The following is a 288,358-nucleotide window of genomic DNA, read 5'->3' on the forward strand; positions in this document are numbered from 1 at the left end:
CTCTATTTCACGACTGTACGATGAATGCTACGGATAATCAGTGGTTAACGTTCAAATGTCTCACTAAGAAATCTTTGTCCAAATATCATAACGGGCACATCTGTAAAATCTCTAGTGACATATTCCCCAATTTGATGGAACTAGACACATTGGGATGTTCGACCACAAACTGACAAGCTCACATTTTGGCTTTGACAAAAACTTTTGCTAGACAAAATAAAATACACTCTGAACAATGCCAGCTCATCAATAGTCTGTTTCCACACACACAACTTTCAGAAGCTTAAAAAAAAAAAAATTATCTCAATGCAACACCTTCCATAAACAAATGGATTTCTGGCTAATGGATTCTCCCTGCCTGCACTGACCAATCAGATCAGGGGCGGATTGCAATTACCGGTCTTAACCAGTTTGGGTCGGAGTATGTGATAACACGCACTGGCTGTTTTTATACACAGGCGCAGCTGACGGGTTGAGACGTCAAGCGTGCCTTGCCTGGCCTCTGGGTGCGCCTTAACACGCTAATCCCTCGTGCCTTTTGTACACACACACAAAGTCCGTGAAGTGTTTGGAGGTGGACCGTGTGTTGATCTTGAATTGGCCGTTGTGCTCGGCCTATCGTTCGACAATTTACGCTCCGATCCGGTGCACACCCCGGAGTATTCGGCAACAAATATCGTACAAATCCTGTAGAAATGACTCTCTGCGAATCAGTGTTTGTGGCGTTTGTGCCAGTGCGTGTTATCACGTCCTCCGACGCGAACTGGTTAAAAAGCAGGCTTGGTAAAGACTGGCTTATTGCAAGTGGGTCAAGTTTAGTCTCTTTACCAAGACCGTCTAAGAGCGATAAGCTGGCTAAAATCAGACTGGTTAAGCCAGCCATCTAAGACCGCGGTATTGCAATCTGCCCCAGGACTTTTGCATGTGATACTGGTTCTTGGCCGATTTTTTCCAAGAGCACATTGTTTAGAAACACTTTCCTTGTGACTGATTCCCAGCTGTGATTATTGCTAAGCACAAATATCTGCTAAACAATTCTTCATCTTTTGGAGCGGTTCCACAAAACTGAGTGCGGGTCAGCACTAGACAATCCTGCTTCCACCGACAACGATGGGTCCCGTCGAGCTCTCCAGGTCCCAGACTTTGGGGTTGGTGCAGGAGGCCGGCCCCCCGCTGCTACTCACGGATGAACCGGTGCCGTCCGCCGTGGCTAACTCCCCCGTGGGCTTGTATGTCAGGCCTTCCTGCTTGACAATGGCGTTGATGTAGCTGGCAATCAGTAGGGTGATCTCCAGTACCTGTTGGGTGACACAATAAAATAAAGAGAATTGTTGTAATTTGTCTCGCTACGGCAGCAGAAGTTCATACCCTGGACGTCTGTGGTCAAAATGCAATGAAGATGTCGTCCAGCACAACCTGGGCCCGGCTAGGGTGGTATATTACAACGCATGAGCCAGTCTTCACTGCATGATAATGACCGGGTTCGACTCAGTCCATTAACAGCTGCCATCCCCCAACCTGGTCATTATCATGCAGTGAAGACTGGCCCCTCACACTAATATTCCCTAATACAAGCCAGAAGCGGCCAAAACATAAATTCTTGTAGCAGCTGCAAATGGCCAACATTTACGCTTTTCACACTCCTGTTTTTTAAGCAGTGAAGGTGTTAAGCCCTGTCATCCAGACAGAGCTCTCGAACACGTTTTGTGAGAAATCTGCTGTGTGCATACCGCATTGTACACTGGAAAAAGTGTGGTCACTAAAAGAACTCTCCTTTACAGTTTACTGACATCTTGACTCGTATTCTGGCAGGTCATTGGATATGTTGGATCTACCTTTGTTTTTGACATGGAGAAGAGCAGTTTCTCGGTGCCGTGCTCGCGTTCCCGGGGTACCTCCTTGGTCACCGATTGGCTGAGGACAATCATGAAGTCGTCACGGCAGCCGCCAAACGTGACCATAGACTGGAAGGAGTGCTTGGCAAGTTCTTGCTGCAAAGGAACGAAACAAAAAGCGTTACACCCCAAAGTTGGATAAAATCTGGTCTTGTCTGGTCTGAGAGAAAATAAAAAGCAAAATCAGAATCAAAATTTGTCTACAACTGTGCGATGTACAAAATCATCTTGTTATTGATGACTGAAATAAATAATACACTGCATGCAGGCAATATTGACATTAGCAGTTAAATCATTATTCTGTAGTCCAAGAATTTGAAAACAATGGCTTGTACAATGTTATACCTGAAAACACAGATGTGTCATATTCTGCCATCTTCCTTTCGACTAAAAACAATGAGTACTGCTGTTTGCTAAAATTGATCACAGCCACCAAAAATATACTTAAGTGTATAATACACAAGAAGAGAAAATCTACTGTCTTATGAGTGACGCTGCAAAAGTATATTTTGACTTTTATATTTTTTCTCCTAATTTTTTTGTTTATAATTTTCAGGACCTCAGAAGGCTAAGCCTTACCAGTGAGTTATAGTTGAGCATACTGACGCCACCGTCCTGCACAGCTAGCCATACTCTGTCTTGCTTGCCAAACTTGCACTGAAAAAACAAGCATGTCAATATCAAAGGTCTCTGATTGAGTGGAACAACAAAATCACAGGCAAAGGAGGATATATCATGATTTGGGAGGTCAAATCTTTTATGGATACTTTGAATAGCTCATCCTGGTCAACTGGGTTTAATAGCCCCTTGATTAGCCCTGATGTCACTCTAGGGGCTCACGCGGGTCAGCCACCAAAGACCCTGCTCGTGTTGCAGAGTCACTGGTGTAAATACGTCACAAGCATGCGCTGTTCATCCCTAGAAACCAACGCGACCGACAGCAGATAACCTCAAGTGGGCCTACAAATCAAGTTTATTTGAAGTATAAACATAAATATTTATTGAGCTCTTTGCGACTTCAGTGGCTTTAATTCCAGCCCGAATTTGCTACTTTTTGCAACTGACGGAAAAGCAGTAAATACCAAAGTAAGGCTCGGTCTGAAAAGGGTGTTTTGTCAATGGCTTTTGGCTACGGCCACGGCTACTTGAGGATTGTGATGGCTCAAGGTTTAGCGTTCGATTAGCAGGGCTTTCGTGGCTAACCAGTCTGCCTTTACCTGAGTCGGTCCGGGTGAGCTACTCGAACGCACCCCTAAAAAGCATATTTAATCCACCATACTCAAGTCGCTGGGGGTTAGTTTCGCCTTTTCGTGAATGAAAACATCAAGAAACATACACTCTCGGGTTAGGCAACTGGTCATAGTTATACATAGTCCAGATCATAGATCAATGATCATTCATGTAATTCAGAGAGAGCGAGATTAGGGTTTGACGTTGGACATTTGACAATCAGTTCATATTTGTTTGACAAAAGAAATCGGTTGTGCTGTGTCAAGGTTGGAGTCAGGGAATCAGATTGGCGCAGTGGTTACTTTCCTCGCCGTCTGCCGCTGTGGCTTTGATTCCCGCCCGGACCACATGCGGGTTAGATTTTCAGTCCCTATCTCATTCCGTCCACAGGTTTTCCCTAGAATATCATTCTGGGGTTTCCCTCCCACATCTAAAACTGTAATTTCTTCTCATTGTCTCCTCTCTACAGGTTTCTTCAGGCTTTCAAGCTACAGTGCCTAGGGCGCTTTTGAGGAATCCTTGGTTTCATTACGGTACAAAAAAAACCATAAAAAATCAAAAAAATAATAAAAATATTTGTACCCTATTGAAGTGTTCTAAAAAATAAAAACAGAAAATATTTGTACTGTATTTAAGTGTGAAAGCTTCAAATTGTGTGGGCTTATTCAAATTGTCTAAGTAGATTTTGTGTCTCATTTCACCCTTTGATTAGTTGGGAATATAGGTCAGAACAGACCAATTGCACCCTTTATGCAGTGATGGCAGTCCATAAGTCAACAAGCTTTTCTGCTGTTTACCAAACTGTAAACCAGTGATACTAAACCACCCGGCATCTTACCTTGGCAGGGAAGAGTTTAGCACCAAAGAGTGGCCATTTCCTGGTGACCGTCAGGTAGATGCGGACGCAGTCTGCGGGTGTACGGCCCTTCAGGACGCACCACTTCTGGGCTAGACTGTGCTTCAGGGTCCTGTCAACGAAAATCAAACAGAAACGTTTGATGAAACTCCTTGCTTGTAGATTTACTCATCTCCCCGTGACTCGTTGCACTGCTGATTCGAACCTGCCGAAAAAACCCGGCAAGCTTGGTGGTCAAGTAGTACGACCAGTAGTTAACAGGTCAGGGGTTCGAGACCCATCCAAGTAAGCATTGGGAGAGCACTGGATGTTGCACAAAATCCTGCTTGCCTGTAAAATCTGTTACGTGTCCCTTAAAGGTAATATGCAACATTTGCAAACATCACAAAACAAAACTTCCAAAATATTACGTAATAACTAATATTAGTCTCAAACATCCTGTCAAATCATGGCACCTGGTGTGATATTTTCAAGAAAAAGGAATCTTTCTATCAATTTCCAACAATGATTTCTATCAATGGTTTCTATCAATTTCCAACATCGCTTAGCTGCAATCAGCTCAGTGAGAACGTTTCTCGGACGCTGAATTCAGGCCCAATTCAAACATGACTCTGCAACTTTTGATTTGAAATCGAGATCCTAGAACACTGTCTTCTCAGAATATACAGCATTAACTGAGCTAAAAACTTCATCAGGTTAGTTGTTCAGCACCTTTTGTTAGATTTTGAGCACTTTTGTTGCTTCAAATGAACGTAATGCACAAATTACAAATGATGGACGCTTTACAAATTACAAATGATGGAATTTTTTTTTTGCAAGACACTGCGCTATGAAGTACAGGCAAGTCTCAGCAAAATTTGCGTCAAGAGCCCAACCTCGGCCACAGATGCCACTGCAATGGTGAACCGTATGATTTGGAGAACATGACTGCTCCTACATACCTCAGGTCCTCATCTTCACAGTTCTTGTATCTCTTAGGGTAGAACTTCTCAAATGCACTGTCTAATGTCTGACTGGTACTCGTTGCGCTGGAACCGGTGGACGGCAGCTCTAGGTTGGTCACGCTGGGTCTGTAATCGTTGTATTCAATCTGCGATTGCAACAGAGGGCAAAAGTCAAGTGGAATGCTGATTATTTTGGGTAAGGTGATAATATTAGTTTAATCATGAGCGCGAGTGTAATTTGGAATAATGTAGAGTTTTCTGCTTAATAAAGGTCTTTATACAACACCTGAAAAAATCCCCATCATCTGATTGGTGGATCGTTGATCACATGTCATTGAATTATTCGTACCAATGCATGGCGTGCGCGTGGCGCGCAGCGCACAGTGCAATGGAAGTACTATTGCACTGTGATTAGAAGTACCATTGCACTGTCACTGCACATTTTGCCGCTGTGGTGTTTAAATTGGTAATAAAAGTTCTGGACTTATTGAACTGTTTAAGTTCTTAACTTATGGAAAAGTTTTAAATTGAGATAAATTGAATATGATAGTTCTCAACCTGTTGAACAGTTTGCATAAATTAAATATGATAACTCTGAACTTGTCAAACTTGTAAACAATTTTTAACTTGAATAAATTGGCTATTTAAAGTCAACCAATCAGATGACGAGGATTTATTCAGGTGTTATATAAAACAAATAATGAATGTTTCACGTTCATGACAGATGAAATGTTCCATTCCACTCGGCTTCGCCTCGTGGAATGGAACATTTCATCTGTCACCTCATGAAATTATTCTTACCATTGCACTCACAAACATTCATTATTTGTATACTCTCAAATGACATCATTTCCTACAGACCATCCACGTGCATCGGCATTTCGGGCGTCAACTTGCATAACGCGCATCGGCTGCGTCGTATTTCCAACACATTTCGAGCACCAAGCGCATCTTTGGAACATTTTCAAAACTGCGCAAGGCGTGCTTGATTGCGTTGCAGTTCTCCTACAGAGATGGCTGTCTTTGAAAGAGACCTATATGTAACTGTAACCGGTTCCCCGTTTGCTCACCTGTGCCATGAGTGCCGCCAGTTCCAGAGCCAGCTCCTTGTTGATCGGGAACCAGCCGTTGATGATGTCATCGTTGACCTGGTAGGTCAGCAGCAGCTTCTCGCGTTCCGTCTCTCGCTTAGAGCGCTGTCGGAAGTACAACCTGGGAAATCCCCCCCGAAGAGGAAATCAAACCAATCAGAACCACTAATCCAATTACTGTACCACTTCCCCCAGATTCTAAATTTGATCATTTCCCAACCGGACGTAATTCACATCCAACTCTTTTTTTTTTTTTCCCTGTCTTTATTTTCCTGAGTGCGACCACATTTTTTGATGGATTTCCTTGTTATTGCGTAGCTGGGATTAAAACCGAAGTGGAACCAGATGACTGGAAAGGGGAAGGAACTTTGGTTCAGTAAACCTAAAAGTTTCCAGTAAAAACATGAAGTCCAGTCACTGGTATGCTTACTGCAAACATGCTCTGCGTGTGATTCATGTAGGTTGTATTCACTTCTCAATCTTCAATATTTTCTAGATTTCTTTACCTTATAAATTAGACTGACCACAATTTACTGAACAACAGCATCAAACGTCTGTGACCTATCACTCAATTATTCTCTGTTGAATTGACATTACCTAAGGGAATTTAAAATTGCCAGTTTTTCAAGATTTTTGATAAGTACAATCTACTGACACACCCAAATCTGGCTCCGATATTTTTTATTTATGATAAGATTTCAGTCTGAAGTTTGTGTCAAATTTTCATCTAGGAACAGTCAACAAATGAAAAACTGGAAAATAATTTTCCAGCACCTTGAGTACCTAATTGTTGGTAGATACGTACGCTATATAAGACCCCGGGAGTAATAACCATTTCAGGGCTGTCAACTTTTGAATAATTTAGTTTTTGATAACTCGAAACTGCATTTGACCGAATACTCGGATATTCCAAACTGCCAACTGCAAATGTGTGCTGCGCCGGTAAAATATGCATTCGGCGATCGATATGGGGGCGCTGGAGTGTTTCGAATTAAGTATTTTATTAAAGTAAAAGGGCTTTAGGCTGCTAAGAGGATGTGAATAATGAACCGCCGCTGACAAAAAAGTTACTTTGGAAAAAAAAAAGTGCGACCTGACACTTAAGCCATGCAACTTTACAATTAAATTAACATCACAGTCGTGTGGGTATGTGCATGTAGTTTATTTGTTTTATTCAAACTGGCAAAACGCTATTCAAATATTCAGTTGATGATCGAATAGTGGAGTATTCAGTATATTCGGGACAGCCCCAACCCATTTTCTATTTAGATATTTGTTAAAAAATTCTATTTAGATATTTGTTATCTTCTTTTAACCGTTTAGTTGTTAACCAGCAGATATAGGACTCCACTGCCACTGATACGACTCTATCAAAACAATCAACATAACTATTTTGCACTTCTCCAAATTTTCTGTTCTAGTTGGGTTTTACCTGTTTTTATAGGTGAGTCGCACCATTCTAGCTGTTTCCCATTTGCCGGTTTGTGTCTCCTTCAAAGTCTGTTCCCACTTTGATATCACATCGCAGATCTGTAGCAAAGCCATGGTAAAGATTAACAGGTCAACCAAAACAACATAACACACCTGGTACTGGAAGCCGTGTCTTCTCCTGCGTTTATTGATATATCATGATATGGGTTGTCGCAGTGGACAAAGCAAGCCCAGCCCAGCCCAGCCCAGCCCAGCCCAGCCCAGCCCAGCCCAGCCCAGCCCAGCCCAGCCCAGCCCAGCCCAGCCCAGCCCAGCCCAGCCCAGCCCAGCCCAGCCCAGCCCAGCCCAGCCCAGCCCAGCCCAGCCCAGCCCAGCCCAGCCCAGCCCAGCCCAGCCCAGCCCAGCCCAGCCCAGCCCAGCCCAGCCCAGCCCAGCCCAGCCCAGCCCAGCCCAGCCCAGCCCAGCCCAGCCCAGCCCAGCCCAGCCCAGCCCAGCCCAGCCCAGCCCAGCCCAGCCCAGCCCAGCCCAGCCCAGCCCAGCCCAGCCCAGCCCAGCCCAGCCCAGCACAGCCCAACCAAACCACGCCCAGCCCAGCCCAGTCCAACCAAATCCAGCCCAGCCCCGTCCAACCGCATCCACAGTCTGAATTCAAACCCAACCCACCCCACAAGTCAATACACCTCACCTTGGCAGAAGGATGCAAGCAGTGTTCAATTTCCCTCCCACACGGATCATCGGTGAACAAGGCAAAGCCACTCTCCTCGCTATCTCTCATGTTGATCTTGTGATTGAGAGTGTGAAGCAAGTCCTTGACTGTTGTGGAGCCATCAAACCCTACAACCTGTCGCATAAACAGGTGATGAGCAGGTTATTCTTAAAGGCCAACCATAGGCAATTCATTTGCAAAGAAAGTCTTTACAAATTTTTCTCCTTTAAAAAAAAAAAGATTTTCCGAACTTAAAGGGAATGTACATCATTAGCTTTCGCTGTAATTTTCAGAAATGAACTAGTTGAGGGGTTAGTATAATAGATCAAAATATTGTTACACTGACATGTTTGAAGTGTTGTGTCCGAAAATGCTGGAAAAACCAAGAAAAACAAAAATGTTCAAGTAGTCTGGTTCCCTGACTCCACTAAAGATGAAATGGATCAATTTTTAAATGCCAGAAATTGTAAGGTAAAGGAACCAGTCTAGCTGGCCTGCACCCGTTCATGAACATGTAATCAATAGCAAACACAATTTGGACTAAAACAAATGGTAAATTTGGAGCAGTAGTTGAAAAATAGTCAGGTTTTTCCAACGGTGGTCGGCCGACCACCGTTGGAAATGTATACAAAAATACCATTTTCTTGAAAATGTCTTCACACCAGGTACCATAGTTTGACAGGATGCTTTAGACTGTCATTTACCAACATACTAGTAAAGTTTTTCGTAAAAACTTGGTAGTTTTATTTTTCGATGTTTGCAAATGTTGTATTTTCCCTTCAGAGATATATACACCAATTATCAAGCAAGACATGCAGCTCCTAACTGCAAATGTAGGTTTTAACAAAGATAAAAAAAATTATCGTAAATATCAAACACTTATTAAGCACAACATTTAACTCCAAAACAAATAATAATAATCCGTAGCACAAAAATTACAAAGACTTTCGTGTGAGCAAGTGTGTTTTAAGGGCTGATTTGAATGTTCCAAGGCTTGATGCTTCTTTGATGTGAGAGGGTAGTTTATTCCACAGGATAGGAATCAGGCGACTGAAAAAGAAACGATGTCCGTAATCATTTTAGAAATTAGTTTATAAAACACATTCAAAAGTGGGAGCACCAAAAAGCCTTGAATGCTTGAATCATTCTGGCAACACACGCAAACTTACAGTAAGGGCAAGTACCAAACAGAACTACGATTAATCAGATTTTGGCAAAACTTCACTAAATGTAAGCATGTTTTTTAGACTAGTCCCGTCAACTTTTAAGCAGGACGACTTTGTGTATTTCACTGTGCAGGAAGTCGGGAGCATGAGGTTTCACATCAATGTTTGTTCACACTTTCGACAAAGTACATTTTAACAATTTTACAACAACCACCCACCCCCTCCTAAATTTGTACCCAGGTTCCACCCTTGAAATTTGAGGACCGATCCATTTTCTGACCTGATAGCTCCCGTTCATGAAGTGCACCGGCATGCTGATGGGGAAGGAATGGTGGTAAGGATGTCTCTGTAGAATGGACAGCACCTCCTGCCGCGATGGCTTGGCCTCCCTCCCGCCTTTGTGAATGGTACGGTCCAATGACCTCTGACAGAACAGCGCATACTTGCCGACGTCGTTCCTGGGAAAGAAAAAGTCAGCAAGAAACTTTTGAGGAATCAACAAGAACATACTTGCCGACGTCGTTCCTGGGAAAGAAAAAGTCAGCAAGAAACTTTTGAGGAATCAACAAGAAAGGGGCCTGGAGGTGTTTATCTTGTGCTCAAAGAAAAGTTAAATTTTGATTTAAAATATAAACTTAATTTTGATTGGGTGCCACACAGTATTGGAAGCCCAAAGCTAAACTTAAAGAGAATAAGTCAGTTCGGTATTTCAACTGCGCATGTGCACAACAATGTGGGTAACGGGTCATTCAGGATAATCGAACGATCGAAGGCGCATGAACGCGCGGGCTCACATGCTTGCGTGTCAATCAGGAGCAGAATGGGCGTGCGCCTAACATCGCGTAACATCACGTCAGCGATGTTATCCCGAATGACCTTGGGTCATTGAAATACCGAACTGCTTGTTTGAGGTTCCTCTTAAACAGGTCTTAATAGACTCACGCTAAGTTACTTGGTTGACAGATGAAAATCTTAATCATAGACCTCAATTTTTTTCCCAGACAACTGGTGACAATATGCATTCTTCAGTTTCAGCAAAATCTTGAGGTTGCAAAAAGTATTTCCTAAAATTAAACTTAAATGATGCTATCTGGCTTCATCCCAATACAAAATCCATTTTTTTAATCCTTATGTGGTGAAACACTTTTCTTAAATTATACGCCTATGTGTAACCACTCGTTCAAGACCTTGCTTATTTCCAATGTTCTCTTCTTCAGGCTGGAATTATTGTGGCGATGCCAATCTATTCATATTATCATTTCCATTCACCTGACATTCATCTGTCATTGCACTAATGACGTGTACGTGGTATTTATTGCAATTTGGTAAAGCTATCGTTGAACAGTATCCTCTTGTTCAAAATCTTGCTTAATTTCCAATATAATGTCCTTGATCTTCTCAAGGCTGAAATGATTGCAGCAACGTCAATCTAATCATGTTATCATTTCCATTCACCTGACATTCATCTGTCACTGACCTAACAACATGTACGTGGTTTTCATTGCAATTTATAAAAAGGCTTTGGTTGATGAACAATAGCCTTTGTGCACGTGTTTCAATCACTGTCAAAAATATTAATTATTCGAAGATCAGGTCGGAAATTGGGTGTCAACTGATGTTTTGAGAAGGGTGTGGCATAAAACATGCCAATTTAAATCATTCAGAAAGGTTGCTTACAGTACGTGCAACTTCCCTCTGACAGCGGTTGAGGGTGAGTGCTTCATATTTTTGTACAATTTTTCTCTGTACAAGATGCTGACCAAGCTGTAAACTCCTTTACAAAATCCAACAGGAAACTCCACCTGAAGCATGCCTGAAGTCAAGTATGAAGGCTGTGGGCATGAAAGCAAACTTCTTGACTATCATTATTTGCACTATTGCAAAGATCGATTGCATCCAACACTGTCCTATGGGATGGCTGGGGTGGAATCAGTCCTGCTATCTGATAACACCCACACCAATGCTATGGAGAGATGTCCATCCACTGTGTGGTAGCTACGGCGCTCGCATGGCTGTCCCAAGCTCAGACGAGGAGAACCAATTCATGGCCCAGGTTGCATCCAAACTTCAGGAACGTTTGTGGATCGACTGCACCGACAAATCCGATGAGGGGACGTGGATATGCGCAGAGGATGAAGTGGCAGGGACGGGCTACCGTAACTGGAATATCATTGATGGTCAACCGAATGACTATCCAGATAATAGTGATGGCACCGGAGCTGATTTTGCAACGGTCTGGGAACACGGCCGGTGGGGAGATCACCCGGAATCAACCCGCTACTCCATGTGCGAAATGGAGCGTGCATGTGCTACACCCATGCAATGCCATGTCCAGAATGCTGACATGTGCAACTAGCCCTTTCATGTACATGTGCATGCACTTTGGCAGCATTTAAAGACCCACGCTCAGAAAGCAATATAACTTCACCTAAATGCCTTTGTTCTTGAGGACTCTGTGAACTCCATGTACATGTAGTACCCCCTCACACTCAACAGCGAACAAACAGAGACAGAGAGAATGGAATGACTCCTGAGTTTTATTCATGTCCTGTACTCAAGCTGATAGTCGATGAAAACTTGTCATATGTACATGTACTCTGCATCACACACAGGCCTACTTGACATACCCTATGTTGACATTCCTTTGTTTTCGCACAGTTAAGGAAAACTGGAAAAAAAAAAAATTAACTCACACTGTAAAAACTCTCTCAACCCAAATATGTTATCCTGATTTCCTTGAGTGTTCCTCTTCATTTTGTGACGGATGACCCTAACCCAAAAATGCCTCTAAAGCTGTTTTCCAGAGAGGGCGAAACCTTATGTGGACCTGGCTTTAGTCCTCATAACATTCACACAACCTGCGTTATGCGCACCTGTTTTGTTGTCAGGTCCACATAAAGATGGTAAGGTACATGCTAGTATGCTCGAACCATGCACAAACTGGCCCTTGCGAGTAAACCGCACTGCCCTATATCAGCATGATTACAATGTGTCTCCTGCAGCAAAGTGTCCTAACGATCTTTTTTTTTAACGAAAAGCTTTTAGGTTGCTGAAAGCAAGTTTCTTTGTTGACATTGCGTTAGCCAATAAGAAAACAGGCTTCATCTCACTGTAAAATCCAACTTTATATCCTAACATGTATGTGGCGAAACACACTTTTCATAAAATTATACACATCGTTTAAAGAATATTTCCAATGTCCTCTTTTTCAGTCAGGATTACTGAGCCAATGCCAATCTATTCATATTATCATTTCCATTCACCAGACATCCATCTGGTAATTTGGTAAAAGCTATCGTTGAACAGTATCCTTTTAAGGTCTTGCCTGTTTCCAAAGTCCTCTTCTTCAGGCTGAAATTATTGGGGCAATGCCAATCTAATATGTTATCATTTCCATTAACCTGACATTCATCTGTCATTGAACTAATGACATGTACGTGGTATTTATTGCAATTCGCAAAAGGCTTTGGTCGATGAACAATATCCTTTGTGCATGTGTTTCAATCACTGTCAAAAATATGAACCATTTGGACATCACGCCGGAATTTGGGTGTCAACTGATATTTTGAGAAGGGCGTGGTATAAGCCATCCCAGTTTTAATCATTCAGAAAGGTTGCTACACGTACCGGTATTAACATCCCCAGAACAGTGGTTGAGAGAACACACTTCATACTCTTGGCAAAATTTTCATTGTACAAGATGCTCACCAAGCTGTAAACTCCTTCACAAATTCCAACAGGAACTTACACTTGAGGCATGCCTGAAAGTATACCAAGTATGAAGGCTTTTGGCATAAAAGCAAAGTGCTTGACTTTCATTATTTTCACTATTGCCAAGATCGATTGCATCCAACACTGCCCTATGGGATGGCTGGGGTGGAATCAGTCCTGCTATCTGATAACACCCACACCAATGCTATGGAGAGATGTCCATCCACTGTGTGGTAGCTACGGCGCTCACATGGCGGTCCCAAGCTCAGAAGAGGAGAACCAATTCATGGCCCAGGTTGCATCCAAACTTCAGGACCTTCAGGAATTGTGGATCGATTGCACCGACAAAGCCAATGAGGGGACGTGGATATGCGCAGAGGATGAAGTGGCAGGGACGGGCTACCGTAATTGGGATGTCGGCTCGAAGGAGCCGAATGGCTCGCCAGATACTGATGGCACCGGAGCTGATTTTGCACGGATGTGGATCAGCGGCAAGTGGGGTGATTACTTAGAATCAACCCGCTACTCGATGTGCGAAATGGAGCGTGCATGCGCTACACCCATGCAATGCCGTGTCAAGAATGCCGACATGTGCAACTAGCCCTTTCATCAGTTCATGTACATGTGCATGCACTTTGGCAGCATTTAAAGGCTCACGCTCAGAAAGCAATGTAACTTCACCCAAATGCCGTTGATTCTGAGGACTCTGTGAACTACATGTAGCACCCCTCACACTCAACATTGAACAAAAAGAGATGTAGGACACCTGAGCGCTATGGATGTCCGTGCTCAAGCTGATGGTTGGATTCATTCCGATGATTCCAGGTCGTGTGTACATGCACTCTGCATCACACAATACTTGAAATGCATGAACCGTTTACTGTCCAAACTGGCTCTTGTGAGTAAACCACGCCGCTCCATATCAACACAATAACCATGCGTCTCCTGCAACTTGGTGAATTAAATGACAAAACTCACTATATGGTAGAGACTCTGGTTTAAAACTGAAAATGCTAGTAACGCATGATAATTTAAATCTGACCAAATGTACTGCTGTGCACGGAACATGTATCTTAACCTCTGACAGCAATGTAACTTCACCCAAATGCCGCTGTTCTTGAGGACTCTGTGAACTCCATGTACATGTAGTACCCCCTCACACTCAACAGTGAACAAACAGAGACAGAGAGAGAGGAATAACTCTTGAGCGTTATTAACGTCCCATGTTCAAGTTGATGGTCGATGAAAACTGGTCGTGTGTACATGTATGTACTCTGCATCACACACACACGCTTGTAATACTTGAACCATGCATAAGTTGTGAACTTGAACCATGCATAAGTTGTGAGTAAGCCGCACTGCCCCATATCAGCAAGATTACAACGTGTCTCCTGCAACTTGGTGAATTAAATGACAAAACTCATTACCAGATACAATGGTAGAGACTGTGGTATACAACTGAAAATAATTGCAACACATGGGAGTTTACATGTAAATCTGACCCATGTACTGCTGAACATGTACATGGATGTATCTTAACCCCAGCGGGATAAACACACACAGTCATGTTCACACCGTCGATCGTGGAAGTCCCATAGTCCCGCTTTTGTTTGTACACTAACTTTTTAGGAAGACTCCCACAGGTTTTGTACACGACCACAATCGCGGACGTATGCTGGGAATCGTGGACGATATTGTTCTCTTTTGCTCTCTGGTATTTTCTGTCCACAGTTTGAATAGATGAACACTCCTATACATGTTCATGCACCATCTGATAAATCTACGACTTAAAGGTCCGTAGGATCATTTGCTACCCCCCTCCCTTTTTGCGTTTGACATAAACTCAATTTTGATTGGATGTCACACAGTATTGAAAGCTCAAAGCTCCAATCAAGAGAACAGAAAGACTTTTGCTTGATTACGGCATTGTTGCTATCTGGCTGTATCTCAATACAAATTTCAACTTATCCTTATGTGGTGCAACACTTTTGCTACAATTATATACATCGTGTAGACAATCGCTCAGTATCTTGCCTATTTCTAATTTCCTCTTGGTATGGCTGAAATTATTATGTCAATATACCTATCTGTTTATATTACCATTTCCATTCACCTGATGTTCATCTGACATTGAACTAATTACAAACCTGTACCGAGTACGTAATATTTATTGCGACTCAGTGAAAGCTATCGTTGAACAAAACCCTTTTGTTCAAGATCTTGCCTATTTCCAATCTCGTCTTCGTGAGACTGAAATTACTGCGGCAATGCCAATCTATTCATATTACCTTTTCCATTCACCAGACATACATGTACATCTGTAATTCAACTAATTGCATGTGCTATTTATTGCAATTCCAAAAAAAGAGAAGCCATTGTTAAATGGTATCCTTTGTGCATGTGTTTCTATAACGGTAAAAAATTATTGCCTTTTTAATAATAGGCTGGAAATTTGGCTTCAACTGATATTTTGAGAAGGGCGTGGCATGAGCCATCCCAAATTTAAATCGTTCAGAAAGGCTGCTTCATGCACACTTATCATCCCTCTGACAGTGAGTACACACTTCAGATTGTCAGTTGAATTTTCACTGCGCAAGACGCTAACCAAGTCGTTTACTTCAAGTTACGAATTTCAATAAGTAACTACGCCTGAAGTAAGCCAGAAAGTCAACTATGATGGCTTTGGGCATAAACGCCAAGTTCTTGATTTTCATTATTTTCACTGTTGCAAAGATCGATTGCATCCAACACTGTCCTATGGGATGGCTGGGGTGGAATCAGTCCTGCTATCTGATAACACCCACACCAATGCTATGGAGAGATGTCCATCCACTGTGTGGTAGCTACGGCGCTCGCATGGCTGTCCCAAGCTCAGACGAGGAGAACCAATTCATGGCCCAGGTTGCATCCAAACTTCAGGAACGTTTGTGGATCGACTGCACTGACAAATCCGATGAGGGGACGTGGATATGCGCAGAGGATGAGGTGTCAGGGAAGGGCTACCGTAACTGGTATATCATTGATGGTCAACCGAATGACTGGCCAGATAATGGTGATGGCACCGGAGCTGATTTTGCAACGGTCTGGGAACACGGCCGGTGGGGAGATCACCCGGAATCAACCCGCTACTCCATGTGCGAAATGGAGCGTGCATGTGCTACACCCATGCAATGCCATGTCCAGAATGCTGACATGTGCAACTAGCCCTTTCATGTACATGTGCATGCACTTTGGCAGCATTTAAAGACCCACGCTCAGAAAGCAATATAACTTCACCTAAATGCCTTTGTTCTTGAGGACTCTGTGAACTCCATGTACATGTAGTACCCCCTCACACTCAACAGCGAACAAACAGAGACAGAGAGAATGGAATGACTCCTGAGTTTTATTCATGTCCTGTACTCAAGCTGATAGTCGATGAAAACTTGTCATATGTACATGTACTCTGCATCACACACAGGCCTACTTGACATACCCTATGTAGACATTCCTTTGTTTTCGCACAGTTAAGGAAAACTGGAGAAAAAAAAATTAACTCGCACTGTAAAAACTCTCTCAACCCAAATATGTTATCCTGATTTCCTTGAGTGTTCCTCTTCATTTTGCGACGGATGACCCTAACCCAAAAATGCCTCTAAAGCCGTTTTCCAGAGAGGGGGAAACCTTATGTGGACCTGGCTTAGTCCACATAACGTTCACACAACCTGCGTTATGCGCACCTGTTTTGTTGTCAGGTCCACATAAAGATGGTAAGGTACATGCTTGTATGCTTGAACCATGCACAAACTGGCCCTTGTGAGTAAACCGCAGTACTGCCCCATATCAGCATGATAACAATATGTCTCCTGCAGCAAAGTGTCCTAACGATCTTTTTTTTAAACGAAACGCTTTTAGGTTGCTGAAAGCAAGTTTCTTTGTTGACATTGCGTTAGCCAATAAGAAAACAGGCTTCATCTCACTGTAAAATCCAACTTTATATCCTAACATGTATGTGGCGAAACACACTTTTCATAAAATTATACACATCGTGTAAAGAAAATTTCCAATGTCCTCTTTTTCAGTCAGGATTACTGAGGCAATGCCAATCTATTCATATTATCATTTCCATTCACCTGACTTTCATCTGTCATTGAACTAATTACATATACGTGATATTTATTGCAATTTGGTAAAAGCTATCATTGAACAGTATCCTTTTAAGGTCTTGCCTGTTTCCAAAGTCCTCTTCTTCAGGCTGGAATTATTGGGGCGATGCCAATCTAATATGTTATCATTTCCATTAACCTGATATTCATCTGTCATTGAACTAATGACATGTACGTGGTATTTATTGCAATTTGGTAAAAGCTAAGGTTGAACAGTATCCTTTTGCTCAAAATCTTGCTTATTTCCAATTTCATCTTCATATTAAAGGCTGGAATTATTGTGGCGATGTCAATCTAATATGTTATCATTGCCATTCACCTGACATTCATCTGTCATTGAACTAATGACATGTACGTGGTATTTATTGCATTTGCAAAAGGTTTTGGTCGATGAACAATATCCTTTGTGCATGTGTTTCAATCACTGTCAAAAATATGAATGATTTGGACATCAGGCCGGAAATTGGGTGTCAACTGATATTTTGAGAAGGGCGTGGTATAAGCCATCCCAGTTTTAATCATTAAGAAAGGTTGCTACTGTACACGTACCGGTATTAACATCCCGCGAACAGTGGTTGAGAGTACACACTTCATACTGTCGGCAAAATTTTTCACTGTACAAGATGCTCACCAAGCTGTAAACTCCTTCACAAATTCCAACAGGAAATTACACTTGAGGCATACCTGAAAGTATACCAAGTATGAAGGCTTTTGGCATAAAAGCAAAGTGCTTGACTTTCATTATTTTCACTATTGCCAAGATCGATTGCATCCAACACTGCCCTATGGGATGGCTGGGGTGGAATCAGTCCTGCTATCTGATAACACCCACACCAATGCTATGGAGAGATGTCCATCTACTGTGTGGTAGCTACGGCGCTCGCATGGCGGTCCCAAGCTCAGACGAGGAGAACCAATTCATGGCCCAGGTTGCATCCAAACTTTACAGGCGTTTGTGGATCGACTGCACCGACAAAGCCGATGAGGGGACGTGGATATGCGCAGAGGATGAGGCGGCAGGGAAGGGCTACCGTAACTGGTCTGCCAACCAGCCGAATGACTATCCACGTAATGGTGATGGCACCGGAGCTGATTTTGCAGTGATTGGGTTAGTCAGTTTGTGGACAGATCACCCGGAATCAACTCGTTACTCGATGTGCGAAATGGAGCGTGCATGTGCTACACCCATGCAATGCCATGTCCAGAATGCTGACATCTGCAACTAGCCTTTTCATGTACATGTGCATGCGCTTTGGCAGCATTTAAAGACCCACACTCTGACAGCAACGTAACTTCACCCAAATGCCGTTGTTCCTGAGGACTCTGTGAACTACGTGTAGCACCCCTCACACTCAACAGTGAACAAACAGAGACAGAGAGAGAGGAATAACTCTTGAGCGTTATTAACGTCCCATGTTCAAGTTGATGGTCGATGAAAACTGGTCGTGTGTGTATGTACTCTGCATCACACACACACACTTGTAATACTTGAACCATGCAAAAACTGGCCCTTTGTGAGTAAACTGCACTGCCCCATATCAGCATGATTACAAAGTGTCTCCTGCAACTTGGTGAATTAAATGACAAAACTCATTACCAGATACAATGGTAGAGACTGTGGTATACAACTGAAAATAATAGCAACACAAATCTGACCCATGTACTGCTGAACATGTACATTGATGTATCTTAACTCTGGCAGGATAAACACACACGGTCGTGTTCACACCGTCGATCGTGGACCTCCCATTGTCCCGCTTTTGTTAGTACTCTAACTTTTTAGGAAGACTCCCATATGTTTTGCACACGACCCCAATCACGGACGTGTGCTGGGAATCGTGGACGATATTGTTCTCTTTTGCTCTCTGGTATTTTCCGTCCACGGTTTGAATAGATGAACACGTACGCCCATACATGTTCATACACCATCTGATAGGTCTACGACTTAAAGGTCCGTAGGAGCATTTGCTACCCCCCTCCCTTTTTGCGTTTGATATAAACTCAATTTTGATTGGATGTCACACAGTATTGAAAGCTCAAAGCTCCAATCAAGAGAACAGAAAGACTTTTGCTTGATTACGGCATTGTTGCTATCTGGCTGTATCTCAATACAAATTTCAACTTATCCTTATGTGGTGCAACACTTTTGCTACAATTATATACATCGTGCAGACAATCGCTCAGTATCTTGCCTATTTCTAATTTCCTCTTGGTATGGCTGAAATTATTGTGTCAATATGCCTGTTTATACATGTATTACCATTTCCATTCACCTGATGTTCATCTGACATTGAACTAATTACAAACCTGTACCGGGTACGTAATATTTATTGCGACTCAGAGAAAGCTATCGTTGAACAAAACCCTTTTGTTCAAGATCTTGCCTATTTCCAAACTCGTCTTCGTGAGACTGAAATTACTGCGGCAATGCCAATCTATTCATATTACCTTTTCCACTCACCAGACATACACGTACAAAAAAAAAGCCATTGTTAAATGGTATCCTTTGTGCATGTGTTTCTATAACGGTAAAAAAATATTGCCTTTTTAATAATAGGCTGGAAATTTGGTTTCAACTGATATTTTGAGAAGGGCGTGGAATAATAGCCATCCCGATTTAAATCGTTCAGAAAGGTTGCTTCATGCACACTTATCATCCCTCCCACAGTGAGTACACACTTCAGATTGTAAGTTGAATTTTCACTGCGCAAGACGCTAACCAAGTCGTTTACTTCAAGTTACAAATTTCAATAAGAAACTACCGGTACGCCTGAAGCAAGCCAGAAAGTCAACTATGATGGCTTTGGGCATAAACGCCAAGTTCTTGATTTTCATTATTTTTACTGTTGCAAAGATCGATTGCATCCAACACTGTCCTATGGGATGGCTGGGGTGGAATCAGTCCTGCTATCTGATAACACCCACACCAATGCTATGGAGAGATGTCCATCCACTGTGTGGTAGCTACAGCGCTCGCATGGCTGTCCCAAGCTCAGACGAGGAGAACCAATTCATGGCCCAGGTTGCATCCAAACTTTACAGGAGTTTGTGGATCGACTGCACCGACAAATCCGATGAGGGGACGTGGATATGCGCAGAGGATGAAGTGGCAGGGAAGGGCTACCGTAACTGGAATATCATTAATGACCAACCGAATGACTGGCCAGATAATGGTGACGGCACCGGAGCTGATTTTGCAACGATGTGGGTAAACGGCCTGTGGGCAGATTACCCAGAATCGACATACATGTACCACTCCATGTGCGAAATGGAGCGTGCATGTGCTACACCCATGCAATGCCGTGTCGAGAATGCTGACATGTGCAACTAGCCCTTCATAAACATGTGCATGCACTTTGGCAGCATTTAAAGACCCACGCTCAGAAAGCAATGTAACTTCACCCAAATGCCGTTGTTCCTGAGGACTCTGTGAACTACATGTAGCACCCCTCACACTCAACATTGAACAAAAAGAGATGTAGGACACCTGAGCGCTATGGATGTCCGTGCTCAAGCTGATGGTTGGATTCATTCCGACGATAACTGGTCGTGTGTACATGCACTCTGCATCACACAATACTTTAAATGCATGAACCGTTTACTGTCCAAACTGGCTCTTGTGAGTAAACCACGCCGCTCCATATCAACACAACAACAATGCGTCTCCTGCAACTTGGTGAATTAAATGACAAAACTCATTGTATGGTAGAGACTCTGGTTTAAAACTGAAAATGCTAGCAACGCATGGTAGTTTAAAACTGACCAAATGTACTGCTGTACACGGAACATGTATCTTAACCTCGGCAGGATATACACGTTCAAGCATCATCTGATATCGTACAACTAAAAGGTATGTAGGATCGTAATCCTTTTTTTCCCCTCTATTTTTGTTTGAAGCAACAAAATTGCCCAAATTCTTTAAGTACCTGGATCCAAAACAAAGAAGCTGTTGAAAGAACCTGTTACATCAGTAGGTTCTTTTCTGGGAATTTGCAAATAATCCTACATGGTTTTACCTTTCATCATGTTCATTCCCAAGAGGACACTCTCTTTAAAGAAAACAGGATTAAGAGGTTGGACAAAAATTCCTTTTATTGAACCGCTCCATACCAGAGACAAGTAAGACAAAAGTGATGTCTGATGATTCACGTCATACAGTGTATACACATTTCTTAAACGTTAATTTTGTAAGTTTTACTATTGTAAGTCAGATTGTAGCTGATCTACACGTGGCTAATTGTACAGCGTATGCTGAATTATATGCATGAACAATGGCATGTACATTTCTTGCAGTGTAAGCTAGCACTGTCAGCCAAAAATATTGTTTTCTTTTAAACAGAAGTTGATACATGTAGTTTCATGGTGCAAGTTTTGATTGTCTACATTGCGCAAATAGAAATACGCGACCCTAAAACTGAATAACTGAGTTTGGTTTGGTTTGATTTGGCAGTGCTATACAGTCATGTTCCGCTATTTTGGTTAGGTTCGGTGATTCAGCTGCAGCACAAAGCCACACCACCGCATGTGTCTCCTGCAACTTGTTGAATTAAATGACCAAACCAAAATCTGACAACCGCTGTACACATCTAAAAACCTAGGTGTATTTCTCATGTCATTTGATACAGAAGGAATTCTACATTTCATTTCGAACAGCAAATTCTGTTACTTACTGAGACAGTTTTAAGGATGTGAAGTTTTATAGTTTTACATATTGATGTTTCAGTTGTTGCTTTACATTACGTTCGGTGTGTAGTTTGAAACAGTGGAGTGATAATTTGTGTGTCTAGAGTGGGACAAAATGTACCTGTCTGTTGACAGATACTTGTACTGAGCAAGCAATAGTAAGGCCAAAAAAAAAAAAAATCGGTCTCTGGTCAGACCGAATCTCTGGAATTGATGTGGCGACGTGTTTTTTTTTTTTTTCAAGCTTGAATTGTACAGACAAGGTGGGTACTATTTTGCTTTTTTGTGTCCTCATTATACATTGGTGTCCTCCATAATATGCCTTGGTGCCCTTTATCATTTGCCTTGGTGTAATTTCCCCATTCCTTGGTGCTCCTTGGTACAAAAATTTGAGGAGGTGCGGCAATAGAGGGCGCTGTTGTAGATTCCTTGTTAATTTGAAGAAAAAAAAAGGTTGACGCGCATGATTAAAATCGACGCGCGCGCTGACCAGAGACCGAGGTTTTTTTTTTTTTTTGGCCTAAGATGCATTTTTTCTTTCCAACTTTGTCTTTTTGTACATATGCTTCAGCTGTAGTTTGAATTTTCCAACACGTCTGATAAGAGTGTAATACATGTACGTAGAGGTGAAGATAAAAATGACATTCAAAATGTACATTAGACACTGCATGTAACTGTTCAATTTGTATCATTAAAAGTAATTAAACAGTAGATGTTGGAGGGTGAATTGCTCAAAAAACGAAAACGACTGTTTTTTATCAACAATGCGATACTGCATTATTATATTGCTTCATGGAAAGAAATGCTATCATAAAAATACATACATGTAGAAAGTGTATCTCTAAAAGACAATGAATTGTAGGTACAGAAAAACATGAGTACTTTATTCTGATTGTATTTATTGATAATTTACTGTATAGTGGTTTTATTCAAGGCATATACCGGTAGGATCATTTGCTTTTCATGCATTTTGTTTGTTTTCAATAATAACACCACTCAAAAACCAAAGAGGAATGTTCAAAACCTAACCTGTTGAAGTTTCAGCTCAGTGGTTATTACAATTTTTCCAGAAAACAGTAAAAAAACCTAGATGCACAAACTTTTGATCGTGAAACACGATTTCTTCAATATACATTGTAACTCTTTATTCTGAAAATCATGCAATTGACTGATTGATGGAAATCACCTGTGATTTCTTCTAAATGACAGAAAGCCAGATGGAATAATTTCACGAGGTGTTTACGACCAGTACGATCTTTCATACAAAAAGCTATTTGATAATATTTCGGTAGGTCACTTTTGGGATAAATGCAAATGATCCTATTGTTATTAGTTGGAAATTGTTCAGCTGAAAAGGGTATGGAGGTTTTCTTAAACAGAAAGCACTCTAGAAATGCTTTTTATTATTATTATTTCAATCTTTCTATCTTTTTTTTAGATACCGGTATTTTAAACTGATCGGTGTAGAGAAAGTTTTAAAACTTTGTTAATGAGTAACTAGATTAATTTTTGAAGTACAAATTGAATAAATTGGGTGTTTGTATACATGTAATTCACTAAAATGTAAAGTAATTCATACCTGTGTTAAAAAGGGGAAAATGTCATTTTAGTTGTTGTACATGTAATGTAACATATTAGGTTCAGGTATATGCTGTATTAAAGGGAATGTACATCATTGGCTTTTGCTGTAATTTTCAGAAATGAACTATTTGGGGGGTTAGTATAATAGATCAAATATTGTTGCACTGGCATGTTGGACGTTTTGTGTTCGAAAATGCTGGAAAAACCAAGAAAAACAAAAATATTCAAGTAGTCTGGTTCCCTGACTCCACTAAAGATGAAATGGATCAAAAATACCGGAAAATTGTATGGTAAGGGAACCAGTCTAGCTGGCCTGCACCCGTTCATGAACATGGAACCAATACATGTAGCTAGCAAAACAAAATTTAGACTTAAAAAAATGGTAAATTTGGAGCAGTAATTGAAAAGTAGTTAGGTTTTTCCAACAGTGGTCGGCCGACCAGCGTTGGCAGCGTTGGAAATGTATACAAATACACCATTTTCTTGAAAATGGCTTCACACCAGGTGCCATAATTTTACAGGATGCTTTAGCATGTCATTTACCAACATCCTAGTAAGGTATTTCGTAACAACTTGGTAGTTTTATTTTTCGATGTTTGCAAATGTTGTATTTTCCCTTTAAAACAAATGACCTATTAATTTCACCCTGTATCTTTGTATGTTTAAAGGTAATATACACCATTTGCTTTTGCTGTAATTTTCAAAAGTTGATGTATTTGGGCGTCAATGTATTTTAGAGCAAATATTGTTAAAGTTTTGTGCTCATAGATGCTGGAGAAAATAAGAAACAAATGCTGTTTTTGCAGTCTGGTTCCCTGACCCTACTTCAAAAGAAATAGAGCAATTTGTAGACATTGGGGGATTGTCAGGTCAGGGAACCAGTCTAGCTGGCTAGATTTTGTAAATTGGGGCAGTATTTGAAAAGTCAGTTTTTTTTGTAAAATAAATTAATATGAACTGAAACATGGCACCTGGTGTGCTGTCATTTTCAAGAAAAGTGGAATTTTTGTATCTATTTTCAACAGTGGTCGGCCGACCACTGTTGGAAATTGATACAATAATTCCACTTTTCCTGAAAATGACAGCACACTAGGTGCCATGATTTCACAGGATGCTTGAGACTATTGTTCACTTACAGTCAATTTAAATACTGGTATTTCATAATAATTTGGTAGTTTTGTTTTTTGATGTTTTCAAACATTGTACAAATTTCACAAATTTCATTGACATTTTTTTAAAAGCTTGCAGGTTGGTCAAAGTATAATACATGTACTTTTCAAAAAAGTGTTTTCCCATGATACAATAAAAGAACAGCAAGATGTGTGCAACCAACAGCAACTTTTCTGTATAGGGCTCTCTTACTGACCCACGCGACCAGCCAACCGGGTACCGGGAAGTCAGCGTCGACACTGTAGTTGGCAAAGATCGTATAGCGCTGCGCGCAGTAGGTAGCAGGCAAGCCTTCAAAGCTGTGATGAATGGCAAAAACTGAGAGGAAAACGCGGAGCCAACACCCAGTGCTGGGTTGGCACGATTATGACAACCTTAGGCCAAGTAAAAACAAAGATGTTTAGCATCCTGCCTTTTTGAAAAAAAAGGAAGGAGGAGGCCCTTTCTTTTTTTTTCCCCTCCAAAATGGCCGTCCGACCGGGCTATTTTTTAAGATGGCCGCCAGCTTTTTTTAAATGACTGCCAATTAGACTCAGGAAATGACATACCGGTATCAGCTTTATATGGGCTAGATGCAACAGCAAAAGAGGCCAAAATGATGTCACTGTTTAAAATTTAGCATTTTTTTCTCTTTTTCTTTTCTTCAAAAAAACAAACAAACAAGGAGGCGGCCTCCAAAACTTGACTACGCGCGAGCAATTTCTAATAGGGATGCACGTGATTTGTTTTCGTTTTGCTGAAAGAACACTTACCTTTTTTGTGATCTTTTCTGTGTATAACAAAACCAAAACAAACCAAACACCTGAAGAAAAAGAGTAAAAACAAATGAAAGTACTCACTTTGTATCGGCATGTCGTCGTAGATGCGCCTTGAGGAACCACAGGTACTTCTGCTGAGGCAGGAACAAGACACAGCACATGGCCAGCAACTGCCAGGCTTGCAGGACCAGGTAGGCGTCGTGGGGATTGACCTGCTGGGGGTTAGAGGTCAGGTCAATCATAGACGAAGGTCGCGACCCCTGGGCATCGCACCCAAACCAGGAGGAGAAGTTGCCACAGAGGAGGGACTGTGCGTGAGTGTGGCCCAGACAGAGAGGGGAGGGCAGGGGGATGTTTTGCCGCGATGATAGCCGTGATGGAATGGTGGTGGTGGGATGGGTAACAAAATAAAAACAAATGAGGGGTGGGGATGACAACAACAAAAATAAATAAATAAGCAAACGAAATACACAAAGAAAACAATAAGCATGGAAGTGAAACTTAAAGGAAATATACAACATTTGCTTTTGCTGTTAATTTCAGAAATGGATGGATTTCGGGGTAAGTATTTTATAGCAAATATTGTTACACTGACTTGTTTGAGGTGTTGTGTTCGAAGATGCTAGTGTTTGAAAAAAAAACCCTGTTTTTTCCAACGCTGGTCGGCTGACCAGCGTTAGACATTGATAAAAAAATACCACTTTTCTTGAAAATGACAGCGCACCAGGTGCCATGATTTTATAGGATGCTTTAGACTATCATTCACTAACAATCCAGTATTGGTATTTAGTGATAATTAGGTACTTTTGTTGTTTGATGTTTGCAAATGTTGTATATTCCCTTTAATTACGAGCGTCACATAAAAATTGCTTTAAACTGATCAAGCTAAATTCAATTCAACAACGCAAAGCAATGTTTTGGTTTTGTGAACACCTATTTTTCTTAATTCAAGTTGTTTTTGTTCATTCTTAGTTTTATTGCTGTGTTTGAAATAATCTTCACAGAACATTTGACGCTGTATGTAATGCCTTAAATCCATGAAATACTGGTATCATAAATATCAAATCGGTTTGGGTCACTCGGCAATTCAAAACAAATATGGAGTAATTATATCACGTCGAGTTACTTTTTCACAGAAGCATTCTGATGTTAACAACTTTTCATGCTGATTTCAAACATTTCAATCATTCTATTTTTTTTTCAATGTATCTACAGCGCAAATATTGCAAACTGGAGTTAGTCAAAGCCTTGGAATTTCATTTTTTTTCACCAAATTAAAATAAATTAGTGTGATCTGCGGGCATATTTCAATTTCTGTGAATATCAAACTAGTAGAAAACTAAGTCTATCATGTCAACTTTTGGTGCACTAATTTTAAAAAGACGCATTTAAGAATGGACAAGCACAACAGAAAGCGACCAAAAATAAAGAACAATGAAAGAGCATCTCGAACTTAAATAATAAATAGCAAACAAAAAACTCAAACAAAAATGAAAGCAATAACAACTCATGCAGGGCAAGGAAGTTAGGTTCAAGGGTCATCAAGGGTCATCAGGGGTCATGCAGGCTCATGTGAATATTTAATAGGGGCGGAAAGCTATTTTAGGAATTATTTTGTTGGCAGAGGGACTTTTTTTGTTGTTTTCTGAAATTTGTCACATGACTTACTGAAAGTAGGGGTGTGCATTGACAGGTACATGTAGTAGGGGAATCGGATACCCGATTAAAAAAAAAATGGGTTCTCGGGTACTGGTTAAAAGACCCAACCCCAAATTCAAATCTCGGAAGTTGCTGCTCAGATTGTTCAAAGGTCTGCATGATAATACTGCTACGTCGGTGCATCAATACAGCAAGATACAAGTGTGAACAGTGAGCTTTACATGAATAGCTTTACGGTGTAAATTGAAACTTTCGCAAATGTCACAAACGTGAAATTTGTTTTGTTTTCCCATGCAGCCTGAGTAAGATTTGAGGCTTTGCATGGTGGAGATACTAAATAATGAAAGGTTTGCGGAAACACCATGTGCGAATAATTTCTCAACTAAGAGAATGGTTCTAAAAAGAACCAGAGGTATAAACTCAACGTTCCGGTCAGTATGCTCTGACTGTCTTCAGGAGAGTACCTAAACTTGCCTTTTGCTACTTAAGTATTCACTTTCTTAGAGTTTAGGCACTCTCCTGAAGACGGTCAGAGCATACATGTACTGACCGGAACGTCGAGTTTATACCTCTGGTTCTTTTCAGAACCATTCTCTTAGTTGAGAAATTATTCGCACATGGTGTTTCCGCTAACCTTACATTATCCATGTAGCCTGGTTTTCATTTTGAAAATTCCCAACAAATGATATTCACAACCTTCCTTTCTAATTGTCTGAGACGTTACTAAGCAATTTGTAAAGTTGGTTACGGGTTCCCGATCCAATAATCTGGAAACGGTTCCTGGCATCAACCATCGGGTACTCGGTCCCGATGCACAGCCCTACAAGTCATGGGGTAGGGGGTGAAAGCTAAATGTAGCATGAGCTGGTTATTGACAAAGGCATTCTTATGAATTCTCATACATATTTTCTAAAATTGATTAAGCACTCAGATGACTTTAAAAACAAATGGGATCAAAATACAGGGTGAGTCAAAAAGAAGTTGACCGGGATTGGTGATGTTTTTCAAAACAAACAAATGACACTCAAAAGTTCAGTAAAGCATATATTTAACAAGCACTCTCTCCTGCTAATTAGAAAAAAAAAATGAAACAAATTGATCATTCCTAAGAGGAGTTATGTCTATTTTAATAAAGGTACTCATTTTGCAAGCTGTCCACGGAATACTTGAACAAACAAATGTAAAGTAAGCATTTTAGCTGTGTACAATAACATTTCATGGACAGCTACAAACATGAGTGCTTTCAGTAAAAACATAACTTCTCTTAGGAATGATCAATTTGTTTCATTCTTTTTTCAGATAAGCAAAAAAGAATGCTTGTTTAATATGTGCTTCACTGGGGTTTTGAGTGTCAGTTGTTTGTTTTGAAAAACATCACCAATCCTGGTCAACTTCTTTTTGACTCATTCTGTATGTGGTTGCTTTAGTAACCTAAATCACAATCAACGCAGTAGATGTAGCAACCAACTGCTGCAACTGCAATAGCAACTGGTGGGACTGATTGAAGGGCATGAATCTCACATTTTAGGACAGTCTTTTCAACGCACCATATCAATATCAGAAGTACACATAAAATGTTGATTCTTTTCAGTATTCCCTGACAAAAATGCAAAGCATTTCAAATGATCAGTCCCACTGAAACCTTAATAAGTCAGACCTTAAGTCCCTTATTGCATTGTCCTGTGACACACTACTAGCAAACAAGCTCCGAACTGAGGAGTGAGAAGCCATCTTGGTTACTATGGTTACCTAAGCCATCTTGGTTACTATGGTTACCTGTATACTCCCTGAGGTGGATCCCGGCGGACATCTTGTCGTCTGCTTGATCAGCTGGCAGTACATCTCGTTCTGGAGCTCCGGGTGGGACAGGCAGGTCTGCAGTGCATTCTGGGCCAGGCTGATGTGGTAATCGATGGCCAACGTGTCCATCTGGACTGTGACGAAGAGGTTGCATGACTGTAGAAGAGTCAAGAACAAAAAGAACCAAAAAACCATTAGAAAGACACCAATTTGAAGTTGGGCATTTGGATACGAAAAATAACTACAATGAACACTGCTACACCAAACATTTGAATATAGGCCTATATGGTGACCACAATTTGATGCCGTCATTGAGGTGGTGAAATCCTATTAAAGGGGCACATCGTCCTGAAATTGCCAATTTTTTTTTGTAGTTTAAGATTGTTTACTGATCTTATTTCAAACGTCTGATTGAAAGGAAACTACGGTAACCTAGTGTCACACTGTTCCTGAGAAAAGATGAGAAAAAAAAACCCCTGGTTGTTTACTTCTGAGCCGGCGGACATTTTGCGGCAAACGCATATATGAACATACATGTATGTGACCTGTTCTGTCAAAGGCAGACGCTTCTGGGCAGAGGTCAAAATATAGATGCTGTGGGGGTGATTTTTTTCAGTATTCTAATTTGTGCATATTTGTAATCCTGAACATGTCTAAAATATACTATAAAAGTTTGAAACTGTAATTTGAACTCTAAATATAGTATTTTTGATGATTTGTTAAGGTATATCAGTTAAAGAAATGTCTGCTTCGTGACGTTTGTGGCCATTTTCTTCGTTTTCTACTTTTCGACACAATAAACTTCAAAATAGCATAACTTTGCCCAGGAATGACCGGTTTCAAAAATTTAACTACCTTTTAAAAGGAAAATTTACTTATTTTAACAATATGCAAAAACCTCTTTTTTGATCTTTTGCCCAGAAAAGTCTGATTTTGACAGAACAGGTCACATATTTTCATCCGTAAATATTAGTCTCCTCCTAAGATGTTGACCCCGGCTTCCGTCAGAAGATTCAATATAAAGTACATGTCATGTGTGTGTGTACACCCATACTTGTTCCGTAGTTGTGGGGACTACACACAAGTTATCCTATAGAACTATGGGGACCGAAGACGCTGTGGGGTCAGCAGAAAGTCCCCATAACTCGGTCCTAATTTGCCTAACAATAATAAAATTCCCCATAACGCGATGACGGACCGCCCATAATAGCGTACAAGTACACACAGCAACAATACACACGTTGTTTCCAACACGTCCGCAGCATGCGATTCAGTAGCGGAACATGTGCGACAGGATTCACAACTAGTACTTTAAAATGCTTTCCAAGATGCAGTATCCCTTGAAATGCACCCCCTTCCAAAAAAAAAAACACCCCCAAATAAGCAGTGCCATGAAATTGACTAAACGAAAAAAACTAACCTTGCCGAGTTTGACAGCTTCTTTCTTGAGCGGCTCTGAGGGCAGCGTCGTTAGTGGCTTCTCAATGCTCTCCTTGCTGTAGCACAGCATGGGATGCTTCCAGCATGGACTCTGGGGGTTACCGTCCGCGACCATCAACCGGGAGATCAGCTTCTCAAACTCGGTGCCTGCGTCTGAGTTGCCTCCCCCTGATGCCACCAGTAGATGGTACAACCAGTTATCCTGCCAAGAAAGAACAGAAGGAACTTACAAATAATGTCATAAATATTTTTTAAAATGCAGGACGATGTAGGGTGGGGTGGCATCATTTTAATTTTTTTTTAACAAAATGTTTTAGTTTCTGCATGATGGTTGGGTGGGGTAACTGGAAACACAGGTATTTTTTTTCTTGGCCTTAAAAGCACATATGATCATTTGCATTTATCCCAAAAGTAGCCTACCGAATTATTACCAAAAATCCTACTTGGATTAAAGATCGCACTGGTACTAAACACCCCGTGAAATTATTCCGTCTGGCTTGCTGTCATTTAGAAGAAATCAAGAAATGTAGGTGATTTCCAACGATCAGTCGATCGATAGAATTTTTGGAAATAAAAGTGCTATTGACGAAATTGTATTCGTGATCAAAAGGCTGTGAATGGTTTTTCACTGTTTTCTCAAAATAGTACTATCCACCGAGCTGAAACTTCAACAGGTTAGGTTTTGAACTTTCTTCTTTGGTTTTTGGGTGGTGTTATTATTGGAAACAAAGAAAATGCATGAAAAGCAAATGATCCGATATGCCTTTGAGCAAAATCATCCCTTAAGAGATGACATACCTTTTCTTCTTTACTGTTAAAGACAAGATACGTTGGGCTTCGGTTGGTCTGATCAGGCTTCTTGGCTGGAGTCAGGCACAGGGAATATTTGCACTCTGTCTTGCCGTCGCCTTCGTCATCTGAGTCCTGTGACTGGTCCACCTCCTCGACTGACGCCTCACCCATGTCAATAGTGCCAATGGGAACCTAGGGAGAACCAAAAACCAAGTTGAAAGAATTGACTGTGATCTGCTTGTAATGATATGGAAAACAGTTTAGGGTTCGGGGTATGTGGTAAAAACCATGAATTTTGGTTTTCGCACTGAATACTGAGTTTAATGACCTGAAATCTGCAGGGGTTTCATTTCTGGCCTCTAGGCACCTTGTTTGAACTTTTGAGCAAATTTGGTCAAGTTGGATTTTTCTGGTCAAAAAATGGACTATTTTGATGATGCCGGATATAGAAGACTTTTTAGTTTTGGTGGCATTTGGTAAAAACCATAAATTTGGCTTTCTTTAATACAGGATACTGAGTGTGTATGACCTGAAATGTTAAGGGGATTCATTTCAAAGTTGTATTTTTGGTAAAGTTAAGTAAACTAAAGTTGGATTTCTGGGCCCAAATGGCCTTTTTTGATGATGCTGGATATGGAACACGTTTCAGTTATTGGGGGTATCTGGTAAAAACAATAAATGTTAAATTCTACTTTAAAAAAAATCACTTAGCAAGACATAAGGGCAATTGCATCGTTATGGAACTCAATTACATTCAAAGCCTACTGACCAATTTGAAACAACAAAATGAAATACTTGCAGTTAAAGCAAATTGCATATACAGTGAAACGCCGAGCACGATGGGGTCCACAGAAAGTGTTCGCTATAGTGGTTGTTTGCTATAGTGATTGTGCATTATAATAGAATTCACTATTTCGGGAGCCCGAGGGGAAGTTCGTTATAACCAAATGTTCATTATAGTGGTGTTTGTTATAGTGTGTTTCACTGTATTCAGTACAATTCTAGCTTACATGTAGGCCTTAACCCATTAGTACCTGTACTACATTGTATTACATTGTGTTTATTTACTGAAGAATCAATATAACTATAGAGTGCTCGGGAGGTTTCGGGTGCTACAGTGAGTAACAGGCAGGATGGTTGGGGGCGCTACAGTGACTAAAGAGATAATCTTAACATGACATGGTTAATGTAGCGTTAGCTGTTAATTAACAAGATATAAGCACACTAAGCAACCATTATTGACGTTACCTATTCTGACATATACTTTGACTTTCAGAACGCATTGAGAAAAGTCTGTGAAGTTTCTTGAAAGAATTGAATGATATGTTGTAGTAGATGCAGCTTCACTCTACAAAAACACATTTTACAAAACACAAATGACATTTTACAAAAAGCTACTTTGATGTTATCAGTGCTGCAACTGATCCTCAAAGTTCGGTTCAGTTCGGTTGCGGTTCGAATGTTTTTTTCTCCGAACATCGGTTTGGTTCGAGTTCGGAAGTGCATACATATTGTGTACATGTCCATGGTACAATGTATAGGCCTGCAATGAAAAGCATATTTAAATATAGGCCATTCGCCGGTTTAAACAAATGTGTGTACCGCGCACGTCTGACAGAAATAGTCATCGCAATTTCCACATGCTATACAACACAAGTTCAAGGAGGAATCTCATTTTGGTTGTTTAAACAGAATACTGTAATAACTTATGTTTTATTTTTTTAGCCATGTCCACTGTCCCGTGGAGTTGCCCAGAGAACTTTCTGGGGAAACCACAAGTCCCAAACAATCGAGAGTAACAATGACAGGTGTACTTCTAATGGGGAAAAAAAAATCTAATTTTGCCTGTCTCTCATTCTAGCACACACAGCTGTAATAGGATGACAGTTTCATTGCTCAGGCTCATCAAATACGATGGGTGTACATTTCACTTTAATGAGACACTTCCCGCATTATGTGGGCCCAATTTTACGGACTGCCTAGTCAGAACATCTAGCTCAGCTGAGCCATGTGCTAACCAAACTTAGAAGGGAGCCAGTCAAAAGCAATATGCACCACAATGGCGATTCAGCCGGTAACCTCTTTTTTTTTTATCCAAGCATGCATTTTCTGTGCTCAGCAGGATTCTGTGCATTGCGTCTTCATGAATTTGGTCTTTGCGGTTCAAGTCAAGTTAATAACAACTTACAGTAAGTACTTAACATCCATTTTGGGTTAATTTTATTGCAAAGTGCTCTTCTTTAAACATTTATTATTTTCCATGCTTTTCCAGACAACTGAGGGCGCTGTTGTTGTGATGTCATTTCAGGAAAACTGTTCAGTTTACGAATTTTCTGTTCAAATTGTGAACCCAAAACTTTGCTCACCGAAAATATTCGTGAGAAAAATTTGCTCATTGGTTTAATACTGCTGCTTACTGACACAACAACGAATCACCAAAGAAAAGACAATTTACGACAGCAAAATATCCAAAAATTCTGACAACTTTTGCTGCTGAAATACTTGAGGTAACAATTGAGGTTTCTGCCTGAAATGACATCACACTTTTGGTCATGGATATGAAAATTCACATTAGCACCAAAACCAAAAAGGCACCAAAATACCCTTGAAAACGAAAATTGAAAATAAGGTTAAATGGGACACAAAGGTTCATTTTGAGAATTGCATTAAGAAAATTACATTCCACGGGCCCCTTTAAAGTTATAGTCCATCATTTGTAATTTGTGCATTTTGTTCGTTTGAAGCAACAAAAGTGTTCAAAATCTAAAGAAGGGTACCGAACAACTAACCTGATAAAGTTTCAGCTCAACTTCAGCTGTATATTCTGAGAAAAACAGCATTCTAGGATCTCAATTTCAAATCAAAAGTTGCTGAATCATGTTTTGAATTGCGCCTGAATTCAGCATCCGAGACACGTTCTCGCTGAGCCGAATGCAGCTACGCGATGTCGCGCACTGATCTGACGAGTTATAGCAACCGGGGGTGCGTGTGCGTGCCAATGCTTGCGCGCGCTTCGCCGAATAACAAAACGAACTACTAATTTAAATTTTCCTATGGTGCATCTTAAGAAGCACCGTTGGAAAGGCCTTCTTTCGTTGATTACTTCAAAATGACAGCTTGCCAGAAAGAATAATTTCACAGGGAGTTTAGTCCCCTTACTATCTTTCAACCAAGTATGTTTTTCAACAATAATTACGCCAGCTACTTTTCGGATAGCTGCAAATGATGGACTATAGCTTTAATAAAAAGAAACCACAAAGCCAACCACACATTTCTCTGCCGACAACATACCTTGTCCCCTTGTTTCTTGTAGTAGCCGAAGGTCTTGTTAGTCAGGACACACCAGCAGGTCTTGGAGTGTCCGTTCTTGACCTTAGTCAGCCAGGACTGGATGCTTGGCTTGGCTTCGTCGCTGGAGGCCTTGTCCATCATGACCCTGGTGTTCAGCCGGCACAGGACATTGTTCAACACTGGAAAATTGGAATTAAAAAAAAAATTGCAATAATTATGGATTTCATGTCAGAGATGTGGTGGAGACTACAGTGGGCTTTGTGCGCAAACAAAGGAGGGCGTTTTTTTTACCACTTTTGAGAGCCCCATGGACAGGACACAACGCGTGCCTGCACTGGTTCTTGTGCATAAATATAGCGCAAAGTACGCACCACTTGTTCTATTTTGAATGTTCATAAAAGCCATAGCGTCTTCGCGTGAGCGTCAAGCGTTGTTGGTATTGAGATCGAATATCTCTCCCATGCAGTGGTCTTTCCCCCAACTCTCCTTTCTTTAAATAACGTTGCGGGGGTGCTTGTGCACGGAGCCCTTTCCGTCGAGCAATCGAGAGTTGAACACACGTGACTTGGTGACGTGTACAATGTAGCAAGCTGGCAAACTAAAGATAAGCATTTGCAAGCTCACAGAGGCTGGACGCAAACTCACAATCTACAGAATTCTCCCAGAAATCTTTGAGTTCATAATCTACCAGACTATGATGCTACATTAATTTACTCCAACGAGAAGGAACGACTTAGCTCCCATAATTTTTAATCTGGGCTCAAATATTTCTTAGTCTTTCCCCACCAAACCTTAGCTCCACCTCTAGGTCTCACTCCAGCTTTATGATTTAAGGTCCCAGACTTGAGAAACCAAGGCTCCATACATTTTCATTTTCTCATACATCAAGCCCTATGATAGGAAAGACCCAAGTTTAAAGTCTTTCCTTTTGGTTTGAGTATTACCGGCTTCTGAGCATATTCTGGGGCCAGATATGCAGCCGAAAGCCACCGGCAAAGCTGAAGTTTTGGGAAAATGGCCGTCAGCAGTTTCCCTCCCATACCTGTTATCCACTCCTCCATGACCGCAGACGATCCCGCTGTCAGGTAGTACGTCCTCTTGGTGGTGACAAGTTCAAAGGTCAAGGAGCCCTCCGACCTGGAGATCTTGGTCAGGGTGTCCAAGGGGATTCGTCCTCGGGGCTTCCGACTGGATTCGTTCTACGGAGGGGGAGAGGGAGGGAGGGAGGGAGGGAGGAGGGGGAAGATTAAGGGGAAAATAACAGGATGCCAGTGGAAAAGGTCACCCGACTGACTTGTCTGTTCAATTTGGGCCCGGTGTTGGTTGACAGACTAGGGGTGCTGCATGGGGCAACCTGGGGCTTGGATTACAAGCATGGAGAAGGGCTGTTCCAAGCTAGAAGGCAGCTGCGAAAATGGGCCAAATTTCATGAAGTGGCAAAGCAGAAACTATATTGGTCTGTTATATTTTGTGCTAAGCTGAAATCGTGCTGAGAACCACTGGCAAGAAATGTACGTCCCATGACATACTGGTTGGTGTTTTTGGTAAGCAAAAAAGTTATGCGCTAAGCAACTGCATGAGATTGGCCCCTGGATAGCATTAAAGGTACATGTAGATCATTTGTCATTTGTTTCATTTGAAGCAACACAAGCGCTAAAACTAAAGACGGGTGCTTAACACCTAACCTGATAAAGTTTAAATTTTAAATCTGTGAATGCTGAACATTCCGAGAAAACAATATTCTAGGATCTCGATTTCAATTTAATAGTTGCCGAGTCATATTATGGATTGTGCCCGAAATCAGCATCAGGAACACGTTCTCATTCAGCCAATTGCAGCTACGCGAACCGACAAATTATAGCAACCACGCACGCGATGTGCGTCATATCAATGATTGTGCACACTCATTCACGGATTCGCCCAATTCCAAACCAACTACTAACAGAAATTTCCAAAAATTCTCCACTTGACTCATCTTTGGAAATGACATTTGTTTACTGTTTTCTTCAAAATGACAGCATGCCAGAAGGAATAATTTTACAGGGAGTTTAATGCCATTACTAACCAAGTAAGTTTTTTAACAATAGTTTTGTCAGTTACTTTTTGGATAGCTGCAAATGATCTACTTTAAGCATACTTCCCATGCAATGGACAAACCAGATCACAAGCTGGGCTTTTGACGAAATGTATGCATCTGGGATACAACACTTAAAGACACATACATGTAGGATATTTGCTTTTCATGCATTTTTTTGTTTCCAATAATAACACCACTCAAAATGCAAAGAAGACTGTTCAAAACCTAAATTTGTTGATGTTAAGCTCCGTGATATTGCACATTTCGAGAAAACAGTGAAAAACCATGCACAACTCTTCGATCGTGATTTTGTTAATAGCACTCTTAACTTCCAAAAATCAGTCAATTAAATGATCATTGGAAATCACCTACATTTCTTGATTTCTTATAAATAAGCAAGCCAGATGGAATAATTGCACAGGGTGTAGTACCAGTACAGTCTTTAATCCAAGTAAATTTTTGGATAATAATTCGGTAGGCTACTTTTGGGATAAATGCAAATGATCCTACATGTATATGTATGTGCCTTTAAACATTCAGTAAGAAAAACCCTTCTCAGCCTTTCATCCTGCCTATAAATTAAACTCCACAAAAACGGTTCAAAAAGTTGAAAATCTTAACACATGTTGTCGATAGTATCCTAAATATCAACATCCACAGGGTTTAGCCACAGGGATGATCCATACGAGCCTCAACACAAACTGGCCAAGGTACTAACAACAACAAACCTGACTAGCGAAAACTGGAAAACTTAATTGTGACATAAAATTATTGCAGAGCCAACAACCTCAAATACTGCCAAGTAAATCACTTCCGCTGGACTATTCGTAAGGATTGAATTTGTGTCGGGGTGATGTAAATTCAATAATTGGGTTTTGCCAGTCAACGACGTGTTTATAAAAACCCAATATTGAACTTCCAATGGATTTATACATGCATTGCATCCCCAGTCACAATCTATTCCACAGTAAAGCTTGGTTTTCATATCGACGTTAAGCTTACGCAGGCTATGCAGACTGCGCAGACAGTGCGCGGAACAGTCGGCAAAGTCAAACCGGGTTCAACTTTGCCGATCGTCTGCCAGGCAGTTTGCGTCGGTCCGAGTTGTCAGCAACACTTCCGGATGAAATGTTTCCATACATGTATGTCTGCGTTGCAGTTTGGGTCCTGTTTGCGTTTCACTTTGCATTTCTTACGTCAATATGGAAACCAGGCTTAAGTGTAGTTCTTGAAACAGTATTATTGTTAACATGGAAGGAGCAATATGGAAAAATTGTAGCGTTTTGGACCATTTTTTCTTCACTGCGCTACATAAACTGCCAATAGACCATTATCATGTTGCAGCCATCGGATTTGTTCCCCATTCAAATCAATGTAACCAAACCGAGGCTGGAAGGAAAAATAGTCTGGTTCCTCTTTGCACAAAAAACTTATCATTCAGTAGTGTTATTGGATACAGGGAATGAGACTGAAATGGTGGCAGCATGATAAAGGTCTATAGACCTTATGCGTTAAGGCGGAGTTAGAGGGCAATGGTTTTGTATCCCTAGGGTAGGCATAAGTAAACCTGCTGAGCATTCATTGTTACTAGAATATAATAACAAAGAACAGCCTCATAGGCACCCACAACATATAAGGTCTATACTCCACGTAAAACAATGATGGATGACAAAATGCAGGCAAACAGAAGACGACCACAAAACTGAAAGTGGCCTGTTCAAGGCAAACGCTTTGATAGTGGCACAGAAACTGAATCCTCCTACCACTATTTTTCTATGTGATACAAAAAAAAACCACTTAATGTATGTGACAGACTTACCATTGATTTGTAGTAGCAGAGTTCGCCATCCCTCAGCACGAACCAGCGCCTCTTCCAGCTTTTCATCCTCCCTCCGAACTTGGTCAGCCAACCACTCTTCTCTAATGGACCCTGTTGAACAACAGTTCCAACGTTCTGAAGTTAAGTGATCACAGTAATCTCATACATCCAGAAAGATTTTCCATATATTTTGATAAAAAAAGAAATATAACTTTAAATTCCTGTTGTCGCCAAAATCGAATGTTAATACCTACAAATTCAGAATTATCCTTAGTCACACAGCACACACATGTGCATTGTTTCCAGGATGATAGCCAACAGCGATTTGAGCGATTCAATCAATAACTTCCTAAAGGAACTCTACGGGCCCTCTCAGCAGCCGACCTGAAAACATGCTGAGCAGCTTGCTGGACAGGAACAGGACCACTGACCCCTCTGGGGAAAAGGCTTGTTCCTCCCAGAGCTCCAACTCGGAGTCCTAATAAGGTCTTGAGAGTCTTAGAAGGAGCCACGCTCGCTGAAGAAGCAAGACTCTCGTTACTGAGAAGCAAGCCTCTCGTTTTCAGAAAACAGGATGCAAGGTCCCTGGCCGGTACACGTGGTTCGTGTTTATTATGTCAAAGTGAACAACATTCCTCACCCCCCCTCCCCTTTCAAAAATGAGACAAATGTCAAATGTTTCCGCTGTTGGGCAAATCTTTTCAGCGGCGGGATAATTTGAGCTTCCTGGACCGTGGGTAAGGTTTAAGCAGGAGCTTTAAATTTGGAAAACGATTTGGGGAAGGGGGGGGGGGGCGCTGATAGCCTAATGTCAAATCCACAGGCGGTAGAGCCCGATAACCTGCATTTTATGCTCAATTAGCAAGCCCCCAAAAAATAAGAAAATAAGTCATATGTGACATGTGTATTTATATTTACAAACGTGTAATGACATCCATGAGAATGTTGCGAGTCTTAGCAAAGGAATTAGGCGTCTTTAGATTAGCGGTTTGGACTAAGAATAGAACCGCTCGGAACAAACAAGTCAGTTTTGGAGCGAGTACATGGCCTTCAACCGAGTACACTCTTCTTGTAATAATAAGGTCAAGGCAAATGTCATTACCAGGACAACCAATCGCGGCCTCAATTTAAAAGTATTACTTGAGCTCTTGTTGAATTTGGTTGCCAAAGCATGCACACCTCAAGTTGAAAGGCATATACGTGTACATGTAGGATCATTTGCTTTTCATGCATTTTGTTCATTTCCAATAATAACACAACTCAAAATTCAAAGAAGACTGTTCAAAACCAAATTTGTTGAAGTTTCAGCTCTTTGGATATCACACTTTACGAGAAAACAGTGAAAAATCATGCACAACCTTTCGATCACGAAATACGACTTTTTAATATTATCGAAAATGAGACGGGAAAAACTGAGAGAAGACAGCTGAATTAGAAAAGAACCTTCAGGACAATAAAATTCCAAGACTTTTCCAAGACCAAATTATGAAAATCCATGACCTAGTTCATCAAAATGCAGATCAAAACTGTAAAACTTGTCTAGTGCTTTATCACGTACTTAATGGGGATACACGAGGCAAAAAGAAATTGAAAATGAAAATAAAATGAAAATAAAATGCTTGTATCAGCGAAATTTTTCCAATGCCAATTCATAAATATATAAAGTTTAATATTTTACATAAATTGGGCCTCACAAAATTTCATTCTCTTCCACGACTTCTGCCATTTTTACAAATTTCCATGACTTTTCTAGACCTGGAAATTGGAAAAAAATTCCATGACGTTTTCATATTTTTCCAGGATGCGGAAACCCTGAGGAACAATGATGGAATCAAGTTATCAAGAAAGTTTGCAGAGTTTAGAGAGAAAATCCTCCGAAATTCCAACAATTTGAAGAAATGTAATGACCCATTTCAGGCTTTTGAACTTAAAGGGAATGTACATCATTGGCTTTTGCTGTAATTTTCAGAAATGAACTATTTGAGAGGTTAGTATAATAGATCAAATATTGTTACACTGACATTTTTTAAGTTTGGTGTTCGAAAAGGTTGGAAAAACCAAGAAAAACAAAATGTTCAAGTAGTCTGGTTCCCTGACTCCCCAAAAGATAAAATGGATCAATTTATAGATGATGGAAAATTGTAAGGCAAGGGAACCAGTCTAGCTGGCCTGCACCCGTTCATGAACATGTAACCAATAGCAAACAAAATTTGGACTGAAAAAAAATGGTAAATTAGGAGCAGTAGTTGAAAAATAGTCAGGTTTTTCCAACGCTGGTCGGCCGACCACCGTTGGAAATGTTTACAAAAATACCATTTTCTTGAAAATGACTTCACACCAGGTGCCATAATTTTACAAGATGCTTGAGACTGTCATTTACCAACATCCTAGTAAGGTATTTCGTAAAAACTTGGTAGTTTTATTTTTCGATGTTTGCAAATGTTGTATATTCCCTTTAAAAGGGGCCTCAGGAGGTTGCAAATTAGAAGTAAGTAAACGTGTCTGGGCTCTATCTCTCTCAGTCCTTCAGAAATCCTGCAAAAACAGCCCAGAGGAGTTTGAAAGATCTGGGTCAGGGTTAGAATTTATAAAACAAATATTCCCATTTTGTCGGAGATCACAAATGTGAGGCGTTCTGTCAAAATGATACAGTACTGGCCAGACGTCGAAATAAGGATTTGAGGGTATTAGGAAATATAATAAAATGCTGCTTACAAAACTTTTTGTTGCACTTCAATTGGACATTCCGTTGACAAGTTATGGCTGTTTAAAGTTTGCATTTATCAAGCATGTAATAAAAGCAAAATACTGAGACAAAGGTCTTTAAAGTTTTAAGTTTGGTAGTCATGAAAAGAAAAAACTTAAAAACTTAAATACACTTACATGTATATTCCACCACAATGTGTATACGTTTTCTTAAAAAAAAAACATGTGTAGTAAACATGTACACCAAAGATTACAAATATCAATAAACCTGGAAATTGAAGGAAAAAAAATGCCCCATTTACATTTTTGCATTTTCTCCAAAATCAGCCTGAGCCCAGTTCTGCCTCAGTTTTGCCAGAACGCCTCAAAAATCTTAGTGAAATATTCAGGAAAAAGGCATCTCTAACCAAGTAGTGAAGACAGAAGTCACATGCTTAGTAGTCATGACATACTGACCTTCCGAACATTCTCGGCAGTGAATGCAGCACAAGTCTTGAGGAGTTTGGGTTCAGGTTCGTCCGAGTTGGTACTGTCGCTGCATGAGATTGCATCGGGAGGTATTGCATAATCGGCCTCGGAGCTTCCTGATTGGGCGGACACACCTGGTGGATTGAAGAGAAGCGTGCGATTGGTTGATTTAATGTTCATTATACGAGTGTAACATCACTGAACACGGTCTGAGGGCGGATAGTCGATATTAGCTCTCCCGAGGTACATGCATTGGAAGTTGGCAAGTTACCGGTAGTTCCTGAAATGAAGCCAAGGGAACTGCACGTAGTTTGTCAACTTCCAATACCGAGGGGAGCTACATGGAATACTGACTATCCACTTGAAGTAAACCATGTTAAATTTGTTTTAGAATACCTCAAACATATTCACCAACACTTGATCAGAAGTAATTCGAGCGCAAAGTCCTACAGGCGTGGGGTTCAGGGCCCGCTTAAGGGCCCAGACAAATTTGGGATTCTAGACGCTCTGTAGTGCAATCTGAGGCAATTTCTGACCACTTGAACCCATTTCTTTTCAGCAAAATATCATCATTTAAATCTCATTTTAAAGTTTTATTTATTTATTTATTTTTGCGTGAGAAAACCCATGTGGGCGTGAGAACGTGAGAATAACCACAAATTGAGCGCGAGTCTCGTGCTCAATGCGTGAGAGTTGGCAGGCCTGCAATCGGCAGTTGATGACAAGTCAGGTACAAGAAATGAACAATTACAAAGGAATGTCATAGTCACATTCCCTTTTGAATAGCTTTGTCACTTTGAGACATGATAAGGCCGTGTCCGAAACGGGCTTCCAGAGCTACGGCTACGTCTATTGTCAGTGCGTCCCCGCGTATTTTCAATGGGCGCAGACCTAGACCTAGCTCTAGACAACTGATTCGGATGCAGCCTAACTTGTCAACGGCTTGCAATTGACTTGTGAGAACTTGTGAGAGCTTGACAACGTCTAGTATGTGTTAGCTATGTTTTTTACCCCTCTTTTGGCCCAGCGTTGGGGTCGAGGGCATGCCACCAACGACGATCAGCTTCCGGGACGGGCTGCACATGAGGGCGCTGTTGCTGCTACTGCTGGTCTTGCTGCTGCTCTTGGCCGGCGAGGTGGTGGCGGACGGCCTTCTACCCAGGGTTCCGCCAGCGGCTGCCGAAGACTGGGCTTGCTGGGGCTGGGAGTGCTTCCCTCCTCCGCCGTGCTCCTCGTCCGAAGAGTCGGAGGAATCGCCGCTGAAGGGAGTGCTGCGGATCTGGTCAGCGTGCTGACAGGGCAAAGGAGAAATGCAAGGAAACGTACAAATTGCGTGTGTAGCGAAAGGAGATTGAAAAGGTTCAAATATAGGGAGAAAGGTTGGAAGGACGCCGTTAGGGATGTTGGATATTCCCCCGGGACTCGATCTCCCACAGGGTGTTTAATTGATTTAACTTGTTTTCAAGTCAGGTGTACAAATATGTCCACGTGTAGCTTTTCAATCATATAAATAGCCAAAAGTACAATTTGAATTTTTTCCCCTCAATAACAGGATCTGTCAAATCGACAGGTAAGACCGAGACATTTTCCTGTGTGGACGTAAGATGATGTAACGAGACGTCTTGAGAAAACCACAGTTAGCGTACTATTCGATAATGAGGGTATGAAGGGTCTGTTTTGATTTCATTTTGACATGAAAAATAATAAGGGAATAAATGTGTGCTTTGGAGAATTTAAAAACTCTATTTCAGACCGGTTGTCTTCGGCTCGGGTAATTATCAGCATCCAGACTCCAACCGGCCTTAAACATAGTGTTTAATACCGACCAAGCACATATTCATTCCCATTCATACCTTTTTGGTAAAAAAATCTAAAGTTTCAGTCCAAAAGTCAAAACAAGTCAAAAATTATTAATTTTCAACGATTTCAATCAACAAAACACCCCTCTAGCTATTCAATGGTAAGGATCTCTGGTAAACAACTCCTTATATGGAGATTGACGCGAACGTCGCGCGAACTGCGTGATGTGGCGCACAACGCTGTACCAGTGTAGTGTGAATTTAGGAGTACATGTATGACATACTGACTCACTGGTAGTATTGCACATGCCTACGTGACGAGTGTGAACGTTCAACCAATATAATGGTGCTGGCACCGGATTTCATAGAGTCAAAATTTCGTGAGACACTGGAAAAGTGTTTATTCTATCTTTATCAAGCATTTAAAACCGGCCACATGACGGGCTCTCGACCAATAGGAATGGGTAAACTGTCTTAGGTATTTATGCATGTCATTAAATCAACCTAAGTTATGTTTCCAAATAAATTGAGCAAGTTGTGTGACTTATAAAGAAACTTTTTAAAGTCTCACACTTGCACTGGAGTCACATCAACTATCAGAAGAATCCTCTATTTCTCAAATCAAATTTGGATTTTGCCAGAATGCTCAAGGATGAGATTGTCAAGTTTTAAAAAAAAATCTGAAAATTGGATGAAAGGTCTGAAAGATCATTCCTTTCTATGCTGATAATGTCTTTCTCTAAAATTCAAAAAGTCTCATCCCAGAAAAAAAGTTTGAAAAAAATCTTATGCCTGAATGATAAGAAGTTCTCTTTTGATTTTGCTTCTCTCACATACTTTTAGCTGCGGACAGCAGCTTAACAAATTGTCATGTCTCTCCATTAGTTAGTTAGTTAGTAACAAATGTTCCAGTGCAGCCTTGCATGGCTATAATACATCAACTCGTCCCTCCCTTGTGTCACTTTAATGGGTCTCCACTGACCATCAAAGGTCACCATGGGTCACTAGGGTTAAAAGCCTGATTTTTGTACTCAAAACACTACTCCTTCCAGAAATTACACGGCACAATCACGTCACTCATGCATAAACACGAATTTGTTGGCTCGCAGCTTCAGAGATCATTTTGAGCTTGTACTCTTGGCTTGCATTTTTCAAAATGTGCTTGCGTGTCATTGACACACCAGTATCATGACTCAAACCCAGCTGACGGTTTCGATTGACTCACAACGCAAAATGCTGACTGAATGTGACTTCCGCGAAATACAAAAATGATGATTTAAAAATAAATAAAAAAGTGCTAGAAGAAGGTGGAGGAGGATTTTGAAAGAATTCATACTTACCCCTCTTAGAGTGGTATAAACCGGGACAGACATGTCTTTGTACATGGCTGCGGTGCTGGAACCTTCCCAAGACTGGCAAATAGGGGCAGGGCAAGCTGAGGAGGGGAGAGAAAAAAAGCAACGGCTCAGTAATGGAGTTGTGTCCAATAACCGGGCGAGGAAATGTGCAGAACGTGACTACATGTTGGCCCGACTTGAATCCAAGGGTTAATCTGCATAAACTCTTAACCAGAACCTCGTGATTTTCTGAGAGAGTACATTAACGTCGAGATGAACGAAACCTGTCAATAAAAATGATCTCTTTGCAACAAAAGCAATGTGACAGCTGGACAACATACAAATCTTTAGGCAGGAATAACTTGAAGCACATCGGTACAAGACTTCTGTATTTTCTATAAAGTAAGAGAAATCGGGACGCTAATCAACTGCGTGTATTGAAATTATGGATCGACACAACATGTACTGCGTTTCACACATTACCACAAATGCAAGTGGGCTGTTAACGTGTCTCCTGTGGCGCACACATGCACCCTAAAATGACACCTACCCGGTACTGCTTCAACCATGAAGTGCACGTCAGGGCTAACTCAACCCCCCCCCCCCCTTCCCACGTGGTTCGAACAAATGTCAATTAATGCTAACTAAGCATTTCCACAAAGAAATCGACACTGACTGAAACGAAAACAGCTACAGGATTTTTTAAAGTTTTTTTTAAAGGACTACTTTTTATGGGGGGGGGGGGCTCATGTTGGATTTTTTATCATATTTGGAGCACAGCGACGTCAGTGCTTGACCCTCACCCACGAGCCCCGAATGTTTACGGATGACTTTCTCTTATCAGCTGAGCGGCCCTTTTTTTAACGGCATCCTGGGAAAATGAAAGGTTTCCTCTGCTTTCAACAACACGAGGGAGAGCAAGCCCCTCCCACAACTTCTTCTCTCAATTTTTCTTCTCTGCTTTCTGCATAAACAAGACATTCACCCAGAAAATTAAGCCATGTCCGCACCAGGCACATTGTGGCTGTGGCTTTGATTTTGGTATTTGGTACACTATTGAATAGCCGTAGCCATTGACAAAAATGTGCATTTTGGACAATCGACACAATCTTTTACTACTTTTGAGAGTCCAGTGGACAAGACACACCTTGTGCACAGCCACTCTTGTTTTACTATATTCCCCAGGACAATGCTTTGTGTTTCCCTCTGTCCCTGTAATATAACACTCTACCACAGACTAAGCACACAACTGTACGATAGAGGACCGTTTTGAACAAAAGACCCAACTCCCGAGGACTGAAAGGATCTGTTGTTCTCCCTTTGTGTGTCGGTCCTCCGGGGTTATGTAGAACTCGTACATGTACACCCAGGTTCGTGTGTGTATAGCGCGAAGTACACACGACGATTTTTATTTTGAATATTCACATAGCCATAGCATCTTAAGGGCCTGTCACATTATATGCGATCTCATAGGAGACCTTACGGCGACCAAAAATATTTCATAAATTTAACAATCGCAGCGAGGACGCAAGAAAATGACAACTTTCTGTCTCAAAGAAGCTCAAGCTACGCTCATACTGTGCTCTTCCCACGCTTACGATGCGCTCAACTCGCTCTCTATGCGCCCCTGTCAAGCTCAATTACTCCATCTAGTCGCTGCCGCTGCGCTGTCACTGTGCTCACACTACGCTCAGCTCGCTGTTGATACGTCCTAGTAGCTCGCGTCGCGCTCTCTATTCGACCAAAATATGCTCATGTGACGTCACTTGCGCTGTATAAATACCAAGACAAAACGGTCAATACACAGTCCAGTTTCAAAATTATTCTACAAGTTCATCGCAGTCGAGTTACTTTCTCATGGAGACTACATCGACTGTCTTTCGCCTAGGCTGCCTCAATGCCACTTCAATGTCGCACGATTCACGCTCGCACAGCGCCCGAGTTGCGTCATTACGGCGCTCTGGCCAGAGCGCAGAGGTGTTGCGATTGTTTTGAGCATGTTCAAAGACCTTGGCGCTCATCGGAGACCATTAAGACCCTCTGGCGCCCATCTGGCGTCCTATGTAGTTGTCGCTGCAATCTAGTAGTTGTTGTTGCGCCCCAGCTATTTTTCAAGGACGCAGTGAGAGCGCATATAAGATCGCAGACAGTGTGACAGGGCCTTTAGCGTGAGCACTTGATCGAACTTGTTGATTTTGTTACACAGTACCATTACAGTACCGTATTTGAGCGCGCACTGGAATCATACTACAGTCAGCTCTCTTTGACCCACAAAATACTAATACATTTTCAAATGATTCTCCTGCAAAACCGAGACGGCTAAAGTTGTACGCACAGCATGTAAGTTTAACTGCAACACTTACTTTTGGAGGGGCTAGCCATATTATTGACGCAAGACGATAAGGTCATTCCCCTGTCTGCAATGGTGTAGATCCGATTCTCCTGTAAAAAAAAAAATACATATGAAACAATATATACAAAAATATCTGGTTTTCTCAGGTGAGAATTCCAGTTGAATCCAGCTCAACTGAGAAAAAAATTGTATGAGAAAGAGATCATATGATATGGTCTGACGAATTCTAATTTCTGTATTTCAGAATTACTCATATACAGTACATGTACGTGTATGCATGTACTGAATTATTTGCTATTTAAGTCAAGTACATACATGTGAAGTGATTAAAGAGGTTGTGGAATGCTCGAAGAAATTTCCGTCATTTTTCGGGTATATGTAGCCTAAGGTGTGATGAAATAAAAACGACTATTGTATCTGTCATGAAATGAGTACAAAAGGTACTTTTGAGAGCTGTTTTTCAGGTCCTGTTTCGACCCGAACGTGCAATTTGTGTAAAAGTCGTCGTTGGGGGCAGCAAAAAAAAACATAGTAAATCGTGACGTAATAAACAGGACTCCCGATGCAGCGTAGTATATACGAGTCCTGTTTATTACGTCACGATTTTTCTCATTTTACGAAGAACCCAACGACTGTTGATTTCAATTATGCGCTCGCCGACCAACATATTACTCGATGAATTTCAGTTTTATAAACATATAAACGCACATTACAAAAGAATGGGACTTTGTCATTATGATATGAGTCTACACCACAATAAAAAAATATAAAAAACAAAACGACTTTCAGCACTCCACAACCTCTTTAATATCTTTAAAGTACCTAGATCTAAAATAAGCAATGGGCGTTTTACATGTACATGTATGAGTATGCCAAAGGGTGTGGTTACGCATGACCTGGTTAGAGGTATGGACATGTACACATGTATCAATCAATGAACAGTGACATGCAAAAAACAGGTGCCTTACATACATTTGCACATGTACGGTACATGTAGTATGTAATCAGAATCAATCCTAATCTGGTTAGATTGAAGCTTTCCTCCCCGTTCATAAATGCAGGAGTTCACAATTTCAAAACGCGATTGATTGGGGAAAGTACGGATAATCCCTACCAAGTCCAGTTTGACCAATATATTGTAAATGTAGCTGTGAGACCAATATTATTTGACTGAATATTCATGAATCCTAGTGGTGGGAGAAATTGAAGATTTCAAAATCCGATTATCGTAATTTTTTGTCAAACCGAGTATCTGTTATCCGATTTAACCGGAAGTTCAAATTCACATCACAGTCATGTATTTTTACGTCACTGATTTAAGCAAAGCTTCTTCTGGGGTTAAGCGTGCTTTTGCTGTGCTTACTGCTTAACGGTCCCTATGAAATAGATGGAGGATCAAAGTCGGCTGTTAAGCAGCGCTATGAAATTGGGCCCAGATTGTTACCACACATACTATAGCAGAAAATCATGCTGCTGCTTGAGCACTATTTCATGCTAATGGTTACGCGCGCATGGAGATTTCTATTTTTACGTCACTGATTTAAGCAGAGCTTCTTCTGGGGTTAAGCGTGCTTTTGCTGTGCTTACTGCTTAACGGTCCCTATGAAATAGATGGAGGATCAAAGTCGGCTGTTAAGCAGCGCTATGAAATTGGGCCCAGATTGTTACCACACATCAGTGTGGTGCTATAGTGTTAGGATGATTAGTAAAGGTTTTCATTTCTGAACACAGAGTTGTAACTGAGTTATGCACAAGTCGGGGCACAAGTGGCAGGGGATGGACAATCAAAGAATTGCCTTTGTGGGGTGCTGTGGTCCAATGGTTACGGTGTTTGACTCGTGTACCGTGGTACATGGGTTCGAATCCTGACCATGGGAACATGGTGCTTGTGCTCCTGAGCAAGGCACTTTACCATTATTGCTTCATCCTTCGGATGGGACATAAAGCCGTAGGTCCCGTGTGTTGTGTAATGCACGTTAAAGAACCCAGTAACACTTATCGCTAAGAGAAGGGGTTTGCCCCGGTGTTTCTGGCAGTGGCTGCTTAATGCGCCGCAGCACCTTGTAAACCATTATTAAGGTGCTACATAATGGGTCTCATATTTCTCATGTACTTTATTTACCTGTCTCTAATAATAGACATAATTTCCAGCACCTTGAGTACCTAATTGTTGGTAGATACAATGTACGTGCGCTATATAAGACTTCGGTATTATTATTATTATTTTGTCAGGGTTCCATAGAATAGCTTGTCACTTGTAATGTGACTTCTAATGACTTGTGGTGACTTGATAAACTACTCTGGCCGAGGGTGTATTCACCCACGGGGCTCCTAGCTGACCCATCTACTCACCCATGGTGGCATCTTGTGAAGTGGAGGCGGAGGCGGGGTAGGATTACTCTTCTCGGAGACCTTTGCCCCAGGTTTACTGGCCTCATCTGGACTTTCCATGCTGAAGAAGTCATCGGGTGGTTCATCGTAGTCGTCGTCGTCCTTCCCCAGGACCACGGCAGTGTTGAAAGACGTCAGGCTCTGATACTTGCTCTCCGACTTCTTGGGGGACTTGTGTTCAATCTCATCTTGGAACAGGTCGGCATAGTCGCTGCTCCTAGACCCCGGGACAAACCCGTCTTTGTGGAAAACCTCATCATCGTCGTCGTCTTCCAGCGTGGTTTCTGTTTCCATCTGCGAGTGGGCGGCATCCTCTAAAGACTCCAGGGTGTGATCAACAAGAGCTTCTGAGAAGGAAGGAGTCTGATTGTTATTGCTGTTGGACGACTGGTGGAGAATCTCGGCCGTTGCTGAAACGGAGTCAGCCAAGGCTTCTAAAGTCGCCGGCACTTTCACTGACGAAGGCGATTCATTGTTGTTGTTCACTGTAGAGTTATTACTGGCTTGGTTTAAGCTGTGGGCAAGACTCTTGGAGCCTCCAGTTCCCGGGGAGGCAGGGGTTGGAGGAGGAGCATGTAAGGCAAGAGAACTATCCGACAAGGACATTAGGGATGCCTGACTGCCCAGAAGGTGGTCCGCAGGTAGCATCCCTTCTGTCAAGTCCTCCTCGTCAGATTCAACATGAACTGGCACCCCGTCATGGCCGCAAAACTCACAGTGAACAATGAGGTCTCTACGCGGCTCCGATTCACAAGAGGCACACTCTGGAGCTGGCTGGTCGTAGCTGTGCTGTTTGGCAAAATCATGGGCATGGAGTGGCTGCCGGCGCGGCCAGGTGTTGTGGCTCACCTCCTCCTGGTCCGACATCCAAGAGTCCTGTAGCTTCATCCGTCTCTCGCAGGCCGCGCACTTGAAGGTCTCGTCTCGCAAGGGTCTCTCCTCCCCTTGCTTGATGAACTCCTCGTGGACCTGAATCAGGGCCGAGACGTGGGAGTCATCTGGACTCTTCCTGTTTCTGGCAGGGGGCTTGGGCCTCATGGGGACGCCTTGGATGGTCTGACTATCATCCAGGATATTCTGGAGGTGCTCCCTGATGCTAGATGATGTTGGACGAGCAGGAATCTCGGGCGCTTCTGAGAGGACTGACGTAGGCCTTGACAGAGGCAGTTGTTGCCTTGGTTCTGGACCTGTTCTCTCTGCAAGTAACATACGTGTACAGGAGTCATGAAAATTACTTGATGGCATATCAGCAAAGTTGGGAACGAGAAGAGATAACAGAATACAGACTCACAGAAGTTGTTACACATTCTAAATGGTTAAATTCAGCTAAATGCATCTAAATGTTTCCCTTCCAGGGTTGAGCACTGAAAACCAGCTTATCCAAAGCATCAGCATCAATATATCAGCTAACACAAGTATTTCAAAAAAACATTCATAAAAACCTGAGACAGTTTACAAATTCCAACAGTTTACAATTCCAATTGGTCGAAAGCCGGTCACGTGGGTGGTTTTAAACCACTGGTAAAACACCACTGCATTCTGCATCCCATAGTACACACTGGGCACACACCAATTTCCATTTAGATTTTTAGCACTATGCGCGTGAGACACATACATGTAGCCTAGAGGGGTATTTCCCCAAAACATAAAGTAAAATTGTTGAACTTGAAATTTGTGAATATTTGACTTGTTTTGACTTTTTGACCGAAAGGTACCAGTATTTATGAATGGGAATAAATATGTGCTTTGGCTGGTATTAAATAGGTATGTTTAAAACCAGCTAGGGGCCTGGACGCGGATTATGGCCCGAGCTGAATCCGGAAAATTTAAATTAGTAGTTCGTTTTGTTATTCGGCGAAGCGTGGCACAAGCATTGGCACGACGCACACGCGCGCGCGGTTGCTATAATTCGTCGGATCAGTGCGCGACATCGCGTATAGCTGCAGTATCGGCTCAGTGAGAACGCCTCTCGGACGCTGAATTCAGGCCCAATTCAAAACAGATTCAGCAACTTTTGATTTGAAATTGAGATCCTAGAATGCTGTTTTTCTCAGAAAATACAGCTGAAGCTGAGCTGAAACTTCATCAGGTTAGTTGTTCAGTATCCTTCATTAGATTTTGAACACTTTTGTTGCTTCAAACGAACAAAATGCACAAATTACAAATGATGGACTACATACTTTCTTAAAACCAGCCAAGCACATATTTATTCCCCTAGTAATTATCAACCATGTTTAATATGATACAACTTTTGATTCCTACAGTGTCCTGGAAATATGATCTCACATTCACCGAAAACCTGTCCAATGTTATAGGTAATTAAAAACTGCAATGTATGGGTTATTAAAATCTGCCCGGTGGGCATCCATCCGCACTGATGGGCAATCATGGGCCAACACACGGCTCTAAAGAACACACGAAGATGACAGCTTGCAACGCTCTCATACTGTACATGCTCATGCACACAATTGATGAGTCAGAATTCTGGGAATTCTTTCAAACATACATGTACATGTATGCAAAGTGGGCTTTGTTTTAATGGCCTATTTTCAGATCTACATGTAGAGCATGCAAGTTGACCTCAACATTTCTGCGAGATTTTACGAGAATACAGTGCTCACGTCTGGGCTTTTATTTTGTGTAGGGAATTTATAGTGCGTCCGGACTGGGCCCATCCTATCAAGGGTGGAAAAATGAGTATTTCAAAAGAAAAGAAAGCATTACAATTAACAACATATTTAAAATATTGTAAATTGATGACTATTCTAAAATTGTTGACCTCAACTTCCATTCAATCGATCACGCAGATAACAATTGGGTAAATTCAAACACGGGGTCTGTGAGTAGACTACATGTAGTCAGTGTTTTGTACCAGTACCAAGATGTTCAAATACTAAGTGAACGTGGACTGGCAAAACTTCACGTTCTATTAAAAAAACAAACCAGTCTTTAAAGAGCATTCTGAATTCTTCCCTTGCAGGAAAAAACTCACCTTCTAAACTTTGCTGTCCCGTGATTAAAAACACATTCTCAGCTCGCAATCTCCTGTTTTCTTCCTCCAACTGCGGGAAAAAATAGTAATAGGTAACTTAATTAAAACATGTAGGTAACAAATCATACCGGTACAGTTGCGTAACGTTGATGTTAAAACTTGTTGAAAACAAACATAAAGCATCCTTACAAAGAATTGTGCAAAAAAGAAAAGAGGACGCTGTGTATGTGTATTACACGCATTCCGAGGACAGCAAGACGAAGAGAGAACAACACATGCTTTGTTGTCCTCATATGAACATCATTTGTTGAGAATGGTCCTCGAATGCAAGTCAGTGTACTTAGTCTATGGGAAAGTGTTATATTATTAGAACAATGCCTTGTCCTCAGATGTAATGGTAAACAGAAAAATACGGAGAACAACAGATTCTTTGTTGTCCTTGACTCTTTAAGACTTCATCTTTTGTTGAAAATGGTCCTGGATCGTTAGTTTGCGTGCTTAGTCTATGTAACAAAGGGAAAGACAATGGCTTGTCCTCGAGAGTTATGTAAAACACAAGTGTTCATGTATATGAACTATAAAGTGTTTACTTTATGAAATAGCTTTTTTTTTTCGATGAAGGATGCAGATTTGGAGAGTTTTAATATGTCACCACGTGTTCATCAAACTTTAAAAATCTTTGAGATAAGACAGACAGCCCATCGTCATGATTCATCCAACACCAGTTTATTTTCATCTCACAAGTTCTCTCCCCCCCCCCCACCTCGTCACCCCAGGCCAAAGCACTTCTCACAGCTTATCCACTTTCTCCTCCATCATAAATGATTCAACGGGTTTTGCTCTAATTTGCAGTGGCAAATTTTCAATTTCCTGGGATCTGTGAAAGTTTGAAGGGTCTCATCAATCACTCGGCAACAAGAACCCCTTTGCCTAAACCCTCAGCCTCCAGTTTTCTTTAAGATGCCACAACCACCAGCGCTCCCTCCCGCCGACAGGCAATTTCACATCGACTGCTAAACCAGACACTGCACACTGGGTGTAAATTCCCTCTAGTTTATTATCGGAGATCAGCAAACAATCATAAGGATTACTGGTCTCAGTCGGGCTGATATGACATGCCCATCTGGTGTCTGTTGGGTGAGGATTCCCCCCCATGATTAAAGCTATAGTTGGGAGTGCATTTCAGGGCACAGGAGTGAAGAACATTAATGAATCTGCAGTTGTGGTGTTGGAAGTATCGACTTCCAAATGCTTGTTTTGAAAAGCCAGTCCTTATTGACAACAGACAACAGACAAAGAACAATGTCTTAAATGCATACATGTAAATGTAAATCATGCAGTCTGTTCTCTACAGTACATGAATCTGACTAATGCAGGATCATGCTTCTACATGTAGATGTACCGGTATTATACATGTAACTTCTCCTTCGATCCATATCAATACATGTACATGAACATTTACTTTTGTTGTCCGTGACCCGCATAGTATTGTTTTATTATTTTTGTATTTTGGTGGTTTTTTTTTTACAGTTTGTCAGTATCTTGTGTCCTTCCCTAGATTGACTTCTCATACTTGCATGCTCCCTCCATACACTCATTATTCACCCACTTTTGAGATAATACAGCTGATCACCAAGCTTGTTTAGTTGCCCTCATGTCATCATCTATATTGCATAGTTTTTTTGGTCCGTATTTTGTCTGTTATTTTGTATTTCTACTTTTTTGATTTGCCTGGTATAGGCATAATTATTTTTTTTTCTCCAAATGTATGTCAAATCACCTGCATATTGTTAATGTACACGGACATTGTAAATGTATGTTATGCACTGTATTTTGTATTCTCTAATTTCATTAAAAAAATAAATAAAATACAAACGTGTGCATGCGTAAATCTTTTTAGGAGTTGTCACTTTTACGAGTTGCCAATTAAGCAAATATATACAGCATCTTGGGTGAAAAATTAATACAGGTTCCAACATTCACCGGTACATGTAATTAAATCAAAGTTGCTTTGCTCAATAAAACTAATGATGATCTACACTTAATTGCATTACAACTCAGAAACCAAGTGTCGGACACTCTACCTTTAAGTGCGGCTGCACATACACGCACACCAACACGCGGCTGGGCTGTATTAATGACAACACTAATAGATGATGAAGCCTTACGCCAGCCGGGCTTCTTATGGGATTATCACTCTTCTTTGGCTCGGGCAGAGATAATAGTCATGGGCTTTGTGCTATCAAGTTCCATGGGCCCGTCCACTCACATCCAAATGAGTTTTGTACACAAACCATCAGTCATATATGCCTTTCGTGATTGACAGCACAATGTTCTCATTATCAAAATAGGCCATCTCTTAAGGCCTGCCTTGGCATTACAATATAACGGACAGTAATTGTCTAGTGACTCAGTCTGAGAAGAAAATACAGCAAGCACACATGTTCTGTCTCTGTTTCTTTAGGCCCCCCAAAAAGTCTCCGGTTTCTGGTCTGCGTGCGCGTCACCGTAGCCGTGCAGGTTGGCAAAATTTAAAAAGGTTTTTTTTTCAATATAAGATGATGTCTCAAAATCGCCAAGAAGAAACTCACTGGTTTGACTGGAATCCTGCTGCTGCACATATTTTTAGATGGGGTTAATAAGCTTTCGAGTATAAGCTTTATGTGGCCTCGCTTGGCTTCCATATATTTTTGCACTAAATTACCATTTGCAGATGGACTGTTGGAATGTTTGAAATAGCGCGTCTGGAAGCCAGACTGAGGGAGCGATGGCTATGTATCTGGAACCTGTAAACGCTTTTTAATATAGCGCAATATGTAAGGGAGCAGACTAATGACCAGCCTGGCAGCTCATGCATGATGTCGATGTTGCTGTATGGTCAACGATGAGTTACTAATGTTTTCCCTGATTTTTGTCTTGACTATCCAAATTTCCCGAAGAATGTTTGTGTCGGTCGAGATCGTAAGTGGGTGCAGAATTCTTTATGGCCTTACTGAGGTTACCTCGAGCTCCACTCTGAAGGATATTTTTGAGAGTTCTAAGGGGATCGAAGCGTCATCTGCAACATCAGCCGACATTTGAAGAAAAAGAAGTACATGTAGGGAAAAAACAAACAAAAAACGCGTCGCCGCACCACTTTTGGGGCAAGCTCCACACCAGAAACCGGAGACTTTTTTTGCTGGCCTTACTACTAAATTATAATATGAAATAAACAGTCTTTTCATTGACAAAATTAAGGCCTTGGACTAGGCACACTTGATGCTGTGTGTTGACACAATGGTTGATGGCCAGGCTGTCTTCGAGTGGGGGAAACTGGAACAATGAAATCTATTGACGAAAAATTGATTTCTCCTTGAAGTCTCGGTAAAGGAACACAGAAGGATGATTCAGGCCCAGAACAAAGGCATTCATAAAACTGCAAACCGTTTGATGCGTCATGGTTGTTCTTTGTATGAATACAGCACACACAGCGCATTCGTAATATTGATTTTTCATTGAATTGACTAACGAACTTGAAACAAAAACACAACTATTAAAGAAAAAATGGATGAAACCATGCTCTTTCATCAAATTTATATAGTTCTTGACACAATTTTTGTTAAACAGGTTTTTTTCTTTCCTTGATTTTGAAGAAGACAGCAAGACAAAAAATTAAATTCCGCAAATTTAGCTCAGGTTATAAAATGGCTTCTGCGTGTAGTTTTGATTCCCCCTTTAAATTGTCATATTTGATAAATTTGTTTGTATTATTACATGTATTTCTAAATTTTGCGAATATAAAGATTTTATTTTTATTTAACTCCTTTATTTGGTAGACAAAGGACAATCAACAGCATTGACGCTCAAACCCATACGGTACATGTACACACACACACGTTTGTTTATTGTGTAAATCAAGGGTTTTCTTTTGTTCCTCTTCCCTTTTCCTTTTTTTGTACTTCAAAATTTTTCGCAACACCTCTCATTGGTTTTGTACACGTTTTCCAACCGAGGAGTCCTCCATTCGGTTTCTGTCCTCGATTTATCGATGATGTTGCACGTGTGTGTCCTCGATTTACACCACATACAAACGCACGCACGCACACCCATACTTGTTTCACATGACTAGTGTGGACTTTCCATTGCTTTCGTGTAGTTAAGAAAAACCAGTGAAAAAACTCATTTTTCTCAAACTGTGAAAACTCTTTCAACCCAATTTTTTTTCTATGATTCCCTTTAGTGTTTCTCTTCATTCTGCTACAGATAAACCTAACCCAAAAATGCCTCTAAACCTGTTTTCCAGAAATGGGGAAACACTGTGTGGACGTGGGGCAAGTCCACACAACGTCGGTGCTACCTACATTATGTGGACGTCTTTTGTTCGGAAGTCCACACTGCGTATGTAAGACAAGCTCACAAATGCTGTACACGCACGCAAGGAAACACTAGAAAACCTTTAATGATCAAATTTATAAGCACAAGTGATCTTCCAGTGTATTTCCTCCCATCCCCCATTTCCCCAATCTTGATCTTGAGCATTGCTCCTCCATCCGAGGTCCTCTTCACTTCCCACTCCCATCACAAGAAAAAAAATGCCCCCTGTGGTTGACCCTTTTAACAAAAAAAACCTAAATATGAAGCATAAAAAGCTCTCATTGTTGAAATGAAATGAAGAGTGACAGAGGAGTCCCATTGTGCCAAGGAAACAGGCAGGGGTCTTTCACATTCGGCAGATGCCCATAAATTAGGCCCCACCCCCTAGACACAACCCCCCTCCCCTCAACTTGCGCCAACAGGAAACCCACTAGCTCTTCCCTTTTAAAGCAGGGAGCAAGCAGTGTATTGCTGAGAGCGAGCAAACCTCTTCATCAAGAGGTGGACATCCTGAACAAAAGGCTTCCAGTTCACTGACCTGGCCCCGCAATAATTGAGCGCTGCGGCAGTCACATTTTGGCTCCATTAGCGACGGCCGGCTGAGGCAGCCTCCTTTCGGCCGTGTGCGTGGCAGCTGAATATTTTTGGCAACCTTTTAAAATCTCTACGCACATGTACATTGTACATGTACATGTACATGTACATGTACCCATCAGGCAAGAAATATTGTAATCCAACAAGTTCTCCTTGCATTTATGACTGCGCGCGTTCAGTGAACCATTACACTATTATCAGCTATAATACAAGAGATTTTGTACATGTATGTTTTAGGGTTTGCGATTTAGTAGCAGTACATCTGGCAAACGATACTCGCTGGCTTCAATTTATTTTTTTGAAAGCAATTGACAAATACATGTATGAACGTATTTAATATATAGAAATATTGTAATCCAACAAGTGCTCCTGGCATTTCTGACTGCGCGTGTTCAGTGAACCATTACACTATAATCAGCTATAATACAAGAGATTTTGTACGTTTTAGGGTTTGCGATTTAGTAGCAGTACATCTGGCAAACGATACTCGCTGGCTTCAATTTATTTTTTTGAAAGCAATTGACAAATATGAACGTATTTAATATATAGAAATATTGTAATCCAACAAGTGCTCCTGGCATTTCTGACTGCGCGCGTTCAGTGAACCATTACGCTGTTATCAGCTACCGGTACGGTGCTTGTCAAAAAGATGTTAATATAATACAAGGGATTCTGTATGTTTTAGTAGCACTGGCAAACGATAATCGCTGGCTTCAATTTATTATGTGAAAGCAATTGACAAACATGAACGTGTGTATACATATACATGTACAGGGTGGTCCCCAAAAAACTTTACACCTTTTTCAAACGCAAATTTCTTAAAATTGGGTAGACATGTTGATATTTTTTAAAGATAGTCCTGAAGTAAAATACCTTGGTGCTATTTGGTAAAAAGGGCATTGAAAATAATGCCTAAATTAAGATATGGCGGCCATTTACAGAAAAATGGTCAAAATCCAGTTTGTCCACACGCTTGCATCAGATTCGGTCATTGTTACTGCAGTTCTTTGTGCACGCAGGTCTATTGTTTTGACCATACATGTACATGTATCTCATAATAACACGCGTGTGTCAACAAACTGGTTTTTGACCATTTTTCAGTAAATAGTTGCCATTTCTTAATTTAGCCTACCAGTATATTTCAACGCCGTTTTCACCATATACTACCAAGCTCTTGTAGTTAAGGAATATCATAGAACAATTTCAACATGTCTTTCCAATTTTGAGAAATCTGCACACAAAAAAGTGTAAACTTCATGTTGGGCCACCCTGTACAATGTTTATTCAGAAAGTTAAATGCAAAAGAACATTCAACTGTGTAGGCCTATAATATTCATGCCACATGTCTAAACAACACAGTCAGTGTCTAAATTAACAACAGGAAATGATCCCAGACACAGTGGACCAATTTTCTTTTTTTACGTACATCTGTGGAATACTATACGTGGATCTAGATCATGATGTTTTCACATCCTGTCCTAAAGATAGACCTGATGTGCCCAATCTGTCCCAGATGCTAAAGGAATAGCATTGAGAAAAAGGATATTGAATGCTTCCCCAACTGCTGCTGATCTAATAGGTCTGGCATGGTTCAGCCCATTTGAGAATACAAAGGTCTCACAAGTGCAGTCAAAGTTTTTTTTACACTATACGAGAAAGACTACATGGGCTCTCGTGTGCAAGCATTACACAAGGGCGGATCCAGGGGGGGGGGGCCGGGGGGGGGGGGGCCAAAGGGGGCCATGGCCCCCTCCAAAACGAAACTAATTTTTTTTTTTTTTATGTGACATCGCAATAAAGGCAGGCAATGAGTACACCACCATCTTTTCCTCAACAAAAATTGGTTAAAGTGGTCAGAAATTGCCTCAGATCGCACCACAGAGCATCTAGAATCCAACAATTTTTTCGGGGCCCTTAAGCGGGCCCCGAACCCCACGCCGTAATTTTTTGGCCCACTTTTTTGGGGGACCAATTTTTTTTTTGGCCCCCCCTAAAATTGTGTTCTGGATCCGCCCTTGGCATTACATTCACTGTGTGGATTTCCTTACAATAGATGTCCACATAAACCAGGTAGCAGCGACGTTGTGTGGACTTCTCCACGTCCACACAATGTTTCCCCCTCTCTGGAAGTGGAAAACAGGTTTATGGGGAGGCATTTTTGGGTTAGGTTTATCCATGGCAAAATGAAGAGAAACACTAAAGGGAATCATAGAAAAGAATTGTGTTGAAAGTGTTTTCACAGTGTGAGTAAAATGAGTTTTTTTCCAGAGGTTTTTATTAACTACACGAAAACAAAGGAATGTCCACACTAGGTATGTAACGTAAACATCCGTGTGTTAGTGCAAGTGTACAAGTGTAATGATTATTAATTGAAACTGAAGACCCTTCAGTAAGGGTCCATTCTTAAATGACTAATGAGGGTCAAAAATATGAATTTCGTAATGACAAGTTTTGCAAAGGCGATTGGAACATTATGGTTGATAAACACATTAAAAACCCTCCCTCTCTCTGTGTGACAAAATGGACAGAGATACCCTATCTGTCAAATCTATCAAGTGACACTTTTTAACAGTTTTGTAAATTGGGCTCATATTGGTACAACTGACAGGCTGTGGCAATTTTGTCAACTGAAGGTACCATGCCTTGACTGACAGTAATATAGATATGTGACCTGCTGTGGCAAAATGAGGAATGTCCCGCAAAACCTTGTTTTGAGTAATCGACGCATGAAGTCGGGTATACCTAAAAAAAATCATCTGAAAATTGGGGGGGGGGGTATTTTTGAGTAGCCAAGGTGTCCAAGATTCACACTATAATTTGTTGTTATGAAAAATGCCCCCAAAAGTGGAAAAACTTAAGAACTTTTTTCACTGCCGTTGGAGGCGCAATGCGTATCTTTTGTTTCAAAGCAGTTTTTCTCGAAATGAGGTCGGCGAAGTTCGACGGGACACTGTTGAAGTTTTGCTGCATATCTTTGAAAAAAATTAAGCTACAGAAATAAATTTGATATCATTGGAAAGCCAATGATTTGCGCTTTAACATGATGTACATGTATGTAACTGGAAAAGTCAAAGGTGGGGGTTATTCCTCATTATGCTATGGCAGGTCACATATGGTGGAGTGCCTGGCAATGATATATTTAATTCAGTAACGATGAAGGCACCAAAGGTTTAATCATGCAAATCACAGCAAAACAAAGGTATTGTCCTCTAGTTAGGGCAATGGCTGCTACGCATAAAGTCTATAGACTTGCAGTAAAAGTTGTAGCAGTATTTAAGGACATCCTATCAAACCCCCTTCAACAGATTTTGACAGTTATGTGGTTTAATGCATAGGGGTTCTGGCAGTTGGTGACCAGCCTGTACAAACCTATGGGAGAGGCAGTGGGTTGGTTTTTTGACAGTTTGTGACAGTTCTACTAGTAGGAGGGTTAATTCTTCATTCCAAAGATATTCCACAGATTTCTATTGGAACAAAGCAGCAGCTGCAGTATACTTGATGTTTTTGTGGACTTAAAAAAACCACAACAACGTACGTACTATGAGTGCCACGAGTAATGCAGTGGACATCCCTATACATCCCTAGTACCGGTACATCCTACCGTACATTTCTGGGTTTCTATTGATTGGAAGTTTGGGTCGTGACTTCATAGGTTTTTATAGGTGGCTGCTGAAGATCTAAATGGTCACTCTAATCATGGTTCCCACATGACCTCCATAACACGCATGACTTTCCTTAGTTACACCCCATGACAAACCACTTACGCAGTTCACGTCGGAGGACGTGAAAACACGCACTGGCTGTGTTTATACACAGGCACGGCTGACGGGTTAAGACGTCAAGATTGCCTCAACTCGCCACAGGGTGACATCTAAACACGCAAATACCTCATGCTCTTTGTACACACACACACACAAAGTCCGTGAAATCTGTGGAGGTGGACCGTGTGATCTTGAATTGGCCCTTGTGCACGGCCTATTGTTGTACAATGTACGCTGCAGTGCACACCCCGGAGTATTGAAACATATGAGGTTTCGGCAAGAAATATCGTACAAATACTGTTGAAATGACTCTTGCGAATCAGTATTTGTGGCGTTTGGCTGTATATCAGAAGTTGGCTGTAAAATTTTGCCTTTTGCGAAAATCTAAATTTTCGGCAAAAATAATCCCGGCGAGAAGTGGTTAATTAGAGGAGCAATATTGCAGCAACATTCACATACATGTATATCATGTAGGAGTGTGCAACAATTGAAACATGTTATCAGTTAACAAATGGGCAATCACGGGACATTCTGGATACAAAACTGAAGGAGTCAGGTCAAAGGTTACCGGTACCTGGTTGACGGTGGTCGCTACCCACTCCTTGATCTGGACTATCTTGGTATCCACCAATTGGCTGTCTTCCTTTCGGAGTTCACGCTGGAAACGATCAGACAAAATATAAAATAAAAACTTGAAAATCTACATGACTGTACAATGTACAAATGTATGTAATTTGATGGTCCAAGAACAGCTGCATGCTTTCATGTAAAGTGCATGAGTGTGGGTGACTTCCTGGCAATTCTAGCACTTTCCGAGCCACATGGATGCATGCAATTTTCAAGTCTTGTCACTAGGCCTGGGCGAGTAGTGGATTTTTCTACTCTAGTACTCACAAAGAAATTAATCGTGAGTAGTCGAGTACTCGCAAGTAGTTAACCAAATTCCAATAATATAAGCAGAAAAATGACATGGCAGTGAAGTAAGTTATATAAACAAATAGCTTGCAAGTCATACCGTATTCTTCAGCACTGAGATCCTTAATGTGCGACGTTTCGGGTCCTTTACTTGAAAAAAAAAGGGGGGGGGGGAGAATGGCATCCTGGGAAGAGAGAGGTGGAGGGAGTGATTCCCTGTTTGCAGGGGACATATTAAGCAGCGATCCCTAAACCCTAAATTGCTACTCGGGAGTACCTGCTTCTACTCACGCCCCGTGAGGACGAGTACTCGAGTACATGAAAAGCCATGAGTAGAACAACGATAAGCTACTACTCACGAGTACTCGAGTAATCGAGTTACTCGCCCAGCGATACTTGTCACCTACATACATGAAATGTACGTGTATACGTACCGGTATACAGTGTACACACTTAATACTTGCAAAGAACCTGTCATTATTCAGTGTACTGGCACTACACGTACATGTATACTGTACAAAACTCAGTTAATTTTACTGTGAGGTTCTTCTCATACAGTGTGCACAGTAACTAGAGTCCCCTCCCTCTACAGTATTTAAGAGGTCACTAATGGTCAAAATGTTTGTATCTCACCTCCTGGCATTTGTGTACAAACCAATTGGGGTCTTGACCAATATTGACCCAAGTAATAACCAGGCTGACAATGCATGTTTCCATAGGAGGGTTTTAATTAATGAAAAAAATAATATCCAATTTAGGCACACAATTTCCACCACTGTAATTCTGTATATAACTGGCTCTTGTATTACGGGTGAAATTTGATATATTTATGCGGTGTGAAAAACAACTTAATGGTACATGTACATGTATAATGTACATGTACATGTATATCATGGGGAAATTTGTCCAGCAAAGGGTAATTTGCATTCGTGAGTGAAAATGTCATCAATAAATGACACGTATGATTTACAGCTCTACATTAAAGTAAAAACACCTCCGCTTTGTGCACAGTACTCTTATGCATACGTTTCTGTTCCAAGCCGTCCCACCCTGCAAGGCATGCAATAATAATGCCTTGCAACTTGTCAACCTGTACTGCACTTTTGACAGGCTCTCTGCACTGACAACTTGCACATGAAACTGATTCCCTGAGGGCCAGCAAGCCTCTGGAGTTGCGCTTTCCATGCCCAGTACAGTTTCTTGAATTCCTAATGGGTTTCGATGCATGGATGGAATCACACTCAGACCTTAGAATTCCAGGTGCATGAATATTTTAAAGGTCACACTTGTCATGCACGTACATGTACAAACATGTGAATCAGAAATTTCCTGCTTCAAATTTTTTTTTTTTTTAGCATGCTCTTTTAAAATTCCCCAGAAACAGAAAACACACAGCACAGTTCTTGAATTATTATCAAGTACTGTCACATTACATTCCTGTCCCTTTAAAAACAATCATTATTAAAATGTAAATGACTGACTGTAACAACATTCAAATCTCTGGCTTTTTTTTAATGTTGCGTTCCCCATGCTCTTCAACAAATTAATTTTTTTCTATAAATAAATTTTCAACTTATATGTTTTGTTTTATTCCAGCCAAAAAACCTGGTCCCCCCCCCCTTTTTTAACCTCTGACAAAAAGGTTTTAGTTTTGGGTACAAATAGATCTGCTTTGCAAGCAGACTGGTTCCCGGTCTGTACGTTATCGATACTGATTGTGGGGCGGGAACCAGCCTACCCCGCGAGAACAGGAATTTTTGTCTGGCAGCCAATAATTCAAAATTGTAAAGTAATTAGTTCAGTAACTAAACATGGGCCAAATTTTTCCAGTCGATGTCTCGATCAAAAGTGAGTACCGGTACGTTTGTATTGCTAGAAAAATCAGCAATTTAGAAAAGGAATCTATTTTTCAGGATGAAACTCAAAAATAGCACGGGAAACACAGTGTACATCTTTAAGAATCCATGCTTAATGGAGAATATTGCCATTTTAAATTTTTTTTAGATACTAATGTACTGATTAATTTATCTGATTCTTCTAGGTGTACCGGTACCATGTACATGTACGTACATGCACATATATGTCAAAACAAGAGGAACAATAAGAACATTCTCAAGAAACTAAAACTTTGCCCCAAAATCACTTTAAAATGTCGTAATTTCACACTGGCTGATTTGGTTTCTACATGTACGGTATTGGTATACTTTTATGAAACCGCACCTGAAAAAAAATTGTGATATGCCTTGAGTTGAGGTCTGGCCAGCTGCTACCCTTGGCTTTCACCTCGCACAGCAGGCCCAGCAAATTAGCCGTGTTTCCCATGAGAGACCCAGGCATGATGATGACTTATACAGGCGGGCAATATATGGCAGACACAAAAGACTCTCACGACTTTTTCCAACAAGTGGGAAACTTTGTGACTTTGGGTACATTTGTATTATGGGAAGATGGCAGGTTTTTTGCATGTAGGGGTGGTGAGTGAGGGTGGGGAGGTGGGAGGTTGGAATGGGGTTGATCTCGATTCTAAATGACGTGGGTTTAGGCTGGTACCAGTACATGTACGTGTACATGTACACCTGTACGAATGTGAGGCTTTCAAGCAGACCCAGGTGAAAAAGAAGAACAGTAAGGATCAGAATTCCACCCCCCCCCCAAAAAAAAAAACAGGACAAACGTAGGACTTTGGAGGACAAAATCAGGATAAATGTAGGACTTTTGTGGGCTTTCAGGAGTTAAGTACCGGTAATAGTTTTCATTGATACTCAGCCATGTCCACAGCATCATAAGCCTCATTTGGCATGTTCTTTACTCACAGTCACAACACATGTGATCCATGCAGAACTACATGTAAGCTCTTGGAAGTACATGGTACATGAACTTTGCAGTACTCCTGCGCCCAAGCCCTTCATTATGTAATCTTGCACATGACAGTGTGTAACACTATTGTGGAAAATATTCAGTAAGATTTCATTTTTCGAAGTTGTGGGACAAAAAAGTATGAAAAAGTAGGAATTTCAAGAAAAAAGTTGGAAAAGTACCGGTAGGAGCAAGGTTAAAAAAAAAAAACGTGAAAAAAAAGGAAAAAGTAGGAATACTTGAAAGCCTGGAATTTATATACGCGTTTTCTTTTGAATTTGGTTTCAGTTGTAGTTTCTATGTACATGTATGTACCGTATTCTGTGCCAAAGTTGGTCTTGTTTGTAGTTGGGACTATGCCAAGTTCATCTCTGTTATAATACACGTAAATCTGGGCCAAGACTGGTCTTGGCCAATACTACCCCGCTTTTCATTGGTCTGGGCCGAGTTACATGTAGTTTGGTTCCAGTTTGTCCAAGTCAAAATCATCTTGGCTTGAGTTGGTCTGGGCTAAGACTGACATGGTTTCCATTGGTCTGGACCAAGTTAGTCTGGGTTCTACATGTAGTTGGTCTTTGTCATGAGTGCTTGGTTCAAGTTGGTCCGGGCTACTCCACCCAGGAGTATGAATGGGTACCTGTAAGGGTAGAGGACCGAATGCGCGCTGATATCTGCTGCTGCGTGGTCTCGTAGCCTGACGAACAGGGGAATAATTGTAAAGCACTTTGAGATTGTTCATACGTTGGAAAGCGCTATAATAAGCAGCTATTTTTTAAAAAATGTCCAGAAACAGTCGATGACAAGTGTGTCTTGCTTTAAATATTTCAAGGTCAGAGTCACGTTTGAGCAAGTGCATGAATACTCAGAAGTGAAATTTCCTATCTCTGAGTTGGTTTGAGTTCAAGATTTAGTAGAATCCAATGACTGTGCTTAGTACTTCTAAACCCCCTGGGCCCAGTGTCATAGGGCAGCTGAGTAAAAAAATTTGGGAAGCACAACAAATATTTGCTTAGCACATTTCAATCGATGCACATGTACATTATTTACATGGCATTTGACTAGATGTAAGCTGGATGTAAGGAATTAAATTTGCTAAGTAAAACTTTCTACTGTTCAGCAGCTCTACGGATGTGTGCTAAGACACGATCTGGTTTACCAACTTGAGATGTTCAATGACTAATGTCTCATCTGGTGATGCGATCTACATGTACATTAAGTCTCACCTGTTCTGTGAGTTGCTTCTCCAAGTGTCGTATGACGTCTTCTTTCTCCTGGCAGGCTGCCTCCAGGGCCTGAATCCTCTTGCTGGTGCTCGGACTGCGCTCGTTCTCCCCTGAACCCCGTCTCATCAGGGCCAGCTTCTCTGTCACTTCCTTGACCTGGGTTGATGAGAAGAAGGATGGAGTGAGGATGAAAGCCATTTTTTTTAGTAGATGATGCCAAGAAAAGGGAGGAAGCACCTATGGCCCAGAAGGACTCTTGACAATGGAAGTGAGACTAGGAAAGCGATATGAGATCAAGCTCTCCCAACGACTTTTCAATTTGTATTTATTCTGATTTTGGGCATCTGCAACTATTCAATAAGTAAACTTCAGTGGATTTGTTTTGTTCGATGTCTCAATTCAAAAGTGAATAACTGTCTTACATGTACATGTACTGGTATTTCTAGGAATGAAAAACAAAGCTATTTTTCAAGTTGAAACATGAAAATAGCACAGGGAATGCATCTTTAACTAATTGATTGATTGATTGATTAAACAGTGAATTGAAACAGTTGTGGAATGACTGTATGCCTGATATTTATGTGTGTTTGACAATGCATGGTCAAACACAGGTGAAGTATTATTATGAATAAGAGTGCAGTGTAACAAAACATCATTACATGTACAGGGTCAGTAAAAAATAACTGCAATAATGCAAAGTAGCCATTTTTTTTTTTTTTTCAAATCAAGTTGAAGTTTTAAACTTGTTAAAGATTGTTAGAATGACATACCGGTATTCGTTAGTAACAGTTACCTTGTGTGAAAAAATGAAGTTAATCACATTTATCGTTTGTCTCTTGTGAACCTTTTACTGCGGTACCCAATTTGTTATAGTCCACGAGGCATCAGAATTTTGCACAGATTTGAAACTGACTGAACCTTAACTGAAGCTTTATATTTCTGTTTCACTTAGCACTTTATGTTTATTATGCAAAGTTTCTCTGGGGCGGCTATAGGGCGCTACTATAGACTAGTTACTGTATCCTTCATTTGTCACACATTTGGAGCTCTGCCCTCTACTTGGCCACCCTGCAAGGCAGTGCATGTCTCAGCTCTAGACCTCATGGTAAGAACAGCTCTGGGGGACACATTTGTGCTCTTACATATGCAATTTTTAGACGCCTTGTGGAAAAAACGTAAATCGGGCACTGCAATAAAAAAGGTTCACAAAAGACAAACGGTAAATGCGATTAACTTCATTTTTTGCACACAAAGTACCAAATGAATATGTCATTCTTACAAGGTTTGAACAGTTGAAAACTTCAACTTGGTTTTGAGCCAAGAAAAATGGCTCCTTCCTCCTTTGCATTATTGCAGTTCTTTTGACTCCCCCTGTATGTAGTGTGTGTACATGTACGTGTTCTACATAACCCCCGAGGACCGACACACAAAGGGAGAACAACAGATCCTTTCAGTCCTTGGGCGTTGGGTCTTTTGTTCAAAACAATCCTCTGTAGTACCCGTAGGTTCGTGTGCTTAGTCTATGGGGGTGTGTTATATTACAAGGACAAAAGGAAACACAAAGCATTGTCCTCGGGAGTATAGTAAAACAATGTATATATGTATGTTTATACACGTGCTTATTCAGCAATATTTTAAAATTCAGAATACATTATAGTGGCATCTCCGCCTATATTTATCCCTGCATTTCATTTTATAAACCACATTTTATGCTCTTAGCTCTTGTACCGGTAAAAAAAATTATTCTCAAAGAACTTGAAAATTGAAGAGGCTATTAAAAAATCACTTTGCAATTCTGGCACGACAAATGACGAACAGCAGGAAAGTGTTCTAGAAATGTGTCACAATAACCCCGTTTACACGTCTATAGATGAATTCCCGTCAATGATTAATGTTGGCATTATGTCGCAGCCTCCAGAAAACGTCAATTAAATTACATCATGAATGTTGTAGATCACCGGCCGTGATAGAAATATCTGGTTATCTTGCCCTAGACGCAGCACCGTGCATGAATGCTGTCAGTCACATGGTGGATGGGGGCCAGAAGCTTTAAACAAAATTGCAGTCAATATTAATTAACCGACTACTGACCATTATGCCACGCTTAAGTATGAAGTACTACTGTCTGCTTTTAAGACAAATCCAATTACGTCAAATCCAATTACACACAGTCCTGTGGGTGCGCCCTTCTAATTTAATATGTCTATTCTAATGGTCATCATTTCAATGAGTGAAAAATTTCAGGTTTGTGTACCTACAATGTACATGAGGTTCGAATGTTAATCTTGTACTCATGGTTGGTCGGTAAATGTGATCTGATACACCGTGCCCTCTGGAGACATGCACACAATAGGTAACAAAAGATTGTATACATGTACATGTATGTCTCCACAGGGCAATTTCTATAGATGAATACGTCTCCACAACGTTTTCACAAAAAATAGATATATGGATTTTACTAAAAAACAAGGAATTTCCAAGGTGGGCTGATCTGTCGCAAATGGAAGAGTTTTAGAAAACCAAGGGATATAAATTCCGAATTTCAGCCAAGGAAATTAATCCTGGTTAAAATAAGAGCATTTTGAAACTACACTTTCAAACTCGAAAACTTTACTGCACGAGAACAAAGAAATGTCTCCACAAGGATACAGATTTCAGTATGTCAGTACGTACATTCGCACATGCGTGAACAGATTCTTGCAAGCGCAGTAACAAATTTACATGTGCACTTTGAGGGAAAACATACTGTAGGCTGCGATGTCTGGGAATAATTTCATTGACAGACTGATTTTCAGTCTGGGTGAATTAACAGGGTGGGTCTATTGAGCGACAAAGTTGGCTGGTTGGCTACTTCAACAATCACCAGACAATGAACAAAAAAAAAGGCTCGAAAGGCTGCTCGACAAACAGACTGAGAAAAAAAAAAATCTAATAAAATTGCCCGACTCGACAAAACTGCCTTTTCGGTCGATGCAATTTCACCTCTAATAACCGAACAAATTCATCCATCCGTGGTGTTTTGACACTGCTTGGCAAAAGAAAGGGAATCACTTGTGTTAATCAATTCGTCACCTTCAATAAATAAATATCTGCGCTACGCTGACAGCTGATGAAGCACCGCCGTGGCATCCACAGTACCCCACCACAGCCTGAGGTACACTAATTTAAAGGGAATGTACATCATTGGCTTTTGCTGTAATTTTCAGAAATGGAGTATTTGAGGGGTTAGTGTAATATATCAAATATTGTTACACTGACATGTTTGAAGTTTTATGTTCGAAAATGCTGGAAAAACCAAGAAAAACAAAATTGTTCAAGTAGTCTGGTTCCCTGACTCCACTAAAGATGAAATGGATCAATTTATAGTTGCCAGAAAATTGTAAGGTAAGGGAACTAGTCTAGCTGGCCTGCACCCGTTCATGAACATGTAACCAATACCAAACAAAATTTGGACTGAAAAAAGGTACTGAAATTTGGAGCAGTAGTTGAAATATAGTTAGGTTTTTCCAACAGTGGTCGGCCGATCACCGTTGGAAATGTATACAAAAATACCATTTTCTTGAAAATGACTTCACACCAGGTGCCATAATTTTACAGGATGCTTTAGACTCTCATTTACCAACATCCTAGTAAGGTATTTCTTAAAAACTTGGTAGTTTTATTTTTCGATGTTTGCAAATGTTGTATATTCCCTTTAAGCCATAAAAAACATTTAGCATGGCGCGATACAGTCTCCCCCCCCCCTTGAATGTTTGTGCTCTGTCCGTGGGTAGATGACTCATCCTTCCATCTCTTATGTCACTGCCCTAGACGCATCGGTGACGTTACTCTGGGAGTTGAATCAATGCCTTTTCTCGGCTGGTCGGCGACTTTATCGGCGATACTGTTACACCGCGCTCTACTGCCAAACACACCTAAGGCTACACTTAGGCAGTTTTTTTTTTTTTTAAATCTTATTATACTTTCAGCGCTGGACATCCGTAATGTTATCGTTGGAGATGAAAAAAAGGTGGACACTTTTGGGAAAGTGATAATATTGAGGGGATAAAGCTGCTATTACGTGGGATTTACATAAAATACGTATTATGCCGACAGAGATGATCACATGATTACCAGCAGTCAATTCGGTAGATCCTGCTGATCGTATCTGACGCAGGTTTTTACATCATGTAAATTTATTGATTTTTTGGGTGCAGGTGGTGACATTTCTAATGTTCTGTTATTGAATAAATGAATCAGTTGTCAATAAGCATGAGAGCGGCTTTATGGTATGGCTGCTTAAATTTGCAACGATTAGTGCTCATACATGTTGTGGCCAGTTTACAAATAAATTAAAATATATTCAATGCACATACACTGTACCGTACATACATGTAGTCTACATCCTCTTGAAGCATAAAACACCTCATGATGCAGACATGAACACTGAACACCCAAGTGTGTCCCTTACACCCGTACACAATTTTCTGAACACACCTGCAAGTGTTACGTACGTGTGTATGTGTGTAAATATCAAGCTGAAATATCATTGGGTAATGGTCAATATGAGGCACGCAGAGGATGTTCCAAGAAAATTACTAAAATTGCCAACACCTGAGCTGCATTTAGAGTGTGAATATTAGGGGAAAAAATGAACTTTTGACAAAATATGAGTGATTTTCAGGGCTTTAGCCAGCATTTCAAAATGGGTGTCCAAATTTGCCTTGAATTGGGAACAGGGTGTCCAAGTTGCTCAAATTCCATGCAACAACTGTACATGTGTGTATGCATAATTTGCAAAATAAAATAGGGTGTCCAAAAGACGGCCGGACACAATTGCATTTAACTCTGCTAAAACCATCAATGAATTTGCTCAATGTTACAGTGGACAATTCAGGAAAACATGCAACACTCAATTTCTGGGGGGTACGGTATCTAGCGGAAATGTTTTACAATGTAAAGTGCGGAAATGTTTTAAAGTGCTTTATTTATTAAAGGGCATTGTCATACATGTATGTGTAGATTTTTGGAAACACACCCTTTTGACATCTGGTGGTCAGTTAACGGTTTGAAGGTACTCGGAAGTGACCGGCTGGAGTGGTCAAACTTCCTCCTTCCTGCTTCATGACCTTTTCAGGTGTCTGACCAAACATTAATTAAGTAAGATATTTTTATTTTTTTAACTGAAGAAAACTTTTTGAGTTCCATTAATTAAGGCCTTTACAATGTATACAGTACCAGTGTAGTACACGGGTCCATCGTAAGTGAAAACAGGCCCCATCGAACAAGGGTCTCAGACAAGGCACGTACCGTTTGCACTTACACCAGAGTGTACAAAACTACAAGGGTCCGCTGTACATAAATGTTAGATAATTTACCATGTTTACTACCCAGGTACAGCCTCTTGTTTTCTTGATAGTGTGAAGCTGGGGTTCCAACCAACATGTTGGGTCCGAATGACCGGTTCCAACATGCTTGGCAAAATCTTTCCTTGGGTTTCAAAGTTTTATGAGTGCAAAGTACGTACCTTAAAATAAATGATGCTTTGATAACCTCTGCCGCTTCCTGTTCCAACTCTGTATTTAGAACGGAAACCACATTAACCGAAATCGAGTTTTATTTTAACCACAAGTTCTTACATGTAAAAACTCAAGTCAACTACGTACATTACCGGTATTGGTAGGACCTACTGGTATTTTATGTACTACTGCAATATTATCCCTAGAATAGCTGAATACATGTACATGTACATGCACCCGTAACTTATAACATACATGTACATTGTATTGTGGACACTGAAATGACCATTTCAGATGTTTTTTGAACACCACATCTGAAATTGTCATTGAAATTTCCACAGCAATTGTGTTTGGACAGATGTAAATGCAATACAGTACATATGATGCTATTTTCGATGAGGCCATTAAGTGTACAGTACAAAATACACATTTGGTATTGGCATTGTACATGTACATTAATGTATTTTTAACAGCCATAATGTGGTTTTCAAACACACACAGGGTGAGTCAAAAAGAGTGGAACCCAAACCTCAAAAAATATATTTCATATCAAAAAAATATGTAGCGCCAACAATAATAATGACTGGAAAGCCAATTTCATAAACTATTTTTAGATAAAAAAAATTACTTCTATTGCTCAATCCGTTCAAAGTATAACACCATTTAAACACAATAAAAACCTCTTTCGTCCAAAAATGCGATTTCAAGAATCTTTCTCACAATTGTCTTCAAACTTCACCAGCGAAAAAACCTGTTTAAAAGTTAAAATATTCAACAAAGTGCTTTTGAAGGCCCGTCTTTTGAAGAAAAAAAAGTGGATTTTATAAATCATATTGTTTGCCTAAGCAGGGTTGTTTAAAATAAAGATATTGGGTACTACAGTTGTTGACAGTTGTTGAAACAAGTATTCTGTGTCATTTTCTTTGTTGTTTCGAACAGTCAGAACACACATAAATTGCTTTTTTTTTGACGAAACAGGTTTTAGGGACATTGCGTTTTAATAAATGGTGATATTCTTTGAATGGATTGAGCAATTTCAGTAATTTTTCCATCTAAAAGTAGTTTCTGAAATTGGCTTTTCCAGTCATTATCATTTTCGGTGCTACATATTTTTTTTAAATATAGTTTAAATTATGTGCCAATAGTGCTGTACACTACACAAGAACAAGTTTTCATGTAAATTTATGCAAGTTCATGCAGAGTGCAATGCCAAAAAAATGCTCGCTGATGAACACATTTTGCACACTGTACATGTGTACCTTTGAAGTCTCGTCGATTGGATCTTAAGTTACTAAACATATTGAACATTACTTCATGTGCTCCGGTACAATTCAATCACAGACAAAATAAGATTACATACAGTGCCCACCCAGTCACACAGCAAACATGATGCACTTATGCACTGCAAGTCAAAATTTGGAGAGAAAAGAAATTCAGCAAAATTTTTCATATCAAATACCAAGTCCAACAGACAAAGCACATGGTCAAATAAATGAAGCATCGGGCGATGGTTACATTACCCATTGTTGTTGACAAAAACAGCCTCGGTGAGACTTTGTCTGATTGTGTTTCGAAGCGGGGAGGGGGGGGGGGCAGGAAGTCAGAGAGGAAGAGACTCCTCCCCAGAGGAAACCGTTGTAGCATTCGCAACCCACCGATGGCTTGATTGGGATGCATATTATTGATCAGCAAACTGCCGACCAAACAAAGATGGCTGGTATCCCTTGGCTTCCTCACAATTTGCGAAAAAAATTGTTTGGGTTCCACTTAGTCTGAATGGCCAGACTCTCCAAGCGAGACAGAAATTTGCATGATGGGCAATTCCATGCAAAAGAGACACCACTGACAAGCGGAAAATTTATGAAATCTTCAGCACTACAAGCACCACAACCTCAAATGTGGTATCAAATGAAAGGGGACAAGACCTTTTATTCGAGTGGTGAACCAGTGAGATAGAATATGGGGGGGGGGGGATTCTTCCTTCAAAAAACAACAACTATTTTGTGGCTTAAAGTGATTTTAGGTAAATAATATTTAAATATTTTAGATGTAATATCTGAATGCAATTATCATTAATAAATGACATTTTAAACTGGTTCATACCGTAAGCTCTCCCAGAGTCCAGACATCGCAAACTGATGACAAGTGATATAATTAATCATTCATGGTCATGTAAATTACCTGTAATACAATACAGTATGTCTTATAGCTCACATGTACAAGTGTAACACAAGTGAGTGGACCATCGTATGAAACTGAACATGTTAATAAGATATCACTTTTAGCAGACTTTGTGTACCCCTAAATTATAAGCCAAACCAAAAAAAAAAATCCTTATTTCCTCCAACTTACCTGTACCTGTAATTGTTACACATTTACATGTACTACAGATAATGTACTGGTTAAAAGGGTTTTCATGTAACTAAGTACTGTATAATCCCTTGATAATGGAACCTTTCGAGGAGGAAATTCTAACTCAACATTCTGAAAAACCGAAATTCTGAAAAACCAACAATTGATGTGTGTTCCTCGATTTTCAATGTCAAAAATTAACTTTACAGAGACTGTTTTTGTGACTCCAGTCAGGATTCATAAATAATCAAGGAAAGTACCCAAAATATCAGTAGTGTGAACTAAAAAATGACGTACATGTACATAGTGTGTATATTTCATGTACAATTTCAATCTCAGCAAGGATGAACACAAAGTCTCAAACTTGCCCATCAGCCCTGAAGGACTTGACCTCCAATCATCATCATGCCAAGGGTGACAAAGTTGGACATAAATTTCTATGTGAGTTGCTCGAATGAAGGGCATACCTGCTCCAAAATGGCCCTACATGTACTTTAGCTTCAACAACCTCCACAAGTCTTCCCAATATTTCATTGGAGGTCTACATCAAGGGCTTTAATTGTTTCTTAAGTGTTGCAGAAATGTATCGATCAATTTGATTTGTGTTGGGAGAAGACTTGTTGTTGGCTTGAAAGGACCTTGCATCGAGTGGAAAAATGGAACCTTGCCTGAATGTCAAAATGTTGGTCAATGTGAGTCTGACTGCGTCGTCAATCAAACCATTCAAGTTTTGAAGCGCATTGTTGGAAATCCGGAATGCAGACAGCGTCCTGCTAGTACGTGTATGTGCCATACACTGCATTTGTTCAACCAGTACAACATGTACATTACAATGTATACATGTATGCATAAATAAATGTACATCACACATGCATTATTAAGCATGTTAAGGCAGTGAGTGACATACATGTAGCGGTAGTGTTTAAACTTGTGTGGAGAAGCATGTGGAACATTACTTAAAGAACACAAAGTTGACTTTACTTCAATGCTGTTTTGTTTTTCTTGTTTTTTTCCCCATTACACACAGTGTCTTCCATCAAGTTTAACTTAAGAAATTGTAAATGTTCTGTTTTGTTCTGTACTTCTGTTTTGTTCTGTCCTTTAATGAAGATTCTCTATCTGCATGTACCTTTGGTTTACTCCATTTCCTACTATTGTAGAAAATGATCTGAATATACTGACAAGTAACAGGTACCGTACTGTATTACAATGTATGTACAATGTACATGGATGTATCTTTGTAAATGTCCACTATATTGAGAAATGAATGTGTTCACTCACTCAACAGTTAGGCCTACTCATTCTCAAAAAATGTTGGGGAAAAAAGACCTGTAGGCCTACTAAGTTAAAAAAAAAAGGAAAAAAAGGGTACATTATCAAAAAACTGGAACAGTGATGAAGAAGTTGATGAAAATTTCAACAAGTAGGCCTATTTTTCCCAGTCGCTCATCAGATGAGCTGAGCGATTGGCAAAAAAACCAGTTTTTCTAATCATAGAACATATATGTTGTTTTTTTTAAAACAAGGACTTCAAACAGTATTGGCAATAATTTCTTCAGCAGTCTACAGCTTACTGTACATGTAGTCAAGTACTGTTAGCTGTAAACTGTACACGTACATGTACAATGTACACTGTAATACATCTACAGTCGAGTCTCGTTAATACAAACTCGTTAGGACCTACGGTAACCAAATTGTTTGTTATATCAGAATTTTGTATTAAGAGGAACATCAGCCCCACTCATTGTGCACATAAATGCACAGTCAGGACCAAGGCTTTATGTTTGTTATAACCAGAATTTGTATTAACAGAGTTTGTACTAACGAGAGTCGACATACATGTAAAATGAAGAAACAAATTTCCAATGCCAGTAAATATTATGCTATACGGTAGCTCTGCATGATCATTCAGTCAGCGCAACAAAGGCTAAACAGCAACAACCAACAAATTGTATAATACAATGAAGGGGGGAAAATGGAGGAAAAAAAGTGAGCCCAAAAAAAAACCTCCCCTGGGTCAACTGACATCCCGTGATCTGAAATCCAAATGCCTTTTAATATTGAAATCCATCTCCTCAACTTGTTATTTCTCCTTCACATTTGGATACAAGAGAAAGCGGAGAAGAGAAACACTGCCCCAGGCACAATCCATATTTAATTTGTAATCTAGGCCTGGCAGGACTCGTTGTTGTTATCAAGTACTATATCCTCCCTTCCCTCCCTTCCTGCATATTGAATTATGCAAATCATGGCTACTGGCCTCAGCTTCTTGAAAAGTCATCCAACGGTGTACTGATTGATTCAATTACAAAGGAAGAAACAACCGAGAGGTTGAGATAAGGAGAAAAAAGTGCAGTTGTCGTAGAAAGTTGTTTGAATATTGCAAGAACACAAACTCTGTAACACATGTATGTACATGGTATGTAAATTACATTGCACACAAGTGTGTATTTTTTTGCCTGCAATCGGGGACCCCCTATTCTCCCTCTTTTGTTTGTACTTTAACTTTTTAGGAAGACCTCCCATATGTTTTGTACTTATCACTAAATTGGGGACCTTCGGGAATTGGGGACCCTATTGTCCTCTATTGTTCAACCATGGGTTCAACGTCCCCTACTGAATGTACACTGAACATGTATTGCTACCTGTACTGTACACGTATGTACTTTCAATTTCCATTATTTTTCATTTAATATGGAACTAGTACCGGTACATGATAAAACTTATTATATTGGACATGTACTGAACACTGAACATACAGTTCAGTGTGGACCTGTTCTCATTTGGTCCTCCACTGATAAAGCCAACAATTAAATTAAACAAGCCTCATTGCAACGGTACACATAAATAATTAGTGAAGTACACACAGGTACAGGAACTGTACAATTTTTATGTGCATTTTGCAAATAAATTACAGCAAAAATACAGCAAAAAATTAAGTGCCTTGCGCTTTGCAATGTGACTCAAGGAAAATCATGCATTTGGGAGTTTCAAGAAAAGCTGCATTACATAATCAGAGGCACACAACTCAAATGACTGAACAGTTTTGTCAATTGCGTACATGTACTACATGTAGAATACTGTATGATTTTCTTTATATAGGCCTATGTAGTTCCTTTAAAATTTTAACAATATGCCTGTCTGGTACGTATGCATATAATGTACCGGAACCGGACATGTAAGTTTGCCACACAATGTACCCAACTTAAAATTAAATGAGAACCAACTGGCTCTTCTCAGAACCACACAACTCACAAAGAGATACGGTATCATTCACATGGTGGTACCGCAAACCTCCCATCCATTAAAATGAAATGTATGCCACGCCTGCACCCAACTTTAATAATCCATTTGTACCCCCATTTATTATTTACATGACACTGGTACCTTACACATACATGCCATGTACATGTACAGTACAGTGTGTAATAACAGCTTTGGAGGTGACAAATTGTTATTCTACCCGCACCTTATCGCTCCAAATGTACAATGTAGACGTGTACAGTACACAGTACCCCGACTGTATCCAACATTTGCTGGAGGGTGGACCTAACCTTCAACTAAATGAATGCACAGTGCAACTCCTATTCTCCCTCAGGCTAAATTCAAGTGCACCTCTCAAGGTTAGGCCAAGTAAAAAATAAATAAACTAGTTTCTCGTCCTCGCTTGCTTCCTTTTTGCTGCCTGCCTCCCTTTTTTTTTTTTAATTCATACATTTGCAATATATTTTGTAAATGTTGTCAATATATTAGTCTTTTTATTTGTTTAAAAAAAAAAGTGTAGCTATATGCAGAAAGGGTGACGGGCTGACGGCTGATTTGGACACAATTTTGTATCAGCTTAAAGCTACAGTCCATCATTTGTAATTTGTGCATTTTGTTCGTTTGAAGCAACAAAAGAGTTCAAAATCTAATGAAGGATACTGAGCAACTAACCTGATGAAGTTTCAGCTAAGCTTCAGCTGTACATTCCGAGAAAAACAGCATTCTAAGATCTTAATTTCAAATCAAAAGTTACTGAATCATGTTTTGAATTGTTTTGAATTGCAGCTATACGCGATGTCGCGCACTGATCCGACGAATTATAACAACCGCGCGCGCGTGTGCGTCGTTCCAATACTTGTGCGCGCTGCGCTGAATAACAAAACGAACTACTAATTTAAATTTTCCTACGGTGCTTCTTAAGAATCACCGTTGGAAATGCCTTCTTTCGTTGATTACTTCAAAATGACAGCTTCCCAGAAAGAAAAATTTCACAGGGAGTTTAGTTCCCTTACTATCTTTCAACCAAGTTTGTTTTTCAACAATAATTACGCCAGTTACTTTTCGGATGGCTGCAAATGATGGACTATAGCTTTAAGATTCGAGAAACTGGAAGAATCCATCTGTCATCTTGGAAAATCCGCCATATTGGAGGGTGGGGGGGGGGGGGGGGGAGAGGGGGAGGTGGACGGGAAGGGGGTGCCAGCTTCCTTCATTTGTTCAAAAAGCCTGTACAAGAATCTGTTTATTTTTTTTACTCAGCTTGAGAAGAACATGAAGTACGGTTTCAGATACATGTAAGATCTCTGATCAAGTGTGACGAACAAAACTGAAACTACATGTACATGTTTTTCCAGTACACAAGCATCTGCTGAACATGGTTGGACTGAAAACATTACAGTGTGGAGAATGGATGAAAATACAAATTTACATGTACATACAATGTACTACATGTATGTCAATGATGTCGTGTATAAAATGTTCTTTTTCATGCACACTGTACGTGTGCTACATGTGTAGCATGCAAACTTCATGTGCCTGATAATCTAACATTACAGAATTACATGAGCCTTTCTCTATACATGAACTAATGGTTTTCTGTTCACCATCCAATCCAAAAGCAATTTCCTATCACAATGTATGTGAGTACACAGTTGACATTCTGAGAAATACAATACAATAACCACTTTAAAGACGTGTTCCCCGTGCTATTTTCGAGTTTCACTTCGAATAATAGATTTATTTTTTCAATTGCTATTTTCCTAGAAATATAAAAGTTCATTTTTGAATAAGACATTGAATGAAAAATTCACCGCCGTTTAGTTCTTGAATTATGTTTGTCACAAAAATTGAATAATTGGCTGCCAAATAATACTTCAGCTTTCGCAGTGTGGGTTCATTTGTGCGTAAAATGGATTTCCTTTTTTCAGAAGGTTGCAGACACAACATCGGAATAGCGTAGTGTTTTTGAAGAGCACGGGACATGATCTTTAATGACTCAGTGAAGTCATGACCTCCATAGCAACGACTACTCTTCAAATGGCCCTTCAAGTATCTTGGGTTAGGTGCAGCGCCGTCGCCAGCCCCGAGTATCACTCAGGAGGGGCCATAGTATCAACTAGGGGGGCCACCACCATACAAAATACAAAAATACATACGGCTTTTGCCGTGGGGGGGGCAATGGCTCGCCAAGGGGGGGGGGCAGCTCTACCTGCCCCCCCCCCTTGGTGACGGGCCTGGTTAGGGGGGTACCGTACATACCTCTTGTTCAGCTTTCTCTGCTCTTGCATTGGACTCTTTAACTTTCTCTTCCAAATCCTCCATCTGCAAAAACCAGAACAATTTTAATCAAAATTAACATCTGACCCAAACCCAAAGGTACGCTCTTTTTATCCTTTAGGACTCTTTAAGGACAAAAAAATAAGGCCAACTTACACTTTCACAGCTGGATTTTCAATTATGTATTTATCTTCCTTGACCATAAAGGAAATGCAATATAAGGTCATTGAAAGCACGCACACACACACACACGCACAAAACAAATTCACTTTTAGAGCTATAAACAAATTCACTTTTAGAGCTAATGACCAACTTCCACAGTAAGATTAACACCTACATGTAGGGTATAATTTAACTCTGGGAACAGCAGGTTTGATGTTTTGATTGATTTCTTCCATCCATCTTTTGATTGGAGGGAACTTGTCGCAAAAACACCTGTTACCTATACACCTGTTGGATTTGGTCAGGGATCCGGACTCTACTAGATGAAGATTCTCATACTGTAGCATTGATAAGAGGTATTGTACTGTACTTTGTGCTATTCTTTTAGCTGCCAAGTTTGTACAAATATGTTTCAATGGGATAACACATGTCCACATTAGACATTACACAATGTCTTATTTTTTATTCACCAACTGGAACAGGTACCCTATTAAGTCAAAAGTTTGTTGACCCGTATCTCAAAAACTCAGTTCTGGGGGTTTCTCATATGGCCAATCATCACACCAAATATCTTTCAATCTGTGAGGGTCGGGTCCAAAATTGACACGGGATGACCCTTTTGATTGAAGTCAGATATGGGTACCTGGGTACCCGTAAAAGAAGGCAAACCCTAAAATTCAAATCCCGGAAGTTGTCTGAAGGATTTCATACCGTAGCTTTATGGTGTAAACTGCAACTTTTTGCGAGTATCATCTGCCGCCCGTTAAAATGCACATAAACGTGAAATCAATTGGTTTTAGGTACATGTATGTAGCCTGGTTTTAATTTTGAAAATTCCCCACAAATGGCATTCAAATCCTTTCTTTCACATTGTCTGAGAAGTTATTAAGTAATTTGTAAAGTTGGTTACAGGTACCCGATCCCATAATCTGGAACCGGTTCCTGACATTAACGGTCAGGTACTCGGGTACCCGGTTCCCATACACAGCCCTCGGAGTGCTCAGACATACTCCACTGAACTGGTACGAGCTCATGCAATAACACAAACTTACACAATGAACATTTCATAGTAAAGATAAACTGGCCTTTCAATTCCTTTTAGTATGGATGAAAGATTTTCAAAAGTGAAAGTGCACAGTTGAGAATGAAGCTCAGAGTCATCCTGCATTAAAGGGAATATACAACATTTGCAAACATCGAAAAACAAAACTACCATTTTTTTTACAAATACCTTACTAGGATGTTGGTAAATGACAGTCTACAAATGTATGTCTAAAGCATCCTGTAAAATTATGGCACCATGAGTGAAGTCATATTCAAGAAAAGTGGTATTTTGTATAAATTTCCAACGGCGGTCGGCCGATCACCGTTGGAAAAACCCAACTATTTTTCAACCACTGCTCCCAATTTACCAATTTTTTTTTTCAGTCCAAATTTTGTTTGCTTTTGGTTACATGTTCATGAACGGGTGCAGGCCAGTTAGACTGGTTCCATTAGCTTACAATTTTCCGGCATCTATAAATTGATCCATTTCATCTTTAGTGGAGTCAGGGAACCAGACTTCTTGAACATTTTTGTTTTTCTTGGTTTTTCCAGTATTTTCGAACACAAAACTTCAAACATGTAAGTGTAACAATATTTGATCTGTTATACTAACCCCTCAAAATAGTTCATTTCTGAAAATTACAGCAAAAGCCAATGATGTACATTTCCCTTTAACAGACATGTACACACATGTACATGTGCATCATTTCCCAGACATGCACTTTTACATGATTCAAGTTTTGTTTTTGCTTTTATGTACATTCACTTTGTTTGGTTTTGTTTTGTTTTTCATGAGGAATATGGATATATACAATGTAGTAGCACAATCTATGAATCAATGCAAGAAAGTACAGTCAGGAACATGTCTGTACCGAGGCCTACATGTATGGATGAAATGTCACATTGTGTGTGCTGATGTGCACTAGCGAGCGTGCACGTAACCCTGGAGTTCGTACAATCAATTTCAAACTAAATGTCAATAGCAGGAAAAAACCAACAAGACTTACAGCTTACATATCTACTAGTAATAATTCACTACTATAAGTACGGTATAATGAAATTAATAACATTGTGGAATTTTCTTCTGGCATTTTTAAAAAAGTCCCTTTCATACTATCCACAATCTCCATACTGGACCCCGGTTAACACCAAGATTCAAGCAACCCATTTCACACTACACATGTACGGCATGTATGTATGTAAAATCTAACCCTTGACCAATGGTGAAAAGTAGAATATCGGGTAGAAAATGGCGACCCATGTACAAACCACTCGTTAGTGTGAACGGCATGCAATTGTCAACCTGTATTTGATCTGACCCAGGTCTGCTCACGCACTCTTGTTTTACTCTACTCCCGAGGACAATGCTTTGTGTTTCCCTTTGTCCCTGTAATACTACAGAGGACCGTGAACAAAAGACCCAACTTCCATGGACTGAAAGGATCTGTTGTTCTCCCTTTGTGTGTTGGTACTTGGGGGTTATTTATAGAACACGTACACAATAGACTCGCATTTTTATCAACACAGGTATCAAGATGATAGTGTAAAAGAACTGAAGTTCATATTTTTTTTTTCCAATAGAATGCCAAAATGCGCGTGCGCCTTGTCTTTGAGAACATGCGCAGCATGAGCGTGACACCAACGCAGTAAAAGCTTCTAATTCTGATCGCTGGATTCCACTTTACATCACTACACATGCCTGAAACAGTGAACATACAGGAAGGGGAGAGAACATTACACAGTATTTTTGTACTTCATTTGAACTCAAATAAACAAGAAAATTGACTTTGACCTTCCAAACTCCTCCTAATTACCCGGTATGACAGCTAATTTAACAGGCCGTATGTAATAAGCGCACGCTAGTGTAAATTCGCCACTTCCTCAATGACTTTCTGTGACAATTAATTTTGATGAAGCTTAACGCGCGGTTCACTCCCACCCAAAGATTAATTAATTGTGATTGGTTACACCTTTTTCTCCGGTTCATGGTGGTTTAGGTCAAAGTATTGGCGACATCCCGATATAAATTTAACCACTGTTTCCCTCAAGATAGTACATTAAACTGACCTTGGGTTCTAAAATTAGAAAAAAAATGTCTCCTGTTTTTTGCAATTTACCTCTACGGAAAAAAATGATCACACACGTGTACCGGTAGCATCAATGTGAATAAAACACTAGATTGACTAGATTTTGTTAAAAATGACTCTGACATTTAAAAGGACTAGTATTACTATCCTTGGTGTTGTACATGTACATGTACACACACTCTTGTTTTACTATACTCTCGAGGACAATGCTTTGTGTTTCCCTTTGTCCAGGTGTAATATATCACTCTCCCATAAACTAAGCACACAAACTTACAACTGAGGACCGTTTCCAACAAAAGACCCAACGCCCGAGGACTGAAAGGATCTGTTGTTCTCCCTTTGTGTGTCGGTCCTCGGGGGAGGGGGGTTCAATCAATGTCTTCTGGGCCATTCTTTGGTCTCTTCTGATTTTTGAAGCTTTACCCCTTGTTAACTATCTGAAATATATTACTTTCACTGATTCATCAGGTTAGTACTGTTTACTCCCTAACTCAGAGAACAGTTTATTCTTTCACAAATTGTGTCAAAATATTAGGAGGGGTCATCAGACGTAAAAATGTTATCCGGCCCATACCGGAAATTCACGCATTTCTCCAAAGTTAAAAGGACACACACAACTATAGGGGGGCCTACTTATTTTGGAGTAAGACTAGTCTTTTGTGATTTAAAGAATGCATAAACAATGTACCGGTACACCCTCTGCTTTTATATAGTTTGAGTAAATGGGAATTATTCTGTGGTCACGTGTGTGACATTTTGTTCAGTCACGCGTGTGACATTTTGTTAGGAAAATTATGCTAATTTATGTATGGAAATACCAACTTATGAGACGTCTTAAGAAATGTGCATCTTTACTTAATACTAGCATCATTTTAGTGAACAATAACCATTTGTGTTACATCTCGTAAAAAAAAAATTAATTAAGGTTCAATTTCCTAAGAATGTGATCATGTAATTGGGTTAGCGTTTTTTTTTTTATTATCATTTTTATTTCGTTAGCATACATGTACCTCCTGAACCTGGCATTTTTAAATCTCAGCTAAAGACATTTCTTTTTTCAAAAGGTCGTACTTTTTAACTTACTGGTTTACTTTTTATTTGGTTTTGACATTTTGTAAAGCGTTTGGAGATTTTAATGTAAAACGCTATATTAAGAATACAAATTATTATTATTATTATTAAATGTACCTCTATTTCCCTCTCCATCCTTTAAGATGTTACTTTATCGGGTATGCAATAAAAACTTTTTTTTTTGTAAATGAGATATAATCTGTCTTCTTGAGGAAAATCTGGTTCTTTCATATGGACAAGTAAGGTACACAATAATAATAAATAGCTACATGTTTTGTTATTTCGTATATCACAGTTGCAAATTTCAAAGTCCAAAGTGTAATACCCTTGATCTATAAAAAGCAAGTACTTGAAAATGATTGCTGACAAGGACACAAAAGCCAGACACACAGTAAGGCGGAGGTTCAGAGGTCCTTAATGTGAGTCAATAAATTAATGTGTAGAGATTTCATTTGCAAACTGATGAATTAACTCCTAATCGGTGTTGATCAAATATGATAAAGATAAACGAAAAAAAATGAGTGAAAAGTAGCACAAACGACACACAATTTCACCCTTGATCACATACGTGTCCGGTATAAACACACCTACATACATGCATACTTGTTTGTTTCTGGTGTAAATCAAGGATTTTATATTGTTCCTCTTCCCTTTTCCTTTGTTTATACTCTTTTTTGCAACAGCTCTCATTGGTTTTGTACACGTTTTCTAATCGAGGTCGTCCTCGATTTGGTTCCTGTCCTCAATTCATCGATGATGTTGCACGTGTTTGTCTTCGATTTACACCATAAACAAACGCCTAGATGTACACACAATTTAGGTGTACAGACGTAGTTATGCTGCGTAACACTGTAGAGCATAACGAAAATAACAGAAGTAAAACAGTACTGAAATGGGTAGTTGTACAGGTATAGGTGTACAGTATAGGAAGTGCTCTCAAGTCAGCAAACTTCTATGGGGCTGATGAGGTTTGGAATTTTGCATGGTTTAAGAAGATGCTGCACTGGCAATTTTCTGCTTAATGTACGTGAATGAACTCTCAAGGCCAAGTATAAACATAAACCAGTTTTTCGTTTCTGAGAAGCGCAGAAGAGTTATTTTCGCTTTTTACTTGGCGCAAGTTGAAAGTATGGTCAGATAGGACATTTACCCACCCTTTACGATAAGTTACATTGTATTTAACTACATGACACTGCTTTCAAATGTTTACCAGCCAATGTAAAAAAAAAAATTAAAAAAAATTTAAAAAACCAACAAAAAAAATGTTCAATATTTTCTGCTGGGCTGACCCACAAATTTGGGATCCTAGAAATCCAACTGACACTGACTGAAAGGACCTACCCGTTCCCCGAGCACTGTGCGGATCTTGGTGGCCTGCAAGCGGAACTTATCCAGCTGTTCCTCCAGCAGTACGTATCGTTCCTTCCAGTCCACACCCTCAGCCTGCCCCGCCCCCTCCTCCTGTGCTCCATCCTTTCTACCCTTTGAACTCTTGCTCACGGTCACATCGATGTCGGTGAGGCGGCTGAGGATGTCGTGGGTTCCCCCGTTGCTGATGCTAGTTGCCATGCCCACTTGATTTCTATGGAGGAGTTACTCCTAAATGAAAGAAAAAAATAATAATTCTAGTTATTTGACAAAATTAGTAAATTGTAACAGCAAATTGAATTCAAGGGGACTATTAAACAAAAAAGATAATATGTTTTTACTAATAGACTGCTTAAAATTAATTTAAAACGCTGCTTAAATTGTACAGTTTAATAGCAACTTTTAACAATATCATGTACAATACAAACAATACAAATACCTTCAATTATAAGGTCCAAACATCAAATACACATGGAACAATGCGATTACAGAAATTTAGAATGAGACAAGAAACTAACATTTATCAAACAACTTGATAATTTAAGCCAAAGGTTTATTTATTCATTTCTTATTTTAACTGGGTAGGCCGTTCAGTGGAATCTACTGGTCTCCCATGGGGCCCAGTAAAGAGAAGACAATGTGAAGAAATTACAGTTTTAGATGTGGGAGAAAAAGCCAGAAGAATGTTCTGGCATGTGGCCCAGGCGGGATTCAAACCCGGGTCACAGCGGTGGAAGGCGGAGAAAGTACCGCTACACCAACCTGACTCCCCAAAGGTTTGTAATGTAAACAAAGGAAACAAGCAAACATTAGAATTATTCATAAACTCACATTAGACCTTGCCTCAAATGATAAATCCTTTGTTTTTTAAATTGTTATTTTTCTTGCAATACAAAAGTTATTCACTTCTGTTCTGAATGAGACATCGAAAAAAAATTCCCACAAGAAAAACTTACTGAAACAAATACACAGAATTAATTATTTGTGGCCCGCCAATATTAAATTCAGGAGTAGGCCTATCTTTTGCACATTATAGCATAGAAACAAATGACAAATGCAACCTACAATGTAGGAAAGAATGTTGCATCCTGACGCCTTTTTTCTCATCATTTCTCAATGAAGGTCAGACAATGCAGAAATGTCGAAAAGATATGAATTTGTGACCAAAAAGCATTTCATTTTTTTTCAGAAAATAATTTGAAAATGCACTTGACTCTATAATTAATTGACTGCACACAACCAAATAGCCCCACTTGTGTGGCCTCAGTATTGCTGCGCTGTACGTTAGGCCACACGTCTGGTTTCCCAACCTACTGAGGAGTTTAGTCCAAACACTGGCGCATATGGACTCCAGAAAGATGCTAAATTTCTCGAAAATTTGAAGAAAGATTACCTAATCTACCCGGAGGGCAAAAGATGAGAAATCATAGAATACAACCATATACACTGGTATGTAACAAAAATGCCCAAAAAGGGTGCGCCAGTGTTTGGAATAAACTCCTCAGTAGTACTGAAGCACCTGGCGTGTGGCCAGAGATACAGCGCATTAATATCGCGGCCACACTAGTGGGGCTAACATAGTAACAACCAAAGTAAGTGGCCTATCATGCCATGGATACTACATTCTTTCCGCAACCTACAACAATAATAATATATTTCAAGTGGTTACAATAACGAAAATAAAATTATTTCTGTATGGACAAGACATAAAAATGTTGAATTTAAAGCACAGTTTGACAACTTAAACGCTGCTTAACAAACCACCAAATCATTTCCTATGGCTGTCTTGAAATTGTCTCTCTTTTTTTCTCTGCACTCCTGCAGTCTATTGGGAGTATTGCACTGCCTGTGATTAGTCACACATGGATTTATCCTGTCGTGTTGATGTTGACTTTTTTGTTGAATAAAAAAAAAAGAATAAACATAATCCCGTCGGGATGATCAATGCACTTACGGTAACGGTTGACTGAAACCGGTGTACAATACGCGGCCCAATCGCTTTAACGTTCAGTTCCGGTTGAGAACAACTTGAACTCCATGCATCCACAATGAGCATTCGCAGTCACACACATCATCAATGTCGTTGCATTGTTTCTTGAGATGAAAATAACACATTGCACACTTCCTCTCCGAAGTGGTGATGATGACCAGTCCGATCCGACCAAATCCTACCATAACACTACAAAAAATAAGTCACATCCCACCCGTGTCATAACAAAAAGCCAGAAAACATCATGACTCACGACCACTCACATCATCGAATTTTATCATAAAGTTTATTAGCCTGGTTCCGGAACATCGAGTGTTTCGTGAAATTCCTGTATCGAGTAATGGTTTGTTTTGTGTGTGTGGAGTCAACGACCAGACCATCGAGATTGTTTCGGTTGACAGCGCCACCAATTGACACGGCGATTTTAGCTCGGATTTAGTCTTAGCATAGAGGAATAACTCTGATTCCTCCATGGTCTTACGAGGAAGCAGGATTTGTGGAAAGTTGAGCTTGAGGGACATAATGCATACTTCTTTGAAGCGGGGTATCTAAACGTGGGTTGGAAAAAAAATCAAAAAGTAGGAGGAGTCGGAAATTCAAAGGTGCGGCCAGTAACTCGAGAGACCGGGGAGGCAAAATACAGTGCCCTTTTTAGCCGGGAGGAGGGTGGGATGGTATCAACATCCTGTGTGGTAGGGTAGACATCTTCTTAACCCAACCACCTTCAAAGATTACTTTCTGTCCCCAAATCGTAAATATCTTCACTTTGAGCAAGCAAGGATCTTCTCGCTAATTCGATAGTTTCCGAGTATTGCAAATGTTCCGATGTGCATTTAATCAATTTGCTCGTACTTTTGTTTATATGATTCCTCTTTCCATTGCTGGGTGTCATATCAAATTACGGGCATGGAAATATTCAAAAGGGATTGGTTGTGAAGGCCCATACTCCATGATAGGCCTGGGCCGTTGGTTGGGCGCCCCCCCCCCCAGCTCACATAACAACAGAAATAATGAAAACGACAGAAACATTTCCGACTCGCTTAATTATTTTTTTTTCATTACACAAATTGTGAAAACATTCACACTATTTACTATGCCTCTATATTCTGAATTCTTCGAAAAACAATAGTTTGATTCAAGCAACGAAATATTTTAATTTCCTCAATATTGTTGACCTATTTCACATATGCCGAAAAAAATTAGTCCCTTAGTGACCCATAAATACATATTTCCCCTCATACAAGGATACTTATTTACAGACCTAGTAAATTCTTTAAAAATTAAAAAAGTTAATTACATAATCGCAGAAAGAATTACGTACACGTCTTTATTTCATGTAGTTTATAATAAATATACTGATCAAACAACAACAATAATGTCCGTTAAAACCTACAGTAGGTCCTCGGGAAGGTCTTACAATAAATAGCTGCCTCACCCCGGTTAAAAAAAAGTGAATCATGTAAAACTTCAAGATAACACCAACAGAGGGCGCTATACGCTCCTAACGGGGACGCAAAATATGGTTCAAGCGCTGCTACTGACACTACGCAAAGTGAACGTGAACTAGGTCACCGCGACGTCCAAATTACTATCAGGCAGTAACACTAATGTCAATGCAGTTATAAACCTATAGTTTCTTTGGTAATCTGACTAATCTCTCGGTACTGGTCTGATTTTGGTCGCCCTGGGCGCGTGTGTGATTCCCGGCAAGCCATCCAGCGTAGGCGGCGCCCCTCCCTCAGGCAACTCAAGACGGAACTTCTGCAGGATTCCGGTGAACGTCAGGAACATCTCACACTTGGCTAACTGCTCCCCGAGACACGCACGGGGACCTGTTGTGAATGACAATGAAGCCATTGATGTTAACAAGATAGGTTGGAGGAATCCATGATTATCCCAGAATGAAGTAGGTCGAGAAAGCACCCCGCCCGACCGTTTAGCTGTGGCTGAGCGACCAGAAAAATCCTGGCTATGCCTTCTCACACGGATCAGTCTTTGTCGGCAAATTAATTTTGTTGTCACCCCCAACCCCCTTCCCCAAATGGGAACTAGCTACCGCCCCCCCCCCCCATATTATGGGAGCGGGAGCGAGAACCAGTCCACCATTAACCTGGATCATTGACGAATTTCAAATTGGAATTGAAACGTTGTATAAGGCCCCCCCCCCAAAAAAAATACTCGGTCTCTGGTGAGCGCGCGCGTCGATTTTAATCATGCGCGTCAACCTTTTTTTCTTCTTCAAATTAACACGGAAGCTACAACAGCGCCCTCTATTGCCGCGCCTCCTCAAATGTTTGTACCAAGGAGCACCAAGGAATGGGGAAATTGCACCAAGGCAAATGATGAAGGGCACCAAGGCAAATTATGGAGGACACCAATGTATAATGAGGACACAAAAAGCAAAAGAGTACCCACCTTGTCTGTACAATACAAGCTTGAAGAAAAAAAAGCCACCCCCCCCAAAAAAAAACCGCGTCACCGCATCAATTCCGGAACTTCGGTCTGACCAGAGACCGACTATTCAAGTTTTTTTGCCTAACATTGATGACTGTTTCATTTTAAATCCTCTCAACAAAATACAGTACTGAAGCCCTCGATTTCAGTGCCAATTTAAAATTCGTCACTAGGCCCTGTTGGAATTACCTAAAGAGAAGGGCATGTAGGAATCGTTCCCCTTGATGAGTGTCCCGGTCTCGTCCAAGAATCGCGTGGGGTCAAATCGCTCCGGCTCCCGCCAGTACACAGGGTCCATGTGGGCCGAGTACAGATTGGCCGTGACGGTGGTCCCTTTGGGTAGGATGAAGCCGTTCATTTCAACGTCTTCCGTTGTCACGTGTGGTATGGCACAGGGGATGACGTTACAGCGCCGGTTGATCTCTTGGAGTGTGGCCTGCCGATGAAAAATGTGCAGAAGAAATGAAATATGAGATTGAGAGGGGTAAGTGCACGTCAAGGGAACACAATGATGATAATTTTATATGCCAAGCTTTCTTTACAATCAAGAAAGAAATTAAGCCACTCTCTAAATTCCAAAGAGTGAAATTAGGGACTAGATGTTTTAAAGTGAAAATCACTCTCATTTTCGATTGAAATAGTCTGGAAAAAAACCCACTTCAGTCGAAGCTCGAGTGAAAACTCGATCTTTACGATTGAAGAAATTTCACTCCAAAACATCTAGCCCCTACTTTCCGACTGTGGGATTGAATCTTCACTCGAATGGAGTGAATTTTCACCCTTTAGAATTTAGAGAGCAGATAACAAAAGCTTCTCAGTTTTCATTGTATTGCAACTCTCTTTTCATTTTTTCGCACTTTGTAAAGCTTAGTGGACGGGACGCTTCCATCCTTTAAAGCTGTCATGAAATGTTGTGTAGGCCAAGTGTTCAAATTTATTGGTGTTTAAATAAATACCCTATAGTTCTTTACTTCCTAGGAAGTCAACTAAGTCAACTAAATTGAAAACGTTAGCTGGCAAAATCAAGCAGTAAAGTTTACTTGTGTGTAAGGCAGATGAGCTCGATCTGCCATTGTAGGCGCGCGGTTCTGTCCAACCACTTCATCCAGTTCCTCCTGCACACGAGTCTGAATGTCCGGATACATGACCATGCACACGAAGCCCCACAACACACCCGCGTTGACCGTCTCAGTGCCGCCAAAGAACAAGTCTGCCACCACGTGCTGGACGTAATCCTCCGTGAAACCGTTTTCTGTTGGTAGATCGGGGGACTCAGCTCTGCGCTTGGCTATCTCAATCAGGTAGATATCAATGAGATCTCGCGGGGAGTCCGGGTCCAAGTTAGCCTTGTGCTCCTCGACCCTGGCCGAGACGAAGTCCAAAATCCCGGCGTACGTCTCTTGGACCGCCCGGTGACCGGGTAAGGGGAGGTACCAGAGCAGCGGGATAAAGTTCGCGGCGCTTGCGCTGGTCAGGTGACTGAAGAAGACATCCGCCATGTGCAGGAGACGCTTGAAGTCCGGATCGTTGGGTTGGTAGCGCTGACCGAAGCACACCGAACAGATGACGTTACTGAAGGCTAGCTGGACTGGGTAGGTCATGTCCATCGCCTTGCCGTGGTGGGATGAGAACTCGGCGATAAGATGGGACACCTGAAGGAAGGATGGAGTATTATGGTGGATTACTTCCCCTAAAATTTTCCGTATTTGTCTCATCCATTAGAAATGGTACGCGTACGGTTTCACCAAACCCCAATTAACTTCTTACAGGTACGTATGTGGCTTGGGAAAAAACGCCCCTTAAGTTACTGTTTTGATATTTCATGGGGATACACAATCGGCAATGAACATCTGTTGACCTACCCCATACCGTGTGTTTCGATCGGTGGAGCTAGGGACAATAATTAATTTTGTCGACGTGGGAATATGGGATCACAGAATAAAATTCTGAAGGGAGCATTGATGCAATAACATGCCTCCAAATTATATTATTATTTTTACTTCACCACTGGCACTAGAGTCCTAGAATCAGAATCAATAGATAGATGGAGGGCAAAATTAGTAGCGTTTCTGAAAAGGTAGCCCAATTTTGTTTTCGCTCCTAAACTGGTACAAATGGCAACAGGGAGTATTTTACGAAGCAGCTCTGAGGTGCACAAAAAGGCGAAATGTCACCGGGGCGATGTGCCCCTCCATGCAAATTGGACTCAAGTTCACCACAGTGAGACATGCGAACTATACGGTATAAAGAGGTCTGTCCAGATCGACGTATAGTGAAACAATGTTGGACCTACCTCCTCCGCTACCTTGTTTTCCATCTGAGTACGGCCTTCACCGATACTGCGCATGACCGACAGTACGAAACGACGGTGTTCCCGCCACGTTGGATTGGCCTGCTGGTTGGCGATTCCTGATTGGTCAAAAGTACAAGTCATGTGGTTGAATTATAAGAATAACAGGGCCTTAACCGGTACTGGAACATTTACACGGTGAAATATAAGTCTGTTGTAACAATGGTTATGGCAATTCCACGGAGAAGTGGACAAGGCTGAAAAATGGAAATTTATTATATCTTCAGAACAACAAGCATCACAACAACAAATGTGGTATCAAATTAAAGGGGACAAGATATTTCATTTGAGTGGTATGCCAGTGGGATGGAATGTGGTTAAGTGTGTTTTTTGGTCCCCAAAATATTATTTTTTGGCTAAAATCGTGTATTTTGGTAGTCATTTTGGCACCTTGTTTTAACATGCAAAAGTGAGTGTTATTGTGAGTTTTTGTTTTTAAGTCAGGGAGAAAGGTTCAATTCTATGCAAAAAGAGTGTTTTGATTGATTATAGTTTCTTAAAATTAATGTTTAATAATGAACCAAAGATAGGCGGACAAACCGTAACGAAAGTTACCACCATTTCAGGGTATGTGGCCAAAATCGGAAATGAGATTTCCTGTATTATAATACCCCACTAAAAATAGTTTAGTTACCAGAAAATAAATGGTATAGGCCTATATTACTTTTATCAATGCGTGTCCAGTATAAGGAGACTTTTGAATCAAGACCTCCAAAAAATATGCATGCCCTTTTCGTGTAACGAAAGTTACCCAAGTTTAAACTGTTGCCACCCCCCCCCCCCAAAAAAAGAAGCTTTCCACTTTGTATAGTGTCACAGTGTTAAAATAAAAGAAAAGTGTGACTGTTGAAACCAATGCACCAAGTTGTGAGACTCTTTTGTGCGTGTCAAAGTGCCTAAAATGTAACGAAAGTTACTGTGGAATTGCCCTTATTAATATCCCAGAAAAAAAATATATTTCTCGGTCAGATCAAAACTCCTCATCGTAAATTTGACATTTCGTGCGAATCGCCCACAAAAGTCCGCTTCTTTTTTTAATTTTTTTTATTGAAATTGGTGTTAAAGTGTCCACAAGACATCAGTAAACAAACCAATACAGGAAAATTATTAATTTTGTTGAGCAGTTTCTTTGTTATTACAATGATACGGTTTGAAACTTAAAAGTGTACAATCATCTACTCACCCACCGAAAAAAAAGAAGTCAAAATGCGCAATGCCTTTACTTGAAAACAGTAAAATTTAAAACACCATGCAGCACCAAAGTCTAAAAGGAAAACAAGGGTCTGGTTCTGTCAGCACTGCGAGGATGTTCAAAACCACGACAACATGTTTGGAGCCGGTTTCGCAGGCTTAGTATTAATCCCTTCTAAAGCTCCTCTTCTACCGATTTCATTGGGTTGGCGCACTTTGGTCTCATTCTCGACAAGATTACTCCAAATCCAGGAAAAGCAAAGTCCAACAAAATTGATACTTAATTCGGACAGACTGATGGAAAAAAAAACCCTCTGCGAATCAAAATTCTGGTAAGGTTGGGGTGGGGTGGGGTGTTTAGGTGGGGGTTGTCTGTTGCGGTATTTGACCGTGAGCCACGGGCAGTGGCAAGTCTTAATTCCCGCTGAGGTGATGACAGAGGTTTCAATTAATGACCTTATGTGAGTCCCTATATCTCTCAATCCGACGAAATAAAATAAGACATGTTGAGAAATAAAACAAGTTGAAAGTTGGGATTTTGAAACTATGCACACTATTTAAAAATGCATTAAGAGTCTTGGTATTGAATGTAACATACAGCAGAAATGTTTCATGACGTGTTAAATAAGATGGACAGAGGGTTACAACACAAAGTTGCAAAAGTCGCAAAAATAACGCCAAAATTTAGGCCGTAATTTATTTCTGAATAACATAGTCATTCTCACGATGGTGTCTTGCTTTGCAAATTTTTTGTTAAAAAAGAGATTGTGTTGTTATATTATTAATTTTAGTGATTATGAGACGGACTAGAACGGTAACGATGGTGAAAATGGTGTTGATGATGGTGTTCAATGTGAAATTATGAAATTTATGGCGATATTGACAAAGGTTTAGTGAACATGGTCATGATGGTGATAAATTTGGTGAGTGTGAGAGTGGTGATGGCGATGATCGTGATACCCACTCATGGGCGTCGCCAGGATTTTTTCTAGAGGGGGGCAAAAAAAAAATTTGACCAAAAATGCTTGTATTTTTCAACACATTTTCGAATTATCAGTTTTAGAGGGGGCAGGGACATTTCCCCCCCCCCCCAACTCATTAAATTTACACCACTTTGTCTTCGCGCCTCTTTTGTTTTTTCTTTTTTTTCTTTTTTTTTTCGCGTCTTTTTTTTTTTTTTTTTTTTGCTTTTCCAGGGGGGGGGGGGGGGGGCAAGTGCCCCCCCCTTGCCCCCCCCTCGCGACGCCCATGTACCCACTACTTTGCCACTCACCTTTCCCCTGGTTGACCCGATTCAGCACCCACCGCGGCCGTCCGGAGAACGCCCGGCTCTTGGTCACGAACGCCTCCCTGATGGCCTTCCGTCCGTTGAGTACCACCAGGAGCTTGGCACCCAGCTGCACGCTGAACACGCTGCCGTAGCGCCGGGCCAGACGGGTGAATGTCAGGTAGGGTTTGCGGCCCAGGAAGGGGATGTAGCCCAGGAGGGGTAAGCCGGTGGGACCGTGGGGGAGACGCTTCATACCTCGTGAACTATAACAGTAATCATAGATGTAGGCCTACTGTCCGTGCTGTTTTTTTTTTTTTAATTTCAATCCAATTATTTTTTTAAATTGCAACTTCTTATTTAGAATACGGCCCACTTTAGTTATGGATAATTACTTTACGAATTATTTGCGGCCCAAGAAATATTCAAATCTTGCAGTTTAACCTGGTCTTTGATCTCACCAGAATCGATTATGAATCGGAACCGATCTACTTCATGGGCAAATTTGTGTGTGCGAATTGGCAACCCCCAAAATACACTTTTTTTCCAGAGAGTTGCAGAAGAGCCAAATAAAACATGTATTAGTACAAAAAACACACAAATTAGAATTTCGTTAGGGGAAAACAATCATATTTTTTGAGGAGCACGGACTGAACGGTTTTATAGGAATTAAGTTCATTTGAGGTTTTGTATGGTGGCAGTATACTTTTGGAAGTAAGTTTCTCTAAAAAAAAAAAAAAAAAAGGAGACGTGTTATGAAAGCTTGCCGATTCAGTCATTGTGCCGTGACCGACAACAGAAACTAAAATGGATTTCCCCCAGGAATAGAAATTATTGAAACAAAAAGAAACAACATTATCACTCACTTATTTTTAAAAAAAAATGCAATTTGAAAAATATTTTCTGCCTTGCCACAGTATTAGAAGCGTGGACGTGCAGACATGCGAACTTGAAAGTGAAAACAGCGAACATTCAGGGATTTCCTCGATTCTAAATGTTGTTTTTGCAGTTGACACAATTATATAATGCGACTGTCGGTTTCTTCAAAGAGGAAGCAGTGACTTATAGACCAAAGGGGGATATGGAATGCCCCTCCTTGTGCCCCTCGCTAAGACGTTTTTGGGGAGGACAAAAAACGAGTCTTTTATTCCTCCATACGAAGCTTTAAATCGAACGGATTGGTTTACTTACTTGTACTGAAGCAGAGCCCAGGCGAGGGCGACCAGAACCAGCGAGACGAAACTTCCCTGAAGTAACCGGGCTAAACACCTCAGAATGACCGACGAGTGTAACACAGCCATCCTCATCCAATGGGCTTCCAGTCAAGTTATAGAGATTGGTTCGAAATGTGTGGCAGCTGGACTCTGATTGGGAGCAACTCTCCCGTGAAAACGGAGTCTGATTTTCTCAGTTTTATTAGTAATCGCGCCGGTATAAACTGAGCTTTGGTTTTGCGATATCAGTGCACGCTATATAGATGACGTTAGTTGATCTGATTATCTTATCAAATTGTGCCGTCTTCTTAAGCTTGCTTTGGAATGTTTTGGACATCCAAGTTTGTTTGAAAGGTGGTCTACGTGCGTGGATTCGCGTGCTAGAGCAGCTGCGCTCGTCCCACGGGGTGTCCAGATGCAGAACGAACCTGGTCTCGGAACCGAAATCCACCAGTCGTCTCTTTACTTTCTTTTCGTCTGCAGGATTCGGAAACACCTTCCAACGTGAAATGATAATGTGGCCGGTTTTCCCCTTTTGTGTTTCTGTCTTCCCTTCAGGAAATACGCTTGAGAGATGGGAGATTTAGGGGTGGGCAAGTGACTAAGTCGAACCGGCAACGCGATGACAACTGGCTGTTTACGCCTCGTGTTTTTAAGAAACAAAAAAAAAGGCGGGCAGTGAACTCCAAACCGCGTTTATTGCTGACGAGCGAGACTTTGGTTTTGACTCAGGTTGGGTATGAGTTTATTACGACTGATGGCAAAAGTTGATTTGGATCCTTTATATAGTTTTTTGCAGTATTTGCGGGGGTGATGCATTGTGAAAAATATTATCAGAAAACACAACACTGCGGTCAAATCAAACCAGCATCTATACGAAGGAAGTTGACGAAGTTACCCGCGTAGTCGGTTTTGATGTAAATAATTTCCACGTGGGCGTCAGTGATGTAATAATTGTTGAAGGTACCAGCGGAGATTTGATCTTACTTTTTCGGTATTCGATATTAATCTTATTAACTGTAAAGGTTAAGTTAAACAATATCTTTCAGACTTTGCTCGTTTGCCCAAACGAAACTTGTAACTGAAGTTTGATTTTGTCATTATTAGTACATCACCTCCGCCACGGAGGTTATGTTTTCATCGGCGTTGGTTAGTTGGTTGGTTGTTTGGTGTGTCTGTTTAAAAGATAACTCTAAAAGTTTAAGACGGATTTGCAATAAAATAAATTGTAGGGGGTGATCCTTGGGATAAAAATACAAATCGATTACATTTTGAAAGTGATCGGGGTCTGGGTCTGGATCCAGGATTTTTTTTTTTTTTTAGGATTCTTCACCATTTATGCGAGTATTTCTTTTGGGTGTACTGACAATATGGCGGGGATTTGTTTAGACTTTGCGGAGGTTTGCGCTCTCTGAGTGCTTTCTTGTTCTGATAATTGGTCTGTCCATATTTTCAGTGTTAGCATGCGTGAAGTCCATCACAAAAGGGTGAGTTCTTCAGTACCCCCCCCCCCCAAATCCCGCACACAATGCAGGCTTGCCACGGGCCTGGGGGCGCTTGTTGAGGTTAAAGCCGTATTTTTGGAGGGGGGTCTAAAATAAATAGTTGTGGTCATATTATTGGTTCCGACACAATCCCTTTTTTTATCTCTTCAAAATTGTAAGGTATGGTATGATAATTATAAGGGCGTGGCACTCAAAATAGTTATTAAGTATATTTTATCCTTAAATTATTTCTTTATCCCCAATTATTATTCATTGGTGTGCCCCAATTAATAACCAGGAATTTAGGAATTAGGAATTCAGGAGGTTAGGAAGTTAATGTGGTTTGCAGACGAAGGATAGTAGTGTCTCTCTGCTCAACTTGACATTTCCGGTCAACTATAGCTTCCATTTTTTGAAAGGAAAATTAGCCATTGCACACCTAACTGTGGCAGTGCGATAATAAAGTACATTGTAATCTACACTGATAAGAGAAATAGGCAATCGAATTCGTCTCTACCATACATTATGTTCAGCGGCGGCGGAACGCTTTTCAAACGGGGGGGGGGGGGGGGGGGGGGGGGGGGGTCACCAAAAGGGGCGCTTGCTCAGAAAAAGGCACCTTCCGTCGGTGTGAAATTGTGAAACTGTTTTCGTTCACATTGCAAGGAATACATGTCACCCGGAACAAAAGAATATTTACTAACAACACTGATATACACTTTTACATAATGTTTGCGTTAAAATTTTAAAAATCTGAAATCCCTTACTTAAAAAATTACAGTGTAGGCCTATTCCTGAAATAGTCTCAATATAGCCGTATTGTACTCAAATAGGGTAATTGTTCACTTGAGAGAGCCCTTCGGCCTCCGGTACACCCCCGGCAGTAACCTCTCTGGGTCCGCCCTTGAATTTGACTATTTAGGCCTATGTAGGGACCATTTTTTTCGTGAGAGGGGCGCTGTTGCTTTTGGTTACAGTTCAGTGACGATTTTATTCGCGTGAGGAGCACTATGATTATTTTTTACAGGCCAGTTTTCCATCTCGAGAGGGGCACAATTTTACTATTGCGAGAGGGGTGTTTGTGCTTTGAGGGATAGTTTCCTATCTCGAGAAGGTTCACAATCTTGTTACTGCGCGAAGCGTATTTGTGTTTTTGAGGGGCAAGTTTGTATTACAAGAGCGGAAACAATTTTCACAATGTTTTCAAGTGTGCGTTTGAGGGGCAGTTTTGTTTTCATCTCACGCGAGGGGGGCACATTTATGAACGCGAGTGGGGCACTTTTGTTGGCCTGGGAAAATCTAGTGGGGGGGGGGGGGGGAGTGCCCCCTGCCCCCCCCCCCCCCGGCTCCGCTGCCCCTGATTATGTCACACATTTTTAGATGAGCTATATACTTGACAATGGCCATCGAGAGAGCAGTAATATTGACCTAACCTCTTTTGTATTGTTTTGCCATACAAACTACTTTCACGATGATTTTCGAAGGATACCGATGATGGGTAATGTTGTACTTTGTTCTTGACAAACCCCTGTGCAATGACCAACCAATAATGGCTGGCAACCGGCAACTCTGTGTTCTGAAGATGACGTCATGAGATTGAGGTAATACACGCATCGCAGGCCCTCCACAGGGAGATAACGACTGAAAAGACTGGATACATGATGACGTCACACTTACCCACCTGCAGCGCAGACGAAAGCGTTATTGCACCGATGACTTTTCTTATGACGTCACCTTTGACGAAGGGGCGAGCGGGGTTTGAGGTGGGGTTGGGGTTGAGTTGAGTGTTGTTTATCCACTGTTTGGTAACCCTTTCATTTTCCGTCTTTTTATTTCATACTTAGCTCATTACCTCCCATAATGTCATCCTGAAGACAGGTGCGGGGCAAAATTCGGTTCCTCAAAATAATAATTATAGCGCATCAGATAACCGTATTTCTATCTGCAAAATAAGAACATGCAGTTCTCAATAGGCTTTGGTTTATTTTTCATCCTTTGGAGTTTGAAATGTACAGTGGCGTAGCCACGGGGGGGGGGGGCGTGTTTCTATTTTCTATTTCATTCTATTTTCCCTCGGCTTCGCCTCGGGAAAATAGAAAGGTCCATGGATCACCTCGGGAGGCTAGTTTTACTACACCACTCGAAGCATTCAATATTTGTATACTAATTTTTGTTGGGGGATATGATTTGGTAGAATGAAGTGAAATTGTCAGTGAACTATTGAGGGCGCCCTACTTTTGAAGCCAAAATTCTTTCTCTGGCGGCGCAGCAGGCTCGGTTGTTATGGCTGCAAAACGCCGTACCGTCACCTAGTTTAAGGAAATAATCAAGGTTTTATCATTGTATTTGTAAGTTGATAGTATACCTAGTATTAATACTCAGCTGCCTTTTTAATAACAGAGATACAGACTGGCAAAGTTACTAGTTCAGTTGCTGTGTGATCCACGTTCTTGATTGGAGTCTTGCTTACGCGCGACGATAGTGTAGCCCAGCTGGCCTGGACGACGTCTTGCGTAGTGCGGTAACTGGGATAGGCGATAGTCTAACTTTGTGTAGAGCTTTTAACGTTATTGCAAATGTAGTGGCGATTGTGTAGTTATGTGCTTGTTTGTACAAGTACTTTTTTCACATAAACAATGAAAATCCATTGTTGAAAAGAAAATGAATTGGGGACTGATAATCTCAAATTTTTGGCCTGAAATTGAAAAGACTAGAATTTAGAAAAGATGTTGCAACCTGACGCCGCGCCACTCCTAACATTTTCTAAGTATTTCCTAACAAAATTGGAAATGTTTCTCAGTCCCAGATTCATATCTTATCATCAGTTTTGTAATGCCAAGGTTAATGAATGACCTTCATTGAGATGATTATATGAAGAAAAAAGTGGCGTCAGGTTGCACAATTTTTTGTATGAATTTTTTAAAGTTCAGAGCATTAGTACTATAGTAGGCACAACCATGAAAGTGGCTTAAAAGTACAACATTCGTTCCATAATTTTAATAATTATCTAAGAGAACTTGTTACTCTATCTCTCATAGTTAATTGTAAAAAGAACTTCAGTCTGTCGTCATGGATCCAATGTACATGGCCTACAGCCTGTTTCGCAGGAGGAAGTTTGAAGACTGCATCAATATCTGCACTGAGCTGTTGGAGAAAAACCCATATGACCAAGTATGTCAGTAGCCGTGAATGGCAGTAGTTACTTTTTTACGACCCCTCAAAGTTTTGAACTCGTCTGAACATTTGACGAAGGCCAGATTAAATTTTTCTGTCTGATTCAAGGCTCTGTCCCTCTGAAAGATTACTGTTAGTTATGACTGGACTTGTGACTGGACTCATTATTTTACGTGTGATGGAATTGACTACATTCCTGGCATCGTTGTATTATTTACTAAATGCTTCTCAAGAATCTTTGAAAAATAAAAAAAAAGTTACCACTGATGCCTTTGATCATTACAGGCGGCGTGGTCTCTGAAGACAAGGGCCCTGACAGAGCAGGTCTACGTTGATGAGATTGACGTGGATGAGGAAGGCATCGCGGAGATGTTGATGGATGACAACACCATTGCTCAGATCACACGTAAAAATCTGCTTTTCTGCTTGATAGACCAGTCTGCTAACCTCCACCCCATTGGCCAATCATGGCCATGATTAATGTTCAACATACATTAACAAGTGTGCGTCGTGCGACATGTGTACACTCGCAATGACGCATGCGTCCGGAACATACAGTGATGCATTGGAGAGGCTTACGTGTTGTTTTTGACCACATGCGCGCAGTTGGCGAGGCCTGATAGATCGGTGTATTGTCAGAGTTTAAAAGGAATATACAACATTTGCTTTTGCTGTAATTTTCAGAAATGGATGGATTTGGGAGGTTAGTATTTTATAGCAAATGTTGTTACACTGACTTGTTTGAAGTTTGTGTTCGAAGATGCTAGAAAAACCAAGAAAAACATTCATGTTCTTGAAGTCTGGTTCCCTAACCCCACTTTAGATGACACGGAGCAATTTATTGACGTCTGGGAATTGTAAGGTCAGGGAACCAGTCTAGCCGCCTTGTCTGCTACCCGTTCATGGGTCTGTAATCGATTGCAAACAAAATGCGGAAATTGGGGGCAGTATTTGAAAAAAAAAGAGTTTTTTCCAATGCTGGTCAGCCAACCAGTGTTGGAAATTGATACAAAAATTCCACTTTTCTTGAAAATGACAGCACACCAGGTGCCATGATTTTACAGGATGCTTTACACTGTCATTCACTTACAGTCCAGTAAGGTATTTCATAATAATTTTGTATTTTTGTTTTTTGATGTTTGCAAATTCTCAAACCTAAGAACCTGTTGCAGTTTCAGCTTAGTGGATACTAACTTTTCGAGAAAACAGGGAAAATCATTCACAACTTTTTTATCATGAAACACAAATTCGTTAAAAGAACTCTTTATTTCCAAGGATCAGTCAGTTGGCTGATCGTTGGATATCACCTACATTTTTTGATTTCTTCTAAATGACAGCAAGCCAGAAAGAATATAAATTCACTTGGTGCTTAGTACCGGTACAATCTGTAATCAAAATAAGCTTTTTGATACTAATCCAGCAGGTTACTTTTGGAGTAAATGCAAATGATCCTTTAGGCCTGCAAATGCATTGTACATAATTACTAATAGCAAAATTACTGAACTTGACGTTCTTCCATTTAGTTGGTCACACCATGAAATGACGCGTCAGGCAATTAGTTGCTGCACCTTCAACTGCAGATTGTGTATGCTTTATCCATTACTATATGGTTCATTAAAACTGTTCTTTATTTCTGTCACTTTGTTGTGCAGTTGACACAATTAGTTCAGACCAGTTGGTACATTTTATTTTCAAACATCCAGCACTGCCGGTGCTCAAGCCGAATATCAAAATGTTGATTTTAGATGCACCTGCAGTGGATTATCCAATCTTCCGGATTGCCGGAACCAATCCGGAGGTTGCAGGTTCAACTTGCAAACCCTCCTGCAGTTGATTTTTTTGTTCAACTTGAAAATTATTATACATGTATCTATCCAGTTTCCCTTTGTGGTTTTATTGAAAAAAATTGTAATAAAAAAAAAAAACGTATCCTTTCTGAGTGATCCCCGTTTGCTATTTCCCAGGTTTGCAGCATAATTGCTAGTATCGTGACTTTGAGTCTGATCCCTGGCTACCTGACTAGCATCCCTTAAACAAAGACATTGGCAATTTGGGGACTGCCAACATGGGGCTGGATAGCTCAGTTGGTGGAGCACTGGAACAGCAATACAGAGGTCGCAGGTTCAAACCCCGCTCCAGTTAATTTCTTTGTTCAACTTAAAAATTGGATCATATTCATGGCTAACAATTATTCCAGGCCAATTTGCTCAAACTTGTGTCACCTCAATGTTGTATTTGCAGTTTTCATGTGCAACCCCTGAATTTCTGACCCTATTGTACAGGGCCAGGAACGTCGCTGAAGAAACCAGGCACAGGTCAGGGGGCGCCCAGCGCCGGTGTACGCCCCTTATCCCAGTCTGGCCGGCCACTGAGTGGCTTCGTCCGGCCAGGCACCCAGTCCGGCCGGCCGGGAACCATGGAACAAGCCATCCGCACACCAAGGACTGCACACACTGCCCGGCCGGTTACCAGTGCCTCGGGGAGATTCGTCCGGCTGGGAACTGTAAGTTAAGATCGATAATCTTAAGTCATCCGGATTTTTTTTACGAACATTCCAGAATCATTTTAAAACCACAACTGTGTAGGAAACTAATGTCACATTCTTTAACCCTTACTCTCTGAGGGTAGTTTACTGCATGTCAGTTGGTTATGCCAATGCCCTCCAGCTGCAGTTATTTGGCAGATAACAAGTCTTAACAGTGAAGGCTCCAATTGGCAGGAGTTGGAGGCCCTGGAGGGTGCCTGATACTGACCAGCTGGGGGCACTCACTTTGTTATCAGAGGACTCTCATTGTTCTCTGTGGCATGTATTGGAGTGCCTGTCCAGTTACCCTTGAAATGACATGGCAGATATTGGAGGGCCATGCAAAAAACATAGGAGATTTTCTTGAGGCACAATTGGCATGCATTGGAGGGTCAAGTAGGGTAAGGGTTAATAGCTAGGGCATCAAGCCCTAAGCAAAGTACAAGTTGCTGGGCTGAACCTTCCTTACTCCTCCAAAATCCTACAAAATCTGGCGGATATTGATGGAGCTTGGAGGGTATGCAAGGGCTCTTTCTGATTATTCTACATGAAAATTGAAACTGCAAGGATGAGATGTTAAGATATGTTAGAAAATTGGCGCAAACTTGAAACCCCTGAATATGAAGCTTATTGGTAATCTAGAGGTGTTATTCAAAACTGTACTAAGATAGCATGAGATGATTGGACTTTTACAAATTCAATTTGTAGACCGATATATATGAAATCGGTCTATTGTGCTTACCACTTTGGATGAAGTATTTATCACAAATTACCTTTGTTTTAATTTCTTCTTGACATGTCCAGGCTTCCATGCTGTCCACCCCTGACGGCCCTTTCATCAACCTTGCCAGGCTGAACTTCAGCAAGTATGCAGCCAGACCCAACCTAGCTAAGGTTAGTGTGTACTCAACTTGCCCTCTTGCTGAAAGATGCTTTCCACCTTGAAAACTAAATTTTTCATGAGCTTATACATGTACATGACGTAAACAATTGAAAAGAACCGGTGTGTTAGCTGCCTCCAACGTCTAAAAAATCATCCAATGTTTAGTCGAGTCCATCAAAAATCCTCACAGATCCTCGCAAGTCCACCACAAGTCATCCAGTCGCAAGTCTAGTCATAAGCTATTCAACTGAACTGCGACAGAAGTATTAGCTGTTCATCCACTGTTCAAATGAGACCAGACTGGGGAATCTCACTGGGTTGAGATGGCCTAGCGGTTAAAAGCACTGGACTCATGCTCTGGTGTTGCAGAGGCAACAGTGGCGTGGGTTCGAGCCCGGGCCCGGACACTTGTGCCCTTGAGCAAGGCACTTAACCATTATTGCTTCGTCCTTCGGATGGGACGTAAAGCTGTAGGTCCCGTGTGTTGTATAAATGCACGTAAAAGAATCCAGCAAACACTTATCGCTAAGAGAAGGGGTTCGCCCCGGTGTTTCTGGCAGTGAGTTATCCTCATACATACACCATGATGAGGCTGTACGCGATAGCCACACCAGGCGTTTGTACAGAAACAGATACAGATACAGATTGGCTTGTGATTTACTTGTGACCAGACTAGACTTCAATACTGATATCCTCCTTTTGATCATTGCAGCCTCTGTTTGAGTATATATTCCACCACGAGAATGACGTCCGTAATGCGCTAGAGTTAGCCGCCCTGGCCACTGAGGCCTGTGGATTCAAGGACTGGTGGTGGAAGGTGCAACTGGGAAAATGCTACTACAGGTCAGTAAGCTTGGGGTGAAAATCCATTAAAGCTATAGTCCATCATTTACAGCTATCCGAAAAGTAACTGGCGTAATTATTGTTGAATAACATACTTGGTTGAAAGATAGTAAGGGGACTAAACTCCCTGTGAAATTATTCTTTCTGGCAAGCTGTCATTTTGAAGTAATCAACGAAAGAAGGCATTTCCAAGGGTGCTTCTTAAGACGCACCGTAGGAAAATTTAAATTAGTAGTTCGTTTTGTTATTCGGCAAAGCGCGCGCAAGCATTGGCACGACGCACAGGCACACGCGGTTGCTATAATTCTTCGGATCAGTGCGCGACATCGCGTAACTGCAATCGGCTCAGTGAGAACTTGTCTCGGACGCTGAATTCAGGCCCAATCCAAAACATGGTTCAGCAACTTTTGATTTGAAATTGAGATCCTAGGATGCTTTTTTTCTCGAAATATACAGCTGAAGCTGAGCTGAAACTTCATCAGGTTAGTTGTTCAGTTCCCTTTCTTTAGATTTTGAACACTTTTGTTGCTTCAAACGAACAAAATGCACAAATTACAAATGATGGACTATATCTTTAAAGTGCAGTAACTTATTTAAGGCTCCATTCCCTCACCTTCATGTAACATGCTCTAAATTTGGCGAGCTACCAGGGGTGGCGGCAGTTGGTAGATGGGTAGGGATGGAGATTGTAAATGAAAGCTTTTCTGATGTAGAGACTCGTATAGGTAAATTTAGTTGAGGATACAGTTTCCTGACTCAAAAACTGAACAATGTGCTGCAAATTAAACCTCCACAATAAACAGAGAACACTAAACCGTCTGAATGCTTTTCTTTTATAATTAGCAATAATGTTGACAAGGCTCATAGCATTTTTGTGTAAAGAGAAATGCATGGACAGAAATGCATTGGACAGCATTGAGAATGATTGACAGCATGGAGACCATAAAGCTTAAAATGCAGACTATGCATTTTTTTGTTACTGCTTAGAGTGAAGTTGTACACACAATCCTTAATTCAGGCCTCGCAGCAAAACCTTTCAATCCTAGAAAACCTAAAAAAAACCTACACAACTCCGAAACCTCTTTTTTTTTTAAAGTAACCTATATAACATATAAAAACCTGTAATTATTCTGCCATGCATTTTAACAATTTTTAAAGAAAAAATTTTAAAAATCAATTTGATCCACAGTTTCAAAATGCCAATATAAGAACATTGTCAATATAACAAGTGAACTCAGAATTGGGCAGTTTGCATGAAATCCTGCAAGTTAGTGATAGGAAACTTTCTCTAGTGTGGAGAACTTGCAGTCAACAAATAACTATATTTCTGCTACCTCAACGATGAAAAATTGCACCCTGGCTAAAAACCTATAAATGCCTACATTTTCACCCGTGGGAAACTTTTAAAAACCTACATTTTATTTTCAAAACCTTTATAAAACATCAAAACTGATGAAGAGGGGCACTGTGAGGCCAGTTAATTTCACGTCGATGGACTTCCTTCATTTTCAGGCTCGGGCTTTACCGCGACGCCGAACGTCAGTTCAAATCGGCCCTCAAACAACAGGAGATGGTAGATACATACCTGTATCTGTGTAAGGTCTACGTACGTCTGGACCAGCCACTGACAGCTATTGATATCTACAAGCAGGGACTGGAGAAACATCCCGGAGAAACGGCATTGCTGACCGGCATAGCTAGGATATATGAGGTAATAATTAAGATGTTGACAAAAAAGTTGCGTTCCCTGTGCTCTTCAACAAATTCATTTTTTTTTCTATTAATAATTTTCAGCTTGTATATTTTATTCCAACCAAAAAGCTTCCTTTTTCCTTTTTTCCATTTTTTTCCTTTTTTTTTTTTTTTTACATCTGCAACCCTTTGAAAAAAGGGGTTTTTGTTTTGGGCACAAACAGATTTGCTTTGCGGGCAGACTGGCTCCCGGTCCGTACATTATCGATACTGATTGTGGGGCGGGAACCAGCCTACCTCGCGAGAACGGAATGATTGTCTTGCAGCCAATACCTGTAATTTTTGGGGGGTCGATGTCTCAATCAGAAGTGATTAACTTTTGTATTGCTAGAAAAGGAATTAAATTTTTGGGATGAAACTCAAAAATAGCACAGGGATCGCAACTTGACAAAATGTGAAGATAACCTTAAAATTATTATGCAGAGCTGAATTGGAAGTTATTATCACAAATTTACACACAGACGTCATCCCGTTGCAAACATCTTGGTGTCACACTTTTAGACCTCACATTTAAGGACTGACCATTTCCATAAGGACAGTGCCATAATTTTGGAAAGATTACTCATAAGACCAAAAAAAATAAATAGTCGGTCTCTGGTCAGACCAAAGTTTCGGAATTGATGCGGCGACGCGGTTTTTTTTTTAGTGTTTTTTTTTTTTTCAAGCTTGAATTGTACAGACAAGGTGGGTACTATTTTGCTTTTTTGTGTCCTCATTATACATTGGTGTCCTCCATAATTTGCCTTGGTGCCCTTTATCATTTGCCTTGGTGCAATTTCCCCATTCCTTGGTGCTCCTTGGTACAAAAATGTGAGGAGGTGCGGCAATAGGGGGCGCTGTTGTGGTTAATTTGAAGAAAGAAAAAAAATTGACCAGAGACCGAGTATTTTTTTTTTGCCTAACAGAAAGGGTATGTTTTTCAGAGTTGTCAGACTTTATATGTATTTTTACATAACTCTAACCATTCCATTTCAGGGCCTGAATGACATGACAAATGCAGTCAAGTTCTACAAGCAGGTCTTGCACAATGACAACACCCACGTGGAGGCCATAGCCTGTATCGCCAACTACCACTTCTACACAGACCAACCTGAGATTGCACTACGCTACTACAGGTATGTGGTTAGGTGGCATGGGTGGCTTGTCCGTAAAGCGCTCGCCTCTCACCAAGGTGACCACAGTTCGAATCCTGGCCGCGGATCACATGTGAGTGGAGTTGTGCGTTGGTTCTCTCCTGTGCCACGAGGGTTTTTCTCCGGGCCCTCCGGTTTTCCTCCCTCGGGAAAAATCAAACACTTTCGATCTCAGGCTGTGCTCCGTGGTCATATATGGGTCGATGTGGCCAGCAGCCATAGGCGCCTTTACGTGCCAGCGGCCCAACCACTTTGTGGCCGCGTCCTTCGCAATTCAGCATACCAGCTGCGAGTAAGGATGATAAGCCTCCCAAATTATTATTATTATTATTATTATTATTATTATGTAATTAACCCCATACAGTTGGCGGTTTAGCCACATGTGGTATTCACACTGTTGCCAAAAAAAAAAAATCAAAAACGATTCTTCTTTACAAGCCATCAGCTACACATAACTTTGAGTTTTAATATTACAATATGGAAATAGCACACGATATTATGGGCTCCGTGCACAAGTACTCCTTCAACGGCCAGAAAAGGAGAGTTGGGGGAGTCCTGTATAAACTCCCACGTGGAGTATTTAGGAGAAGAACCAACCAAGAACCAAGAACCATCCACTGCAATTTCGATTGATCCAAAGTTATTGGGGGCTGGGATTAGTCAGGGAGACCATCGCAAGCTAAATTCGAAAGTATTCGCGCGAAGATTCTGTGGCTAAATAGCTTTGGCACATTCAGGAAGTCGTGCTTACTGTGGGCGCAAACAGTACAGTACGCTCACGCTGTGTGTCCCGTTCACGGAGCTCTCAAAAGAGGTAAAAATGCGCCCTCTTTTGATGGCGCACGGAGCCCATACTCAATCCCCTTTCCCTTTTGAAAAAAAAATACTCAAGCCCTCTTGGCCTCCCTCCACTAATGTGCTTTTGTCTCCCTGTCGGTTGTCTCGCAGGCGACTGCTACAGATGGGCGTGTACAATGCCGAGTTGTTCAACAATCTAGGTCTGTGTTGCTTCTATGCCCAGCAGTACGACATGACGCTGAGCACATTTGAGCGCGCTCTGTCCTTGTCCACCGACGACCTGCTGACGGCCGACATATGGTATAATATAGGACAAGTGGCTGTGGTAAGCATCAGAGATAAATGCTTTTACCAAAAATTGAATTCAATGCCTTTTCGCCTTTTCCTCTTAACTAAATCCTGGGGACTATTTTGTGGAGCTGCTAAGGGCCCGCCTCAATTCATATCCGGGATGAGTTCCAGACAAGTTGCGGGTAGAACCACTCATGGAAGAAGCTCTGCATATGTCCCAGACACGTTCCGGGGAAATTTTCATTAGCAACTATTACTGCTTGACTCACCAATACTGATAACTTCATTGCGGGAAGATAGCGGGGAAGTTGTTCCGAATCCTGCAACTTATACCCGATACAATGTCTGCAACTTGTTCGGAACTCGTCCCAGATTTGAATTCAGGCGTGCCAGTCACGGAAAATATCTGCTTTGTAAAAACAGGATACCAGCCATAATGTTGTGTGATGTACAAGGCAAGTAAAAAAAATTGTCCCTTTGGACATGTCCTTGTCGCCCACAAAAACAGGAAAGGTTACCAGTTTTTCTCTTCAGCCAATATTTGGTCTGGGTATTGACTGCAGTCTGAAAAAGTTTCACTGATATTCAGCCATGAATGAAAAGGATACAAGCCTTTCTTTGTGACTACCCTAAAACGCTACCAAAACAATGTTCAGAATAGGCCTCTTCTTATCAACACAGCGGCAACAATGGGCCTCTGGAATATGAAAGAAGTAAAAGGAATAACAGAACAGGATATCAATTAAATAGAATCACATTTATTGAACTTGAAAATAGACATACTGACCTTATAAAGCACTGTCTAGCTCCTAGACCCCGTGACCTAAGCACAATATTGATTATACATGCTCGTGTTTCCCTAGGGCATTGGGGATACCAGCCTGGCCCTGCAGTGTTTCCGTCTGGCGTTAGTGTCCAACAACGACCACCCTGAGGCCTACAACAACCTGGGTGTTCTGGAGCTCAGGAAGGGTCATCTAGACCAGGTTTGTTTATGAGGAATTTTAAGGCCCAAAAAAAAAGTCTCCGGTTTCTGGTATGAAGCTTGCCCAAAAAGTGGTGCGGCGACGCAGCTTTTTTTTTTCACCTGTTTTTTTTTGCTTCAAATGTTGGCTGATGACTGCAAATGGTGCCCGACTAAACTTAGTGCAAATATATGGGAGTCCAGAGAGGCCACATAAAGCTTATTCTCGATCATAACCCCATATTAAAACACGTTAAGATTGTGCAGCAGCAGGATTCCAGTCAAACCAGTGAGTTTGGCGGTTTTGAGACATCATCTTTCATTGAAAAAAAAAGTTTTCATTTTGCCAACGCGCATGGCTACGGTGACGCGCGCGCATACCAGAAACCAGAGACTTTTTGGGGGGGCCTAAGAGAGCATGCTATTTTTTTAAAATTTTGAATCAAGAAATATCTGATTCAAAAGGTTTGTCCATGTACCACAAGTGTGACCATTAAAAAATTCATGCACCTGGAATTCTAAGGTTTGAGTGTGATCCATCCATGCATCAAAACCCATTAGGAATTCAAGAAACTGTACTGGGCATGGAAAGCACAACTCCAGAGGCTTGCTTGCCCTCAGGGAATTGGTTTCATGTGAACGTTGTCAGTGCAGAGAGCCTGTCAAAAGTGCAGTACAGGTTGACAAGTTGCAAGGCATTATTATTGCATGCCTTGCAGGGTCTGACGGCTTGGAAGAGAAACGTAATTGTACATGTATGTGTGAGAGTACTGTGCACAAAGCGGATGTGTTTTTACTTTAAAGGGAAGATACAACATTTGCAAACATCACAAAACGAAATGATCAAATTATCATGAAATACCTTACTGGATTGTTAGGGACTGACAGTCTAAAGCATCCTGTAAAATCATGGCGCCTGGTGTGCTATCATTCTCAAGAAAAATGGTATTTTTCCAACGCTGGTCGGCCGACCAGCGTTTGAAAAAAATGGCTTTTTTTCAAAACCTTCTAGTTTTTCATAATTAGTTATTCATTGTTTTCTTTGCAATTGATTGCACACCTGTGAAGGGGTACAAGCCTGCTAGACTGATTCTCTGACTTTAAAATTCCCAAAAGTCTATAAATTGCTCCGTTTCATCTTAAGTGGGGTCGGGGAACCAGACTACAAGAACATGATTGGTTTTTCCAACATCCACAAGCCCAAAACGTGAAACAAGTCATTTTAACAATATTTGCTATAACATACTAATCCTCCAAACCCATTTATTTCTGAAAATTGCAGCAAAAGCAAATGTTGTACATTCCCTTTAATTTAGAGCTGTTAATCATATGTGTCATTTATTGATTATACTCGGCTCGGGCCATAATCCACATCCAGGCCCCTAGCTAGTTTTACCAAGCACATCTTTATTCCCTTATTAAAATTCCCCAAAATAGTTTCTCCAAATGGCATGACCCCCTGGGTGCAGTACTGTATGTTTTTAACAGAGTCAAGCAATTAATAATCTGCTTTAATTAATAATTGATGTGTTTTTATTTTCAGGCACGAGCATTTTTCCAGGCAGCGGAGTCATTAGCCCCACATATGTTTGAACCTCACTACAACTTTGCGACACTTTCAGATCAGGTAAAACAATTATAACAATTTCGATTGACTAAAATAAACCTTAAAAAACTCTTGGACTTTCAAATAAAATTCTTCACTTTTTAGCCATAAAAAATTCAAATATTGGCAGGGAATTAGTGGGGCAGATATGGGAAACATTTGGGGGATTGTGCCTTTGATGATACAAGTAGGCATTTGGCACACAGTCAGAGTATGTCATGAGAAAGATATTTGGCTGTAGGGCTATTGCAGATTTGTCCTTTAAAAAAATATAGGTAGAATAACAAGCAATTTTCAAAATTTTGAAAATGGCTGCCATTGCTTGTTATTCTAACAATATTTTTTTCAAAGGACAAATCTGCGATGGCCCTATGGCCAAATAATGTTTTAATGACATAGTTACATACTCTGACTGTGTGCCAAATGCCATGCTTGTATCATCAAAGGCACAATCCCAACACCTATCTGCCTTTAGAGAGAAAGCTTAGAAGAGTAATTGTGTTACCACCAGAAAATGAATGACAAATGATATACTGGCATCTGTTTGTCCTTTTTGTAAAACAGAAAACAGGCAGAAAAAGTAGCCTTGTGAATTCACAAAAGAGTAATAACTATATCAAATGAAATGGTGGATGGAGTGAGAAAAGTGAATGGAGTGAGAAAAGTGGAGTGCCGTGGCCTTGTGGTCTGGAGCATTAAATTCATGGTCTGCAGGTTGTGGGTTTGAGCCCAGCCTGGGTCATGGTGCGTGTGCTCTTGGGCAAGGCACTTTGTCACTCATTGTTTCTCCTCACCCAGGAGTAAGAGTAAATGGGTACCTGCGAGGTTAGTGATGGTTACTGTGGTTGATTTGAGCTGTTTTGTGTCGAAATGGCAGCATCAAGCTGTATACTCTCAAGGGAGCTGAGATTGTCTTTGGAATGTTTCATTGGCCCAATAAGCAGGGTAATAATGATGAAGCGCCTTGAGCACCAATAAGAGTGGATACGTGCGCTTTATAAATATGCATTATTAACCCTAACTCCCTAGACTTTTTTGCTAGGATGCAACCTTAATCCTGCAAATCCTCCAACTGTCTCCATGTAAAAAAATATAGCTTCAATTTTCCATAATCATCTATTATTTCTTGCATGTGGTCCTTGGAGGGGTGACAATTGCCTCAATCTTGGAAACTCCTCCAGCAATCACTGTCAATATGTTGAGGCAGAGCTAGTGACATCCTGGAGCAGTGTGGAGGATTTCAAGTATAATACAGGCCTAAATTTATGCACGGCTGAGCATAAACAACACAAGGTCCGGCCTAAGACCTTGACACAGTGCATCCTCCTAAATCAGTCACACATTTTTGCATATATAGCCCCAATCCTGCAAAATCCTCCATTTTGCAAAGAGGATTTTGGAGGATTTGAGAAGGTTAGGGTTAAAGAATATCGGCACTATTGAGGCAACAGAAATAAACTCCTTGATTGCTTTACATCTAATATGAATTCCCTCCTTTTCTCGTCTGGTAGGTTGGAGACTTACAGAGCAGCTACAACGCAACCAAGAAGGCCATAGAGGCTTACCCTGAACACTGCGACTCTAAAGAACTACTCGAACAGCTCAAGAAACACTTCTCGATCCTCTAGCTGTCACAGTGCACATCCAAAATGGCAGTTACATCTCCTACTTTGGCTACATCTCCGGATGTCAGAACCGTTATTGAAATGTCTAGTTTAAAAAAAACCTGACTCTCGGTTTACTTGATACGATTCAATGTTTCTGGGGCAGAACGGGACTTTCATTGAGGCAGACAATCTGAACTCAATCAATATTAGGTTTTGCCCTTCACCGACGTATAAACACTGTATACTCAGTGTGTTACCTCCCAAGTGAAAGGTGGATAAAATCACTCGGGTGGGACTCGAACCCACGACCTCCTGCTCTCTATTGCAGGCGTCTTACTACTTGACCACCGAGCTTGCGGGATCGGTTGGCTGGTTGGAATCTGATGTACATGTAGCAGCGGGTACCACAATTAAACTTTTCATAAGATGAACTTTGCGTCGGGGTGATGTAAATATACATCTTATTATTGTCATTATACAAATTTTGAAGTTGAACAAAGAAATTGACTAGCAGAACAGTTGAATCGCCAACGCGTTAGTAGAGCACCAGAACCGGCCCAGGTTCCAGGTTCCAGGTTCAACCACTCCAGTCAAGTTCTTTGTTCAACTGTAAAATAAACCCCTCAAAACAACTGTTAAAATGTAAATTCAGTGAGTGTGTGTCAGATATAAAACATCATTTCCAGCAGCCATGGAATGAAAGTAAGGTTGCCAACAAAGAGTATTTTTTAAAAACTAGAACACTGAAGGGCTCCCCAAATGTATACACGTATACAACACATCTACAAGCCAGTTTATTGTAATGTGTGGATTATTGGCAGTTTTAGTAAGTTTCTGTTAAGAGAAATGTGTCGTACACCTTGATTTTAAATAGTGTTATGGTAGGAATGATATCACCCAAAGCAAAGTATATATTGTAAATTGTTCTCAAAAGTGTAAAAAAGTGGGAGGGGCACTTTTGTTAGCCTGGCAAAATCTGGGGAAGAGTCGATTGTGTTGCGGTTGTCTCCCACATTCCTTGGGCCAAGGGTCTCCGGCCCACCACCTTAATTAATCCGGCCTTGGATACATGTATTTCTGTTATTAATCCCGGGAGCTGATCTTGACTTCAAGTCGTACAACTCTTTACTATATATAAAGGACATGAAAGCCCTGTATTTTCAGAGTAAATACACTACCATGCACCGTTGGGAATCGAAACAAGGCAGGAAGAAATAAAGAATAGGGATGTGGTTCAGTGTTCCATAATGAATCCGAAGGGAAAGGGAAGTATAGTAGGTCTACTTTTTAATTAAAACGACTGTGGCATGATAGTGGCAACCTGCGCACAACAGTATGGCGTCTCAGCAAGCGGGCATATATATTGAACAAAAAAACATGTAGGCCAAGATGTATCATAAGTTGCTTTTGGCCTGGGGGGGGGGGTGTCAGTTAAAAACTGATTTGTAATTAAGTCGTCCATCATAAGTCAGTCACAAACATTGACCTTTATTAAGGGAATAAATGTGTGCTTGGCCAGTTTGAAACACTATGTTTACGACCGCGCTTGGAGTATGGATGCTGATAATTACCCGAGCCGAATTATCAGTATCCACGGCCAAGCACATATCCCATTCATAAATACCGTATATGGAGATTGGCGCGCACGTCGCACGTAAAGCGCGTGCGATGTAGCGCAGAACGCATCTGTGCCGGTGTATATATCATTAACTTAAGACTATGAAATACTTACTCACTGGTAGTATTGCGCATGCCTACGTGAGGATTGTCATTTATACAATTTTTTAAGTTGAACAAAGAAATTGACTAGCGGAACAGTTGAACCGCCAACACGGGGCTGGATAACTCGGTTAGTAGAGCACTGGAACCGGCCCAGGTTCCAGGTTCAAGCGCTCCAGTCAATTTCTTTGTTCAACTGTAAAATAAACCTCCCAAAAAACTGTTAAAATGTAAATTCAGTGAGTGTATGTCAGATTTAAACATCCTTTCCAGCACCCATGGAATGAAAGTAATGTTGCCAACAATGAGAATTTTTTAAAAACTAGAAAACTGAAGGGCTCCCCAAATGTATACACGTATGCAACACATCTACAAGCCAGTTTATTGTAATGTGTGGATTATTGGCAGTTTTAGTCAGTTTTTGTTAAGAGAAATGTGTCGTGCACCTTGATTTTAAATAGTGTTATGGTGAGAATAATATCACCCAAAGCGAAGTATATATTGTAAATCGTTCTCAAAAGTGTGTGAGTGTACATTAAAAAGTGAAAAAGTTGAAAAAATGATGAGTCGTCTTGTAGTTGCTTCTTCAGCCGTCCCTTTGTTGTTGTCATAAGTCTGTAAGTTGTTCTAATGAACTGCAACAAAGTCATCCCTTCTGTCATTGTTCATACATGGTCCTTAATGTGATACTTATCATTTGACTTGTCATCATAGCGCTATACATGTCTATTTAATGTTTTATTCATAAATACCTAGACAGTTTACCCATTCCTATTGGTCGAGAGCCCGTCACGTGGCTGGTTTTAAGACCGGCTGGCTGGTTTTAAACACTTTTCTAGTGTTACATGAAATGTGTACTCCTATTAAATCCAGTGCTTTTCAGCGTTTATTGGTTGAACGTTCACAATCCTCACGTAGGCATGCGCAATACTACCAGTGAGTAAGTATTTCATAGTCTTAAGTTAATGATATATACACCGGCACAGATGCGTTCTGCGCTACATCGCACGCGCTTTACGTGCGACGTGCGCGCCAATCTCCATATACGGTATTTATGAATGGGATATGTGCTTGGCCGTGGATACTGATAATTCGGCTCGGGTAATTATCAGCATCCATACTCCAAGCGCGGTCGTAAACATAGTGTTTCAAACCGGCCAAGCACACATTTATTCCCTTAATAAAGGTCAATGTTTGTGACTGACTTATGATGGACGACTTGATTACAAATCAGTTTTTAACTGACACCCCCCCCAAAAGCAACGGATGGTAAATCTTGGCCTACATGTTTTTGTTGAAGATGTATGCCCGCTTGCTGAGACGCCATACCGTTGTGCGCAGGATGCCACCATCATGCCACAGTCGTTTTAATTAAAAAGTAGACCTACTATACTTCCCTTTCCCTTCGGATTCATTATGGAACACTGAACCACATCCCTATTCTTTATTTCTTCCTGCCTTGTTTCGATTCCCAACGGTGCATGGTAGTGTATTTACTCTGAAAACACAGGGACCTTCTTTTCCTGTTATATATAGTAATGAGTTGTACGACTTGAAGTCAAGATCAGCTCCCGGGATTAACAACAGAAATAGGCCTACATGTATCCAAGGCCGGATTAATTAAGGTGGTGGGCCGAAGACCCTTGGCCCAAGGAATGTGGGAGACAACCGCAACACAATCGACTCTTCCCTAGATTTTCCCGGGCCAACAAAAGTGCCCCTCCCGCGGTTAGAAATGTGCCCCCTTTTTGAGGGGCAGTTTTGCATTACAAGAGAGGAGACAATTTTATTTGTAGTGCGATCATAAGGGGCAGTTTTGTTTTCAACTATTTTATTTGTAGTGCGATCATAAGGGGCAGTTTTGTTTTCAACTCGAGGGCCCTCGAGTTGAAAACAAAACTGCCCCTTATGATCGCACTACAAATAAAATTGTCTCCTCTCTTGTAATGCAAAACTGCCCCTCAAAAACACAAATACTCCTCTCGCAATAATAATATTGTGCCCCTCTAGAGATGGAAAACTGGCCATCAAAACAATGCTCCTCTACAAGTCGTCATGATCAGCGTCGGCGGAATGGTTTTCAAACTGGGGGGGGGGGGGTACAGAAAAGGGAAAATTGCTCATTTAAAGGCATCTTCCGTCGGTGCAGCAGCGTCCAACATATTTTTTTAGGGCACATCCGTGCTGAAATGTCGACAGGCCATTATGCGAACTACGCATTGTGTGCCCATTGTAAGGGCGCATTAATTGTTAAAGTTTGGGGCTCGGTTTTCATATTCCACGTTCGTATCATAACTCTATCATAATTGGTTTTTATCTCAAGGGGGCACATTTATGCTCGGGGCCACAATAACGTCCACATTCCACAAGAGGGGAAGTAAATCGGGGGGGGGAAGTCCCCCCCCCGTTCCATCGCCCCTGGTCATGATAGAAACTCGAATGTCTCCGTCTTTTTTCAACCCAAAATTGAGTATGCATAAGCAGATTACCACCACATCATAACATGCTCCAATACTTTTCTAGAGATGCATTGATTACCTTAGTTCATGCCTTCATAACCAGTCGCCTTGATTATTGCAATAGATTATAATAATTATGGCTTATCAGATTCACAATTAGTTAAGCTTCAACGAGTTCAGAATGTTGCAGCAAGGCTTGTTTGTGGCAAACCATCGTGGAACCATGTTACTCCTCTACTTTCAGTTACATTAGTTGCCTATACAATCTCGTATTTTAAAATCCTTCTGCTGACCTTCAAGGCTCTTCATGATCTTGCTCCCAGATACATTATAGATATTTTGAAAGTTAAGGTCCATTCCAAGTATTCCCTGCGGTCCAATGGGCGGTTGCTTTTAGATTATCCATCTGGGAGAATGCAAAATAGACTATGGGGGATCGTGCATTTGCACAAGCCGCTTCATGCTTATGGAACCAGCTACCATCTGAAATGCAGTATGTCCAGTCTCTTACAGTTTGAGGTTTTACTATTGTTTATTTTACATGTAGGTCCTTATTTTTGTAATTTTAAGTTTCATCGTTTGCAATGTTTTTTAAAAATATATAGTGTTTTTACATTTAAGACTAATGTTCAATTCAAATTGGAACTTTTAATATTGAAGCTATTGTTCAGGTTTTGTAATGCGCATTAGGACATTTTATGGTACATGCGCAAAATAAATTGTATAATTTGTATTATTTTATTATTATGTTTACGACCGGTTGGAGTCTGGATGTCGATGATCAGCATCCAGGCTCCAGCCTGTCTTAAACAAAGTCTTTAAAACCGGCCAAGAGCACATTTATTCCCTTAATAAAGCACGGACCACCAACGGGAGACGAGCTGCAGTTGACGTCATAGTTTAATATCAGCCCATATTGGACAGTGGCAGCTGGATGACCAGTGTTGCGCATGTTTTGATATAAAGCTGGTTATCAAATTTCAGTGCTCACAAGTCTCGTTGATTCTTAGTGCGCAACATGGAGAAAATGTTCCTCGTCGTTCTGTTCGCACTCTCAACTACGGTGCAAGGTATGTACTAATGTTTCATGCACTGGCACGTAGGGGTAGATTGTATGATTAGGCCATATAAAAGGTCTGATTTTTCTTTTTAGCTGACAGTTGCCCTGTACCAGGGATTTGATTTTGGAGTATTCTGCTTCCCAGACGATGCGATTTTCCGCTAATTACTGTCATGATTCCAATCCGGTTTGAGCGAAGGTATGCGAACCTTTGCCGTAGATTTTCCTTAAACCTTAGTTGGTGAAAAATGTATGTTGTTTCGTAACCTGTTGAAGTTTCAGCTCAGTGAATACTTTTCATCTTGAGAAAACAGAGAAAACCTATGCGTTATTGTTTGGTCTCGCGAATGAATTCCGTTGCTATATATCCCTTGATAAATCAGCACTATACAGGGTGGTCAAAAAAAGAAACGTGGAACGGCATACTTCCACTACCTTGAGACTCAAACCACCTGTACCAATTGATGGAGAATCCTTTCAGAAGAATTATGATACCAAAATATCCCGATTCAGTCATGTAGTTTTTGCTGCAGAACCTATTTTGTGAAGGATACTTCTTTCATGTAGGTATTATTAGATAACAATCGCTCCCTTAATTGCAATGTTAAGTCAAAATCCACGGCGCGGTTTAGTTATTCATCGGGACAAAAATGACCCCTACCTTGCTTCACAAAAAAGGCTCTAGAACAAAAACTACTAGACCGAATCGGACAATCTTGGTTTCATTTTTCTTCTAAAAAGATTCTCCATGCATTAGTATATGTGGTTTGAGTCCCATGTTAGTGATAGTATACATGTATATGAGATTCCGTGTTTTTTTTGACCACCGTGTTTTTTCACTCAGCCGGTTAGTGTATAGGTGATGTCAAGGTACGTCACGCTCGGGATGTAAAATCCTCGCAGTATTTAACGAGTATTCATAAATAACCGAAACAGTTTCCCCATTCCTATTGGTCGAGAGCCCGTCATGTGGGTGGTTTTAAACCGCTGATAAAACACCGGCAGGAAGCAGGGGCGGCGGAACCGGGGGGGGGGGGGGGGGGGGGCTGGGGGGCATTTGCTCCCAGCCTTTCCCAAGTGCCCCTTTTGCGGCCATAAATGTGCCCCCTCGCCTCGAGCATAAAAGTGCCCCTTCGAGATAAAAAAATGCCCTTAAAGTATCTTTCTATTTCTTAAAAGTAACCATTGCCCACTAATGGTATAGATAGTTTTCATATAAACGAGGAATATGAAAACAAAGCCCAAGAAACCCATACAATACGCTTTGAAAAGGAATTTACGGAGGCCAAGTGTCGGGTGAAAAACACGTGTCGACCTTTCAGCTTTCAGCACGGATGTGCTAAAAAAAAATGCCGAGCAAGTGCCCCTTTTTGGTGATGCCCCCCCAGTTTCAAACCCGTTCCGCTGCCGCTGGCAGGAAGTGTTTACATCCCGCCAGCAACAAACGTGGCGCCTGAACCAGGACAATATATTCTGCTTTCTAAAAATGGATTCTTAAAGGTTTGTTTGTGCTTAATAAAAATCGAATTTTTTTTTTAAACTTGTTGATTAATTGAGAAACTAATTGCAAATCGTTTTTCCTTAAAGTCGTCTCAGATAGAGTGTACATGGCCTTATAAAGAAAAAAACAAAATTGGAGTAGATATTCGTCTGCTCGCGCCCGCATAATCCAGCAGGCCTAGGGGAGTCCTGAGCATAGTTATTGTGTACATCACGCGAAGCAGCTATGTAAACGCAATAACGACTAGCCGGTCTTGTTGCCGATGAACCCCCCGATGAAATAACACTGTTCGTGAAAACCGCGGCTAGTATAGCGAAATTTGTGCCAGCTCGTTACAAAAACAACATAACTAAACGTCTTCCCGAAGTTGTCTTGTCATGATGTACTGTCCATACAAGCACACACTAGGAACGTATGTGTGAACATGAACACGTGACCCTTTTACGATACCGTAAAACGTCTGTTTTCCTTGCTCTATGGATTAACCAAGTTGTTCTCACAATGACAACGCACTGGAATAGCTTTTATATAATACATGTTATCAGGAAAGCGTCAACACATTTGGTCATTTTGGTCTATTTTTTTCATACCCGCTTGGGTGAGTAAAAAAACCATGGAAACCCAAATGTCAGGACCATTTTATAAATGAAGTTCTGCATGTAGCACTTTTGAAATATATGATACGAAAGCCCAATTAATAAGCTTTCTTTTAGTACAAGAATAATTCAAATCACTCATGCACTTTTCAGGTTGCGAATTTTTAAACACAATCACCGTTTTAAGGTTCTGTCCACTAAACGGAGAGCTGGATAGTGTTTAATCAAAATCTCGGGAACAAATCCTCTGATTGTCTTAAAGCATAGTGTCATCGACCCTGATCACAGAATGGCCAGTGTTAAGTTTCGGTAGATCAGACAAAGGCGCATTGGCGACATGCCAAATGTGGCCAATTTTGCATTTAATCAAATTTTTGAGAACAAGAACGAAAACAGTATCATTTGATAGCTTGGAACTTAGATTATGGAAATATAACTTAAGAATGATTTTAGATCAGACTAATTAACTTAAGAACGGCCCGAAAAGCGCGGAGGGTGGGCGTGGCCGTCACCCCTTCTTTTCCTTTTCGCTGATACCGTTGCAACGCAACGGTAGAGGAGAAAATGAATGAAACCAGTTTGTATTGATGCCTTAACACGCATGGAATATAAAAATATAACTTAAGGTAATTAGTCTGACCTAAAACCACTCTTAAGAGCGGCGGGAAAAGCGCGGAGGGGGCGGGGCCTCAACCCCCCACCACGTACATTTTGGCTCCTATCGTCGCAAGGCATTTGTTAAATCCTGCCAAGTTCCTTTCACAGCTGTTCTGATGTCTTGCGGTTATTTTGACACCAAGTTTATGAAAATAGGGCATAACTTCGTCATGAAATGTCCATTTTCCAACACAGGTAGGCCTAAATGTTAACTTTTCCCACTAAAAAGTACATGCACATGAAAGCGTGCACGACAGGCCGACTAACAGATTGAATTGAACTTGTGCAAATGAACTACAAATTTAAATTGCAAAAATGCAACCACTTTTATTGATACCTTGGCACTTGTGGAATATGAAAATATAACTTAAGTGTTCCTTTTGGTCAGACTTATTAACTTAAGAGCGGCGTCTACAGCGCGGAGGGGGCGGGGCTGCAACCCCCTTCCGTGTACATTTTGGCTCCTACCGTCGCAACGCGTTTATTAAATTCTACCAAGTTTCTCTGATAGTTGTTCTGATGTCTTGCGGTCATTTTGACACCAAGTTAATGAATATAGGGCTATACCTAAACAAAACAGGTATAAGCTTGAATGTTAACTTTTCCATTCAACGTTGCATAACGTACGTCGAAGGGCGCATAAAAGTGCGGACTGATGACCACAACAAAGCATTTCAACAGGTTGTATTGAAACTTCACAAATGTATTATACTGATATTCCGTTGTCCATTAAAATAATTTCCGATGTGGGGAGAGCATATCAGATTTCCGTTGCCCTGGGACAGTTCAATTAACTTTGTTTACCTTAGCACTTTTATTCTTCAAAACTTCTGATTGATGATCTTTTCACGGAATCAAAGTAGCCAAAGCGCTTTACCCAACCCTGAAACATTATTTCAAGTTCACGATAACCAGCCACATTTTGTAACCCTTTTACCAAACTCACTGGTGCATTGTTGTAACTTTGTCTGGCTTGCTTCTTATAATTTATATATGTATACTCTGTTCCGCCTGCGTCGCCGTGCATGAAAACAGGGGACATGGGGATCAGAAAAACAAAATCGTCTTTGGGTCTTAATTCGTGAGATCCTGTAGAACAATAGTCAAAATTAATTTCTGATTCATTATTTAGACTTGGGACATGAAAAGTTGGCATTTTGAAGTAATAGTGGAAAATGGGTATACAAAGACCGCTGATCTCTCACATGGGCGTCTCCCCCAAACTGGAAACCCCCCTCCCCCCCAAAAAAAAACAAAAAGGAGAAAAAAAATTAAGGAGAAAAAAAAAGGAACAGGGAAAGAAAAAGAGGCGCGAAGTCATTACTGGTCAATTAATGGGTGGTTTTTTTTTTTGGGGGGGGGGTGGTGGGGGGCATATGTCCTTGTCCACGCTTGAAAAATCGAAATACGCTGGAAGAGTACAGTATTTTTTTATGGGGGGGGGGGACTGTGCTTTGCCCCCTCTAGAAAAAAATCCCGGCGAAGCCCATAACTTCACCAGCTATGAACTTTCTCCACCTTTGAAAGTTCATTATCATGTTAAGAATTCATATCGTAAGATTAGATATGGGTCGCGGAAAAGTAGGGTTTGAATAATATATCTTTAAATATCAATAAACAGGGTATACAGAGTTAATTGACCTTTCGAAAGTGACCAGAAGGCAAATATGAAATATTTTCTCACATCCGATCATTATATGCATAGCATGAAGAACCAACGCGCGGAGTTGCAAAACTTCGTACGATATTTGACCTTAACAGCTCCGTCAGCCTATACCCAATGCCCTTTAAGATCCAATTAAATCTTTAGCTTCTAACCGGAAAACTGACATGTACTATATAATTTATTTTTAATTCGCCAGCTCCTGCTACCTGTGCTTTCGCATTATTATTATTATTTTAAGCAGAAGTTGATATCTCTAATGAAACGACTCCCGAACATCTATTGACATCTGTAAAGGTTCAATTCCACCTGTTAAAATATTTTGTTGTCATAGTTATTCAGAGTCGGCACTCTCATGCGCCCTCCGCATGAGAGTGACGTCATGCACACATAATGGAAAGTTAACATTTAAGCCTATTATTTTTTTTTGGTATTTGAAAAGTTTGTAGCAACGGTATGCCCTATTTTCATAAATTTGGTGTCAAAATAACCGCATGACATCGGAACAACTGTCAGAGAAACTTGGTATAATTGCGATGATAGCGACCAAAATGTACTCGGAGGGGGGTTGCGGCCCCGCCCCCTCCGCGCTGTTTGCGCCGCTCTTAAATTAATTAGTCTGACCAAAAGGAACTCTTAAGTTATATTTTCATGTTTCACAAGTGCCAAAGCATCAATAAAAGTGGTTGCATTTTACCAATTTAAATTTTGTAGTACATTTACACAGTTTCAATTCGATCTGTTGGACAGCACTGTCATGCACACTTTCATGTGCATGTACTTTTCAATGGGAAAAGTTAACATTCAGGCCTACCTGTGTTGGAAAATGGACATTTCATGACGAAGTTTTACTCTGTTTTCATAAACTCGGTGTCAAAATAACTGCAAGACATCAGAACAGCTGTGAAAGAAACTTGGCAGGATTTAACAAATGCCTTGCGACGATAGGAGCTAAAATGTACGTGGTGGGGGGTTGAGGCCCCGCCCTTTCCGCCCTTTTCCCGCCGATCTGAAGGTAATTAGTCTGACCTAAAACCACTCTTATAAGTTATATTTTTATTTCATGAATGTTAAGGCATCAATACAAACTGGTTTCATTTTCTCATTACTGTTGCGTTGCAACGGTATCAGCGAAAAGGAAAAGAAGGGGGTGACGGCCACGCCCACCCTCCGCGATTTTCGGGCCGTTCTTAAGTTAATTAGTCTGATCTAAAATGATTCTTAAGTTACATTTTCATAATCTACATGTTCCAAGCTATCAAATGATACTGGTTTCGTTCTTGTTCTCAAAATATTTATTAAATACAAAATTTGCCATATTTGGCATGGCGCCAATGGGCCTTTGTCTGATCTATATAGCGAAACTTAAGAATGGCCATTCTGTGATCAGGGTCGATGATACTATGCTTTAAGACAATCAGAGGATTTGTTCCCGAGATTTTGATTAAACACTATCCAGCTCTCAGTCTACACGGATCACAAACAAGGCTTGTGTTCTTTCAGTTGACTTATTTGGTTTTGCTGAAAGAACACTTACTTTTTTGTGATCCGTGGACAGAACCCTAAAACGGTGTTTGTGTTTAAAATATCGTAACCTGAAAAGTACAGAAGTGATTTGAATTATTCTTGCACTAAATGAAAGCTTATTAATTGGGCGTTCATATTCTAGATTTTGAAAGTGCTACATGCATAACTACATCCAAAAATTGGTCATGACATTTGGGTTTCTTTTGTTTGACTCGCCCGGTATATACCCGTTTTTAAAACGGACGTTTAAAGGGAAAATACAACATTTGCAAACATCAAAAAATAAAACTACCAAATCATTTTGAAATACCTTGCTGGACTGTTAGTGAATGACAGTGTTAAGCATCCTGTAAAATCATGGCACCTGGTATACTGTCATTTTCAAGAAAAGTGGTATTTTTGTATCAATTTCCAACGCTGATCGGCCGACCAGCGTTGGAAAAAAACTGGCTTTTTTTCAAATACTGGCCCCAGTTGACCATCGCACTTGTTTGCAATCGATTACACACCTATGAACGGGTACAAGCCAGCTAGACTGGTTCCCTGACCTTACAATTCCCCAATTTATGTAAACTGCTCTGTTTTTTTCTTAAATGGAGTCAGGGAACCAGACTACAGGAAAATGATTGTTTTCCTTGGTTTTTATAGCATTTTCGAACCCAAAACCTCAAAAAAGTCAGTGTAACCTTATTTGCTATATATTCCCACCCCCCAATTCCATCCATTTCTGAAAATTACAGCAAAAGCAAATGATGTATATTCCCTTTAAAACTACTGCTCCACACTATAGACCAGGATCATGTTACGGCCATCATAATTTTTTTCCCAATCAAATCAACGTAACCAAAGTGAGGCTGGAAGGGAAAATAGTCTGGTTCCTTTTGGCACAAAAACATTATCATTCAGTACTGTTATTCGATACAGGGAATATGACTGAAATGGTGGCAGCATGATTAAGGTCTATTATTCGCTTTATAAAAATGTGCCCGAACCAACTTCAATGATTTAGGCCTCCATGATTTCTTCCAAGCGATACCATTTCAGGTGAAATAACAATTTCCAAGGTATTTGGTTCCAGTCCTTTCTTCGTATTTAGCAAGGTATTTCTCCTACCTACGGGAGAATGCAGGGATAAAGGGGGCATTACGGTCTCAAATCCCCGAAAAAAATTCACGTTTTGGATTGTTTACTTTTACTTTTTTAAACGGTCCAGTTGAAAGGAAACCAACCTAATGTCTTACCGTTATACCGAGAAAATACGAAAAGACGGCCGGTTGTTTACATCGACGTGACGGAGTACGCATTCGTATTTCCTGCCGTTTTCATTCAATGCACGATACACGTTGTGTGTGTGTGTGTCACATAAATGATCACCAATACACAAATGTTGTTTCTTACACGTCCGCAGAATGAATCAAAATAGCTAGCACTGAACAGGTCGATTTCTCGGGGACGACATTTGACCCGGCGAAATTCGTTCTCGCATGGTTCTCTCATGGTTCTGATGTGTTTTTTGATAATAGTTTTCGTTTTGCTAAAATATCACCTACATTTATTGTGATCCGCGGACCGGACAAGGTAAAAAAGGACGGTGTTTGTGTTTAAGGCCAAAAAAAAAAAGTCTCCGGTTTCTGGTATGCGCGCGCGTCGCCGTAGCCATGCGCGTCGGCAAAATGAAAAAGTTTTTTTTTCAATGAAAGATGATGTCTCAAAACCGCCAAACTCACTGGTTTGACTAGAATTCTGCTGCTGCGCAATTTCAACGCGTTTTTAAATAGGGTTATGATCGAGAATAAGCTTTATGTGGCCTCTCTGGACTCCCATATATTTGCACTAAGTTTAGTCGGGCACCATTTGCAGTCATCAGCCGACATTTGAAGAAAATTGGAAGCAAAAAAGTCGGGTAAAAAAAAAAAAAAAGCCGCGTCGCCGCACCACTTTTTGGACAAGCTCCACACCAGAAACCGGAGACTTTTTTTTTTTGGCCTAAAATTCCGTAACTGGAAAAGTATATGAGCGATTTGAATAATTCTTTCAGTAAAAAGAAAGCTTATTAATTGGGTTTTCATATCCTAAATCTGGAAAGCGCTACATGCAGAACTTCTTCAGAAAAATAGGGGGCACCATTTGGGTTTCCTTTTTTTTTACTCACCTTGTATAGCGTAGTTGGTTATATCACCATTTTGTGTGGTTATTTCACATCATCTTCACATTTTGTGAATTGCAAATTACCCATCGTGTTCCAGGTGAAATAACCAGGAAACGGTTTCCGAGCCGCATACGTATCCCGTATACGCCTGCCGTTTCTAATGGTCCCTATTAATTTAATTGGCCTTTCTCTTGTTATTTCTTGACATTAAGCCGGGCTTTCTCGTTAAATGTGTAGTTTCATTTGCTTTCTCGTTAAATGTGTAGGTTCATTTCCAGCTAATTATCAACGTTAATTACTTTGACCATGAATGGGGCACATGAGACATTATAATTTCCCTTTTTGTTATGTGAGAGTAGGCCGACTCTACTCTTAAAAATTGGGGGGGGGCGTTATGATGGACCAAGTATTTAGGAGTAGACTTGAGAGTTAACTGAAATCCATTATCGACTTCCATGTAGAACTGGGATCTCGGGGTTCGTGGCCCACCACATCTCATCAAGTTAGCCGAAGAATTGAAGCCTCATAAACAACGATACAGGGGATGAAACGAGTCGGCCCTTAGACTTGAAGTCAAGTCGTTAAGCACTGTCGTGTTTTGTCCGACTAGACCCCCAATAAAGCACGGCAATACCTGGCGTCCTGTATCGTGTTTACATCCGGCATGGCATCCGACAGGTAATTGGGAGCGACGACGTGAATGGGGCCGGGGCTTAGGGCTTAGGATGCAGGATTCGTTCCCGCGTGTTATTATTCCGCGCGGGTCCGGGGGAGGCCCCCCCCCCCTCCCCAGCTCTGCCTAAAAAATTTTCATAGAAATTCCTAAAAAATAATGCGAAACACCCCCGTGCACAAAATACGGACAGAGCCAGCTTGGTTAGGGGGTATTTGTACAGTATTAGTGTTAATAATCGTCGGATTTGAACAGCGCCCCCATTGAAAGTATGGTACGAACCCCACCCCCTTTTTTTGCTGGTGAAACCCCCTCCCCCTGCGAAAGATAGGTGAGTTGATAGGGTCGTGATTTTGATCCGCGAGGAATCCTCGCGGTATGGATTCGAGACATCGTTTTACCCAACATTTTTTTTCTTTTCTAATCTGAGGCTTTGGAGGATAAAGTCCGAATTTCATAACGTTCGAATTCATTTCTTTTTTTTTTCTAATTTTATATTTTTTCTGATGTTTTTTAAGAGAAGTGAAGTCCAAAAGCGTACATGTACATCCCATGCGGATGTCGTTTGGGGTACGTGGTAGTCAACGCCGGTGATACGGTGCGGTACGCGGCGGCGCAGGCGCGGACTTATAACCCCGCCAATTACCGACTTGATTTCAAGTCTACTCGGCCTTTAGCTCGGCTGCCGAGCCAATCAAACGTGTCTCGAACCTGTACGAAGGTGGTTCCCTTTGAGTTCGCGGACAGTCCCAGCAGCAGAGACTACCGAATACACTAACGTAAAATATATTATGACGGTAAATTAAATTCTTTATATACAAGTGATTGTGGATGTGCATTGATACGCAATAAGACAACAGCGGTATTCGAACCCACGCAGCACCATCTCAAGTTCAGGTTTGATGAAATTAAACCAACTGCGTTAAAATCCCTATGCAGCCCATCTATACGACAATATCATCTGATTGTGTGTGAATGTTTCACATACAAAAATGGAAATATCTTGCAGCACGCGTATATTCAAATTATAATATAACAAAATAATATTATTGTCTACAAACACAAGAAAACCTTAGAAAAGTCTTTTTTAAAATTTATTTAAAGACCATCCAAGTCCAAATTTAGTATGAAGCAGTTATCCCTATGGAGGGGTTTCTTTTTTGTTCAAGCTCAACTCATTTACATACAAATTCACAAACGATCGACTTCTTTCCACAGAGTGGCCGATCGATGCTAATGCATTCCACTGAAAGAGGGAACTGCATCAGACTTATTTAACTGCTTTGAGAGAAGACACCTTAGCCTTTTCTTTAATTGAATAAATATACCTCGTTGCAAGAATATAGAGAGAGGAAAGACAAAAAAAATAAAGAAGAGTATTCTATGAACGTGCAATAGGGTCATGTTTGGTTGAAGCCCGTTTTACTAGTGTAGGGCCTGCTGTATTTTATCTCAGTCAGTTTGTACACTTTTATTGCAACAAACACTGTCTTGTATGACCATTTCTTTTCTTTTATGAGGGGACTCCAAAACTTTAAAACATTTTTTACAAACGTTTGGGAAACATTTAAATGCATGTTAGGGGGTGGGTGTCATAGTTTACAGTTTGGGGAGAATGGGAGAAAATACAATTTTCCACCTTAACGGTTGAAATAAAATGTACAAGGCGAGTCAAAAAGACAATGACCTGGATTGATGATTTTTTTCCCTTAGAGAGAAGATACAACATTTGCAAACATCAAAAAACGAAATGATCAAATTATCACGAAATATCTTACTGGATTGTTAGGGAATGACAGTCTAAAGCATCCTGTAAAATTGTGGCTCCTGGTGTGCTGACATTTTCGAGAAAAATTGTATTTTTCCAACGCTGGTCGGCAGCCAACCAGAGTGGGAGAAAATTGGCTATTTTAAAAAACTACTCCATATTTCTTATATTTAGTTATTCCACACTTTCTTTGCAAATACAGACCTGTCAACGGGTACAAGCCAGCTAAATTGATACTCTGACCGTACAATTCCCCAAAGTCTGTAAATTGCTCCATTTCATCTTAAGTGGGGTCAGGGAACCAGACTACAAGAACATGATTGGTTTTCCTTGGTTTTTCCAGCATCCACAAGCCCAAAACGTGAGACAAGTCAGTTGAACAATATTTGCTAAAACACAAATCCTACAAATCCATTTATTTCTGAAAATTGCAGCAAAAGCCAACGTTGTGCATTCCCTTTAAAAACAATGCAATTCAATTTGACACACCACCGAATCATAATGATATTAAACAAGCATGTTCTTCAACTCATAAAAAAAAGGAATTCCTGAAATAGATCCATGCTATGAGAAGTTATGCACATTTTACTAAAAGAGCCCGTTTTTAAGAGCTTTCATGTGAATGCCACTTGCACTTGTAGCTATTGAGCTGAGTGAGAACAAGAGATAACACGTACACACAGGCATTCAGATACAAATTAGATTTTTATAGTGTTTGTCTAGACTGAAACATTATTTTTGCTGTCATAATTTTTTGTTTTGAATGTAAGAATTTTTTTCCTGAAATAATGATAGTGATTTTCGACTGTTTTCCTGCATGTGCAAAGTTTCGTTCATTCACGAAGGCAGGAAAACTCATAATAGGTCACTTTCTTTTTGACTCACGCTCATGGGCGTCGCGAGGGAGGGGGAGAGGGCAAGGGGGCGCTTGCCCCCCCCCCCAAAAAAAAGGAAGGAAAAAAAAAGGGGAAAAAAAGGAAAAAGAGGTGCGAAGCCATATTGCTGTTAATTTGATGGAGGGGGGGGGGTAGGGCAAATGTTCCCCCGCCTACGCTCTGAAAATGATAAATTGAGAATATGTGCGAAAAAGTGAAAAATGTCCTCCCCCCCCCCCCCCCCGCCTGCAAAACCCCCTGGCAACGCCCACGCTCACCCTGTATAGTACGGACCAATTAAGAGACAGGAAACAACCATATTACAAAAGCACTATAAATGAAAAATGACCATCTCGTTTTGATTTTCTGTTCATATCAAAATTCTGTCCCAAAAGGTCATTAGTGAATTTTAACGCTTCAAGGTTGAGTATATTATTTTGCAGCTATCCAAAAAGTAACTGACCGAATTATTGTTGAAAAGCAAACTTGGTTTAAATATAGTAATGTAAACTCCCCGTGAAATTAATCTTTCTGGCATGCTGTCATTTTGAAGAAAAAAAAACAATCAAAGAAGGTCATTTCCTAAGAAACGCATTTTGGAAATTTTCGTTGGTAATTTGTTTTTAATTCGGCGAAGCCGTGAATAGTTGCGTGCGGGGTCGCTACAATTCATCAGTTCAGTGTGTGACATCGCGTAGCTCCAATAAGCCTAGGTACTGATGACGTCACACTTTGTTTACATGTGCACTCTCCTATGGAGCCAGTGGGGGCCCACGGTCCACTGAGCACCATAGGAGAGCATACACGTAAACAAAGTGTGACGTCATCAGTACAGAGGCTAATTGGCTGAATGAGAACTTGTCCCGGACGCTGATTTTGGACGCAATTCAACTTTTGATTTGAAAACGAGATCCTAGAATATTGCTTTCTTGGAATAGGCAGCAAACATTGAGTTAAAACATCATCAGGTTTAGGGCATCTGTCTTTAGATTTTAAACACTTTTGTTGCTTCAAATGAACATAATGCACAAATTAAAATGATGTACTCTACCTTTCATTTCATATAACCGCCGCGATTGCATTGAAAGATATCTACCTTTATGTGCATGATTGCACATCGTACACAAATTAAAACATATGTTTAACCTACTTCACCAAACGCTGCACAACTTTACACTTGCTTGACACCTGGATTTTACGAGTGGTCTCATGCACGCGTAGAAGGATATCACCTTTACATTTCTCGGCTGAGGTACATGTAATGTTACATATACCTCAAAAATACATGCGACATGTCAAGCATGTTCAAAGCCGCAATCGTTTAAGCCGAAGACACTAACACCACTCTATCGCCATATTATGACGAACGTGCATAATTGGCGCGTGTGATTCCCTTGACACGATTTTGGTATTAAGCTGCCACGAACGGTACAAGTGCCGCTGTGAAGGCATTGAAAAGATGCCAATAATAATAGCAATGCTTGGGAATGTTTATTTCTGTGAGAGCCAGAGTGAAGACAATTTACCTTCCAGTAACTCCCTAAGGGCAGACAAAAGCTAATTTGAGTCACGCTGCAACCGTCATAGCTTCCCAAAATGTAAACCTGAGGGCCTGCATTGTTTTCACATCTATGCCCGACCAATTTTCGTCGTACGTGACGGATATTGGCTAATGGGCGCTGCCCCGTGTGTGTGCACGCACATGGTGTGCGCAAAGTGCATTTCAATAATTTGTTTACCAAAGTACATCGGCCGAGAGACTAAAATTGCGCAATTTCACCTGAACATCAATTTCAGTGATATTCTCGTTAGAGGCTAGTAATATAGAGAGGCCAGTAATAGGGACGTATCCGAAGGGAAGGGGTGTACCAACATTTCGTCTCAATCTCACCCCAACTTTTGCCGACCGGAATATTTTTGTAACGACAAGTAGGTAATGATTTAATCAGGGCCGGCACACAAGCCAGTGGAACACACGACCACAATATTTTTGTTAGTATTTGATCGGCCTCCCTTGATCTGGACGGAATTCGTGGCTCTTCAAAACATGCAGTTTTACACTTGATGATCACCATCCTATAACAAATAAATTCGTTATATCAACCCTCACAGAATACTCAGTTGCTACGCGTGAGCACAGCGCGGAAGTGTCTGCCATGAATAACGACGGCTCCCCGCTACCGGCCGTCGTCGGCAGTGCCATAACAAATCGGCCCAGATGGCTGGCAAAATTCAAGATTCCAACGTGTCGAATGTAAACTTTACAATAATAAAGACTCTAATTGAACGAGATAGAAGAATCTGCCAGTATTAATGCGTGTAAAATGTTTGCGAATGTCCAACTACTCCTTAAGATTTATACTTAATGAAAGGAAATATACCATCTGCCTTTTAGTGCACTGTACGGTCTCTTATGTCCAGACCGCCTAAGAGGACCATTTATCAAATCGTTATCGCGGCGAAGTGCCTCAAGTTTCCTTGAGGAAAGAATGAATTTGCACCTCCATCATGGAGAAGTCCTTCCTCCATAGCATGCTCTCATCAAAGATTTAAAATTAAGGGTGAAAGTTTTGAAATTACCATTTTAAAGCACGTGTTTTGTGATTTATCATGTAATCGTGTTTGTGTTGTATTTTATTTTGCTTATAGTGGCAAGAAAATGATATTATATTATAAGAAATAATATTATATTTTAAGAAATTATAAAAATTTATAGTAGTGTACTAGTTTCATATTGTAATTACAACTGTTTTTACTATTTTTGAAATTATCACTTTAAAACATGGGCGTTTTGGGATTTATAAGGTGAACAGTTTTTGTGTTATCACAGGCCCGTAGGCAGGGGGAGGGTTGGATAGGAAGGAGGGGGAGGGGAAGTCAGGGGTCTCCCCCCCCCCCACACACACACACCCACACCCACCCACCCATCTTCGTAATAAACACAGGCAATCGTGGACCCCCAATTGTCCGTAATCCTCATTATTTGTTCTCTTTAACTTTTTAGCAACAGCTCTCATTGGTTTTATACACGAATTCCAATCGTGGACGTTCGGCCAATCGTGGACGTATTGTTTGTGCCCTAACTCTTTTGTTCTAGGTCCGCGATTGCTGGTGTTTACATACTCATGTACACACAAAATGTTGCCCGCAGTTCCACTTTTTTTCCTGTCGCGATTGACATTTGAGATTTACTCAAATGCATATTTCCACGCGTTATCAACTGTGAAAGGGTATGGTAAAAACGACCTTCCACCAAGCCGCGTATTTCCATGTGTCATCAACTGTTTATAGACATGAAAAGCTCCACTTCATAGCAAAAACGACCCTCTCATTCCGCCCACCAGGCTGGCTCAAGCTCAGTCTTACTGTTTATTTTATTGCCAATGGAAGAAAGATTATTCCGGTGTTTTTTTCATTAAGGCGTACCAATAAGCAAGTCGCGCGTGATTGCAATACATCCATACTCGCTATCCCCCTGCCACTTGTAATGGATCTACTTTCGTTATTGATGGCAGCCGTTATTAATGGGAGACCGTACCGCTTCGCGTGATCAACTTGCTTCATGCGAATGATTCCATTTAGGTTATTATTAACAACTTTTACCTTAATAAAAAAAGGCATGTGCATAACCAACGGAGAAAAAGAAGATATGAAGAGGATGGGCTGCAACATAACTCATTGTTCAAAGCACAACCTTGCGGGGGGGGGGGGGGGTGGGGCGCTGTTCAAATCGGACGCTCATGCACTATATCGGACAATATAGTGTGCAAATACCTCCACTTAAATCCCCTGGCTACACGGACAGGCGAACATACCGGTGTAATTATCTTTTTTTGGGGGGGGGGGTCGGAGCGTGGGGAGAGGGGTGGGGTGATCCCCTAAACACCCCCCCCCGGATCCGCGCCAGAAAATTCAGGAGAAACAATTTGGTATTTAGTACCAGACCTTTCTTCCCTTTGAACACAGTTTTCTTCATTAAATCAGTAGTCTATTTCCCGAGTATTAGTATTATTTCCCGAGTGTTCCATATGCCTTCAACCATTTATCCATTTCACATTACACAGGCTTGGAAATTCAACTGGGCAACGCAAACCTCAGTTTGACACGCGACGCATCTTGTTGCGGACCTCCAGCAGCCCAACGCTCTGATTCGCAGTGCCGATGCGATACTTTCTGTTCTGTCTACGGCGACTGCTGTCTTGATTACCCGCTGTTCCGCACCGACGCGGACACGAATGCAACGGTGTCCGGAGCGAGTGCCAACTGCACCGAGGCATGGAGATCGGGAAACCTGACTTCGAGAGAGGGCGGCATGACAGGAGAAGGATGCAAGGTGTGGGAGTCGGACGAAGCAGGGATCGTTAACGAGGTCGTACTAGAGTACCAGTGCCTACTGAAGGCGTTGTGGGAGCCAGTCATTCTTCGGCGCAGCACGACTCGTCGATTTGTCTCAGCTCCGGCCCGCGTCACTAAAAAACAGTACAGAGTCCGGCTACTCCAAGACTGCGGGCCGGACGCTTCGGCTGAGGACGACGAGGCCTGCTTGCGCGACCGTTCTATTGGAAGTATTCAAGACCTCCATGACGTCATATCGCTCCTTCCAGTGACCGCTAGGGACGGTTTACATTACAAGAACTTGTACTGTGCTCGTTGTCATGGTTACGACTCCCGTGACGTCATCTTCTGGTCTCTGCGGCTGTATTGTCGTCCGCATGACCTGGATGTCACCGCCTTCTTCAGCACTAACATATCTGTGGTGGCTGACAACTGTTTGATTTCACACATTGACAAACCAACTGAGATTCCATGGGATCACGCGGAAACTCGCCTCCCAGCCGTTGTGTTATTTCGTTGCGATGATTCGCCTGAGAACGCCTACAACGCGGCCGCATGTCACGCCTACTCTTTGCCCACAAACGACTACCCGAACCCGCACTGTAAAATGTGCATCGGCACCAACGGCACTGCGGGAAACGGCACTATTTCAGATTCAAATGGTCATGAAATGAAGTGTAACGATTGGCTGTGTAACGGTATGGTACGGCCACTCAGTGTGCTATTCGATTTCTCTCCCACGACGGGGACGAGTCTATCCTTACACGGGCAGTCCCCGACGTTCATCGTGCCCGATTGCGAACACGGCCAGGTCTATGATACCTCCACAGGCAGTTGCCGCCCCTTCTACTGTCCGTCGGGACAGACGGTTGCAGATGACGGTTTGACGTGTGCATCGCTAGGGAACCAGACCACGCAGTGTACGAGCAGAGCAGAAATCATGGGCGAGGATGAGGTCGTCATTCTGGAAGTCTCACTCGCGAGTGAAGTGTCCAAGCATGACTCCAGATGGAGTGTCATCGTGAAGCACCTCCGACAGATACTAGATGATCAGATAAAAGAATACAATATGCAAGTAGATTCTTACAGCCGACCAACCTCCGATCATAATTGTTCTCTTGTGACTCCGTACGCGTATACTTTAATCTTCACAAGTCACACGCCTAACACAACCATAAAATCACTTGCTCAGTCCACAGCAGAAGCCCTGGGTGATCAATGCTGGACAATTTCAAACCTAACATTTGCCATTTTGGAGTTGACATTGAAGAATTTCGAGCGTGGTATCCTGACGAACAACTGCGCGAAACGAGGACAGGAAACAGAGGAGCGACCCTTGGAAAACTTTACCGAGTTGACTGTCGACAACGTCCCCTACATTAAAATCATGACAGGCAGCAACGAGACAATGACCTGTCCGTCCCTCGATACCTGTCAAGATCTAACTGTAGGGAGGGAATTCCAAATGAAACAGTCCGTATTTTCGTGCATTACCAAATTGTACTGTCCCATCTTTGTGCTGAATTCAAGCGAGGTAAGCCGAGTCACCGACAACGGAACAACGTTTGCTGTGCACGAAGCTACTGGACGGAACTTCTCCGTAGACGACTTTATTGAGATGACTGGAGGGGATATTGCGGTTTGCCGGTTCCCGCTCCCAACAGATTCCCCGATAGATCATCCCGACCCCAGGCCCACTGAGATTCTATTTTCATTGGTTGGCATCACAGTATCGGAGGTGTTTCTGCTGCTCTCCCTGCTGAACTACTACATGTTTCCGGAACTCAGAAAATTGCCAGGGAAAAACATGATCAGCTTCATCGTGGCCACCTTTTCGCTGCAGATGATTTTCCTTCTCGGTCGAGGATCGCCTCTCTCTCAATACACCCTGACAAGCGAGGCCTCCTGCTTCGCCTTCGCTGTCCTCACCCACTACCTCTTGTTGGCAGTGTTCGTCTGGAGCAACGTGGTCTCTCTTCACTTCGTGCGCACGTTTGGCGGCCGTCTCCGCCCGACGGCTGCCGAGTCGTCGCGGCAGCAACGCCGCACGTTCTTGTTTTACTCCCTGTATGGCTGGGGCGCGCCTGCTGTACTGGTCGGGGCGAGCTGCGCTGTACATTTCACGGCTGACATCAACGGCCTGCTGGAGAACGTCTACGGCAACGACTGCCTGATCTATGGCGGGATACTCTACTTCTTCGCCATTCCGGCTGCTGTTCTGATGGGTCTAAACGTGATGTTCTTTGTTTGGACGGTCGTGGGGATCAAGAGAACGAGACGAGCCGCAAGCTTTGCTAGGAGGGAGAAGGGACGGTTGGAGATGATCAAGATGGATTTCAATCTGTGTATCAAGGTATATTATCAACAAAATGTTCGGAAACCTCAGTATTTAAAGCTGACCGATATGTACATTTTAAAAAAAAATCATGTTTTCTTAGAAATGCTGATTTTAATACGTGAGTGACTCTGAGAGGATAAAAGTAATGCAGCAATTCAGTCACTTGCCCCTTACAGTCACTTGCCCCGAACTCGGAATACGCCTCAATTTTAATGGGCTAGGCGAGAGTGGCCAGCCAAGCAGGTCAGCGGGAAAAGGAAATGGTTGTGTTGTAACAATTTTCATGTTTTCATTCCCATCACAGATTTCAGTGGCCACTGGCATGTTGTGGCTCGTGGTCTTCGTCCTGGGCAGCTTACAAATCCAAGGCTTGTCCTACCTGATAATCATCGACTTCACGCTGCAAGGGCCGCTGGTCTTCTTCGCGTTTGCCTTCACCGGCCGAGTGCGAGGGCTGTGGCGGAAGAAGTTGGGCTCGAGCGCCACCAAGCGGTCACTGCAGCGAGACAGTCAGGACCGTACCACTGGCTCATCATCAGGAGGTACGAGTAGTTCGTTGGAGGGGCTGGTGCGTAGTAACGCTGATACGATTCGATTCTCGCAGTCAGAGTCTGTCAGCAAAGTTGAGAGCACATTCATCAACCCTTTGTACGATATGGTGGATAAGAGAGAGTTTAATGACTCTAAATGCAACATGATACTGTAGGTCCGGCTTTGTAGATTGCACATTTAAAATCCACAGCCTTTGTAGAGGATTTACACTCACAGTACCAGCGTACTCTCTTTTTTTAAACTTGAAATTAATTCCGCATTCCCTGTTGTTTATGAGCATTTTGAATGTGCATGACATTACATCAACGTGACATTGTACTAGCATTTCAGCTTCAGAAAATATAGGCCTACTGGACGTCGTCGGATTTTGAACGGATTTGGTTGACCCCTCCCCCTCCAAAACAACAACAACAACAACAAGAAAACACGATAGCAAAGAAAGCAAGAAGACCTAAAAAAAATATTTTTGCCTTTGAGAATTGTATTTTGAGAATTTAGATGACAGGTTTCAATGTACATAAATTTAATTGTACGCGTACGGTAAATTGTAAATACTTAGTCGGAGTACTTTAACCATTGTATATATTTGAAACACGGTGTTTAATTCCTCTGAAATCGGCAAGTGATGTGTCTGTAATGCATTGTCAATGTCTTTTAGTTTTAGTATAAATTTTGGTGCCATGGTTTGATGTACTAGCCCCACTGTTTAATATCCATAGCAGTTCTAACATTTACAGGGCACTATACAGGCCCTGGTGTAGTATAATTATAACATACCTCTTGCTGATTCTTTATCCTGGTTGGCTGAAACACGGTAACGTGGGGTTCACTAATATAGGCTAGTGCATGATATTTGCGTCGGCGTGAACTAGACGCGCCGGCAAGACATCGCCCGATCGGACACTACACAAAATGTTTGACTGGTAACAGCGCCCTCTGTTCACCTTATTGTTGAATTGCTTATGAGTTAAATGAGACTGAAAGGTTTGCATGGTGGACATGATCAATGAATGGGAGGTTTGCGGTAACACCAGGTGAATGATATCTCTTTGTGAGTTGTGTGGTTCTGAGAAGAACCAGTTGGTTTAACTCCGAGAGACTTGAGTTAATTGTTGAATTAAAACAGTTCAATTATAAGTCCCTGAGAAGTTTATCTTCTATATATTTTGGACAGAGGTGTGTTATAAAACACATATAGTCTGGTATAATTCGGTCACTATAGTGCAGCGGTGCACGTCCCTTGCAACCCTCACTCGGACCTGTGAGTGACCAGAAGAGGGTCCTTCGGCCTCAGGAAATAGGACCCTCTTCTGGTCACTCACAGTCCCTCGGGGCGCATAGACGTGCACTAGTGACCTCATTGCCAGTCTATACGTGATATCATATTAGCCTTTTTGAAATATGATGGACTCAATATTAGGGCATTATTTGGAGTACGTAAGCTCTTTTGTATTCGATTCATACTCAAATTTACCCATTTCAAATAGCGCCCTCCTATTGTGTCCGCCATGCTTTAAGAAGGCTTATTGGCGGGTACGTATGGAGGAGTGCACTATTGGTAATATTTGGTACTCAAATATTCATGCCACAAACATGAGTAGGATATTAGAGTTGTTCCATCTTTAATTGAACTTGGATAAGACATTACTAAAAATGAATATAGATCTTAATAATGCATAATTTGTCATGTTTTCTTAAAAACTGTCTTGAAAAAAAAATAATTTCAATTTGTTTAATGATTCTAAGAGCAACGTCAATCAGTATCTTATTTGAAATGTCAAAACAAGTTGCTTGTAAAAACTGTGTTATTGGACTCGTATCAACCCCACTCCTCCCCCCCCCCAAAAAAAAACCCAGCCTGAATATTCTTATTGTGAAATAAATTGATAATGGTTAGTTGATTAATTGAAAATGGTCAATGCAGAATTTCATACTTACTTCTTCAAAGTACATATCCACATTGTGTCAGAAGTCTTAAATAACCACTCGCAAACTCTTTAAGAGCTCACAAAGATTCATTTGTTTGGACACATCTCAAGCAAAAGCATTCCAGTCCTGTTTCTTCCTTGAAAATTTTGCTGCACTTTCAAACTTCCTACCCGGACCGACAGGCTTTGTCTGTGCCCCATGCACCTCTGGTGCTGCTCTTTTGGACACAAAATGGATTAAAGTTACCAAGCCTACTTGGCTATGTCTGGCAGTAACAAGTGTACATGAGAATTAGTTGCTGCAGCCGCTTCCATAGGCACATGTGAAATGATCTGCCATAGCAATTTGGACGCAGCCTTAGGCCAAAAAAAAAAAGTCTCCGGTTTCTGGTATGGAGCTTGCCCACAAAGTGGTGCGGCGACGCGGCTTTTTTTTTTTTACCTGATTTTTTTGCTTCAAATGTGTGCTGATGACTGCAAATGGTGCCCGACTAAACTTAGTGCAAATATATGGGAGTCCAGAGAGGCCACATAAAGCTTATTCTCGACCATAACCCAATCTAAAAACACGTTAAAATTGTGCAGCAGCAGGATTCCAGTCAAACCAGTGAGTTTGGCGGTTTTGAGACATCATCTTTCATTGAAAAAAAAAACGTTTTCATTTTGCCGACGCGCATGGCTACGGCGACGCGCGCGCATACCAGAAACCGGAGACTTTTTTTTTTGGCCTTAGTGCTCGTGTCGTCCTGGATGGCGCCCTCAAATTATCGATATCCCAAAGGAAAAAACTGTGTAAAACTTAGTTGATTATAATTATACAAAGGGTTCAATTCATCAACAAGATTAAGGGTCGAGGAAATGGGTCCGGGAATTTCTGTTTCTTTTCTTTTCCGCCTGTGTACGGATCGAAGCTTAAAGTATCTCGGAAAGACGTCCTTCCGCTTTCCGAGATACGATATCAGGGAAAAACGTCTTTCCGAGATACGAGATGTCTGAAATGTATCAGTATTCCATTTTTCTGAGATACATTATCAAGGAAACGCAGAAACTTGGATGGTCACTTTAGGCTTCCGCACCTGTGTATTCTGACTGGATTTCTGATCGCAGTGACAGATATGAATTGGCATTCGTCGTCATGAGCACCAAGTGTAACAAATCAATAATCCCGTTTCCCATCAGAGCCTTTCGCTGCCCCAACTAAAGATGTCGCCAAGACATTTTAACAGGATCGTCAATACCGCTCTATCCTGAGGCGAGGATGATGGCTAATCACGTTCAAAATATCTGGTGAAGGAAACGAAAATGTGGCAAAGCTTTGTTGGTAGGTCAGCACAGTTTACGTCCAAAAGCCAGTGTACGGGCCTACGTATTAGCCTATTTGAGGTATGGCCGACACAATTTCTGAGAGGGCGTTGTTTGGTTTGGGTAGGCCTATATACAAAAGACTTTACCCAAATCAAACCTCTTATTGTGTCTGCCATACCTCAGATAGGCTAATAGTACACTTTGAAGTGCCGCACATTGTCATGTGTGCATGTCACGTGCACACGGAAGTCCGTCAAATGAGGCCTCAAAGAAATTGGAAATTACAAGTACACTCAGGTATGGGTTGCTCTGCTTGGACAAAGTACCGTACGAGGGCGCTATTTGATTTTCGCAAACGGCGGGGAAAATACAATGTTCACATGCACGAACAAATCAGACAATAATTGGTTTTTTTTTGGAGGAGTGATCATGGAAGCGATATACCATTTGCAAAGGGAGGCATGATTTTCTAAACAACTGTCCAATAAAGTCAACTGAACTGTGTAACTTGATTAAAAAAAATTAGTCTGCAACTTGACTACAAAATCCATGTACGAATTCAAATAATCTACGCATTAACCGATCACTTTTTGAATTGGAGCATAGCCTGAAAAAGCGCCCGTTGCACGGAACATTGTACACGGAGGCACAGAATGGGACAACAAAGCATCGGTAATAATTTGCATGTAGCTCGCAGTGAATAATTTATCGACTATAATCTGTTGCCATGACACGATGAACAATATGGCTTCAAAATAAATGATTAAACACGCAGACCGTACACAAAGGGATTTGTAAAGGTTGGCCGACCCCCCCTCCTCCCCCCCCCCCCCCCCCGTGTAAAATGTCTGGCTACGCCTGTGACTTTTATGAAGAGTAGCCACACCGGAGCGAGATTTGAGATGCATGACGCCCTCAACGTTCGACGACTCTTTCTGAGTCTGTTACCTGCATGGTTTGATTGGTCAATGATATGGAAGCACTGATATTAGGGCGGCGCAATGCATGATTGGGTCTTTGATCCGAATTGCCAGCCAAATGGACGCGTTCGTGATAATGAGCAAGTGCACAGCATCGCACGATGCAGTGTTCAAGAGACTGGTAAATTAACAGCGGCAGTCACCAATCTGTGCATGGAGAGGTACGTCGCGTTTGCATCGAATTTTGGAGAATTTCTTCGGTGGTGGCCGGCAGAGTCAACTTATCAATACAACTGGTTTTCTCTTTGCCATGTACTGTGGAGTGACAACCGTGGTTCGCATGCTCGGGATCTGGCACCGATGAGCCGTAACTAGTGGACAATAGCGCAAGACGCACGAGGATCTAAAGTGTACAAGTACAACTCTTCCTTGGTGCAAGGGGAACCTGAGGAGTGCGAGCTTCAAAGGTCGATTCGTCTCCCCGCCTGCAGACGATCCACTAGATATTCCAGAATTAAAAATTGTCCTCATCTGTCGCAGCACCTTCCATGTAGATCAAGTACTCAAGAAAACAATACATGCGCCATCGCAAGTAGTACTTCCATCAACGTGAGATCCGTGAGTTGAACAACGAGCTTGTGGTTTTCAATGCAAACGTGAAAAGAATTTGCTTTCTGTTGCTACTTCAAGGCTGTTTCTCTGGCTACGGAAGAACCAAGGGAACAGTTCCCCCGATTGTAAGCATGGAAGCAAATAACACTACGGTATCGAACGTGACCATGGTGACTGATGAGGTGGAGATGTTTGTGGAGATGCATCCAGCCTGGATCGCTACCATGTGCGTCTTCTACATCGTGGTGGGATTCCTGGGCGTCTTTGGTAACTGCATCGCTCTGGTGGCCCTGGCAACGACTCCCAAGCTTCGTAACACCTGCACGGCACTCATCGGCAATCTGTGCGTGACGGACCTGATTACCAGTTTCCAGCTGCTGTTCATGATGACTCCAACCCAACTCCTCAAAGGTTTCCCCGAGAACTTGCTGCTGTGCGCGGTGGTCGTGTACCTGCCCACCACCACCTACAGCGTGTCGCTGACAACTCTCATGTTCATCGCCTTCAACAGGTACCTCCTGATCACCCGTCCGCGCACCTGCTACCGGGCCTGCTGTGGTAGCAAGCAGGTGGTGCTCATCATCGTTCTGATCTGGCTCATCAATTTCATGATTTTCATCCTGCCAGCTATCACCGGTACACGAGAGGTGATTTACGACCGCGAAGAACAGGGCTGCAAAACCGAGACAAACTGGTTGGTTGGCACAATCATGTTTTCCTTTTACGTCGTTGTTCCCGCGTTCGTGGTCGTACCACTGCTGTACGGGTTGACCATCTGCGCGGTGAAGGCCAGCCACCAGCGGGTGCACGCCCGTGGTACCACCGGTGCTGTGTGCGAGCAGCCCTCGGCGCTCCCGCCTGGACATGACGGGGATGCCAGCGTGGTCTCCACCGTGTCCAACTCCGTGAAGAACAACAATCAGGACGACAACCCGGCGAGGCATCCCCGTTTCATTAGCAAGCGAGATATCAACCTGACCCGGCTCCCCATCCTGATTTTCATTGTCTTCGCCGTGTGTTGGACGCCGCAGCTCATTAACCACATCTGCAGTCGCTTCATGAAAGTATCCGTCTATTACCGTAAGGTTGCCACGCTCTTCATATGGGCCAACTCCGCCATCAATCCGTACCTGTACGCGTGGTCCAACCGAAATTTCAGACAAGCTTACCAGAGGATTCTGAAGAACTTGAAGGAGTGAAGTCCAACTGTAAGGCTAGACTCTAAACCAAATTACAAGGCTATAGACTCTAAACAAATTTGTAGGCTAGGCTCTAAATCATTTTGGCTAATAGATGAAATGAGAAAAAGTCTGTTTTGGAATCAGATGAGCCAGTTTTCTAAATTAGTTAAAGGGATAATGTATTTTTTTATGCAGTCCTTGTAAATGCACCTTTGTGTCTCATTTAACCTTATTTTCATTTTTATGTTGCCATTTTAAGGGCATTTTGGTGCCTTTTTGGTTTTTATGCTAATGCAAATTTGCATATTCATGACCGGAAGTGTGAAGTCATTTTAGGCAGAAACCTCTATTTCAGCGCCAAAATTCGCCAGAATTTTGGATATTTTCTTTTCTTTGGCGATTCGTTGATGTGTCAGTACATGGCAGTATTAGAGCCAGTGAGCAAAATTTTATTTCAAATGGTTTCATTGAGCTAATTTGGGATTCACAATTTGAACAGAAAACCCAATAATCTGAACAGTGTCCTCCTAAAATGACATCACAGCAACAGCACCCTCTTTTGTAAGGAAAAGCATGGACAATTGTAAATGTTTATAAAAGTTAACTTTTCAATAAAGTTAACCAAAAGGGGATGTCCAATAGTTTTCATAGCTTTAAGAGGAGTAGAAAGTTGCACAAAATATGTTCCCATGTACAATCATGTCATGAGCCCTAATGTAAACTTTGGTGTAACGCACAAGTGACCAGGAAACAGACTTGAGTTTACCAGGCTTCAAGAAGCCTCTTCGCGACATAAGCAGGTGAAGCGCTGTAAATCATACCGGTACTGAACGGAACTTCATTTGTCCGTTCATGGTCGTTACTTGCTTGAAACAGTGGCTTGCATGTACTTTCAGTATTTCTGAAATAACGAGGTAAGGGGCTATTTAAAACGTATATGTGAAGAAAAAAAACAACCACAGGATGAACTCAAAAATGCTACTATGTTCTGTATCGATTCGAACTTACCTTAAAATGGTTAAAGAAGGATATTAATGGCTAGAATTATACAGACCATACACGACTGTTTTTTTTTCTCACAAAGGATTTCATTACGGGCAGCTGATAAAACAACTTGGGAAATGAAAGCAAAACCGTATTTCGATTGTACAGGGTGAGTAAAAAAAAACACGAAACCCAAATGTCGGGACCATTGTTTTATTGAACTTCTGCATGTAGCACTTTTAAAATCTAGGATATGAAAGCCCAATTCATAAGCTTTTTTAGTACAAGAATCATTCAAATCACTTACGTACTTTTCAAGTTACGGAATTTTAAACACAACCACCGTTTTAAAGTTCTGTCCACGGATCACACAAATGGTGTGCGTTCTTTCAGCAAACCGAAAACAATTCACACACATCCCTAAGCGATTTGTTTTCGTTTTGCTGAAAGAAGACCTACCTTTTGTGATCAGTGGACAGGACTTTAAAACGGTGGTTGTGTTTAAAAGTCCGTAATTTGAAAAGTACATAAGTGATTTGAATGATTCTTGTACTAAAAGAAAGCTCATGAATTAAGCTTTTATATTCTAGATTTTGAAAGTGCTACATGCAGAACTTCACTAAAACAATGGTCCCGACATTTGGGTTTCGGGGTTTGTTTTTACTCACCCTGTATATGATGATTCTTCATTCATCATTATACACATTATTAAAAATTATATCAAGGCTAAATTCACACTCTTGTAAATAATGCAGTATCGGACTATACGTCCGTGCATTTGTTTCAGCAAATTGACAGTTTGGTTATACTATTTCCAGACATATCTGATGTGATTATTGTGCGCAATTTTCTACACATTGAAATGATATGATGATGTTTTTTTTCAATAGACATATTGTCATGCGTGGTGGATACTGAAACCGAAGGTCTTGCTTTCAAAGCAGCGCGATTGGATGTGCAATTATTGCTCATGTGGAACAAATGAATGTCAGAAATGGCATTGAAGCGTCATTTTGGCGCTCACAGACATCATGTCATGATATATTGAAGTGCTTGTACTACGTAATTGAAGGTTGCAAAACACGTATGCGATGTCTGACATATGCAATTATTACATACTAAACATATTGATAAAATGGCAGCTAAGTTGTTTACACAATGTCTGGTTGCACCAAAGCGAGTTAAAAGTAAAAAAGATGTCAAGTGACTTCAAATTTGAGCTTACAAAACTTCACGATAGAAGTATGTCACTTAAAATGTCGGACACATATTGTCTTCTGTTTATCAATAGCTAACAGTTTATGAAACAGCTATGAAAAAAAGGTCTGATAACATTTTCTTAAAATAGAATTTGGTGTCGGTGAGATGTTTATATAATATTGTGTTCTGTCCTTGACCGTCCAAGCTTTATAAGCACTATACTCAGTGACATTTGTCGGAAACAAAAATCACAATCTTACTCGGGTGGGACTCGAACCCACGACAAATAGTTATATAACCTACTGTTAAACAAGATATAACGGAATGACAGACGTAGAATGTTTAACCAAAATAGATAATATAGGTATGGTTTGAAAGATACGCCTTTCCACTTTAAAATGAGACATCAAACACTTTCTTGCTATCACCTCATGCTAAAAATGTTTAGCATGTAAACATGTTTAAAAACTGATAGCAAGAAAGTGTTTAGAATTGTGTTTACTCGCTAAACACATTTTTTGTAGGCCAGGCAAATATCCACTCAGAGGCAATTATAGGCTACCTTCATTCCAATGCCTAAATTCGAAAACTTGGTCCCGTGGTCAATTTGACCTCTCTTTGAAAATTACTCATAACTCTGTCAAACATTATCAGATTTGGACGTTTGATGTCTCATTTTAAAGTGAAAAGGCGTATCTTTCAAACCATATCTATATTATTTAAGTTGATTACGTCAAGTATTCTGTTACAATTTTATTGAAAGTGAATATACAACATTTGATTTTGCTGTAATTTTCATATTATGGATGTATTTGGAGAGAATTATTTTATTAGCAAATGTTGATACACTGACCTTTTATCAGAATATGTGTTTATGCATGTTGGGAAAACCAAGATCAGAAGTGCTGTTCTTGTATTCTGGTCCCTGACCCTGCGGAGCAGTCTATAGATTGACTGGTCAGGGAACCTTACTAGATGGCTTGCACTTGTTTACGCACGTGCAACTACTGCAAACAACATTTTGACTGACTAAATTTGGAAAATATGGGGCTGTATTTAAAAAAAAAAGCATTTTATTCTAACGATGGTCAGCCGACCATCGTTGGAAATTGATACAAAAATTCCACTTTTCTTGAAAATGACAGCACACCAGGTGCCATGGTTTTGTGGGATGCTTGAGACTAGTATTCACGAATAGTCTAGGTAAGGCAACTAATTTAGTAGCTTTGTTTTTGATGTTTGCAAATGTTTTATAGTGCCTTTAAATTTTTAGTAATACTTACCCAAGTCGACTGAGAAATAATATGTATTTATAGATGCAGCAGCTGATGATAATTAGATGCCGCCATAAGCTCTGAGTTGAAGAGGCTGTTTCTTCCAAAGAGATTAATGTGCCGCAGTATTGCCTCTTCATATTCATTTGCAAATCCACCAAATTTGTTCAACCTCGTGCAGATTGATTTCCCAATTTTGAATCCCCCAGTGGCAGACTCGCCCGCAAACGAGATATTGAACGCTCGGGCTTTTATATGAACTCCCGCCTATACCAATAGACTATCATATATTACAGATATAGATGAGCCGGGATCCCAGGGCGATGTCGTTGGCGTCAAAGCGGAATAATAGTGATATATGGCAGTAATTGCCCAGGGTATATGGTTTAATGTATGGCCCATGGACTGAGGTATATAGCGTCCATTCTGGTAACTTGTTTTTAGTTAATGGATTTACCCGATGGGCCCGTAGACGTTGCTGGGATAAAGCAAAGAAGACCCATCATCCCCTCAGCATAATGCTCGACCAAGTTCCGCATGTGGGAAACAAATGGGGCTATATAACATCAGAGAGTGCGTCACGTGACGAATACACGCGCGGATGTGCCGCCAGACGAAATTTATATAGTCGATATTCCTGAATGTATCTGTGCTTGGAATGAAAAAAAAAACACCAAAGAGATGTGTATAAAGTATTATTTGCTGCACAATTATAAAAGGCTTTTTTTCCCATACTGATTTTGGTCAATGACATTTTCTGGTCACCTGTATGAACAATATAGTTTTCTCCACATAGGGGCCTAGTTGTTTGAAATTATTAATTGAAGTTCCGCCGACTGAGCTACATTTTTTATTATTGCAAGCAGTGTATGAATCCCCAACATTACTGGCACAAAAAATTTGATTTCCCTTCTTTAATTTGTGTCAATGATGAGTTTGTTTTTAATATCAAAGTAGTCCTAACTAATAAACAAACAAAAAAATAACTCTTTATGGAGCATGCTTAAAACAAAAATGCCCATGTCTATCGGGTTGATGAACCGACTGACTCCCCATTCAATTAATATAGGTTTTCCAAATTATTTTAACACTTATATTATAGAAATTCCTGCAAAAGTAATTTATGTTTTGTTGTTCTTGGTAATATTTGCACTTTTCTTTTGGTGACTGCCCTCTGAGTTAAGCACACCTACTTGGTCTGTCACATCATGCGGACGAATATGCCGAGTTGTGTTCGAGGACACGAACACATTTTTTAGCACAAACCAGACTCATTTAATTATCACAAGGTTCAAATATATTGCTGTAAGACGAATTCGATATTGAATGCTGTCATTCGGCAACGAATATTCTTGTTCCGACTTTTGTAATTGAATGAAACATGACCACATTGATTTTACTAAAAGCATGTGAATTTCATCTCAGACGAAATACAATTTTCGAATTGGCGAATTTGAGTGAAGAAACGTTTTAAAACAAAGTTTCTGGTCAGGACTTCATTAAGATATATAGGAGACCGTGGGCCTTAAGATTAAGGGAATGTAGGAGGCCAGCATCAACTTCATGTAATTGAACATTGGAACTTACTTTCACTTCCATAACACTTGGTATGGAAAACTTGTGAAGATTTTGCAGTCATGATATTTACGGTCCGAAATTCTAAAAGGTAGTTTCCGATATTTGGGTATCACCTTTTGGTTTTATCTTCGTTCTTCGTACCTTGTTAGTGTTGGTTTTTTTGTTGGGGGGGGGGGGAGGGGAATAATTACCCTCAGGTTTTCTTTCAAACGAAGCGGCGCATGAATTTCCAACTTGGTATGAACATCAACCTTGATACAGAGATGTGCAGTCTAGTGTGACGTCATGATGGCGTCGTCATGTATCAAATTACAAGCGATTTGAGTTAAAACGTGACCGATTTGTATCAGCAATAACTCATGTACATAACGAGGAATCATATTTGCACTTTGTGATCTGATAGACCATACCATGGTGAACTTTGTTTGTTTGAAGTCGCTTGACATTTAATTGACTTCCGGAGTTAAACACGGTCAAAGTTAAGTGAGTTGAGGATACCAACAGAAGCGTAATATTAAAACAAACTGACCTTTTCCTAAACAGTTAAAGGGATGGTGATGAAACCTTGTACAGGCATGAACCCTTGTCCAAGAGGAGGAAAATTTGGTGACGTCATCACGAAATATCAAACTATAAGCGATTTAAGACCAAAACGTGACAAATGTTTTGAACTACATGTGTAACTCTTGAACTGAATTAAGTACAGTGTTTCTTTTTTATGTGAGGTGGTAGATAGTGCTGTGGGCAACATTTTTTCAGTGTTTCTGTTTGGTGGGGCATTGCCGGCTTGTGTTCTTCGACAGAAATCTTCCCATTTTACAAGTCAAGTCGATGTCAATTTTGCATGTAGAAATTGGAAATAAAATCGGTCCATGCCTTTAAAATCATCAAAATAATGTAGAAAAAAATACACTGTTTAAACAACATAATTAATACTGAATACTTTCTATGGTTCCATGGGTTTAGGAAAAACGCTTATCTCTTTCGAGCTTTTACGGATTTCTATCTGGAATAGTTGTTATACTTAACTCAGATGCACTCGCTGACTCTACTGAAGTTACATTTGACAGTTTCCAGTCAAATCTGGCTACAAGTATTACAAGTTTCAGGGGTGCAAGGAGTGCCCTTGGGTTCAGTGTTTGAAAAGCAAATCGTGAAATCGAGAAGAAAAATCGAGGTTTTTGTTTAGTATGTATACATTATTGTGTTATAATGTAGCATCGAAGTATCGGCAGTTCTCTTGTTACCTCTGTCGATAACTTGCCTCCAGGTATATGTTGAATCCGCTGCTCCCGCCCAAGCGGTCTGATGTCATGGAATGTACAGGATTCCATAAATTATTCCATGAAAAAAGGCCAGGTGTAAACAAATTTGATTTGAACGCGAGATGGTGCTGCTTTAGTCATTTTTATTGGCGTAGATATTATGGCACCTGGTGCTTCACTTTGCCTCTTAACGGCACTTCGACACATTCAAATTGTGTAATTGGCGCCTTGTCACGGCGGGCCCTCACGGGGAAACAGCTGGATCTTGTTGCGATTTTTACATGTCTGCTTCTGACACGTATATTGTCCACTTTATAGGTGCATACAGCAGTGACGGTTCTACGGTGGGGGGGGGGGGCCTGGCCGCCAATTGTGATTAGCCCCCCCCCCCCCAAAAAAAAAAAAATTCCATTAAAAAAATATGCACTAGCGAAATGTAAGAATGTGACGTACATGCGAACGGTCTCCCCCTAAATAAATAGTCGTGAGAAAGGTGCATTTGTACACTTTTAGTTAATATAGTGTGCCTGATTGGGGGATTTTATCAGCGCTCCCCATTGAAAATATGGCACGAGCACACCCCCCCCCCCCCCCACACACACACTTTTTGAATTTCGGAGGCCTAAGTGACCGGAGAAAATAACCGGTCTATATATTTCAGCACGCCATTCTGAAAAAAAAATTGGTCATTAAGGTACCAGTCCTTTGATACCAGTCCTATCTTCACGTTGGGCAAGGTATTTCTCGTTAAATCAGTGCCTACGTGACTGTGTTAAATAAGGGAATAAATGTGAGTTTGGGAGGTTTTAAACACTCTGTTTAAGACTGGTTGGAGTCTGGATGCTGATAATTGCCCGAGCAGAAGGAATTTAGAACTTTGAAATACTGACTCACTGGTAGTATTGCGTATGGACGGATTGTGCCAATAAATGGTAAAAGGCACTGGATTTCATATGAATCCAAATTTCATGTGACACTGGAAAAGTGTTAAAGACCAGCCAGCCGGTCGTTATCATCCGTTTAAGACCGGCCATGTGACGATAATGAAAGGAATCGTGTTTCAAAGAAGCATTTTTTTTTGACGTTACATTTTTGTTCTACCTGTGAATCGAATTGCTTTCCTGATACCGTTGGACGAATCAAAATTATGAGAACTTTTATATTAAAGGGGTCTTGATGAATATCAGAAGACAGTGGCGGCACCACACTCTAGAAAAAAAATATTGGGTTTTTTTTTGGGGGGGGGGGCAAGAAAATATTGTTTTTGAGAGGAAGTAAAAAAATAATCTGATGATATCCAAAATCAAAGGGGAAATTAAGTAAGGAAATTGAAGTTGGCTGCATAATATCTATGGCTGTATAAATGCATGTGTGGCGTGTTTTGTCTTTATGTGGGATGCTGTGGTCCAATGGTTACGGTGTTCGACTAGTGTGCCGTGGTTCCAATGAGTTCCAATCCTGACCATGGGAACATGGTGAATGTGCTCTTGAGCAAGGCACTTTACCATTATTGCTTCGTCCTTCGGATGGGACGTAAAGCTGTAGGTCCCATGTGTTGTGTAATGCACGTTAAAGAACCCAGTGACACTTATCGCTGAGAGAAGGGGTTTGCCCCAGTGTTTCTGGCAGTGGCTGCAATATGCGCCGCAGCACCTTGTAAACTCTTATAAGGTGCTACATAATGGGTCTCATATTTCTCATAAACTTAATTTACCTGTCTTTAATAATAAACATATTTTCCAGCGCCTTGAGTACCTAATTTTTGGTAGATACGTGCGCTTTATAGGACCCCGGTATTACTAATTTTGATAGAATGCTCTCATTGGCCCAAAGTGCGTCCACAGAACTTATGATTCACTCTCTACCTTCAACTTGTTATGAATCTTAACAGCAAAAAAAATAAAATAAATGAAATTAATAATTTGTACATAAAGTGTTGGGGAAAACTGGGGGAGGGGGGGGGGGGGGGTGGCAAGGAAACAACTAGGGGAAGGCAAATACCCCCGTAGCGCCGCCACTGTCAGAAGATGACTTGGCGTCATTCAGTTTTGAGATAATTATGTGAGTCGATGGGTGTAACAATTCGTATCATTCAAACCTATCAATCCCAAGAGATAATATACAAAAATGTATGTACTTTTATTTTCATACTTTATTGTATATTGTCTACATCAGTGTACTATGTGTATTGTATATATTTAAACAAGAACGGTGAAAAAAAAGAAAATAAACGCTGACATTTATTTTCCCGCTTTTTATGTGGTTGAAGCACATTTGCAGTGCGGTATCGACTAAATTAAAACCACCTGGCGTTGAAATAAAATAGTTGCTATATGTAATTATCATTCGATTGTTATTAAAAAGGTTATTTGGTCCCTTATAACAGTTTTCGCGTGTGGGTGTTTTATTTGGCTTTGGTAATGGATAGACGAGAATACACACATTCTAAATTAGCAACGCCTGTACGTATTTCCACACAATTAGGAAAACATATTTAAACAATAACTGAACTAAATCATTACAGCAGCATTTGCGTGTGAATACAGTATTTGAAATATAGCTTTCCGGATATTCTTCATTGTGTCGGTGGCGTATTGCATTATTTAATCAAGTCAGGTATAGTGTCCAGGTTGTAGATATTACTTAAGAATATCCTTTCAGGGTGACAGTCCACGTGGGCATTATTATCTCACACAGATTGTGAATGAAAAATGACACTTTACGGAGAAGCGATGTATCTAAGGAGATATTTTACGTTACAGTAGCCCTGGTATATACACCACAAAGTTGATTTATTGATTAGGATGCTTACACTACACTGATCGAGGAAGCACTTTATCACAAATTCAATTGTGACTTTAGTAAACGAGGAGTTTAAAACAGCGTTTTGAGCAAGAAACATATTGAGCAGGTTAAAGCTCTGTATTTGATTGAGCTTATAAGAGTTACAACTGGCAATATGTTACATGCGCCACAGGCATGACGTTATAGATGGAAATGTACATCCATCATCTTCATTGATGGAAACACCAAAGGCGAAAGTTTGGTTTAAAACTGATTGGATGTTCAACAGTTAACTATATATTGGCTGAAATTCGTACTATGGTATATGAGTAATACAACCACCACTGAATACACGAAGAGCGTGCGTATAACATTTAAGCCATTTTGTCCAAAGCTTAATGTTATTTTTTAAAAACATTTTACATGTAGGCCTATGTTTAAATGTGTTACCCCAGGTGGTTCAGAATGCCAACGCAGAAATTCTTGTTTATTCGCCGTTGCAGTTTAAGCTTCAGGCTCTATTTCCCCAACCCGACTGTAAATGCCTAATCGTATTAAAAGCTGAAAGCGTATCAGCGCACAAGGATATACGACACCCGTGTGTGTTTCTACAGTCTTCTGCATTTCACGGGGATCAGGGCAGTCACTCTGATTACCTTGAAAAAGCTTTGGTATCTCAGCGGCTCCCCTTACCTATCGCATTAAAACCAGCTAGAGTAGGCCAGAGCCAAGATGACTGAATGCTCCACAAGCAGCTGAGGTTGGGAGAAAATAGCAAAGTACATCAGTGTTATGGAAAGGGGCGAAGATGGAACACTGTGCAAACACTCTCCGGCAGTTATCTCGTTTCTGATCAAGGACTCCGTACCTGCAGACAGAAGACGTGCTTCAGGCACAGGTACTGATATCACAGGAGTACAACATCGTAGAGCAGCAATGTTTGTAAGGGCCTCATGGGGTACGTGTGCTATCCCCGTACGAAAAGTTAAGTAGTCATCAATTAAAACCCTGGCTGCAGCAAAGATACTATTTTGTTGCAGTACACATCACGTAATGATTCAATAACTCCGGAATTTGTTGGGCACAAAAAAAAAATCATGTTTCTCAAGTTCTTTATTCCCAAATAGCTATATTGACAGCAAACACTTAGGCCATAATTGAATTTTGACCCCTGCTATTTTATAATAATACAACCTGCAATACGGTTAATTTGCGAAGTTCATACCAGGCGTAGTGCCTACTACATGTTGACATTTTATGTACAGTACACGTATATAGATATTAGTGTCTATTTAGGTCCTGTACCTCCATAATGTTCTCGGCCGGACGAGAGCAGGACCGGGGATGGTAACCTGACCCACGATCTATAAAGAGATGCCAGGTGATCTTGAGGACAGGGAAGCAGACTATACAGGGAAGCAGACTATACCCGTAAACCACATTATCAAACTACAATGTGCCCCATATCGAGTAGGCCTACTAACGGTTAAGGTTTATTTTTTTTTGGGGGGGGGGGGGGGGGTGGGGGTGGGGTGGGGGGGGGAGGGGTGTTCTCCTGATCCTTTGTGGCGTTAGACCCAAGAGCATGTTGACACGATTTGTAGACGGGGGGGGGGGGAGGTGGCAGCGCTCGTGCTGAAGCCCCTGTCACACCTTTGCGTATCCTAATTCCTTATGAGTTCCTTATCAATAATTTTCAATACGCAGCCGTACGCTCAATTTACGTCGAAATGTTTTGATCACTTTGACTATGTGCGACGCACATCTAGCGTACAAGTAACGAATTCAGCGCATCCATTGCATATGAGATGCGTATGAGTTCCGAATGCAGTGCACAACATTATTTTTCGGGCTGCGAATAGGTCAGTATGCAGTGCGCATGCCGAGCGTATTCCGGACGCACCCGACTTATGCAGACCGCATGCTTGACGCACTTTCGAGCGTATTCCCGCCGCATTTCCGTCGCTCGCCGTCCAGCGTGCGTTGCATCTGCGCTGCAAGTACGCAATGTATACGTCCAATACAATCTCGTTTCTGATCAAGGACTCCGTACCTGCAGACAGAAGACGTGCTTCAGGCACAGGTACTGATATCACAGGAGTACAACACCGTAGAGCAGCAATGTTTGTAAGGGCCTCATGGGGTACGTGTGCTATCCCCGTACGAAAAGTTAAGTAGTCATCAATTAAAACCCTGGCTGCAGCAAAGATACTATTTTGTTGCAGTACACATCACGTAATGATTCAATAACTCCGGAATTTGTTGGGCACAAAAAAAAAATCATGTTTCTCAAGTTCTTTATTCCCAAATAGCTATATTGACAGCAAACACTTAGGCCATAATTGAATTTTGACCCCTGCTATTTTATAATAATACAACCTGCAATACGGTTAATTTGCGAAGTTCATACCAGGCGTAGTGCCTACTACATGTTGACATTTTATGTACAGTACACGTATATAGATATTAGTGTCTATTTAGGTCCTGTACCTCCATAATGTTCTCGGCCGGACGAGAGCAGGACCGGGGATGGTAACCTGACCCACGATCTATAAAGAGATGCCAGGTGATCTTGAAGACAGGGAAGCAGACTATACAGGGAAGCAGACTATACCCGTAAACCACATTATCAAACTACAATGTGCCCCATATCGAGTAGGCCTACTAACGGTCAAGGTTTATTTTTTTTTTGGGGGGTGGGGGTGGGGTGGGGGGGGGGAGGGGTGTTCTCCTGATCCTTTGTGGCGTTAGACCCAAGAGCATGTTGACACGATTTGTAGACGGGGGGGGGGGGGGGGGGAGGTGGCTGGACACCATTTTCATATAGAAGGCGCTGTTCAATGCGGACTATCAGGCACAGCATCGGACAATAAGTGGCACTCTTAAACCCGGCAAAGTTTCCGAGGGACGATTTCGCCTACCGGGCAACGATTTTGCCGACAAAACCTATTAGTGGGGGTGTCTCGACACCCTCATTACCTCTTGCAGCGCTCGTGCTGAAGCCCCTGTCACACCTTTGCGTATCCTAATTCCTTATGAGTTCCTTATCAATAATTTTCAATACGCAGCCGTACGCTCAATTTACGTCGAAATGTTTTGATCACTTTGACTATGTGCGACGCACATCTAGCGTACAAGTAACGAATTCAGCGCATCCATTGCATATGAGATGCGTATGAGTTCCGAATGCAGTGCACAACATTATTTTTCGGGCTGCGAATAGGTCAGTATGCAGTGCGCATGCCGAGCGTATTCCGGACGCACCCGACTTATGCAGACCGCATGCTTGACGCACTTCTGAGCGTATTCCCGCCGCATTTCCGTCGCTCGCCGTCCAGCGTGCGTTGCATCTGCGCTGCAAGTACGCTATGTATACGTCCAATACAGGCGGCTCATATGCTGACGGGGTGCGTCACGAGCACATAGCGTACTCGTAACGCACTCGACCGATGCGGGACCATTGATCTCCATATACACAGACTATGGAGATCAATGTGCGGGACCGATGCGCTGCGTATTTATAACTTATGACCTGCGTAACAGCGTACGCAGTGTAGTTTTGTGCATGCCCAAAACTATCCTGCGTACTGGGCCGTACCATGCGTATATCTGCGTACATAAAACCTACACAAAACGATAGAGATGCATATGAGGTGCGTATATTGTGCGTACGACTGCGTATGAAAAAAAATGTCGATGCGCAACTCATAAGGAATTAAGATACGCAGAAGTGTGACAGGGCCCTGACTTCGGCAGAAATAACTACATGTACGAGTACAGAGTTGGACGGTTTTTTTTGGGGGGGGGGTGGCGGCCCAAGGGGGGGGGCGGGTTGCCGTACCCCCGTCCCCTACATCCGCCGGTGTTTAGAATCATGAACGAATGAATCAGTGAGGGAAATGAAAACATTCGTCACGATTGAAAAGTTTGTCAAAAGACACCATAGTTTACATGAACATGCAAATCAAAATGAAGTTACGTGGAGTTGTTGACTGATCAATGTAAAGCCCCTGTCACACTTTTGCGTATCCCAATTCCTTATGAGTTCCTTATCAACAATTTTCAATACGCAGCCGTACGATCAAAAACGTCGAGATTTTTAGATTACTTTGACATATGTGCGACGCACATCTAGTGAACAAGTAACGAATTCAGCGCATCCACTGCGTATGAGATGCGTATGAGTTGCGTATGCAGTGCGCAAGTTCGCTATCTGTGCGTTTCTCATAAGTTACGAATAAGTACAATGCGCTGCCCGCTCGCAGGACGAGCGGTACTAATTTGTGCCATACGTCGCTATGTATACGTCCAATATAGGAGGTCAGCGTATTGCCGCGTATGAACGGCTTATCCCTCACGAACACATAGCGTACTCGTACCGCGCTCGACCGATGCGGGACCGATGCGCTGCGTATTTATAACTTATGACCTGCGTAACAGCGTACGCAGCGTAGTGTTGTTCATGCCCAAACCATCCAGCGTACTGGGCCATACCATGCGTATGCCTGCGTACATAAAACTTACATAAAACGATAGAGATACATATGAGGTGCGTATTGTGCGAACGACTGCGTATGAAAAAAAGTCAGTGCGCAACTCATAAGGAATTAGGATACGCAGAAGTGTGACAGGGCCCTAAAGGCGTGCAGAACATCTTTAAGAAATGGAGGGTTTTCTGGTAAAACGTAGGAGCGGCAGTTAAAACCTGTTGATTACACACACAAAAACCTGTTGATTACTCTATAATGTGCAGATGATAACGATTATAGGTAAATCCGCTTGAACCCAGCAAAGCAATGTACGAAGGAACTGTAGTATATAAATCGATGTCAGTATTACAGGGTGCAGATGTGCGGGGATTGTGTGCAATTGATTCCAGCGTATAACCCCTTGCAGCTAACTCAACCCTTTGCACGCTGTTTTCATTCGGATCATTAATTGGCCTCTGATCGGGATTGGCAAGCGGAAGATTTCAGGTCATTTGCGATTTCGTTCACAGACGGTTGGGTAATGATGTCAGGTTCGTCAAAATAGGCTGGGACTGTTTATGGCGGATCCGTTGTCAGAAAATTGCATCTCAGTATGCCACGTCCGTTAGGTGCGTCAGGCTTTTGTACCAGTAATAGGTCAGCAAAACAATCAGCTCAATGGAACCACTGCGGGGAAACTAATTTGCCAATACGACGCAAATGACTCCATTACCGGCACGTTACCATGGATTCCAGGTAGCGACTATAACTCCTTTGTCACACACTGTCTCGCTTCATTCGCTAATTGGTGTATGCATCGGTCAAACACAACTACGTAATGAATACGCAGACCACATGAGATCAGACATGCTCTGCAAGCAGTCGGTGACACTGATTAGTTAATTATATCGGAGTCGGCATCTTTACGCAAACACTGAGGATGAAGACCTTTAAAGGATACGCTTATCCCTCACCGACGGACCGTATTAAATACTGATCTCATGACTTGTGTAGGTGTACATTGATTGATTCATTATATTGGTATCGACATTTTTTACGCAAACAATGAGGATGAAGGCGCTTTATAACATATTTTTTTTTATCTCAAACATACATCTCCGAATTAAACCCGTAATAATGATAAGGCCCCGCGTATGGAATTGAATATCAGTGTCATATACACACAAACCTTTGCTTCACTGCTTGGTTAGGAGATTGAGGAGGAAGACGGGGAGAAGATGGGATACACTCCCCCCCCCCCAAAAAAAAAAAACCACCTGTATTGCTACACCTTTAAAAGGGGTTGTTTAGGGATCAAGTACCAAATACCACAGAATGTGCTGTGCACACTTCTATGGAAAAAAATTCATACTACAGGTTACTCCTCAGTAGTATTTTGTAGCATTAAGGTTAAGGTTTGTAGGACTAGAAATAAGAAAGATCAACGCTACACATAGTTTTGATAAAAGTAAACTAAAGTCAGGCCGGCGTTTGTCTCCGGCCTCAGTAGCATGATATACGACTGAGAATAGTTCTATTCCCCCTGGATGGGATGCCAGTCCATCGTAAGTTACCCCCAGCTAATGCCTGTACCCATTTATACTCCTGGGTGGAGAGAGGCAAGTGGGGGTGAAGTGGCTTGCCCAAGGACACAACATGTGACCAGCCGCTGTATTTGAACCCCTGACACTCTAATCAAACCACTAGGCCACTGGGCCACACTCCCCTCGTATATACGTACATGTATACAGATGTTGGATAATATTTGTTTTTAAATAAATGCTTGAGACTTTAGGGTGAATAATCTTTCTTTTTATTTGTATTCTATTTGCATCATGAGTCGTTTAAAATAACTGAATACATAACTTAATGAACACTTCTCTAGGCAAAACCTAATTTGATTTATATCACCCCGACGCAAAATTCCATCTTATAACACTTCTCTTTTGTTGCTGAAGCAGAAGTTATGGATGATGATACGTCATCCTCACCCACTCCCGTGGTTGCGGCAAAACCGATCTCAGACTTTTGATTTTCCTTTGTATATTGATTAAGCCGCCACTCTCTAAATTCTAAAGGGTGAAAATTCACTCCACTCGAGTGAAGATTCACTCCCACAGTCGGAAACCCGGGACTGGTTTACAGATGTTGGACTAGACGTTTGAGAGTGAAATTTCTTCAATCGTAAAGATCAAGGTTTCACTCGAGCTTCGACTGAAATGGTTCATTTTTTCAGACTATGTCAATCGAAATTGAGAGTGATTTTCACTCTAAACGTCTAGTCTAGTCCCTAATTTCACTCTTTGGAATTTAGAGAGCAGTCTGCCTGGTGAATGCATAACTTATGCAGCGCCATCACTTGTCCAATAAAAAATATTGGCGTTACATTATTTTTTTAAGGTTTTGATAAGAAGAAAAAAAACGGATAAAAGAAGATCGAATGGTCAATTTGCGCGTGTAAAAATACTACCTTAGAATAAATAAAAGACGTATTTTCTTTGTTATTTTGGAGTTCCCCCTCCCCGAAAAAATGTGCTACGTTTTGTTATCGAACAAACTTTCTAAATTTTGGGGTTTTTTTGTGACCTGAAAATAAGTCAGTTTTGCATTTTCCACCCTATCATGTTTGCTAATGAGGGATCTGTTAGTTCGCAAACGCACCCCACCCCCCTCCCTCCCCCAAAAAAAGCCTTTTAGTTTTGGGGAGGTTTGGAGAACGTGTCATGTTAAATGTAGGTTTTGGTCGTTTTAGTTTTATTAAGGAATGTAGGCCTATACGTATTTTAAATAATAATGCGCGGGTATCTAAAGCAGCTGAGGCTGTGTCAAGGGCGGATCCAGGGGGGGGGGGGGCAAAGGGGGCCATGGCCCCCCCCCCCCCAAAAAAAAACGAAACCAATTTTTTTTTATGTGACATCGCAATAAAGGCAGGCAATGAGTACACCACCATCTTTTCCTCATATCTAAAGCAGCTGAGGCTGTGTCAAGGGCGGATCGGGGGGGGGGGGGGCAAAGGGGGCAATGCCCCCCCCCCCCAAAAAAAAAAAACGAAACCAATTTTTTTTTTTTTATGTGACATCGCAATAAAGGCAGGCAATGAGTACACCACCATCTTTTCCTCAAAAGAACATTGGTTCAAGTGGTCAGAAATTGCCTCAGATCGCACCACAGAGCATCTAGAATCCAAATTTTTTGGGGGGCCCTTAAGCGGGACCCAAACCCCACGCCGTAATTTTTTTGACCCACTTTTTTGGGGGACCAAATTTCCCCCCCAAAATGGGTTCTGGATCCGCCCTTGGGCTGTGGCATTTCATGGGAGGAGTGGGGGAGGGGTTCGCTTGCCCAAGGGGAAGGCGGCCGCCCCTTACATCTACTTCTAAATCCGACACTAATAACCACGTCCTTATTTAGCCAGCCAGGCGGGCAGGAGGCGTAGATGTAATGGCTTGGCACCCTGGTAAATTGATGAAGACCAGGACAAAGATCTCTGTACAGCTCGCTGTGAACCATGCCATGTTTCTAGAGCATGCTGCTGCACTTTGCAAGAGTTCATAGTGCTTTCATCCCGAAAGTAATTTTTTTTACCCAAATTGTCTACTGAGAGCTCTTTAAATTACCTTGTTTATTACAGCAAAGTCATTAAAATGGGCATCATAAGACTTGTCCAATTACGTTCACAAAATGACTGTAGCAATTCTGACATGATGCGTTTCGCGACAAACGTCGTAGGCCTATAGAACGGAAAGGTCATTTGCCGATAGTGAAGCCTTTTTACTGCGTGATAACCATTTTGTCCAAATGGCTCTTCACCTTTTCAAGTTACAGAATTTTTAAACACAACCACCGTTTTACAGTTCTGTCCACGGATCACAAAAAAGGTAAGTGTTCTTTCAGCAAAACGAAAACAATTCACATGGGATGTGTGTGAATTGTTTTCGTTTTGCCGAAAGAACACTTACCTTTTTTTCTGATCCGTGGACTGAACTTTAAAACGGTGCTTGTGTTTAAAACTCCGTAACTTGAAAAGTACACAATACATGAGCGATTTGAATGATTCTTGTACTAAACGAAAGCTTTTGAATTGGGTTTTCCTATCCTAGATTTTGAAAGTGCTACATGCAGAACTTCACTAAAAAGAAATGGTCCCGACAGTTGGGTTTCGTTTATTTGACTCACCCTGTACAGGGCGAGTCAAAAAGAAAGTGACCCGGATTAAAGATTTTTGTTTTCTTAAAAATCAATCGAATTTGATCAATGAAGTACGTCGTAAAAGAGCATGTTCTTACACTCAAAAATAACGAGACGGCGGCGGAATTGATGATGACGTTGGTAACGCAAATGACTGTAACGATGGTAACGACGTTCACAGATGTAAGATATCGACAATATTCAGATAATAGTTAAGACTCCCACACTTTCAAAACTTGCCGAAGAGAGACTTAAAGCTTCTAGGTATTTTATTGCTACTAATTGGGAACTCATTTCTTTACGCAACATATCTACCACGACGTTGCAAGCAGTTTCCGATTAAATATTCTACCAAAGTATGCGCGAAATAATTTATTGTGAATGATATCGAAGCATCGATTCAAGATCATTTCCAATTTGTTACAAGTGTAGTACAAAAATAACAAAGTTAAATTCTGTAGTTTTACATCACGACGAATGCATTTTATTCGTGATTCACATTTACTGTTTTCAACTTCTCAGTTGTTTGTACATCTGAATCTGGACTTCAGTTCGCAAGTCAACGCCTTCTTCGCAACCCAGACATTCTTGCTTGATTTTGAAGATAAAGTTCAAAATGCAGCGACTTATCCGTTTACTCCCAGTCCATTTTAGTGTCCAATGAAGATGATATGACTCGATAACTTCTACTGACATCCATATTACATGCACACAGTATCAACGGCGGATCCAGGGAGGGAAGGGGGCGTAACGAAACCATTTGTTTTTTTTAAGTTTCCTCAAAACATTATTTTGGTTAAAGTGGTCAGAAATTGCCTGAGATCGCATCAAAAAGTCGGGGCCCTAAAGCGAACCTCACTCCTTAAATATTTGGACCCACTCTTTAGGGGAACAAGCGTTATTTTGGGCCAACAAAATTGTGTTCTGGATCCGCCCTTGCACAGTATGACACATTGACAGTGCGTGATTTGCTAAATAATGATAAAATTGTAACTTTAAACTCAATCCGTATACTTTTAAACCACCCCAAAAAACCCGTTATTCTACCAACACTTAATTATATACAACTTCGTGTTTCGCTCAACTTGAAACCTTACTCGCAAAAATTAGCCTTTTTTTCAAAAGATTTTTTCCTTGTTTTTGACGAAATTGTCCCCCACAATGATGATCATTTCAGTTTTATACTTACAGTTCCTTTTCGAATCTAATGAAGACAACTGAGACTTCCCTAGTCATCCAGATTGTATGTACTGCAGACCGAGAACAAAGACATACGAGGCCAATCTGTGATTCTCTATACTTTGATCAATGTAAAATGTTAACAGTCCACTCAGTTACTTCTAAAACAAGGCAGCGATTGTTATGATTTCCAATCAATTATCAATGTTCCAAAGCGTGGTGCGGTATCAGTGTATTTGCAAAAGTAGTATGATGTAGTGTTTGTCCGAGCATTGACGGCAAGTGTTTTTTCGGCTGAAATCTTTTTACAATTCAAAATAGTAACAGTTGTCGGTTGCCTTAAAGTCGGCGCCATCAGCCGCAAGACGAGTGACGTCAGTGAGTTGACACATCTTTTCTCTCTTGCTGATCTGCCAGAGATTAAAGGAGCGGCATCGGGGATCGGCCCGGCACTCCCAACCACAGGCTAGCACGCCCTCTACTGTGAGATTCTTGATGGCGTGGTGAAGGAGGCATTGCTGAGGGACACGCCCATCGGGACCGGTGAAGGTGTGGTAGGCTGCTACCGCAGTGGCCGACATCTCACAGGCAGCAAATTTGATGTTGGTGCTGCCGCAAGGTACATTATCAGACCAGGTTCCGTCGGGTTAGTATATCGTCATTCGGGCACAGTTATGTTCATTGTCCTGGTTGAATCTAATTGGATCCCAGTTGGTGTATTGTGCAGGCTGACCCCCACACAGCCACACACCCTCTTGAGCCGCATCAGTGCAGTCAATCCAGACTGCACCACCTCCGGCCAGCCCCATCACGACTGACTCCCAGATGAAGAGGTTTTCCTCTCGTGAATTGGGCACAGCAAGGCTGCTTCCCGGTCGGTTACAAGCCCTAGAGGCCTCAAACCAATTCATCCTGTCAGGGAGTAAGATGTAACACGACTTCTCCCATATCAGCCAGCCAGGCGGGCAGGGGGAGTAGAGGGCCTGGCAGCTTGGTAAATTGATGAAGATCAAGACAAGTATCTGAGCAGAGCTTGCTGTGAACCACGCCATGTTTGCAGAGATCAATGCTGCACACTGAATGTACGCAAGATCTCTTTCCAAACCTCAAGTGTCTGAACACTATCCACCATCAAATTGTATCTATTGTGTTTTTAATTGCACATTTTCAGGAAAGTATCGATTGTCTGGTATTCCCAAGGCAACACCACACACCTTGACGAAGAGCATATCCACGACAACCTTGAATCGAAGAGTTCAGTTGCAGTTGCCATTGCATGCTTCAGTGCTTCAATGTGCGTCAACAAAGACGTATACTCGGCAATAACAAATATTGTTGCTATGGTTATTTTCGTGAGCCGAAATTTTTAATGCCGAAGGACACCTGTTAGTTTTAGGAGTGGTTTCAATTTTCTTCTAAGGGGGTATGATTTCAATCGTTAGCGGTAAACGAACAGAAAATCGATTCGGAATATGTGTTCACGTGCGATGTCCTTAAACATTGGTACAATATATAACAATGATGTTTTTGATAACTTACAATTTAGGAATTCAATATTATGTTTTGCCCTTCAACGACGTATAGTCAGTGTTTACCTCCCCAAGTGAAAGTTGGAATAGTAATCACTCGGGTGGGACTCCAACCCACGACCTCCTGCTTTCTAGTGCAGACGTCTTACCACTCGACCACCGAGCTTGCGGGATCGGTTGGCTGGTTTGGATGTATAGCACAGTAGCAGCGGGTACCGCAATTATGAATAATTTAGGAATTGTGTCTATCCAGAAAATTATGTATCGGATCAGGGAAACATTTTTTACGTCAGACATGCACAATCTTTTACCGGTAACATGGAAAGTGTCAATACACATTAGATAAAATAACATAAGATAATACGTTCTTCTCCATCAGAAAGAGGGGTGGTAAATATTCACACGTCTGTTTCCCATAATGGACTAAAATTTGCCACGGCAAGAGTACGAAGCGATAAAGCTAGCACCGTTTGTTTTCTGTTGATATGGTCCTTCTTCGTTTGGATTACTTGTTTATCAACGCCCCACTCTGAATAATTGCCAATTAAAACCTGGCTCAATTTCACACTGTCTTGGCCACCAGCCATTCGTCATGGTAACGGCACAATAACAATGAGATGATTGTTCGATCCCTGCTACAGTTTTGGATTTAGAAAAATATTGCATAGCGTCAGAGCTGCTGTAGGTACCCATCTTAAAACATGTCAGTGTTTGGGGGAAACTTCGTCTCGTTACTTTTCTTGGTTCACTTAGTCGGCAGCCGGGCTTTTCTACACGCCTCCTGCCCGCCTGGCTGGCTGAAATGGCAGCAGTCTTGTTACATCGTACTGCCGGACAAGATGAATTGGTTTGAGGCCTCGGAGGCTTGTAACCGGCCAGGAAGCAGCCTGATTGTGCCCAACTCACGAGAGGAAAACGTCTTCATCTTGGAGTCATTGGTGAAAAGGGATGGTGCTTTCTGGATTAGATGTACGGATGCGGCTCAAGATAGTGTCTGGCTGTGCGATGGTCAACCTCCAGTATACACCAACTGGCACAGTGGCTTTCCAAACACAGACAAGCGAGGTAACTGCGCCAGTTTATATGCCTACAACCGTTACAACGAATGGCGATGGGTCGATAACATATCTTGCCTGAGAGAGCGATTTGCTGCCTGTGAGATGTTAGCCTCCTCGGTACCAGCCTACCACACCTTCACCGGTCCCGATGGGCGTGTCCCCCAGCGATGCCTCCTCCATCACGACATCAGGAATCTGACGGTAGAGGGCGTGCTTGCCTGTGGCTGGGCGTGCCGGGCCGAACCCCGATGCCGCTCCTTCAATCTCTGGCAGAGCAGCAAGAGAGAAAAGATGTGTCAGCTCAATGACGTCACCGGTCTTGTGGCTGATGACACAATCTTCAAGATAACCAACGACTGCTATTTTTTTGACTTGTAAATTGAGTAGATTTCAGTCACAGGAAAAACAGCCGTCAACGCTCGGCCGGACAACAATGTACTAATCGTCACACAGAACAATCACGACATTTTCGATTGAATTCCCTTCACATACGCTAATACTATCATTTTGGCGCATCAGGCACAGATTGGCTAGAACTGAGTAACTCTGGCCTGAACGGAATTTAGAAAAAAAAATGAGTGCTTCATTGTCATATCTATATGTATGTCATATTGCACTTGTCAGATGTATTAGGCTAGATTTCTGGATGTCACGGAAGTCGTCTTTGCCAACTTTGTTTGCTTTCTGTTTGGGACGGAACTTATATTATACTCTAGGACACTATCAGCAGAACCAGAAGCAAAGCACACATTCTTGGAACTTTGATGTGATCAGTGCACAATAGTCTACAGGGTGAGTAAAAAAAACGGACCCCAAATGGCAGGACCAATTTTTGAATGAAGTTTTGCCTGTAGCACTTTCCAAATTTAGAATATCAAAGCCCAGTCATGAAGCTTTCTTTTAGTACAAGAATCAATTTAGATCACTCATGTACTTTTCCCGTTTTAAATTTCGTTCCACGGATCACAAAAAAAAGTAAGTGTTCTTTCAGCAAAACGAAAACAATTCTCGTGGGATGCATGTGAATTGTTTGCATTTTGCTGAAAGAACACGTACCTCGTTGTGATCCGTGGAATGAACTTTAAAACGGTTTTTGTGTTCAAAATGCCGTATGTTAGCCTACATGAGTGATTAGAATGATTCTTGTACTATAAGAAAGCTCATTGATTGGGCTTTTTTATCCTAGATTTTACAGGTGCTACAGGCAAAACTTCATTCAAAAATTGGTCCTGCCATTTGGGATGCGTTTTTTTACTCTATACTCACCCTGTATTTTAGTAAACTTGACAGAAATGGCAAAATACCTTCTGCGGCGTCAAAAGTGTATAGTTATTATAGAATGAAATGGAATGTGATTTTTTTTGTGTAAATATATCATCCACTTTTTCGAACGACACATAAAAAAAAGTAATCACTTACATTGAGATATCAAAGAAGTGATTGTCCGTTGTCGAGAGTAATGTCCTGGGATGAAGAGCGCGATCTGTTGTCAGGTAAAGTGCCCATGATCGTCCTCTTTGAACAGCGCCCCTATATGAAGACGGTGCCCCCCCCCCCCGCCCGTACTGACTCCATAGAGTTCCGAGGGTTGCTCCAAGATGAACTCTATGGAATCAGTACGGGCGGGGGGGGGGGGGCACCGTCTTCATAGAAGGGCGCTTTTCATAGAGGACGATCATGGGCACTATCTGACAACAGATCGCGCTACGCATTCAAAGCACCGTGGGGCCAGGATGCTCTAAGAGAACCCCCATGTGATGCTTTGAGAGAACCCCTATGTTATCAGTTCAGTGTGGGCTGGGATACTCTAACAGAACCCGTGTGATGGTCCATAAGAAAATCCCGCGAAATTCCGGCCCTAAGACAATCCCCTGGGATTCTCTAAGAGAACCCCCCCCCCCCGGATTCTCTAAGAGAACCCCAATAATGCCCTAAGACAACCCCCTGGGATTCTCTATACAGCAGCGTAGCCATGATTCTCATGGGGAGCCTGGATGTTACAGTTGAGGGGGGGGGGGGCGTCCAATTTCATCCGTGCTGAAAGGTACACATTTTTTCCCCACCAGACGCACGGCCTCCGTAAAATCAAATACAGTAGTAGAGGGGGGTACGCCATCTTTTTATGAGGGCGCTGTTCAAACCCGACATAATGGTAAATGTAAGACAATAGGTGGCGCTTTTCCATTTCCACAGGACGTTCAAATAAACAAATAATCGTGAAACATTGGGTTTTCGTGAGAAATACAAAGTAAACGATTTTTTTATTAAACGAGGTTAGCATTGTCACTTAGAGGACTTTGATTTTCTCCAGTTGCCAAGTTTCCAGGGGGGGGGGCGACTGGGGGGGGGGGGGGGAGGCGATTGCGGCTCAAGACTTGTTGAACAAATTGATGATGCTCAGAATTATGTTCAGATAAAACACGTTTTATATTCTTTTGCTTCCCAAACTAAAATGCTTTTTCATTTCCACAAGACGTTCAAATAAACAAATAATCGTGAAACATTGGGTTTTCGTGAGAAATACAAAGTAAACGATTTTTTTATTAAACGAGGTTAGCATTGTCACTTAGAGGACTTTGATTTTCTCCAGTTGCCAAGTTTCCGGGGGGGGGGCGACTGGGGGAGGCGATTGCGCGTCTCAAGACTTGTTGAACAAATTGATGATGCTCAGAATTATGTTCAGATAAAAACACGTTTGATATTCTTTTGCTTCCCAAACAAAAATCAAAAAATAATGTACATTACATAATCAGAAATATGTGAGAAAAAAAGCGATTAACCAAACAAAAACTTGCAGAAATTGGGAAGTAAATATAAGCCGACATGAAAACTATACAATTTCAAAACTTACATGAGGTTAATTGTCGAAGCGTTTTTTTTTTTTTTTTAACTTTGACAGCATTTATCCTTATTGTACAGAGCAACTGCCTAAATATTTTTGTACTGAACAGATCAAAAAAAATAATGGTATACCGTATACGTATTTGAAAAATGTTACATCTCCCTCATTGTAATAGATGATGCCATTGGGCCTTGGCAACGTCCCTGCATGGTTACTGTTTTGACAACATTACCATGACAACCAACAATTTTGCGTGAGCCAGTCGAGGGCACAACTATTACTTTCACAACCAAGTAACCATGCTCTAATTTTCCTGTTGGCGATTCTCTCATTCTTCAATCTAGCATGCGCCTCGACAATTGTTACCATCATCGATTATTTTTTTTGAAGGCGTTGGAAGGCGTAGACTGCTGTTCGCTATTAGCGACACGCAGTTCGTTATTAGACTCTGTGAAGAGGACCAGGTTGAGGCCATCAGCGACACAAGTACGGCACTGACACTATGCAAGAACCCAATAAAGATTGTGAACTGTGCTTTTAAGCTTCCGTGCTATTAAACGCCCGGAACATTTTGAAGCATTGTTTGATACCACATTCAACTTGTAAAATGGAATCTCTGGTGGTGCTCCTGCTGGTATGTTTCGGCGTAGCATCGTGTGCCGTCTGCGGCCCAGACAGGGAATTGTTTGAAAAAGCCAGTTACTGCATGGTTGACAGCCACATTCCGTGGGTCAGCGCCACCACCGCATGCTCCTCTATGGGAGGACGCTTAGCTGTTCCCAACTCCCAAGCCGAGCAAGCATTCCTGTACGACTTCGCCGCCCAACATTTTGGAATATACAGCAGTATCTGGATCGACTGCAGCAAGACGTCGACACACGGGCAATGGATGCATGCGGATGGTTCTCCATGCGAGTATACCAATTTCATTTATGGTGATGTCGACGGTGCCAACTGTGTACACATGTATCTAAACAGCGGTTATTGGTTCGCAGTTGACTGTAGTGCCAACATCTTTCCTGTCGTTTGTGAGTTACCGTTGCCTGAGGGATCTAGTGAGGAGGTTAAGCCGTCGATGTTCTGCATGGAATTCGGCGCTGATGGTCGCCTTCATCCATAGCCCGATCGGTCACGCCACCAAGGAGTTCTCCTCATCGCGAAAGGAAAAACCTTATGAGAGGGTGATCAACTTTTAAAGGGACACTCGTCCTTTTGGGCCCTAAAAATGCGTTTCTTACGAAATGTTGATACTGAAAAAAGATCATTTACAAGTACATGTCACAGTTTCACAACTAAACCTTGAAAACTTGTGGTTTTCGTGTAATAATCTCGCGAAGGAAATTTCGATGGTCTAACTTTGGTCGTCAAAAATCAAACCGCTGTCTGGGGTACGAGAAACAATTTTGTCCCCGTATATTTATATGGCATGATGTGGATTTCTTGCCAACCAGATCTTTTAAATGCGTTTAATAATGAACAAAAGTACAACACTTTTTGGCGATCCCATGTTGAATGTGACCTTTAAGCTTTAATGTCGATGAAATTCATTTTGCTGTACCTTTCGAGTTCTAATGGAGTTATGGTGTTTGCATACCATCAGGCAAAGGAAATATTGGTGAGAAATCTTTACTTTCTTCATTTACATTTTATTATCACAAATTAACTTTGCTGTATTTAAAATCAAAATCATGTCTGTAGAATAGTGCTATTGTGATAGATTATGTAACTTTTCAACATGTATGATATTTCTCGAGCATTTCTTCAAATTTTAGGTTTCAGTTATCAAGAATATTTTTACATCATTGTTCACAAATTGTGTTTTTTCGATACCCCATCTTTAGAAAAAAATCAAGACTTCTTCACTTTCATGGCCTATATTCTCAACGTACATTACATTGAACACGCATCTATTTTATACACGTCTGGGTCGATTTGTATATGATTCTGTGTGTTTAAATTGATGGATTTCTGGAGGGTTTTATCCGTTTGAAGTTTGTAATACGAATCATTCCCCTACCTTACATGTTAGACAAACTTGGAAAGAGGGGAAAAGGCACTGTGTTTTCCTTCTTTAAAAAAAATCTGCGATTTGCAATCAGAACCGCTCTGGAAGCTTGCCCTTGGTTTTTATTCTAGGAAAACAATAATTTGAAAGTTCAATTACAAAATCAGCAAAAAGGATATAATTGTCACACATTCATAAATACATAAGACAAGCTACCCATTCCTATTGGCCGAGAGCCCGTCACGGGCCGGTCTTAAACGGTTGATAAAGCACCGGCTGGCGGGTCTGAAACACTTTTCCAGTGTCACATGAAATTTGAACTCCTACGAAATCCGGTCCTCAGGCTTACCCTTTTAGTGGTTGAACGTTCACAGTCCTCGGTTAGGCATGCGCAATACTACCAATGAGTCCGTATTTATGAATTATGAGTCCGTATTTCATAGTCCTAAATTCACACTACACCGGCACAGCTGCGTTCTGCGGCACTTCGCGCATTACTACGCGCAATGCGTGCGCCAGTCTCCATATAAGGTGTTGTTTACGACTGCTCGCGAGTGGCACATACCATAACATAGCTAGAGGGGTGTTTCAAAAACATGAAGTAAACGTGTTGAACCAAATCGTTGGAAATTTATAATGTTTGATTAGTTTTGACTGTTTGACCGAAAACAGGTATTTGTGAATGGGAATAAATATGTGCTTGGCCGGTATTGAGACCTGTTTGGAGTTTGGACGCTGATAACCTTCGGCTTGTGTCATTATCGGCGTCCAGACTTTTCCAGACCGGTCTGAATGATAGTGTTTGAAACCGGCCAAGTACACATTTATCACCCATTTAAAGTCATGACAAATCTTTAAAACTATTAACTTCGGTGTTTAATAACTGTAAAATTTTGTGTTATTTTGTTTCAGCCCAGAGAAAAATTCAGATTACAAACAATTTTGTATTTTTAAAACGGGAGTTTGGATTTTTAGGAAGTTACCTCAGGTTAGAAATTTAGCATGACATGAGCAGAATTGTTTGTAACTTAAGCATTTTAGGGAAAACATTTTCCAAATTAGAGTGTTGGATTTGACGATTTGATTGGACTTGTACAAAGAAGTATCGTGTATAGTGTTCTTTTTTGTTTGTTTAACAAAATTTCATATTTGAAATACATAATACATATAGTGTACGCATGAAACGATGTCCTAGTATTCGCAATTTGTTATTTAAAATGTACATCATCGGATTGGTCTCAGCATTGCATGGAAGCTAAAGAAATAATAGAGAAATTCGGCAGCAGCCTTTTTCTGCGGCAGCACCAGGCTCGCGCGAGTCGCATTCACTTACACTCCAGGCTCCTTCCTACCAAAGGACCTTGGGCCAGAGTCTGAAAAACCTTAATCCGGTCCTGATTACAATAAACCACAGGTACACGAAGAAATGATTTCGAGGTGCCTTTTGTCAAAGGCCCTCAATAATTCGATTTAAAATTCAGGTTAAACATTTGCATTTAATTTTTCAAAGTAGTCATAATGGCTATGCACGTGTAGTACTTAATGAAACATTAAAAGGAATGTTTTCTAATGCACGAATATCATTTCATTAACAAAGACACGTTCTCTACAAGTTATCGGGTCAGTGCATGTTTCTTATTTACAAAAATAAGGGATACCGCCTTTTTTTTTAGGGGACAATATTTGGATATCCATAAGAAGTGGCAAAGAAGAATCCTAATTTGACCCAGTATATATTTTAAGAAGGGGACAAGGGCGGATCCAGGGGAGGGCCAAAGGGGGCCATGGCCCCCCCCCCCCCCCCCCAAAAAAACGAAACCATTTTTTTTTTTTTGTGACGTCGCAATAAAGGCAGGCAATGAGTACACCACCATCTTTTCCTCAAAAAACATTGATTAAAGTGGTCAGATATTGCCTCAGATCGCACCACAGAGCATCTAGAATCCAAATTTTTTTTCGGGGCCCTTAAGCGGGCCCCGAACCCCACGCCGTAATTTTTGGACCCACTTTTTGGGGGGGACCAAATTTTTTTTGGGCCCGCCCAAAAAATCCTGTTCTGGATCCGCCCTTGGAAGGGGAGGGATAGTTCTGCCAACTCATCTTGTGCAATGCGAGACACTTCGCTGTAGTTTTATAACATGTGTTCAAATGCAAGAACTAAATTCAGCGGGAGAAACACACAACGCGGAATGCTAAATGGACCACAACTACTGCAGATACCTTTAAGGATTCTGTACTCATTAGGTAAACAGCTTTATAGTAAAGATGTACTGTCTGTGCTCTAAATTTGACGAATTTAACTGTTTGTTTCCTGAAGATAAACGTCAGGGTGTTTCGAAACAGAAGCGACTGTTAGCTACTTACAATGGTGATTTACTACTATAGACTGCTTTTGCAAGATGATACAGGGATATAGAGCTTGAGTGCAGTTCACACGTCAATAAGAGAATAATACTTTTCAAATGCAACTACAGTCAGTGTTACTTATTGTCAAATGTATCTTCTGCTTTTGATGTTGAGGTTGCAAGCTTGCGCTGATCAACGGTTGACAGCTGAGAGGCTTGCTTTCCGTCTTTGCCATCACGCCGAGACCTGACACACGCCGTGAAGGCCTGGCGGAACGCCCGCCGATAGCGGGGGTTGCTACCGTTGTAGATGATGGGGTTGACCGCTGAGTTGATCAGGGTACAGACGATGGCTGTCTGGCCGATGGTCGTGATGGTGTCTTCGGATACCACGGTCGATCCGGTAATCAACGAGGAGAGGCGACAGATGTGCACCACAGCGCTCGGGATGTTGCCGATGAAGAACACCGCGTTGTTGATGAGCAGCATTCTAGCAACGTGGAGACGGGCCCGCTCCGCCCGACTGGCTGCGGCAGCTCCTGTCTCGGGCCTCTTACCAAGCGCTGTGATGATCTTGATGCACATGAAGCTGCAGATGGTGAAAATTACCAGAAATGTGATCGCCTTGCAGCCTCGTATGATGACCGGCAAGACTGTGATTCGCTTCGGGATGGGAGACCCAGAACACCAACCCACCACATTGGGTAAGTGAGCAAAGCTTTCCTCGTCAGGCCAATCGAAGCAGATCTCCTTCAGCCACAGATATCGTATGGTGTACAGGAACGCCACGAGCACGTTCAGCACCCAAGCACCCACCGCTAGCTTGATGGTACGGCTGCGTCGGTTGAGGGACAGGCTCTTGATCGGGTAGCAGATGGCCACGAATCGCTCCATCGTGACAAGTGTGACGAATGCCATGGACGCAATGTAGAACAGATTCTCGAAAAATAGCATCACGCACGAGATGTGGCCGTCTTGGAGCGTGTTGCGAGTCACGGTGCCCGAGATGATGTAAGCCCGCGCCTCGTAGGATGTAGACAGGAGGTAAAGCATGTCGCACACGGCCAAATTAGCCAAGTAGAAATTGGTAGTGGTTTGCATTGATTTGATGCTAGCCACCACGTACAAGAAACTGCCGTTAAGGAGACAGCCCAGACATATCGAGATCGGCATGAGAATGGTACACAGTACTCCATGGAAAGAGGAGTAGAGGTACTTGTGGACAAACTCTGCTGGTATTGTCATCTTACTCTCAAAGGGACAGGAATCGTTCCAGTCGGCGAATTCAGAATTGAGAGCAAAACTGTTCTCACTTTCAGTCACGCTGTTAAATTCAGGCAGTGGAGTCGTAAGGTCCATCGTCTCCATGTTTGTCTTTACACCCCGACCCGACTCGTACGCGTGCTGGCTACTGTCTTCAAGAAAAAGCAGATTTTGCCACATCAGTCAACTGTCCCTGGGTGAAATCTACTGTCTGTTTATATAACTGAAACGCTCTGGTTCTACCAGCATTCCTCGTGTATCAGTCATTTTACTCGTGACCACCCCAAAGTCGTCCAGCCAATAAAAACGTTTCAGACTTTTTGTGGATAGTCACCGCAAACCAATCAGGGGAATGAAAAGAAATTGAATACGTCACTGGTGCTTAACCATGGTAACGCGCAGGACACCAGTCCATTTCAAGTTTCTGTCGTACATTCTGGTAAAAGTACAGCATAAAGTTACACCTGGCAAAAGCCAAAGTTACTGGTATTGCTTTCTTAATGCTGATACAGGTTTACACAAATATACAAGAGTACTAAAGGCTGTGTCCGATCGACTTGGCTACGGCCGCAAATAACACACGAGTCTATAAGTGGTTGCAGTCGCTATAGCAAGTGGCTTAGCTATAGTGCGCGTGTTGTTCCCGACCGTATGATTCGGACACGGACGGCCACCATGATGAGTAAACTTAACGTCGCATCGACGTGTGTACACTCGCAGTGGTAGAAACGTCAGTTTCGTATTTTGAAGGACTTTTCTTTGGTTTATTAATATTATAACAAACATCGGCATCTCTCTATTTTTTGAGGGGGGGGGGATAATATGGCCCCCGTGGCCCCCTGGATTTGAAAGTGTTTAAGTCCTTCACGGCTCTTTTAAGTTAGTTGCAATTCAGTTATCATACATCAACCTCGTTCCCCATACGGTTTACTTTATTTCAACCTCGGTCTAGTGGACCCTATGTGGGAGGGTAACTGACTTGGTATACACCGATGTAAAGTCAAGAAAAGTCGCTAAAACACGCGCCGACTTTCGTGTGTCGGTGAATGCAGATGTATGACCGTACTAACAGCACTTTGCATTATCAAATAAAAATTCTGTCCAAGAAGCAGGTTAGGCGAATTTCTTTACTCACTTAGTTTGTCCAGTGCGTCTTTTCAGGTGGAAAGTCTTTACTGTAATTTATCTATAGAATTCGAAAAGAAGCAGCTTGTTACCCATGAAAGCGAAAGGCTACATTAGTCATTTCAATCAAAATCTGTATTCATCACGCGAACGCGAAATTTGATTTCCCATGGATACTGAAATGAATTTGATGAAATTGGTAAAAAAAGATAACTACGACGAAGAAAGAATCTCAAATTGAAAAGAATACGACATGTGTGAAGAGAAAACATCTCTTCAACTCAATGCAACTCTCTCTCCCAAAGGTCCTTTAAATTAAGACCCACAGCGAATAACAATCAAAAAAGCTTGTTTATTGTCGAGTTTCATATGAGAGGAAAATCTGATTTCCGAAAGGCTTGGACATGAAACCTTGGAGGGATGTAGTTATTCCCTCAGGTATCTAGAGATGTTTGCTTTTAATCTTCACCATATAATACACCGCGAAAAGTTGACATGGATTGGTTCACACACCGACAAACAAGAAGAAACTTTCTTCACGAGGTTGAAATGCTTCCACTTGCGCTTTTTGCACCGAGAAATCAGTCAATGTACGTACATCAGTCAATGTACATTACCGGTACACCGTCGCAAAAAGTGGAAAGCCAACGTTTTTGTTGGCGTTACCTTTGACATGTTCCCTCGATATTCACAGACTGATTACGACCACTTAGGTAGGACTTAAACCTATTGATTAAATAAGTTGACATATACAGCTTTTTAAATTTATCCAGCAGGTTTTCGGAAGGATTTTGAATGGGATGGTATCTTTATACATCCCTCGGATTAATAAAATGTGACGACATTTTAAGAGAAACTTATGGGAACTTTCAGGAGCTAGCTATTGTAAAACTCAGTCGAGTGTTGCTAAAATTCGTGTTCCTGCCTTGGTGAACAACTGCACTCCGTGATGTATATTGTCATCGTCTCTGCTGCTTACACGAAACAAGAGGAATCTGCAAAGATAAAAGAAATAGGCCCTTTATCTATTATTTCACATTCGAAGCACAACCCAACTATCGGAGTGAAAAGATTGTCATAACAAGTTCGATATAAACATAGAAAATGAATAAATGAAAAAAACATCTAAATCCCTTTTGCTAAATTACCTCAAGAATTGGTGAAGACTTGCTCTGCAGGCAGGGTCTTCAGTCCTTCCGTCGGTTCTCCTCCCTGCTTTCCGTTCCTTGGGATTCAGAAGTGATTGTATCTTCGTCCAGAATGACATCTCATCTTGCAGACCGTCATCTCTGCCAGAAGATTAGAAGGAACACATGTAAGGAAATGTGTGCGGGACAATTATGCGCCTGTTGCTCTTCTTTTGTGAAGTTGTTAAGTGATTATTAATTTCACATTAAATTTAATTTTCTCTAGATTTATCGTATTAAAAAAATAAGGTATCATTAATCGCAGACAAAATAAACACCCTAAGACATTGTTCGAAAGGAGAATAACATTAATATTTTTACCTGGGAAATCAGCATTGGGATGGCCGGCAAGCAGGGTCTTCAGTCATCCGGTGTTCCTCCTCCCTGCTTCCGGTTCCTCCGTGTCAGCAGCTCCTGACATGAGCACTCTGGCTTGCCGGTCCTCCTAATCTAATTGCAAGTTGCTGAAATAAAAGAAGTCTTCCTAGCGGAGCTACGTTTTGTAACTACAATGTACAGTGGATTCCTGATCATATTTGTGACCGGTGCTGTGGTATAAGGAGAAGGAAACGTATATTAGTCCTTACCTGACCACTATAAAGATACAACCATAGAGAAAAAAAGGGAAACTTAGTTTAGGTCTACGCTACTTAGATCTCTAAGCCTAATTGGATGCAAAGTATCTTACATACAGACAGTGAAAATAATCCAATTAGTGGCCCTTACCTGACCATTGTAATGGATTCAACCGTTGAGAATGAAAGCTTACTTTATTCTAAATAGATAATTTGGCATACTGGTCGCGAAGATGATATTCCAGTTTGCGCAAAGCAACGCGCATCCACTGACGCGCAACGCGGTTCAAAGGGAAACAACATTCACATTGCCGACCAGCTGTGATCGGACTTATCAGAATTCAAATGTACCATCGATCAAATCCTCCACTGGTGTTGTGGTTGTTAAATTAATTAATGCACATTGTTTCACCCTGTAAATTCAGGATATAGACTTTACAGAGCGATTACAAGGTGTATCCGACGCTACAGGTGTCATTACACCTGATTTACAATAAACAAAATTGACACAATGGCCCTAACACAAAAGGTAATTATCGATCTTTGCGAATCGGATATTATGGAAGAACAAATCACAAACAATACTTCATGTCCATAAGACACATTTCGACAAGGATCGGAGACTATTGCATGTCACAAAATAATCGTGGAATCGTTGAAACCATCATTCTGAAATCTGAATACGTTTCACGACCGCTACATGTTTCAATGAATTTCTGTAAGATCTGCACATGGTCCTATACATGTAGAGCTTTTTTAAACAATAGATCTCCAAGAATTTTTTTGTCACATAGAAAAATATAGTAGATTCTTAAACATGGCCCTATAGAGTATTTCACTTCGTTAACCACGGTGAAGTTACAACGGGTGAGGAATATACAGAGTATACAAGAAAACTTAGATCCAACATTTGAGCGTTTGTTAATAGCTTCAAAATAGCTATGGATACTTAACACATGACCCTAGAGTATATTACACGATGATTCGCACTCAAGACGGGATGAATGCACAAGCAGCTTTCAAGAAAATTGCAGAAATTTCTACAGAACGGAGGAATAGAAGAGAATTCTACACTATTTCATTCATTCATTCATTCATCATTAGCCTAATTCAATCCACTGCTGGATGAAGGCCTCTCCACTAACTTTCCATGCTTTTCGGTCCCTTGCCAGTTGTTTCCATTTCTTCCCTATGAAATCAGAGATTTCATCTCGCCATCTCTTAGGCTGTCTTCACATTGCCCTAAATAATTTCGCATAATAAATTGGAAAGATTTTTTTATAAAAACAAATTAAGACATGTTCACATGGCCCTGGAATCCTGTAAATAATCTGTCACATAAGTACAGAAGATAACGCAAGAAAAATTGGGTTTGGCAGAAATATCTTCAAAACGGCGATGACAGTTTTGTACACATGGCCCTAGGATTTTTTTTCACAATGACAATCAATATGGAACGACGAGAAAATGCATGATAGACGCAACTAGAATTTCAACAAGTTTGAATCGTACACATGGCCCTAAATATCTAACACGAATTGTTACAAACGGAAAAAATATTCCGTACAAACATTGACCCTACTACAGCTCACAATCATTGTCTTTAAATGGCAAGCAGTAGACATGATTAAACAAAAATGTACAGATGGTGCAAATTGGAAGAGAAGCAGAACGATTTACTACACGTAGCAGTTGGCCCAATCATACACATGCATGGCCCAATCATAATTTCACATGACCCTATCAATTATTCTGCAGACACTCGTAGTCGTGTACATATTTCTTTCTTGTACGTTACTTGTACTCTTTTAACTTTGTTCGCACTCGAGCTCGAACACGAACTTGGTTCGCACTCGAACTCAAACACGAACTCGTAATCAACGAACGATACTTTTGTTGTTTTAATATACCTGCAGGTCGATCTACACCGTCTTATTTTCTTCCTATACACTAATCAGTCAAACGATTGACAAATGCTTGACAAGATTTAATGATTGACGCTAACTTTGTTCGCACTCGAACTCAACACGAACTCGTAAATCGTGAACGAACGATACATTTTTTGTTTTAATCAATACCCGCAGGTCAATGTCTTATTTTCTTTCTATACACATATCTGTCAAATGATTGACAAATGCTTGACAAAATGTAATGATTGACGCTAAATTTGTTCGCACTCGAACTCAACGCGAACTCGTTAATCGTGAACGAACGATTCCGATTCACAAATCGAACAAATGATTGACAAAATTTAATGATTGACGCTAACTTTGTTAGCGCTCAAACTCAACACGAACTCACTCGTAATCGTTACATTACGAACGATATACATTTGCTGTTTTAATATACCCGAAGGTCGATATCCATCGTCTACTCTTATCGAACAAAATGATTGACATTTTTTTCGATTTCACTTTTACGCTCCTAGAATTTCTCCTCATTGATTTAATTTTCCTTTGAAGATTTTTGCCTTTTAATTTTATACGTTATCTTTTTGAAAGACGTTTTCAATCGAACCGAGAGCGCGCTAGTGCTCATTTCGAATACGTGATTATTTTCGGATCGTACATTACTGACACCCAAAAACGTTGGCAATAAGAAACAAATTATTTCAAATTTATTTGCACATCCAAGCGGCGGGATTTTCATTCCTTTCTTATCTGGTGCTTGGTGAGATTGTGTCTGATGAACTATTAATCGTGCGGAGAGGTTCCTTGGAAAATATAATTATTATCTTTAACTCTCTTTGTCTTCTCTACAAAACATAATCTCTTACTGGTTTTACAACTTTATACATTAATGATTCTATACTGAATTAATTTGTTGGCAATGTAGCACCCATCAAGGGTGTTATATTTCTCAATAAAAGTATCCATTAAGAGTATCGTCTTTATCAATAGAATCACCCATCAAGGGTGTCGTATTTCTCAATAGAAGCACCCATCAAGGGTGAGGTCTTTCTCGATCACCCATCAAGGGTGTTGTGTTTATCAATAATAGCACCCATCAAGGGTGTCGTATTTCTCAATAAAAGCACCAATCAAGGGTGAGGTCTTTCTCGATCACCCATCAAGGGTGTTGTGTTAATCAATAGTAGCACCCATCAAGGGTGTCGTGTAGCACCCATCAAGGTGTCGTTCTTCTCACTTGTAGCACCCGTCAAGGTTGTTGCCTTAGTACCACCCATCAAGTGTGTCGTATTAGTCAATAGGCCTACAGTACATGGTGTAGCACCCATCAAGGGTGTCGTTCTTCTCAATAGTAGCACCCATCAAGGGTGTCGTCCTTCTCAATAGTAGCACCCATCAAGGGTGTTATAGTAGCACCCATCAAGGGTGTCGTCCTTCTCAATGGTAACATTAAGGGTGTTGTATTTCTCAAAAGTAGCACTCAAGGGGGAGATTATGGTAGTACCCATCAAGGGTGTCGCTTTTCTCAATAGTAGCACCCATCAAGGGTGTTGCCCATCAAGTGTGTCGTATTAGTCAATACAGTACATGGTGTAGCACCCATCAAGGGTGTCGTTCTTCTCAACAGTAGCACCCATCAAGGGTGTCGTCCTTCTCAATAGTAGCACCCATCAAGGGTGTTATAGTAGCACCCATCAAGGGTGTCGTCCTTCTCAATGGTTACATTAAGGGTGTTGTATTTCTCAAAAGTAGCACTCATCAAGGGTGAGATTATGGTAGCACCCATCAAGGGTGTCGCTGTTCTCAATAGTAGCACCCATCAAGGGTGTCGTCTTTCTCAATCATATACTTTAATCTCTAGAGGGCGGTATTCCAATGGACATTATTCAACACAACAGTTTACAGACTTAGGCTGCATCCGAATCAGTTGTCTAGAGCTAGGGTCTTGGTCTGTGCCCATTGAAAATACGCGGGGACATGCTGACAATAGACGTAGCCGTAGCTCTGGAAGCCCGTTTCGGACACGGCCTTATTTCGCAAAAGTTTGAAAAGGAATGCATAATGAACATCTTTACACCATTATTTCTTCAAGGTAAGTCTTATGGTTGTGATGCGGCCGCAGGCAATGCCATTGACATTGATTTCTGTTGATATGATAACATCTCCGAGGGTCCATCTTCATCGCTGATTCTTCAGTTTGTATTATTCAAATAAAATCCCAAACGTTAAAACTTAATTTTCTTCATACTTCAATGCACAAAGGCATTGTCAGGATAACGTTGGTATAAATTAAATACGTTCGTTCCCTCCCCGATTCCCAAATTTCCTAATTGTCTTGCAAGCTGCTATTTGCTCGCTTTTTGCAGCACGCTAAAGCTTCCTAAATGTTATTTATTGATGTATTATTATTTTATCACCACCTGCTCTTTATGCACTTTAATTTTTATATTTTATTTGGCTACATATATAGCTTTGCCTTAATTTTTATTCATTGGTATCTCTCAAAACAGGAACCCTCATCGAGTTTTTCTGAACTTAAGATTTAAAACTTCGGACATACATTTTCATTTTATTTTCCAGTTAGAAAAGCTGTTTTAATGATTTTGATTCAGTAAAAGACTTAATTTTTTACAAGAATTATATTTTAAAGAGCTCCGTAGTAGCTATGAGTTGACAAAATATTTTTGTTTTATCACGGAAGGTAGACATCCGTTTTAATGAAATAATTAACTGATTTGGTATCGGAAAATATGAAAAATTAGATATCGTCAACCAGTGAATAATCTTCTCAGGAAGACGATATCCTACAAGATACCATCAACCCGAGAAATATTTCATTTTCTCGAGAAGATAACATCTCACCCAAAAGATATAGTCAACCCGAGAAATATTTTATTTCCTCGAGAAGACGACATCTCACCTAAAAGATATCACCAATCCGTGATGAAATATTATCTCGGAAAAACGATATTTAACCTTCAAGACATCATCCACCGGAGATACATTTTGTTCTCGAGAAGATGGCATCTGACCAACACGATATCTTCAACCCGAGAAATGTTTTCTTTCTTGGGAAGAGGATATTTCACCTACAAGATATCATCGACCAGAGATTTTTTCTCGAGAAGACAACATCTCACCCTACAGACAAGATATCACCTACCCGTGATGACATTATCTCAGGAAGACGATATCTTATTTACAAGATAATCATCAACCCGGGAAATATTTTTTTCTCGAGAATTCGGTATCTCACCTACAAGATATCACCAAGAACACTTTTTCGGGAAGACGATATCATACCTACAATTATAACATCGCGAAAACTACCCCAACGATGTCCTCCCATTTTTTTTAAATGACGGATGCTCATCAACCCATGTAAGCTTAGAGCTCAGTAACGTGTGTCTACTTATTTCAAAACCCAAAATTGATATTAAAAAGAAATTTTCTAATATTGATAACATTGTATTTTTCCATTACAATGCACTACCTCGACGCAATTAATTTTTTTTAAGGATCAAGCTACGATTTGCCCGACGATTTTTACTGTGCCCCGAAAAGGTAATTTTTTAATTGTTTTGTTAAAATATTTTTATAAGTTAATTTTTACACCATGGCTGTGCCAGGTCAAGCTCCCTTACGCTGCTGCTGGTGTGCTCGGCTGCCTACGCGCGCCATGTGCCTATACCCCAACCTACCCCGCCTTAATCCTACGCCTTAACCTGAACCGTAAGCATTCATTTAATACAATCATAACTTTGCCTTATTCGCCTTCTTCCAAACGTCGAATTTCGCTGGTCTCGATCGCAACAGCAGGTCTTCTCCAATTCATTTGAGTTTCAAATAATTGCGTCGGCTATCTGTTATAATATCTCTATTTATACAATCATAATCATACTAATTCAGCTCTCAATATTTTTCTTCTGCTGTCCTCTTGAACTTATAGTAGTATTTATAATATACAAGTTACCCTGAAGCTAATGGTGTAAAGTTAATTATTTTGAACAATTTATACAAATTTGAGATCCGTGGATACATTGTCAAAAAAAGAAAGATTTTGGTCCATTGGAATGCCGCCCTATAATACTCAAAATAGTGTGCTTACATTAAATAAATTCAGGTTTATGATACAATCCGTTGGCTCCGAATTTTTATTTCATCTTTAAATAATTACATAAAAGTTCGAAACTATTTGTTCTGGTAAGTTTTAAAGCTGTAATTGTATTTAATACATCATAATACAATCAAGGCAATCCAAATTCCAAGGAACCCTCCAACGAAAATCTAAACATGTTTACTCCAACTTTTGAGTAAATCCCTATAAGCCCCTGCCTTGCTGGAATGTCTTTGAAAGTGTAGCAAAAACGGTGCACCTGGCCGCATACCGCGAGCGCGGCCTTTCAACTTTTCAACCAATAAGAATCACCGGAATCTATTACCACGCCCACACTGCGCTGGCCACGAGCGGCTCACGTGCAGACTCGCACCACGAGCTAGCTTTTGACACAATGCGTGAAATGCGCAATGCACCAATAGGCATGTGCATGTATGATTTTGACAAACAAATTGGCAAGTATTCACATGCTAATAACTCTACATCAAAAGGGCTTTCGCCTACAGGAATGGAATTTCAACGTACAATAGGTTATTCAACAATAAAAAAGACTAACTCAATGTAGGCTAAAATGGACGCGATTTCGTTGGCAACAAACACACATGATTATTTCGTGCTTGTCGATATTCCAATTTTCTTAAGCTAATTAAAGAGAATTGCAGAATTTTATCGCACAATATTCAACAATGCAAAATACAACCTCATGTACAGAATACAATACATTATGCTTATTGCAGATAACATTACATTTTTTTTACTTAAATGCGATTCAAGGATCAAAGTCAAAGAAAAGAATGAATATTTTCTGACTCCACCTTTCTTCGAAATGAAGTCTCAAATGCAGGCGGATATATCATATACCATGTTGCTCAAAGTGCAGAATATTGGGACGCTTTTTCCTCTTTTGGTTCTGTGTGACGGGAGGAGAAGATAAATTTTCACTCACCTCGATAGTTCCTTAATTAAAGTTGGACTTACCCCGACGAACTCCAAAGCTTGACTTCAGTATTTTCCAAAAACGTCATTCATATCATTCGACAAAATTATGAATTCACAAAAATTCCATGTGTCCATTCAGTTCAGTTAAGCATAAAATGAGCATTCAAAGGAATGCTTTGCGAAGTCCAGTTCAGTTCTATAAAATAAAAGTTATGACAAGTTCTGTAGGCCTACAGCAAAGTTCAAGTCAGTCTTTCAATATGGGTGACGACGACGCAACATGTCTGCGTCGAAGCTTTGCAGTGACCCCGTATATGAGGCCGGTTTTCTGGTCGATTTGCAAGACCCAAGCGTCCAAATGTGATGTTTTTTTTGCGCCCATGAAGACTCCAGGGTATGATGTACAAGTTTCCGCGTTGGAGGCTTGAAGCTGAACGGCAGACTCGGAGGTTAAAGTATCAAGTTGTGCTTGTGAAATTTTGCTGCCTGCGCCAGTACAGTACAGTGCCCGTTGACCCGGCCCCGTTCTCGGTAATTTTCCATGGCGTACTGATATGGAGGTGAAAAGTGTCATGTTTTATATCACTGGCTGTTGCTCCGTACTGGTCTTTGCGCTGCCTTGGGCCGAAGCACTCAATGTGTATTTCTCCGCATTCTAAATTTCTCCACTTATACATATAAAACATTATGTCAAAAATTTCATCACGTATGGAAATTGTCAATTACAGAAGAGGAAACAAATATGATGGAATAGTCTTCATTTCAAGATGGAGTAGCATCAGTTTCGGGAAAAAAATGCCCTATTTTTTATATGACGGGAGGGCGTTCCAGGAAGTATCCGTGACGTAGCACGCGTGGCTCGCGTGGCCTGTCTCTCATTGGTCAGAAGTATGTTGGTGACGTCTTCTCGTCAATCTAGCCAATTTGATTGGACGAGGGAGTCTGGTTAAAGAAAAATGAGCGGACGAAAATGGTGTACATTTGAACCGCTCAAGATAACGTTTTAACCGATTTTCGGCTAGACTTGACAGACTGCTTGAAAAAAAAAGCGAATTCAGCAGAAAATCTAAGGAAATTTGTACCAGATTGTTAGCAGAATTCTGTAAAATCGGTGATCCTATTAAAAAAATATAGCAGATTTTGTTTTGAACATGCTTCAATCAATTTAAACAAACCCTTGAATACTATACTAGCGGGGATAGGCAGGCATGTTCCTAGCGTTGAGATTCCCTGACGTGTACGACTACTAAGTAAAGTAACTTAATGGAAGCTAGGCTAGACACGCGGCCAATTTTAAAAAATATTAACCTACTAACTTTTTTAAAGAAAATTTTAGAATTTTTTTAAATATTTTTTTTTACATTTTATTCTTTTTTGCTTTTCAAAGAGAAAATCGTATAACATCTATATGCGAGTATAATTGTTTTTAATGTTTAGTGTAGGCTAATTCTGGGTGATTTAGCATATTTTTGTTAGAGCAGTAGTCGTAATTGTAAACTGTTGCATTGTGGGGCAGAGGGGGGGGGGGGTTGTGGCCCCGCCCCCTGATGCCGAAAGGGTTAACGTTGAAAAAAAGGTCTGGACCTCACTTTTTCCACGGCCGGTGATTTTCTATGTTGCTCCCCCCCCCCCCTTATTTCTTTGCTCTCCCCCCAATAATTTCTTTAGAGTCTGGCGCCGCCACTGGCAGCATTAACAGATTACTTCCATTTCAGTGCATGCACGGTGCTTTATTCACCATCTTCTAATGTACAAGAATATACATAAAATACAGCCAGGATCTGAATTATCATCAAACCGTTATACAGGAATTTACAATTTACCATTCTATGTCGATTTTGTCTTTTAGTTTTACATCATACTTCCCGACTAATTAACTAAAATTTTGGCTGGAGTGAACACATTTTTTCAAAACATGTTTCCAATACATCTACGAAATAAATGGGCTGGTATGTTAAAATTGCCCATCCGTGCTCTTCCAGTTCAACATACTTGATTTTTTTTTCCTAACGAATTTTAAATTGTATGTTTTATTTAAACGGAAAAACCTTCTTTTTTTCTATTTGGAACGTTTTCAGCCCTCTGAAAGAAATCTGTAAAGTAACGATTTCTATAACTTAACATGGCAGATTTCTTTGGTTCGATGCCTCGTTCAATAGCGCATATTTTTTTTGTATTGCCAGAAACATAAAACACTTAAAAACAAATACCTCGCGGTGAAACACGAAAAAGCACGGGGAGAACAACTTTAATATATGCACTTGCAGTCATGGATGACTGAGCACGAACTGTTACAACTGATAATGTAACAACCGACAGAAATTGACCGATAATGTAGCAGAATGTACTACACTATCAGTCAATTGTTGTTACATTATTGGTCCTAACCGATACTGTAAAAGAAATTGACTGATAGTGTAGTAACATTTATGTACACTACCGGCCCATTTTTGTTACATTATCAATTAGTCATTGTCATATAACCGACATACAGATCCTTGTCATTTGATTGGTGGAACTCACATCACGTGGCATTCGTTATTGCTCCCATTCATACCGCGGCTAAAAAAGTACTATCCGCCCATGGGGAATGGGAAATGGGAAATACTATTCAGTAGTATTTGTGAATAGTATGGTCATTTCTGTTTTAGCCTCTGAAGAAGAACTTGCTAAGTTCGCAACGTCAGGCCACATTAATTTTTAGATTCAGTAGTATTTGTGTGCAAATGCATGCTAGTGTGCGCGTTCAGCGTTGCGCGTAACGCGTATTGTTCCAAAGAGCCAGCGCTACAGCGTTGGGTTCAAACATTTTCTTGAAGAGGTGGTTTGGAAGAGAGAAATACATTTTCTCAAGTTTTGTATTGAAAAAAAGTTCAAATATATCAAATGACAAGGATCTATATGTCAGTTATATAAAACAAATATTGAGTGGCTTTAAATTGTGAAATGGGAGGAATATTATCGCTCGGTAAAATCTGGACTTTTCCATTTCAATCGGCTTCGCCTCATTCCACGCTGAGCCACTCAATATTTGTATACATGTAATATAGTATCGGTTGGTAATTGTTACGTTGTCGGTTGTTGATACGTTATCCGTTGGTTACTACATTATCAGTTGTAACATGCACAACTGATTTTACAAGCTAAAAAATATTTGTTTTTTTGCAAGTTGGAATGATTTGAGCAGTGATCAGTAAAAGTCACCGTGTTTGAATGAGGAGGTTCACAGCGACAATGCATCATTATTACCAAGTCATTTACCTCAAATGAAAAAACAAAAACAAAATTACGAAATGTCATCCTTAAACTAAACCTTACCCATGCTTCTATGTTAAAAAAAAGACTACCCAAAATAGTCTTCTATTCATTTTTGAAAATTTTGACAATTTTGAAATTTCACTTACATATGTCGTACATGTATAAGAGAACAAAATATAATTGTTAGCTGATGTAAAGACATTTCCTCTGCCTAAAGAAATTTTTGCCTTGATAAATTTGTCTTTTACTATACCATAGATGTATTTTTTTGCATTGTAGCTATACACATATACAATGATTCACAAACTGTCTTCCCCAAAACCAAGGGACAAAAATAAAATGTAAGAAGGGATGCCTCAATAATAATTTATATAATAATTGTGCTTATATAGCGCTTTCCATCGTATCAACGATCTCAAAGCGCTTTACAATTATTACCCCGTTTATCAGGCCATGGGACCACGCGGCAGCCGATATCAGCGCTCAATCGGTCCTCAACCCTCACAGGTACCCATTTATACTTCTGGGTGGAGAGAGGCAATTGTAGTTAAGTGTCTTGCCCAAGGGCACAAACACCATCTTCCTGGCAGGGTTCGAACCCACGCACCTTCGTATATGAGTCAAACACCGTAACCACTGGACCATGGCGTTCTACAATGAGTATGCTGTGGTCACTTCAGTTCGGGGCACTATTTTTACGATGGCAATTTGCGTTTGGGAGATGTAAATTTAATATTGGGTTCTGCCCTTCACCGACATATATTTTATTAACACTGTATAGCAAAACCTCACTTTGTATTATCTTTTCAGGAAAATGCACTAGACATCCGCTGTGCAATAGGCCTGAGACCTTATGACGTCACTCTTTGTTTACATGTGCGCTTTCGTCTGGCGTCCCAACTTCGCTCCCATAGCCATAGGTAAACAAAGCCATTACGTCATTAGGTCTCAGGTCTATATGGAGCATGCAATAACAGATATTATCTTGAAGTAAACTTGAATCCTTGATCCTAATTGGTTGATCCATGGCAACAAGCTGTGCTACATATAACCATGTAGCACGGCCACGGTCCATACCGCACTCCATTCGTACAACTTGCCTTCCTTGGCAAAAGAAATCATAACCACAGCAAACTGCTCAGATGTTTGCTGGTTTCCGAAGGCATTTTTATTTTGGACCTTGTGGATGGAAGTCAGATCCGTGGATTTCTGGCGTGTACGTTAGCAGTACGATCATCACCCAGATATGAAGAAGGATCTGCAGAAAAATGGAGAAAGAGAAACAATAATTGACGGAAAAGAGAACAAAGTATGATGATTTCATTTCAATGACATACATGTAGATTTGTATAGATGACCAGGGGATGAGGATAGAAAATCATGAAACCTTTCAAAAGTTGGAAATTAAAAAAGGTTTTTAATAACTCCTTTCACCCTCCTGCTATTTAAACAGTCACAGACAGTGAAAATTTCCATCCACTTCCCCTGCTGTACTTTTTACACAGGCTAGTCACCAGCAGTCAGATCGTATGTCAAGCAAGCACTGTGACTAGTCAAACTCGGTCAACAGACCATGAACAGACAAAGCAGGAGAGTTGTGGGCACAGCTGGCTTCTCAATAAAAGCTGTATCAAGTAACATGAACAGTCACAGCCAGTCAATCCTGCTTTGTGTAGGCTGGGAATTTGTAACTAATGAAACAGTCACTTGATTGATTTTGAATGAAAGGACAACTTGGCACAGAATGTAAGTTTGCATAGAAGGGTCAATCACTTCACACTGACTGGGCAAAATCACAATCAGGCATTTTTTTTTATTTCAGCACAGAAATCTGGAAAAGGGGGATCCTATGGCCCAATCCTCCTCTCCCCACCCTGGCAAAAAAAGGGGAATTATAATCCTCAAAATCCTCTTGGATCTAAAACCATAGTTAACTTCTAAAATTTTGAAAACATATCTCCATATTAACCAGATGCCTAACCGCTTGTTACAAGGTTCACGTACCATATAGGCGATGACAAACAACCTCGCGATTGGGTACCGTCGCAAGAACACTCCCAGCCGAACGCTGAACTTATCAATGGTGTTGGCCGCCCGTTTGACGTTCTTGGTGACCACAGCATCCAGGGGAGTCTCTCGTAAGAATGACGGTAGTCCTCGTTGCCTTGTTCCTGGGAGGAAAAAAACAGGAGGGACTTCCATTAGTAACTAGGCTTGGACGATATTTTTTTTTTATATCGAACAATACCGATTGATGTTAAACTACCAAAATACTGAAAATTGTGGTATGGAGTTTCTGACTGGTGCATTCAATTTTAGGCTAACTAGTACAGTGCCCGTCTAAAATGTGCATGTTCGGGAAGGTCAAATTGCTTGGCCGCTGGTATTGGTTGCCTGCAGCGTTTTTGAGAACTTCTCGTGCAAACAACGTACGCAATTCAATGTCGTTGTTTTCACAGGTTGAACGCACACGTACACTCACAGATTGAATGCACATTTTTTAATGTGGACGGAATTATAGTAAGAAAACGTAGAAAAAACTGTGCTATTGTTAACCCCATGTTGGTAATGGAATAGCCCCCCCCCCCCAGTGAAGTACCCATTGTTGATAATGGAATAGCCCCCAGTGAAGGTCAGCTCGCTCTCTTTGCACACGTACGTACACGCGTGCAGTGTTTACTGTGACATCACACAACTCAGTGGTGCCATACGCGCGCGTGGTGTTGCGTCATATTGAGCACACGCGCTTTAGTTTTACATGACGTAAACAATGGAAAAGAACAGCAGTGCGTGGTGTTATGTTCTAAGCTATATACTCCCACATTTGCCTCAGAAAATACTGCTTTTTTGCAGCTTTTTCGAGAACCACTCATCCAAACCACTTCAAACTTGGCACTGCACATTCTGTGGTCCCGAACAATATACCGGCCGATTTTCAACTTCATACGGCGCCCAGTTCTGGAGATAATCGAAATACCGACAGACAGACAGAGATTCTTGGAATTATAGTTAGATGCATGGCACACGTAACATTTGATTGGCGCGTTGTGAATAGTCAGAAATTGATTGATTCTAAGTTTGAATAATCAAATACACAATTATTTGAAAATGCATGAGCACCATAGGCATCCAATATTGCACATGCCTATCAGTAAATTTTTCAAAAGAAAAAGCTTCCAAATAAGCCTATGGTGTAAATCTATATGTGATCAAATCTTGGGGACCAACGATTGTGGCACGACAGGATTTCCCCAAAACCGAGTAACATTCAGAAATCTTTTTTTTGTTGGTCCTTTTTATTGGTTAACAATATTTTAATATTATTTTGCTTTTTAACTGTGAACAAGTAAAAAGACCAAATCATTCAAGTTTTTCTTGATTTAATGCCTTCCTATATTGCACTCTATGCTACTAAATGTTTTTTTACCCTTAAATTTGCTATAAACAAAAGTGAAAATTCTCATAATTTCCAGAGTCTTTCCACAACTAACAGGTGAAAATATATATATTTTAAATATGCAAATATGTTGTGAAGGTAATTGTATGTATGTCTGTATCGTCATCTTAATTTCCCAAAGCGGGATACTAAAGTTCTTATCCATCTATCTATATAGCCTTTCCGGAATACCTACCTTCATCGTCATCTGAACTCCTCATGGTAACAGTGTGACTTTCACTCCTGGCTGTATTCAACTGATGTTCCTTATATTGCCTCTATAAAACAAAAAGCCATACCACAATTGAACAATGAGTCACATTTTCCTAGTCTTCTACATTTCATAACCCTTCGGGCTTTGCAAAACCACTTATGATGAGTGGGCCACATTGTGCCTTCTAACATTGAACAGAGTCCTGCAGAGAGTAGTTGAGAATACATCACCATGATGAAAGAGATAAAAAAAACATTTGTGACAAGAGGAAGCATACCTCGGCTCTCTCCAGCTGCATGACCAGTGAGTTCTTCTCAGTGCTCAGCGCTTCCAGCACGGTCTGTTTCTGGATCAGACTCTCTGTCAGGGCATGAAGTCGGGATTCCAGCTCCATCTGAGAGGTACTGCTGGTATTCCTAGCTGTCAGCTGTAAAATGCCCAAAGAAGAGTTGTCGTCTAGTCATCACAAATCCAATCACAAGTCATTCAGATTCAAGTCAAGTCACAAGCTTTTCCAATGAACTGTGACAAGTATTAGTTTGTCACTGTTCACCCTCTGTTTTTTGTGACCTGGTTTGCATGTTGGACTAGTGATGACCTTGACTGGAAATCTCATGCCAAGTGTGTATAAAACGTTTTGCGCTGCCCTGGCCTAGATTAATTTTTTCAATACAACTAGGAGCGCTGTGGAATTGTGGTCGGGAGCAATGAATTTGTGGTCTGCCGTAGTAGTGCCTGTGCCCTTGAACAAGGCACTTTGTCAATCATTGCTTCTCCACGCCCAGGAGTAAATAGGTACCTTTGAGGGCAGAGATGGTTACTGTGTTTGATTTAAGCTGCCTTGCGCCAAAATGGAAGAATCAAGCTGTATATTCGCTAGGGAGCTGATGAGATTGTCTTTGGAATGTTTCATTGGCCCAATGAGCGAGGTAATAACGATGTAGCGCCTTGAGCACTAATGCTGGTGGATACATGTGCTTTATAATAAGGGAATAAATGTGTGCTCCAGAGGTTTTTATCACTCTGTTTAAGACCACTTAGAGTCTGGGTGCTGATAATTACCCGAGCCGGAGGCGAGGGTAATTATCAGCACCCAGACTCTAAGTGGTCTTAAACAGAGTGATAAATACCAACGGAGCACATATTTATTCCCATTCATAAATACCTTTTCGGTAAAAAAAATCATATAATTCGTTCAAAACATCCCGATTTTGTTCAACAAATTCACTTTATGCTTTTTGAAACATCCCTCTTGCAAAATAATGGAGTGTTCAGCTGGCGAGTAAGATGTAAACAACCCTTTTATGGAGATTGACGCGCGCGTATCGCGCAGAACGCACCTGGCGCGTTGCGTTTTGAATTTAGAACTATAAAATTCTGACTCCCTGGTAGTGTTGCGCATGCCTACGTGAGGATTGTGAACGTTCAACCAATGAAACGATAAGAGGCACTGGATTTTTAGGAGTCCTCATTTTATTGTCACACTGAAAAAGTGTTTAAGACCAGCTAGCCATGTCTTTATCATCCGTTTAAGACCGGCCACGTGACGGGCTCTCGACCAATAGGAATGCGTAAACTGTCTTAGGTATTTATGAATACACATTATACATGTAATGGTACCATTAAGGAGACACGTTATCGTAATTTCTTCGCACGTTAGGAGACATCAGTCGTTAGGGAGACATTTTCATGTCTCCCTAATGTCACAGCCCCCCTTTAGAGGCAAAACTTTACTGTCGCACTTAGATTATATTTGATGCTTGTGGTCTAATTAGTGAACATACGGAAATTCGTGGACAAAGAACAAGGGAATGTTGGGTTAGGGCACATTTAAGTTTGAAAAATTTTGTGCACAAAGTCTATGGGAATGTCTCCCAAATGTGCAATCCAGGGTAATTATTATTATTATTATTATTAACTTACTCCTTGAACTATGTTTGATTTTGAACAACATCCGATTGCCATTTTAAACGCTGCGCATGGATTCCTTCTGAAGGACTTCTCCAAGGTCGTCTATCCACAGATTTCTTCAGACTTGGTTTCACAATACTTGGTTTCATTAAGAATAATCATGACAGAAGTAGACAGGGGTCAATATCTATTGTTTTTCGAGACTGTAGAGAGAGACTCATTTTATTTGTCCGTACCTGGTTTCTCAGTTTCTGAATCTCCTCTTCCCTGTCCTGCAGCCTGGTCTGCAGGCTCATCTTGGTCTTGTGGCTCTCCGCCTCCACGTATCTAAGCTCCTCCCCCTTCTGTCGCAAGTCCGTCTCCACCTCCCGCAGCTGCTGCTGGCTGGTCGTCAGTTGGTCTTCCAAGTCCCGGATCTGATCCTGGGCCGTGTCAGATTCCGACTGCTGCATGGCTTCCAACTCCTGCAAAATATAAAAATACCAATAGTTTCGGGGTTTATTTAGTCTAGATGGTTAAATATGGGCTCAAGGCACAAGTACAAAGAGTTTCTTTTCCAGCATGCTTGCAATGGGTTTGATCAGTCACAGACAGTCAAAAATATCCTCCACTTCTCCTGCCATGCATTTGTACAGGCCAGTAGAAGCAGTTAGATCACATTCGTGTAAACACTGTGACTAGTCAAATTCCATCAACAGACAAAAAAGATAACTGGTAAGTGTAGCTGGCATATTAATCACTTCCAGTCAAAGCATGGCTACATCAAAATAAGCAGGGCATTCGTAACTGTTAAAAACAGCCAACTGATTGATTTTGACTGCTGTAATGGCACAGCTGAATTTGCCAGTCAAAGAGGGATGGTTGGTGAAAACTAATCATACATATTCTGACCATACACATGCCGACCACAGCATAGATTGCGTTGCCCTACAGTGGGAATGTAAGGTTTTCAGGGTGCCACCATACCGGGTCCGAGGCGGATGACCTTGGCTTCTTGCAGGGGGGAACTTTAAGGACCCCTATGAACCCCACTGAATACAGGCCTGAGTATAGGTGCAAACACTGGGCACATCTGATGAGATGATGACAGGGGTCTTGCAGACAAGCACAAATTGTACACTTCTCATTCTCACACAAGACTGACTCGTGGTAGACTCTCGTGAAGGGATTTAAGGCATATAGGATCATGCAAACACTCAAAATCGAAACTACCGAAATATTATGAAAAAGCCCACTTGATTTTAAGCAAAGAACAGTAGGAAACATCCAGTGAAATCGTTGAGCCTGGTATTCTGTCATTCTAAGAAAAGAGGAATGTTGTATCAGTACTACTGATGGTTAGGACCTAACCATCACTGAGAACAAACAGTTTTCTCAAATACTACATCCGTTAAGAGGCCATGAGCAGGCTGTTGACTTCATGTGTACGCTCGGGTAAACTGTCTTAGGTATTTATGAATATGATTTAACAGCCCTTAAATAAGTCCGTTTCATGAAATTACAATCAATGCATATGATCCTATTACCTTTAACAAAGTGCCAGTGCCAATTAAATTACCATTTAACCATAACATCACTACACAACTGAACCTCCAACCTCCCAATCAACTGAAGGTCATTACCTGCAATTCGCTCCTGAGTTGCTGCATCCTCCCATTTGCCATCTGTAGCTCCTCCCACAAGCTATCCCTCTCATTCCTGAGCTCTTCAAGCTCTATCCCCGATGTGGATGAGCCTTCACTGGGGCTGGCACCGTCCTTCAGGCTGGCTATTAGCTTGTCTTTGGACTGGAGATTAATAATAGAAAATGTTAGACAGTAACTCTCTTGAACTCAAACAGGCACAATTGCAGAATACCCCGCCACTCGATCTATCCACCTCGTAGCCGGCTACGAGGTCACGGTTGGTTGACCTCAATAAACATTCTCAGCGCTACTTGTATGTACTATGCGTCATGCTCCATTGCACTCCCACTTCGTGACCGCGTAGCCGCCAAGAGGGTAGTTGGTTTGGACTTAGAATTTTTTCAGCAACTCCCATTCCTTTTGTGTTGCTTCGTTCTCAAGCATATTCAAGGGGACTCCCACTCCGTAGCCTCGTAGCCGCCAACAGGGTGGTTGGTTTGGACTTAGAATTTTTTTCAGCAACTCCCATTCATTTTGTGTTGCTTCGTTCTCAAATAATGGACCCCCACTCAGTATCCGCGTAGCTGGCAATGGACTTGAATTGTTTCTTTTGCAGTGATTCCAACCTCGTAGCCAGTGATTTTAGGGGTGTATTTCCGAGTGGCGGGGTATTCTGCAATTACTCCCTCAAACAAGGATAACTCAAATCTCTGTTTATCTCGAAGTAATAATCCATTCCCGTCAAGAGAATAGGATGTTATGTACATGAATACCCCGTAACTTGAAGTGCCCGCACCAGTACCTCCGTTTAACTCGAACTTTTGTTCGGCCAGTCCATAGAAAATGCTGCCAAAACAGTCACAAAGAAGCGTAACAAACAATGGAAAACTTTTTTTCACGAGACATAACTGCCCAATGACTTCGTCTTTTCACGTTGGGATGCAGTGTGCATGCTGCATTGTGATAATGTCATGTTTTAGGTAAAAACAATACGAAATTTGAGTAAAATGATGCTTTGTGACAAAAAAAATTAACAATTAAAATGAAAAAAAAAGGAAAATGTGCCCAAAAATTACGTGTTCACTGCATAGCGAGTAACAGTAAAAGCCATTCATGTATATGTGTACATGTAGATGACATTACTGTCGAAAAGTTGGGAACCTTGTTTAACTCAAACTCTGGATACCTCAAATTTTGTATCCATTCCCTTGAGATTTGACTAAATGGGAGTTTACTGTAATTATGCGCTGGTAGATGATACACGAGCAAATCACACAGGCTATTCCATTTTGAATAGGGGAATTGATATGCCATCTGTTTCTGATGTCATGAATATTATGTCTATACAAACGTTAATCAAAGAAAACCTAAGAAGTCAGGCAAACCGAGCACAGTATAGCACTTTCCTACCTGGAGTATCCTGGTAGCCTTCTGCTTGTAATCAGAAAGATCCTCCTTGGCCGTCTCCAGGTGGCTCTTGGCTGTCTTGAGTTGCTGGGCCAACTGATGCGAGTTGCCTGTCACAAAGGGAGGCTAAGGAATATGCAAAGTGACTGGAGTGGGATTGGAACCTGCAACCTCCGTAGCAAGCACTTCAGCCCTGTATTGAGTGTCTACAAATTTGTCAACGTCTTGGCTCAAGAAGCGCAAGTGTGAAGCCACAAACCAATGTGTGCCATGTGGCCGGGGATCAAGTCCAAAGTCACATTGCTTACAACATTAGTGAAGGCCGGTCCATACTTCACACGAATGTGAATGCAAGTTTGACGTCAGAGAAAATCGCTTAGAAATTCACCAGAGTTGAAATGTGTTCCACTTTTGCAAATTCGTAGTGTGAATACTGGCCATGACGTCACAAAGTCGTGTACATGTTCGCTTTCGTGCCGAGCATGAACTGGCCTTAATGCTACCAACATGACAAACAGCAGCCGGTGATCACGCGCAGTATTTGAAATCATTAAATAAACCATAAAGGAAACCCCTAGTTTCTCTTTGTGGTTCATTAGATGATATTTATTTTAGTCTTTACTGTACAAGTTACAGGGATGATGACGAGCAGAGCATACTGTTCGAAACGTCGAGTTAAACCAACTGGTTCTTCTCAGAACCACACAACTCACAAAGAGATATCATTCACATGGTGCTACCGCAAACCTCCCATTCATTGATCATGTCCACCATGTGAAACCTTAAGTGGGATTTATCTACAGGGATAAGATTGTCAATTTTTTTAAAAGTCTGAAAATGGAATGAAAGGTCTGAAAGACGGATATTTTTCTTTCGATACTGATAATGTCTTCTATTCAGATTCAAAAAGTCTGAATTCAGACTAAACTCTGCAAAATTTCATGCCTGAAGCTATCACATTATGAGGATAGGACAGCGTACAGACATGTAATGACTATAGGCATGTAATGACTATAGGCTCCGTGCGCCAACGAAAGAGGGCGCCCTTTTACCTAGCAACGACGTCCCATGGGCGGGACATTTAGCTGGTTGACGCGCACCGTTCCTTGTGTGTGACGCACGTACACCAGGGGATTTGTACACGCAGTGCTAGTGGTACGGCCGCGCGTCGCGGCAAAATTGCAGTCAGGCAAGATGGCGTCGGTCGGTCACCCCCAACTGTACTTTCTTTGCCGGTGAGGGGGTACTTGTGAACGGAGCGGATACACTCACGAGGCCCCCTTCAATGGAGAAACCATTGTGTATACTATTGTACTAAGCAACTGCCTCATGACGAATTATCTGAACAAAAGCTAGCACATATGCTTTTGCCATTGAGGGGGGCCTCCGTGATAGAATTGATAGCGTGCCTGGATATAATACCACTAGGCCAACTTCTTCAACTTCAGTTTACGTCAACTACGGATCTACAGTCAAGGATACTCTTTTCTTCATGGTATTTCTTCTGTGATGAAGTCAACGCTTCGGCCAGGTTCTGCTGTTCTGATTCCAGCTTCCCTTGCCTCTCCATAAACTCAACCTGGAAAAAAAACAAGAAATGAAGTTTTTAGACCACACTCCCCGCCAACTCAGTCAAGTAAGTCATGTGCCAAATCACAAGGACAGTTGTAAGTTAAGGAGAATACACGAGAAAGTGTGGATTCGTAATTTAAGAATTCACGAGGCGCGAAGCGCCGAGTGAATTCGTAAATTAAGAATCCACACTTGCGAGTGTATTCTTCGAAAAACCATTGCGTTAACAGAAGTATTGGAAAGAATGTTGCAACCTGACGCCACTTTTTTCTTCATATATCATCTCAATGAAGGTCATTCGTTGCAAAAATGATGATACGACATGAATCTGGGACTGAGAAATGTTTCGAATTTTGTTAGGAAATACTTGAAATGACTCTCCATAGACTTTGTACACAAGCGCGGAAGTGGCATCAGGTTGCAACATTTTTTCCTGGCGTGTTTAGCATGTGTATCGCCACACCGGTACAACCAAGTCATCGTGTGTGTATAGGCCCCTTACGTCAAAATGGATAGTTCAGACGACGATTTCTTTCTGACTAAAAGTAGATTTTGCAGTGACAGCGGAGAATCTGACAGCGAAGATGCATAGGTAATTTTCGGAAAGCAAATTTTCACGCAGACGGTCCTATTCATGCTCGTTATGGAGAATAATAGTCCGACGTGTTCAAAGTGTGGATTCATAATTCCGAATCCACACTTTACTAAAGATTCTTCATTCCGAATCCACACTTTGTGCCCAGTGTAAGAGATTTGTAGATCAGAATCCACACTTTTAACAATAGTGTGACGTCATAGCAATGGTTTAACACAGGATAAACCACAGTTTGTCCTTATCACAGTTTATTTAACAGCTTTTCATTTTAGTTTGAGACTGGCTGACTTGTGAATAACTGGTGGGTATGCATAAATGTAAGTACTTGTATGCATTTTATGTAATGGCGCATAGATCTTACCTGTGCAGTTTTATAGGCATCCTGCTCTCTCTTCAATAAGGACTCCGTCTCACCGAGTCTGTCCTTGACCGAGTCCAAGGCGTTGCTGTGGACGCCACTTGCATCGCTGTGGTCTCGAAGGATTCTGTACATGAAATATGAAGGGAAAAATAACTTTTAGGGAAGATGAAGTAATGATGATATGAGAAAATTGACTGCATTTTGATGCAGGAAGGCCAAAGGCACTGAATACAGTACTTATTGTAATATGTGAGATTATCAGTGGTCCAGTGATAACCCATCTACATGTAGCAAGCAGGAGGTCCTGGGTTCGAGGCCAAACCGAGCAGGTTTGTAAATTGTTTCTCCCAAGCTTTCAGACAGCAGTCTTAGACAGACACATTGGTGTAGAGCAATTCAACCCAACATTACACTGTAAGCAGTAACTGGAATCTGCACTGGTTAAAAAAGGCAAATGTACTGGTTTCAATAGGCCCTTTCACACTAGACAGATCTCTGGGTTGATGCGGGGTTGACGCGAGTTTTGAAGACATGAAGCCTTTCACACTTGAAGATTTTCAACCCCGCGTCAACCCTAAAATTGATTTCACAGCAGGGTTGAACTCAACCCTACTACAGACCACGGTTGAGATTTTCAACCTGGGTTGAAACTCTTGCCAGGGTTCAAAACAGTAGTACCGAGCGATATAAGCTTGGCTTGCACGAAACAAGTTTGAAACGATGCCGGGTTGAACGAGGGGTTGAAAAATTAAAAACTCAACCCTGGGCGGCATTGGTTCGCCCAGGGTTGAGTTCAGCCCGGGTTGAGAGGCTCTAGTGTGAAAAGGCCTAATGGGTCAGTTTACACTCATTGCATACATTCCACACACTGCAGCAACCTGGGCGATTTGGGGGGGGGGGGGGGGGGGGAAGGTGGTAATGAAGTTGACATTATGGAGCTAGCCATAACATTGCCTAATGAACCATTCATCAATGTGCATATTAACCCTAACTCCCAAGTGTCTTTTACTAAGTACCGGACTAAGTCCACCAAAATCCATCACTGGCCCTGCTTCAAATGCTTTAGGGCCAAATCCGCTGAAATCCACCAAAAGACCACCACTACTGTACATGTAGGTGGATTTTGATGGACTTGGTACAGATTAGATATTAGGGTGCTGTGGTCCAGTGGTTATGGTGTTCGACTCGCGTGCCGTGGTACATGGGTTCGAATCCTGACGGGGAACATGGTGCTTGTGCGCTTGGGCAAGGCACTTTACTACGATTGCCTCTCTCCACCCAGGTGTAGTAAATGGGTACCTGGTAGGAAGAAATTCCTTCAATGCTTGTGCGCCGTAATGGCAGCCGTGCTAAAGCCAGGGTGATAATAGAGCACCAGGAGCGTCACTTTGTGATGGACATGAGCGCTATACAAGACGCCATTATTATCATTATTAGATGGCTTGCCTACCAAAATCTCCGAAATGAGGAAATGGATTTTGATGGATTTGGGGAGGTAAGGGTTAATTCAAATGTTTACTACTGCGCAATATGCTGCTTTTTTGTTTCCACTTTCTGTTACCCTGTGTCTGTGTAGAAAAGGCCCTTCCAGTTACTAAGCGGACTTGGTCCAACAGCCAAGTGTGTATTTGAAGCCCCCTGAGTACTGACCTGTCTCTCTCTGACTGTAGCCCATCCAGCTGCCTGGCTTTGGCCTTCAGCTCTCCGTCTGCCTCCTGCAGACGCACCCGCAGGACGGCCAGCTGGGAGTTCTTAGCACCCAGCTCCTCGGTCAAGTCTTCCTCCCGGGCCTGCAGCTGTCGGATGATGCTGTCGCTGCTGGACATCTGCTGCTGGCGTCGCTGCATCTCTGACTTCACCTGCTTCAGCTCTGAGAAGTGATAAAAACAAAGGATGCAGGGGGAATAAATATCTCACTGCAAGACGTCTTTTCCTCACCTTCCATCTCAATGGCCCGGGTTCTATTCCCACCCAGGTTCAGATAGATAGATAGATAGATAAACTTTATTAAAATCCAAAACTGGAAATTACATGTTGTCGTCTCTCATTTAAAATATAAAAAAAATTCAACATACGCTACAATATTCAGGAAATAAATACACAATCACATCAAAACATTACAATTGCACACAGTATAAAGCACTAAAAACTTTAGAGCGTAAAAAAGCACATGTAAAATTAATGCAAAACCCATTCCCAAAGTAGAACCAGAATAAAGGACTAAGTATAAAAATTATGTCAAAAACTGTGAAAACCTGTTGCTTCTCAGATACCAGAATAAATTAATCCTTTGGATAAAAATCATCTTGTAAAATCATCATTATGACACTTAATGGCCCTGCCTGTGAAAAATGAAGAATATCGGTTTGTGTGTGCAACCACTGGTCTCAGTCTTCCGCTGCGTGGAATGATGTTATCCTTAAATCGGTTGTGGAGCGGATGCCCAGCATCTCCCCACACCAGTTGTAGCTTGTCACGCAGCCACATTGTCACATGTGGATTATGTTCTCAGACTAAGTCCCTTCTTGAATTTGTCGGTTCTTCTAAAAATATTCTTCTAGGCTTTTCTTCACACAGTATTACTTGGAAGACAAGTTTTTAGAAAGTGTCGGATTTTAAAGGTAGAGTATATCATTTGCAGCTATCCAAAAAGTAAGTGACAAAATTATTGCTGAAAAGCATACTTGGTTAAAGATAGTAATGACACTAAACTCCATGTGAAATTAAAGGTAGAGTATATCATTTGCAGCTATCCAAAAGTATTGACAAAATTATAGTTAAAAAGCATACTTGGTTTAAAGATACTAATTGCACTAAATTCCATGTGAAATTATTCTTTCTGGCATGTTGTCATTTTGAAGAACACAATAAAAGAAGGTCATTTCCAAAGATGCATCTAAAGATGCAATTTTTGGAAATCTCCGTAAGTAGTTCGTTCTTAATTCGATGAAGCCGTGAATTGGTGAGCGCAAGCATCGACAGACATTAGTCATGACTGTGATTGGTCAAAACATCATGGGGCTATTTAAACAGTCACAGACAGCCAAAATTTCCATCCATTTCCCCTGCTATACTTTTAACAAAGGCTAGTCACCAGCAGTTAGATCATATGACAAGCAAACACTGTGACTAGTCAAACCCAACAGACCATGAACACACAAAGCAGGCAAGTTTGGGGCACAGCTTGCTTATCAATTACCCATAGCCAAGGGAAATCTGTATCAAGTTACATAAACAGTCCCAGCCAGTGAATCTAGCTCTGGGAATGTTTCACCTTTGACAAACAGTCACTTGATTGACTGAAAGGACTACTTGGCACAGAATGTATGTTTGCATAGGAGCCTTAGGAGGGTTAATGGAATAATTCATTGATGAGGGAAGACCCTACCTTCTTGTGCCTTGCGTGCCCTGGCCAGGGCAGACGCCATCTCCTGGTTTAAAGACCCCACCTCGTTCTTGAGCAACTTGTTTTCCAGCTCCAGGGAGGACAGCTGGTGAGACTGTTCATCCCTCATGTTGTGCCCCACTTGGCTGGGGGCTGAGGGGTAGGACGGCCCCTCGTCTGGGCCATCCGAGCGGTCACTGTCCGAGATGTTGTTGATCACAGGTGGTTCGGTGCTGTCTGGCTGGTCATCACCAACTGACAGTAGCACTGCAGTCAGGACAATGGTCCAAGTTTTGAGAAATCCAGGGTGAGCGAAAAAAAGGAAACCCAAATGCCAGTACCAATTATCTAATGAAGATCTGCATGTAGCATATTCAAAATCTAGGATATGAAGGCCCAATTAATAAGCTTTCTTTCAGTACAAAAATCATTCAAATCACTCATGTACTTTTTAAGTTATGGAATTTTAAACACAAACACTGATTTAAAGTTCTGTCCACGGATCACAAAAAAGTAAGTGTTCTTTCAGCAAAACGAAAACAATTCAATATATCCCTATGTGAACTGTTTCGTTTTGCCGAAAGAACACTTACCTTCATTATAAAAATGGTCCTGCCATTTCGGTTTCCTTGTTTTTTTTACTCACCCTGTATGGTTGCCATATAGAAAGATAAATGCAAAAAGAAGAATAACACCATTGCTTTTATCACTTCTGAATTATCATCCATGAGGAAGACACCAAGAATGTTCAAAAATAAAATGCCCCACCTGGATTGTCTGTGGTAGGTGATGGGGAGTTATCCACTACGACCCCATCCACTCTTGCACTTTTGGATGACATGGTTGACGACGTGCTGGATTGTCTCGAGTGCTGTCTGCTGGCAGTGTTTCCTGTCCCGCTACTCGCAGCAGTGTTCTTTTTGTCCCTCCGTCGCTCGCTGGCAAGTGGCGAGGATCTGCCGGTGCTGGCCGTCGACGGTTTGTTCAAGAATTCAAAGAGTTTCTCGTCGTCCTGGTCGGTACGGAGCTTGGAGCCGCGGCTCTTCGACTGGGCCACCGGGGAGCCCAGAGCACTCTCGCTGGGCGTCCGGCGGATGCTAGCCGTGTTGGCCAGGTCGGTGGGGGTTAGGCTATAAGCACTGGCAGAGGTTGACATCTGACCCGGCGAGACCTGGCCATTTTGTTTGCCGGCGCCGCCAGTGAAATCGTTCTGATGGAGAGCTGCATCTCCGTTTGCGTAACTCTTTTTTTCTTGATCCGGTGTTGAAGTATTCAGAACCTGATTTGCCGACTGATCCAGTGAGTTTAAGAGGTTTTCAGCCTTACTGAACATCCAGGCCATGACGCAACACAATGGGAAGCTTTTCCAAGAGGAAAGCTGACTCAGAAAAGCAGTTTAAGTGCCATGTGCGTGTAACTGCATCCAATGTCCGCATTCAATCCAATTCATCTAAGGAACACAAATCACACACATTACAAAAGTTGAACTTAAAACTGATAATAAAACAAGTGTCTTTTCACGTTTTCTCCCTGAGCCTATATCATGTGCACAATCTCCAACTTAAAACTGATAATAAAACAAGTGTCTTTTCATGTTTTCTCCCTGAGCCTACATCATGTTCACAATCTCCAACCTGGCCAAAAAAATGACGATCAGTCATCAGCTCTCATGAATATTGTCTCCATAATGTTTCTCCATGGGATTTCAAAATGGCAGACACATTATGCGGGCGCGCTTGGGCAAGACTATGAATATGCATTTCGCAGTTCATGACCTCGAGTTTGTTGGGCGCGTAGTGTGTACGGCTGGTGATGCAGCCAGGAGCTGATGACTGATCGTCGTTTTTTGGTCAGATGGATGAAGACTTCTAGATAAAGGAACGTGTTTTCGAACAGGTATGAGTTCCTCTATGTCTAGGTACCCTAACTTTGGAAATTTCTGTCCTGGATGAAGGGCACTCCTCATGTCTGGCTCGTATAAGTGCGATACCTAATTATCCGCAGCGTTTATCACCAGGTCTCATAATTGGCCCCATCTGACGCCACCCGCGATATGCACTATAAAGACGGTGTCTGTGGTCGGTTCCCAGACCAAGAGACTCTGACGTCACGTCAACAACGCTTCGCGTGCAAGTTAAAACTCAAACTGCAGCTTCGTTATGGAAAGGGGACTGTTTTTATCATATTTTTTGCACCATTTTTTTTTGCACCATCGGGATCGATTCAACCCTTACACTTTAAGCGAACAAAGCGTGAGTCTTGGGGTACAAATATACAGCGGCCGCTCCAAAACTCACTTCAATATTATTCGCAGAGTATACAGCATGTTCACATTGATATGCCCATCTATGGGTATAACGTGTAGGCCTAATACCCATAGTTCTAGGGGTACGCAGCAAAATCGCAGCCACACTAGTGGGGCTAGACTAGAGTTGAATATCATCTAACTTAATCTTTAGGAAAGTGGGCGGGTTTTGGTTAATGAAAAGAACTTGTGAAATATTATAGAGGTGTCCTAAACTACACGATATACGTAAGCAGTTTAAAGCTCAACATCAAACTCAGAAATTGTCAGACGTGTCAGACACACTCACACTTGTCACTACACAGATAAATTTAATGGCGATCGTGTAGTGTAGAGCCCGGTTCCTAGTATAAGGGAACAAAATCCACTTTAAAATTATTGGACCTACCAAACTAGTTGGCTACATTCTCAATATTAACATTAAAAAATAACAGGTATGTCATAGATAGAGCCGAGGGCAGGGTTTTGATTTTTTGAGGGAAATTTGGGGCTAAAATGACGATGACAGCGCGGCGACCCGAAAATAAAGATGGCGATCACCGCGCTATGTCCCTACGTGAGCACGCACGGTGCGCTGAATCGCAAGGCACAAACTGCGCAGGAAAATTGTGATTTCTACACCAAGAATCTGTTCAAAATTACAAAACAGGTGTCATTAGAATTGACGAAACTCTGCTTTTGATTGTAAAGGTGATTTTTGAGCAATAAAAAACAATTTTGACTCTTATTTCATCAAAACAAAACCGCAGTGGCTATTGTTACGGCAGCCGTAACGCATTTCCCATTTTCTATCGTTACGGTAGACTGCAACTTTTATAAAAACATATTTTATTCAAATAAAATTTGAAAGAAAAAAAAGTGAATTTGAACGTTATGAAATTCGGACTTTATTTCCCTTTAAAAAAAAATCCTCCAAAGCCTCAGGTTAGAAAAAGGAAAAAAAATCGAGTGCAAAACTGAGATACGAACCCGCAACCTCGCGGTGCAAAATCCTACCCTCTATCATGTCTATCGACTGAGCTGTCGCACTGCTCGCTAGATCGTGTGGAAACAAATAATTATTTTGGAGTAATTGCAGAATACCCCGCCACTCGGAAATACACCCCTAAAATCACTGGCTACGAGGTTGGAATCACTGCAAAAGAAACAATTCAAGTCCATTGCCAGCTACGCGGATACTGAGTGGGGGTCCATTATTTGAGAACGAAGCAACACAAAAGGATTGGGAGTTGCTGAAAACATTCTAAGTCCAAACCAACCACCCTGTTGGCGGCTACGAGGCTACGGAGTGGGAGTCCCCTTGAATATGCTTGAGAACGAAGCAACACAAAAGGATTGGGAGTTGCTGAAAACATTCTAAGTCCAAACCAACTACCCTGTTGGCGGCTACGCGGTCACGAAGTGGGAGTGCAATGGAGCATGACGCATGGTACATACAAGTAGCGCTGAGAATGTTTATTGAGGTCAATCAGCCGTGACCTCGTAGCCGGCTACGAGGTGGATAGATCGAGTGGCGGGGTATTCTGCAATTGTGCCATTATATACCTGCGTGCGAATCCAAAAAGTATCGTAGAGGGCGCTAAACAACGACTGCCGTAACGATAGCCACTTCGAAAAAAAACAGGGGCCCTACACTTCACGATCGCCAATTAACGAGGATCATCACTCTTCTTTCAAAATCGGAATTTTCCGAAAATTTAAACTACTTTTTTTACTCAAACATCCATATGGTTTAACAATGACAAGAGTTGATATTCTAATAAGTGGTTTTTCTAAAATGTTATTACGATTACCTGAAATGTAGAAGTAACATTCTAACATCAATTACAGATTTTCACATCAAATGTAAACACGTACGTACGTGGAGCTTGAGAAGTGACCTTTAATAACCTCTGTCGAAAATTATAGATTTAAATGTTGAATTTACTCTTTAATACAATTTTTTTAATACCTTTTACGAATAAAGTAAATATAATATTTCGTTGCATATTTATTGCATTTTTTTAATTTAAAAATTATGTATTATTTATAAGCAATTATTAGATCAATTAAAACAAAGTATTCTTTCACCGTTTTAGCTTCGCTCGTAGACTGGTTCCCACTCCCATGAAATGGGGACCGGTAGCTAGTTCCCATTTAAAGCCATTGATTGGATCGCATGAGCGTTAGAGGTGTTGCACGTGATGGAACACATGTATATCAAAATACTGACTCTATTATAACCAGGGGCTAATTTCATAGAGCTGCTTAAGCACAAATTTTGCTTAAGCACAAAAAAATCTTGCTTAATATAATCAGGTTACCGGCCAAAACTCCACTCGATTGTTATGCTAACAACAGCTAAATACCAGTCACAAGCAATGTACATCGCATGGAGTTTTGGCGGGTTACGTGATTTTACTAAGCAATGTTTTTTCGTGCTTAAGTAAATTTTGTGCTTAAGCAGCTCTATGAAATTGGGCCCAGTTGGCAAAATCGCCACTGAGGAAATTTGAGGTGCCCCGCTCTTTTAATAGTCTAGAGAAATAGAAAATCAAAAATCGAAACTCCACTAAGTTAGTTGCGTAGCCAGGAAGGGGGGCACCAGCCTATAATAAGGGTGGTACAATTAAGGGCGGACCCAAAACGAACTTTCCAGGTGGCGGGGAAAGGGGGCGGCGCTGGGCCTCTTTGAAGCTTGGGGCGCGCCCTTTGTTCAACCAATTTAGCCGTAGGGTAACTTAGGGAATTAATTAAGGGGATCAAATTAGGTTATGCCCAACCTCGTCACCAGGGTGTCGAGCAATACGCGCCCACCACTACCTGCTCTTACTATTGGAAACGAGGTTGGAAATAAAATAAACACTGGGGACGAGGTTGGGTTTTGCCCTTCACTGACGTATAAACACTGTATCAGTGTGTTTGAGTGAAAGTTGGAAAAACTCACTCGGGTGGGACTTGAACCCACGACCTAGCTCCTGCTTTCTAGTGCAGATGTCTTACCACTCGACCACCGAGCTGGTTCGAATCAAATGTACATAGCATGCAGCGGGTACGTACCGTTCATATAAGATGGAATTTTTCGTCGAGGTGATGTAAATCAAATTAGGTCAGTTCGCCCTTCACCGATGTATAAACACTGTATGCTCAATTACCTCCCGAGAGAAAGTTGGAAAAAAATCACTCGGGTGGGACTCGAACCCACGACCTCCTGCTTTCTATATTGCAGATGTCTTACCACGTACTCGACCACTGAGCTAACGGGATCGGTTGGCTGGTTCGAATCAGATGTACATAGCAGCAGGTACCGCATCAACTATTCATATATAAGATGGAATTTTGTGTCAGGGTGATGTAAATCAATTTATGTAATTTATGAAATTACACTTTTGTATACATGCAAGGTTAGCCTGAACCACAACCTGCAAGTAAACAAAAGTGCATCCGTTGTCGGTATCAGTTGTCATAATCCCCCCCCCCCCCCGCTCTAAAAAAAATAAAAAAAAAATTCATAGTACAAGAATCCATATTTTGACAGCATATGCCATCATAAATTAATTAGCACACACATTATAATTTATATGTGCCGAACGCCATATTTAGTGGCCATCTTAGATATCTCAATTTCCTCAAGGATGCCGAGGTGGCGTCATCAAGATGTGAACGGTAAAATCGGATTATTGGACTCGCCGACGGACTATTAAGTCATCAGCATTTTATCGTCTGATTCTCATTTCTAAAAAGTAGCCCAGGCCTGCGCTGATGACATTATGCAAATAACATGTTTAGAATATTTTCACGTAGGCACCTATTGTTAAATTCATGCCTCACTGATCACTAGGTGTAGCAGCATGCTGGGCGTCATCTCAAGCTAGTGGAATAATTTGTTTCAGTACAAGGGTGCATATGGGCCTATACTGTCGTTGTGCTCCTCAGACTCACAGATACACATTTTAGTTACAGCTGACTTTAATTATTAAGTCACTTATACGCTCCAAGACATAGCCTGCTATTCCTTCCTCCATGGTATGAGTTGAATTGTTCCATTTTGTACTTAGCTCTGTGTAGGTACGTGTCTTAATTAGTGGTTGGTGTTGGCGCACAGTCACACGCAATAAATCGCCAGCACCATGCACCAAGATCAGCGCCAAGAGGGGCAAATATCTTCAGAAGAGTCGAACTCGAAGAGGTACGTTACATGTCTCTGATTAATGTACATGATTATAAGGTTCTTCATCTTCAAAACGTATTGTTTTGCATTGTATCAATAATATTTAAAGTTATATAATCAAAGTGAAGGGTCGGCGGCCATTTTGAAAAGAGTACAATTTAGGTTATTCCGTTTAATTCGATGTTATTCAAACTATTGTGCAAGGCCCATATTTTTTGGTCCAAGTATTATATTACATTTGCATTTGAATTCGACAGACACGTGCAGTGACACTGTGTTCGCATGTAAACTATAAAATTCGCATAGGAATTCGGCAGACACGTGCAGTTGATATTGTGTTCGCACGTTGAAAATAGTATTTGCATAGGAATTCGACAAATACACGTGCAGTGACATTGCGTTGCACGAAGAAAGTATTATTTGTATAAATTATATAGGAATTTGTTTCACACGTGCAGTGACATTGCGTTCGCACGTAATATAAAATTTGAATAGGAATTTGACAGACACGTGCAGTTTTGCAGTGACATTGTGTTCGCACGTTTGTAGATAAAATAGTGGGCGCGGTTATAGGCTCCGTTAATCCCAGAAAGTTTTGATTTTGGAAAGACTTGTGCCACTGGTCAGGTGTTGTTTGGTGGCTTAGCGGGTATATAATACACTTATTTCAGGCCCGGAAAAATGCTTTTGTTTTAAAAAAGCGGTGGTAGAAAAAATAATAGTCTGTCGCCAGAAACAGAGAACTCCTTAAAATTTATTGGGTGTTAAAAAAAGTTTAAATCCTTACACCAAAGATTACAGCTGAAGGTTGACCGAATATAATTGTTTTTCGAGGGTAAAGTTCCTTTTATTCCAACTATCAATAGCCAATACAGCAATTTGTCGGATACGTGCAGTGACATTGTGTTCGCACGATGAATAATCGATGAGTACGTCTGTAATTTCTCTTGAAGGGTAGCATTCCAGTGGAAGCTTTCTTTTTCAAATTGTTTTTAGATTATTTCTCACGAAGGGACGGGCATGTCAGAATTGACATTTTTTTTTCAAGTTTGAGGGTTTTTCACTATAGTTTACTTTAAAAAATGGTGCAAGCATTCTGACATAATTCAAAAATACTTTCAATAATTTACACCAGTATTTTCAATGATAAACCCGTGACAGTGTCTCCTGCATTGTCACATTGACTTCCAGGTTTTAAGAACTCATTTTCTAGAAAAGGCAATCACAACCCCTTGGTCTCAGAAACTAAATAAAATGTAAACGTTATATAAACTAAACATCTTGGGCTAAACATTGGTGCAAGTGATGCCAAAAAAAAAAAAAATTGGGATCTTTGTATATGTAAAGTTGGGAGGAGTGCAGACGCAGCTCGCGTGCATAAGCAGCAGCACAAAGCAAAGCAGTTGCTTAGGATCCTAGCTAGGACTACGTCTTATTTCTGAACAAAATCCAAGCCAACATGACAAAGGAAAATCCAAGGAAAATCCAAGATAATAGTTGGGCAAATCGGTTGGCATGTGGTACAATGCTGGTCAACATACCAACTGCCTAAAGTCTTAGGCAAATTCTTTCAAATAGACCTATAGTTGGCCAATTTTTACTATAATTAAATCATCAATGAGGCAAATTTGCTATAATTTTTGGCAAATCTCGGTTTTGTTTTAAACCGGAGACAGTCATTTTACCACGTACGAAGACCTTGAAGGGACATGGGGAATTATTTATTATTTTTCATATTGCATATACGTACGTGATAATTATGACGCTCATGTACGTTCTTGTTATTATCACGTACGGAATTGATTGCTTACGTACGTAATAGTATATTATTACATACGTAGGTAATACTATCACGTAAATACGTGATTGCGTACGCTATAATATTGTGTACGTACGTAACAGTATATATATTATCACGTACTTGCGCAATAATACGCATGTATATAAAAATGTACAATAGTATACATGTGCAATAATATACATGTACGTACGGAATAATATTTCGCACGTACGAAATAGTATATTATCACGTACGTAGGAAATCACGCATGTCCGTGATTATTATTACGTACGTATTTATTATCAGGTACGTACGCAGTAATATTGCGTACGTACGTAATATTTTATTATCACGTACGTATGTCATAAACTTTATCACATACGTACGTAATCATTATTGCTTTACCTAACTTAAATAAAAGTTCTCCATATCTCCTCTAGGTCTTCGTACCCGGTATATGCGATTTCGTGTACCATGCTTCGCCAAATAATCAGTGATAAAATCTAGGGAAATGTTTAGAAAGGTGTAGGCAAATGAACAGTGTTAGGGAAAATGAAGCAAACGAGAGTTAGATTAGGGAGCAAGCATATAGCCCGCTGCGAGCATGCGCACACTGAGGCAGCGCGATGGGAGGGCTGGGTATGGGGAATGAGTTTTAAAACGACTAGGCCCTACTTATAATGTAAGCCCTGATCATAATGCCCTCAAAGTTTTAGACGTTTTCTGAAACAATGTAAATAACTTAATGCAAACGAACTCAGTCTATGAATGATGACGCTGTGCCATCTTCATTATTGAATTTTTTTTTATTCCCCCCAAAATTGAAAGTACTGGTGTGGTTTGTTTGTTTCAGTATCAGAAACTTTAATCGTAAATTTAAAACTGATTTCGTAATTACCTGATAGTCGTTTTGTGATATTTTATCAATCCACTGGAATACTGCCTTTTGATACGGACATTGGCTGACCAGTACTTTGTCTGCAAGACAGGATAAGAGATACTTAATAATATTGTATTGGTACAGGACAACTTCACCGACAATTCCTTTTGGGTTGTTCGTCGTGGAATTTCTGTATTATTGTATAATATACTCAAGAACAGGCAAGATAAATAAAATCTAAGCAATCAATACGGACATAGGCTGGTCCATTGCCCGACTGGAAACAATAATTTAACATCGCTTGTAAACTGCTGCAGAAAGTAACAATGCCCGGTGCACTGTCCTTCAATGACGATTTAATTCTTTATTATTGTATATATGTTTTATGAGCAAAAGAATCCTAAAATCTAAGCCATCAATAAGGATACTGACAGTGACAATGAAGTGTCGCTTATAAGGGATACCCTCTTCGGTGCATATTAGTAGCGCCGATTTCCAAGAGGCCCCTTCCTGCAGAGGACAGAAAGACTTCTGGATTTATCAGGAGAACTTGCATTTAATATATAGGAGAACTTGAAAAGTCAAACTTATAGCATTGAACAAAAACACTGAATGACGCCACTCATTAATAGCCATATAGAGAAAATTGTTAGTTAATAATTAACACAAAGTCCTAAAGACACGAGTTCTCTGTTAAGGTGACGATGTAAACGCTCTGAGAACAAACAGATAAACAAAATCTGGGATTAACATCGTCTGTAAAAGCGCCGCGTTGGCTCTTCTAGTTTGCTAAATGTATCTGTGAGTTGAGGGCGCAGTTGAAAGTTGACCAGCTCGTATAAATTCAAAAGATCGTAACTTTGGGTAAGTATACTCGTTGAATTTTATATAAAAGAATGTATTATATTTTGCGAGTAGCCTTTAAGCTCGGTTCATTATAACTGTATTAAGTATTTCTGAGTAAAATGAGGTTTAGCCTATTGCAGAGAAAATAATTTTGGGAAGAAAAACAAATTCAAACTGTGGAAGTGTATATTTTTTATTGTAAATGCTGCATGATTGATTTGTTGCCTATGTGTGGATTGTTTTCTGTGTGGTGTGATTAATTTCTTTTTCTCTGTCTGTTGTCTCTTTGGCAAAGACAAACATGAAAGGTTTTGAATTCAAATTGATCGTTGCGGCTACGAAAAAGTCAAATCGCACAGCAAAATCGAAGCAGACGTTGAAAGAAATAATACTTGAAATCAGTGTTATTTTTTTCTCGACTGTAATACGTGGGGAAAAGCGGTCAGAAGCCGCAGCAACGATACTCGCGCGATTTCACGAAATTCACGCTTAAAGCAGTATTGGAAGAAATTCTACCCGACATCAGTGTTATTTTTTTACGTTTACTGCCATACCTTATTACCCGAAATATTTGACTACGAGTATGACGAAAACTGAAAACAAAAATCAAATCGGTCTAATAAAAATAAATTATAGTGAAAATCTAATCGTAAATGGATTTCTGTTCGCCGATATACTCCACTTCCATCAAGTGGCTACGAAAATGACAAAAATTACACCGAAAATTGAAGTAAACAATGCAACGAAAAATACGGCAAAAATAATCACATCGCTAGTGAGAGAAATAATGTATGATGTCAGTGTTATTTTTCTTACATGGAACCTCGAAAATAGAATTGGTTACGAAAATAACGAAATTAAAGAGACGAAAATTACGGCAAAATTTACAGCGGCCGCGAAAGAAAAGAAACACTTAAATCTAACTTCGATCGATGCTATATGCAAAATTGGCTCCAAAAATGACGGAAATTATGATCGGCAGCGGATCGGTAGCATCTTCGACACTGCTTCAAAAAGTCGGCAACGAATTTTGGCAAACGGTGGGAACAACGGCAGCAAAACAAAATTAAAATGACGGAATTTCCGGGGGAGAATCGCAGCGTTATCAAAAAAAATCACCATGTCGAACATAAAAATCTGTTAAGAAAAAATGCAAATACGGAATTTCAATTACAGCAGTATTTAAAAGACTTTTTTCCCCCGCAGATCGTCTACGAAAATATTGGTAATTGCTGCACATCTTCGAGAAGTTTGCCTTCAAAAAACAAGTGTATGCATGTGAATGAGTAAACTAATTGTAAACAATAAAGCTTGGAAAAAAATGTCCGTAAGACTTGCGACATGTAGCATGCGAAATTTTTTCGTGTTCTTGTATTTTTTTCAACCTTCATCTACATTTATGTGAATCCGATTTGGAAAGATCGTCAGGGATACATGTTTTCATCATGTACATGTACAATTGTATCCTTAAGTTACTCTTTGGTAGTTCTTATATGACCTTTCATAACGTATAGGCCGATCATCAAGCATCGATGTGGAATGCGACTTGATATCAGCGCTGTTTTAATCAAGGAATGAAGCAGAAGCATACGGGCAAAATAACAGCCTGCAAGCAGTGAAAGAGATAGCTTATACATGTACCTGGAAAAGTAGTTTTAATATCATCGTCCATGACTTTCACAATCAAATTCTTGTGCGGCTATAAGTATAGCGCACTTACCGTTAACTTCCACGTGCGGCACAACTTCCCTCGCTATTTTTTTTGTTGCAATTAGGTAGAGCCTATAGATGTAACCCTCCTTCCTGGTTAGTGTAAGTCCGATTTGGGAGGGGATCGGCAAGGATACAGATGGCGTTTTTCATCTTCAAGTCATGTGAACTTCTTGAATGTTTGTTTACAGTGTGTGAGCTTATATGCGTTTTTCCAAGGCAACCTGCCATTATCAGCGTCGGCACATGTTTGTGCATTATGACATAATGTCTGTTTTTAAAAGTAAATAATGGAAAACTTGGGTAGAGTATAGTTACTTTCCATTGGGTCATAACCATGACCAGGTTAGAGGTAAGTTTAGACACAATTATTGGATGCATTGTAATTTTTCAACTGCAGTAAAACTACGGTGAAAACAACAAAGCTTGGTAAAAAAAAATGTCTGTAAGAAGTGCGACATGTTTATCATCTCATGCAATATTCTTCGTGTTCTTGTATTATTTTTCAACCTTCATATACATCATTTATGTCAGCCGGACTTGGAAAGATCAAACAGGTATATGTGTTCATAATGTATATGTTTTATCCTTACGTTACTCATTTTGGTAGTCTTTCTTTGACCTCATTGTAATGCCGACCATCATAGCGGAGAAGGTATCATCAGTGCATTACTTTCACAATCAAATTTTTGTGCGGCTATAAGTATACCGCACTAATCACCGTTAACTTCCAAAGGAATTATTGTAAGACATGCGCCATGTTTAGAGTCACGTGCGACCCTATTTTTTTCCCTTGTTAAATTTTTGTAATAAAGGTAGGGCTATACGTGTAAACCCTCCTTCTGCCGTATGATGTAAGACCGATTTGGAAGGGATCGGCAAGGATACAGATGGCGTTTTGTCATCTTCAAGTCATGTGAATTTCTTGAATGTTTGTTTACAGTGTATGAGTTATATGCGTTTTCCAAGGTAACCTGCCATTATCAGCGTCGGCACATGTTTGTGCATTATGACATAATCATGTCTGTTTTTAAAAGTAATAATGGAAAACGCGGGTAGAATCGTTACTATGTTCATTGGGTCATAACCATGACCAGGTTACAGGTTACAGGTTATTTTTCAACCTTCATATACATTATTTATGTCAGTCCGATTTGGAAAGATCGGCAGGGATATGTTTTCATAATGTATATGTTTTATCCTTAGGTTACTCATTTTGGTAGTCTTTCTTTGACCTCATTGTAATGCCGACCATCAAGCATCAGTGGAATGAGACTTGACAAAAGTGCTGTTTTATAATTTAAGGGAAAAAAAGCAGAAACCCATCCCGACAAACTAACAGCGCTGCAATACTTAATGAGATAGCGGTGAAGGTATCATAGGTGCATGACTTTCACAATCAATTTTTTTGTGCGGCTATAAGCATACCGCACTAATTACCGTTAACTTCCAAGGAATTATTGTAAGACATGCGACATGTTTAGAGTCATGTGTGCAACACTATATTATTTGTCCCTTGTTAGATGTTTGCAGTAAAGGTGCTGTATACGTGTAAACCCTCCTTCCGCCGTATGATGTAAGTCCGATTTGGAAGGGATCGGCAAGGATTAAGATGGCATTTTGTCATCTCCAAGTCTGTGAATTTTTTGAATTTTTGTTTTGTATGAGATATATGTGGTTTCCAAGGAAACCCGCCATTATCAGCGTCGGCACATGTTTGTGCATTATGAAAACAAGCATTCGAGCAAATAATGCAAAACATGGGAAGAATCATTTAGTTTTCATTTGGCCATTACCATAACGAGGTTACAGGTATAGACGTAATTATTGGATGCATTGGAATGTTTCAACTTCAGTAAAACTTGGTGAACACAACAAAGCTTGGTAAGAAAAAATGTCTGTAAGATGTCCGACATGTTTATTATCGCATGCGATATTCTTCGTGTTCTTGTATTATTTTTCAACTTTCATATACATCATTTATGTAAGTCCGATTTGGAAAGATCGGCAGGGATATGTTTTCATAATGTATGTTTTATCTTGAAGTTAGTTTTTTTGGTATAGTCTTTCTTTGACCTCATTGTAATGCCGACCACCAAGCATCAGTGGATGTGTGCATGACTTTCACAGTCAAATTTTTGTGCGGCTGTAAGTATATACCGCACTTACCGTTAACTTCCAAAGGAATTATTGTAAGACATGTGACATGTTAGGAGTCACGTGCGACACTATTGTTGGTTCTTGGTTGGTTCTTCTCCTAAATACTCCACGTGGGAGTTTATACAGGAGGCCAGAAACACCGGGTCAAACCCCTTCTCTTAGCGATAAGTGTTTACTGGGTTCTTTTACGTGCATTTGTACAACACACGAGACCTACGGCTTAACGTCCCATCCGAAGGACGAAGCAATAATGGTTAAGTGCCTTGCTTAAGAGCACAAGTGTCCGCCGGCGGGCTCGAACCCACGTCACTGTTGCCTCTGAAACACCAGAACGTGAGTCCGGTGTTCTTAACCGCTAGGCCATCGCACTCCAATTGTTCCCTTGTTAATTGTTTGCAACAAAGGTAGACTTGACATATGTGGTTTTATTTAAGGAAAATTAAAAGGGCAGAAACTTTGATAGGGGCAAAATAATAACGCTGCGGTAGTATGAGATAGCTGGGAAAGGTAGTTTTAATATCATCGGTGTATGACTTTAACAATCAACTTTTTTGTGTGGCTGTAAGTATACCGCACTTACCGCTAACCCAAGTTCCAAAGGAATTATTGTAAGACATACGAGTGATGCGACATGCTTCATATTTGCTAATTATGACAAATAATCATGTCTGTTTTTTAAAAGTAAATAATGGAAAACATGGGTAGAATAGCTACTTTCCATTGTGTCAAGGCCATGACCATGGTACAGGTAAGCTTAGACATAATATTATTGCATGCGTTAGAAGTTCAATTCAGTAACAAATGGGCTAGGCCCAGTGTTTTCGTACCCCTGTTCACTTAGGAAAGAGTTGCAGCTTTCATCAAAGAAACCGATGATCTAAAAGTTGAGACAGACTGGATGAGCTAGGCTGCTTTGTCAGGACGAAAATGAACCTCCAAGGCTCCAACAGCCTCATCACACACAAACTCCAGGAACCGGAAGCAGGGAGGAGGACCGACAGATGAACGGATGACCTGCTTGCAGGGCTTCCCATTACTGATTCTTAAGGTTAGTTTATACGCCCTTGAAAATGAGCAGAAGCAAGTCACATAACCAATCAAAAAGAAGATCTGCTGCTCTGTAAGCCTCTGTTGTGTTCTTCCAGAAATAAAGAGTGCTGGTATCGGGGCTTTGCTTTGCCATAGATTCAATCAAAGTTTTTTTCCCCTTCGTAGCATGGGACTACGAAGCACATTTCTTGATAATTCAGATATTCTCTTTCGTCATGTGAAACCTTTTCAGAGAATTGAGGACCACTGACTGACGAGGGAATTGGCCTACTGTGATGGATGAGCCTGCCTCACGACATCGTAAGCTGGGAGGACCGACAGATGACTGACTCTGCCTGTTCAGCATGTCGTTACTTATTCTTGAGGTGAGTTTACTTTAAATACAAAAAGAGCTCAGTGTATGAAGGTTCAAATGTGTTATTCCTCTGCTTGTAGTTTTTCCTCTCCTACAAAATACACAATACTTGATTTCCTCTTTAAATACAAATTGTAAACTTTGCTTGTTTACTTTGTTTGTCATGTTTTAGAAGCTGAGGACCTCCAAGCTTGGATGAGACTGGACAATGACGAAGCAGCTCTATCTGGACAAGGATGCCCCCATCGGAAACTTTTAAAATTAACTTGTAGAATATTGAATGAGAAATCAGACTGTATCTTTGCAAAATCTGAAGTCATTAATATTATTCCAAAGATAAAAAGAATTGATTTTTTTTATTTCACTAAATTATTTATGCCTCTAAAATTATCTTTAACCTGATATTACAATAGATAACTAACAGTGTACTTGATATAAACACGATTTTTAACTTGCTGACAAACTATTGTCATGATATTTTTATTGGCATTTTAACAATGCATGTGTTAGGAATCTGTCCTAAATCCTCCACAATTATTACATCAATAAGATAATTTAATACTTCTTACCTTTAATGCATTAAATCGGATCTTTTTGGTAAATTAAGAGAGCTCTCACTCGGAGGCTGTCTTATTTTTGTTCAGTTTTAATGGAGAATTTTGCTCTTTAAATTTTAACTTGATATTGATAGTGCATTGTTAAAGTTGCCATCAACTTATGTTATTAGAGTTGTAAACGATTCAAAAAGTATGAATTCATTGTTAAAAAAACTGGACAAATTTGGCAAACTGAAGACGTCAGTTTACCTATTACAATTATGTGGTTTTTTACTCATACAAAACTCAGGAATTTAAAACTTTTGGAAAATTTAAAGAGTCAATTGTTCAGGAACTGCTGTCCACCCAAATGTTGGAAAATTTTTAAAAGGTGAATACCCCTCCCCCTCAGTTTTACAGAGGCACTTTCTTCCCAGTCACATACAAAAATGAAATTTTATAAATGATTCTTTTTTTTCATTCAGAAACTCCTTATTTAATGCATTGCAACTGGTAAAACTGGCACTCGAATAACATTTGTGTTTATCCTTTTGTGATATGATTTGATCGCACTTTTTTAATTTACTAACAATTTGTTTACTTTGTGTTTCTTGGTGGTTTAACATGTCTTTTTCACTTTATTAATTGTTCAATTAACCCAACAAAAGGATAAACGCAATGTATACCGAGTGCTGAACTTGCCTCATATCAAAAAATGTATTCACATAATAGCTAAATAAAAAAAATAATAATAAAAGGGCTTCCCACAATCTGTGTGTAATTTTCTTTTTGGGGGCGGGCTATGTCCTTGCTTTTATCTTCCCTATTTATCTAACTTATTCACAAAAAGGGAAATACAAAAAACCGGCTTTACCGTATGCATGTAACTAATCGTTGCTGTACCCAATCATATAATATTACAATGTATTATTAAAGTTGTAAATACGTGCTTTTTCAAAATTTCGCTTTTCTTTTCCGAACGAAATTTTAGAGAACATAATGTCCTGTAACAAATCAATTTGCTTGTTGCAGGCAGTTTTATATAGTTTTAATAAGTGGTTCGAAATGGCGCGCACTATTCATAACGAATTAGGGGTGTCCTGCTCTTAATTCAAAAGTTGACATTTATGCATTGACTTGTCGTGGGCCGATTTTTGATGTCGTGCGATGTATCATTGGAAAGCTTATAACTAATTTAAGGCGAGAACATTTTTAATTGAATTTGAAGATGTATTTGTCAATGTGCTACACCCAAAAAGCACGTAATTATGCCTTTTAACTTCTCAGATTTAGTTGCATTTGTTTAACATTTTTGCAATGAATCAGTTGAGTTTGTTTTGTAATGAATTTAGTTTAAATAGTTTTATGTGAATCAGGTTTATATAAGGAATAAAATAAAAACCAGAAATATGTGAGACGCTTGATATCCTTGGTATATTGTCGTCATTATATTTGCCTCAGTGCTTTTGTTTTAGTGGTTGGGCGGTCAAGCTAGTCGCGCTTAGTAAACTCAGCCCCACACATTTTGTACAATGTATTGTAAAGATCACGTTTGACTTCTCAACTTAAAACGCAGTCATCAAAAGCTAAACATAATAACCCTTTGACAGCGATTGAGGGCGCTCTCTCACAACACCTTGCAAGCTGGCTACGACACGTGCGTGCATGTTCGACACGATCTTTGTGCTGTTGACTGGTGGTTGTTTATGATCGACGACGACGAAAGTGAACCGGTGACGTCAAAAATGAAAGTTGTAGCCCTTGTAAGGTAATGATTTTACAACATTTTACGGCGCAACTGTCCATTGTCACCGGAAAGAATGTTGCAACCTGGCGCTACTTCAGCGGTTGTGACAATGTCAAGTTGTGTACAAAGTCTATGGAGAGTCAGTCAAGAACATTTTTAAGTATTTCCTAACACAGTAACAAAATTGGAAATATTTCTCAGTCCCAGATTCATGTCTTATCATTTTTACAATGACTGACCTTCATTAAGATGATATATGAAAAAAAAAAAAAAGTGTCAGGTTGCAACATTCTGTCCCTGTCACTTAATAATTTTCCCTGAGGGGTGGGGATTTTTGTCACTTCAAACATGTCAAAAGTGACAATCTCCACGTCTTGGGCAGTTTGGTAGTCCAATACTAGGACTCTACAAATCGCTTTTTTTTAAACTATGGATGGACTATCGCTCGACCATCTCCAAATGTTAAAAAAGGGGATTCGTAGAATCCTAGTTACTCGGACTATGTCTTGGGTGGGGCAGCCCGGGGACAGGGGGGGGGGGGGGGATGGGAACAATTGGTAATCCTTACCTTTTAGACCCCGTTCCTATAAAGTTAAATGAATCACCAAAACAGCTGACTAAATGACACTCAAAAGGGACATTCTGATATTTCTTGACACATTTGAACAGTTGGACAAATGTTCCCCCCCCCCTCCCCACCCCCGCTGCCCCAGGTCTGATGTCGGGATTTGGTCACGTTTTTCATGCCCCGTACTATATGGCAAGATGATCACTAGTGCGGCCCATGTATGTATGTTGGGGATCGTCACTTAAATTTTGCCCAAGGGGTGGGGATTTTGTCACTTCAAAAGTGACAATCCCCTGATCTTGGGTGGGGCAGCTGGGGGGGGGGGGGGGAACAATTGATAGGCGCATTAGCACAGAGTTTACTCCAGTCCTTGGTCATAGAAGAGTCATAGCTGATGTTGTCTCGATTGCTGCTATGAAGATTCTCTTGAGTCCTCTGGAGAGGTTTGGTCCTCTTCAGTTCATATCATTGAGCGCTCTCCAGGCAAGACCTTGATGTACCTTGATGTCTTTTTCCGAACTCGCCATTAATGATCCGAGGTACTTGAAGTCATAAAATTGTTTGAGTGGGGTACCTTCGACGGTCTTGAGCGGCTCGTGGTCTGTACATTGTAGGTCATGTATTCTGCTTCGTGGCTTTGAGGTGCAGGCCAACTTTTTTGCACTTAGTACATCTACTCTTAACAGAAGGGCCTGAGCATGCTGTGATTTCGTCTGATAGCAGAGCGATGTCACCCCAAAGTCCAGATCAGATAGTGCCACCGAACGATCATACAGAACTAACGGTAATGCCAAAGAATGGGTGAAATCTGGCCTACTATTTAGACCAAATGCACTCAAAAGACTGCAGTGAATAGCCAATCTGAATCAAATGAATACAATTTATTGTTTGTGCTTGTTTTCTTGATCCTGTTTTTGTTCCAATTTGATCTTAGCGGTGGCAAAGACAGCTGCTATAACATGATGCAGTGTGTAGCAGAAGGTCATGACCTGGTAGCGCTAGCAAACCTCAGGCCAAAACAGCAAGGTAAACAAGATCTTTTTAACCCTAACCCTTTGGGCTCTTTTAGTAGAAAGTATCCTGAATCCGCCAAAATCCATCAATTTTGCCATGCAAAAAAAAATGTTGGTGGCCAGCGAGTCCATCAGAATCCACAAGCTAGGCGGGAGTAAATGTGTTGAGATCCTGAATCCACCAAAGTTCCCCTACAGCTCAATATAGAGGTATCCTGAATCCATTAAAATCCTGCAGTTCCGCTAGGCTTACAATCCTGAACCCATCAAAATCCCCCAGTTTGTGCGATATGGAGGTATCCTGAATCCGCCGAAATCCCCCGAAACAGGGGTGTGGATTTTGATGGATTCAGGTACTTTAGGTTAATGATCTTTTTTTTAATGCAAAGAACTGCTCAAAATATTTCTCCCAACCTCAGAAAATCATCTCCAAAACTATTTTAATGATAAGCTGTATCCTCTCTGAGTGATCCCTGTTTACTTTTTCCAGGTCTGCTGCTTACAGGTAGCATCTTGACTTAGGGCGTGATCCCTGACTATACAGGCTTATGGCTTCTGACTAGCACCCCTTGAACAAATATGTTAACAGAAAGGGGAACTGCCGTCATAAGATCTGGATAGCTCTGTTGGTAGAGCACCGGAATGGCAATCCGGAGTTCACAGGATCAAATCTCTCTTCAGTCAATTTCTTTGTTCAACTTTAAAATGAAAAAATAAATTACGATATCCTTAAAGTACTATATCCTTAATTTTTTTGGAGGGGTTGAAAAGGATTCTGTGGAAAGTAAAGATTGCGGCTAGTGAATTCCACCTCTCTAATTTTTTTCCCCCTGTGTAAATATGATCCAGTCTTTTCAAGTAAAAACATATTATATTCATCGCAAACAGATGTACTTACCAAAGCTCTGCGCTGCAGGAATAAGCTGGTAACAAAATGGCAGGTCGCGTATTTTTGCTAAGGAGGATGTTTTTGTGCATGCGAAATTTCACTGCAATTAGCGTCTGGTCTTGCAGTGTTCGACCTTAACTTTTTTGTTCACTAGCCAGCCGGGCTACTGAAACGGACTCTTAACTAGCCTGCGGGCATTTTCACTAGCCCGCATTTTTTTCTTATCTCAAATACAAAATGGTGTATTTTCAGGCTCAATTCTGAGGCAATTTTGTCAGTGTTTTTAATAAACAAATCTAATAATTTAACCTTTTAAAACAGTTGATAAAACCAGACACAAATTGATGGGGTTTTCTTTCTGAATTTCATGATTTATTTCTTCCTGTCCTTTCATCTGTGCCGTATCCCAATAATTTTTAACTCACCAGCCGGGCTAGTTAAGGAATAGTTTGACTAGCCCGCCGCTGTTTTGACTATCATTTGGCTAGCGGGCTATCGCTAAAGATGAACCCTGGGTCTTGTCAGATAGACCCTACTTGCTAATCACATTTTTGTCTCTTTTTCAGCAGATGAGCTAGACAGTTACATGTACCAGACAGTAGGGCATCATGCCATCCAGCTGTATGCCCAGGCCCTGGGCCTGCCGCTCTACAGGGGTGTCATTGAGGGTTCACCTAAGGAACAAAGCAAGGATTACTCCATCACAGAGGGGGATGAAGTGGAGGATTTGTACAGACTCCTGCACAAAGTCAAGGTGTGTATCAATAGACTGGTCCATTAATTTACCCTAACAGAACTCAACCCATCAAACCCCAGCGGCATCTTTTGTGGTCAGGATGGGTACAGTAACCCTAGACTGACAGTCTTTTACATTGGGTTGGCACGCCTCCAGCATCAAAGTCAGAAATATGTGTGTGCAGTTTCCCATATGGTGTTTGAATTTGCCAGGATGGGTATGGTTCCTAGTAAATCATGCTAGGGAGTTTATGTCTGACCTTCATTGAGATAGAATATGATGAAAAATGTGGCATCAGGATGCAATTTTTTTTTCCGTTTAGAGTACGTTGATGCTTTTTTCATGATTTTTGGTTACACATTAATACAGTGACAATGACCAAAGTTTTGATTATTTAACTGTTATTTGTAACATGTTTGAATTCAGTCTGGTAAACTTTTAGGATTGAAACAAACAGATTTCTTTTTTGAAGAGAGACTTAACAACAATGAATTTGTTGTTTTACAAGCAATCATGGAAAGTTGATATATTCTAAGACGACATTCATGGAAATCCTGCACAGTCTCCCAGTTTGCATTCCAGTTTACTATACTTCATCTTTATGCGTGTACACATTTGCCCCATACCCATAATTGTTGCATGCTCAATACACCATTCATAAATACCTAAGACAGTTTACCCATTCCTATTGGTCGAGAGCCCGTCACGTGGCCGGTCTTAAACGGATATGATAAAGATATGGCTGGCTGGTCTTAAACACTTTTGCAGTGTCACTTGAAATTTGGACTTGAAAATTGGTTGAACGTTCACATTCCTCATCACGTACGTATGCATGAGCAATACTACCAGTGAATCAGTATTTCATAGTCCGAAATTCACACAACACCAGCCCAGCTGCGTTTTGTGCGACATCGCACAGTGCGCGCAACGTGCACTCCAATCTCCTTATAAGGTAATGATTCGTGGAGGGGCATTCCATATTATAGTCAGAGGGGTGTTTAAAAGAAACATAAAGTAAAATTGTTAAACAAAATGTTTGGCAACGTCTAGTTTTTGACTTGTTTTGATTTTTGGACCGAAAAAAATTTGTTTTTTGACCAAAAAGGTATTTATGAATGGGAATAAATATGTGTTTGGTCGGCATTAAACACTCTGTTTAAGACCAGTGGGAGTCCGGATGGGCGATAATTACCCTGCTATTCGCCTCGGGTAATTATCGCCCATCCAGACTCCCACCGGTCTTAAACAGAGTGTTATAATACCTCCCGAACACACATTTATTCCCTTATTTGTGATGCTGGTGTCAAACTGGATGGCTGGAAGGGAGTGGCGTCCCTTGCCTCAACGTAATAACTTGCCAGTTCATTGTAAATAGGCTCTTGAGATGTGTAGGAATTGGTCATGGAAAGCCCTAATGTTATCCTGGAAAAGTCCTGGAAAAGTCATGGAATTTCATATTAAGATTTCTGTTTTTTCCTTCTTTACAGGAAGAGCTAGGTGTAGAAGGTGTGTCTGTAGGAGCCATTCTGTCTGACTACCAGAGGGTGCGAGTGGAAAATGTGTAAGAAACAACTCCTCTATAAAAATCCCATGGATCTCTAAGAAAATATTGCATTGTCACACAGCCTTTTAGATAAAATTTAATGGATCAAACACCTAGATGTTCTTAAGACTGCTTATAATCTGATATATTTTTGGTTATCTTTATCAGGAAGGCTTGCAAGCATAAACATAAGTGGCTATTTTTACGGAAGCCATATTGCATTTTTCAATGGCTATAGTTACGGAATTGCAACATAACATTGGGAATCTATAAGGCTTTCAATTCCCAAAGCGATTGAAGCAATTTTGGTAGCTCAATGGGATAATGCGAGCATTAGTGTCGAATCGGTGAGAATTGTCTTTCTGTAGTTACACAAAAAACTTTTCCTTTTATTGGTTTCAATAAAATCCTACTTTTCATTGAAGAAGATGTAATTTTTCTTTCATATTCATGGCTCTGGAAGAATTTTTTTTTAAATGGAAGTAGAGTCCGAGAATCCTTTGGTCGATAACTGGAAATAATGAAATTTGGGACATGAGTTTGATTAGGGTCTCATGCAGGCCCCCCCCCCCCATATTAACCACAAACTCCAAAATGTTGGCCTAAAATGAACAGTACTGAACAAATCTAAACATTGGCCCGCCAGGATTTGAACCTTGTTCGTAGATTAGAGGTTGCAGGATCACTGTCTGTATCCTAACTGCCCAACACTGCTATTATCACACAGGTGTTGCCGACTTGGGCTTACCCCTCTGGCATTCCTATGGCGCAGAGATCAAGAGGGACTCCTGAAGGAGATGATAACGGCTGGAGTGGAGGCTATCATCATTAAAGTGGCAGCTATGGGTATTTGCTTTTTGAGAACTTCTTGTGTGTTGTGTTTAGTTTGCCTTTGTATTTTTGCCCCCTGAAAATGGATTGAAAAATAATTTAACCCACACAGTTCAATGTCTTAATACACAGGCTAGTCACCACAAGAGTCAGATCATATTTTAATCAAGCACCATGACTAGTCAAATTCAGTCAACAGACAAACACAGGCTAGTGGTAGGTACGGCTGGCTTATCAATCACCTACAGTCAAAGCATAGTTGTATTAAAGGGAAAATACAACATTTGCAAACATCAAAAAATAAAACTACCAAATCATTTTGAAATACCTTGCTGGACTGTTAGTGAATGACAGTGTAAAGCATGCTGTAAAATCATGGCACCTGGTATACTGTCATTTTCAAGAAAAGTGGTATTTTTGTATCAATTTCCAACGCTGATCGGCCGACCAGCGTTGGAAAAAACTGGTTTTTTTTTCAAATACTGGCCCCAGTTGACCATCGCACTTGTTTGCAATCGATTACACACCTATGAACGGGTACAAGCCAGCTAGACTGGTTCCCTGACCTTACAATTCCCCAATGTATGTAAACTGCTCTGTTTCTTCTTAAATGGAGTCAGGGAACCAGACTACAGGAAAATGATTGTTTTTCTTGGTTTTTATAGCATTTTCGAACCCAAAACCTCAAAAAAGTCAGTGTAACTATATTTGCTATATATTTCCAACCCCCCAATTCCATCCATTTCTGAAAATTACAGCAAAAGCAAATGATGTATATTCCCTTTAAGTTATATTAACAGTCACAGCCAGTCAATCCTGCTTTATGTTGGCTTGGAGCTCTTAACTGTTGAAAACAGTCACTTGATTGATTTTGACTGGAAGAACAACTACGCACAGAATGTATGTTTGCATGGGAGGGTTAACCCTAACCATCCTCAATCCTTCCAAATCTTCCTGGCAGTTTTGGGGGATTTTGGAAGATTAAGGCTCATAGGCAAAACTGTCAGTTGATTTGAAGGATGCATTGTGTCGAGTTCGTAGGCTGCACCCGGCATTGTTTATGTTGAGCCATGCATAATGAGCCCTGCATTGTGCTCGATATTATCCGCACTGTTTCTTAATAGCGATTGTTGGAGGATATTAAAGGATTGGAAATGATCACCCCCTCCACCATGTCTACTGAGTAAAATTCAAGAAAAAAGTGGATGATTTTGGAGAATTGAGGGCTTAATCAATTTTTTACAAGGTGGCAATTGGAGATTTTGCAGGATTCTGAATGGTTCCATTCAGCATGCAATTTCTTTTGTTATCGCAAGTGTTGTAAATTTTTTTATTTGCTATATAGGCTTGGACTCAAGGCACCTTGGAATGACACTACAGGAGATACAATCACACATGCTGCGCATGGTCAGTACCTAATACAGGAATAAATTAACTGGTTTCTAAAAGATGTGAATGCAAACTGTGTGTTAACTATTTCAAACAGGCAAAGTCCACGTATGGACTAGAAACAGTTGGTAAACTTATTTTGATGCTATGCATACAACTTTTATTTTCATTTCAACTTGATTTGATGGATTCATATTGTTAGCAGAAAACTTTAGAATCTTCCTTTTTATTTTGAACTAGTGATGCAAAATGCAAATTATATTTTTTTAAATTCAGCTGTAAACGAAAGTAGCACATTTAGTACCATGATCCGTACTATGTAAAATATTTTGTTTACTTTTTCTTTCAACAGCAACTTTTTGACATGATGTGACAAAGTTGCATTTATTTATTGTTTGAATGTAGATTCGTGTGCTATAATTGATTTATTCATGTGTTTCCTACTTTGAATCAGCAATTGCCGATCAACAATTTTATGTTCAATACTGGCTTCTTGGGTTCTTGCATGCAAGTTTTCAAGAATAATACCGGGAAAATTGGATTTGGCAAAAATTTATGTTGCAATTTTGACACCTACTTTGAGAGGAAATGTTAAGGAAAAAATGTTGCAACCTGACGCTACTTCGGCGGTTGTGTACAAAGTCTATGGAGAGTCACGAAAACTTTCTAAGTATTTCCTAACAGAATTGGAAATGTTTCTCAGTCCCAGATTCATGTTTTATCGTCATTTTTGCAATGACTGACCCTCATGGAGACGATATATGAAGAAAAAAGCAGTGTCAGGTTGCAACATTCTTTCCAATGTTAATAATCTAAACCTAATAATACTTGAACTCTGATGTGAAAGCATTTGTGTCGGACATCTGATGGCTAAGGATAGTGGAGTGCCGTGGCCTCGTGGTCTGGAGCATTGAATTTGTAGTCTGCAGGTTGTAGGTTCGAGCCCAGCCTGCCACTGTAGTGCGTGTGCCCTTGGGCAACGCACTTTGTCACTCATTGCTTCTCCCCACCCAGGAGTAAATGGGTACCTGTGAGGGCAGAGATGGTTACTGTGATTGATTTAGCTGTTTTGCGCTGAAATGGCAGCATCAAGCTGTATACTCCCCAGGGAGCTGTGATTGTCTTTGGAATGTTTCATTGGCCAAATACTATTGGATACGTGCACTTGATAAATTATTTACCATTACTGTGTTGTTATAGTCATTAAAGGGCTGGTTAGGTCTTTACATTGGCTCCCATTCTCAAATTGTCTAATTAAAACGCTTTATTTGTCACACATTTGTCAATCAAATTCAGCCTTATTATTCAGTGTTTCTTATAGTTGTGATTTTTTTCTATTTCGTTGCAGAAAGAGAAATACCAGTTGAATGTCTGTGGCGAGGGTGGTGAGTTTGAGACGTTCACACTGGATTGTCCACTCTTTGCCAAGAAATTGAAAGTGTAAGCTACATGTTTATTGAACAAATGTTGACTGCTTTGGTGTGGGACATTTAACAATTGTTGACTGCTGTGATGTGTGATATGGTGTTTTTAACACCTGAGGGTGCATAGCACCTGAGCTTTGCTGCCAGGCTTGAGATTGAGAGGTCGCAGTTCTCTGTTGCGAGGCGTGAGCCGCCCTGCACACGGACCCTACATGCGCGCGCAAGGCAGTCTATGATTTACATGCAACGCAGTGTATATGAGATAACTTGTGTAATGCAGTGTATGGGCTCAATGCACAACTACCCTCAACAGTAAGAAGGGGAGAGTTGGGGAAGACCACTGGGAGAGACATTCGAATGCATTGCTGACGACACCTGAAGCTTGTGTGAAGACGCTATGTTTTTTTGTGCACATTCAGAATAAAATATGTTGTGTGCACTTCACGCTGCACGCCTGCGAACCAGTACGCGCACATGGTGTGTCCCATCCACGGGGCTCTCGAAAGTGGTAAAAAACTGCCCTCTCTTGTTCACGCACAGAGCCCATATGAGGTACTGAATGTGCAATGTAGTGTTTATGAAGTAAACACGTTTAAGACTGGACATGGGGCTATTCTAGACCAATGAAATTACCCCCTCGAGACGTATAGCATCCTCGCCATATCCCGCAATACAGCAGTCAACAATTGTTTTGTTATACATGTATATCCTGCCAATAAATCCAAAAAATGTAACCTGCTTCACAAGAAATGAATTAAATTTTTCTTTTTTTAAGGGTAGCCTGAGATTTCTGAAAGCTTTCCTGCCAGACATGAAATTCTCCTTCATGCACTCAACAGGGAGACCTGTGAGAGAATTTTTGCAGGATAATAATGATTTGTGACTTTATATTACATACAATGTACATAGCCATTCCAAAAGCTGTTATCAACATATTACCTCGTTTATTAAGATAGAAGAGATTTGGGCAGCTGCACAAAGTTTCCCTAACAAAATGAAACTGCACAATAAGTTGAGTGACAAGTTTTTCACATTAAATATGAATTTAACTCTAGTTTATGTTGTTTGTGTGTTTTGTATCTTGTCCATTTCAGTAAACATCAAGAAATGGTGAATCACAGCGACGATGCGTTTGCACCTGTGTGGTACCTCAATCTTCTTGGTATGGAGTTGGAGGAAAAACAGGTTTGTAATTAAAGGACTGTTGCAGGGCAATAAAGCTGGAAAATTGGTCCACTTAAATTAGTCCGGCCAGTTGTATAATTTTTACAAGCACAGTTACGGGTTCTGTTACAAGTTCTGTCTTGAAATTTCAAATTGTAAATTTCACCAACTTTTTAACAGCATACCTGGGAACGACACTGATTCATTTCTAGACATGATGTTCATTGCCTTTCAAAAGCAATCTCATCCTCTTAAAAAAAATCTCAAAGTTTTTGTTTAACCATATCTACCCCAAATCCTTCAAAATCCATCCTTGGGCATTTGCGTGCTTAGTAACTCCTTGAAATTGGCCCATTTATTTGCAGTACACATTGTATTTTGATGGTTTCTCTTCTGTAGAGCTAAAACACTTATGGGCAATTCCACGGTTACTCACGTTACATTTTTGATCTACTTTTGAGTTTCCTTGGGCTGTAATTACATTACTGAAAAGGTTTAACAACTGTTATCCCCATGGTAGATAGAGTAGACCTAGACCTACCTAAGCACCAAAGATGACATCCAGAAAAATGTGTTATGTATGATAAACAAGACGCACAAAATCGGTTACTTATGTTACGAAAATGTAACGTGAGTAACCGTGGAATTGCCCTTATTACTTTACATAGGGCTTGATGTACAGAGAATCCAACATTGTTTACTGCATATAGGCTGGTTCACACTCAACGCAAAAGCGAAAGGCAAATGCAAATTTCTGGTATCGCGACAAGTTTTCAGCCAAGAATTTACAATAGTTGAACACATTTCAACTCCGACGAACTTTGCAGCAACTGTTTCATGATGTCAAATTTGATTCGCATTCACATGAAGTATAATTTGGCCTTATTTGTGCAAAATCAGGAAACTTTCTTACAAAAAGGCCTTGGGACCTTAAGGGTTTTTAATGCCGATATTACAATTAGAACAAAATGGCTGATTTTTGGAACCTTTATGGATGTGAATTGGTCTCTGAATTACTTTAATTCCATTATTTGCTTTAGAATGTTGCGGAAGCCTTTGCTGATAGGTTAAAGGGCATTCCCATGAAGCGAGGCTCTGACCTTCTCCAAGAACTTGAGGATTTAATGGATGAGGAATCACAAGGAAATCCACCGTGTCCAGTGGAAGATAGCAATCCAAATGAAGACTCAAACAGTACATCCGATGTTGGTAAAACAAAACATTTTTGTGCAATAGTTTTTTTTTTATTTCTTGATCTTTTTCTACACTAACACTTTAACAATTCACGTAATTATGGCAAAATGTTTTTTAGAACTTCTTCTGTAGGTAAATAAGGGTTTGTGGGTATTTGGAGAGAGAATAATCATCCTTATATTATCCTTAATAATCATCCTTACCATACTGTTTGTTGTACCCGAGTCGGACATTCCATTGATAAGTTGTGGCTGTTTGAAGTTCGCATTTATCAACATGTCAAAAAAGGGTCTTTAAAGTTTCGAAATTTTTATTCGTAAAAATAAAAGATGCCAATTGTTTTCCCTTTTAACACTTTTAATCTTTTATTCCGCAATTTTTATACTATTTCTTTAAAGAAAATATGCTATTTCTTAAAAAAAAAGACACCCATTTGTTTTTTTGCCTGTACCCAGTTCCATCCCATTTTGCCAGAACGCCTCACATTTATAAGACTGATTCACCCCCAAAAATCTCAGTAATACGACAATTTTTATGTTACATTCAATAAGGGTAAAGGTTGAGGGTTACTGAATATGTCCAGTGGGTAACCTGCACGAACTTTAGACGGATGCAAATTACTTATAGCTGTACTTTGAATTAACGTCAATTTTTTTTTTCAGCAACAGTTACATCATCTCCAATTTGTAAAATCTCCAGCGAAGGTTACATGTGGGTCTCGGGGCTAACGCCATCACGATCGGATGGGTGGACAATTATTGAGAGTACAGAGCAAGCAATGGAGTCTCTGAAAGGTAAGGCTTGTGATGGGTGTTTTTGTGTGAGACTCAACCACTTACTATTGGACAAAATGTTAACCACTTGATACCACAAACGTTGGCTGGGATTTGCCAGTTCACATCTGTTATAGCAGCGAGTACCACAAACACGTGTGTTTTTAAAAGAGCAAAAAATCCTGTTGTTTTGATGCAGAATTTCATCATGCATTGGAGTCAGGTTGGCACAGTGGTTCTTTCCTCGCCTTCCACCTCTGTGGCCCGGGTGCGATTCCTGCCCCAGCTGGTCTACATGTGGATTGGGTTTCCAGTCCCTACCTGATTCCGTGTGTTTTCCATAGAATATTCTCTGGGGTTTTCCTCCCACCTCTAAAACTGTAATTCCTTCCCACTGTCTTGTCGCTACTGGTTTCTTCAGGCTTGCGAGCTACAGTGCCTAGGGCGCTTTTGAGGAATCCTTGGTTTTATTACCAGAAATAAATAAATAATAATAACAAAAGTAAACATTTAGGTTTAGCTTCATTAGCCTGTAGGAGTGTTTTCAATAAAATTCACGTTTTTCCCAGCTTTTTTTCTGGTGACTTTTTCAAATAGAGGTTAGCTAAATTGATCATCTATATTTATGATTAAAATGTTTTAACTTTTTTACAAATTCATTGCGCAATGTCTTCTAGTTAAGTATATATCTTGTATTTGTGCATCTTTTTAAAAAGTTTCTTTGCTCATTCAAAATACCAATAAAAACATACTGACTGAAATACTATATTTTTATCTCAGAATGTCTAGGTAACCATGGATACGACCTCCTGGATGTTGTTATAGTTCACGTGTATGTCAAGGACATGTCCAATTTCTCCCAGATCAACTCGGTGTATTGCAGATACTTTCAGCAAAATCCCCCTGCAAGGTATACATGGATATATAGATGCAATCTGGACACAGATCCGCTGTACACTCACAGTGTCCCCCAGTAATGGCAGCAAATCATTGTGTCAGCTATTGTTCAGAGTAATTAACATGGAGGTGTTGTTTTAACCATTTCCTTACCATGTGTGACTTTTGTCCACAAGGGACTACCCCCTGCTGCTTACCAAAGGCGACTTTAGTCGACCAGGAAACCACACACCTAACACCCTCAACACAGATTTATTCACTGCTTTTCAGCTAGCTGGCATGTTGGTATGATTTGCTGCCCATACATCAACCATATACCAGCTGAAAGAGTTTTGTTTTCGGATCGTTCTGATGGTTTAGTTTGTTCATAGTGTTACCATTACAAAAATTTAAGACAAGTGCTTCAGAAGTATCCACGCCCAATTTGAGGTATGGAGTGCCATTTAGTCATGTAGTTAATGGCTTGCAGTTTGATAACTGGGACCAGATCAGCAAACAGCCATAACTTTCTTATTTTTACACATGTGGCCTTGATTTTTACATCACATAAAAGACTTATTCTCATTGTCTTCTTCGTACAGGTTTCTTTTGGCTTTCGAGCTACAGTGCCTGGGGCACTTTTAAGGAATTGTTTTCAACACCAGAAAGATATAAATATAAAAATATAAAATAAAAATGTTGGCGCAAATTTTCTGCTATATTTAGCACAACCTCTCTGCATACAGTCATGCAGTGTCATGAACTTGTTCTCTTGTATGTCCCTTAGAGTCTGTGTTCAAGTTGACCTGCCATGTGACACGGAGCTGCAAATTGACTGCTTGGCGCACAGAAATATCAGTCGAAGAAAATCCAGCAATGATGACGTTGAAGTAGAACCGGTGCACAGACACACCATGCATGTACGGAGTATATCCCACTGGGCACCGGCTAACATTGGACCATACAGTCAGGCTGTTCAGGTAGGAGAATATTTAACGCAAAAGAGAGTGGGCCATTATTTTTGTTTTTGGAGTATTTCTGTATTTTTATTTTGATAATTTAAGAAAGCAACTTCAACAATATCTACTGTGGTATCATATTTTATCTTCTGAATAGATCGGTGATCTCGTTTTCTCGGCAGGCATGATAGGCCTATGCCCCAGCACCATGCGAATCGTAGAGGGCGGTATAACACCGCAGTGCGCCCTCTCATTGCGCAGCTTACAACGATTACTGATGGCCATGCACCCGGGAGCATCACTGAGCACTGTTGTCTGTGGTGTGTGTTACGTGACCGACAGTCGGCATATAGATGTTGCAAGGAAACACTGGGAGAAATTTGTTAAGGAGGTTTGTGTTAAACTGATGACCAAATTGGTTAACTCTTTGCCATGAGTTGACGGAATTAAAACACTATGCTGTGACACACTCCATAGTTGTGTCCCCCCTGCTCTTCAACAAATTCCATTTATTTTTTTTTCCATTAACAAATTTTCATTTTGTTTGTTTAGTCTAATCAAAAATCTTCCTCCCCCTTTTCTTGGACGTCTGCAACAATGTGAGAAAAAGATTTTGTTTTGGGCACAAATGTGACTTTTTTTAAGAACACAAAACATATAGGTATCAACTGCAAAAAAAGGCAAAACGTGCGATTTGGGGATCACCTTTTTTTCTCTAAAATATGTAAGTAAATTACACTTTTACAAAATGAATGGGGCAGTACAAGTACTAGTACTCGGAATCATTTAAGTACAAAAAAAGAAGAAACAGACTTTTCACCAAAATAAATGTCTAAATTTCAAACCAATTTGCCCCACCCATTCTACATACTAAACTCACTGCCCCCATCACACTTCTCTTAACCAACACAACTTTCAGCCAATTACAATATGTTCGTAAAATAGACCCACCCAGAATAAGCTCTCCTACTTTACAACACCCACTTTACCCCAATCCTCCGCATCCCACTAACACACCCCACCCCAGCAACCCCATTCCACCTTGCATTTAACTATTCATTCAGATTTCCGTTTCCAATTGTTTTCCTTTTCAGGGGCATTCCCGTTCCGTCCGAGCCCACAGTGCGATGAGCTACGTAGTGGTGCCATATCTTCCTAAGGGTTGTCTTGTGGAGTGGCAGGTTGCGGCTTGTGTCGACTCGGAATCATGGCAAGGTTAGTCCAATATGTGAATTTTTTCATCGTAAGTTATTTAGTTCCCTGGTTGAGTTGAGTTCAATGCAACAATTGCTTGGTGCTGGATAGATAGAATTGAAACCTTTTAGTAGGAAATGTTTTTTTAACAAAAAAATTGGCGTATGTTTACAAGACTTCACAATGCATTTCTGTTTGATATTAGGTGTTAACAGTAACAGAAGTATGTTTAATTAAGAGAATAAATGTGTGCTTGGCCAGTTTTAAACACTCTGTTTAAGACTTCAACCGGTCTTTAATAGAGTGTTAAATACCGGCCAAGCAAGTATTTATTCCCATTCATAAATACCTTTTTGGTCAAAAAATTGTAAACTTTTGGGTCCAAAAGTCAAAACAAGTCAAAAATTATAGATTTCCAATGATTTTTAAACAATTTCACTTCTGTTGCTATATTGTGGTAGTGTCTATGTGGTAAACAACTCCTTATATGGAAATTGGCGCACGCGTCACACGTAATGCGTGATGTGGCGCAGAACGCAGCTGTGCCGGTATAGTGTGAATTTAGGACTATGAAATACTGACTCACTGGTAGTATTGCGCATGCCTATGTGAGGATTGTGAACGTTCAACCAATAAAACGGTGACTAAAAGGCACATATTTCCGGCTGTGAAATCAATCTCTGACTGTGCTCCGTGGTCAGACATGGGTAAAGCAGCTGCCTGAAGGCACCTTTACATGCCTTCAGCTGGACCACGTTGTAGCCGCATCCTTTGCAATTCAGTTTCTCAGCTGCGAGTAAGGGTGATTAGCCCCCCCCCCCCCCAAAGTTATTGGTAATTATTATATTAGTTATTACTGTACACTGGAGCTCTCATGTGTAGCCATGAAGTTCTTCGTAGACTGAACCCATAGTCCATCATCCATGTTTATGCTCTTTTTTTGAGGCCAAAGCAGTCTTAGTTAATCAACCCACCTGGCCAAACTTTCTGTGGTGCTCATTAATGCAGGTACAAGCAAGTCTGTACAGGGCAATGTATCAACCTCCCAACTGGAGATCAATATAGACGGTACGAAATCATCAGGGTTCATCATTTGCAGTAAGTCAACAATTTAATTTTATTCATAAACATTTTCATTTGGTTTCACGAAAGAAATTGGATTGTTGTTTACAACTGTTTGCACAGTTGCTTTTTCCTCCTGACATGATTTAATATCATAATAGTGCTTAGCCCATGATTTACACGCATGGAATCATTCTTCTTTTCCGCGCAAACCAAAAGCAGTAAGCACAGCGGAAAACGTTGCGACCATGGAGTGAATATTGGTTTAATTTTTTTAGAAAGTGATGCACCGTCAAAATGTCCCCCAGAGTAAACAGTGTGCAAAATATAATCACACAAGGAACATTATTTTTATGTTGAAAACCTTTTCTATTGAAATAGAAGAAAACTGCTGTAAACTGCTTACTGACTGGATTGACCTGATATATACAAATAAACCAGTTAGAGGACCAAACGTTTCGATCCTATCAGGACCTTTTTTCAATTTTTTTGATTTTTTCCCTCTTGTAAGAGTTGCAAGCACTAACGTACAGTGAAGGTTAGAGCAGCATTTGTATTTATTGGCATTCGATTTGTGTGTATTCCAATTCATGCAGGCATTACACCAAACATGTCTTCAGAGCTTCAACTCTTAGCGGTAAATCTACTAGATACCATGGGAGCTTGCTTAAAGGAGCAGACGTCTTCCTGGGATAGGGTCCTCAGTGTGCGTGTCTTCTACAAGCAGTCGGTGGTTGCCCGCGGACAGCTGTTAAATGGTAAGCAAGTGTTTTGTTGTAAAACAGAGAAATGAAGTGCCAGTAGGGATGTTAATCCCAAAGAGAGAATGTGTACCTCACAAAGTTTGTTTGGGGGGGGGGGGGCGGGCTGGGCTTTGAGATCCCCCCCCCCCCCATTTCTGCACAGAGTACGTATCCATGCCGATTATCATAATTAAGATGTCCTGTAAACTGTAAACAATGCAAACAAGTAAAACTATGGATATTTTATGTCATCTTTGTAAAGTATCCATACCCTTTACTGGGAGTGGCTTGAGCTGCAAAGATTTACCCATTGGCCCTTGTACCGCCCCAAACCACGCTGCCAGTTACTCCTCATACCGCCCCAGACCGCCCCAGCACTCTATGGTTTATGGATTCATGGAGGAGTAAATACATTGTAATACAATTTAAAGGGAAAATACAACATTTGAAAACATCGACAAATAAAATTAAAAGTTTTTACGAAATACCTTACTAGGATGTTGGTAAATGAGAGTCTAAAGCATCCTGTAAAATTATGGCACCTGTTGTGAAGTCATTTTCAAGAAAATTGTATTTTTGTATACATTTCCAACGGTGGTCGGCCGACCACCGTAGGAAAAACTTTACCATTTTCCAACTACTGCTCCAAATTACCCATTTGTTTCAGTCCAAATTTTGTTTGCTATTGGTTACATGTTCATGAATGGGTGCAGGCCAGCTGGACTGGTTCCCTTACCTTACAATTTTCCGGCATCTATAAATTGATCCATTTCATCTTTAGTGGAGTCAGGGAACCAGACTACTTGAACATTTTTGTTTTTCTTGGTTTTTCCAGCATTTTCGAACACAAAACCTCAAAACATGTCAGTGTAACAATATTTGATCTATTATATTAACCCCTCAAATAGTTCATTTCTGAAAATTACAGCGAAAGCCAATGATGTACATTCCCTTTAATACAAGTGCTAAAGTACTGGTTGCACTTTTTTATGTAAAAAGCAATAATTTGTGTAAAGAGCTGGTTGCGTTTACCAGAATTGTTGTGCATTTTTGATTGAAAGAGAAATCTTCAGTTTGATTTAAAAGCTGTATGGTCATCGCCGTCAACTCACGCATGGCCCAAATTTTGGATTAAGTTCTGAAAAAAAGTATCCAATTCAAATTCATGATGTTTAGAAAAAAACATCCGTCTTCCTCAGAAATTATTGGGGGTACCGGTAATTTCAAAGGCAAAAACTAAAACTGAAAGGCCTCACTGTAAATTATTCTGTGTGAAACCTTAGATGCCTTAGCCATCATTCTTGCACAATGCCAGTAATTGCTTTGTATGATCGCATTTGTTTTGTGAAAATCAGTGTCTTATTTGTTAATTTGTATGCTGAGGATTAAGGCTGAATCATTTTTTAATTACCGGGTAGCTCCTCAACTCAAGCAGTTTTCTCCTCAATTCTGGTCTTTTAACCCTAACCTTTCCAAGTCCATCAATATCCACCTATAGTAGTGGTGGTCTTGTGGATTTCAGCGGATTTGGTCCTAAAGCATTATGTGAAGCAGGGTCAGTGATGGATTTTGGCAGACTTGGTCCAGTACTTAGTAAAAGGCACTAGGGAGTTGGGGTTAAAAACATGTTTTTTGTTTTTCTTCTTTTTGACCCACAGCACTGACAGCAGAATTAGAAAAGGCATCATCAGCAATTCCTGCCTTATGTCTGGTACCTGTACTCTCTCTACCAGGTTCGTGTGTCATTACAGCTCTGGCATTCCTTCAGATGTAACACACGGATCAAGTGACATTGACAGATAACCAATAACAGGCTGTGAACTCCATGTGTGAACAGAAGGCGGTAGCTGAGAGCCCTGGTACTGGTTCTTGCACGTATGGTGTGAAATACGCACAATTTGGGCGATTCACAATGTAGTGCGCCACCAAGAGTTTGTCGCGGAGAGAGTCCATTAATTTTTCAAGTTTACGGTCGACAAAACACAGCCCATTTGAACGAGTGTCAGTAGACAACTTGAGCTAACTTGTTATAGATTGGGGCATAGCGTTCTGCCGCCTTAAAAAAACCCACCATATTGATAAAAAGAAAAGAAAAGGGCAAACAGATACTTGAATCATACGCTTACTAAACTACTGACCGAAAAAAAAACGAACGATTTCAAATGTCACGCGCTGCGAATTTGTTGACCATCTCCCACAATGCACTGGGAAAAATTAACTCTCCGTAGCAAACTCTTGGTGGCGCAATGCATTGTGAATCGCCGAATTAATCTACGATGGCCTCAGCCGAGCTCTATGTCTGGTCTGCAAAAAAATTAATACTCTTAAAAATCTCCAGAGGAACAAATTACACATCGACTGCAGTAAAAAAGGCAAGTCAGACGCCCAGCTGCTTAAACTGTCCCAAATACTTTTATTTATTGACTAGTAGTGAAAAAAACCACAGTGAAGCGAGTATTATCGATCACAACAAACTACACTCTGAAAAGGGCCACAAGAAGCAAAGTAAAATGTGTGTATTATTATAAGCGGTAAATATCTACCCACTCTCTACATGTGAATTATGTGTAAACTGAAATGGTATAAATAATCATCCATGGAATATAAGTTCCAAAAATCTTCTTTTTTTCACACCCAAAATAGCTGTGAATTGTGTTGGAAAGCAGCTTTGTAAATTTTAAGGGCATTATGGTACCCTTTTCACAATGAATGTTTTGAAAACTTAAAATGTTAGTTCCAGAGAGATTTATGTTTCGCTCTTCCCTGCAATCGACATACACATAGCAGCATGCACATGATATACAGCCCCACCCCTCTTCCCCAAAACAATATAATTTATCAATTCAACAATTGTTTCAATTAACATTGCGTTTTCTGTACAAGTAGAGAGTTGTTTTTGAAGTCACAATCACTGAGAAAAAATGACAATCATTCTTTCTACATCTATACAACATTTTTTTTTAAATCAATTTTTTTTTGCAAAGATGAACCATTTCAGAATAAAAAGTTTCCATAAGCAACTAATGTAGTCACTGGTTACTTTTGAATTGAAAATTGCAGACAGTTACATCAAAAATGTACATTCCTAAACACTTTGTGTTTCTCACTAAAAAGCAATTCAAGCGAGGAACAGACAATAAAAAATAACGGGGCAAGCCAAAAGAGGATCCAACGCAAACTGTTACATCTTTGTTTTCTACATGGCAGGATCCATCACAAGTCAGTTTCAAGTAACAGAGATTGAACATTTACAAAAGAATGTCTTAGTCATAGTTCAATTGAATGGCTTGTCATTTACTCGACTTGGAACTTTATGACTGTGATTGACTTGTGAGGACCAAATGCACTGTTGCTTGGAAGTTGATATGTCAAGACACAAGTGTTCAAAACGAAAGTCAGGCAAGATCATGTCGATGGGACAGTGAGTTCCAATTAAAGAAAAATATGTTTGAGCATTTTTGTGATCAATGACAAAAATATCACTTGTGGTCACAGTTGTCTGATGACTCGCACGCCGAAGATGTTATCAGAGGTGCAGACATAGACATACTTCAATGAAAATGACTTGAAGCTTTCATATTCCCATAGAGACTAGATTTTTTCTTTTTTTCTCTTCTTCTTTTGTCTGAGCATATTCGCCCTGAACAAGGCTAAAAGCCACAACAGGTTTAGGGCTACAAGAGACATAAAAAGAAGAGTATATAAGTACTCCGGGAAAACTGACGGTATAGGAATCAACATTCCCCTTGAAACGGATGAATGAAACAAGTTTTCATGTCCAAATCTAAGAGATACCCTTCATCACTTTCTTTAAAAAAAATTGCACCTGAACCAACGACATAGGATAAAATGAAATTGTTTTTTTCTTTGTAATTTCTTTTAAATTGTTGCTAAACAAAGGATCATGATAATTGCTGCTGCATTTGTCAAACCATGCCTTGGCACAAACACTTCCCAATTTTTTAAAATATTCTTCATGTACACAACAAGTCAGGTTTGCGTTGTTTATCTTTCACTGACTATACCCCCTCTAAGGATTTTTTTAAACGTTCACGACACAATCAACAAATTAATTGCCAACTTGTATTATTGCCTTGACACAAAAGTTTATAGCCATCATCAGATGGCTATTAATAACAAACCAGAAATCATTGGCTATTTTACAAACAAGATATCATTTTTTTTTTCAAGTTGTTTAAGCCGCCATCATATTAAGAAATTGTTAAATATATATAACAGATTAAATGAGGTATATCTAATAAACAGCCAAAAGAGGAATCAACTGTCCATTTTTCAATTTTTTTTCTTCAAATATTTTGCACACATACCAAGTACAACTAATGTTAATTCATGATACTGAAAACAAGCTACGTGTATAAGTGCCAAATCCCTGGCGAATTTCTTAAATACGTGACTTTTTCGGAGTAAATATTCCCACTGCCTAAACTTAATTTTGAAAAAAATTTTTTAAATGAACTAGTATGAAACATATCTGCCTCATTGGTAAAATGCCAGTAACAAAAACACAATTGGGGTGGACACAGATGTTGGAACACATCCTTACTGGAACAATAGCATAATGATATTTCCACCGACATCTTTTTAGTCTTTTATGACCTATTGTAGACAAAGTTTTCAAGTATCTACTTGTATGCAGCCAGGAATGCATAAAAACCTATTCACCATGCCAATCACAGATCTTGGGTTTAGTTTTTTTGCGTGATCTGTAGTAGGAAATGGCACAGCCACAAAAAATTCTCAGCCAATGGCCGGAGCTTTAACAGGCTTCTTGCATGACCACTTTAAGAAAGCTAACCTGTGATTGGTCAGTTTTCATGCCCAAAATGTGTCATAGCATGTGTTCTTGAACTGGCAATCATGGAGGTAGGCAGGCATTGAAAATATGATGTAATCATTGGCTAAAAAATAACAAAACTACCCCTCAAAAACAAACTAACATAAGCCTGCCCATAAAAAAACCATTCACATCGGATACTCAACGATGGGGTTATTTTTTGACTGATTATGCACTGCCTACATGTTTTTTGCCCTAAATGAGCATAAGTGGGGTTGGAAACTCACATGTTGAAGGAAATACAAAAGTACAGTTTTTTTTTGCTCTGAATTGGAGTACAAAATAACCCTGGAATGAATAAGAGTATGCGGCAGTTTCTTTTTTAACTCAAATGAATACTCCACTGCTACACACGGAATATACATAACCGTAATTCAAAACAATATGATCAATATTAATTTACAAACAAACGTAAACACTTTTAGGGCGGAGATAGGTGTATAAATTCATTTTCTGTATTCAAATATGTTCAACCTTTTTACTGGACTAGATATGGGGAAATATCTTAAACCATTAAATAATTTTTGTTAATATGCAGGTTATTATTTTCGATTTAGGAAAAGGATTGATAGTTTTATCAAATGGTTACAGGACTTTCATTTAAAAGACAAACAAAGTTGTCATTAAAGGCAAGTTTATTTTAACTTGAGCGATTTTTACAAGCATAAGAATCAAAACAGCTCATTATGAGAGGTTTATTATATATATATATATTTATATATATATATATTAAAACCAAGATAAATATTAGTTTTAAACTCTTCAAATGCTGCATTGTTGAAGTGATGTCTCCATAAAACAAACCCATAAAAATATTTGTTGTATTTAAAATAAAACAACATAATTGCTACAAGATTTGAGTATCGCACCCAAAAAAAGGTTTTGACATCACCGTCATGTTCATACTTAAGTTGTCATTAAAGAATATTGTATCATGCAGTTGGCATTCTTCTATTTGTATACAAGTTTTTCATAGATATTTCTTTCACCAACTGCGTGAGGAAATTCATATTTTTTTGGGGGGGGGGGGGGTAATTTAACCACATAGATTGTTGCAATTTTTTCATACCCCCTGACACACTGTGAGTGTTAAGTCTCAGAAAATTATGTATACGTATAAATTTCCACCCCAACCATTTGTTTTTTCTTTGTTAGCAATATCACATTTGAGATGTTATACTCATGCACATTCAGACATCTTAAATTATCGCCATGATAAATTAATCACAAAATACACTTCCATAAGGACATACTGGCAAGGGGAAGTATAAAAACAAACTTGTAACGTTGGCAAAAAAATGTCTGGTTTCAAGATAATCGTCTGGCCAGCTTTTTGTCATGGGCTCTGTTTTAACATGTCGTAAATTTCCCCCTTTTATAAGATGACACAAATTTGAGCAACGCCCCTTAAATAAAGAAGGGGTTTGATGAAAGACATGATTAAGAGTAACAGCTAAATGATCAACAAGTCAATTTCAAATGTGCTGATTGCACTGTCTTGATGAGCATCAAGCACAGCACACGTTTGAGCGCTTAAATGTTGATTAGAATAAAGTCTACAACTTTCCTGAACAAGTGTGGTTGCAAAACCTGCTCTGAAATAGACTGATTCATTAAAAAAAAATGACATCAGGCTGACAGTTAAGAACAAATTTCAAAGATGTTTTTCACAAACGTTTGAAATACACTGAGAAACAGCGCCGCTACAAATGTCCAAACAATCATCGCCTTGTTTTTTTTTTTTACACTCATGTATGACCAGTTGACCACTGTTACAAGTTTAACTGTTTTGAAAAAAACCCAGTTATTTGTTGCACCTCTAACTCTACATAATATACAATGTACAACACTCAGGAAAACGCTTGAAAAATTGCGTCAATAAATATTGGTTAATGCATCAGAAGTTAGCAACACACCGTCGTTATGTACAGATTAAGTGCAACCGAAGTTTGAAAAAAGTAGCTACACTGTACAAGGAAATGCAGTCGTCTACCGAGTGAAACAGATAACCGAAACCAAAAACAGCTGCAGAAATGAAATAAAAATATTTGGATAGATACATTTCTACTTTTGATACAGAATAATTTTTAACAGAATAACACATTTCAAAAAATATTCACTAGGGTTAAATCAAAAACTGTTTGAATGAGTTCTAGTTGCACATGTGCAATTGTCATTTGCATTGGTGTCCACACATTCATAACCACTGAACCTGTAGGTTTTAATGTATCATCTAACTTTAAAAAAAAATTGAAAACATAATAAATCATCTGTTTGACTTCATTGCAAAAATATATTGCACTTTTTCAATTGCCGTCCATTTTGCTGACAGTCGTTATACTTTAGCGACCATGACTGTTCCATGTTCAACGTTACAAGTGATCTCGGATCATTCAACTATTACAGAATTCTTTCTTAAGGCCAAAAAAAAAAAGGCTCCAGTTTCTGGTATGGAGTTTGCCCAAAAAGTGGTGCGGCGACGCGGCTGTTTTTTTTTGTCTCAAATGTCGGCTGATGACTGCAAATGGTGCCCGACTAAACTTAGTGCAAATATATGGGAGCATAAAGGTAGCTGAATTAAGAAAACAAACCTGTTCAAAATGTATTTTCATTTGTAATCAGTTGAAAGTGAAACTATTAACAATCTTTTTTTTATGTAGTTTTATTCCAGTCGCGGTTAGTCAAGCAGCAAAACGGTCAAGTCGAACTTAACTGTGTAATTGGGGGATTTTTGGCAAGAGTTTTTAGCACGAGGAACTATCAAGATCTATAAACGAAGCTGAAATACCACGCCACAGTCAATGCACAACTGATTTGAGGCAAAACTTATTCCAATTGAAAAATTGAATATTATCTTCGAAAATTAGATATTATTTTGAAATACACTTTTTGACATATTTTTTTTGTTTCCACACTCGTGAGCATGTGGACAAAAACCCGGCCGCCAGAACCAATGGAGATCAAACAATGGTCGGCGTGTGCAACCATGGCAACCCGGTTACCATCGTCATGGCAACCATCATTTCCGGCCATCTGCATTTTGACTGTTACCGGTTTGGGGCCGAAGGACATGGATAGCGTAAATGTCCACGGTATTTATTCCCAATAAATAAAAGTGTGATAAATTTTCAATACGTGTATGTTGATATGTGAGGGGAAAATAAGGTGTGCAACATTAAAAGCAAGTTAATGAACATCATGACCCTTTGGGGAAAACACATTTAAAAAAAAATTAATAATAAATAAAAACAAACCAATTGCTGTTCTCGATAGATTTACATGTAAATACACACACTTCTCTCCTTTATACACAAAACCACAAACAAAGCTGACACAGTGCTTAATGCGAAATATTGCCCATAATGTTCACAAAGTCATTATTTCTTCTTCCTTTTTTTTTTTTTTTTACAAAGAACAGTTTAAATATTACCTCACATATATTATTTACAAGGAAGCTAATGAGAGAAACTGCATTTCACATAATAATCTACCATAATAAATTAAGTAACAAGTACTGGTCCTTTTGTTTGCACAGAATGAAACTACTCATTTTCACACATTCAGAAAGTATGAGCAAATAATAAAAGAGTGTTTGTTACAGGCAAGACGGCCGAAGTGAACACTTCCTCCTGTGTACTATTATTGCACATGGTGCTAATTGTCTAGCTATATAATTTAACACGACGCCTTAAAATAGTGCGTGAAATAAATAAATAAATATGTTGCACGTGGTGGACCCACTGTGCAGAGATTAACCAAAAAAAAAAAATTGAATCACAATTCACAGGCAACGGCAGCAAGCTTCAAGACGATGTTGAGTTAGTGTTGCAATTGTTGATTTCCATTTACCTGTTTTGACTCCTACGAAAGCATGTGAATCGCAACATCAACAAACAAATATCGTCAACAAATGTGCAGTGTTTGGTGCAGACGAGGTAGCTGTATAGTGTCAACGTGGTTCTACCCGTGGCTTGACCCAACGCCGTTCGGTATGTACGTCTGCCCTTCCTTACCAAGCCGTGGTGAAAAGAACCGGAATATTTTGCTCCCTGCGTCTTTTGTGAAACCAAAGAAGCACTTCTGCACCCTTTTTCACAATTATGTCTAGACAAAAACTTTTGGTTGTCCTTCATCTTGACAACCGTCAAGAAAGCCAGAATCCTGACTTCTCTCATGATGATGTTTCGTAAACTGTAGATAAACTTGAAGTCCAAACTCTCGCCATTGCAGATGAATAAATACAATAGAAAATAAAATAAAAATGGAGAAAAAAAGTTTTCTTTACAATATAGCACGGCTGTCCCGAATAAACCGAATGTTCGAAAAAACAACCTACTCACATACGCACACGACTGTGATGTTACTTTACCATAAAGTTCCGGCGCAGTGTCAGGTGCCATATTTTTGTCGACGGTAACTTTTTTTTGTCGACGGCGGTGCATTATTCACATCTTCCTAGCACATTACAGCCCTTTACAGTTATAAAATGCTTGCTGCAAAACGCTCCAGCGCACCTGCATGCAAATTTTAACTGGCAACTTTTCACCGGCGCCGTATGCAGTTAGTTGCAGCTGGTAGTTTTGAATATCGGAATATTCAGTCAAACGCCGTTTCGAGTAATCCAATACTAAATTCAGTACATCAACTGATGCAGATATGGTAAATCTATGTATACATGTCTCCCTAAAAAAATGAGTATTTCTTGACTCAATCCAATTTCAAACTGTTCTGATGTCTTTGACTATTCAGTCTTGCTTCTCACGTGTACAATGTACCATAACTTTACTAACCTTATTCCCTGCGCGACTACTTTAATTTCACATACATGTAGTTTTCAGTCAAAATTTCTTAAAAACAAAATCAGAGAGTTCTTCACTAACTGTTAATTACAGTCAAAAGGCCTGAAATCTAGTATTTTTTTTTGGCAGGGGAAAATATTATACGTACCTACCAAGATTTGAATACCGCACATAATGTGCCTCTCAAAAGCAAAAGTTTATGAACGAGTTTAAAGGATTTAAATTATGAAACTTTTTTGCTTGGTCTATTCCTCAAAAAGGGCAGGATACCCTTCTTGTTCTTTTTTTTTTTTTTTTTTTTAAATCACACCACATACAGCTCTGGACTATGGCCTTATTCACTACCATTTAATATGAAAAACAGGGACCGATTCAGGGCAACTGTTTCAATATTCCAAGCTTCTTCCAAGTTTCTTTCATAATCTCACAGTAACATGCATCTCTTCTGGCCTTTCTCATGAGGCCTTCAAGTGTTGGCAGTTCTTAGGCGAGGCATCAAAACTCAACTCGGCTGCCTCTGCGTGCAAAAGCCTCGCTTGCCTCAAACAAATCCCTACTCCGTGCAGGCCTTGGAGCCTGCAGCAACTCCACTCTGATCCGCTTCTTCGAAGAGGACTTGGAAATTTGTTTCTTCGTCCAAATAGCCGTTGAGTTGCCTGCCAGTCCAGGGGTCAAGTTGCCGGGCCTCTGGTCCTACTTCTTCTTGTCGCCCCACTCGATGACATCGTAGGCTACCAGGCTGCACAGGGTCAGATACGTCAGCCACAGCATGACAAAGAAAGCGCTGGTCACCACCTGAAAGCCGGCCGGCCCCCCGAGTTCCCCGCCGATTCGGCTCATCTTACGCCGCACCATCAATAACACGATGGCCACGACGGCCAGGATGGTGAAGAGCATGACGGAGAAGCCCAGAGCCCCAGGGTCCACCTCAAAGCCTCTGGGTTCGTTGTAGTTGGCAATGGCTGCCATGGTCCACGCTACCCCGATCCCCAGGAACACGTTGACTGCGTTGCTGCCCGTCACGTTGCCGATGGAGGCATCGGCATGCTTGTCACCCACGGCAGCCACCTTGCTGGCAAATGTGTCTGTTGATAAAGATTCATCAATTGTTTTTTAAATCAGTGTTAATAGCAAAATTCACAATGGCACTAGGGTCTTAATGACCATGTCCCCCCTGGTCACCCCCTTTGTCCTGCCCCCTCTCCCCTGTTACACAACTTTCCTCGCCTTCCACCGCTGTGACCTGGGTTCGAATCCCGCCTGGGCCAACATGTGGATTGGGTTTTCAGTCCCTACCTGATTCCGTGGGTTTTCCTCCCACCTCTAAAACTGTAATTTCTTCTCATCGTCTTCTCTCTACAGGTTTCTTCAGGTTTGCGAGCTACAGTGCCTAGGGCGCTTTTGAGGAATCCTTGGTTTCATTACCAGAAATAAAATAATAATAATAACTGTATAACGAGGACTCATCTCTGACAAGCTGCAGAAACATTCCCTGAGGTGATTCATTTTGCATGATTCTAGAAATTCTGCATTACTTCAGGAATCTTGCTCGAGTAGGACTTTTCACACAAATGAGTGCCCGTATATCCCTGACTGTGATGTATTCAGCCTATCGGGGAGAAATTCCCCCTTAAAGTAGCCTTTAGTCAAGTCCCACGCGCCTATACCCAGACCATCCGGACACGTAACGCATGCCGGATGCTGGCACGTAAAAAGACTAGCCCGAGCGGCAAAGCCGCGAGGGCCTTTACTATCTCGTGGAACTAATCACTTATTCATTTATTCACGTAATATAAATCAAGCAATATAAACCAATCATCTAACGGTGGTTTGCTGTTACCAGCAACAGCACGCGCGCCATGGCTGTCTGGCGCCAGACGACGGCTGCATGATTTACGTTAGTAATTCTGCATTTTCATTGGTCAATTCACAACGGGTAATGCATTATGCATGTCTACCAATCGGTAGACAAATGTAAAGAAAAACATAAGCGTTCTCCACGAGATGGTAAAGGCCCTCGCGGCTACGCCGCTCGTCCTAGTCTTTTTACGTGTCAGCATCCGGGGTGCGTCACGTGTCCGGGTAAGCGCGTGGGACTTGACTAAAGGCTACCCTTAAAGGGACACTAGGTCCTGGAACAGCCCAATTGGGCTACAAAACGCGCTTTGAACAAGATGATGTTAATCGGAAATAACATTTTAAATTAGGATATAAACATCCACACAACTATCCTTTCAAATCTGGGTGTTTTTGTGTTATTCCTGTATTATGCGTGCGAGAACGAATTTCGGGGTCCACTTTTGCGACCCCATAAATTTGAGCTGTTTGGATGCTAGTTGTGATTTCATTCGTAAAGCGTTCACCTTTTGAGGACGTTGAAGAAACCACTTTTTTTGCATACCAGTGATTGGTCACCGCTGTTCCCAAGACACACAACGTGTATATTGTACACTGAGAACGACACAAAAAACGTTTTCGTACTCCGTCATGTCCGATGTAAACAAGCGGGTTTTTTTCGTCTTTTCTCGGGAACAGTAAGACATTAGGTTGGTTTCCTTTCAACCAGATCTTTGAAATGGGCTCAGTAAACAATCCAAAACATAAAATTTTCGGGGATTTCAGGACCTAGTGCCCCTTTAAATGTTCCAGGATTATTATTGAGATGCCTCACATGGCAAAAGGTAAGGGCATGTGAAGCATACCAGGTGCCATATGTTCCCAACCCCTCAGCTTTTTTTTTTTAGTGTGAGGGGGAATGCTTGATGTTCATGTTGAAATTGATGTTGTCTTGAGGAGAAACAATAAGGTCTCAGATTTCTCAGAAAAAAAGACATGGAGTCAACTCGAAAAATTGGATAAAAGTTTAAATGTAGGCTGAATTAATTTCAAAATGAAGGAGAACTATAAAGTATAATAGGACCAATTTTTTGAGAACTAAGTGTGACAGTTTGAGAATGTCCTCAATGTACATGTTACTTTAGACATAAATTAATCCAAACCTTAAATTCACTGCATGTTCTTTGTTATTAAAGTCGTAGATGCGTCATTGAAGGTAATAAGATTGATTTACACAAACGTGTCATTTGCTCAAGCACATTGGAGCGTCCAAGTAAGGCGAACTAGGAATAATCAATACCCATTATGGAAAAAAGGCATACCAGGTACACTGGTCCCCAGCGCCACAAATGAGATGGCGGTGACGGTGGCCTTGAGGTTGATGGTGCAGCCGAAGTGTTCAGCCAGGTCGCCGATGAAAGCCGTCAGAACCCCAATCATGACGATGGAAAAGACGAAGCAGGCCCAGCCGCCCAGGAGGTCGGTAGGCGGCACGATGGCAAACAGCAGCTTCCAGAAGATGGTCAGGAAGTGCATGACGTAGTCGCCACACGAGGGCAGCTTCTCCTCTCCACCGTCTTCCTCATCATCCCCTGTGGGTCAAAGGTCAAGGTTAACAGTAAAAGTAGGCCAGAAGTCCCAAACCTCTCAGAGAAAGTACACTTATATTTATCTGGAGCCCTTTCCCCGGAGCAAGTTCAGGCAAGGACCATTATGGGCTCTGTTCACAAGTACCCCCTCACTGGCAAGAAAGGGAGAGTTGGGGGAGACCATACAGTCTGGTTCCTCGACCTAAAGATGCCGACAAATTTCTGACTAATCTTAGATTCATCAGAAATAGATCTTTTATTTTGCTTTTCATTATTTATTTTCTTTCCCACCTCTTCAAAAACGTTAAAGAGGATGTGGAATGCTCGAAGACATTTCCGTCATTTTTCGGGTATATGTAGCCTAAGGTGTGATGAAATAAAAACGACTATTGTTTCTGTCATGAAATGAGTACAAAAGGTACTTTTGAGAGCTGTTTTTCATGTCCAGTTTCGACCCGAACGTGCAACTGTGTAAATGTCGTCGTTGCGGGCAGCAAACAAAACACAGTAAATCGTGACGTAATAAACAGGACTCCCGATGCACAGTAGCATACACGAGTCCTGTTTATTACGTCACGATTTACTGTGTTTTGTTTGCTGCCCGCAACGACGACTTTTACACAGTTGCACGTTCGGGTCGAAACTGGACCTGAAAACAGCTCTCAAAAGTACCTTTTGTACTCATTTCATGACAGAAACAATAGTCGTTTTTATTTCATCACACCTTAGGCTACATATACCCGGAAAATGACGGAAATGTCTTCGAGCATTCCACAACATCTTTAAGGTCTACCTGTGCACATCTTTTGATCATAGGTGACATTGTGACATACCTGCACTGACTGTGAGTGCCTCAACAAACTGCTCCCTCCATGACGAGGTACCGACCACCAAAGAAACGTTGGTCTTCTGGATCAACTTGTCGACAGTGTTCTGAAATATTAAAAAAAGGGTAACTCAACAGTCATTCCATTAGGACTCCAGATACTTCATTGGAGAAGTACATTTATAGGCGTGGCCGTGGGTGGGATTACCTCAGCCAATGACCTCATGCTTGACTTGCCATGGGAAAACCAGTTTCTCATCCAAAGGATATCGATAATACACAGGTGATGAGTGCCTAGAAAGCCACGTTTGTTTTTTTTTGTTTTTGTTTTTGGAGTTCATTCTTGATTTCCCTACGTATAGACTCACACAGTCATTCATGCAGAAATGAGAACACAGGCAATATAAGATTGTATGGTGCATTCGCAGACGGGGCCAGAAATCTGGGCCTAACCGATTTCTGCCCAAGATGACTGGAGTGTTTAATCAATAGAGAGAGGTGGCCGGCTGGAATGATGTCAATGGTTACCGGTGGAATAACACTGGTGCCCGCTTCTGAGGCTCCATACATTAAATAATAAAAACTGCACGTACGGCTTCTGCAATGCTGTTGAAATGATTAATTATTAATTATGCTCATGACATATTAAACAGATAAATGAAGTGTTATAAAAATAAAATCCAATTACTTACAGTTATAAAATGACAGAATTAATTAAAATCTAATTTGATTGGCTCATGGTGTACATGCAAGTAGGATGTATTTTTGTAAGCTATCCAAATCATTTTGGCTTTATTCCTGGTTTGGTTAATACTACGGCCCTAGAAACTACAGAGGCTTACACATCATGTACATAAAACCTGTCCTATTAATATAAGCTGCTGTTTAATTTCAGCTGCTGAGATGAAGTCCATGTATATACCGATGGGGAAAATGGCCAAGAAATCACCAGTTAACTCCAGCCTGGTTAGCTCACAGGTCCTTAGGCTCAATCCATTAGAACATCACAGCTGCAATGGAGCGTGTTACTCGTGTTTACACGTGTGTATTCACCCGAGTGCGCGAGTGGTGAGAGTTTGACCTGCAGGCACGGGATGCATGTACGGTAGTTTAAACACTCTCAGCCTGAACGCATACTCTTCATACATACGACAAGTCCATATTTGTTTCCATAATATTTCAACACAGCATGTAAACATTAAGGAGCTTTCCAATGTGAACTGTGTAAATGTTTCTGATTTTCTGTTCCTAATACAATATATGCATGTTGTCATACTATTTAGGGGAGACCTGAATATACATTCACATACACATAATTTCAATTCAAGGGCGTAATTCCAGGGGGGGGGGGGGGGAGAGGGGGTGATGGGGAGGATATATCCCCCCCCCCCCCCCACAATCTTCTGATCAGGGAGGGAATGGGCCTTTGAATTTGAACCATTCCCCAAGATTTCTGTGGTTATAGAAACAAGAAAACAAAACAAATTGTAAATTTCCGATAGTCCCAATGTATTAGTTCAGAAAACCGGAGAACAATGCAAACAATTTAAATGCACCATTTTGCAAGGGACGAAAGTTCGCAAGTTCGCATACTGTACATTTGTATCATTAACAGCATCCCCTAAAGTCACATGACTTCACCCGCCCTCCCCCCCCCCCCACCCCCACCCCATTTGCCACAGCCGGGCAATTGTTGGATTATGGGTCATCCCGCATCTCCCCCCCCACTCACCGACACGGATTTATGCCACTGTGTAACTTCCTGTATAAAACTCAACTCAACTTTAAACTCAATTTCCCCATGCTACTATTGCAGTCCCAAACAATTTCCCACAGTTATGGCTATGGCTATGGCTACTGACAGCATGTTCCCTACTACTCTACTAATGCGAGGGCATGTGTTGGCCTTTAACCTATGCCATCTCGGGTTCCACGAATATGGCACCTCCAGACCAGTTTATCCATCATGGCAGTCCTCAGTTCATTAACACTGTCAAGGCCTGTTTCGCTTCGTAGTACACTTGGTAGTACACTGATGCATGCTCCCACCTAGTTGTTATTCTCAAAGTCCCAAACAATAACTCAAGACAAGAGATTCAGATGCGGCCTTTCATTGACCGTCTTGGTAACGTGACCCCAGGGTAATGTGCACACATGACAGTTTCCTTCTCTCACGAGTTACAAGATTATAGTACATAGTGACAAACTCTAATGTGCTGAACGTCAATGTAGCCAACAGATTGTCCGATTCATTCGCAACTGGTGGATTATTCATGAGCACTCAATCCTGTGAAATGCCCTGAAAGAAAACAGGATTACTTTTTCTGTTTTTAAACCGACGGTACGTGCCGAGGTCAAATCAGGAAGCGCTTGTACATACATCCCAAGCCATCCTATGATTTTCCACGCAATCACGGATGTGCAGTTAAAGGGGCATTCCTGGAATGCGCACATTTTGTCACATTTGATGTTAATTGGAAAGAGCATTTAAAAGTAGGATATAAATGTCCACACAACTATCCTCTAAAAATTTGGCGTTTTTGTGTTATTCTTGCGAGAAAGAATTTCGGGGGGTGAGAAGTTTGACTCTCAAATATCGAGCTGTGCTAGTTGTGAATCCTGCCGCACATGTTCAATGAGAGCATCATATTTTGCAGGCATGCAAGAAACAACATTTGTGTAATGGTGCTGTGTGTATTATGTGTCACACACACACAACGTGTACCACACAATGTACTTAAGTTTTCGAGTATGAAAGTACAGTTTCAAAATGCTCTTATTTTAACCAGGATGAATTTCCTTGGCTGAAATTTGGACTTGTGTGCATGTCTCCAGAGGGCACGGTGTATCAGATCACGAGAACAAAGAAATGTCTCCACATGAATACAAATTTCAGTATGCGTGAATTGGCATGGCTGGAAATATGTTTGCGCATGCCACAAAGTGTCCGCTGGTCCGATGTAAACAATTGGTGGTTTTTTCCCGTCTTTTGTCGGGAACGGTAAGACATTAGGTTAGTTTCCTTTCAACCAGACCTTTGAAATAGGATAAGAAAACAATCCAAAACAAAATTTTGGGGGGATTTCAGGCCGTAATGCCGCTTTAAGACATGGAGTAACATGTACGTGTTCTAAATCAAACCTCGATGCTTTTTGTGTGCGCGCGTGGGCGTCATTACGCTCGTAGACAATACCGCTAGAAGGGCTGTCCCGAGTTGTCTCCCAATGCAATTAGCATTGACTCAATTGTGGGCAACCGTGGTCTCAGATCTGCAAATATATGGGTCAGTGTTTATCAAGCTTTCCATTAAGCCTGACGGGTTCACTATCACATACAGGGAGTTGGGGACTTAAATCACTGTAAACAGCAACGGGAGGATCAGAAGAAAAAAAAGAAAAAAGGATTTATAGGTTAGCTACATGTATGTAAGAGTGGGACGGCAGCTCCAAACTGCAGGGATGAATACTCATTAAAGGTATAGTCAATCATTTGTAATTTGCGCATTTTGTTCGTTTGAAGCAACAAAAGTGCTCAAGATCTAAAGAAGGGTGCTGAACAACTAACCTGATGAAGTTTCATCTCAGCTTTAGCTGTATATTACGAGAAAAACAACATTCTCGGATACCTCGATTTCAAATCAAAAGTTGCTGAATCATGTTTTGAATTTGGCCTGAATTCAGCGTCCGAGACATGTTCATGTTCTCACTGAGCCGATTGCTGCTACGGGATGTCGCGCATTGATCCGACGAATTATAGCAACTGCGCGCGTGTGTGCGTGTGTGCGTCGTGCCAATGCTTGTGCGCGCTTCGTCGAATAACAAAACGAACTACTTAAGAAGCACCGTTGGAAAGAACTCCTTTCGTTGATTTTTTCAGAATGACAGCTTGCCAGAAAGAATAATTTCACAGGGAGTTTAGCCCCCTTAATATGTTTCACCCAAGTATGTTTTTTAACAATAATTACGCCAGTTACTTTTTGGATAGCTGCAAATGATGGACTCTGGCTTTAAGTAACAAGTATGAATATTCATTAAGTAAATTCATTAAGTAAGTACAAATGTACATGTTCATTACGTAACAAATGTGGGGATGCAGTGCAACACTTTAAGAGCATATGGCAAAACGTAAATAACAGAAGTGAAACTGTGCTCACCAGAACAGTGCTATGTGTATACATTTCAAATCTCAAGATCTGTGACCTGTCAACTGATATTATTGCTGCTCTACCCGTGCTCATTTTTGTTCTAACAACAAATTTTCATTTTGTTCTTTTTATTTAAACAATTTTTTTTTTTTTCTGTTTTGGACGTTTTCAACTGTCTGAAAAAATATTCTTAAAAAAAAAATGGTGGTTGCTTTTTCGCCAATAACGCACAAACATTCTGCAAAAATTATTTGTCGGGCCACAAGTAATTCAAAATTTGCACAGTTATTATTCCATAACTAAATGAGGGGAACTTGTTTTGTTTGATGTTTCATTCAAAAGGGAATAACTTTTTTATTGTCAGAAAAAAAGTAGCAATTTAAAGATATAGTCCATCATTTGTAATTTGTGCATTTTGTTCATTTGAAGCAACAAAAGTGTTCAAAATCTAATGAAGGATACTGAACAACTAACCTGATGAAGTTTCAGTTCAGCTTCAGCTGTATATTCCAAGAAAAACAGCATTCTAGGATCTCAATTTCAAATCAAAAGTTGCTGAATCATGTTTTGAATTGCAGCTATACGCGATGTCGGGCACTGATCCGACGAATTATAGCAACCACGCAGCCTGTGCGTCGTGCCAATGCTTGTGTGTGCTGCGCCGAATAACAAAACGAACTACTAATTTAAATTTTCCTACGGTGCGTCTTGAGACGCCCCGTTGGAAAGGCCTTCTTTCGTTGATTACTTCAAAATGATAGCTTGCCGGAAAGATTAATTTCACAGGGAGTTTAGTCCACTTACTACATGTACCTTTCAACCAAGTATGTTTTTCAACAATAATACGCCAGTTACTTTTTCGGATGGCTGCAAATGATGGACTATAGCTTTAAACAAGCTCTGTATTTTTAAGGTGAAACTTGAAATAGCATGGGAGACGTACTTCAGCATTGCAATAATTAGCCAAATCAAAGTCTCTAGCAAGTGGTATAGAAGCAATATGTATGTCATTCGAGCAGATGACATATTGTTTATACATTTCAATGCATCAATGACTTTCATTTCATGATCTGCTATTATTAGGAAGCCTGTGAAAATTAGGTTAATGACAAGTGTGAATGTATCTAGAGCACGCAGACTGAAACCAGCCTTTGATAATGAGCTTAACAGATGTTGACCTGATTAAACAATATGATAGTCTCTGCAATTTTGATGTAAACAAGTAGCCATATATTTTCCAAAATGATGTTTCACTTCTGATCCTAATCAGGTGGGAAATATTCATTTGCAAACATCAAAAACAAAACTACCAAATTATTACAAAATACCTACTTGACTGTAAGTGAATAATAGTCCCAAGCATCATGGCAACTGGTGTGCTGTCATTTTTGTATCGTTTTCCAACAATGGTCGGCAGACCACCTTTGGAAAAAAATGTTTTTTTTTTCAAATACTGTCCCCAATTTAGTTAGTCCACATTTTGTTTTGACAGTAACACATAAAATGGGTGCAAGCCAACCAGTCTGGTTCCCTGACCTCAAAATTCCCCGACGTCAATAAATTGCTCTGTTTCGTCTGAAGTAGGTTCAGGGAACCAGACTACAAGAACGGCATTTTTTCCAGCATCTATGAACCCAAAACTTTAAACAGGTCAGTGTGACATTATTTGCTATAAAATACCAACTCCCAAATTCATCCATTTCTGAAAACTACAGCAAAAGCAAACGTTGTATCTTTGAGTTGCTCTCCACATTGTATTATTATCAAGCTTCACCCCAAACAATAGCTTTTTTTTTTAAATCGCTAATTTTCTAGCAATACAAAAGTTATTCACTTTTGAATGGGAGATCAAACAATGAAATTTAAAATCGAACTTTTAGTTATGAAATTTGTAATTTTCTTTCAAATTATTGGCAGCGCGACAAACATTTATCTTATTTGAAACAGTAAAAGCAACCAAAAATGCAACTTTATTTTCAGAGGGTTGAAATCCTACAAAATAGACAGGAGTGGCCTTTTAGGAGGAAAAAAATTAATATATAGCACGGATAAAGCAACTTTAACCCTAACTCCCTAGGCAACGTTGCTGATGCAACCTCAATCCTGCAAAATCCTCCAACTGCCTCCATGTAAAAATAGCATACAGCCTCAATCCTCCAAAATTCTCTGTTAGTCAATCCAGCAAAATCCTCCAGCAATCACTGTCAGTATGTTGAGGCAGAGCCAGTGACATCCTGAAGCAGTGCAGAGGATTTCAAGTATAATCTAGGCCTACATTTATGCATGGCTGAGCATAAACAACACCAGGTCCAGCCCAAGACCTCGACACAGCGCATCCTCCAAAACCAGCCACATCACTTTTTGCCATATAGCCTCAATCCTGCAAGATCCTCCATATTGCAAAGAGGATTTTGGAAGATTTGGGAAGGATAGGGTTAAAGAAGAACTATTTTGGTATGCAACAGGTCTGCTGGGGATTTGGCGAATCCATGAAATTCACAAAATGACCTTATCATGACTATTTACTAGTTGTGTCTGATAGGGCATGACTCAAGACCTTTCAGCCATGCAGTTACGAAGCAAATATAAACGCCTACATGTGCTCATGAGTGGAACATCAATACTGCACATGACAAATTACAGTTTATTTGAATGAACAAGTTGTTCAAGATTCTAAGAGCAAAGGGGCAATCTGCCACCCACATCGCATCACTTCCCTTCAACCCCGGTGACATTTAGCCAAACATTCTTTTCCATTAAGACTGGAAAGCACTACCACTTCCCAATCGGTCCAAGAAGAGAACAACAAAAAAAGAAGATCGTTGACGTAAACAGCACTGAGCACACAACACAAACATATGAATTTTTAATTTGTTGTTGGTGTTAATTCAGTAGTCCCTGTAATATGCTTCTTTTTTTAAAGTAACCTTTAGCTGTGTTCATCAAAGGCTACATGTGGGCAGGATTCCCAGAAAGTGGACATGATGGAAAAGTGGAAAATACAAGCATCATCACTCAAACATGGTATCAAATGAAAAAGGAAGAACTTTTATTTGAATGGCGAGCCAGTGAGCGAGAACTCGGTTTATATAAATGTATTTTTTTTCTTCAAAACTCTGTTTTTGGGGCTAAAATCATAGAGTTTAGGTAGTCATTTTGGAATCTTGTTTTCACATGCAAATGCACGTGTTACTGTAGGTTTTTGTTTTTGAGGTAGACAGAAAGGTTCATATAATTATAAGATGGAATTTTTGCGTCGGGGTGATATAAATCAAATTAGGTTTTGCCCTTCACTGACGTTTAAACACTGTATACTCAGTGTGTTACCTCCCGAGTGAAAGTTGGAAAAAATCACTTGGGTGGGACTCGAACCCACGACCTCCTGCTTTCTAGTGCAGATGTCTTACCACTCAACCACCGAGGTAACGGGATCGGTTGGCTGGTTCGAATCTGATTCGAATAAAATTACCCAGACAGGTAACGTCCGTAACATTTAATCGAACAACAAAAACATGACAACATCTAAGTCCCTTTTTGCAAAATGTCATTGGTGTTTTTAAATTTATAGAGTGAGCTATATCTAGGACAACATAGTAATTCCATTAAATTCTTGCAAGTAACTTCACAGACTTTTATCATTGGGTACAGAAAATCAAAAAGTATGTCTTAAAGTGTAACGTAACAGTCGTTACACAGCAATAGACCTTTCTTTTGTTTGTAAACATTGGCGCCATTTTATATGGGCTGCCGCAAGCGCATAAATTGAAGCCGTGGTTGGCAACATGTTTTTCCCAAACAAGTCCCCATAACGCCCTCAATACAAAGTAAAAAAGCATGGTTAGGAATTATGTTGAAGCTTTGTTGACAATTTTGAATTTCCAACAATCAAATAATATTTTGGTTATCTGTAATAACTCGTTTTCATTTTTTGCAGTGTTGGACCTTCCATAGTTTTGCAACCCGTGGTTGGCAAAAAAATGCAGGTTGCCAAGCAAGCGTAGTATACAAATATTGAATGCTTCGAGTGGTGTAGTAAAACTAGCCTCCCGAGGTGATCCATGGACCATTCTATTTTCCCAAGGCGAAGCCGAGGGAAAATAGAATGGTCCATGGATCACCGAGGGAGGCTAGTTTTACTTCACCACGAGATAAAGCATTCAATATTTGTTTTATAACACTTCACCCACAGATTCTGCTTGATTTTAATATTTTACATTATTTAAATCTGAACACAGTTGAAATAAACTTCAATTTCAATACAAAATTGGTGGAAAATGTATTTCTCTCTTAAAAACTAACCCTTCGCGAAATGTTTGAACCCAAGTCTGCGGCGCGCTCTCTTTGGAATAATACGCGCTACGCACAACGCGCAACGCGCACACCAGCATGCATTTGCACACAAATACCGCACCGTGGAAATAGTACTTTGGTTGCTAATGGTATAGTACTTTGGTTGCTATGCGCATAGTACTTTTGGCCGTGCACAGAAAGATAGCAAAATTAGAAAGTAACATGTGACTCGCTCTCGGCCAATCAAGACACAGAATCTGTGGGTGAGGTGTTATAAAAAGGTCTATATCTCATTAACATTATGTCATGTTGTACATGAAGGTCCAAGCTAGAGTTGTGCCAAAAATATGTCTAAATTGATTTTTAAGCTCTGAATGTAACATCTGTAACGACGGAATTGCCCACCTAAATATTTCATTTGTCGGCATGCGCAAGACCATAACATTCTTTACAAACAATATCCACAGTCTATAACCTGGACAAGTACAGGTAAATAGTCAGCAAAACATTGAACTGGCCTCAATTACATGTACACGTATACCAGCATCTTTCTTACTTTTTATATATGTCGGGTCACTCGGGTGAGCCGATAGATCAACTCTTATTGCCACGAGCTGGAAACAACAGCTCAGAATTATAATTGTGCATTGTTTTAGTTCCGATTAATGCAGGTAATTAATTTTGTAGTTAAAAGAGTTGATAATGGGATGACCTTGACTTTCAGTCAATAATGCAGGTTGAGAAAATGGACTGATTAAAAAAAAACTAAAATAGCTTTACAAGAAACAAGGGCTCTATGCCGGTAGCTGGATAAATACGAAAAATAACAATTGCAGAGGATTTATGTGGAAAGACCATGTAAATTGACTGTCTGTAAGATGGTTCTCTAAAGAACCAGATGTGTTCAAGGAATGTACAACATTTGCTTTTGCTGCAATTTTCAGAAATAAATGGATTTGCAGGATTAGAACGTTATAACAAATATTGTTAAACTGACTTGCTTCACGTTTTGGGCTTGTAGATGCTGGAAAAATCAAGCAAACCAATCATGTTCTTGCAGTCTGGTTCCCTGACCCCACTTAAGATGAGACAGAGCAATTTGTACACTTTGGGGAATTGTAAGGTCAGAGAATCAGTCTGGCAGGATTGTACCTCTTCACAGGTGTGTAATCAAATGCAAAGAAAATGCGGAATAGCTAAATATGAAAAATTTGAAGCACTTTTTGAAAATAAGCCAGTTTTCTCCAACGCTGGTCGGCCGACCAGCGTTGGAAAAATACAGTTTTTCTTGAAAATGTCAGCACTCCAGGAGCCACAATTTTAAAGGATGCTTTAGACTGTCATTCCCTAACAATCCAGTAAGGTATTTCGTGCTAATTTGATCATTTTGTTTTTTGATGTTTGCAAATATTGTATCTTCCCTTTAACATGACATTTCAGTCAGGCCATGCTGAAACTGTCATCAGGAAAAATGTGGAGTTAAAACCGCAGGATCTTCTCCGAACCATGCACCTTTCCTTGAATACATGGCATATGCTAGCCCCATTAATGTAGCTCACAAATACTGAACTTCCTCCATATAGCGAGCTACACAGCGGTATACACACTTCAAAATGACTCAACTCGACTCAAGTCCCAAAAATCAGTGACTCGTTACAACTCTGACTCTCCCCCACGCAATTTCTACCCCAAGATACTGTTAAAAAAATACAAAAAGGTGCCATTATATTGAGAGAAGTCTGCTCTAGGATGAAAAGGTCATATTTCTGAGTAATAAACAACACCCTTGACTCTAGCCGATCCCGTTAGCTCGGTGGTTGAGTGGTAAGACATCTGCACTAGAAAGCAGGAGGTCGTGGGTTTGAGTCCCACCCGAGTGATTTTTTTTCCAACTTTCACTCGGGAGGTAACACACTTGAGTATACAGTGTTTAAATGTCGGTGAAGGGCAAAACCTAATTTGATTTATATCACCCCGACGCAAAATTCAATCTTATAATTGACTCTAACTTTATCAAAACTAAACAAGGGGCCCTACACAACACGATCGCCCGTATGTGAACACGGCTTTACAACAATAGAGGTGCACAGAAGTGAATGACAAACCTTAAACTCGGTGCTCTCCATGATCTTGACGTCCAGTCTCGTCATCTCACCCAGCTGTGGTTTACCCATGTCGGCGATCCGGCGATCCTCTTCAGACATGAGCTTGTAGCTGTCGTCGTGCTCGCTGGTATAGGATTCATTGTCGCTTCCTGCAAACCGAGACGAATGGCAAAGTATTGGGTTGAAACTTCAAGGTACTGTAGATGGACTCTGATGCATTAATGTGTGATACACGTATACATTGGTCAAATTTCATGGCTCTAATACCATATGTGAAGAATAAAATGTCTGCATTACAAGTAAGCAGAAAATTGCAAAGATTAGCACAAGTTTGCATTTGTGAGCCTTTTTAAAGTCATTGTAAAATTGTAAAGCACAAACATGAATGAAAACAACTACAAATTTGTGATTAAAAAAGCATTTCACATTTTCACCATTGGGGATTTATTCACATAAAGTCTACAGTCCGTCCTCACAATTTTATTACTTTCACATCCAAAAAAAGTCTTGGAATGTAAATAATGCATTTTCCTTCATTTCTTTAAATTAAAAGTATTGAATTGGTTATCTTTGCTTGAGTAGCATATTGAAATAGTTAATGAGTGCAAGAAGCTTTTTTTTTTGGTGCAGAAGCTGTAAAAAAATTCCTGAGATGTCAGAAAAATTATTGCCATGAGAAAGTTGGAAAATATCTAATAGCATTGCAGCAGTGGCAGCTTTTTGGGTGCTATCACTTGATGGCGGCCAGAACATGCTTGTTACCACATATAATTACTCTGGTAACAAGCATATAGTGGCAGCCATTTTGAAAAAAATAAATAAAAGTGATTAACACCCACAAAACTGCCACCGCTCACACTGCAAAATTTTCCAACTCTAGATGTGCACCTTACCAAAAATCGCTATGAGCATTGTTCCTTTTGATCATTTCATACCGGTGGCCCAATTTATGGACCGAAGCTGATACCCTACTAGGCAAAATGTTCAATGTTATTTTTACAGATGCCGTGTTTGATCGAATTGGCACACCATGCTGAGAAAATGTAGTCTCGACTTAAAATTGGCATTTTGGTCTCAGTTGAGCTTAGGGTTCAAGTTGTTGGCTACAGTTTTGTGACTAGCCCGACTTATTTATCAAAGCTGCTCTACTCGTGCTATTCCATATATTTGTTTTTCTGACTTTTCAATTGTATGTTTTATTTACATGGTATAAAAAAACTTACTTTTTTTCCCTATTTTGGACATTTTCCACCCTCTGAAAATATATACTTTTATTTCAGGTTGCATTTGGGCACATAATGCACAAAAGTAAGCATGAATTATTCAAACGTGGCAAGAATTATTCAAAATTTGTATGAATTATTCAAACTTTGTAAAAGAATTATTCCATAACTTATTAACAAGGGAAGATTAGTTTGGTTTCTCTTTTGGTCTCATTGTCTCGATGTCTCCTTTAAAAATCAGTAACTTATGCATCATAGAAAAACAGCAAATAAAAACTAATTCAATTTTCCCAGGGTAAAACTCAAAAATAGCACAGGTGTGCAACTTTAAAAAGACAAAGAAAAAAATATGTGAAAGGAAGAGGAACATTTGCACAGAGTTGCAGTATCCCCTTGGTCAATTTAATTTTTTGAAGAGTCCTTTTAATATTGAAGTTTATTCGCAAGCAGAATATTTGAGCTCCTTCATGAAAACATGACACTGACATGTTTGTACCCGGATTGTCAGATGTGCGTGGGGAATGGTACGGATAAAGACACAAGTGATTAAAAATTAACCAGAAACCATGGTCAAATTAACTCACTGCCCCCTCATATGGTGTGGGAGCACTACCCACGAGCGTGCGCAAACAAGGACAAACACCGATGTTTACCAACAGCTCTACAATGAAGCTGCTCTCCTAGTTTCAAAACAGATTTTGTCTTTAATTCGCTATTTTTTAGCAATTTAACATTATTCACTTTTGAATGAGACATCAAACATTGCTTGGACACTGTCAGTTCATTGGTCCAGGACGGCCACGTGTCTGGACAATAAAAATGTATGTCACACACTGAGGGTGATATCGCACAGCGTTCATTGCGCATGTTGCGCGCATGCGTGGAACCTACCGGCGCGCTTGCTTTGCGCAATGAGAACGGCAACGTCAAACGCTCAATCTCAGGACATCAAAACCTTCAGTTGTCAAAGGTTACAGGTCGCAGCGATTTAATTCATTATTCAGACAGTAAGTTATAACCATTTATCTTGTTGACTTATTGGCACAGTATATTAACCAAACAATTGTTGACTGCTGTGATGTGGGATATGCCATTTTAAACCCCCTCAGGGCACACGCATGCACACCCGGGTGCTAAAAAGTCATATCCCACATCACGGCAGTCAATAATTATTAAATAGAGCCTGCCTACGCTTTTCTATGAAATGTTTACCGCAATAATTTTGAATTATTTTTTGGCATGACAATCTGGTTGTCTCATTCAAAAGCGAATAATGTTTAAAGGGAATATACGTCATTTGCTTTTGATTTAAGTTTTAGAAATGGATGGATTTGGGGGGTTGGTAATATATAGCATATATTGTTACACTGACTTTTTTGACGTTTTGGGTTTGTAGATGCTATAAAACCAAGAAAAACAATCATTTTCCTCTGTAGTCTAGTTCCCTGACTCCATTTAAGATGAAACAGAGCAATTTAGAGACGTTGGGAAAATATAAGGCCAGGAAAACAGTCTAGCTAGCTTGTACCCGTTCATAGGTTTGTAATCGATTGCAAAAAAATGCGGACTAACTAAATATGGTCAATTGGGGCCAGTATTTGAGAAATTTTTTTTTTCCAACGCTGGTCGGCTGACCAGCATTGGATATTAATACGAAAATACCACTTTTCTTGAAAATGACAGTATACCAGGTGCCATGAGTTTACAGGATGCTTTAGACTGTCATTCACTAACAGTCCAGCAAGGTATTTCAAAATAATTTGGTATTTTTAGTTTTTGATGTTTGCAAATGTTGTATTTTCCCTTTAAGTGCTAGAAAATAAATTTTGGTGTATATTTTATGCATTATGGGCACAAAAGCAAACCAAAAATAAAAGCATGTTTTTTTGGAGGGTTTAAAATCTCCAAATAGAACGTACAAATTGAAAATTTGCTAAGAGAAAAAAAAACATTAAACACGTTGGGTAGAGCAACTCTAAGCATTGAAGGTAACTTATTTATTGACATGAGAAAGTAACTGCTTGGAATTCAAACCAAATTTGAAATGTAATGCTAATTCATAACATAAAACACGAAAACAACAACACAAAAGTTTGATTTGAAACTTAGAATTCCCATTTTTCATATTTTTTTTTCGATGAAATCTACCTTAAAGGGGCTATGCAATGATTTTTTTTTTAGGAACACAATTTGTGCAACTTTATACTCCTCTCAAAATCTATGAAAACTATATGACATCCCTTTTTGGTTAAGTTTATTGAAATGTGCACTTCTTTAAAAAATTTATAATTGTCCAGGTTCAGTTTTTCAGGAAAACTGAGGGTGCTGACATGTTGCTGTGATGTCTTTTCAGGAAGACATTGTTCAGTTTAGTGTTTTTCTGTTCACATTGTGAACCCAAAATATGCTTTATTGAAGACATTTGTGAGAAAGGCTTGCTCATTGGCTAGCTGCAATGTAGACACAACAACGAATCATCAGAGGAAACAAGTTTTCGATGGCAAAATTCAACAAAGCAACTTTTTGTTGTTGAAATAGCTGTTTCTGCCCGGAATAACGTCACAGTTTTGCTCATGAATATGGAAATTCCCATTAACATAAACCAAAAAAATGCACCAAAATACCCTCTAAAATGGCAAAACAGAAAGATGCATATTCAAGGATTGCATTAAAAAAAAATACATTGCATGGGCCCTTTAAAACGAAGTAAATTCAAGATGGCACATTCCATAAATGAATTACAGCATCATATCATCTGTAACTGACATTTTGTTTATTGATGAACATCGCGTTCTTTGTATCGTGGGTTAATGTTTAATTCTTTGAAAGCCCCGGCTGCAAATCAAGATTAATGCCTTCAATCAGTTTATCGATGACGCACATCCGCAACTGTTAACTTAAAATAAAATAAAAAGAATAAAAGCGAAATTCGCATTCTAAATCCCCTTTTTGAAAGAAACATGACAGAATGTGTGCTTCATTCATTATGAACTCTTCTGCCACCTCCAATAGTTGCAAAATTTAGAATTAGAAAGAATGACGCAAAGTAACCTATTTAAAGCCGTGATTTACGTCATAGTGCTAAAAGTTTAATGCTACGTTTCTTCAGTGAAAATTGCAAAAAGTGGGGGCAATAATATTTTGCCCATGTTGGCCCACATGAACAAGCTAAAATATTTTCACTGTAAAATAAAAACTGTTTCAATCGATAATGCTAAAGGTTGAGTTGTTCAAACGAACCAGGAGTACATGTACATGTACTCTGTGAAGCAAACATGTAGGCCCAAGAACGACGATAAAATGTGATTTTAAAAAAGTGTTATGGTATTATTGGCTGTATTTTTTTAAAATTCTGCTACAACTAATGATGATAAGAAAAAAATGTTTGTTTTGAAGTGAAATGATAACATAAAGTGGAACTAAAACTGTTCAGTGCTGATACATGTACATGCATAAATGGCAGTCCCATTCTCCATGCAATATTGTACAGTGACTGTACATTAAAAAGTATTCTCAATATGAAACTTTTTCTCATAGAAATGAGAAAAAAAACATAACCTTGCTATCATTAACCAGTTCACGTCGGATGACGAGTATAATAATAATACTAATAGTGGATATTTGTAAAGCGCACGTATCCACCAGGACTGGTGCTCAAGGCGCTACATCATTTTTACCCCTACTCATTGGGCCAATTAAACATTCCAAATACCATCTCAGCTCCCTGGGGAGTATACAGCTCGATGCAGCCTGTTAGGCGCAAGGAAGCTAATTCAATCACAATAACCATCTCTGCCCTCACAGGTACCCATTTACTCCTGGGTGGAGAGAAGCAATGAGTGACAAAGTGCCTTGCCCAAGGGCACACGCACCATGACCCCGCCAGGACTCGAACCCACAACCTGCAGCTTTACCCACAGACAAAATAATACCGGCACGAACTGGTTAAGAAAGTTTTTAAGTTGTTAGGTGGGCATAAAATCAACTTTGTGGTTTTACCCCTGTAGACAACTCAAGATTTAGTTACGTTACTGTACCAAGGCAAGGTGATTAGGTACTTCTAAAAATCATCAGTCGCACCACGCAAGTGACGTATCACGGATAGTTGCCGCACCATGAAGTGATGTATTGTGTGCACAAAGTCACTTCGTCATGCAGCAAACGATTGTGTGCAAGGTACGTCACTTCATCGTGCGGCAAAACTATAATATTCGTCACTTTGTGGTGCACGTGTGGTCTAGCGGTGGGGCACACGATTCATGATCGTGAGATTGTGGGTTCGAGCCCCGCCGTGGCCATATGCGTGTTGTGCCCTTGAGTAAGGGGCTTTACCTCAATCACTCCTCTCAACCCAGGTGTTAAATGGGTACCGGCATTATTCAATGATGGGAACAGACTCGCTGTGGAGGAGGTGTGGCGATCCCCCCACAGCAGCATTTCATGGATTCAAGTCTGGCCCAATCACTTCAAAAGAGAGATGGGCACTCCGTTCCTGTGAACATAGGTTCGTCCCCCTTTACCTTTACCTTTTTACCTACTTTGTGGTGCACCCAACAAAATGTACAAAGGTATGGTACTGTATGGTACTGTACGTACCATACCATACCATACGTACGTGATATTCCACAGGGAGTGTGCCATGACTTTTTATAAACTTAACACGTGATCGTTCTGGGCCAATGAAAATACAGTATTCAAGACTGAGGTATAACAAACGGGTTTATGTTTTCTGACTAGCACCCACAGGTGACGAAATAAAGCCATTTTTGTACAAAGACATTGACAAAATGGGAAACCGCCAATGTAGGGCTGGACAGCTCAGTTGGTAGAGCAACGGAACAGCAATCCGGAGGTCGCAGGTTCAAACCCGGCTCTGGTTAACTCCTTTGTTCAACTTTAAAATTACTTTATTTGTTTAAAAAAATAAACCCTGTCCCCCAAAATGGTTTACCTATATGTATTCTGATAACTGCCCATTACGGGATAGCTACAAGGTAAATCAATCAAACATGTATCATACCTGGTATTTAAAATACACACTGTGTACACTTCTAATATCCATATTTGGAGACCAGAAATTGAAATTGGATGGGCATATATACAGCCTCGTTAATTACAGATACGCATGACTACAGCACGATAAAGACAAAAGAAGGAATGTCAGAAATGCACTTGTGGTTTAATAACAGATCTGCAATGCAAATTGCACTCTCTTGTTTCCTGGAATTGTTCTCTTTAAGTGATGGGATACCAGCATCTTTCAATTCATTCAATCAAACAATAAACAGCAATTTAGGCACAAGCAGGCAAGCGATGCTGAAAGTGTTGTACTAGAGAGTCCATCATGAAGTCCTTTCATACGTCCTTTCATACATGTAAGTCCTTTCACAAGTCCTTTCATAAAGCCAGTCACAAGTAACTGGATGAACAATGACAAAGGAATGCTTTTGTCAAGGTTCATTTGAAAAGCTAGTGACTTAAGATGGACTTGAGATGGACTTAAGATGGACTTGTGACTGGACTTGTGACTGGACTTGAGATGGACTTGTGATGGACTTGTGATGGACTTGTGATGGACTTGAGATGTACTTGTGATGGACTTGTGATGGACTTGTGATGGACTTGTGATGGACTTGTGATGGACTTGTGATGGACTTGTGATGGACTTGTGATGGACTTGTGACTGGACTTGTGATGGACTTGTGATGGACTTGTGATGGACTTGTGATGGACTTGTGATGGACTTGTGATGGACTTGTGAAGGACTTGTGATGGACTTGAGATGGACTTGAGATGGACTTGTGATGGACTTGAGATGGACTTAAGATGGACTTGGGATGGACTTGGGATGGACTTGTGATGGACTTGCAGGGACTCGAATACAACACCGGATGTTGATAATGTGGAGTACAAATGAATTGCCAAGCCCACGAAAGCCTGGTTTTTTCAACACCGATGTAGAAATAGCCCCTTATAATGTTTGAAAGCCCAAGCAAAAGAATTAAATATAAAGACCGGCCTGCTTGACAATTGGTTATTTATTTTTTATATGTAGTTGGTGTAGACACATTTAGAGAGAATAAAAGAACATTGAAAATGCAGCTGCAGTATGCTGGCTTTGAAAAAAAAAAAACATAACCCTGCAAGATTGCAGCATTTCAATTTCCCAATAAAAAAAAAAAAAAAAAATTATGCTGGCTTTGAAAAAAAACAAAGCATAACCCTGCAAGATTGCAGCATTTCAATTTCCCAATAAAATACAAAATAAAAAAACAAATGATCAACGATCAACTGTAAACATAAAAACTGAAGGCATCTGTGTAAGTAGATGGCTCATAGCAAATGGTGGCTGGATTAATGTGCAGTTGAGGCCGGTCTGACCTTAGAGAATGAAGGATGAAGAGGTTATGAAAGGATTAAGAGATTATAAAAGGATCCAGAGATGGATGGATTAATAATCCCTTGAACCAGATGTTAGTAGTGATGACGATGATGATGATGATGTGAATCGTGACCTGTGCTTTATAAGAAAGGGTAGATCTACTCACTGAGGGATGGGGCTTAAAATTTAGATTCCCATTTTTATATTTTTTAATCAGTCTCCAAATCACTGAAAGCATGACCATGTACAAATTTGTAGCACTCAGACTGTCATTTAACAATACATGTACAGGGTGAGTAAAAAAAAACGAAACCCAAATGTTGGGACCATTGTTTTAGGGAAGTTCTGCATGTAGCATTTTCAAAATCTGGGACATGAAAGCCCAATTCATAAGCTTTCATTTAGTACAAGAATCATTCATATCACTCATGTACTTTTCAAGTTGCGGAATTTTAAACACAACCACCGTTTTAAGGTTCTGTCCACTGATCGCAAAAAGTTCAGTGTTCTTTCAGCAAAACGAAAACAAATCACATAGGGATGTGTGTGAATTGTTTTCGTTTTGCTGAAAGAACACACACTTTTTTGGTGATCCATGGACAGAACCTTAAAACGGTGGTTGTGTTTAAAATTCTGCAACTTGAAAAGTACATGAGTGATTCGAATGATTCTTGTACTAAAAGAAAGCTTATGAATTGGGCTTTCATATACTAGATTTTGGAAGTGCTACACGCAGAACTTCAATAAAACAATAGTCCCGACATTTGGGTTTCGTTTTTTTTTTACTCACCCTGTACACTGAAAAATGACATTAGTGCATGTTCTCCAGTTTACTTGTAACCGGTGATAATGTGGAGACTTATCGATTCCATTTAATGTATCAGAATTTTAGAAAAATTAAATAATAATTGGCTGGCCCTACACTACAATGAATATTTTATCTTCCAACCACATACTGAAGAAAAGTGAAGAGGGCATTTCTAGGTGAGATCCCAGTGCATGTACAAATCCCAGACCCTGGGAATCGTTTGACGTCCCCCCCCCCCCCCCCCCCCCCCCCCACCGACACCTACCCTAAATCAATATGGCTCTCAGTGGCACGAGGGTGTCAACATGAGGACCTGCAACATGTCCTGAATGCTGATTTCTGACAGCATAATTTATAAGGAGTCTGAAGTAAACTGTGCGCCCCACTGTGAGAATATAGGGTGCACTTGTCTGGGCCCAATTTCACGATTTCTAGTGCTACCTTTAGCAAACAAAATCCCTGCTAATGGTAACAGGCAATTCTGCGCCAACAGTTGGCAAATTTTACAGGTTTGCGAGGAATTGTAGCTTCTGCGTTTGCGTACATCCCGTAAATAAGGGTTCTCAGGCTTGCAGGTTAGCCCAGATCTGAAATTCTTTGCTAGTGTGGTAAGCACAGAGTCATTGGTGATTGTAAGCGCCAAATTTTGTGGTTACTAGAGTCCTGACACTGCAGGGCCCTATTTCATATAGCTCTGCTAACCACAGAATTCAGCGCTTACGATCACCATTTTGTGCTAACCGCACCATCAGTAAAAAAAAAACTTTGCTAACCCTCTAAGCACAGAATCCTTAGTTACGCATTTTCTGCTACAGTAATGCAGGGATTTTGCACTGACAGTATAAGCAGGGCCCAATTTAATGGCTCTGTTTACCGTTGCCGAAAAATCCCTGCTTACTGTAGCAGAAATTCCTTGCTTACGGTAAGCATATTTCATGCGTTAGTGAAGAATGTTTGTTTCTGAGCATGCGTATATCCCGTAACTAAGAGTTAAATGCTTACAGGTTAGCACAGAATCTTTCTGCTAGCGCAGTTAGCACAAAATTTGTGGTCGTAAGCGCGGAATTCTATGGTTAGCAGAGCCAAGAAATTGGGCCCTGAACCATGAAACCGGGCCCAGGTCTCAAGCACACACAGTCTGAATGTCAATACTGCATCCACACAGTCTCATGTACATGTACCTATTTCATTATTAGCCACGCGAGATGGTAATTACTCCCGATTCATCCCACCGTGAACAATGGCCGGTTTAATTATACCGTAACTGGGCCACGAAATCGAACAATTGATTGTAATTTTAATACAAGGTATGTCTTTCAGTGATCCAGGTATCCTTTTTTTGTAAAACAAAACCAAAACTATTCCATCCTTGCCATTTTTGCAGGCTCAACAACTCTTCAAAGACAAACATCTACCCTTTTTTTTTTTTAGTCACAGGTCATGATTATGTGCCACACTTCATTGCTTCCCTGCAAGCAGTGCAACAGAAAAGAAAATCTTTTTTTTAAAGAATCAACAACAGACCCCCGTCCTTGCATCCTGAAGGTGTCCAATGGTTGCCTCGCCTGGTCGAAAAATCCCGCACCGGTTTCCCTGTGGACAAAGTTATACAGTGTTCATGTCATTTTATTTTCATAGGATCATTTGCTCACGTAACTTATCCTATGATGACAAAGTACACCTGTGTGTAGATGATAGAGAGAGATACAAGGTGTTTTTTTTCTCATCACTGTGCAATTTTAGAAGCATCCAGGATCATGGGCATCGCAAGAATTTTATCGGGGGGGGGGGGGGAGGCAAAGCACATTTTCCCCCGAAATCCTTGTACTTTCTCTAGCATATTCTCTATTTATTATTTTATAGAGGGTGGACAGGGGGACATTAATTTGCCCATCTCACCCCCATTGACACCCCTGCAGACGCCCAGTTTTGTTAAATGTTTATGAATTTACGAGTACATGTACAAATATGACTTGACACCTCATTTTCTTTCTCTTGTCTGGTGTTCCTTTAAACGAGAACACTTATTTTGTTGGTTGCCAGTAGACCATAAGTTTATGCACCTACGTGCCACTTGTACCAGGGGCGTGGCTAAGGTCAAGGGTTAACATTTGGGATTATATAACCGACATACAGATCCTTGTCATTTGATTGGTGGAACTCACATCACGTGACATTTGTTATTACTCCCATTCACGCTGGGTCTCAAAAAGTCCCATTCGCCCATGGGGAATGGGAAATATTATTGAACAGTAAGGATCATTCTTGTTCCAAGACGCGGTATTTGTGTGCAAAGGCATGCTGGTGTGCGCGTTCAGCGTTACGCGTAGCACGTATTGTTCCACAGAGCCAGCGCTACAGAGTTGGGCTCAAACATGTTCGTGAAGGGGTGGTTTGGAAGAGAGAAATACATTTCCCATCAATTTTGTATTGAAATAAAAGTTCAAATATATTAAATGACAAGGATCTATATATTAGTTATATAAAACAAATATTGAGTGGCTTTAAATTGTGAAATGGAAGGAAAATTATCACTCGGTAAAATCTGGACTTTTCCAGTTCACTCAGCTTCGCCTCGTGAACTGGAAAAGTCAAGATTTTACCTTGCGATGATATTCCTCCCATTTCACTCAGAGCCACTCAATATTTGTATACTATGGCTGACAACAACCTCGTTTCCATGGGTACGGTCTTGCTGGTTCCCATCATGCCTTGCTCAAACAATGCTCATTTCAAACGATCCTTTGTCACAGATACATGTACCTTGAGAAATCTTCTGGAAGGATTGAGATGAATTCACTAGTCACTCTCAAGCGGTGTCCTTTCACATAATGGCACTTTTGTAAGATTTCTCAAGCATGAGAAAATGTCTCAAGCCTTGCGAGTTTCTTTGGTGTCGTGTTTAAATTAAAGGGCTTTTACACTGATCCTTATTGCATACACACCAAATATAGGAGGCCTTACAATAAAAAAGGTACACATTTGTACATTATGCATTACAGTCCGCATGACATACAAATTAAAAATGCATAATGTAAAGGTATGTATGTACACAAGTAGAAAAAATAGTGAAAGGCAGACTTATATACATGTAACTGCCTTGTTATCTTTTTATTTGAATGCATTCACTTTTGATATTAATTTATTTGAGTGTCAAGACTTTGAAATCTTCAATTCACCACTCGGAGCAAACTGACCTATGGTAGGCAGACACACAAAATATTTATCCACACTTGCTGAGGAGATCTGGGGCCAATTTCATGGCGCTGCTAAGCACAAAAATTTGCTTAGCATGAACATTCCTCCTGGATAAGAACAGGGTTACCAACCAAATTTGTATGTGTTTTATATTGCTTGTGACTGGTACTAAGCTGTTGTTCACTTTTGTGTGAAAATCATAGGGACTTTTGGCTAGTAACTGTTTTTACTGAGCAGGACATTTTTGTGCTAAGCAAATTTTTGTGCTGAGCACCTCCATGAAATTGGCCCCTGCTTAGTTTCAAAAGTGTTCAACTTTTGCGAATACACATCATGATTATTTGATGTGCATTTGCATTGAAATTGCATTGGACTGACGTACAATGTGTATTAGATACATAGTGACCGCCATGCCTAACCACCATCTCACACTCATGTGATATGCATGCAGACTCTGCAAACCGCACAAGAAGACCAGATGACATTAATCAAAACTCTTCTAACGAGATGTCGCCTCGTCAAAATCCACTCTCCAATGACAGCAGATGGAGGAGATTATAGATTGCGCCGTGCGAGAGTTAGCCTCCTGACGGAACTGCACTGAATGCAGATTGGCTGGACAGATGTCACAGCTCAAAGATATCTGATAATAGGTGGTGAAAGACGTCAATAAAATGAGGAGGACCCACGGTACGAACTGCTGCATGATGTACTTTCATGCATACATGGACATTCTTGCATAAATAATTCCAGGAAGCATGCATGTTCGGGAGAAAAAAATAACACCATACATGTACATGTACTGCTTCGTTATGATAATTTACATGTAAACATAGACTTGTGTGTCCCAAATGTTTTAGAATCTATTCTGATCCTGTCTACTAAGACTTACAAGTCCATTCAGAGTCAACATCCTAATTTAACAACCAAAAAAATTCAGAAAAACAGCCATTTCATTATGATTGAACAAGCACCCATTTTTAGAGTCGTGTCAAACCACATAGTATAAGGAGCAATCTTTTTATTCCCCTTATACAGCCGGTCCATCACAAGCGAGGTTGCTATCAAGAAGATGAATCGAATCCAGTCTTGGCAATATTGGCAGCGCTACCCAGGAATATTCTGAGCATACCTCACACGTGCTGTACTCAGCGTTTTAGCCAGGATTTGAGAAAGTGGGAGTGCAACCCGAAAAAGTGAGAGTGCAACTTGTAGTGTCCAGAATTTGTGTGCGAAGCCTGTACTCGAGGTAATGCATGTGCGCGAGGTATGTACACTCGGAATTTCCTGGGTAGCGCTGCCAATATTGCCAAGACTGCATGTGATTCATCATGATAGAGACCTCCACCGTCGCGGCAACTTAACCGCATATCACGGGACTGGCTGCAAAACAGGGAAATAAAAATTCATCGCAAGTCTTGAACTAAAGACTAGGAATAATTCAGGTACATGTACATATGCTCTAATAGAGTTTGGTTGTAGGTCGGCAAACTTCATTTTATTGACTGGACTCTGGAGTCATTCTGAACAACTGCAACAGCCGATATTTCATGTGTTGTTGTTACAAATTGTTTCAAACATCAAAATGAACTTGTTTGGCGTAGGGGTGCATTTACGGGTAGCACGGGAACCGGGTAAACAAGGGTACCAGGTACCCGTTAAAAAAATCCACCCCCAAATTCAAATCTCAGAGGTTTGCTGTTCAGATTGTTCATAAAGATCCGCACTATAATACTACCACATGCTGTGCGTAGATACAGCAAGATAACTTTACAAATTACAAAGTAACTTCTCAGACAAGAAAAAAAAAAGAAACTTTTGAATGCCATTTGCAGGTTATTTTCAAATATGAAAACCATGCTACATGGAAAACCAAAACAGATTTCACAATGATGTACATTTCGATGCACAACTGATGTTGCAAAAGTTGCAGTTTATACCGTAAGGCCACAAAAAAAAGTCTCCGGTTTCTGGTATGCGCGCGCGTCGCCGTAGCCATGCACGTCGGCAAAATGAAAAAAACAAATTTAAATGAAAGATGCTGTCTCAAAACCGCCAAACTCACTGGTTTGACTGGAATCCTGCTGCTGCACAATTTTAACAGGGTTGGGTTATGGTCGAGAATAAGCTTTATGTGGCCTCTCTGGACTCCCATATATTTGCACTAAGTTTAGTCGGGCACCATTTGCAGTCATCAGCCGACATTTGAAGCAAAAAAATCAGGTAAAAAAAAAAAAAAAGCCGCGTCGCCGCACCACTTTTTGGGCAAGCTCCATACCAGAAACCGGAGGCTTTTCTTTTGGGCCTAAAGCTATAAAGCCCTTCAGACAACTTCCTGGATTTGAATTTTGGGGTAAAGTTCCTTTTTCCCTACCGTAAATGCTCACCACTATCAACTCAAACCTCATGGGAATCAGCTACAACAGGGAAGTCAATATTCTAAATCAAATCTTGGAATCAATTCCATCTGATCCTGAGTCGGAGTCCCCCTAGCCTATCACTAAAATAAAAAACATAACCATTTTATTTACACTCGCACCACAATGATGCACAGTGCGATAGCGCGCAAGAAACGTGATAGAATCTTTGTGGATCCTATTATTACTTTTATAGAGTATGTAATTGGATGATGCCTTTCTGTTGCCATGGTGACTTACCGTTTCCTCTCTTGATGAGTTTGGGCTGGCCCAGCTCCACGTAGAAGTTCTCTTCCTTTTCGTATTCTTCATCATCGATGATGGTGACCTCAATAAACTTCCTGCAAGTCAAAAAAAAAAAAAAGGAGACAAAAAAATTAGGAAAACGCATAAATTAAGCACAAATAAAAACATATAAGTTGTTTATCACGTTTGGAATAATTTTCCTTAATAGTTGGACAGAAATTGCCTTGGTTTTACAACACACTTTGACACTACAGCCCCCCCCAAAAAAATATTGCCTCAATGTCTCTAGTGGTTGCCATTTTGAGACAAAGTATTTGCAAATGTGTAAAGAGTTAAAGCATCCACACAAAAATTATGGTAAATTATGAAAGGGCAAAAAAAGGGGGAATATCTGAGCAACAAAATGCCCAAATGAGATTTTAAATGGAAGATAACCAGCCAAGTTGCCTATCTTGAGAATGGTTTGTGTTAGATCAGTTTGATTTGACTTTTCTGGACCAAAATCTCCCCCCCCCAAAAAAAAATTAAGGTTATACAGGGCCGTAGCCAGCCTGGTGGAAGGGGACAGTCATGTTTACTACATGTACAAAGTGGACCTTTTTGACTAATAAACAGTTGATTACGCATAGAAATACACATTGAAGTAAAACTCATAGCGAGGAGAAAGTGGACCTGCAACCAATTTGGTCGTCCGAGACCCCCCCCCCCCTCCCCAACCCCCTGCCTACGGGGCCTGATTCTAGCAAGAGTGCATAAAAAGACCCAAATTCTCTGACGCACGTCTCTCTGTTTTTTTGTCTGATAACATACAGTCATGTACATTTCAAAGTAGACTATCTAGAGGACAAATAAATAAACGTCACTATCAGCAAAAAACAGACGTGGCCAAGTGATAATTACGTGTATTGGGGATTGGGCACACGTACAGCGCACATTTTCAAGTGCCGCCCAGGGCTCAAAAAAAAAAAAGAAGAAAAAAAAAATGGCGCTGCACTCGCGTCCTTCTATAAACAGCCACTAAAACAAATACAGACTTTTTCTTAGACTGCATCGCAGGAGACTGCATCGCAGCAGGTAACGTGGTGTGATTTATGTCGTTTACATGCAAGGTGCCATACAGATGGGTGGGTGATGAGGGGAGATTGAACTTGATATGAGCAGTCAGCTCTGTTGTTTGTCTCGCTGCAAAGGAGGATCGTCGTTGACAGGTTTATTGTGCAAGTATTCTTGCCGGCATTTAGTACCGCTAATGGGAAAAGGATCCAAATTTAGAAAAGGTGCAATCCATTGACGGGATGCATTTCTAAAGGCAATGGGAAATGCAAACCACAATGCAAACCACTTCTTGTGGTGTGCCCACTTACTGTGCTTTGCAAAGAGACAATATAATGTCAATACTCTTGAGTTTAAAATAGACAATTCAGGGGCGGATCCAGGAAATTTTGCAGGGGGTGGGGTCACGCCCGTCAGCTTTTATTTATGTCCGATTGTTGCGGACAGGCACAAGTGTCATCTTATATATTATTACAATAATTGTTATAATTTATTTTCTTTTTGTCAGAAGAAGAGGGGGAGAGGGGGGGGGGGGGGTTTCGACCCCCAAAACCCCCCTCTGCATCCGCGTCTGCAATTTTTTCTATTCTACCAAATGTTCCTTAACATATACATGTATATTAAAATGTAGTGTTGATGTTCATTGCAAGGGGAGTCAGGTTGGCGTGGCGGTACTTTCCTCGCCTTCCACCGCTGTGGGTTCGATTCCCGCCTGGGCCAATATGTGAACTGGGTTTTCAGTCCCTGCCTGATTCCGTGGTTTTTCCCTAGAACATCATTCTGGGTTTCCTCCCACCTCCAAAACTGTAATTTCTTCTCATTGTCTTCTCTCCACAGGTTTCTTCAGGCTTGTGAGCTGTGAAGCCAAGGTCGCTTTTGAGGAATCCTTGGTTTCATTACCAGAAAGAATAATTAATAATAATAACTAATTTGACGGGAAATTGTACCTCAGGGAGACTGTCCCAAAGGATAGTGCATACAATTTTTCCAACTTTAATGACCCCTTTAAACCCTAATTTTCCCTTTTCCTAACTTCACGAATTTTGGTATTATGTTTTGGACCACAAGCAATGGATCTAGCCCGTTTTCGACAATTTAACATGTTGCCTCTAAACAGGAGCTGTGACATTAGGGGGACATTGAAATGTCTCCCTAATGCCTGGTGTCTCCCTAAGGTATAACTTATGACAGAAAAATGTAAAGGAATTATTACAACACTTTGCAAGTATACGTGCATTAATATCCCTTATAATATCAAAATAATATTATACTACTGGCCTTTTCTAATTTATACACGATTGTACATAATTGTAATGAACGGCATCATTGAAATAAATGTTACTATGTCATGTTACTGTGTCATAATACATTTTTTGGGGTGATATATACGGTATTTAAAAGTAAGAGAATGAAACTTTAAAATTCTCATTATTCTTACATTTGTATGTTGCTAAAAACCATCCATTTTCATAAAATGTGTGGTACATGTATACATGTACATGTATATAAATCACAGCCACTATAAGCAAATGACTTCGGCAGATAAGTAATAATTATCATAAATACATGTAGGCCTATCTATTTTTATTGATTAATATGCAGTACAGAAAATAAAATAATAATCCCATTATCTTTTAATCCGGGGAAATTGACCCAGGCATTGGCTTGAACAAACGAACCTCTTCAATCTTAAAGCTTCATATAGGCATCAAAGAACACCGCAATATGGGAATATCATGAGATATCAATCCAATCCAACATCAAGTCAGCCGTGCATAAATTCCTCTAAATACCATGAGCCAATGCACAGACGGTGGAAATAATTTCTCTGCATGTTGCGTTTTTTTCTCCTTAGCTTACAAACCACTTTGTCTGTGATGTACACGAATGCTGGAAAATAAGTAATGCTTCTTTTCTATATTTTTTTCAAGAAATAGCAGACTTCAAGGTCTTTGAAAATTTGCGAGTGACAAAGAACATTTGTGAGGCGTTCTGGCAAAATAAGATGTAATAAGATGGCAAATAAGATGGCAAAATAAGATGGCAAAATAAGGGCACAGGCCGTAGTGGACAAATATACAAAAACCAAATGGGGGTGATTTTTTCCCTTCGATTTTCATATTTGCAATTTTTGATGCACGTACATCATGTATGTCTACTACAAATGTTAATAGTACCATAAAACGTGAAAATAAAAGTGTTTTTATGAACAAAACAATCAGCATCTTTCAATTTCACGAATAAAAAACTCGCAACTTTAATCGCCTTTTTCTCAGTATTTTTACTTTTTTGACATGACCATAAATGCGAACATTAAACAGCCATAACTTGTCCACGGAATGTCCGATTGAAGTGCAATAAACAATGTTGCAAGGAGAATTTTATTCTCTTTCCTATGTATACCCGCAAAACCCTCATTTCGACCTCTGCCCTGTTCTGTCTCATTTCGCCCGAACGGACAACGCCTCACATTTGTCAGTAAACAGTATATCAAAATGAGAACAAAAATGAACAATTTTCATTGTAAATCCATTGTAAAATATCAGTTACATTCATGCATGTATATTGGCCTAATTGTAAACCCTTTTTATAGACAGACAATTCGGACCAAGAATACGAAGGGATATCCAGCTGAAATTGCCACAGATTTCATTTCATACTGGGTAGCAGGGCAGGTGCACATACACATGTACGTGAGGAGCGAATGTCAATATATTCCCCAGTGTTGATGACTGCACATTGTGCACTGGATTTTCCATGTGGCTTAGGCCAAAAAAAAAAAGTCTCCGGTTTCTGGTATGCGCGCGCGTCACCGTAGCCATGCGCGTCGGCAAAATGAAAAAGTTTTTTTTCAATGAAAGATGATGTCTCAAAACCGCCAAACTCACTGGTTTGACTGGAATCCTGCTGCTGCACAATTTTAACGTGTTTTTAGATTGGGTTATGGTCGAGAAGAAGCTTTATGTGGCCTCTCTGGACTCCCATATATTTGCACTAAGTTTAGTCGGGCACCATTTGCAGTCATCAGCCGACATTTGAAGCAAAAAAATCAGGTAAAAAAAAAAAAAGCCGCGTCGCCGCACCACTTTTTGGGCAAGCTCCATACTAGAAACCGGAGACTTTTTTTTTTTTTGCCTGAAATTTTGTTAGGATGTACTGAGATGAGATTTAGGGGGTTGTTTGTCACAGATTGCATCCACGGATGTTTTTCCTGCGTGAGAGTGATAAACAGCTCGAGGGGAGGGGGCCCCTAGTAAGCAACGACAATATTACTCGATTATTCGATATTATTTCGATATCGATATCACCGATGATGGCAATTTTTTAAAATCATTTCAAGATATCGGGGAATATTGAGGAAAGATATCGAAACTATTGAAAATGCGTCACATTATCGTCAAAAGAAATCTCCCGTTTGTGTTTTTACTTTGTGTTTAACGTTTGCTGTATAATGAAATAAAACTTGGTGCCATTTTGTACTTGTGACTCAAAATAATAACATTGACAAAATGCCAAGCGGCGTCGCTTTGTGCTCTGTGTTCGCTGTAATTCCTGGTCTCCCCAATGTAAAACCTTGAAAGAAACCGCCCGCTCTGGACAAGCTGTCAGTGCTGAGATTTGTTTTAAAAAAGTTTGGGCAATATGCTCAAAGCCATAGAAAATTGGAACTTAAAGGGAATGTACAACATTTGCTTTTGCTGCAATTTTCAGAAATAAATGGATTTGGAGGATTAGCATGTTATACAAATATTGTTAAAATGACTTTTTTTCATGTTTTGGGCTTGTAGATGTTGGAAAAACCAAGAAAACCAATCCTGTTCTTGCAGTCTTGTTCCCTGACCCCACTTAAGATGAAACGGAGCAATTTATAGACTTTGGGGAATCAGTCTAGCAGACTTGTACCCCTTCACATGTGTGTAATCAATTGCAAAGAAAATGCGGAATAACTAATTATGAAAATTCAGAGCAGTTTTTTAAAAAAAAGCCAGTTTTCTCCAACGCTGGTCGGCCGACCAGCATTGGAAAAATACCATTTTTCTTGAAAATGTCAGCACACCAGGAGCCACGATTTTACACTGCTTTAGACTGTCATTCCCTAACAATCCAGTAAGGTATTTTGTGATAATTTGATAATTTCGTTTTGTGATGTTTGCAAATGTTGTATCTTCCCTTTAATATTGATTAAAAACAAAAGGAAAAGTGTCATCTTTATGGTCTTTAACTTTTACATGGGATAATCCATAAATCGAATATTATCGATATTTCCGATATATCGATTATTGAAAACTCCGATATCGATGGTGCTAACACAGATTGCATCCACGGATGTTTTTCCGCGTGAGAGTGATAAACCGCTCGAGGGGGAAGGGGGGAGGGGGCCCTAGCTGGTTTTTCTGCATTACATATCCGAGTGTGAACTCTGATAATCAACCCTATAGACGGGGAAGTGGATTTGGGGCAATGTATGTACAGATCCTATGGATTATTCAATAACCCCCATGAATGTGAAATATATTCTGCAGTTGAGCGAGAAGCCAAAATTGTGCACTGCATCCTTCAGCAGGCTTTCGTTTCCATTTCTGGTTGATTGCAAATGGATTTCTTTCACTGCTGTAATGCTGTCATGCACACATGGGTTTTACATTTGTGAAAAATATCAAGCAAATCATCCTTTTATATTAGAAAACCATGGAAATGAGTTATTAATCTTTTAAGTATGGATGACAACTTACATAATGCGATATAGTATTTTTTGTACATTTATACAATATATCTTTTGTAGCAATTAAGATAATTAGGCCCCCTTTCAGGTAAAGTTTACCTATATGTAGGTAAATTACTTTGCTACAAACAAGATTATTTCAACACCATATTTTGTGCATGTTGCAGTGAAGATAATTATGGGGTTAACTTTACCTATATATGTAGGTAAACTTTGCTACAAACAAGATTATTAAACACTATATTTTGTACATGTAGTAATCAAGATAATCAGAGGGTCAAGTTTACCTATATGTAGGTAAACTTTGCTACGAACAGGATCATTAAACAGTATCCTTTGTACATAAAACAATCAAGATAATCAGCGGGTCAAGTTTACCTATATGTAGGTAAAATTTGCTACAAACAAGATTATTGCAAGATTTGGTACAAGTATACAGAATATCACCACTTTCTATTGGTATGCATTGATAAGTAATCTTTAGAGAACACATTTTTAATATACAACTGTTACACACTTTCGACAAAACCTTTCCATTTCTTCTCAGAAGCTCCAGGAATAAAATAATCCTTAACGATAATGGGAAAATATATTTAAATAAAGGACACATTCTATTCTACTACAACCAAAATAGCCAAGCTCAATTCCAATCCCCTTCAAATAAAATCGAAGGCTCTCACGACGCACAAGAAAACACACCCAGGCAAATTCAATCGACTCTACTTGAATTAATCCACTGAGTAAAGGTGAGATAATATGCAATTTTCTACAGACGCTGCCCGCATTCCACGAGCACCGGTACCAAACGGCGCTACGGAGACACCTCAATCCCGCTTATCGATTCAGCAGATATGGGTTTAATGAGATTGCCAATACTGGCAGTGGTTAGTGGGGGCTGAGGGGTAGTATGTGTAGGGGTATGTGATGGGTTGGCTGGGGGAGTAGGAGATGAAAGTAATGGCAACACTAACATAGTGAATTATCATCATTATTCTATTAGCAATGATCTATGAGGTTCCCTGTGTCCATCTGCATTTGTTATATTATTTATTGGGTCAACCAATGACCACAACTGGTGCTGGAAAGGTGGCATGAGGGATGTATCAATTGTGCATGAGGTAGGGGCTTGGCAATTTTTTTTTTCCACCAAGAATTTGACTCACTGAAAGTTTTATGGTCTGAGAGAATTTGGTTAAGGGGGAGCATCCACAGCATTCAACAGAACTTCTTTCAACACAATAAGTATACTGTATCTTACAGACGTATTATCTGGTATTTCACATAGGCTCAAACACAATAGGCATCTTTCTTTCTTTTTCTCATTTCAATATTTCGTTTTTTCCGCATCTTGTAAGGATAATCAAATGGGGGAGCACACAGCAGTATACACGAGTCCAGAAAACCTCAAACAAGCACGGAGGCAAACACTTCGGGAAAAAAATCATATGACTTAATAGAAAATTAAACCATACTTTACTAAGTTAAGATTCAGAGCATTTGGTGGATATGTATCATAGACAGATGTCAACCAATTCTCAATTTCTAAGACTGGGACTTTACAAATTTCTAACCTGATTTATTTCTTTTACATCTTCTGGGGAAAACCCCACAAAATCAGGTAGGGACTGAAAATCCAATCCACATATTGGTCCAGGCGGGATTCGAACCAGGGTCACAGCGGTGGAAGGCGAGATAAGCACCACTACGCCAGTGCTTACAGCATAAAGCCCGTTTTATACTTCATGCGAATGTGAATGTGAAGCAAATTTGACATCATGAAACAATTCGATGAGAAATTCGCCCGATTTGAAATTTGTTCAACTGTTACGAATTCGCTGTGCAAATACTTGCCATGATGTCACAAATTCGCATTCACTTTCCTGCCGAGTATGAACCGGGCTTAAATGTAGCACAGAATTTCTGTGCAATTACCCTGTAAGCACAGAATACAGTACATCTACATATTTACCCTGGGATATGCATATTATGCACAAGTTAAAAATTTTCGTTAGCTCAGGAATTTCTGTTATCGACAGCAATGTTTATTTTTCCCACTCATTTGCAAGAAAATCCATGAAATGGACCCATAAAATGAGGGGAAACAGGGGGGAAAAGTGTTTAAGAGTAAGAAAAGTACTCAAATATCGCTGTAAGCCTTATCTCTTCAAAGGGAGAAATGTAAACACAACGGCAGCAAGGAGGATTAGGAATCAGTGTGAGCAGAGCATTTGTGAAGTCAGATGAATGTAAGCCCGGTCTCTGTAGAAACAAAAATAACCTCTAGGGATTCTTAAGAAAACTTGCTGCATCTTCGCAAAACATCCACCGGAACAAGCATCCGGTAACGGCGAATATACGTAAGGGTTTTTTTATTTTCATTTCATTTTAATGAGGGTTTTACTTAATACGAATACCTCTTGATTTGAGGAAATCTGTGGATGTTCTTATTAAATTTAATCACTTGATGTGTTTTTCAATATTAGGTTTTGCCCTTCACGGATATGTATGCTCAGTGTGTTACCTCCCGAGTGAAAGTTGGAAAAAAATCACTCGGGTGGGACTCGAACCTACGACTTCCTGCTTTCTAGTGCAGACGTCTTACCACTTGACCAGCAAGCTTGCGGGATCAGTTGGCTGTTTCAAATCTGATGTACATGTAGAGCGGATACTGCATTTAACTAATTAAACATGGTGTGTTTTGTTTCTTTTAATACTGGACTAACATTTGGTACAAATAAAGCAAAGAAAGTGTACAAGCATATACATTCACTGTGTGGACTTCCAAACAAAAGAGGTCCACATAAACCAGGTAGAGGAGACGGACGTTGTGTGGACTTGCCTACGTCCACACAGTGTTTCCCCCTCCCTGGAAAACAGGTTAAGGCATTTTTCGGTTAGGCTTATCCGTGGCAAAATGAAGAGAAACACTAAAGGGAATCATAGAAATAATAAAGGGTTGAAAGTGTTTTCACATTGTGAGTAAATTGATTTTTTTTCAGAGGTTTTTCTTAAAGGGAATATACAACATTTGCAAACATCGAAAAGTAAAACTACCAAGTTTTTGCGAAATACCTTAATAGGACGTTGGTAAATGACAGTCTAAAGCATCCTGTAAAATTATGGCACCTGGTATACTGTCATTTTCAAGAAAAGTGGTATTTTTGTATCAATTTCCAACGCTGATCGGCCGATCAGCGTTGGAAACAACTGGCTTTTTTCAAATACTGGCCCCAATTGACTATTGCACTTGTTTGCAATCGATTACAAACCTATGAACGGGTACGAGCCAGCTAGACTGGTTCCCTGACCTTACAATTCCCCAATGTATGTAAACTGCTCTGTTTCTTCTTATATGGAGTCAGGGAACCAGACTACAGGTAAATGATCGTTTTTCTTGGTTTTTATAGCATTTTCGAACCCAAAACCTCCAAAAAGTCAGTGTAACTATATTTGCTTTATATTTCCAATCCCCCAATTCCATCCATTTCTGAAAATTACAGCAAAAGCAAATGATGTATATTCCCTTTAACTACACGAAAACAAAGGAATGTCCACACTAGGTATGTAACGTAAACATGTCCGTCTATTTCAAGGTGAAAAAGATTGAAAACGATGTCTAAAACCCCCACTCTCAGCAAGGCTTTAACAAGATAAGTGTTTCAGTGTCTTTCGGATACCCTGCAGACAACAACCTTGTCTTTAATAGACACCCATTTTGTTGTGGAAATGAATGTAAAACAAAGCATAAAATGTCCGCCCTTTTATTGCCCCCTTTTTCAATTTAAAACACAACTTAGACACCTAATTTTCAAATGCTGCAAGTAATTAAAGCTATTCTAAACATGAATATTGGGTTTTGCCCTTCACTAATGTATTTTTGATAAACACTGTATACTCAGTGTTGTCCAGAGTGATTGTGAGAAAAAAAATCACTCGGGTGGGACTCAAACCCATGACCTCCTGCTGGTTTTTTTAATTTACACCACTCCAACGAAGATTCCATCTTATAATATGAATATGATGACTGAACTGTTCGAAGACAAAACAATCCAAGCAGATGAGTGTATGATACAACTTGAACATGTACAGTACAGATTACATTAGTTAATTGTCTGGTGTGCTATCAAGCATTATTATGGCACGTACACACTGATCTTTACTCTAGGAGTGTTCAAGTTACAATATTCTCATTTAGTAGGGCTCAATCTCGAGTTTCTTTTTCATTTACTTCTTCAGTTGAATCCCATGCAAATGACTCATGCAAGCAATATTTTAGCTGTCTGCATGCAATTATTCAGAGTTTAGCCGTCCAAATAGCAGGGAGGGGTACAGCGATAACACAGCCTGCAATGTGCTATTTGCATATATTTATATGCACCAATGTTGCCCGAGGCAGTGACGTGCGTGCAACAAGCATGGGTGGGGTAGGTTGGTTTTGAACACGTTCGTGTCTAGGGTAATTTGAACCATGGAGGAGGGAAATGTTTGAACACATATTGACTCAAACTGATTCGCAATTTGCTGTCAAGCCTGAGAAAATAAAGTGAGAAAAACAAGTGTGAGTTTAACTGGTCTGCTGCAATTAACCCTAACTCCCTAGTTATTTTGCTAAGCTGCAACCTCAATCCAGTAAAATCCTCCAACCAACTGCCTCCAGGTAAAAATTGCATACAACCTCCATCCTGCAAAATCCTCCATTTCTTCTTGAAAATTTGTCCTTGGAGGGTTGACCACTGCCTCAATACTGTAAAATACTCCAGCAATCAGTCAATATGTTGAGGCAGAGCCAGTGACATCCTGGAGCATCCTGGAGGATTTCAAGTATAATCTAGGCTTAAATTTATGCACGGCTGAGCATAAACAACACAAGGTCCAGCCTAAGACCCTGACACGGTACGTCCTCCAAAATCAGCCACACAATTGCATACAGCCTCCATCCTGCAAAATCCTCCGTTACTTCTTGAACTTGTCCTTGGAGGGTTGGCCACTGCCTCAATCCTGCAAAATCCTCCATTTTGCAAAGAGGTTTTGGGAAGGTTAGGGTTAAGCATATTTTCTTCTTAAGAGGATACATGTAAAAAGTAGTATTGTACATATGTAGATATGCGATCAATAAGAGCTGCATCGTAATTTGCATTCCCTTCCCCACGGCTACATTTTATTTTGCAATAAATAGTTTAATACTCATCATTTAGGTGACATATTCATAATTGGCCAAACCTTCAGGGAATATGACCATCTGGACTAATGGCTACTAATATTGTGTCGACAGTGATTGATGTTCATGTAATTGAACTTCAAGCAAAGCTGCCAATTTGAATTATGTCAATGTAGTTAACTTCAAAGAACTAAACAGACAAAACAATGCAGGATGGTGGATTGAGTTTAAAGCAAGAGACAAAAATTAGAAATCGCAAAAAAGCCTGAAAATGTTCAAATTTGTAGTAATTAGCCCTTAGTTCTGGTTTAGTTCCTTGGTCAAGAAAAATAGCAAACTGATGAAAACTGCTAACTACATGAAATGACGTTAAATATACAACGTACAAACTCTAAAAATTACAAGGCCTGATATTTTGGTCCATAGCAGATATCTTTCACAAAGTTCCTGATTTATCAAATGGGTACTGTGAAATTTGGTCTCTGTGAAAAATTGGTTGAATTGCGCATGCCTAAGTGACCATAATGAGGACAGCGACACTGGTTTTGTGTGAGAGTCTGAGTCCATATAAGGTGAAAGAGACCAGATTTCATAGGAGTCCAAATCTCACATGACACCGGTATTCTAGATTTCAAACAAAAAAACATGTAGTGAGGAATGTGAAGATGTATGTTATAACATGGGCCTACTGTTAAAAATTATCAATTTTGTCATACTTATTTCTCCAAAGAAATTTGCACAGCATTCCCAGACTGAACCAGAGCAGTAAGCAATAATCAATTTTAATTTTCAGGCTACTGAGCCATTAGAAAGTAAGTTTTTGCAAAATAAACCCCATATTTGATCAGTTTGGAGATATAACAAGTCAAGCTACAGAGTCACCGGAGTGTATATACAATGTAGATCATGTTTTTCACCGCACTACTACTTAGCACATACAATCTTGAAATCACAAGGCCTGTAATACACCGACAGAAGGCGTGTGATATCCATGGGGGATATTGTGTCTCCCGCCGCACCAGCATGAAGTGCTGCTAACATTTCATTATGCTAAATGCCCAATGGTGTGTGTAGGTATGAATTCACAAGTCTACCCAGCAAGCCCTTTCTACCGTTGCTTTTAGTAATATCATGCACGACATCCACAGTGCGTCACTGCGCGTGGCACTGCTTCAGAAGTATTGATCAATTAACCTCGCTGCGGAGCTGATCAATATACAGCCAATGTTAATTACAACCCACTGTTCCAAAGGGACTGATTGGGATGTATTTTTTATGTGTGATTTTTTTTCTTTTTAAAGATGTACTGTCTATAATACTTTCAACTTTCATGCCAACTTATGATAACAGATTTTTTTTTAATTGCTAATTCTCTGACAGTACAAAAATTATTCACATTTGAAGGAGACATGGAAATGAAAATCTGCCCATTTTTAGTTATGGAATATAGTTACTTTACAAAGTTTGAATTGTTTGCCGTCCAACAATAATTCAGGTGTACATTGAATCTTTTGTGCATAAGTGTGCAAGAGCAACCAAAAAATTGAAGTCTTTTTTAAGGGATACAGGCATCTATAACAGAGGAAAATACTGTTTAGCTGTTTTAATCTCTTTTTTTCCATTATAATAATACATCTCATGTTGAGAATAAAAATTGAATTTGTTGGAAGCATGGAAACTATCTTATACTTCAAAGAAGTTAAGTACACATTGTTGATTGGAATGGCCAAAAGCAAATTTTACATACATGCATTATTGGCACACCAAGGTAAGTACATGTACAGCATATTGCCAACTTCAATTAATTGCTGTATACTTGGCATGAAAACTCATTTATATTAATTTGCAAGAACAGTGTAGTTGACCAGCTGTTTACGCTCAATGCATTGTACTATAATATTTGGATTTGCTCCAAAGGGAAAAATAATACTGTATTCTACAATGATAAACTGCATACTTTAATGCAGAGAGGCACAGTAAATTCTGAGGGTATAATTAAGGCACACGAGTATGCAACAAGAAAGATACAATATTGCAATATTCTGAGTGACCTCAACTTTTGTAGCGGTACCATCACCGAATGATGGTACATTTTTCTGAGGATGTTGTTGCAGTTGTGTACAGCAACTGTTCAGTTCTTTATCATTATTGTACTGGACAGTACATGTGGCTAACAGTGTTTGCATCTCATTTGAATATAACTGTAACAGATTTATCTCCAGACTGTGGTTTGTGGCCAGTCTGTGGTTAGCTTGTGGTTATCAAAAATCAGACACCTTCTTTCAGCTTGTGGCTGACTTAACAAAGAGAAACTTAACAAAAGGCAAGTTAACTCCTCTAGCATATCTGGGCACAATGCAGACATGCTGACAGTAATGTCAACAAGGAAGTCTGTTGAGGCACAAATGTCTGGACAATCAGGTGCTCTTTGATGCTGTCCTTTCATTGCAAAGCCTACAATTTGATAACCAATGGGCAGATTTCAGTCTGTTTGTCCTGAACAAAAGATTTCTAACATTATATTGTTCACATCTGAAGTACAGCTTAGTTTGCACATACACAAAATGTCATACCCATTATGCCATATGACCGATTGACTCTATTCAAACACAATTTAACTGATGTGATTATGAAGTAGGGGCAAACTCTGAAAACACCACTTAAATGCCATGCCCCATGGATGCTCTTAGTCTTATTACATGAAAAAGGCCTGATTGCCTCTGAATGTGAGAAATACGTCAAGCCAAAATGAACCGTGTCTAATAATCTCAAAGTACAAGGCACATTGAACACATCAATGCACTCTTGGCGTCATTTTAAAAAGATGCTCTCTCTTCTGTTTTAAAACCCTCTCTCTACGGCTGGCAAATTCAACAATTCAGCCATTCCAGTAATCAAATCAAGTGACTGTTTGTAAAGGTTAAAGGGAATATACATCATTTGCTTTTGCTGTAATTTTCAGAAATGGAAGGATTGGGGGGATGTTGGTAATATATGGAAAATATTGTTAAACTGACTTTTTTGACGTTTTGGGTTCGTAGATGCTATAAAAATCAAGAAAAACAGTCATTTTCCTGTAGTCTGGTTCCCTGACTCCATTTAAGATAAAAACGGAGCAAAACCTAGAGACATTGGGGAAATGTTAGATCACTGGAACCAGTTTAGCTGGATTGTACCCATTCGTAGGTGTGTAATCCATTGCAAACAAATGCAGACTAACTAAATATGGTCAATTTGGGCCAGTATTTGAAGAAGAAGAAAAGCCACTTTTTTGATACAAAAATTCCACTTTTCTTGAAAATGAAAATGTGCCAGGTGCCATGATTTTACAGGGATGCTTTAGACTGTCATTCACTAACAGTCCAGCAAGGTATTTCAAAATGATTTGGTAGTTTTATTTTTTGATGTTAGCAAATGTTGTATTTTCCCCTTTAAGAGCTCCCTGTTTATACATTCATGTACATACAGGTAGCAGAATTGACTGGCTGTGACTGTTTGCTTTGCTTTGGCTGTACGGTACCTCGTACCAGTTACCTGCTTTTGTCTGTTGATGGAGTGCGACTAATCGCATTGTTTACAAGGAATGTCTTATTGTTGGGAGGGGGGAGAAGGATTGATTTTATGACTGCCTGTGATTATTCAGACAGCAGGAAGGTTAACCACTTTGCATCGGGATTATTTTATCCAAAAAGTTTGATTTGCGCATTCAGGGCTAAAATTTCCAGCCAATTTCTGCACAGCCAAACCGCCCAAAATACTGATTCGCAAGAGTCATTTGAATAGTATTTTGTATCTCTTGTCAAAACCCCATAAATACTCTGGGGTGTGCACTGCAGGGCCAATTTAACTAGATCAACACATGGTCTGCCTCCACAGACTTTACGGACTTTGTGCGTGTGTGTGTACAAAAGGCACAAGGGATTAAATAGCGTGTTTAGACATCACTCGGAGGCGAGCCGTTGTTAATTGCATGACAATTGACATCAACATTAGCAAACAATGGTGAGAGTATGTAATTGTAAGTATTTTTCATCATGGCTGCATGCATTTCAGGCTTATTTCACCTCAGGTTTTGTTTTTCTTTGGCAGTGGGTGTCACCGGCACTGTCTCAATGCGAGTTGAACAGCACCATACCCGAAATATCCAATTTCTACCAAATTTTGTGAGTGGAATCCACTTTCCTTCGATAGTCACAGTTTGAACATCTTTAATTTTGAGGAAGGAAGGTTTAGGCCTATAGATAATGTTTTGCTGTAAATTGGCCATTTCATGGTTGTTTTAAGGATGCAGTTGGGTACACAACTTGACGCGGACAGTATTTAAGGCTTGGGCGGAACAGGTTGAGTAAACACCTACAATGAGTATTTTGCAGGGGACCAGTTTACGAGCATTGATGAGACCAGAATCAGGCTGGTAAACAATCCTGAGGTCAGTGGTTCAAATCAGTCAATCTTTTTTTATTGGAAAAATGAAACTGAAACAGCTTGAGCAAATAAGTTGGTATGTTTGCCAACGCCCCTTCACATACAGAACATATAGCTACGTGCTAATACAGCTGTAAGTTGTGCGAGTCACGCAAGATTTGTTTTTACCAGTATCAAAATTTTGTAAAGTCATATTCATATCAAGTGTATGGGCTGATGGGGGCATGGTATGCCCCCCCCCCTCCCTCCCCCAGATGTGTGGGAGTTGGTGTTCACCCCCTATTGCATGTAGTTTTTTTTGTTTTGGTTTTTTTTTTAATTGTCAGGTTGCCCAAACCTGCGCCAAACTGCTACCTGCTGCAATT

The 288,358-nt window shown here is 40.5% G+C and overlaps 11 protein-coding genes, 2 long non-coding RNA genes and 1 pseudogene across 15 annotated transcripts; 7 read left to right on the forward strand and 7 right to left on the reverse strand.

Annotated features, from left to right (window-relative positions):
• Nucleotides 1-561: 561 nt before the first annotated feature.
• LOC119740910 (pleckstrin homology domain-containing family H member 1-like) lies at nucleotides 562-87,445 on the reverse strand. 3 transcript variants are annotated; one of them, XM_038216389.1, is made up of 27 exons: nucleotides 87,071-87,445; nucleotides 85,090-85,347; nucleotides 79,367-79,429; nucleotides 65,994-66,149; nucleotides 61,574-61,657; nucleotides 52,292-52,361; nucleotides 49,261-50,495; nucleotides 46,919-46,997; nucleotides 44,559-44,653; nucleotides 42,431-42,710; nucleotides 41,408-41,553; nucleotides 38,246-38,356; nucleotides 35,392-35,548; nucleotides 34,350-34,528; nucleotides 31,065-31,250; nucleotides 30,247-30,468; nucleotides 28,803-28,982; nucleotides 25,449-25,579; nucleotides 9,600-9,777; nucleotides 8,133-8,288; nucleotides 7,449-7,546; nucleotides 5,996-6,137; nucleotides 4,923-5,071; nucleotides 3,964-4,093; nucleotides 2,475-2,552; nucleotides 1,836-1,991; nucleotides 562-1,298 (listed from the first exon to the last, which is right to left on the reverse strand). In XM_038216389.1, the coding sequence occupies exons 2-27, from the start codon at nucleotides 85,315-85,317 to the stop codon at nucleotides 1,083-1,085; spliced, it is 4,905 nt and encodes a 1,634-aa protein (XP_038072317.1). In that variant the 5' UTR covers nucleotides 85,318-85,347; nucleotides 87,071-87,445; the 3' UTR covers nucleotides 562-1,082. The 3 variants fall into 3 exon arrangements, with proteins under 3 accessions (XP_038072317.1, XP_038072316.1, XP_038072315.1); XM_038216388.1 differs by having other exon boundaries at nucleotides 25,449-25,582; XM_038216387.1 differs by having other exon boundaries at nucleotides 25,449-25,675.
• An 813-nt stretch (nucleotides 87,446-88,258) lies between these two features.
• LOC119740418 (cytochrome P450 2U1-like) lies at nucleotides 88,259-96,324 on the reverse strand. The gene is made up of 6 exons (XM_038215718.1): nucleotides 95,560-96,324; nucleotides 94,375-94,634; nucleotides 91,854-91,969; nucleotides 90,601-91,212; nucleotides 89,750-89,996; nucleotides 88,259-88,938 (listed from the first exon to the last, which is right to left on the reverse strand). The coding sequence occupies exons 1-6, from the start codon at nucleotides 95,673-95,675 to the stop codon at nucleotides 88,757-88,759; spliced, it is 1,533 nt and encodes a 510-aa protein (XP_038071646.1). The 5' UTR covers nucleotides 95,676-96,324; the 3' UTR covers nucleotides 88,259-88,756.
• A 2,979-nt stretch (nucleotides 96,325-99,303) lies between these two features.
• Nucleotides 99,304-113,070, forward strand: LOC119741514 (tetratricopeptide repeat protein 8-like). Its single transcript, XM_038217297.1, has 12 exons — nucleotides 99,304-99,414; nucleotides 100,105-100,237; nucleotides 100,526-100,646; nucleotides 102,523-102,743; nucleotides 103,569-103,658; nucleotides 104,360-104,490; nucleotides 106,003-106,201; nucleotides 107,218-107,357; nucleotides 108,324-108,498; nucleotides 109,328-109,450; nucleotides 110,972-111,055; nucleotides 112,546-113,070. Exons 2-12 carry the CDS (start codon nucleotides 100,136-100,138, stop codon nucleotides 112,660-112,662), a joined length of 1,503 nt encoding a protein of 500 aa, XP_038073225.1. The 5' UTR covers nucleotides 99,304-99,414; nucleotides 100,105-100,135; the 3' UTR covers nucleotides 112,663-113,070.
• A 4,680-nt stretch (nucleotides 113,071-117,750) lies between these two features.
• LOC119740353 lies at nucleotides 117,751-136,872 on the forward strand. Its single transcript, XM_038215620.1, has 3 exons — nucleotides 117,751-117,889; nucleotides 133,353-135,976; nucleotides 136,266-136,872. Exons 1-3 carry the CDS (start codon nucleotides 117,838-117,840, stop codon nucleotides 136,665-136,667), a joined length of 3,078 nt encoding a protein of 1,025 aa, XP_038071548.1. The 5' UTR covers nucleotides 117,751-117,837; the 3' UTR covers nucleotides 136,668-136,872.
• A 4,525-nt stretch (nucleotides 136,873-141,397) lies between these two features.
• LOC119742062 (protein trapped in endoderm-1-like) lies at nucleotides 141,398-142,674 on the forward strand. The gene has a single exon (XM_038218077.1). It carries the CDS (start codon nucleotides 141,410-141,412, stop codon nucleotides 142,475-142,477), a length of 1,068 nt encoding a protein of 355 aa, XP_038074005.1. The 5' UTR covers nucleotides 141,398-141,409; the 3' UTR covers nucleotides 142,478-142,674.
• An 18,393-nt stretch (nucleotides 142,675-161,067) lies between these two features.
• Nucleotides 161,068-162,443, reverse strand: LOC119742146 (annotated as a pseudogene).
• A 1,167-nt stretch (nucleotides 162,444-163,610) lies between these two features.
• On the forward strand, nucleotides 163,611-164,345 carry LOC119741278 (perlucin-like protein). Its single transcript, XM_038217031.1, has one exon. It carries the CDS (start codon nucleotides 163,611-163,613, stop codon nucleotides 164,343-164,345), a length of 735 nt encoding a protein of 244 aa, XP_038072959.1.
• Nucleotides 164,346-167,416: 3,071 nt separating this feature from the next.
• On the forward strand, nucleotides 167,417-167,929 carry LOC119741279 (collectin-10-like). Its single transcript, XM_038217033.1, has one exon. It carries the CDS (start codon nucleotides 167,417-167,419, stop codon nucleotides 167,927-167,929), a length of 513 nt encoding a protein of 170 aa, XP_038072961.1.
• Nucleotides 167,930-171,294: 3,365 nt separating this feature from the next.
• LOC119741280 (somatostatin receptor type 5-like) lies at nucleotides 171,295-172,654 on the reverse strand. The gene has a single exon (XM_038217034.1). The coding sequence runs from the start codon at nucleotides 172,600-172,602 to the stop codon at nucleotides 171,295-171,297; it is 1,308 nt and encodes a 435-aa protein (XP_038072962.1). The 5' UTR covers nucleotides 172,603-172,654.
• Nucleotides 172,655-173,722: 1,068 nt separating this feature from the next.
• On the reverse strand, nucleotides 173,723-175,921 carry LOC119740472. The gene is made up of 3 exons (XR_005272684.1): nucleotides 175,056-175,921; nucleotides 174,696-174,836; nucleotides 173,723-174,542 (listed from the first exon to the last, which is right to left on the reverse strand). It is a non-coding gene; the product is annotated as an uncharacterized LOC119740472 (long non-coding RNA).
• Nucleotides 175,922-186,198: 10,277 nt separating this feature from the next.
• LOC119741532 (golgin subfamily A member 5-like) lies at nucleotides 186,199-204,230 on the reverse strand. Its single transcript, XM_038217324.1, has 13 exons — nucleotides 204,138-204,230; nucleotides 200,808-201,489; nucleotides 200,043-200,306; nucleotides 198,305-198,524; nucleotides 196,655-196,778; nucleotides 195,609-195,705; nucleotides 194,130-194,236; nucleotides 192,717-192,881; nucleotides 191,331-191,558; nucleotides 189,461-189,610; nucleotides 189,166-189,247; nucleotides 187,538-187,704; nucleotides 186,199-186,791 (listed from the first exon to the last, which is right to left on the reverse strand). The coding sequence occupies exons 2-13, from the start codon at nucleotides 201,379-201,381 to the stop codon at nucleotides 186,702-186,704; spliced, it is 2,268 nt and encodes a 755-aa protein (XP_038073252.1). The 5' UTR covers nucleotides 201,382-201,489; nucleotides 204,138-204,230; the 3' UTR covers nucleotides 186,199-186,701.
• A 10,040-nt stretch (nucleotides 204,231-214,270) lies between these two features.
• On the forward strand, nucleotides 214,271-216,243 carry LOC119741981. Its single transcript, XR_005272795.1, has 3 exons — nucleotides 214,271-214,918; nucleotides 215,153-215,285; nucleotides 215,448-216,243. It is a non-coding gene; the product is annotated as an uncharacterized LOC119741981 (long non-coding RNA).
• Nucleotides 216,244-217,404: 1,161 nt separating this feature from the next.
• LOC119741281 (diphthine--ammonia ligase-like) lies at nucleotides 217,405-235,919 on the forward strand. The gene is made up of 17 exons (XM_038217035.1): nucleotides 217,405-217,579; nucleotides 219,061-219,152; nucleotides 220,598-220,782; nucleotides 222,252-222,325; nucleotides 223,035-223,153; nucleotides 224,484-224,545; nucleotides 225,876-225,967; nucleotides 227,046-227,136; nucleotides 228,156-228,324; nucleotides 228,972-229,103; nucleotides 229,863-229,992; nucleotides 230,746-230,938; nucleotides 231,075-231,308; nucleotides 232,012-232,132; nucleotides 233,120-233,209; nucleotides 233,770-233,931; nucleotides 235,575-235,919. Exons 1-17 carry the CDS (start codon nucleotides 217,518-217,520, stop codon nucleotides 235,688-235,690), a joined length of 2,124 nt encoding a protein of 707 aa, XP_038072963.1. The 5' UTR covers nucleotides 217,405-217,517; the 3' UTR covers nucleotides 235,691-235,919.
• A 7,284-nt stretch (nucleotides 235,920-243,203) lies between these two features.
• On the reverse strand, nucleotides 243,204-273,700 carry LOC119741282 (sodium/calcium exchanger 1-like). Its single transcript, XM_038217036.1, has 7 exons — nucleotides 273,669-273,700; nucleotides 272,629-272,729; nucleotides 268,298-268,366; nucleotides 258,361-258,509; nucleotides 247,829-247,928; nucleotides 246,729-246,998; nucleotides 243,204-244,655 (listed from the first exon to the last, which is right to left on the reverse strand). The coding sequence occupies exons 1-7, from the start codon at nucleotides 273,698-273,700 to the stop codon at nucleotides 244,264-244,266; spliced, it is 1,113 nt and encodes a 370-aa protein (XP_038072964.1). The 3' UTR covers nucleotides 243,204-244,263.
• Nucleotides 273,701-288,358: the final 14,658 nt, after the last annotated feature.

Source organism: Patiria miniata, unplaced genomic scaffold (assembly GCF_015706575.1).
Source record: "Patiria miniata isolate m_02_andy unplaced genomic scaffold, ASM1570657v1 HiC_scaffold_5, whole genome shotgun sequence".
NCBI classification, from domain to species: Eukaryota; Metazoa; Echinodermata; class Asteroidea; order Valvatida; family Asterinidae; genus Patiria; species Patiria miniata.

Coding starts and splice junctions, on each gene's coding strand:
- LOC119741282 (XM_038217036.1), bottom strand. CDS start 273,700: ATGCAGTCTCCTGCGATGCAGTCTAAGAAAAA. Junction 268,367..272,628: donor ACTCATCAAGAGAGGAAACG/GTAAGTCACCAT, acceptor CTTTGTCCACAG/GGAAACCGGTGCGGGATTTT. Junction 244,656..246,728: donor GCTGGGGACCAGTGTACCTG/GTATGCCTTTTT, acceptor CTTTATCAACAG/ACACATTTGCCAGCAAGGTG.
- LOC119742062 (XM_038218077.1), top strand. CDS start 141,410: ATGGAAGCAAATAACACTACGGTATCGAACGTGACCATGGTGACTGAT.
- LOC119741278 (XM_038217031.1), top strand. CDS start 163,611: ATGTCAGTGTTTGGGGGAAACTTCGTCTCGTTACTTTTCTTGGTTCAC.
- LOC119741279 (XM_038217033.1), top strand. CDS start 167,417: ATGGAATCTCTGGTGGTGCTCCTGCTGGTATGTTTCGGCGTAGCATCG.
- LOC119740910 (XM_038216387.1), bottom strand. CDS start 85,317: ATGGCAACTAGCATCAGCAACGGGGGAACCCACGACATCCTCAGCCGC. Junction 5,072..5,995: donor TGGCGGCACTCATGGCACAG/GTGAGCAAACGG, acceptor TTGCAATCGCAG/ATTGAATACAACGATTACAG. Junction 2,553..3,963: donor CTAAACTCTTCCCTGCCAAG/GTAAGATGCCGG, acceptor TTGTTTTTTCAG/TGCAAGTTTGGCAAGCAAGA.
- LOC119741281 (XM_038217035.1), top strand. CDS start 217,518: ATGATCGACGACGACGAAAGTGAACCGGTGACGTCAAAAATGAAAGTT. Junction 230,939..231,074: donor CATACAGTCAGGCTGTTCAG/GTAGGAGAATAT, acceptor TCTTCTGAATAG/ATCGGTGATCTCGTTTTCTC. Junction 232,133..233,119: donor CGACTCGGAATCATGGCAAG/GTTAGTCCAATA, acceptor TCATTAATGCAG/GTACAAGCAAGTCTGTACAG.
- LOC119741514 (XM_038217297.1), top strand. CDS start 100,136: ATGGATCCAATGTACATGGCCTACAGCCTGTTTCGCAGGAGGAAGTTT. Junction 104,491..106,002: donor CTGGGAAAATGCTACTACAG/GTCAGTAAGCTT, acceptor CTTCATTTTCAG/GCTCGGGCTTTACCGCGACG. Junction 111,056..112,545: donor TTGCGACACTTTCAGATCAG/GTAAAACAATTA, acceptor CTCGTCTGGTAG/GTTGGAGACTTACAGAGCAG.
- LOC119741280 (XM_038217034.1), bottom strand. CDS start 172,602: ATGTGGCAAAATCTGCTTTTTCTTGAAGACAGTAGCCAGCACGCGTAC.
- LOC119740353 (XM_038215620.1), top strand. CDS start 117,838: ATGGAGAAAATGTTCCTCGTCGTTCTGTTCGCACTCTCAACTACGGTG. Junction 117,890..133,352: donor ACTCTCAACTACGGTGCAAG/GTATGTACTAAT, acceptor CACATTACACAG/GCTTGGAAATTCAACTGGGC. Junction 135,977..136,265: donor ATTTCAATCTGTGTATCAAG/GTATATTATCAA, acceptor TTCCCATCACAG/ATTTCAGTGGCCACTGGCAT.
- LOC119740418 (XM_038215718.1), bottom strand. CDS start 95,675: ATGAGGATGGCTGTGTTACACTCGTCGGTCATTCTGAGGTGTTTAGCC. Junction 94,635..95,559: donor TGGGCTCTGCTTCAGTACAA/GTAAGTAAACCA, acceptor TTACTGTTATAG/TTCACGAGGTATGAAGCGTC. Junction 88,939..89,749: donor CTACATGCCCTTCTCTTTAG/GTAATTCCAACA, acceptor CATTCACAACAG/GTCCCCGTGCGTGTCTCGGG.
- LOC119741532 (XM_038217324.1), bottom strand. CDS start 201,381: ATGGCCTGGATGTTCAGTAAGGCTGAAAACCTCTTAAACTCACTGGAT. Junction 196,779..198,304: donor CTACAGTCAGAGAGAGACAG/GTCAGTACTCAG, acceptor TTTCATGTACAG/AATCCTTCGAGACCACAGCG. Junction 189,248..189,460: donor TGCAGCTGGAGAGAGCCGAG/GTATGCTTCCTC, acceptor TTTGTTTTATAG/AGGCAATATAAGGAACATCA.